Source organism: Carcharhinus amblyrhynchos, chromosome 11 (assembly GCF_965287045.1).
Source record: "Carcharhinus amblyrhynchos chromosome 11, sCarAmb.v2.hapA, whole genome shotgun sequence".
In the NCBI taxonomy this organism is placed as follows: domain Eukaryota; kingdom Metazoa; phylum Chordata; class Chondrichthyes; order Carcharhiniformes; family Carcharhinidae; genus Carcharhinus; species Carcharhinus amblyrhynchos.
Window position 1 is genome coordinate 44,635,182 of NC_137334.1, and position 261,556 is coordinate 44,896,737.

General features: G+C 40.6%; 2 protein-coding genes and 1 non-coding gene across 3 annotated transcripts; 2 read left to right on the forward strand and 1 right to left on the reverse strand.

Annotated features, from left to right (window-relative positions):
• Positions 1-21,921: 21,921 nt before the first annotated feature.
• Positions 21,922-23,526, reverse strand: sp9 (sp9 transcription factor). The gene is made up of 2 exons (XM_080198231.1): positions 23,506-23,526; positions 21,922-23,253 (listed from the first exon to the last, which is right to left on the reverse strand). The coding sequence occupies exons 1-2, from the start codon at positions 23,524-23,526 to the stop codon at positions 21,922-21,924; spliced, it is 1,353 nt and encodes a 450-aa protein (XP_080054357.1).
• Positions 23,527-57,415: 33,889 nt separating this feature from the next.
• ola1 (Obg-like ATPase 1) lies at positions 57,416-241,559 on the forward strand. Its single transcript, XM_080198972.1, has 11 exons — positions 57,416-57,491; positions 57,973-58,076; positions 86,398-86,541; positions 101,305-101,432; positions 147,134-147,309; positions 149,515-149,595; positions 149,902-149,999; positions 224,099-224,239; positions 225,617-225,713; positions 229,135-229,257; positions 240,872-241,559. The coding sequence occupies exons 2-11, from the start codon at positions 57,976-57,978 to the stop codon at positions 240,971-240,973; spliced, it is 1,191 nt and encodes a 396-aa protein (XP_080055098.1). The 5' UTR covers positions 57,416-57,491; positions 57,973-57,975; the 3' UTR covers positions 240,974-241,559.
• LOC145350436 (U2 spliceosomal RNA) lies at positions 166,709-166,898 on the forward strand. Its single transcript, XR_013888210.1, has one exon. It is a non-coding gene; the product is annotated as a U2 spliceosomal RNA (small nuclear RNA).
• Positions 241,560-261,556: the final 19,997 nt, after the last annotated feature.

Genomic DNA, 261,556 nt, shown 5'->3' on the forward strand with positions numbered 1-261,556 from the left:
CCTGGAAAGGAAAATTTGGCATTTTGTCTTTCATGCACTCTTTATACACTGTAACATTGGTGCCAAAACTATTCCAATATTTACAATTATCTGGTCCAACATTAACATTTCCAACTCCAAACCATCTTTTCAGGAGTTGATTCTGTGTTAGTAGTGCATCTGGCAAGAACACAATCTGACCCTATTGCCATGCAACCATATTTTCAGAATTGAGAAGAGCACTATAATGCTAACATCTCTTGATGGCCATGTCTCAATTCTGCATGCCATGTAAGTTGCTGAATACAGTAAAAATAAGGTATTAGGATTCTTTAATGGTTTAGTGAGTTCAAATGGTAAATAGCTAAACTGAATTGTTGAAAAAGGCCTCAGTTCAATTCATTTCCCATGTTCAGTTAGTTCCTCTCAGCTCATGTCATTAGTCAGTTCTCCGATTGGCTACAGATCTCTAGGTTTGTGTTCCCAGTCCTCACTGTTTCAAAGTAACTTTGTTGGAAGAGGTGATGTCTGAAAGGTTGAAAATAGAATTGGGTTCAGCTATTATGCCCCATGATGGAATAGTCTGTTGACACTTGTATTATAACGTCATGAATAACTTGCCAGTTGGATAAGGGACTAGAAAATGACTGGCCCCTGCCAGACCATATTCCAGCAAGGATTAAGCACCTTCAAATATCATGGGATGAAAATTGATCAGAAATAATTAAACTATTCAATGAATGATGGCAAGATGACAACTAACTATCTGACACAACAACACTTGATTTGTTTTCACACTATATGGTAATTTTTTTTCAAATATCTAATACCAACATAAATCTGAATATTTCTCTGCAAAATAATTGCCTTTTCTTTTCCTGACACAAAAGAGCACATCATAACAAACCACCATTTTTTTATTTACTTACAGAAGTTGAATTCAATATCTTCCAGCTCTTCCATGTAAATGTTAGATGTAGAACAGGAAAAAAGAGATCAGATGAAGAATTGAAATAAACGTTACAAATGTGAAGAATTAAAGTGTTGATCAAAAGGAACATTATTGTTTCTAGGTCACTTTTATATGCATGTATGTCGATCTTAAAATTCAACTTCTCCTGTTATTAATTATGCAGTTCTCATCAAGCTTGTGTTGCCCGTAGTGGTGAGTATTACATTAGAGATAAAGCTCTAAATATAAAAAATAAGTAGTTTTTGTTTAATGGAGCTGGCCAAGCAGGCTGATTGTCAACTTTAAACATCTCCAGTATGCCAATGGCAGTAGTAACTGATGGACAGCTTCCTGGTCAACCAAAACCTCTGGTGACTCTTGGCAGCTACTGCACATTAAATACAAATTTTTCACCATTCATTTAAATGGAAATACATGTGTAACAGATGATCAAATTTCCAATGTGTGGTTCCAATGTGAACTTGGAAGATTACACCTTATATGATTTATTGAACAGCTTCACTTATGCTGAATACTTCTGGTGATATTCACCAATATTATAGATAAGTGAAAAGCTTTAGCATATGAAAATAAGAAATAAAAGCCAAAGTAGGTCATAGGGTACATTAAGCTACATTGCCATTCAATAAGATTGTGGCTGAACTTATTATCCTTTCCCTATATCCTTAATTCAAACTTAATGCCCAAAAGTCTTATCAATCCCCACATGGAACATACATATCAATTGAACATCCACAAGCCCCTGGAATAGAAAATTCCAAATATTCACAATGCTCTGAATGAAGACATTTCTCATCTCAGTCCTAAATGGCCGACCCCTTTCTTGTAACAATGGGTCTTAGACTCTTCAACTAATGGAAACAGCCTCTCTGCATTTCTCAAGCCCTCAAAGAATTGAGAATACCTCTTATTTTTCTAAAGCCCAGAGAGTATATAGGTCATTCCACAAAGTGTAAAAATAAAGTTACTGTGGTTCCTGGAATCGGAAGCAAAAACAGAAAATTCTGGAAAATCTCAGCAGGTCTGATAGCATCTGTGGAGAGCTAACTTTCCAAGTCTGGATAACTTTTTGTCAGAGTATATATCCGTATTCACGCTCCCATAAGATAGAACTTACACCCCAGGAATTAATCTAGTCAATCTCCGCAGCACCCTTTTTGAGGTAACTGCAATCTTCCTTAGCTAAAGAAACAAATACTGTATATAGTACCACTCCAGTTCCTACATCATTTCAGCAAATTATACTCTGATACTAGCTCCTGATATTTTCTCAAAGACCTTATTAAGTGCTTGCTGTATCTTATCACTAGCGAGGTAGTGCTTGATAGACTAATATCACAGGAGAGGTAGTGCTTGATAGACTAATGGGACTGAAGGTGGACAAGTCCCCAGGACCGGATGGAATGCATCCCAGGGTTCTGAAGGAAATGGCAGAGGTGATAGTGGATGCCTTAGTAATTATTTATCAAAATTCACTGGACTCCGGGAAAGTGCCGGAAGATTGGAAAATGGCTAATGTTACGCCGCTGTTTAAAAAATATAGCAGACAAAAGGCAGGGAATTATAGGCTGGTTAGTTTAACGTCTGTTGTTGGAAAAATGCTAGAATCCGTCATCAAAGAAGAAATAGCGAGGCACGTAGAAAAGAATGGTTTGACCAAGCAGACGCAGCACGGATTCGTTAAGGGGAAGTCATGTCTGACGAATTTATTGGATTGCTATGAGGATGTGACTAGTGCGGTAGACAGAGGGGAACCAGTGGATGCGGTGTTTTTAGATTTCCAAAAGGCGTTTGATATGGTGCCTCACAAAAGGTTGCTACAGAAGGTTAGGGTGCACGGAGTTGAGGGTAAGGTATTAGCGTGGATAGAGGATTGGCTGTCTAATAGGAAGCAGAGAGTTGGAATCAATGGATGCTATTCTGGTTGGCGGTTGGTGACTAGTGGAGTGCCGCAGGGATCGGTGCTGGGGCCTCAACTGTTTACCATTTATATAGATGATCTGGAGGAGGGAGCTGAGTGTGGGGTGACAAAATTTGCTGATGATACAAAGATGATGACACGAAGACGAGTGGAAAAGCAAATTGCGTGGAGGGTGTGGAAAGTCTGCAGAGAGATCTGGATAGGCTGAGCAAGTGGGCGAGGACCTGGCAGATGGAGTATAATGTTACCAAGTGTGAGGTTATCCACTTTGGCAGAAATAATAGTAGGAAGGATTATTAATTAAAAGGCGAAAAGCTGCAGCATGCTACGGTGCAGAGGGACCTGGGGGTCCTTGTGCACGAGTCGCAAAAACCCAGTCAGCAGGTGCAGCAGGTGATCAAGAAGGCAAATGGAATGTTGGCCTTTATGGTGAGGGGGATAGAATATAAAAGTAGGGAGATCTTGCTGCAACTGTACAGGGTACTGGTGAGGCTGCAGCTGGATTACTGTGTGCAGTTTTGGTCGCCGCACTTGCGGAAGGATATATTGGCCTTGGAGGGAGTGCAGAGGAGGTTCACTAGGCTGATACCGGAGATGAGGGGTTTGGCCTATGAAGAGAGACTAAATAGACTGGGTCTGTACTCGTTGGAGTTTAGAAGGATGAGGGGGGAGCTTATTAGAGAAGAATAAGATAATGAAGGAGATGGATAGGGTAGAGGTAGAGAGATTCTTCCCACTTAGAAAGGATAGCAGGACTAGAGGACACAGCCTCAAGATAAGGGGGAAGGGCAGGTTAGATCAGAGTTGAGGAAGAACTTCTTCACTCAAAGGGTGGTGAATCTCTGGAATTCTCTGCCCGTTGAAGTGGTGGAGGCTACCTCACTAAATATGTTTAAGTCAAGGGTAGATAGGTTTCTGATAGACAGGGGAATTAAGGGTTATGGGGAGAAAGCGGGAAAGTGGAACTGATCCACTTCAGATCAGCCATGATCTTATTAAATGGCGGGGCAGGCTCGAAGGGCTAGATGGCCTACTCCTGCTCCTATTTCTTATGTTCTTATGTACCTACCTGTTAACTTTCCATAACTTATGTACAATGACCCCAAATCATTCTGAATGCCAACATTTATTTGTCTTTCACCTTTTAAAAAAATCTTCTTTTCCATTCTTCCTACCAAAGTGGATAATTTCTTGTTTCCCAGATTACACTCTGTCAACCTTATCCACACACTTAACCAGTCTATATTCCTTTACAGTATCATTGTATCATCTTCACAGGTTATTTTCCCATCCAGTCATGTATCGTCAATAAACTTGGATATATTACATTTGGTCCCCATAGATAAGTGATTGACATAGATTGCTGAGACCCAAATATTGCTAGTTGTGGCATTCCCTGCCTTCTGGAAGATTACATAACTCTTCCTAATTTCTGTTTTCTGTTCATTAATCGATAATTAATTCATGCTAACATACTGCCCCTGAGTCCATAAGTCCTAATCTTGTGTAATAACCTTTTGTGAGGCAATTTATTTGCAAGACTTCTGAAAAGCCAAATATATATATCAACTGGTTCCCCTTTGTCTACTGTTATGTACACTCTCAAAAAACTCAAATATGTCAAACATAATTTCTCTTTGATGAAACTATGCGGATATTGACTAATAATGCTGTGATTTTCCATTTGGCCTGTTAATATATCTTAATAATGAATTGTGACATCTTGCCTATTAGCTGGCCTAAAGTTTTGTGTTTTCTCTCTTCCTTCTTTCTTGAATCTCAGAGCTACATTTGTCACCTTCCAAACCACGGGAACATCTTAAATGTTAGCGAATTCTAAAAGATCAAAATCAATGCTTCTTTTATTTCTGAAGCTAACTCTTTTCAAAGCCTAATGTGAAAGCCATCAGAATATTTGTTGGCCTTAGTTCTATTGATTTTTCCTGGACTAGTGATTTACTAATATTAATTACTTTAAATTCCTCATTTTCATTAAACTATTGGTTCCCCACAAGTTCTGGAACATCCTTTGTATCTTCTATTGTGAATACACAGACACAAAATATTTGTTTTAAATTTCTGTCATTTCCTTATTTCACATTATATTTTATCCTGCCCCTGCCTCAAAGGTTCCCCTGTTTATTTTCATTCATCTTTTCTTTTTCACATTTGTAAAAGCTCTTACAAACTGTTTCTATATTTCTTGCTAGTTTTCTCTCAAATCTATTTTCTCCCTTTTTATCAATTTCTTAGCCATTTTTACAGATTTTAACACTCATTCAATCATAAGGCTTACTCCATTTGTTGACAACATTGTAAGCTTCTTCAATCAATCTAGGATTAGTACTACCCTTCACTTCTATGATTAACCATGGACTTTTCTGTTGGAGATTTTATTCCTTAATAGTATATATATTAATTGAGAATTATAAATTATTTATTTAAATGTTTTTTTGATTACTAAAATTTCATCATATCTATTAAGTCCAATTTCCCAATTTACCTCAGCCACCTTCCCTCCCAAACTTCCATAATTGGCTTTGTTTAAACTTAAGGCCCTAGTTTCTCTCAAACTTAAAAGGAAATGTTATCATTCTTTCCCAGAGATTCCTTGTCCATAAGATTACTAGCTTCATAATACAATACTCAATCTAAATTAGCTTGTTCCCTTATATGTTCCTTGATGTATTGTTCTGGAAATCTGTCTTAAAAACATTCCATGAAATTACCCTCCAAGTTATTTTTATCATTCTCAATGTTGTCAATGGCTTTTCTCATTGTTTGTACCCTCCACTGCCGGGGAACCCACAGCAATGGGGCCACTGTCAGTGGGAACAACAGATCCCACCAGCAGGAACAGCAGGACAATTTTGGCCTGTAAATCACTTCTACCAATGTATTTGCCCCTTTGTTGTTTCTTTGCTCCACCCATAAACATTCTGCATCGTGATTTTCTGGGCTAAGATCCTTTCTCACTACTTTTATCTTACCTGTTAATATCTGGGCTACCCCCATTTTGCCTAACTTTTTCTAAAAGTCAAGTACCCTGGAATACTTGTTTCACAACCTTAGTCACCCTGCAACTACATCCCAGTAATGGTGATTAAATCAAACCTATTTGTCTTTATTTGTACCATTAATCTATCTATCTTGAAATAAATGCTTCATGCATTCAGATATAATGCCTGTAATTTTAACTTACTATTTTTCCTTCGTGTAGCCTTTGTCACTCATACGCCATTAACTGTTATCAAACCCTGTGTCCTTTCCTGGTACAATCTGCTTAATTTCAGTGCTCTACTCTATAGAGCACATCCCAGGATCTTATCAGGTCAGTCTCCTCAACACAACTCCCAACCATTCAATAAATATGTTATTTCTCTTTCATATTTAAAATCATTGTTCGCAACATTTCTCTGAACTTAACTGTCTTCAAAATACAAATTTTGAGCTTTGAGTTTTCTCTTAGTGATTTATAATTTTACTCTCTTCTGAAGTCTTCTTCTGTGTTATTTGTTTAAAACCTCATTTGATTCACCAGGACACTTATTTTTCCTGACTTCTTCCTGAGTAAATGTTGTAGTACAGACCAATACAGATCAGGAAAGCCTCAGATTCAGTCACAAAATCTGTCAGCAGATCTCAACTGGAGGAGATTGCAGGGGCTGTGACCCAAATTTTCAATTATTTCCTGGCCACAGGGGAGGTGCCAGACAACTGGAAAACAGTTGATGTGGTTCTTCTATTTAAGAAGGGTCATAGATATAAACCAGGGAACTAAAGGCAGTGAGTCTCACGTCACTTAGTGGTAGAGAAACTATTAGAGAAACTTCTGGAGGAGAGCATCTATCTCTACTTGGAGAGGCAAAGCTTGATCAGGGAGACTTAGCATGGCTTCGTCAGAGGGAGGTCATGCTAACAAATTTGATTGAATTTTTTGAGGAGGTGATCAGGTGTGTAGATGAGGGTAGCACAGTCAATGTAGTTTATGATTTCAGCAAAGCCTTTAACAAGATCCCACATGGGAGACTTGTAAAGAAAATAAATTCACGTGCAGTACAGGGTAACTTGAGAAAGCGTATTCAAAATTGGCTCAGTTGTAGAAGACTTCTGACGGTGACAACAGAAGGCTGCTTTAGTAACTGGAAGTCAGTATCCAGTGGCGTACCGCAGGGACCTGTGTTGCGCTCCCTATTATTTGTCATTTATATAAATGACCTTGATGACTATGTGGCAGGTAGGATTATTAAGTTTGCTAATGATGCAAAGATTGGACTGGTGGTTAATAGTGAGATGGAATGTCTTGGGCTACAAGAAGACATAGACAGAAAGGTCAAAAGGGCAGATAAGTGGCAGATGGAATTTAACCTGGAAAAGTGTGAGGTGATGCACTTTGGAAGGAGTAATTTGACAAGAAAGTAATCAGTGAATGGTAGGACACTAAGAAGTTCTGTGGAACAAAGGGGCCTTGGCGTGTTTGTCCATAGATCTCTGAAGGCAGAAGGGCATGCTGGGTGGTGAAAAAGACATTTGGAATATTGCCTTTATCAATCAAGGCATAGATTATAAATGATGTGGAAATGCCAGCGTTGGACTGGGGTAAACACAGTAAGAAGCCTGACAACACCAGGTTTAAGTCCAACTGATTTATTTGATAGTGTTTCACTATCAAATAAATCAGTTAGACTTAAACCTGGTGTTGTCAGACTTCTTACATAGATTATAAAAGCAGGGAGGTCATGTTGGAGTTGTATAGAATTTTGGTGAGGCCACAGCTGGAGTACTGTGTGCAGTTCTGGTCACCACATTATCAGAAGAATGTGATTGCGCTGGAGGGGTGAAAAGGAGATTCACCAGGATGCTCCCTGGGGTGGAACTTTTAAGTTATGAGGAGAGGCCGCATAGGCTTGAGTTGTTTTCATTGGAGCAGAGAAGACTGAGGGGCGACAGACTGAGGTGTACAAGATAATGAGAGACATGGACAGAGTGGATGAGAAGCAGCAGTTCCCTTTAGTTGAACGGTCAGTCACAAGGGGACATTGGTTCAAGGTGAGAGGCAGGAGGTTTAGGGGGAATGTGAGAAAAAGCTTTCTTATCTAGAGAATGGTGCCTGGGAGGGAGGCAGGTTTCTTCACATCCTTTAAAAAGTATCTGGATGAACACTTTGCACACCATAACATTCAGGGTTATGAGCCAAGTGCTGGCAGACGGGAGTAAATGGGCATTTAGGTGTTTCTAATCTGTCAGTGTGGACTCAATGGGTCAAAAGGCCTCTTCTGCACTGTATGGTTATATAATTGTATGATTCTATAACTGGCATTGCTGTGTGGACAACATAATTGGCCTCAGCATCCTTCAGCTGATACCAGCGAATGTTCCTGCTCCTGCTCACTACCCAGTGACCTCAATGAGGCTGCTAATTGAGGACAAAATTACACTTAACCGTACCTATACTGTCTACATGGCTGATTTATCAACTGATACACACTTCTTAGTTAAATGTACATATGAAGGACCAGCGAACCTCTAGTGTATTTACCTGCAGTATAATTATCTTTAAGACAGATTGGAAAAATAAAGAGAAACTGAAAGGATTGAAGGCATCTAGAAAAGATAACGAGATCAAAGAAAGATGAAAGGGATATGAGAGTGGAATAAGTAAGGCTTATTTTACTTAAGTGAAATGATCACACAAGACAGCATGACCTTTTGACTTCTGTGACCCTAACCATCAATGAGATATATGTTTGCATCAGTAATTTTGAGATTAGAAGGATGTAGATAACTGACTGAAAAGCCTGTGGTCAATAGGGGCATTGAGGGAAGGGGAAAGATGGTAAGATGTACTACAATAGTTCAGATAGGATCAGTGCTTTATTGTCCTTCAAATAGTTTGCATAGAAAAACAACTCTCTAGTTTGTAATTAATTTTGTTTAGTGATACGTTTCTGTATCTTTCATTTTTTATAAAATTTATTTATTACAAAATTTATCAGAACTACATAACTTATATGTTTATTATACATTTTGTAAACTAAAATTTGGCATGTGTTGTTGTCCAAAGGAAACTGAGTGTCCTAAAAGCTAGCATGCATGAGCAACAAGCAATTAAAAAGAGGATTTGAGTACAAAAGTAAAGATGTCTTTCAGCCTTTAGTGACATTGACATCCCATGAACAAATGTTTTAAAATGTCTTGATACAATTGTACAGTGCTTTGGTGAGACCACATTTGGAGTATTGCTCCAGTTTTGGTCTCCTTATCTAAGGAAGAGAAGGATATATTTGCCATAGAGGGTGCAATGAAGGTTCATCAGACTAATCTCTGGGATGGTGGGATTGTCCTATGAGGTGACTGAGCCTGTATTCTTTAGAGTTTAGAAGAACGAGAGATGATCGCATTGAAAAATACAAAATTCTCACAGAGCTTGATAAGATAGATCAGGAAAGATGTTTTATCATGGCTGAGGAGTCTAAAATCAGGGGGCACTGTTTCAGAATAACAGGACGGCCATTTAAGACTGAGGTGAGGATGAATTTCTTCACTCGGAGGCTGGTATACCTTTGGAATTCTCTACGCAATAGGGCTGTGGAGGCTTCATCATTGAGTGTGTTCAAGACAGAGATCAACTGATTTCTAGCTAGTAAAGACATGAAGGGAAATGGGAATAGTTCAGGAAAATGGCGATAAGGTAGAAAGCCATGATCTAATTGAATGGTGGAGCAGGCTCAAGGGGCTGAATTGCTTAATTCTATTCCTTATTTCCAATATCCTGTGTAAAACTTGGAAGTAATTAATGATGTGGATCATTATTACTTTTAACAAGTATTCTTAATGTATGCTTATTAGAATACATAATTTAAAGTTTTGCCTGATAACAAATGTACCACTAACAATATCACAGCCCGAAAATAAATTATTTGCTTGTCACAACATTTTGCAACCAATTATCCCCTTCTCTCCTGAAGGCATTGAATCTTACTGAGATATAACTTGAGATGCAGGTTGCTGTTTTGATATAACCCAATTGCATATTCTTTATATGTGAGATGGATGGTTAGTGACAATGGGCTATTTGGCCATGAGATATTATAAACTGATTCTGTATCTCCATAATTTTTGAACATATTATTACTAAATATATTATTATTGAAATATTATTAGTATCCATTCCTAGAATCCATGAGAAAAGATGGGGGAAACAAAGTCAGAACTTCTTGGAGACAGAGGAGATAGATGGAGAATATGAGGAAACAAAAACAGAGAATTAAGATATGCAGCAAAAGAATACTTCAAGTGAGAACCAGCCAAATCCAGTACGTTGAGAAGGCAAGTGAAGAAGAAAATAAGACCGGCAAAGCAAGTATGAGAATAGAATGTCAGTTAACACAAAAGGAAACCCAAAGATCTTCTACCAGCATGTAAATAATAAGTGGTAGCAAGAGTTGAAGGGGTGAATCCTATTAGGGTCAAAGACAGTGTTATATACTCAGAACCACAGGACAAGGCTAGAATATTTTGAATCAGTCCCTACTAAGGAAGATGATATTGACAAAATATCAGTAGAAGTGAAGGTGGTACAGGTAATGGAAAGGCTGTGAATTGATAAGCAGGATGTAATATAAAGACTGGCTGTACTTAAGAGTGGAAAGTTATCTGGTCGAGTAGGCTTACATCCCAGGTTTTTAAAGCAGTGGGGGCGAAGATTGCAGTCTTCTCTCGATATGGGAAGGTGCCAGAGGATGGGATGGTGGCAAATTTGGCATCTTTATTCAGGAAAGTGTGTCAAAGCATTCCTACTAACTACAAATCAGTCAGTTTAGCATTAGTGGTGAATAAAATTTTAGAAATAATCAAGAAAATAATTCAACAGGCACTTGGGCAAGTTTATGTTAATTAAGAAGAGCCAGCACAGATTTGTAAAAGGCAGATCATGCTTGACTAATCTAGTTACATTTTTGATGAAGTAGCAGAGAAAGTTGATAAAGGGAATGCAATGTGTGTTGGATTTTAAGAAAGCATTTGACAACATATTACGTAAAAGGTTGGTTAACAAAATTGAGGCTCATGCAATAGGATCTTGGATGAAAATATGGTTTAAGGACAGAAATGAGCGAGTTGTGGTAAATGGTTGTTTTTCAGGCTGGAGGATAATAGAGAGCAAGATTCAATATTAGGTCAACTGTGTTTTTATTTTGATATACATAAATCATTTGGAAAAGAGGAATAGAGTAAAATTTCAAGATATGCCAATAATACCAAACTTGAAGGTTTAGTAAACAGGAAGGAAGATACCAATTTCCTGCAATGGGAGATAAATAGGCTTGCAGGATGGGCAAACAGGTGGCAGATAGAATTTAATACAGAGATGTGTGAGGTGATGCAGTTTGTCATAAGGGATGAACAGAAACAGTACACGCTTCATGGTATAGTTCTAAGGATTGTGTCAGGACAAAAGGACTTGGGGATTTAGACCTTCGATCAATCTATCAAGATGGTGAGACATATTATGTAATTGACAAAATACATTGAATCTTGGGCTTCATAAACAGAGTATTGAATATGAAGGGGACCAGCAGCCATACTAATAATTATACTCAGTGAAAGGGTTAAAAGATGCAGTTTAGCACAAATAGGGGCACAAAATGGTGGGCCATTAGCTCTCATGCAGAAACATTGCAGATGCTATTCCACACAAATTGTAAAACAATGTGAAGTTGTTTAAAGTACCAACTGATCTAAAGATAACATGGAAAGGTAACACATTTTATGACAGACTTGAACACAGTGTCTGTTATTTATTGAGGCCTCCTTAGTCTTAGAATATTAATTAGCTCCAAAAAATTGGACATGGAGGAGATAAGAACACAAGAAATAGGAGCAGGAGTAAGCCATCTAGCCCTTCGAGCCTGCCCCGCCATTCAATAAGATTATGGCTGATCTGAAGTGGCTCAGTTCCACTTTCCCGCTTTCTCCCCATAACCCTTAATCCCCTTGCCTACCAAAAACCTATCTACCCGTGTCTTAAATATATTTAGCGAGGTAGCCTCCACCACTTCAATGGGCAGAGAATTCCAGAGATTCACCACCCTTTGAGTGAAGAAGTTCCTCCTCAAATCTGTTCTAAACTGCCCCCCCTTATCTTGAGGCTGTGCCCTCTAGTCCTGCTGTCCTTTCTGAGCTTGAAGAACCTCTCCACCTCTACCCTATCCATCCCTTTCATCATCTTATACGTCTCAATGAGATCCCCCCTCGTCCTTCTAAACTCTAATGAGTACAAGCCCAGTCTATTCAGCCTCTTCTCATAGCTCAACCCCCTCAACTCTGGTATCAGCCTAGTGAACCTCTTCTGCACTCCCTCCAAGGCCAAAATATCCTTGCGCAAGTGCGGCGACCAAAACTGCACACAGTACTCCAGCTGTGGCCTCACCAGTGCCCTGTACAGTTGCAGCAAGACCTCCCTACTTTTGTATTCAATCCCCGTCGCTATGAAGGCCAGCATCCCATTTGCCTTCCTGACCACCTGCTGCACCTGTAGGCTGGGTTTTTGCGACTCATGCACAAGGACCCCCGGGTCCCTCTGCACTGTAGCATGCTGCAGCTTTTCGCCCTGTAAGTAATAGTCCTTCCTACCATTATTCCTACCAAAGTGGATAACCTCACACTTGCCAACATTGTTTTCCATCTGCCAGGTCCTCGCCCACTCGCTCAGCCTATCTAGATCCCTCTGCAGACTTTCCACACCCTCTGCACAATTTGCCGTTCCACTTATCTTTGTGTCATCAGCAAATTTCGACACCTTACACTTGGCTCCCTCCTCCAGGTCATCTATATAAATGGTAAATAGCTGAGGCCCCAGCACCGATCCCTGGGGAACTCCACTTGTCACCAACCGCCAATCCGAATAGCACCCATTGACACCCACTCTCTGCCTCCTATTTGACAGCCAATCCCCTATCCACGCTAACACCTTACCCCCAACTCCATGCCCCCTAACCTTCTGTAACAACCTCTTGTGCGGCACCTTATCAAACGCCTTCTGAAAATCGAGAAACACCACATCCACCAGTTCCCCTCTATCCACCACACTAGACACATCCTCATAGAATTCCAATAAACTCGTCAGACACGACTTCCCCTTAACGAATCTGTGCTGCGTCTGCTCTATCAAACAATTCTTCTCAAGATGCCTCGCTATTTTCTCTTTGATTACGGATTCAAGCATTTTCCCTGCAACAGACGTTAAACTAACCAGCCTATAATTCCCTGCCTTTTGCCTCCTACCCTTTTTAAACAGCGGCGTAACATTAGCCGTTTTCCAATCTACAGGCACTTCCCCAGAATCCAGCGAGGTTTGGAAAATAATCACCAAGGCATCCACTATCACCTCCGTCATTTCCTTCAGAACCCTTGGATGCATTCCATCCGGTCCTGGGGACTTGTCCACCATCAGTCCCTCTAGTCTGTTGAGCACTGCCTCTCTAGTAACAATGATCTCATTCAGGCCCCCCACTCCTACCATCTTTCCATCGTTAACACCTGGCAAACTATTCGTGTCCTCCTCCGTGAAGACCGAAGCAAAAAAGTTACTCAAGACCTCAGCCATTTCCTCATCCCCCTCATCCCCTGATTGATAACTGCAAGCTAGGCATCAGCTATGATGTTAAAGACAATTTGTAGTTGGTGATAGATTAGATCAGTTACCATATTAAGTAGCTGTGCCAATGTTGTGCTTGGCTGATGACACCTGTATCCTATGCATGATGTAACCCTAATCAATAGCTGTAAGTGGTCATAGATTATTTCTATTTTTCTATACATCCCTGATTGATATAAGTTAATTTCTTGTAACTGGAGCTTGACTATAGTTGTTTGAAAAATTATTGAATCATAACTTTCCCCAGTGTGAAACATTAGTTGGAACATTAGAACTGGCCCTTACTATATAGTTTGTATTAAAGGCATTGTCTGAAAGGAGTCTTGCGTCAGGTTTTCTCAAGAGTGAGAGATTGAAGTACACTTTGGCAGAATAGTTATATTATCTCCCTAACAGAGTGCAAACGCAAGTTATGCTGAAGCTTTATAAAGCTCTAATTTGACCACTAGATAATTGCATCCAATTCTAGTCACCACACTTTAAGAAGATTGTGAAGATCCTTGAGTGGGTGCAGAGGAGATTTACCAGAATGGTTCCAAGGATAAGGGATTTTACTTACCAACGGTTGTTCTCCTTGGAGCAAAGATGATTGAGGGGGGTTTTGATTGAGATGTGCAAGATAATGATAAGTTTAGATAAAAGAGAGAAAAAAACATTTCCCATCAGTTGCTTGTACAAGAATTAGAGGGTACAGGTTTAAGAATAGGGGCAAAAGATGCAGCGGAGATGTGAGGAAGAACTTTAATGACCTAAATTTGCTGCCTAAGGGGAGGATAAATGATTTGAAATATGATTTGTATGTACTCGTGAGGGAAATAAAATATGGAGATAAAGCAGGGGAATGGGAACCACAGGATTGCTCTACAGAGAGCTGGTATGGAGTTGATGGGCCATACAGCCTCCTTTGATGCCATAATGATTTTATGATGAGTCTATCTTTGAGCTTTAGTGAATGAATTTACACTTACATTAAAAGTCAATCCATAATAGGGGACTGGAGTCACATGTACAAATAAACATATGGAGTTAGTATATCAGTTCTTTCTGAAGGACAGAAAGGTATTAACCCATAAATAGGCCGATGGGGACGAGGGTGGCTGATCTTACAACCCTTCGATTTCTAGGCTAATGCTATAATTGCTCTAATATTGTACTAATTTCCAATACAAGCTGATGAATTCTAATGAGGAATAGATATTCCTGATGAATTTTCCTTCCATTGCAGTCATTGATAAGGTTGTAGTGTCCTAACTGTATTCCTCTCGCGGACCAACGACCCATCCTGGAACCTGCCAAGACTGCATATTCATTCACCCCAACCAGCTTAGCCAACTGAACTACTTAAATTGCCTTGAGCAGAAGAAACGCCTATGTCCGTTATGCATCTTTCCGTCATTCATCCATTATCTCATTGTCCGTTACATCACAAAATATCCACGGAATTGTTTCTATAGAAGCAGGTATCATATATCAATTATATGTGCGTCTTTTAAACCTGCATTAGTTTGATTTCACGGAAAATCTATTTCATTAATGACTATCCAGTAGAGGGCAGCCTTATCTATTTGTTGCGATGTAAAACAACTTTTGCATGTATACTTAAAAAAACACATAAAATTTCGTAAACGTTATTCGCAAAATCCTATTTATCGTCACAATTGAAAGTATTGTGTGAGTTTTGAAGCGTTGCACATTCGAACCCCAATTTTAAACCATTGCTGTAACCCGTGTTATTTGTGGTTAATTTGCACAGGATTAGTTATCCTCCCTATTGTCGCTACTAAAATAGCCATAGGGTAAAGTTTCAGATAAAAGGGCGTTTGAAGTGTTTAAGTATTGTTGCGCTTGAAATATTGTGACTAATGCATTTTTGTTTCTAATCAACTTTTCTTTAATTATAAAATAAATACATTAACCCTAATAAAGTCAAAGAGGACTTACTATTTTCCATCCATCTGCTTTGAATATACTGGAATAGTTGTAATGTTGTTTATTTCATATTTTCATTTTGTTTCCATGATTGAAGGTGTGACTTTAAAACATTTTGAAGTCTTACGATATGCTCTTGTCTTCGTCTTGCATTTTTCATTTTAAATACTTCTAGGTTTTCTCTCTAAAACGTGATTAGCAGAGTAATCAGAGATAGCACTCGTCATAAATAGGGAGATCGGTTCACCCGAGAATTGCAGATTGTAACCATTCATTTAAAGTAAGTGTTTATGCTTCCCACAGAGAAGAAGAATAAAGAAAAGACTTATCGTTATGTCACATTCATTTTTTTATCATATTCCCCGCCATAAGACGAAATTGGAGAGGGAATTCCTCAATGCTGTTTTCATTAATCTAATGGTATAAATAGTAGGTTCACAGAAAGATAAGTGCATTCGTTTTGCAATTGATACCCATATTCCTTATTAAGCATAGTTTCTTTTTGCTCTGTTCAGACCCAATAGCTATAATTACCATTTGAAAAGTGAACTTTTGCTATGAAAAACGGGCTGTATGACTGGAGTGTAAAATCAGATAAAATAACAATTTAAACGATGTGTTTCTGTCATGTTTCACCTCATTTCTTTCTTCACTTCAGCAGACCTATATGGAGAAGAATATTTGTTATACATGAGTTCAGCTGTTCCTGTAATAAACCCCCAATGATATTCCATAAATAATTGTAAATTATTATTTATGTAAGTGTATACTTATGTTGTCATTGATTAATACGCACTGTATAGCTCATTAGATTTCGATTATGAACGATTTGATGCTAATTGAGGTAGTTGTATATCATCTGTTAAACGTATCAACTTATAATTTGAATGGGCAAAATTACAGTAATTAAAAACTCAGGTAACGAATGTTGTTTTAAAGGTTACCTCTTCGGCCAGTGTGTTGCATCACTGTGGCGCTTAGTAAAATGTTTTTTTGTACCTACTCAGTGGATTGTGAAGTAGAGGAATCATACTGTTTAACATCTCCTCGCATATGTTTTCAGAGCTGTAATTGAGTGTCTGGCCTGAGCAAGCTGGTAATTTTAAAATACTGGCAGCATAAGATGCTTCCAAATTAATGTACAATTTACTGGCCAGACGCAAAAAAACACTGCATCTCTATCTAAAGCTGTTCCAAATTACGTTCTATATCGATTCGTCTGAATAGTTTTTATTTAAAAAGTTATTGACGTTTTATTCAATCTTGGCTAAATTTGACAATATAAAGAGATCGCTGGGTGTTTTGAAATTGATGTGGAATTGACAAGCAGGTTGATCTGAAAGGGATGTGGTCCTGAAATGTGCACCCCCTTTAAATCTAAATATGGAACGATCCATATAACAAAAATATTGTTAAATGGTCAATTTTCTGTCACAGTTTTTTTCCTTTAACTCTTCATCATCTCATTGCCATTTTGGATATCAACACAAGTTATTGATATTTCAAATGCAAGTTGTGATAATGGCTAAAAGACAGGCAGTTGGAATATCTAGATGTGCCCTCATGGGCTGATCGTCTGTTTTGTAAACTTGCTTATCTAACTGAAATTGACTTTTTACATTAAACTGATTTATTTGATGTCATATTTGCGTACTTGTTTTCAAATACCGCACAAATTATTAATTTTGAAAGCAAGCTTTCAATTCCTTTCATATTTCGAGATTGCGTTTTCATATTGATTGGAGTCCTATAATGGCAAGGTTCATTATGGTTCTACCCACCACCAGCCGCCCATCTTTTTCTATGACTACCTGAGTAGTCCGCTGCTATCAAGTTTACGCCGACTATTCCGCATAACAGAAACGTCAGCTAATTAAACAGGTAATAGTAAAAAATCAGTGTCGTAAAATGGATCTGTACAACCATGTGTCCTAGATAAAAGCTCAAATAAGATTTATCTTAAATTCATAGTTTGTAGGCCGTCTTCTAGACATCTTGTACTTCTTGCATATCTTGTCTGTCGCATGTCAGAAACACTGGAATCAGTACAAAGTCGACAAGGTACTACTATGTGCGGTGGAATGTTGCAGGAGTCTTCTGATGGAGTGAGAAAGTCATCAATCAAAGTGAAAGGTGTCACTTAATTAATCCATCCTTCGTTACAAACAGCTGGTTCAATTGTCCTTACGTGACACTTCGTAAACAGAGATAGGCTGGAGGCAAACACCTGCTTGAAAGATGTACCATTCCAATGACCTCGAGGATAAATTTCGGGTGTGCCGTCAAGTAACTGCGAAACATATCTTTCTCTTTTTTTTAACCTGGCATTCGTAGTTTGATATGGTATTGTCACTTTTTATTGTTGTAAAAAAAACAGTCGTTACAATTACGTTACATCTTGACTTTTTTATTATCCAGCGATTCACGGCCTGTTCAATCAGCATTCTGTTCATCAACTTCACATTCAATATTCCAAATTTCCGAGTGGGACACAAAACAAAAGTGTCATTATTAATTCGAATTCCTAACATGATTGTCGTAAAATACATTTACATTCTATAGCTATATGCAAATATCAATTGAAATATATATCTGCGCATATATTTATATATGTATATAATCTTATTTTCTCCGATCATCTGATTTTTTACAAAATGGTGTGGAATTGTTCATTTATCATCTTATCCTATTTTGTTTCTTTCACTTTTTGTGGGTCATTGACCAATGAACATGAGATATATATAAATACATTAGAAATGATACATATCAGCGCTGGCATCAAACAGATACTTTGACTACCGCACTAAAGCGGCCAAATACGATACAGTATTACAAGTTCTCATTGAAATATCAATCCAATTCATCTTGGGGAAAGAGACGCTGAAAGTCGAAACGGTAGATGTCGCTCTATGGTCATGATTTAGAGAAAAGGGACCTCCCGTTGAATTTTAAATAAATTATAGACAGGGATCTTCATCGGATTTAACCGGACTGGACTTGGCTCGTCAGAATAATTAACACACCATGATTTGCAGAAATCGCTGCTTTTTGGTGTGGCTGGGAAAAAATTGTCGACAGACGTTTGATGGTTTCAACCATTTCCCTTTTTTTATTGCAATACTATACAATGCGTTTGCACGTCGAAGGATTTGCAGCTAATATATTTCTGTTGCAAATGTATAGAAATAACTTCACCTGGTGGAACTCCTTGCCAAAATTAAAGCTTTGTAAACTGTTGATCTGATGTCAAATGGTCGCTGTGAAAAACTCGTTTAAGGCAAAATAAAATAAGTTGTCTCAACTTGAGATTCCAATTGCGTTTATAGACCGTTTATAATAATTGTATCTCTATCCAAGCTGGCGTCATGCAGTCTGCCCAACTATTATTGTTTAATGTTTTGCAGTGCTCGGTTTAAAGCTATAAATATTTGTCACCATCAAGTACTTCTTTCCAAATAATTCCAGATTATTGCACTTGATTTGCAACTTCGATGAATAATAAACTGTAAGTTTCTGCATTTTGTTAATACTTATAATACTTAATACTTTCAAGTTATACAACGTACCTTTGACACTCAATAGTTTTATGTAGACTTTTATATTGTGGCATGTATGCAAATATTGCTCTATAATGCAATAATAAAGGGAAAAGTTATATTTGTTTATCATTAATAGCAAATGTATTGTTAAAATTTTCAGTTAATATCCTCACCTGCTATTAACGATGTGTAGTGACGTCCTATATGTTCTGCTTCGGTTCACACAAATGAAATCAAGATACTAAAGAACCCTGTAGACATTTATCTCTCAAACTCTTTAGGAAACAGGAAACATCGAGTTTTGTGGCTTTATTTTTTTTCAAATGAAGACCTCTTTTACCGTACAAATTTAAAAAGAGGAGTAATCATACTTTTCTGTATAACCGGGGATATCTTTTTGGCTTTATTTAAGTTTTCCTACACGCAGAATTAAACTCTCCACCGCTGTTGTAATGTCACGACGACAATTCGGCTTTTCCCAAACTGTGAAAACTGTATACGTTCTAAAATAATGCCGCATTTTGCTTACCGATTCGCGTTGCTTGTCAAAGCTTTCAAAAATATTGCTCCTTCCGCTTAACTCGCGTGATCATCATCTGATATTTTGCGGTGCGTTCTGGCACCGAAAACTAAATGGGTAGTCATAGCAATAATAAAGAATGCGCGTCTGAAACCTAATTGATTTAAATTAGCCACACTAAAGACTTGCGTGTGTGTCTTTTGGTACGCAATATTTTACTGTATTTCTAACTCCGTGGGTTTCTTCTGATTGTATATCACTCCGCTTCTCTTTCGAGAAGTCTTAAATGATGGACAACTATTTGACCTACGAGGGGCAAAAGCAATCCAAACTGAGCCTTGATCATTCAGCTGGGAATTGTAACCCTGTGGCCTGTCGTGAAACGGACCAGTATGATTTGCTTTGATCTCTATTGGTTCTGTATAGAAAACAATACTGACTTCTGCCCAACACCCACCGAGAAGTGCATACCAGAAAAAACATCCAGCAACCAGTCACTGGTAATGACTTCTGCCCAATTCCCCGGCCACCAGCCCACCTTTTTTTCCAAAACCATCGCATGCACAATTCTCCAGATTGGACGTGCCACTTATTTTAAAATATCGATTATTTTAACACCCAAATCTATCTGTAAAATTATTTGCTTAGAAAAACGGCATCGATTGTCGTCGAAGACTTTTATCTTTAAGAGAATAGTTGTTTTTATAAGCATTCACGTTTATGAAGTATGTTCGCTGTTATAGTGCACATTAGCAAACCTCACTGAGTAAATGATCCATAATTTTGGAGGAAATCATGGGACAGATGCTTTCAAAACATTCCGCGAATTCTCAGCAGATTTGCTGTTGTAACGCGTGGAAGCTGAGAACAAAAGATAATTAAAACTATTTTCTTTCCAATAATTACCTTCTGGTCAATTTAACTGTATAGAGTTTGAATGAGCCTGGCTAAATGAGATCCCGGTCCCAAACGTGTTCCCATGCTGGAGCCCAGCCTATAATTATTCGTTTGGTTTCATTTGCTTCAGACGCTGCAGTGAGTAATCACAAAGAAGTCAGAGAGCATCCTTGAACCTTTTCAATACCCAAGCCAGTGATATTCAAATAACGTTTAAGGGCCATTTGACTGGGAACATAAGCATTTCAAATTCAGCATTAGCATACATTTGCTGCGTTTGAAAAGCAATGGAACAGTTGCCTTCATAATATAAAAAGCGCGGTTATCAAATCGAGTGCCCCAGTGTTTTTTTTCAAACGCTCACATTTTATCATGAATCCGTCCTTACGCGTTTGACATGCAAATATATCTAGTTAATTTGAACAATTAAAATGGATCTTCAAGGGAGCATTGTCACCAGAAATCTCAAGAGTTTTACTTGGACAAGCTCGGATAAAGTTCACGGGAACAAATGATGTCTGAGAGATTAATTGGATATTTGATAAGACATGAATCTCTAATCGGGGATACAAGGCACAGGGGGCTGCTGTGTGTTCCAAGTCAAAATTACTAACATTTAACAAGCTTTTCATTAAGGCATGAAATGTCTGCTACGGGGTATTAACTGCTCACCTATTCCATAGAGAACTCAGTTGTGCCTCAGTCTCTACAGCATTGTAACCGCATTGTACGTTAGACATGTATATTCAGACTTCTTGTAAAAACACTAGCGTATATAAAGAGGGAAGAAAAAGCTTGCATTTATATAGTTTACAATAACATGATATTTCGACATGGCCACATGTTTTCTGTGGATCTGTAATACAACCGAATAAGCAACTGAAAATATTTTCTGATTTGAAATAATCAGAAATTTGACCAACTTTCTTCAATATTATCAACCCTTTGCCCATCATTTGTGGTTTTAAAATTGAGCATGATTTACTTTAGAAGATACTCTTATAATATTTTTAAATGTTTTGATTTATATAGAACAGAATAATTTAAAAACAAAGCAATGTTCCATGTTTGTACTTGCACAATTTATTTATACAGGTAAATGCATATAATAGTTCCTTTAAAATATGCGGCGCAGATTTACTGTTCATATAGTATGTGGGTGAGCAGATTAATATTCAATAATGTATTACATATCGACTTTCACAAAGTGCATTGAAATCAAAAATCTTCCCAAATCAAATGCGACCAGGTCACAAAATAGCTTTATCAAACATTTACAAGAGAAGAGAAAACACGAGACATTCTGAACTTTCTCTGTACACAGAATTTTGAACAAACTTATACAGGGAGAAACAAGTCCCAAACGTTTGATGTACATTTGCTCACCTCCTTTTCAGATGCAGCTTCCATGACAGTACAGGGCTTGGAACTCCAGGTACATGATAGTTATTTTGGACACAAAGTTTTACTGTTCTCCCCCTTTTGGGGGGGGGGGGGGCGTTAGATTTAGGAATCAATTTGTACCGGAGTAGCTGCCTTGATCGCCCTATTGGAGTGTACAGCTTCCATTAGGATGTCTGGTGACTCTGATCTAGGGGTCTCCAAGTTGCTGGTGTCGGTGTCACTGTCGCTGCCCTTTTTGCCCCCGCCGCCGCTATGTGTTTTGATGTGTTTACTTAGGTGATCGCTCCTCATAAACCGTTTGTTGCAGACGGGGCAGGCGAAGCGCTTCTCCCCCGTGTGGGTTCTCAAATGTCTCTGCAGCTCGTCCGAGCGGGTGAAGCGTTTGCCGCAGAATAACCAGTTACAGACGAAGGGCCTCTCACCAGTGTGCCACCGTAAGTGTGCCTTGAGGTGAGAGGTCTTGCCGTAGACCTTACCGCATCCCGGAATGTGACAGCTGTGAAGACCCTTCCTCCGGAGGCTGGCCCCGGCAGGTCCAAGGCGCTCGGCCTCTTGGCAATTGGGACAATCGCAGGTGGCTCTGCCAGAATAACGTCGGGAGGACCGGGCCGAACTTCCGAGTCCTGAAGGACCCGAAATCATGGAGTTCGCCGTGATTGCCGCCGAGGTGGAATCCGTGTAGGACGGGATCATAGGCTTGAAACCATCTTGGGCGAGGAGACGTTGTCCAGTGGACAACAAGTGAGAAGCAGTAGATGCGATTCCGGTGGAGGTGAAGGCGGAGTGGCTGAGAGTTGAGAAGTCTGTGTTGTAAGTGCCGAGTTGCGAGTGTAAGGAAGCCTGTGGGGTCCCGGAGTGAAGGGTGGGCTGCAGACCCCCATTCGGATTCTGGACTTCCAGCCAGCTGGGGTTAGTGTGCACATCCCACCAGGAAGATGTCCCGCTCCCAACTTCGCCGGAAATGCTTGTATGGAAACCGGATTTGTACCAGGACTCGTATGGATGAGCCATTCCCACCCGAGGGTACATCCCCTGGAGAGTATCAGCGGAAGAGTGGACTTTGGATATGAAAGCTGACTGCCCCGTGTCTTGGGAGTTGACAGTAGCTGAGACGGAGTTAGAGAAGAGGCTGTATTCGGTCCCAAACGCAGAAGAACTTGGAGAGTTGGAAGCCAAACAGAAGGCGCTGTTCCCGGAACCGTTGCTGACGGAGAAATTGTTGCTGATTCCGCCCGAAGCTCGACTGTTGGCCACGCTGAATCCTGACAGGCCTGTCCCCAGGTTACAATTGGAGACAGAACGTTTCCACGGGTGAAATCCGCCCTTCCCAAATGCGCTGGATTCTGGCAAAGTTGTTAATGGGCTCGTGTTGCCAATCTTGTTGCAAGTTGCGGCCAGCATTGCCAACGGAGTGGTTCCAAACCTGGGTTCTTCCTGGGAATGACAATATGGTGTAGGTAACACAGGGTTGAAAGTGGGACACAGTGAAATAACAACTGTAACCGACTGGAGGTAGCATCCAGAAAGTTTCTGAGAAACAAGTGTCTTTAAAACAGAGAGAATGTAATTGTCTGCTCCTGCCTAACTAACAATTCACTGAAACATTAACTACTTGCCACAGATTGTTACAATGCGTTTGACGGGGAAGTTGAGGCAACTGCTCAAGATTAAGTTGGCAAAACTTACCCCAAGTATTGAAGTTGCCATGACTGGTTCTTCCTCCTGCTTGCTGATGCGATGTTCTTAATTTAACCGAAAGGAGGCTGTCACAGTTGAGGAATATGACTATTCACTCACTGCCTTGTTCTCCGGACGACTCGACCTAATTGTAGTGAGCGCACGCTTTGAAGTGCCACTGTGCCGAGCTCTTAGCCAATCAAACCTTTGATTAGGCGGCCAGGGCGAGCAGTCAGCCATTCAGAGTGCCCAGCACGCCACGATGGATAGGTCACAGCCAATCACAGCATCTGCAACACCAGTGAAACTGGGCAACCCGCGTCAATCAGCCATTGCAGCAACTCACCACATTGCTGTTATTGTTAATACATTCACACTGCACACGGCATTTCAGCGGTCACCCTCATCCACTGCCAAATATTAAAACAGGCTCCTGTACCACCAAGTATTTTAATCTGCTTAATATTTTCAAAAGAAGCAGTAGAGAGATTAGGCAGAGCGAACTGGGGAGGGGGGGGGTGTGGGGGGAAGGGGGAGGGACAACTTAAACTTGTATGCTTTGCAATTAAATCAGCATCTTGCCCTAAAAGGGGCATTTTGCTTTGCGGCATTTCTTTTTTCCTTGACGGATGTGGGTGAGGGATTGGGGTTAGATTAAGAAGTGAGGGCGGCATTCTGTGCAGTCTTGTGGACGGGTTATAGAAGAGTTTTATGCGACAATGATTTCAGGATCGCGTTCTGGAGCATATACTGGAAAATCCGTGTTAGAACCTACTTACAACATCGGTACGCTTTTTGTGCGTCAAATTATTACTATAGTTCCACGAAGTATTAATGTGAGCGTGTAGTTTACTGTATCTGCTGTGTCTGCGCCTTATTCTGTTACTTTGAGTCTGTGCTTTAACCGCCCTGAAAAGCCCTGAACTCAGAACAAACTTCACCGAAAAGCTATTGTAACGTTGACATAAATACTGGCAAAAGATCCTTGGCTTTGGATTTTTCAGAGTGTTTTATGTGCACACATTCGAGTAGTTAGAATTTAGATATTGATAAAGAAAGATATCACTCGCCAAATCATGCATTCTGTGTGGAGTCTCAACGACATGTTTAAGTTGCATTTGTGGTAAGAAAAATACTGGAAACGAGCCGGCAGTTGAGAAGTATGTAGAATTGTACACATGTCAGGGACCAGACTGTGAATCGCAAATGAATTACTAAGCAGACGTCTATCTCAAGCATGAAACGAGCTAAAGCTTACCCATGGGGACTGTGATCTTGATCAAAATGACGCCGTTGTTATGGTTTTTGTTTGATCTGCTGTGAGAAATAACGAAGCTGCCTGGGAGAGTTACTTGCAATTATTGACAGTCTGTTTGAGAGCAGGTGAATATTGCTCTTTACTGTGATATAGGCTACTAACTCTGTTTATTTCTGCCATGTTTACTGGATTTTACCAATAGCTGTGATTATAAGATGTCAGTGAGGCGTTTCCGACCGGCCCAGGGGCAGGAGAGGGAGGGGAGGCATAAATGCATTTTTGTGTGGAAGGAGACTGATTGACGGTGTAACAAGTGAATTTGCGAAGTTCCGTTTTGTTCTTATTCATTTTGATTGAACAAATCGTGGTCAAAGGGTTTACGGGACCTGCTTCTGACATCTTTACAGTCAGTCAAAAGTGGATAAATAACTATCAGCAAGGAATAAATACAATCAAAGTGCTAAAAACGAACAGTATTTCGTAGTATGAATAACCCATGGATTAAGACGCATTCATACCTCCGTGCTAATATGCACAGGCAGCATCAATGATCGGGGTATGAGATAATAAAGATTATTAATAATCCAAATGGGAAAATATAATTATGGAAAGCTTCAAATCTACATGCATTTTAAAACCATATTAATCAACCCAATCCTTTCGAATTCCAAATTTAGAACCTTCAGTAATCGGAGCGGTGTTTTACTTAAACCCCAGTTTTTAAACATAGATCAGAGCATTATGCGAATGACTTGTGCTAGCGGTTAAAACATTTAGAGGTAATGGCAATCTAACAAAGCCCTAGTTCCGAGTGTAATCGCTTGTGACTCATCATCCTTTTTAAAAGTTAAAGCAATTTCAGGAGAGACGCTTTCAGTAACCGTTTTACATTATTCAAAACGGACAAATAATACTCTATTATAGCGGTTGAATGCTGCCAGTCATCAGAAGTGCAATTTATCGAAAAGCTCAATGTGCCAAATATCGAAGTCTTTATGGGGAGTGAATCTAAAACAATTTCTTCGAACCTCTGCACAGATTTCGAAAATTGCTTCCCATTACAATCACACCAATTTGACGAGACGGCAATTAGCACTATTAAACGTGGATTCTGCATAAACAAATTTAATGGAAATGCAACCAGTTACTTGGTCACAAAAGAAATTCAGTTGCAGAAATGCTTTCCATGGTTGTTACATATGAAGTTTCTTGTCTTACCAATCTAAAATCACCATTGGTTGTTGAATTTTTAGGTTCTGATTCGCGTCTTGGTTGAACGTTTCAAGAGGTTTGGCAAAGAGAAAATGATTTCCATTTTAAATTAATTGGGCACTATACGTTTGAAGGGCCTGATTAGCAATAGTTACAAAAAAGATGTTTAAATCTGTCCAAAGGTTTCCCCCTTTGTATATCTATACGGATCCCTTTCGTCCTTATTTGCTGTAAATTAGAAAGGCTAGTGATGTCTAACTTTAAGAATGTATCATCGCTGAGATAATAACAAATGCAGTTAATTCAAATTAAAATTACATCTATACAAAAACTGCTACAGACACGTTCGTTTTAATGTAATTTTCCTAATTATCTAAACTCTAAAAGATAACCCACAAAGGCAAAAGTGTATTCATATATTTGAATGTTAAATCACCAGCATTTACAGACGTCTGTTGAAATTAAATCTCTATGCTGATATAGCTTGCCGACATTATACGTTTCCACTGTAAATCAATTCCCGAGACCTTGATACTCACATAGGTTAAAATCTTTTTTTCTACTTTGTAGTCCCGTGACCTTCAGGTGTTTTTCACTTTGATATCAATAGACTCCAAAAGCCGCTGGGATGGAAGTTAAGGCAGAACTGCGTAGTCCTATTTGCACAGTACAAAACGTATGTTAACAGAGACCCAATGTAGTAGGATATACATTTTTTTAAATGAATATAATACCATATCCTCAAATATACTTTTTTTTAGTTTTCTGTACTATAGTGGTAGACAAGCAGTCAAATGTAGAGTTTCAGGATTATCACTGTAGAACATAATATCGGGTCAACTGGTGTACAACTAAAATCGTTTCATATGAAGCTCAACATTTTATAAGATATCTTTTGTCTCAGACAATACTTCTTTTATCTTTCTTCAAGTAAAATTAAAATTGGATTACATCAAGGGAAATCTTAGATTTTAATTGCCGGTTTAAAAGACCATGTAATCATTAAAAAGATCAATGAGCAAATACTCTTCGAGTGTAATGTGGACAAAGAACAGATAAATTTTATTTAGCCTTCTTTGTTATCTTGTCCCTGTGAATGAAGTTTGATTCGAAAGCATTTGGAGGACTGCCTGGCCTCTCGCATAGATTCAGAAGTGGGGGAAGCAACAACAGCACCGGCAGCGGCAATGTTTGAGAGAGAGGCAGGCTGTGGAGGATGAATGCTCCATCTGGGATGCAGGATTTTAATTAGAGTGATTGTGCTCAGATCGCCCTCATTCATTCATCAGCTGATCAGTAAGTGGCGCTGCCAACGCTTTGGAAAATGCGGTCGTGATCAGGCAAATTATTTTAAATGAGACGCAATATTCTTATATGAAGTGGTCCCATAGTAACGACCAAACCACTCGCTAGGGTCGATAAAGTCTTCAACAATCACGTGTTATTGAAAACGTAAACAAACAACATTTATAAATATTTATTCGGATTATAAATTATTGTGCACATCTCCCAACTAATTATTCTGCACATATAAACCTTAGAATACGTGTAAATATTGCCCTGAGCAGTTTGTTTTGTCGCTACCAGAACAAGTGTATCATTGCCACTTAGGTATCCTATAAATCGGTGTGGTACCTTCAGCAAGGTATAAATTACGAGAAACCCAAGGGCTGTGTAGCGTTGAAACAGGATAGAGATAGGTTGTTATTCTAGGTGTGCTGTATTATATCTTCCACAATTTCAGGACTTTTTTTTGAATTGGTAAAACTATTGTTCTTGATGACATGTAGAAAATCTTGTCTTTAATTGCAATCCAAGTCTTAGAGATCAATGTGAAATCAGCTTTTATTATTAGTTTTAAGATAGTGAACAGTTCAACCTCTAAACCTCAAGTAATTTTAGAAAATAGACGCAACTCATTACACATGATGAGTGTACAATATCTTCATTTGAATAATTTATTGAAAACATTTCCCTTTTGTTTCCCACATGTGTAGGTGCATTAATCACCTACTGTACATAGAGGTGAAAGAAATCCATGCACGGTACATACACGGTACACTTAAACCCCGCATTTGCCGACGCCGAGAGCTTTACTGTAAATTTTCTTCTTTTCGTAGCTGTAGTGGTTGGCCTGTTGTCCTTTTAGTTGCAATGTGGCGCAGCCTGTGGAAGTTCAACGGCAAGTAAGTGAAAAACCTCTTTTCGCGGGCGGACGGATTAACTCACCTCCTTGCCAAGATCTGAACAGTTCAGTGCAGAGCAAAGATCAAGGCGGGAGCTTTATTTCAGTCCGGCAATTTCCAGAACCACGACTCTGATTGTGGGTGACAAAACATCTCCATGCATTTTCCTTTTACAACTTATTCTTCAATTTTCTGAATAATCCCTGAATATTGACCTCGAAGGGTTGAATGGGATGATTTCAGAATCCAAACACAATCTTCACGTGTATTGCCAGCTTTGATTCTCTGCAACAGGCGGGGTAATTTCAGTTTCTCTCGTTCTTCCCATTGATCTTTAAAAATGAAATAATTTACAACTATAGCGGAAAACCGGAAACCCCCAATTGGCATATTTAACGAATTGAACTGTATGACCGATATTTTTCACAATTCGGCAACTATTGCTTGAACATTCATTGTGAGGTTTGCCTCTTATGCTATTGTTTAAACATGTTCTCTCTTGTGAACATATATACGGAAATTATTTTAAAGAAACAATCGTTGTACTGCACATTTTGAGATGTGTCTTCATTACTGGTGGGTTGGAGTGGTTATGCGGTAAATTGAAACGACCACAGGTATCGGCGATTAACCCCCTCCCAATCAAAGATACTCAGATCCATTCAGAATAGTTGCCATTTAGAATTGAATGTACATATATATATTTAGATTTGAAGCGAACTCTAAGGCAGTCCTGCCTTCGTAGTTTCGCTTCCACGTACCGAGGAGGTACTCTATCGTGATCCACTGTATATCTCAATTTCAGTTTCCGATAAGACTTCATTAATTTTTCTGTCGCAGCTTTCCGGCTGAATTTACTCAAACGGTCTCCGGGTAAGTTATTACAAGAGTTAATGATCAACTGTCATGGTCGTGTGCATTTTTTTTAGGAAGGGGGCGCATCAGAACAGTTTTTTTAATCTACTGTGAGCCAATTCTTTGGAGAACGGTTTCCGGAGCTTAACAATTTGTCAGGTACTGCGTGGCTTTTCCATTTTTATGCACTTCCAACAATAGGTGTTTTAAGCAGTTTAGAACAAATGGCTTCAAAGGAACGCGATTTTATCTCGGTTACAGATATGAGAAATTTACTTTTACAGCCCAAGCTTTCTAATACACTACACTTACCATGCTTCTATTTTCTCACCAGTAGTTGCGCTGGATAAGCTAAAAAAAAGAGAATCCCTAAAACGCAACATTTTATGGAATCGGCACAGCATGTGAGTAAATATTCATGAAGTGTTGAGGAAGCAACTTCATAAGACTTGACTTTTGGGCTGGGACTGCCAAAGTTAATCAAGAAGACAATTTTACATCTATTTACTTAGCTAGTTTCGTCTCATTATTTTCAATTCAGTGTCAAAATTCCTATTAACTAATCAGTAATTTCAGCATTTATAGAATGACTAACAAACCAGCGAGTCTGGAACTGAAATATAAATCTTCAAGAAACAATTGGAATAAAAAAAGTTTAATTTTCAAATGGACTACAGTTGTAGTTTTGTATGTTTCCAAAGAGGATTATAGTATATCCACGATAAAATTGTAGCACAAACTGTTACTCTTTTGCTCCTATATATCTTAGCTTTATTGTGCAACAACCATGTTAAATATTGGATTCATGATGGAAAATAATTATTGCTGGTATCTGTATATCCCTAAGTATTAGTTTTTACTGCAAAGCCATATATTACACTAATACAAAGTTTCAAACTAAGGCTGCAAGGCTTTCTCTGCAAGTCTCTTTCACCTTTAATTTCTTTATGATTCACACTTAACTTTAAGAAATAAAATATGAACAGAAACATCTGTTAGACATGTACCACATATTAGATTAAAAACTCTATCAGATGAAAAAAACGGACCTATTGAAAAAGTATCTGACAGCTGATAGAAATAATTGTGCCAAAGATAGATGCCCCACCAGATTCATTTTACTGTTTACAGAAATCCAAGGTGTGGGATTCTTCTTGATTCATGCATGCTTCCAGCAACTATTGTTGTAAAAGTGACTTTTGTGTAATCCTTATATATGTTTCAAGAAAATAGTCAGGTATGAAGCAGTCTGCAAAAGAATCCCATTATCAGAAGATTGGGTATTTGAAACTTTATGGCCGGAATTCTTCCAAAAAAATTTGAATTGTCAAATTCACGTGAAAACTGGAGTAATTCACGCTGTTTTTTTTAGTGGTAGTTCAGAGAAGAATATTGCACACGGTGCACTGCAGCATGAATATCACTAAAAACGAAGGAACAAGACCTATTCCCGCTGGAGAGGCTGAAATCAGCATGCTGAGTGGGCGACTGCGCATATGCCAATCTGCCACTGACAGTGGCCCTGCACTGAAGGCCTCCCAATTGCTAGCCAGCTTGATCGCTGTCTAGCCCTGCAACCCTCACAACGCTCACCCTCCGCTCTCCCACAGCCCGATCGCTGGTCCATGACCATTCCTGGACCCAGCCCAGACTCTCCTGGTCTGACCCGATCTCCAGTCCTGACATATGCCACACCCACCCTGATTGCTGGCCTCTCTCCTTCCCCCACCAATCCCTATGCAGAGTGGCAGCAAGACCCCCCTCCCCCATCGATTGTCCCTAGGCTCTGCCCTATCAGACCCCATTCCTAGCGCCCCCCCATTTGTCCTCTTGACACTGCTGCATTGGCACCTTGCTCTTTGGGCAGTGCCAGGGGCCCAGGCTGGCACTGCAAGGGTGCCAATGCCCAGCAGGCACTGCACCTCCCCAACATTGCCCCCCTTCACTCCCCTGAAAGTGAGGAGCTACTGTAAGCAGGTCTGGAGACTTAAGTTTCAGGCCTGCTAAAAGGATTTAAAATACATGATAATGAGCATTGCACTAATTCATGCACCTACCTGTGAATTTCCGGCAGGAAGTTGACGGCACCTGAAATCTTGCTCTGTGATACGCTAGCAGACTGGGATTGGGCATTGATCCTACGCATCATGCACAACTGGAATCTTCCAGTCCGCTGCATTAAAAATTCAGTGCAGCAGGACGGGAGAATCATTCTCTGTCACTTTTATTCTGATTGACAGAATAAGTCAACTTAACACCTGTTGTGTTCCTCACCTAAACAAGGAAGTCTGGTTTGAGGGTGAGAAACATTTTCTGTTCTAGTCATAATCCCATGCAGAACTGATAACTTGGCCAATTCCTCTGACATACAGGATGATCCCAGATCTGGAATTCTGATCAGATCTGGGGGGTGGGTGGGGCAGGGGCGTGTGGGGGAGGCGGGAAACGGTATGTGGTAATCAGCAGGAAGCTTCCTTGTTCAGGTTTGATTTGATACCATGAGACTTCATAGGGTCCTGAATCAATGTTGAGGACCCTGGGACAACTCCCTCCTGACTATGTGCCACTGTGCCACCACCTCTGCTGGGTCTGCTCTGTTGATGGGACAAGACATATCCAAGGTTGGTGTAGGTGGGATGTTATCTGTAAAACATTGATTCCATGAATGACCCACTGTTAAAATTATTGCCCAATATACACCAGGCTATTTAGATCAAAGATTGCTTGTTTGATTCACATTCTGTTAGTTGATATCAGCATGGACAGTAATTGGGGAGGTATAATTAGCTTTAGTAACCTTGGATGAAGGTGTCCACTTTGGTCTTCATCTAGCCAGGGCCCTCAAAGTCCAGGCCCTCCAGAGGAAGCTCACCAAGGGCATCATAGGCCATGGTGTGCGGTAAGCAGCTGGTCACCTCCACCTCCAATGTAAATCCTGGGAGACACCGAGATCTAGTGGTAGGCGATGTAAAGTTAGGAAGTTGTAGCGGCACTAAGATAGCACAGGTGAAGGGTAGCACTTGATAGATAGAATATTTATGCACTTTAATGTTTCCTGTTCACATGTTTTTATGTTATCACTTATCATTAAGATGCTTTTATTGGCACCAATACATGTTATTTCACCATCCACCCTGTGATTAATTTGTCTTAGATTTGCCCCTAACAAGAACATTCTTAACCTGAAGATCGCCGGAGGAGCCTTTCATGTTGATGTCAGTGGGAAAGGTCCCTCGATGCTGTGACATTGAGGAAATGAAGGCACTCAAATAAATCACTGGTTACAGTGGGTGGCATGCATTGGCAACCCCAATTGGTTGCCCCCCCCCCCATTGCATCTGCAGATCCCAGGAGAGGTTCCCTCCCCTCCCCATCCCAGCTGCCCCGGGCCCTATGTGGGGGTTTACTGATCCCTTATCCACAACACAGATGTGGGCCCAGGTACCAGTGTGTATGCGGAGCACAGGTAGAAGTCAGACTACTTTGCATCAGAGTGTCATCACAATGGTGCTTAGTGAGACATCATCATCCTCCTGCCTGCCAAAGAAACTCGCTAACACAGTGTACCCAGGCCCACCACCCTGTTGCAGGAAATTGTAGGACTGTGGGCAAGGGAAGCGAGAAGAGAACCCATGTGCAGCAATACACTCTCCTAATGCCCAAAGCTAGTGTTGATCAGGGCCTCCCTTGCCGCACTCACATGCTTAACCTTGGCTGCCACCAGTCCTTCAGTGCCTAGGTGGTGTTGCTCTTCACTGTCGTCCTTCTCCCCTTCCTCCTCCTCTTCCTCCTCTTTCTGCTCAGCAGCATCCACCCCAGCAACACCCGGTTTGTTGGTCTTCACATCCTCCTCCTCCAAAAGGTCTTGTTGTTGCTGTGGCAGGTTGTGTCAGGCACAGCACATGACCACAATGCAGAGCAATATCAGAGGACTATAGTGGAGGGCCCATGCACTGAATCGCATCTTGATAAGCCCTATGTGCTGTTCCACTATAGAACAGGTAGCAAAGCAACATGGGCCTCATTTATCGGGTCTCCACCTCAGAGTTAGGCCTCCACACAGGTGTCATTATCCAACTCTGAAACAGGTACCCCATGTCCCCCAGCCTGGTCTCCTCCTCAAAGACCTCCGGGATATCAGAACTCCTCAACTTTTATAGGTGAATTGTCGTGCACACTGCTGTGGCGCCTGGTGCAGACGTGCGTGATGTTGAACTGATGGTCACGCACCAACTGCACATTTATTGAATGGAAGCCCTTTTTGTTCATGAATCTTCTTGGATTCTTGACCGGGATCTTGAGGGTAACGTGGGTGCAGTCCATAACCCCCTGCACATTTGGCATCCCTGTGATGGCTGCAAGTCCTGCAGCCTGGGCTTCCTGCTGGGCCTAGTCTAGGTCAAATTTGATATACTGGCCAGCCCAGATATACAGAGCACCTGTGATCTCCTTCACACAGCTGTGATGGACATTTGTGAAATACCATAAAAATCTCACTGGTGATCTGGAAGGACCTGGTGGTGTAAAAGTTTAAGACAGCTGTTACTTTCACAGCCATCGGGAATGGTTGCCCCCCCACCCCCCCACCACTCCACCCCACATGCCCTGAGGTGCCAGGTCCTGCAACAAATGGCACAGGTGTTGCACTGTCTCCTTTTGGAGCCGGAGCCATCAGTGGCACACAATGTCTACAGTTGCTTGAATGGCACTCGCATGCAGAACTGCCGGGGTCTAAGAACATAAGAACATAAGAAATAGGAGCAGGAGTAGGCCATCTAGCCCTTCGAGCCTGCCCCGCCATTCAATAAGATCATGGCTGATCTGAAGTGGATCAGTTCCACTTTCCCGCTTTCTCCCCATAACCCTTAATTCCCTTGTCTATCAGAAACCTATCTACCCGTGACTTAAATATATTTAGCGAGGTAGCCTCCACCACTTCAACGGGCAGAGAATTCCAGAGATTCACCACCCTTTGAGTGAAGAAGTTCCTCCTCAACTCTGATCTAAACTGCCCCCCCTCCCTTATCTTGCCTCCGGTGGCCAACACCCTCTCCTCCTGTGAGTGGTAAGGCCTGGGACTCCTCTGACCACAATTCATCCTCCTGCTATTCTTCCTCAGCTCCAGCAGCAACCCAAAAAAACAGCAAGATCAATGGATTGCATTGCAAAAGCCATCTCACCAACCTGAAGGAGGGGGGAAGCAACTTGGGGAAGGGGAGAGACAAATGGAGAGGTTAAAGAATTCTGCATGCCAACCCTCCCCAGCCCAGCAACACAGACCCCCCATAACCCCCACAGCCACCCAGCAACACAGCCCCCCCATATCCCCCACAGTTGCCCTGCAGCACAGTGCCTCCACACCTCCCCACAGCCCCCCAGCAACACAGCACTCTCCACAGCCTCCTAGAACACAGTTCCTCCCCCGCCCCCCATCTCCACTAACACATAGAGCCCATGCAGTAGTGACCACAGACACTGCCACTTGACAGGTCCGGATCTGTGCTGAGAGTCCGAGGTTGGACTTTGTGACCAGCAACAGTCCCTCAACCCTTCACACCCCCCGACCCAAAATACAACATGGCCACCACAAAACGCCCCATCTGAGCAGCACAGAGCAGTTTGAAAGCAGAGACTTACCTCCTCGTTCACCCTCACTGATCAAGTACCAGAATCCAACTTTTATACGTGAAGTGTTTTCCAGACTAATCTGGCTGCGGCGAACAAGGTCATAAAGGCAGGTGAGCTGGGGCAATTGAGCTAGAAGCTCGTTGATGATATTATGATGCGTGCAAAAACATGTAAATTGACATCTTGCCCATTTCGGGTGGGCTTCCTGTTGTATTGATTTTTTTCCTGTAGTAAGATGGGAATGGGTGTGAAAATGGGCACCATTCCTGCTCGCCACTTTACATCTGATTTTACAACATTTTCCTGCCACAAAACAGGCACAAAAAGGTCGTAAAATTCAACCCATAGACTTGAATGGATATGGAGTATAACAGTTGTAACCATCCACTGTCTGACCTAGCTGGATCACTTAAAACACTATTGGGTCCTGCTTTCTTCTGCTAAAACTGCTCACTGCAGGGGTGAAAGTAGCCAAAGTCAAAAAGATCTGAAAATCAGTGGCCAAAAATAAAAAGATCTGATTTTTTTTGTGATGAGGAATCATGTAATTATAGAAATTTTTATGATCTGTAGTGAATACAAATGCTTCTAGGCCACTTCAACTGGGTGGAATTATGAGTTTTCTCTTTGTTTACCTTCCATTACCATCAACTCTGTAGATTAATAAAGTATTAAATCACCAAAATGACCCCAGCAGTCAGTGCATGTAATACAGGTTAAGTTCATATTAACACCAGTACATGGCCTTGCAGGATTACATATTGTAAATGCAAAGAGAAGCAAAGAACTATGGTAGTCCTTCACAAACTATTGTGACCCCATTTAACTCACCACTGCCTTTTCAAGGCAAAGGATGGCTTTACCACTGATGCCCACATCCCATTATATAATATATATATATACATAAATATAAACTATTGGAAATTAACATGATCCCAGACACCAGCAAAAATAGAACAGCAATAAAGCAGTTTGATAACATATGACCTATCTCCAATCTTCTTTTCCTCGTCAAAATCCTTGAAAGTGTTGTTACTTGCCAAATTTCTTTCCCTCCTTTCCTGAAACTCTGTATTTGAATTCCTCCAATTAGGTTTCAGCTTTTATCAAAATCACAAATGACAGAGTATGTGATTTTTAAAATTCTTTCACAGGATGTGGGAGTTGCTGGCTCAGTCAGCATTTTATCACCCAGCCCTAAATGCCCTTGAGAAGGTGATGGCAAGCCACCATCTTGAACTGCTGCAGTCGATTTGGTGTAGGTGCACACACAGTGCTGCTTGGGAGAGACTGCCAGGGTTTTAATCTGCAACAATGAAGGAATGCTGATATAGTTCCAAGTCAGGATTGTATGTGACTTGGATGAGAACTTGCAGGATGTATTATAAGAACATAAGAACATAAGAAATAGGAACAGGAGTAGGCCATCTAGCCCTTCGAGCCTGCCCCGCCATTCAATAAGATCATGGCTGATCTGTCGCAACTCAGTTCTACCTTCCCACCCTCTCCCCATAACCCTTAATCCCCTCTCTTATCAAAAACCCATCAACCCGCGTCTTAAAAATATTTAGCGAGGCAGCCTCCACCACTTCAACGGGCAGAGAATTCCAGAGATTCACCACCCTTTGAGTGAAGAAGTTCCTCCTCAACTCCGTTCTAAACCACCCCCCCTTTATCTTGAGGCTGTGCCCCCTAGTCCTACTGTCTTTTTTGAGTGGGAAGAGTCTCTCCACCTCTATCCTATCCATCCCATTCATCATCTTATATGTCTCAATGAGATCTCCCCTCATTCTTCTAAACTCTAATGAGTACAAGCCTAGTTTATTCAGCCTCTCCTCATAGCTCAACCCCCTCAACTCCGGTATCAGCCTAGTAAACCTCCTCTGCACTCCCTCCAAGGCCAAAATATCTTTGTGCAGGTGCGGCGCCCAAAACTGCACACAGTACTCCAGCTGCGGCCTCACCAATGCCCTATACAGCTGCAGCAAGACCTCCCTACTTTTATATTCAATCCCCCTCGCTATGAAGGCCAGCATCCCATTCGCCTTCCTGACCACCTGCTGCACCTGCAAGCTGGGTTTTTGCGACTCATGCATTCCATTGCATCTGCTTCCCTTGTCCATCTAGGTGATTGAGGTCGGGGGTTGGAAGGTGCTGTCAAAACAGCCTCAGGGAGTTGTTGCAATGCACCTTTTGGATGGTATACTCTGCTGCCAATATGTGTTGGTGATGCAGGGAGTGGATGTTAGAGGTGCGGAAGAAGTGACAATCAAGCGGGCTGCTTTTTGTCCTGAATGGTGTCAAGGTTCTTGACTATTGTTGGAGCTGTACTCATCCAGGCAAGTTGAGAGTTTTCCATCACTGTCCTGAATTGTCCATTGCAGATGGTGGACATGTTTTTGGGACTCAGAAAGAGAGTTACTTTCTAAAGAACTCCCAGCCTCTGATCTGCCACGGTATTTATAAAGATAGTTCAGTTCAGCTTCTCCTCAATGGTAGCCCCCAGGATGTTGATGGGGGGGATTCAGCAATGCAATTGAATGTCAAGGGAGATAGTTAGATTCTCTCTTGTTGGAAATGGTCATTGCTTGGCAGTTGTGTGTCACAAATGTTAGTTGCCACTTATCAGCCCAATCCTGAATGTTGTCCAGGTCTTGCTACATATGGGCATAGATTGTTTCAGTATCTGTGGAATTGTGAATGGTGCTGATCATTGTGAAATCATCAGTGAACATCCCCACTTTTGACCTTATGATGAAGGGAATGTCATTAATGAAGCAGCTGAAGATGGTTGGACCTAGGACACTACCCTGAGGATCCCCTGCATTGGTGTCCTGAGACTGATTGATTGATCTCCAACAACCACAAGCATCTTCTTTTGTGTTAGGTATGATTCCAACCAGTAGAGAGTACCGACCACCACCCCCCCCTCCCGATTCCCAGTGACGCTAATTTGTTAGGGCTCATTGATGACACACTTGGTCAAATGCAGCCTGGATGTCAAGGCAGTCATTCTTGCCTCACCTCTGGAGTTCAGCTGTTTTGTCCATGTTTCAACTAAGGCTGAAATAAGATTAGGAGCTGACACAACCCAAATTGAGCATCGGTGAACAGGTTGTTTCTGAGTAAGTGCCATGTGATAGCACTGTCAATGATCCCTTCCATCATGTTTCTGATGACTGACAGCAGACTGATGGAGTGGCAATTGGCTGGATTGGATTTTTCCTGCTCCTTGTGGCGAGGGCATAACTGGGCAAGTTTCCACATTGCTGGGTAGATGCCAGCGTTGTAACTGTACTGGAACAGGTTGGTTAAGGGTGCAGTTAGTTCTGGAGCATGAGTCTTCAGTACTGTTGTTGGAATGTAGTCGGGGCCTATAGCCTTGGCAGTATCCATGCCTTCAGCCATTTCTTGATATCATGTGGAGTAAATCAATCAGCTGAAGACTAAAATCCATGATACTGGGGAACTCAGGAGGAGGCCAAGATGGATCATCCATCTATGACGAAGGTAAATTTTTCCTCCTTGTCCTCTTAACCTGTCTGTAGCATTTGACATGATGCAGTACACCATCCTCCTGAACCTCTTTCCACTTTGTCCAGCTGGGCAGGACTGATCTCACATGACTTTATTCTTACCTATCTAATCATAGCCAGAGAATCACTTGCAATGGCTTCTCTTCCTACTACTACATTCATACCTCTGGTGCACCCCCCACCTCCCAAGCAGCTATCCTTCACCCTCTCCTCCTTCTTATGGTCATGTTGCCCCTCAGTGCCATCCTCTGAAAGTATTCACTTGTACGCTGACAGCATAAGAACATAAGAAATAGGAGCAGGAGTAGGCCAACTAGCCCTTCGAGCCTGCCCCGCCATTCAATAAGATCATGGCTGATCTGTCGTGGCTCAGTTCCACATTCCTGCCCTCTCCCCATAACCCTTAATCCCCACTCTTATCAAAAACCCATCAACCCGTGTCTTAAAAATATTTAGCGAGGTAGCCTCCACCACTTCAAAGGGCAGAGAATTCCAGAGATTCACCTCCCTTTGAGTGAAGAAGTTCCTCCTCAACTCCATTCTAAACCGCCCCCCCTTTATCTTGAGGCTGTGCCCCCTAGTCCTACTATCCTTTCTGAGCGGGAAGAGTCTCTCCACCTCTATCCTATCCATCCCATTCATCATCTTATACGTCTCAATGAGATCTCCCCTCATTCTTCTAAACTCGAACGAGTACAAGCCTAATTTATTCAGCCTCTCCTCATAGCTCAACCCCCTCAACTCCGGCATCATCCTAGTAAACCTAGCATTCAGCTCTACCACACACCATCTCTCCCCTCCACTGTTGCTAAATTATCAGACGACTTACCTGATATCTAGTACTGGATAAGCAGAAATTTCCACCAATTAAGTATTGGAAAGCTTAAATCCATTGTTGTTTTCCCTGCTCCAAACTCCATTCCCTAGCCACTGCCTTCATCCCTCCACTGATAATCTAAGCCAGTTTGCTCACAACCTTAGTGTCACATTTAACCCTGAGATGAAATGTCATATTCATGCCATCAGCAAGACTGTCTAATTTTGCCTCTGTAAGCTTGCTCATCCCATCCCAACTCTGCTACCGGAAACCTCATTCATATCTTCTGTATTTGAGACTCAACTATTCCTATGCACTCTGGCTAGTCTCTCACATTCTATCCTCTGTGAACTTGAAGTCGTCCAAAACTCTGCTATTAATGTATTTACTTGCATTTCCTGTGCCCACTGATGTACACTGGCTTTTGGTAAGCAACATCTTGAATTTAAAATTCTCATCCTTGTTTTAATATTCCTCCATGGCCTCAGCCCTCCCCATCTCTGGAATCTCTTCCAGCCCCACAATCCACTGAGGTTCTGCACTTGCTAATTTTGTCAAATGCAGCCTGGATGTCAAGGCAGTCACTCTCACCTCACTTCTGGAGTTCAGTTGTTTTGTCCATGTTTCAACTAAGGCTGAAATAAGATTAGGAGCTGAGAGGTCCTGAACAACACAAATTGAGCATCAGTGAACAGGTTGTTTCTGAGTAAGTGCTGCATGATAGCACTATCAATGACCCCTCCCATCATGTTCCTGATGACTGACAGTAGACTGAAAGGGTGGTAATTGGCTGGATTGGATTTTTCCTGCTTATTGTGGCCAGGGCATAACTGGGCAATTTTCCACATTGCCAGGTAGATGCCAGTGTTGTAACTGTACTGGAAGACGTTGGTTAAGGGTGCAGTTAATTCTGGACCCATGAGGTTGTTGGTTTGAGGCATTGTGTGCATCCCCAATTTTAATTGTTCCACCATTAGTGACTATGCTTTCAGTTGTCTAGACCAAACTCTATAATATCTTTCCTACATTATTCCTCAACTCCACTTCATTTTCCTCCTTTAAGATACTCATTAAAACCCATCTCTTTAGCCAACTTTTTGTCATCTGACTTAATACCTCCTTACGTGTTATACTTTGTTTTATAATGCTCCTGTGAAGTGCCTTAGGATGTTTTGTTACATTAAAGTGCTATATAAATTGTTATTGTTGTCAACTTGGACAAATGGTAGGTTCATAATTTTGTTGGGAATTTGCATAAGCTGCAAAAGAAATAGATATAATGACTTCCTTCAAACCCTAGAAATCTGCATAGACTTACATAAGAGCATAAGAACATAAGAAATAGGAGCAGGAGTAGGCCATCTAGCCCTTCGAGCCTGCCCCGCCATTCAATAAGATCATGGCTGATCTGTTGTGGCTCAGTTCCACATTCCCGCCCTCTCCCCATAACACTTAATCCCTTACATGAATATTATTGGAATATTGATTCCCCTCCACCTACCACCATTCCTCTATCTGTGGCTGAGCCATCAGCCATCTTGGTTACTCTCTGAAACTTGCATCTGACTTTGCTACTACCTTCTCTAATAAAACTTTTTTTTTGCCTGTATCTTCAGTCATCTTTTTTTTTCTATTACTTTCCAGTCTCTGTGCTCTTTTATGCCAATACGTTAGGACATTTCATTAAAGGCATTATGGTTTGTTACAGTGTCCAGTCCTTTTTTAGCACCACTGGCTGGCCCTTTCAGAGTCAATTCAATTTTTGTTTATTTAAAAACCTTTTAATCAATTTGACTGTTCTTACTGTAATCATATCAATTTCTAATGATTTGATTCAGATGGTTAATATAACATTGCCTTAAATTGATCTGATGTGTCTTCAACTAATCAAGAGACCTGCGATTTTACAGAAATTGATTTATGATCAAATTAACCCTGTGCAGGGGATACTGGAATAGATGGAAATTAAATCATATTAACATTTCAGTAAACATAATTGATTAGCCATTTATCACCTATAGATTTTGTGATTTTTTTTGTGGTCAAGCTTCTGAAAGTTAGGACTGGGGAATGGAAATACTGAATTTTGAACATCCATTCCCACCATGAAGGAATCTTCAATATTTTATAATCCCAATCTCAGAACTGCACCCCATGGTACCTTTGTGATTTCTTTCCATTTCCAGAGCAACAGCAAGATTAATAACATGTGTGCACTCACTTGGTGTTGGTGAGCTCAGAGTGCTGAGATATGGTATATGGTACTAATTTACAGAGCTCCTGTGGCATTGCTTCCAGCTAGTCTGGGTTGTAGACTATGATTGTGCTGTTTAACTACTAGCCTGTCCTATCTCTTTAAAACCACTGCTTAAGTGTTCCGTGGGAATAGTAACTGCTTGTAAACAAATTATTTAAACTCAGGAAATTTCAGACTCCAGGTCAGAAGGAATCCAGACTTCTGAGCCTGGATTAGGAATCAGATGGACAAAGACTAGGTGGGCACCAAACATAATTGACATCATGGCAAAAGTTGGGGCATGAGGAGTCAGGGGACAAATAACTGAATGGATGGCAAATTGTCTAAAAATACAAAGCAGAGAATTGTGGTAGAGGTAAAAAACAATGTTCTACAAAGATCGATGCTGGGACCACGGTTATCCATAATTTACATTTATGGTTTTGATTTAGGAATAAATAACACAAATCAAAATTTGCAAACTGAGAAGTATAACTAATAGTGAAGAAGCAGCATAACACAAGAAAATATTAGGAACTTGCAGATGGGGCAGTTAAGTGGCAAATTTTTTTTATTAATTTGTGGGACATGGGTGTCGCTTGCTGGCCAGCATTTATTGCCCATCCCTCATTGCTCTTGGGGGGTAGTTAAAAGTTAACCACACTGCTGTGGCTCTGGAGTCACATGTAGGCCAGACCAAGTAAGGATTGCAGATTTCCTTCCTTAAAGAACATTAGTGAACCAGATGGATTTTTTCGACAATTGATTCATGGTTTTCAGTAGATTCTTAATTCCAGATATTTTTAAATTTATTCATATTCCACCATCTGCCATGATGGGATTCAAACCTGGATCCCCAGAACATTAGCTGAGTTTCTGGATTAATAGTCTAGTGATAATACCACTAGGCCATCATCTTCCTTCAGGTAGATGAATGTGAGCTGATTTATTTTGGTAGGAAAAGTAGAAACATCACCTACATTTTAGGAAATAAGAAACTAAATAAGGTAGAAGAGCAAAGGAATCTAGGGATACAGACAAACAAATCATTACAAGCAGCACCACAGGCTAGCAAAGCAATTAAAAAAACAACAAAGCACTGGGATTCATTTCTAATAGTATAGAATTCAAAAGCAGTGAATTCAGTTGCACCTTGAGTGCTGTGCACATTTCTAAACTACAAAGGGCACAGAAGCACTTCAAGAAATTGCAAAAAAAATTTCCAAGTTGGTACCAAAATTGAGAGATAATAACCATTGGGAAAGGTTGAACAGGTTGGGCTTCTTTTCTTTAGAAAAGAGAAGCCTTAAAGATCAACAGATAGAGGTAATTAAACATATTAATGAGTTGGACAGAGTATAGTGATGAGAATGGGGAGAAATCTAATATTGTGAAACAGGTGGATTACATCAGTGAGATGTAAATATTTTTTAAAATAGCTCATCCGACAGATTTCTCTCTGTATGCACCATTACTACAATGCAAACAGTAGTTTTGTTAGTCCTCCACACTCCCCACTTCCTTCTCCTCTTGCATTCGCTGTTTCTCATTCCCATCCACCCCCCTCCCTTAAATTCCTAGTTCCTCCCTTTCACATAGTTGATTCTCCCTCTCTGTTTCCCCTCTGTTCGCCCCATTCCTGTTTCTTTCCTCACCTCACCTATCTCCTTGAACCATCCATCCTCACTGATCTCTATTCATTCCTCTCTTGCCCTCTTCTTTTTCCCTTCTCACTATCCACTACTCTCCCCGAACCCCCTGTTTTATCTCTTCCTTTGCTTCATCTATTCTTCACCCTCCTGTTCTCACTTCCTCCTCTGTTCACCTCTCCCTTCCCTTCATATCTCCTTTTTACTTCTCTCTTTTCCTCTCCTTTTCCACTCTTCTTCCTATCCACTCTTCTTTCTATCTGCCTACCTTTTGATCCTGCTTGATGAGAAAAGTGACTTTGGTCTGTACTCCCTATGTATAATGCCATAGGAGATTTACTATCATGTTAAAAATAGTATTGTTGAACTAAATCTAGCTCTCAATGGGTTAAATTGACAGGACAGTAGGGTTGGGAGTTTACATTAAATTAGATTATGTTCAGACAGTGAATCCAAACCAGTGTGAAGCAGACAATGGAAGACAGTTTAATGTTCTATAAATTGTTTACATTCATTGCTGCTGTGACAATTCTATTTGTTTGAACACAGCAGAGATTATTGTCGAATTAGCTATGGTGGATTTTGCTTTTGGGTAATGGGGGCAAGTGGAACTAGAAGTTTGACTAAATGAGTCAAGCTGAGAAGGTGAAAAAGACAGGAGACTGAGGAGGAGGAGGCTTTACTTTCACTGAAGGCCGGAATGTATGCAAGTTATTGGGTGCAAAACTGGGCTCAGTTTGTTGTTTGGGAACTATATTTGCCATTCAGGGAATGGGCGCACGCTTCTGTCATGAGTCAGGCTAGACATCATCTTGATGAGGCATTGGGAGTGCACAATCATCTGCCTGATGCATGCACAGCAGGAAGAACAAAACATCAATCAGCCTGAAATGCTGATTTGACACCAACAGTACCATTTTGGAGTTCAATGCTCAAACCAATGCTTCTCTCAACCATGACAGCTGCACACACATTAAGCAGCAGGAAGGAGCCCCAACAGTACTACTTAAAAGGGATAGCCAACTACTTTGAGATTGATGTAATCAATGTTTCCATGATTCCACAGGTATTTGATGCTTTTTATAGTTAGTTAAAATTGCAAAAATCCATGGGGAATGGAATAGTAGGTGCTGAAAGTGCTTTTGCTGACTTCAAGGAATTTAAATAAACCAGTTACTCCCTGACATGGTACAATAGTCAGAACTCTTCTCTGAATACAGTTTGACTGGGAGAATGAGTAGGGACCACACCGAGAAAGGTAAGCTAGCAGAAGGGGAGAGGGAAAGGTTCTTAGTAGGAGGTCATATTTGATTAGGGTATTCAAGGAATATTCTCCTATCTGAATATGTGCAAGGAACAATGTACAAGATGTTTGCAATTTAATCAGGAGACCCTTGTTGAAATAAGTCACCTGCTGCAGTTGCAGCATCAATATCAGAGCAGGACAGGCACCAAATTGTCAGTGTCTATGAAAATGACCATGTTGATGAACTTCTATTTGTCTGAATCCTTCCAGGCTGGAGTCTGGAAGTTTGGATCCATTGTTACACAAGGAAGGTGCAGAGTGCTGGTGACTGCACTTTGTGGGTGCAGAATGTTAACTCTGCCCTACACCAGAACTGAAAAATGGTTCACTCCCTCAGCATCCAGTTAGTTTGCAACCACAGACAGTGCATCATGCAGATCAATGCCTGGTATTGTGGCAGCAGTAATGGTGCCTTCATTCTGCGGCAGTCTGCTGTGTCATCTGCTTTTCAGCCACCGTAGCAAAAGGGTGACTATTGGTGACAAAGGCTATTCATTGATGATATGGCTCAGGATTCTGATCCATGCATGTGTGTGCAGTATACATACAGTGAAAGCCATGCGGTCACACAAGATGTGGTAGAGCAGATCATTAGCATGCTGAAACACTTCAGCTGTGTGAACAATTTTGGGAGAGCTTTGCACTATGCGGCAGAGTGAATGTTAAGGTTCATGGTAGCCTGCTGCATGCTTGCAACCACCAATATAGAGAACATCTGAAGAGAAGAGCATGAGTTGGAGGATATAGAAAAACCAGAAGGGGAATGGAGGGGGCAACACAGACAACCTTTTTGTTATCCAGTTTGTCCTTGGAGAGCTAATTCAAGTGCAGAATCAGTAAGTGCAATTCCAATTGCTCATTCATCACATTGACCAGAATGCAAAAATGAATGTCACCATAAACATTCCAAACTAAATTTATAAATGAGATCATGAAATTATGCCATATTGCATACAAACAAAAGCCTTATGCATTCCTTTAGTGTCTGCTTTGGGCCGTTGCCTGGCCCAGTGTTCCTATGCAGTGCTATCCTGGTGGCTGAAGTATGACTGATGCAAGGCTGTCTCAAGCAGTTCTGGACTTAGAAGATCCATCTACAAACCGCATTAACCATGGTCTGGCTGGCTGACATGAACAGAAAGAGCAGTGGGAGAATGGCAGAATGGGAGGCTGAATGTTGTCTTCCTGAGAAAGGACAGCAGATTCATGCTCCATGGAATCACTATCACTCTCCCGGGTTATCTGATGAGGTGAGATTATTGGCCTGCTATAATAAACCGATTGTCTATTTGAAAACTATAATCTAAGGCATGATAGCAGCAGTCTGAGCTCGCACAGCACCGGGTTGATCTTGCATGACAACAATCTGAACTTCCACTGCAGCACTCAAACACTGTCTGGGTGGTTGCCACTTGTGCTGCACCAATGTGTCCACCTAATTACCTTTTATAGAGGACAACCAAATTGTTAAAATGTGTGGGTTCTTTAAATTTTTTATGTGGGCCATACACACACAGCAACTTAAGCATGGGCTGTGCAGGAGTTTTGAGGTTGTGGTGTGCCTTTTGACCACACAGCTTACAGGGAATGTTAGCTGCAATGGAAGTTGCAACATTAGTCATCAGAAGCAGCATCATAGTTGAGCCCACAAGTTTGCAAATGGAATAGCCATCATTTACATGTTGGAAAGGATGGGCTCTAATCTCTGTATGAAACCCTGTGCCAAGTTGATGTTAGATTCCTCCATGCTCTTGAGGTTGTCCAAATCTCTGCTGCTCTGTCCTAACTTACACCAAATCCTGTTCACCTTTTACCACAATGCTCATTGACTTACCACTTCATTTTAAATTCTTTTCTGTTATGTATTGACAACCAAAATGGACAACCTGATGGGATATAGCCCAGAATACTGAAAGAGGCAAGGGAGGAAGTTGACGGGGCCTTGAGAGAAATCTTTGTATTCTCACTGGCTACAAGGGAGGTCCCAGAGGATTAGAGAACAGCCAGTGTTGTTCCTTTGTTTAAGAAGGGTAGCAAGAATAATCCAGGTAATTACAGGCCGGTGAGCCTTACATTAGCGGTAGGGAAATTATTGGAGAGGATTCTTTGACAGGCTTAAGTTGACGTATTAGTGAGAGGCAACATGGTTCTGTGAAGGGGAGGTCGTGTCTTACAAACTTGATCAAGTTTTTCGAGGAAGTGATGAAGATGGTTGATGAAGGTAGGGCAGTGGAAGTTGTCTATGGACTTCAGTATAGCCTTTGACAAGGTCCCTCATGGCAAACCAGTGCAGAAGGTGAAGTTGCATGTGTTCAGAGGTGAGCTGGCAAGGTGGATACAAAACTGATTCGGTCAAAGAAGGCAAAGGTAGCAATGGAAGGGTGAATTTCTGAATGGAGGGCTGTGACAAGTGGTGTTCCTCAGGGATCAGTGTGGGAGCCTTTGCTGTTTGTAATATATATAAATGATTTGGAGGAAAATGTAACTGGATTAATTAGTAAGTTTGCGGACGACACAAAGGTTGGTGGATTTGCGGATAGCAATGAGGACCATCAGAATATAGATTAGTTGGAGCCTTGGGCGGAGAGATGGCAGATAGAGTTTAATCCAGACACATGTGAGGTAACGCATTTTAGAAGATCCAAAACAGATAGGAAATATAGAGTAAATGGCAGAACCCTTAAGAGTATTGATAGGCAAAGGGATCTGGGTGTACAGGTACACAGGTCACTGAAAGCGGCAATGCAGGCGGAGAAGGTAGTCAAGAAGACATAAGGCATGTTGCCTTCATCGGCTGGGGTATTGAGTTTAAAAATTGGCAAGTCATGTTGCAGCTTTTTAGAACCTTAGTGAGGCCGCACTTGGAATATCATGTTCAATTCTGGACTCCACACTATCAGAAGGATGTGGAGGCTATGGAGAGAGTACAGAAAAGATTTACCAGGATGTTGCCTGGTATGGAGGGCATTAGCAATGAGGAGACATTGGAAAAACTTGGTTCATTCTCACTGGAGCGACGGAGATTGAGGGAAGACCTGATAGAAGTCTACAGGATTATAAGAGGCAGGGATAGAGTGGGTAGTCAGAAGCTTTTTCCCAGGGTGGAAGAGTCAATTACTAGGAGGCATAGGTTTAAGGTGTGAGGGGCGAGGTTTAAAAGAGGTGTACGAGGCAGATTTTTTACACAGAGAGTAGTGGGTGCCTGGAACTTGTTGCCGGGGGAAGTAGTGGAAGCAGATACAATAGTGGCTTTTAAGGGGCACCTTGACAAGTACATGAATAGAATGGGGAAAGAGGGATATAATCCCTGGAAGGGTAGGGGGTTTTAGTTAAATCGGGCAGGTCAAAGGGCTTGTTCCTGTGCTGTAATTTTCTTTGCTGTTTGTTCTTTGCTTTGTCCAATGCATCTCTGTGTCGTGTCTCGCATGATTATCAGAGGCATTTGGGAGCTCTTTCTTCTCCTCCATCTTGGACTGCAAGCAAGCAACACCAATCAAATAAAGCTCCATGAACTGGTTAAGTAATTAACTGTGTGGCAATCTTTTCATTCTTTTACCTTTACTTTTAAACTGAGCTGACCACTTTCATATGTAACATCATTCCTACTTACAAATGTTTCTCCCTAGTTCTGTGATCCCCTCTAATCTCTTGTCGGTAATTGTGTTCTTCTAATTCTGGTCTTACCTTTAGCTGCCTGGATCCCAAGCTCTGGAATCCCCTGATTAAAATCTCTGCTCTCTATAATACTGCCTAATACATACCTCTTTGACCAAACTTTTGGTCATTTGCCCTAATATCACCTCATGTAGCTTAGTGTCATAATCTGTTTTATAACGGTCCCATGAAACACCTTTATTATGTTTATGAAACATACTTTATTATGTTTAAAGTATTACATAAATACAAGATGTAGTTGTTTCTGGCAAGTTCCTCATTGCAGTCAGCATTTTGTGGTCCATACCCATTTTGTGGTCCATCATTCATGTGCAGGCTTCCTTGTTGAAGTATTTGAGACCTAGGCAGCAGAAGACTGCTGCAATCCAACTTGTGTGGGTGCACCTAGAATGCTGTTAGAAAGGGAATTCCAGGATTCTGACCTAGCAACAGTTAAGGAATGGCGATATAGTCCCAAGTCAGGATAGTGTGTGGCTTGGAGGGGAACTTGCAGAGGGTGATGTTCCCCTGTGTCTGCTACCTTTGTCCTTCTAGGGATGGTAGAGATTGTGAGTTGTGGGACAAGCGTGATGAAAGCTTAGTAAAAGAGGTGGCTTTCAAGGATGTTCTTAAACAAGTGGAGGCAGGTGATGAGCTGATTCAGGGAAAGAATGCCAGAGTTTAGGCCTTCAGTTGCTGAATCCTCACCGCCAATGATGGGGTTCCATGATTTCTCAAGATGTACAAGGTTAGAGATGGAGGAACACAGAGCTTCCTAAAGGTTATAGGGCTGGAGAAGGTCACAGAGATAGGAGGGTAAAGGCTATGAAGGAATCTGAATATGAGAAAGAGATTCTTTAACAAACAAGCTAATATATGTCAACAAGCAGTGGAGGATGAGTGAGTGGGACTTGGTGTAAAATTGAACACAGCCAGCAGAATTTTAGGTGAACTAAAGTTTACAGAGGATGAAGAATGGAAGGCAAGATAAGAAGGCATTGCAGCAGTTGAATCTGAGTGACAAAGGCATGGTGAGCACTTTAGTAGTAGATAGGTGGAGTCAGGGGCAAAGATGATGACATAACATAGGAAGTTAAAGGTGGTCTTTGTAATGAATCGAGCGCAGGGTTGGAAGCTAATCTTAGTGTTAAATCGAACTTCAAACTGTCTAGTTCAACCCATGACAATGTCTGAGGTAAAGATGGAATCACTGGCAAAGGTTGAGAGTTCATGGCAGAGGTGGAAAACATAGCCTCTAATTGCTTAACTGGAGAAACATTGTCACTCATACTGAAGTGGATGTTGGAGAAACAACCTGATAACAAAAGGACAATGGAGAGCATGAGAGGTGGGGAGGTAGAACTGGCTGTTGTCAGTAACTCCTGGAAGTTGATTCCAAGAATTCCAGGATGCATTTCTCCCAAAAAATTGTTGTCTGCGGTGGGAAAAGCAATTCCTATTGGGTGAGTCAGCATGATCCAGGTCGCAATCCACCCATACTTAAACATTTTTTTGGAGTTCGGGTGATTCCTGCTGGGAAAGAGATGTGCAGGACCTAAAGACGCCAGCATGGCTGGCTCCTCTGAGATCAGAGTGACATTTTTAATCCAATCTCCAGACAACTCAACAGACCAACCTATACTCATTGGCATAGACCCCTCCGCCTCATTTGTTGGCATCAGGCCCTCTCCAGCTACATCCCAAATGCACAAAACTCTGCTATGGGCTCGCCAAAGGTCCCCACCAGGATCCTGGGGACAGTGCCAAGGAACTGCCCAGCCATGTCCCAGACCACTCAAGGACTCCACTGGCCTCCTGGACTCCCAGCATGGTTATCATGTCTGGCCTCCATTTATGGAGACCAGTTGTGATTCCTGCCAGCATCATATTGCACCAGGTGGTGTGTGAATCCTGGGAGCTGGGTGAATCCGGCTTAACCTGAGGATTCATACTAAAATTAGAATTGAAATATGCTACTCTGGTTCATGCTTTTGTTGGGTGTGAACCAGATTACATCCTTGGCGGGGCGGGGTGAATCTCAAAATGAGTTCTCCCTGCCGTAAATTACATTTGGCTCCTCTTGCAGGGGATGGGAAAAGTGCGCCCCAATTCAAAATACGCCCATGTGGTGTAAACCAAGCAGGAGGCTGTTAGAATAAGGAGTCTCTCTAACCCTTTTGATCCTGCCATGTCTGATCATAAGCTGCTCTGCAGGCAACCGTGGGGTTTATCGGAAGGAAATATGCAAACTGATTTTACCTCTGGTTGCATCTTAGATGATGCTGTCCCCCAGCTATGCCCCCATTACCAAGTGCCAGATTGTGGGCAGAAAGGATCTCTAAATTTAAGTTCTATTTTAGGTTTACTTTGTTTCTTCTAGCATCTCTTCCCCTCATGCCTTGCACTAACGTCTATCCCACCTCTCTTCTGCTCGCTGTGGTCATCAGCAATGGTATTGGCAACATCGATGGGCTGGTGGATAATGAATATCTCCTTTGCCAGGAGTGTGCCATGTTTGTAAATTTGGGAAACAGGACTTTGTAAATTCCCATGGGTATATTGGTAGATTGGATGGAGCCAGTAGATTCTGGTCTATTAGGGTTTTAATGAACATTCGTCAGGTGCAAAATGGGTTGGCCAGCAAGAAAAGTGACCCACCATGAAAGTCAATTGAGCACAATTGCAAACTGACGTCCCAACTTCAGGAAGCTGATTTTTGGCTTACTGACACATATTCTGGCCCCATCTTCCATGATTCCTGCTGCTGGCAGGCGGAAAGATCTCTCCCAAAATTTCAGTTAAGTGATGTTTCATCAGAACTGAAGAAAAATCAAGAAATACGGGATTTTAAGCAAGTGGAAGGGGGCGAGGAAACAGGAAGAACAATGGAGAAGGTCTGAAATTGGGTGGAGGGTAGGGGAGATTAAATGATAGAGGATTTCATGATTCAGCAGTCAAAGAGGGTGGTAATTGATATTGCTAGGAAAATAGGGATGGTTTAAGTTATTTATATTTGGATTGCGTATGTTAGATATGAGATATAAGTTTGAAATTTAAGCTTAATTTGTGTTTCTGTCTTCGTGTGCTAAGAAAGGGTTAAAGCTTCTGTTAGCTTCATGTTAAACAAAGGTGCTTGCAAGTTGGTTGGTTTTGTTTCATATTAAATTTCGCCTGCATTGTAATGAAGATTTCACGATGTAAACCAAGTACATGGTTAAAAAAAACTAAGTTGTTGTTTAGCAATCAAAGGCCCATACTGAATAGAAGAGGCATTTGAATTTCAGTTTGGAACCAGGTAGCCAAGAGGCAAGAAACATTCCACAGAACAGTTAGGTAGGATAATGCACAGGGACAGAATGCCAATCCTAAGCTAAATAACAGAAAGTTCCAGAAGCCAGGGAATAGGACAGAGGAAGGTTCCAGGAGGACTATGATGTCAAGGGACTAAGGACTTTCAAGTCAACGTTCTGTTTACTGAAGTTAAAGCAAGGTGCAGAGAAAAGGCTCTGAATTGAAGAGACATCTTGCGGGAACCAGATCTGAAGTTGGCTCTGTGAGAAGCTAGATATGCAACATGATCAAAATGTTGATATACCTTAACACAGCCTGTGAATTGATGGTGTTTTATTGGTGTAGCTGGGCATCTGACAGCTTCCATGGAAGTTTGAATGCATGTGGCAATCCAGGACAGAGGAATACCGAAAGGAGAATTTGAGATCTTAAAAGCTGAAGTCTTGGTGGAGGCATTCAAGACAAAGCATTGTTTGGGAGAAGATTCCAAGGCATGTTCATTGAGAACAGAAATTAGAAACCCACACGTGAAAGTCAGAGTTCCAGTGAGCTCAGTTGACTCACAGTGTGACAAGCATCTAGGGGAAATTGATATGAAATCTGCCGAAGTTGTATTGGCTGGCATCTGTAACTTGGTTTCAGAGTGTGGTGAGTCTGACCACATGGTCTGTGTAACAGTATAGTAAAGAAACAAAGTTTATGTCAAAATGAGGCATGAATGGCTACATCAAAACCACCTGAATGCAACGTACAGTGCAGGAAGCCATCAGCCCATTGAAGCTGCCCTGGCTCTTTTCAGGATTAATCCAGTTATTCAGACTGTTTTTCTGAATATTGACGAACCAGGTTATTTTTACGTACTCTATATAAACATTTCATGATTTTAAACACCTCTATCAAATAGGCTTCTCTGTTCCAAGGAGAATTCTGCTGTTTTCTTTTTCCTCATTTATTCCAACTGTTCTAAGAACATGTTTTAAAACAGAAATCAACCAAACAATAGCAACCAAACCTTCCACCGCCCCAGCTGCCTCCCACACATAGGGAAGAAAACTGATCATCCTGACGTCCATAATGATTTCCATTGAAGAGCAATAGAAAGAAAAGAATTTTTGATTTCTGCAAAACTGCCTTGTTGAATTCCATTTAGTATACACACACTTACCTCATTTAATGGCATAAATTTGTATTCATCAAGCACAAATAAAATATTTTAAACATACTTCCAGTTTTCTGCTTTATAGATCTACATCTGTGTTTAATTGAGTATCACAGAATCTCACTATTGTTATAGTGCAAATAGAAGCCATTCAGCCCACTGTGTCTCCGAATCAGCAATTCACTTCTCCCTGTAACCGTGCACATTCTTCCTTTTCAGATAACAGTTTAATTCCCCTTTGAATGCTTCAATTCATAACTTCATAGCGAGGGGGATTGAATATAAAAGTAGGGAGGTCTTGCTGCAGCTGTATAGGGCATTGGTGAGGCCGCAGCTGGAGTACTGTGTGCAGTTTTGGGCGCCGCACCTGCGCAAGGATATTTTGGCCTTGGAGGGAGTGCAGAGGAGGTTTACTAGGCTGATACCGGAGTTGAGGGGGTTGAGCTATGAGGAGAGGCTGAATAAACTAGGCTTGTACTCGTTAGAGTTTAGAAGAATGAGGGGAGATCTCATTGAGGCGTATAAGATGATGAATGGGATGGATAGGATAGAGGTGGAAAGACTCTTCCCGCTCAAAAAAGACAGTAGGACTAGGGGGCACAGCCTCAAGATAGAGGGGGGGCGGTTCAGAACGGAGTTGAGGAGGAACTTCTTCACTCAAAGGGTGGTGAATCTCTGGAATTCTCTGCCCGTTGAAGTGGTGGAGGCTGCCTCGCTAAATATTTTTAAGAAGCGGGTTGATGGGTTTTTGATAAGAGAGGGGATTAAGGGTTATGGGGAGAGGGCGGGAAAGTGGAACTGAGCCACGACAGATCAGCCATGATCTTATTGAATGGCGGGGCAGGCTCGAAGGGCCAGATGGCCTACTCCTGCTCCTATTTCTTATGTTCTTATGTTCTTAATTGAATTTGTCTTCACCACACTCTCAAACAGTGCATTCTAGACCTTGAACACTTGCTGCGTGAAAATGTTTTTCCCATATTGAGTTTTGCTTCTGCCAATTACTCAAAATTTGTGCCTTCCAATTCTCAATCCTTTCTTGATTGGGAACAGTTTCTTCCTATCTACTCTAACCAGACACCTCATGATCTTGAATACCTCCATCAAATCTCCTCTCAGCCTTCTTTTCTCCAAGAAAAATAGTCTTAATTTCTCCAATCTATATTTGTAACTGAAGTTTCTCATCCCTAAAACCCATTCTCATGTATCTTTTCTGCATTCTCTCCAATACCTCATATCCTTCCTTAAGCAAGGTGCCCAGAACTTGACGCAGTACTGCAGCTGGGGCCAAAATATGCTCAACATTACATCTTTGCTCTTGTACTCTATGCCACGGGTGACATGGTAGCACAATGATTAGCACTGCTGCCTCACAACACCAAGGATCCGGGTTTGATTCCGGCTTGGGTCACTGTCCGTCTGGAGTTTGCATGTTCTCCCCATGTCTGTGTGGGATTCCTCTGGATGCTCTTGTTTCCTCCCAGAATTCGAAAGACATGCTGGTTACGTGCATTGGCCATGCTAAATTCTCTTTCAATGTACCTGACCAGGTGCTGGAGTGTGGTGATTAGGGGTTTTTCACAGCAACTTCATTGCAGTGTTAATGTAAGCCCACTTGTGACACTAATAAATAAACTTTAAACCCGTATGAATAAAGTTATATGCATTATTGACCATGGTCAACTTGTCCTGCTGCCTTATATGACTTGTGCATATATATATCCAGGTTCCTTTGCTCCTGCACCACTTCAGAATTTTATCCTTTGTTTTATATTGTCTCTCCATGTTCTCGCTACAAAAATGAATCCTTCACATTTTTCAATTTTGAATGTCATCTGCCTCCTGTCTCCCTCTTCTACCAACTTGTCTATGTCCTTACAGTTCACAATGCTTCCAAGTTTTGGATCATTTGCAAATTTTGAATTTGTACTCTGTACACCAAGGTCTATGTCATTGAAATATATCAGGAAAAGCAAGGGTCCCAAGATTAACCCCCGGGGGACTCCACTACAAACCTTCCTCCAAACTGAAAAATATCCATTAACAACTAGCCTGTTTGCTGTCACTCAACCAATTTCATTTCCATGTTGCCACTGTCTTTTTTATTCCATGATCTATAACTTTGTTCACAAGTTTGTTGAGCGGAATTGTATCAAATGTCTTTTGAAAGTCCATGTACGCCACATCAACAGCATTGCTCTCATCAACCCTTTCTATTAGATCTTCAAAATACTCCAGCAAGTTAATCAAATAAAATTTTCCCTTAAGTAATGCATGCTGGCTTTCCTTAATTAACCTAATTAACATTTGTCCATGTGATTATTAATTTTGTCCCAAATTATTGTTTTTAAAACATTCCAACCACTAAAGGCCTGTGGTCGCTGGGTTTATTTTTATGCTCTTTACACTGTTTGCAATTTTTCAGTCCTCAGACACCACCCCTGAGTCTAAAGAAGACTGGAAAATTATGGGCAATGCCTCCAATATTCCCACTCTCAATTCCCTCACAAGTCTTGGACACATCTCATCCAGTCTTGATGCCTTATCCATTTTAAGTATAGACAGCTTACCCAAAAGCTCCTGCTTATTGATTTTAAACATTTTTAGTATCTGAATTACTTCCTCCTTCATCATAGCTTGGGTAACATTTTCTTCCTTGGTAGGTAAACTATTCACCCAGTACCTTATCTATGTGTAGTAATTCAGCCAAATGGCAGTTTCCCATCCCCAATACCCTTTATTGTGCAAAAAAAAGGATAAGGCCATCCCTGCGGCTTACAGTCAGGTAGTCTTCACCTTGGGACCTACAACCTCAGTCTGGGTAAAGTAACAGGCTTAAAACCCCTGCTGACTGCTTCCCTGTGGGTGAGCCAATGCTCACTCAATAAGGCAGCTCATACTTTAGGAAGCCCAAGGGGAGATCTATTGATAGCCCTCTGAGCCCTTTGTGGTCATCATAACATCCTGCTCCCTTTAGATCCGTGTCTCTCCCAGCACCCATGCTGCAAGAAGGTCCTTTCCATCGCTTGGCACTCAGGCGGATGAGGTCAGTTGAAGGTGTGGCTAGGTCAGGTGATGTAAACAAAACAGGGGACCTTCTCTTTAGGAGAGCGCAATACACGGTTACTGAAGCAGGTTCCTCCTCAGGTTCTGCTTAAGCATGGAGACCCACTTCTTCAGCCTCCATCTCCAAGTCTGTACCTTCACTATCCAAAGTGGCAAACATGGTAAGATCTTCAAGCTGAGGGCTGACACTGGCAGCAGTTATCTCCATGGTTGGAAGCAAAGGCAGCTCAGGCAAGGACTCCCTGGCCCTGAAGTGATCTAAGTACTTCTTTAGGGTTCACAATTGTATTTTTTACCTGACATCTGTCATGAGCATACTTTTTATTCTTTATCTTAAATGTAAATTTTGAAGGGATGAAGAAGGAAACAGGACAAGACAAACACAGCAAAATAAAAAAAATATAGAACTACATGAAGCAAAGGTTATGATCTAAAATTTTGAACTCAATATTGTGTTCAGAAGGCTGTACAGTGCCAACTCAAAAAATAAGGTGCTATTCCTTGAGCTTGTGTTGAGCCTCACTGGAACATATTGGCAGGACACGGAGAAGAAGGTCAGAGTGAGAGGAAGATAGAGAATTAAAATGACAAGCACGAGAAGTTTGGGGTCATGCTTACGGGCTCAAGGGAGGTGTTCTGCAAAACTGTCACACAATCTGTGTTTGGTCTCCCTAGTGTACAGGAGTTTACATCATGAACAGCAAATATAGCACACCAAATTGAAAGAAGTAGAAGTAGATCACTATTTCACTCGGAAAGAGTGTTGGTGGAGCCTTGGACGGTGAGAAGGGAGGAAGTGAAAGATCAGCTGTTACATTTCCTGCACTTGCATGGAAAGTGCCACAGCAAAGGAAGAGGCAGACTGAAGAATGGATTAGGGAGGGCACGATCTCTTTGGAATATTGAAATGAGATGGTTGGGAAGACGCATCTGGTGGTGGCACCACATTAGAGCTTGTGAAAATAGCAGTGAATGATCCATCCAATTGGAGACTTGTAGGATGGGGACATGGGGAACTCTATCATGGTGCTGAGAAGGAGAATGAGGGGAAGATTAGTTGAGTGGTGGCATCATGCTGGAGTCGGCAGACATGGCAGAGGATAATCCTTTGAATGTGGAGGCTGGTAGGATGAAAAGTGAGAACAAAGGGGGATCCTATCCTGGTTCTGGGAGGGATGGGGGGGGGGTGGTTGAGGGGGGAGGTAAGAGCAGTGGCCCGGGTGATGTGTTGGACATGGTTGAGAGCCCTATCAACCACTGTGGGTGGGTGGAAAACAATGATTAAGGAAGAAGGAAGACATATCAGCAGTGCCATTTTTGAAAAATGGCATCATTGGAACAGATGTGGCAGGGGCAAAAGAACTGAGGGAATGGGATGGGGTCTTTACAGGATGTGGGGTGTGAAGAGCTGTAGTCAAGGTAGCTTTGGGAGTCGGTGGGCTTGTAATGGATACTGGTGGACTAGAAATGGAGTCAGAGAAGTCAAAGAAGGGAAGAGAAGTGTCAGAAATGGACCACATGAAGATGACAGAGGGATGAAAAGTGGAAGTAAAATTGCTAAATTTTTCTAAGTCCCAATGAGAGCATGAAGTGGCACCAAAGTACCAAAATACGTTGATGTACCAATGAAAGAGTTGTGGGAGGGGGCTGGAGTAGGACTAGAACAGGGAATGTTCCACACACCCCATAAAAAGACTGGCATAACTGGGACCCATGCAACTAATCATAGCCATACCTTCCTAACGTCTGGTGTACTCAGTACTCCAGTTGAGGCTGAACCAGGGTTTTGTGTCAGCTGTGGTGATGCAAGGAAATAACTTCAGGTGAATGATGAGTCATTGGTAGCTGAGCCTTTATTGATGGTACTTTTCCCTTCTTCCTCACCCTGACATGTGCCTTTCTCTCCAACGCTTTCATTTTCTCTCCACTTTCCTAAAAGTAGCCATCTAATTTTCCCTGCTTTCTAATTGGCCAGATGTCAGCCAATGGGTCTGGTTTCCTCGCGCATGCTCTCGGTTTCTCATGCCCCGCCCCCCCCCGACTGTTGGGCGCGTGGAGTGCTAGGAGCTGCTGTTGGGCTGTGTAGTTACCCCCCCCCCCCCCGCTCCTTATCCCCGGCTACAAGAACCGCGATTTTACCAGGTGAAGGTCACATAGCTGCTTTCATGTTTTATCTGCGTCCTCAACACGGCTCCCTGCCCCAGCAGGCGTTTGTTTTTATTAAAAATGCTGTTCGGGCCTTCTCTGGTTTTTGGTGACTGAGGCCTGCGGCCCCCCCCCCCACCCCACTCGCCTTCAGAAAGATCCTGATAATAAAAATAAGGATCAGAGTAGGTTTTACAGAGCAGCAGCAGCAGCAGCAGCAGTGCCAGGGCTGAACGAACAGAGACGCTCTCTTAAGAGGGCATGACTGAGCCCTGCTAGTTGTCAGTTGTGAGCTGGTTATAAATAGCGTGAGTGCTTCCTTCTGGAGGCTGCTCAGTTTGTATAAGTGCAGAAAAATGCACAGATTTCTTATCTCATCAGAGCTTTGGCGTATTGGTGATAAATTCACCAATAGATTGTTGTATCTGATCTTTAAACATTTATAGAGCAGTTGTTAATTTGGCAGTTTGTGTTTCAGAACATGCCCCCCAAAAAAGGAGATAATGAACCCAAGTTACCACCCATTATTGGACGATTTGGTACCTCCTTGAAGATTGGCATTGTTGGATTACCAAACGTAGGGTAAGTTGTTTAACTTTGCATTCCAGCATATGTGTTGCATTAATGTAAAAACTATCTTTGTATTATACTACTAATACTTTTGAGATCAGCACCTGGCCTAGTGTGATGAGAACTGATAAACCTGAATTCCCTTGGTTAAGCAATGTCTGCACATTGGCTTGCATAATAATGGTTATCATTTTAATGTGCACAAGATAGAACAGGTCTTCTATTAAGGTTATAAAGCTTCCAGATGAATTTTGAAACATTTATTTTTCTCTAAATCAAACTGTTGAATGTTAAATGAATACATTACTGAATTGGATGACATATTTTATACATACAGCACAATTTAATATTGCTGATTTCAAATTGCTGCAGTACAATAGATTAATAGTATGCTTAAGACTTTATAGAATTATAATTAAACTAAAACTGCAAATTAAATGTTGTATTGTACGATGTTGCCATACATTGCAAATTGTTTACAATTTATTGAGTTTTGCATTATATTACTCCACAATTCATTGAAATTGAAGACAAAAGATGGAAATTTTGGTGCGTCTAGCTTTTACCACTGAATCACTCACATTGGTAGAACAAATATGGTACAATTAACAAAATTATGAGAGCTGGCAATCTGTGGGGCGGCATGGTGGCACAGTGATTAATACTGCTGCCTCACAGCACCAGGGACCCGCGTTCGATTCCTGCTTGGGTCACTGTCTGTGTGGAGTTTGCATATTCTCCCCGTGTCTGCGTAGGTTTCCTCCAGGTGCTCAGCTTTTACTCCCACCCTCCAAAGATGTGCGGGTTAGGTGGATTGGCCGTGCTAAATTTCCACTTGATGTCAGGGAAACTAGCTACAATAAATGCATAGGGTTATGGGGATATGGCCTAGCGGAACTGTGGTTGGTGCAGACACGTTGGGCTATATGATTCTGTGATGGCATTAATTATTATAATCCTACAACCCGATGAGTGAATCTTAACTTGTGTCATTGTCATAGAAATTTTGTTTTTGTTTTAATGTGAATTTTGAAATCAAAACAAAGGTTCTGAGGGAAACAGATAAAAGGGAAATTAGTTGAGGATGAGATGGTACGGGAAGAGCAAATGCAAGTATGTGGAGGGGTGTATTAGAATGGGAAAAGAACATGTAAAGAGTTATAGTGGGTAATTTAAAGTGGCAGAAGTAGTTATAGGAGTAGGAATGAATGGTCAGAAGGGGAACGGAAAATGGGAGGTGAAGAGGCAATGGAGAATGAGCAGACTAGGAATGAATGAGAAGGGAACTTGAATGTCATAATTTCTCTGCAGTACCCACTGTACCAAAGTAAGGTCTGCAGGAAAGAAGTTAAAAGACTGAAGCAGAACATGACAGGGAAGAACAAAAAAAGTTAAGAGCAGACTCAGAGCTTAAAAGAGATTATTTTCTGCTTGACTTGTGCAATGCCACAATAGATAAAATATTTGAGTAATGTGTATTATGGGTTTAAAATCTGTCAGGAGTTTGTCCCCCTGTTGCCTATTCCTAAATCAAAATTATTTTCAACTAAGGCATCAGAAAATATCTTCTTTGGAATTATACAACCATGTGAATCAATGCTTCTAAATGAAAAGAACATTTTTTGTTTGACTGGAAGCAAATGTAATAAATTGTTTTGTTGAAAATATGTTTTCATAGAGGATACCTATAAATAGTACTTTAACTTGTTAATTTGCTTTAGTTACTGTCCTGAGGTATTTCTTTGGAGGGGATTTACATTTTCCTTTTCTTATAAACCATTTATAACATGGTATGTCTTATTTTAGAACAATATCATCAATTCCACAACTTATCCCAATGCCCAAGAAACTAGTATTTTGCATTTCTGCTTCTCTCCTTAGTCACTTGATGAATATTATGCTGATTACTTGTTCACGTCCTCGGGTGGTTCCTTTTATGGCTTTTGTTGCCAGGGCCATGCACGTGTAGTTGTATGCTGATAGTAGACCTAGGTTAGCCATCTTTATAGGGATAATATGCAGCAGGGCACACAAAAGACCATCATCTTTATAGGGGACAATGTGCAGCAGAAGACATGAGACTGCCATCTTTATTGGGGGCAATGTGCAGCAGGGCTCACGAGGGTGGCATGGTGGCACAGTGGTTAGCACTGCTGCTTCACAATGCTAGGGACCCAAGTTCGATTGCTGGCTTGGGACACTGTCTCTGTGGAGTTTGCACAGTCTCCCCGGATGCTCCGGTTTCCTCCCACAGTCCAAAAGATGTACAAGTTAGGTGAACTGGTCATGCTAAATTCTCGCTCAGTGCAGCCAAACAGGCGCCGGAATGTGGCGACTAGGGGATTTTCACAGTCACTTCATTGCAGTATGAATGTAAGCCTACTTGTGAATAGTAAATAAACTTTTACGTTATTTGCAGTCATAAGGATTATTTTTGAAATTCTGAATTTTATCCTTATCCACTTGTTTACCTTCGGTGTTGTACTTTGTAGCTTTATTTGTGTTTTGCTAATTTCCAGTAATATATATATGAAAAATCAGCTTGCTACTCAAATGCCATGCTAATTTTTGGAAAATTTCATTAGGCAGCTGGTAAGGTGACATGGACTAATAAAAATACTTGCAGAAATGCTATTGTGAAATGCTACAGATTTGTTTTAATCAGAGGTGGAACCATGTAGAAGAAGCTCAAACACAATCAGGTTTTTGTTGGCACTGTTTCTCCTGGGAATGACATAACTGGATTTTGTGCAGTCAGGTATTGGCGACCAACTCACAAATCCATCTTGAGTTTGTAGGAGACAGTGTACTTTTACTTCATTTTAAACTGGTCTGGGTTATGATCTATTATAGTACTGAGCTAGCAACAATAAGAAGTCTCACAATGCCAGGTTAAAGTCCAACAGGTTTATTTGTAGCAAACACCACTAGCTTTCGGAACTGGCTGTTCCTTTGTCAGGTAGGTGGGAGTTCCACCCACCTGATGAAGGAACAGCCAGTTCCGAAAGCTAGTGGCGTTTGCTACAAATAAACCTGTTGGGCTTTAACCTGGTGTTGTGAGACTTCTTACTGTGTTTACCTCAGTCCAAAGCTGGCATCTCTACATCTCTGAACTAGCAACTCAGGGAATCCAGATTTGTCCTAACAAGTTGTGAAATTGAATTTGGTGAATCTGTCAACCTCAGAAAATGACAGTTGAAGGTCATTCACTAATGCGATTCCAGAAAAATAACCTGTTATCCTTACCTGTGCCTTGAAGCCCATACTATTTGATTGACTTTTAATGCCTCCATTGTAATGGAACAAACAATAAATATTACCTTGCCAATGGTGCCCATAGCGCAAGAATGTTTTTTTAAACAGGAAGGAAAATAAATGCATATCGGTCAACTTGAGAGAAAATATGCTGTAAAGTAGTAAATGTTCCAAGTTGGATTAAACTTGAGGCACATTGGGATAGAGTATTCTGCACAGAATATGCAGCCATCAAATTATTTAGTTTTAGTAGTTTGAGGTTCATTTTCATGAATAATTGAGAAATTCTTGTTGTTTTAGTGACTAAGCTTAAGTATGATGAGATGCAGGAAAGAACTAGCTCGCTATAGGTTATGGAGTGTAGTACTGCACCTGATGGTACAACTTTTGAGGTACTGATTTTTGTAGTCCCTTGTTTGATTTATGACCTGTGCACTGAGTTGATCTCTGCTAGGATGACAATAGGGATATAACAGTTGGCCTCAATGACCTTGGACCAGGGTGGTACCCACTCCTGATGAGGAATATGTACATTCCTGTAAGGATGTCACTGGACTGTAAAGTGGTGGACCAAAGGATTTCAAAATAGCATTTAAGAGACCAGTTCAGTGTAACTGTGGTCTTAAATGAAAAGTTCAAACCACCCTTGAAATTGGGATTGCTCGTGCCTGTTGGTATATTTCATGTTTCCGTTCATAATGTTAAAGAATTTAGTATTTGCAGTTATTTTATGCTGGAATTTGCTAAATTATATAAATTGGGAGAAATATCACTTAGGGTATTTGTCTCGCTGAAGAAGTAAAAGCCATGTTTTTAAATGTGGGGATAAAAGGCTGTACTTTACAGTTTCAAATGGTTAAGAACGTAAGAACTAGGAGCAGGAGTAAGCTGTCTGGCCCCTTGAACCTGCTCTGCCATTCAATAAGATCATGGCTGATCTTTTCATGGACTCAGCTCCACTTACCAGCCTGCTCACCATAACCCTTAATTCCTTTACAGTTCAAAAATTTGTCTATCCTTGCCTTAAAAACATTCAGTGAGGTAGCCTCTACTCCTTTACTGGACAGGGAATTCCACAGATTCACAACCCTCTGGATGACAAAGTTCCTCCTCAACTCAGTCCTAAATCTGCTCCCCCTTATTTTGAGGCTGTGCCACCTAGTTCTAGTTCCACCTGCTAAGAAAAATACTGTGCTCTAAATAAACTTCGATCAGTTGAGTCCGATAGTTAATAGATAAAATCTTAGGTTCAATGAGCAGGTTTTGTGGTTCCAACCATTATTGTTTCTAATGGCTGCAATGAGTTAAATGTGACATTAGAAACTTGTTTTTATCAGAATCAATAGCCAAAAAAAATCTGTTAATTCCACGTGCTTTTATGATCTGCCAAGGAGAAGTTGATAAAGCCAAAGGTAGGTTTAAGATTTAGGTAGTATCAAGATTAACATAATGTTGTTTTAAATCTATTTTTGGAATGTAGATACTGGATTTTTGCCTAACCTATATATAAGATTGAAATTCATTAATAACTGTGGCCACTTTTTTAAGCATCAGAGAGAAGATAAAGCAAATGATTTTTACAGCATTAATGTTCCTTAGATTGCCTGAGCTATGTTTGCTTCTTAAGGTATGCCAATCCTTCACTCTATGATTTTTCATCTTTGTGTCAAGTAGTTTTTATTTTAGGCAATTAGAAAATGTTCTTTAGATACAAAAAAGGTTTGTATCCCCTTTGTTGGACCATACTTTTAAAATGATTTTTCAAGCCACTACCCCCGCCACTGAATTCAAAACTTGCAAACACTTTTCAGGACATGTACATGAAGAATGACACTTCCATCACACCATTAGTTGATACGCTGGCATTTGATGATTTGAACATTCGTAAAGAAGCAAGGAATCACATCTTAAACTTGGGGAGTATACCAACTAACAAATAGCAAGTGGAAATTAAAAGCATTGATCGTTAAAGTACAAAACGATGTTGAAACAAAAGGGGAAGAACAGCAGTAGCGATCAGTTTTAAAAGGCAATCAATTAAATGGCCCATAACGCTACTGACTGTCAAATTCCTGGTCAGTTGCTTACATTTTTAATTTTTTTATTGAAACTTATATCTGTCTGACAGCACTGTCCTGACAATTTACTGACCATACGTAAGAATATAAGAAATAGGAGCAGGAGTAGGCCATCTAGCCCTTCGCGCCTGCCCTGCCATTCAATAAGATCATGGCTGATCTGTCGTGGCTCAGTTCCACATTCCCGCCCTCTCCCCATAACCCTTAATCCCCTCGCTTATCAAAAACCCATCAACCCGCGTCTTAAAAATATTTAGCGAGGCAGCCTCCACCACTTCAACGGGCAGAGAATTCCAGAGATTCACCACCCTTTGAGTGAAGAAGTTCCTCCTCAACTCCGTTCTAAACCGCCCCCCTTTTATCTTGAGGCTGTGCCCCTTAGTCCTACTGTCCTTTCTGAGCAGGAAGAGTCTCTCCACCTCTATCCTATCCATCCCATTCATCATCTTACATGTCTCAATGAGATCTCCCCTCATTCTTCTAAACTCTAACGAGTACAAGCCTAGTTTATTCAGCCTCTCCTCATAGCTCAACCAAACGGGTGCAATCGATCATTGAACAGATTTGGAAAGAGGTTAGAGGATGGTTCTTGGATATTAAATATGTTTTGTAATGTTACGGACAGCAGAGGAATGGTTTGAACAGCATTGATTTCCTCTTATCACTTGTTCAGAAGAAGGTGCCTTGAATTAGTTTTTAAAGGAACAGACAGTAGCGTGTTTTCCCAGTCCCTTGGTTGTTATGATCCAATTTAAGTAAAATCCATGGGATACTCGAGTTAGGAGCAACTCCAAAGAGCAGTTTATTTTACACATTCAAAATTCGGAAAAAGGAGTTTTTGTTGAATTCACTCATGGGACATGAGTGTCGCTGGCTGGCCAACATTTATTGATGTGGAGATGCTGGCATTGGACTGGGTTAAACACAGTAAGAAGTCTGACACCAGATGTCCTGAAGCATCGTACACAGGGGAGACCATGCAGACGCTACAGCAACGGATGAATGAACATTGCTGGACAATCACCAGGCAAATCTGTTCCCTTCCTGTCGGTGAACACTTCAGCGGTCACAGGCATTCGGCCTCTGATCTTCGGGTAAGCGTTCTCCAAGGCAGCCTTCATGACACACAACAGCGCAGAGTTGCTGAGCAGAGACCGATAACCAAGTTCTGCACACATGAGAACGATCTCAACCGGGATCTTGGGTTCATGTCGCACTATCTGTAATCCCCATTACTTGCCTGGGTTTGCAAAACCTCACTTATTGTACTGTCTGGAGACAATACACATGTCTTTCATCTATGCATAATGATCTTTCCACTCACGTTGTCGGCATCTTTAAGACTTGAATAGCAGGTTGGTTGTAAAGACTCACATTCTAATCAGTAATCTGTAAACTGTCTGTGCTGTTATATTCTCTGTCTGAGGCCATTACTCTCCATTCATCTGACAAAGGGGCAAACCCTGAAAACTTGTGAGTTTACTATCAAATAAATTGGTTGGACTTAAACCTGGCGTTGTCAGACTTCTTACAGCATTTATTGCCCATTCCTAGTTGCCATTGGAGGGCAGTTGAGAGGCAACTACATTGCTGTGGCTTTGGAGTCACGTGTGGGCCAGACCAGGTAAGGACACAGATTTCCTTCCCTAAAGGACATTAGTGAACTAGATGGGTTTTTCTGACAATCTACAATGGTTTCATGGTCATCAGTAAATTCTTAATTCCAGCTGTTTTTTTATTGAATTCAGATTCCATTATCTGCCGTGCTGGGATTTGAACCTGAGTCCCCTGAACATTAAAATGTTTGCCTCTTCCCACTCTGCACATTCACACATTAAAAGGCGGATAGATGAAAGGAGTTTATAGTATAAAGGCTACAAAAAAATTAGAATTAGTTCATATGAGTGCCAGAGTCCAGAGGATGTTTCTGTCATCGCGGGGTTCTACTCTGATGTTTTTCTGGCTGGTTAAATGACACGGAAATCCTTGAAATGAATGATGTTGTTGTGTTTAGACCAGTCGGCAGGTGTTGATAAGAAATTTTAAGAATCAAGCAGGCTTTGAGGAGTTGAAACTGCTTACCCAGCCTGACGATTAGGTCACGTGTCCTTCCTTCTCCATAATGACTTGAGAGGGATGCTTTTGAAAGCAACGTTTGTAACTGGCTTTGATTTTAGGACTGATAATGTAGCAGTCCTTAATTGTTGAAAGGTTGTCATCTATGTTGAGGGGCTAGCATTTGGGAAGCTGTTTATTTCAGCACATCCACTGACCCTGTTGGCAAGATTCATTTATTGAATGAAAATGACATTCCTGTAGTTCCCTTAAAAATTAGTCTGGACAGTCCTAGGTGTGGCTTGAGCCTGTTAGTTGCTATCTTGGCACAATGAGGTGTGACATTCCAGGAAGTTAAAAGAACAATTATTTTGTCCTTGTAGCTCCTGGCAGAGAGCCAACCCCAACCAAGATCAGGTGATTTATAGTAGTCATCTTAGTTTTCTTCGTTCAGCAGAAAAGACCAGTTTTAGTAATAAGGCTATAGTTTTTAAATATAAGCAGATTTCTTTCCATGATGTTGAAACCCACCAGTAAAGTTACTGTAACATTTGAGGTACTAAGATTTTTGTGTGCACTAATTCAGTAAAAATAGTAAATTCTTGGTCATCTCTATTTGTACTATATGAAAGTTTACGCCAATGAAGAGGTGATTCGAACCATCAGTTCTTTCCTAGAGCAATCCAAGGTTGAATTTCCACTGTTCTGTGCTCTCCCCATAGTCTTGTATTTTCCTCTACTTCAAGGGAAAATTGGATAAATAATTGGAAGGTCTAGTGATCTGTGCTTCAATCACTCCCTATGGTGCAAAACATTAAACATGGCTTTATGGTAGCACTTTTGCCCGAGTCAAATTCCACTCCATAGGCCTGACCACAAAATTTAGGCCAACATTTCAGTGCACCACTGATGGAGTTCTGCATTGTTGGCTGCCTTTCAAGTTGAACATGAGAGATAAGACCTACCTACCCTCATGAATGTAGAAGCTTCCGTGGCACAATTTTGAAGAGTTGGGGAGATTTCCTTGGTGTTTTTGTTAACTTTTATCCTTCAGATAACATTGCTAAAATAACTGATGAGGATTATCACATTGCTATTTATGCTGTCTTGTTGTATACAGATTGACTGCCACATTTCCCACATTACAGTAGGGTCTGCGCTTCAAAATGACTTGCCCATTGTGATGGTTGCAAAGGGCACAAAATAATTGTAATTCAACAACCCACTGTTCTCTTAATCTGTCTCCTCATTCAATTTTAAATCAACCAACCCTCATTCTTGACTTCTGAATAACAGAAATTATTCTTTCCTTATTGATATGAATACCTTCACAATTTCACAAGAACGTCTGCTACATGTACTATTCACCTCCTTATTCCAATGGAAATAACCCTAGTGCTTCAAGTCTGTTATCGTAATAGTTTTGCAGCTGTGGCATCATAGTACTGAATCTATATCATTTTGTGTAACATCATCAATACTCAATACTCTTGTACTCTACCCCTTTTAATAAACATAGTTAAATTGATTTTTTAGCTAATTGTTTCAGAAGATTGTGTATTTCAGTCTTAATTTCTTCATTTCTTCATTGGAAGCATACTTCCATTAAATCAACAGTCTGGAGGTTACCAGAAACTGAACTGAACCAGCCATTTTAATACTGTGGTTACAAGAGCAGGTCAGAGGCTATGATTTTTGCTGTGAGTAACTTATCTCCTGACTCCCCAAAGCTTGGTCACTACAAGGCACAAGTCAGGAGTGTGATGGAATACTCTCCACTTGCCTGCACAAGTGCAGCTCCAACAATATTGAAGAAGCTCATGTCATCCAAGACAAAGCAGTCTGCTTGATTGGCATCCCATCCACGAACATTCAGCTTTTCCACCATCCATGCACAGTAACAGCAGTGCACTAGATGCACTGCCAGGAACTCACCAAGACTCCTTCAGCAGCACCTTGCAAACCCATAACCCCAACCATCTAGAAGGGCAAGGGCAGCAGACAGATGGAAGTGCTATCTGGAAATACTCCACCAAGGAGTATTTGGAAATATATCACTGTTCCTTCACTGTCATTGAATCAAGGTCCTGGTATTCCCTCCCTAATAGCATTGTGGGTGTACCTACACCACAAAAAAGCAGCTCACCACTACGTTCTGAAGGGAGATGAGGATGGACAATAAATGCTGGCCTAGCCAGCAATACCCAGATTGCAAGAATTAATTTTAAAATTGCTTGTTTTGCCCCTTTATTTTGTGTGTTCAATCTTTTTTAAAGCCTGGGATGTATACCGAGTAGTATTAGGTTGGCAGTGGGTTTGCAATAAATTAACAAAGAGAATGATGGCGTTGGTGAGGCCTACAGTGTTTAGGGGGAGGCTGTGGTGCAATGGTATTATCACTGGATTAATAATCCAGAGACCTGGGGTTATGCTCTGGCGTATTCCACCACAGCAGATGGCAAACTTCAATTTAATAAAAAGCTGGAATTAAGTCTACCGTTGACCATGAAACCATTGTTGATTGTCACAAAAACCGAACTGGTTCACTAATGTCCTTTAGGGATGGAAATCTGCTGTCATTAGTGATTCCAGATCCACAACAATGTGCTTGACTCTTAATTGCCTTTAGAAGTGGCCTAGTAAGCTACTCGGTATCAAACTGCTAAAATCTATAAAAGGAATGAAATTGGATGAATGACCTGGCATTTGATCTAGCAGACGAATAGTGGTGGATAATTAAACACTTACTGGGGCAGCGCAATGACTCAGTGGTTAGCACTGCTGCCTCATGGTGCCAGGGACCTGGGTTTGATTTTGGCTTGGGTCAGTATCTGTGTGGAGTTTGCACGTTCTCCCTGTGTCTGAATGGGTTTTCTCCAGGTGCTTCAGTTTCCTCCCAGAGTCCAAAGATGTACGGATTAGGTGGATTGGCCGTGCTTAAATTGCCCCTCAGTGTTAGGGACACTAGTTAGGGTAAATGCATGATGTTATGGGGATAGGACCTGGGTGTGATTGTGGTCAGTGCAGACTCAATGGGCTGAATGATCTCTTTCTGCTCTGCAGGATTGTATGAACTAGTTTTATGAACTACTAGAGGAGGAAGCTCCATGAATATCCCCATCCTTAATGATGAGGGAACCCAGCACATCAGTGCAAACAATAAGATGAATCATTTTCAACAATCTTTAGGCAGAAGTACCAAGTGGATGATCCATCTTGGCCTATTCTAGAGGCCCCGAGTTTCACAGATGCCAGTCTCCAGCCTGTTTGATTCACTCCACATGATATCAAGAAATGACTGAAGACATTGGATACAGCAAAGACAGTGGGCCCTGACAATATACTGGTAATAGTATTGAAGTCTTGTGCTCCAGAACTTGCCACAGTCCAAGTACATTTACAACACTGTTAATCACCTGGCAGTGTGGAAAATTGCCCAGGTTACTCCTGCGTATGCAGCAGGACAAATCCAACCTGGCCAATTACTGTCTCATCAGCCTATTTTCGATCATCAGTAAAGTGGTGGAAAAGATCATCAAACAGCATTGTCAAGTAGCACTTGCTTAACAATAACCTGCTCATTGATCTTGGTTTCTGACAGGACCACTCATCTCCTGACCTCATTACAGCCTTGGTTCAAATATAGACAAAAGAGCTGAGGTGGAATGATGGTCCATGACATCAAGGCAGCATTTGGCTAAGTATGGCATTAAGGAGCCCTGGCAAAACTTAAGTTAATGAGAATCTGGAGGGGAGAAGAGACTCTTTACTGGTTGGAGACATCACTGCAGGAGTTTCTCCAAGTTAGAATCTTCAACTTGACCATTTTCAGCTGCTTTATCAATAATCTTACTTCCCAGCATAAGATCAGAAGTGACAGTATTCATAGGTGATTGCACAAGGTTCAGCGCCATTCACGATGAGTTAGTCCATGTCCAGATGCTGCAATACTTGGACAATATCTAGGCTTGGGCTGATGAATGATAAGTAACATTTGCACCACAAGTGCAAGGTGCTGATGATCTCTAACAAGAGAAACTAACCATCATCACTTGATATTTAATGGCATACTATTACTGAATCCCCTACTTTCAACATTCTGGGGGCTACCATTGAAAAGAAATTAAAGTGGATCCATCAGGTAAATACTGTGGCTACAAGCACAGGTCAGACACATGGAATCCTGCAACAAGTACTTCACCTCCTGACTTCCCTAAGCCTGTCCACCATCTACAAGGCGCAATACAGGAGTGTGATGGAATATTCTCCATTTGCCTGGGTGAGTGGAGCTCCAACAACACACTTGCTACCATCTAGGACAAAACAGCCTGCTTGATTGGCACTCCCTCCACCACTGTTGCACAGTGGCACTGTAGGAACTCAACAAGCCTACTTAGATAGAACCTTCCAAATCCATGACAGTTACCGTCTGGGAGGACAAGGGCACAGGTATGTGAGAACTGCCACCTAGAAGTTCCCCTCAATACTCACTGTCTTGACTTGGAAATATATTGTCGTTCCATCATTGTCACTGGGCCAAAATCCTGGAACCGCCTCCCTAACATTGCTGTAAGTGTACCTACATCATATAGACGGTAGCACTTTGAGAAGGCAGCTTGCCACAGCCTTCTCGAGGGCAATTAAGGGATGGGCAATAAATGCTGGCTTAGTTGGCAACATCCACAAGGCAAGAGTTAAGTTTAAAAACAATAGCATCATCGGAAAATAAGAACATAACATAAGAAATAGGAGCAGGAGTAGGCCATCTAGCCCTTCGAGCCTGCCCCGCCATTCAATAAGATCATGGCTGATTTGTCGTGGCTCAGTTCCACATTCCCGTCCTCTCCCCATAACCCTTAATCCCCTCTCTTATCAAAAACCCATCAACCCGCGTCTTAAAAATATTTAGCGAGGTAGCCTCCACCACTTCAACGGGCAGAGAATTCCAGAGATTCACCACCCTTTGAGTGAAGAAGTTCCTCCTCAACTCCGTTCTAAACCACCCCCCCCCCCCCTTTATCTTGAGGCTGTGCCCCCTAATCCTACTATCCGTTCTGAGCGGGAAGAGTCTCTCCACCTCTATCCTATCCATCCCATTCATCATCTTATACGTCTCAATGAGATCTCCCCTCATTCTTCTAAACTCTAACGAGTACAAGCCTAGTTTATTCAGCCTCTCCTCATAGCTCAACCCCCTCAACTCCGGTATCAGCCTAGTAAACCTCCTCTGCACTCCCTCCAAGGCCAAAATATCAAAGGTTTTTAAAAATCTTTATTTTCAGCATCAGTGGTAATCTGATTCAGCAGTTTATCAATGCTGTCCAAACAGCAACATCCACATTCCAAAAATATATTTTGTAAAAATAGCAGCATCATAAAATTACGATTGTATTTTGAAGTCTTTTTGCTTTCAGCACCAATTCAGCAGTCTGTGTGAGTCTGCTGTTTAGATCCATTGATGGAGGGGTTTTAATAGGTCTACAAACCAAAAGCAACAGTTGAAGTTGGAAACTGCCAAAATAGTAGATGCAAAATGATGCTGGCCACAACTGGCTTGGAAATCCAAAGGAGACTAATAGGGGACTGACCACATTTAGCATAGAGTCCATACATGAGAGTGGGAGCAAAGTTTGGTTGAAATGCACTCTGACAAGTCAAAGAACAAACCTTCCTGCTGCCAATGCAAACTCACTTAGGTGTGGAACTTATCACCTCTGGTTCCCAAAATCAACTTGATAGCCTCAGCCAATTTTCATCATGCTTTCATCGGTTGTTGTGTCTTCAGTGCCTGGGCTTTGAGCTCTGAAGTTCACTTCCTAAACTTTTCAAAGAACAACGAAAATTACAGCACAGGAACAGGCACTTCGGCCCTCCAAGCTTGCACCGACCGCGCTACCTGGCTTAACTAAAACCCCCTACCCTCCTGGGGACCATATCCCTCTTTTCCCATCTCACTCATGTATTTGTCACTACTGTATCCGCTTCCACTATCTCCCCCAGCAATGGGTTCCAGGCACCCACCACTCTCTGTAAAAAAAAAAACTGCCTCGTACAACTCTTGCCCTTTGCACCTTAAACCTATGCCCCCTAGTAATTGACTCTTCCACCCTGGGAAAAAGCTTCTGACTATCCACTCTGTCCATGCCTCTCACAATCTTGTAGATCTCTATCAGGTGTCCCCTCAACCTCTGTTGCTCCAGTCAGAACAAACTAAGTTTCTCCAACCTTTCCTCATAGCTAATGCCCTCCAGAGCAGGCAACGTCCAAGTAAATCTTTTTTGTGCCCTCTCCAAAGCCTCCACATCCTTCTGGTAGTGTGGAGACCGGAATTGAACACTATATCCCAAGAGCGACCTCACTAAGGTTCTATAAAGCATTGACATAACTTGCCAATTTTTAAACTCAGTACCCCAGCCGATGAAGGTAAGCATGCTGTGTGCCTTCTTGACTACCTTCTCCACCTGCATTGCCACTTTCAGTGATCCGTGTACCTGTACACCCAGATCCCTTTGACGATTGATACTGTAAGGGTTCTGCCATTTACTGTATATTTCCTATCTGTATTAGATCTTCCAAAATGAATTACCTCACAGATCAAACTCCACCTGCCATCTCTTCACCATTTCTCTTTCCCCTTTGGTTCAAGGTTTTAGTCAATCGCTTTATGTGGCTGACTGCTAGATTTTGCCTTATAGTGTTCCTGTGAAGCACCTTGATATTTTACTGCATATAAATAATGTTATTGCTACTAGAGATTTGCAAGCTTTCCTGGACTTTTGTAGAATCCCTATGATACAAAAGGAGGCCATTTGGCCCACTGAGTCTGCACTAACAACAATCCCACCCAAACCATATTCCTGTAACCCCACATATTTACGCTGCTAATCCCCTGACATTAAGGGTCAATTTATCAACCTAACCCGTACATTTTTGGACTGTGGAAGGAAACTGGAGCACTTGGAGAAAACTCATGCAGACAGAGGGAGAATCGGCAAACTGCACACAGACCCAAGGCAGTGATCAAATCCAGGTCCCTGGCGCTGTGAGGCAGCTGTGCTAACCACTGTCCCAATGTGCCAACTTCTATTTCTTGGGTTGGGAGGAGGCAGGGAATAAGGACATTTCCATGAGAAACATTTGTATAATGGACAGAATGGAATGAAATGCAGGAATTTTGGAGATTTTTCATATGGTGTACATAGATTTGATCCATATTTTTCTTTGTGTAGCTATATAGTTTTGGAGTATTGTAATTGTTTATATGCTTGTTATGTTAACTAAGTTAGCTTTGGATATCCATCAGTCATTTGTAAAAATTCTAAATAAAATGGCAATAGGTAATATTTTCACAATAGAGTTTATTACCTTTTTTAAATACTGCAGTCGAAATGTACATTTTTAATTTATCAGTTGAAGTTTTAAAATTACTTTTCTGAAAAATGGTGGTACTGTCACCTCAACCTTTCCTGCTTAAGAGCCAATAAATGGTGGGGGTGGGGTGCAGGGTAAGTGTCAACTTTTCTAGTCTTTTCACAACTGTAATCTCTCACTGTGGTAATATCTAGTGAATACATGCTCTTTTATCTATTGCTTTTATGCTCCTTTTAATGGAGAGCACAATACTGCAACTGCATAATATTCTGATGTTGCAACATTTCGTTCGGTCTTTGAGCCCTTTACATCAGGAGTAAATGCAGCCAACATTTCCAGTAAGTGTATTGTGTTTGTGCATTCATCTCACACTTAAAACTGATGTGCTGTGTATAGATATCAAAAATGAATGAGAATAACTACAGATGTCGTGGTTGTTATTCTGATGCAAATCATTAGCCTTATTTTCCAGGATGTGGTTGATAGGAACAATGTGGCATCTTGTAAGGGAAAACTCCATCATTGTTCATTACCATTTCACATCAGCAACGGGGAAGGCTTTTGCATTTTATGTGTCATTTCTTGACAACATCATTTCCAAAGTGCCACGGTCCTGACAGTGTTTTGACATTTACACACTTGGTTCTTCTGTTGTTGATGGGTCATATGGTACAATAGTTTACTGGTAAATGAATTGAGAGGTCAAAAGTTCATTTCATTTCCTAAACTGCCACAAAATTATGTGCATTGATGCATAGATTTCTGATAATCCAGTGCTCTGCTTTTATTTTCAATTGAAGTGTGTGCAGAATATTATTGGATTTTAGTTAGTGTTAAGATTTCCACCAAATGTGGATGAACCATGCAGAAAAAATGCATTTTTTATGCATGGTCCTTTTTTAATCAGAGTAAAATTGTTCATGATATGACAGGTGTGATAGCAGGCAATGCATTACAGACTAAGTGGTTGCCATTAAAGAAAAAAATGGTTGTTAGTCTCTACTGTCATCTCAATGTGGCAGAGTTTTTAATACTTTTGGTTAAATTATTCAATTCATAAGATATTTATGAATGGATTTCATTGCAATGTTCCTGTTATGGGCACATGTGGAATAATTTGAATTAATAATTGAAATGAGCAAAATATGATCTGTTGTGATGCAAAATAACTTCTGTGGGTATTGTAATTGCTATGATTGCAGTGGATGAAATTACTTATTAATTTTCCAAGTCTTAAGTGTTAATCTTTAGTTGTATCATGTACAGTAATGTTATAATTCAGGTCAGAAACTCTAAAGTGTTTTATGAAGTCTGCCTGGATCATAGTTTTGCAATTTGAATTTGGCTAGGGTAAACATGAGATATTTCACTTGAGGTATGATTCAGATGACTCAATAGGGAGTTTTTATCAAAGTTTGTTTAAGAATACAGTAAACATATAGAAGTAACTCTTACCAATTACAAACCAGAAAAACAACATTCATGATATTGTATAAACCTCAACTATATAAAATGTTCCAATCAAATAAACTTCCCTATAAACATACACCTGCCACAGGTTTAAAACTGAAAACAAGAATGCTCATGCGAGGTGGAACCTAGTCATTTGGTTGGAGAATGGAAACTTTGACTTCCTAGCCTTGTAACTTCCAGCAGCCCTTGAGTTAGAGAGAATGCCGCTGCTGGCCTCTAGCTTTCAGCCAGCGAACCACTGCAAGAGACACAATTCTCACTCTAGGAAGGCAAGAAGACCTGCTTCCAGTTAGCCAGCAGAATTTACAATACCGGGGAGGGAGAGAGAAACGTTGCTTTTAAGTCTTTTCAAACTAAAACAGCAGCCAGCAGCCCAAAACTGAAAATGAAAGAACTCCTGTCACCTGACCTGTCAATCATTCTTCCCCTTAAGAATGAAAAAAGGTCATAAAATCCTGAACACTGCATGAAGCCCAGAGTAAAACTAAACCAAATCCCATTTAAATCGTTTTTGCAGTAATAAAAAGACTTCTAAGCAGACAGTTCAGCGGCAATGAAAAAACCAAAGTAGCTTATAACTGCAGAGAACATGATTTAAAAAAAATTCTTAAAGGCAAAATAGCATCACAGTAGTAAATGATTGTGGAATGGAAGCATGGCTTTAGATTTAATTTTTTCATATTTAAATTCAGGTACAAGTTTTCATATCTCTTTTGCCATCATCAGAAGTTGAATTGGTGGAAACAGTCTTTGTAATCAAAAACATAGGCTTGCAAAATTGCTGCCTTCTCAACCCTTAACTGCAGTTTATAGTTTGAAGCACTTCACTGGTGCTTGGGTTCTTTAGTCACTTGTTGACAACTGTATATGCCATTGTAACACGTTTGAAATATCATGGTGTCCCTGGAAAAGAGGCAAATCTGTGAGTATGCACAGCTGCATTTGAAAGCAGTCTGGACCAAAGATAAAAATGTTGATTTTAAAACCCTTTGCATTGGTCTTCAGTAAGATAGTATTGAAATTGAGGGGTAGGTCCATTTATTCAACCTTTTTGGTTGAAGAATTCCTTTTCAAATGGACTTGATCATAGATTTTCTCCTTGAGAGTGCTGCTTATGAAATATTGTTATAATCCAGGTTAGAAACTCCAAAGTATCTTATGAAGTCAGCCTTAACCATAAATTTTGCACTTTGAATTTGGCTAGAGTAAGCATGAAATGTTTCACTTCAGGTATGATTCAGATGACCCATTAGGAAGATTTTATCAAACAAAGTTTATTTAAGAATACAGTTAACACATAGAAAATTAGCAATAACTTTATCAATTACAAACAACGAAAAAAAACAACCATGATATTGTATAAACCTTAACAACTAAATACACTGTTCCAACACAGCAAACCTCCTTATAAACATACACCTGCCACAGATTTAATACAGACAAATAAGAACGTTCAAGTGGCTTTGCAGCTCGGCAACACTTGCTGTGAATTACACTTTTGTATAGAGGATTGAGACTCTGGCTTTTCCATTCCGGAAATCCAAGCACCTTGAGGTAGCAATAGTGCCACTGTTGACCTCTAGCTTTTTGCCAGCAAACCACTTGCAGCAAAGTTTTTCACTCCAGAAAGACTAGAAAAACTGCTTCCAATATAGCAAAATTTCCCATAACGCACGAGAGAGATTCCAAATTCTGCCATTCAGACTGGATTCCGCACAACTTTGTACTAAAACTGAAAGAATCCTTGGTTTCCTCTGTAACTTTTGACTTGTCAATCAATCTTCTCACAACACTTAAAAAGGTCATAAATCCCCAGAAAGTTCATTGGACCCAGAGTAAATATAAACAAACTCTTCATTTAAACCACGTAAGCAGCAAAAAAAATAATCTAAGCAGGCTTGCTTACAAACTGCAGAGAACATGATTTAAAAAAATTCTTAAAGGCACAGCATAGTCACGGCATTTTAATAATGCTTTGAAGAAAATAAATCGTTACTTACATTCACCAGAGATCTGCAGAATCTAGTTGGAGAACCACTACAACATTTCCTACATTTGCTATCAATGGTTTTTAATTGACTCTGCGCACAAATAAAATAAGGAAAATACTATGTGATTGTAACCTTGCTCCCTTGATTAAGAACATAAGAACATAGGAGCAGGAGTAGGCCATCTAGCCCTTCAAGCCTGCCCCGCCATTCAATAAGATCATGGCTGATCTGTCATGGCTCAGTTCCACATTCCCGCCCTCTCCCCATAACCCTTAATCCCCTCTCTTATCAAAAACCCATCAACCCGCATCTTAAAAATATTTAGCGTGGTATCCTCCACCACTTCAACGGGCAGAGAATTCCAGAGATTCACCACCCTTTGAGTGAAGAAGTTCCTCCTCAACTCCGTTCTAAACCGCCCCCCCCTTTATCTTGAGGCTGTGCCCCCTAGTCCTACTATCCTTTCTGAGCGGAAAGAGTCTCTATCCTGTCCATCCCATTCATCATCTTATACGTCTCAATGAGATCTCCCCTCATTCTTCTAAACTCTAATGAGTACAAGCCTAATTTATTCAGCCTCTCCTCATAGCTCAACCCCCTCAACTCCGGCATCAGACTCCAGCACTCCCATGGCATGTTTGCAGTTACCATTTTATTTATATCAAAGTTATTAGTTTTGCCTTCGATAACTCTAGGGAAGGCATATTACTCATGTTATTCTTGTGAAGACTAGGAGAAAGCAGTCATTGAGAATGTTTAACGTCGATGCCGCTTCATTGTTTGATCTATTTAATCTGAGTTTGCTAGTTTTGTCTAAATATTTATCTTGAATGCATTTTGTAACTTCAATCAACTAATTTGACCTTTTCTCTGAAATTAAACTTTTTCAAGTTTGTACACCTAACTCCAGGTTTTTGGCACTTGTGCATCCTCGGTCATGTTAACCTTTGTTCTGAGTGTGCTGTCTCCCAAGGGTGCCATGACTTTTTTTTAAACTTGTGTTTAATTAATTTACAAGTACCACGTCAAGAAGAGCACTGATTCTCACTTCACTGTTAATGCTAATGGGAACAAGGGAAGGGATTTGAGAGAATCATTGAGGACTGGGGAGCTACTAGAAGTTTGGAAACAGGATGACTTTACCTATTCAAATAATCAAAATGAATAAGATTCTGGCAACCATAGATCCATTATTCTCACATGCCTATAAAATAATCAGATTAGTTAACAGGAGTAAATCTTAAACCTCTGTACAAAAATCTAGTGAAACAAAGCTAGAATGGATTCAGTTAGGAATGATCATGCTGAAAGAACCTGCACAATTTGTTAGAACAAGTAACATTCTAAGAGGACTTTTAAGATCAGAACAAAGCTGAACTTGCCAAAGGCATTGAACAAAATTTCACATGTTAAGTCTATTAATTCATCTCAAAGTTGTGAGAATTCAGAGAAGATGTGGCAATGAGTAAGAAATTAACAAGACGACACCTCATTATGAAGTACATCAAAGGAAGATGGGCAGTACCTGTGCTATTCGCTGTTAAAATAGTATTTAAAAAACAACTTTGGTTAAATATTTTAAGCGCTAAGTTTACGAATGAAGAGCAAAAATCAACAAAGATAATAGAATGTTAACCTATGTAGTTGAAATACAAGAATGTAGATCAGTCAGTCATGAATATACCTTGAATTCTGGTTACCGTGGCATAACAGCAGCATTCAAACAATGGAGGAAATGTAGAAAAGACCCATGAGGCTGATAACTTGGATGCCTCATTTACTAGGTAAGATTGGGGAAGCTTGGACTATTTGATTAGTTTTGGAAGTAACCTAGAAGTAAGGAAGAAAGAAAATAGTTTTTAAAATATAAATGTGGATTTTTTTTCAAATGACAGAATAAAATCTTCACACATTTAATCTAGTGAAATGCAAATTTAGGACTCATTTTGAAGAATCCACATGTTGAGCAACGCATGTTTTGAGAGTGGTGGATCTAGAATCATTTAAGAATCAATTTGAAGAACTATCATTTGTAATTTATAGTGTGATCTTGCAGTTCGTAGATTAATAAAGGCTATAAATTCAGAGTTATCACAGAAATGATTAAAAAACAGTTTGGAGAAGTGTTTTACCTTTCCATCGAGGCAGTGGCTATCAGTTCAAAGGAAATTTAACAAGCATTGGAAAAGAAATAAAGTAAAAGTGGGGCATTAAGGCAGGGAAATAGAGTAGGTACCTCCTGGCTCAAGAGCCAGTAGTAAAAATACAACATGGGATAGTAGTAGCGTGGAAATGCTACTGGACTAATCCAGAGGATACAGGCTAATGCTGCAGACACATTAGCTCAAGTGCCACAAAGAAAGCCAGATGAATGTAAATTCAATTGAATTATAAATCTGGAATAAAAAGCTGGTCTCAATTATGATCATGAAAGTACTGGATTGTTGTTAAAGTCCATCTGATTCATCGGTGCCCTCCAGGGAAGGAAATTTGCCATTCTTACCTGGTTTAGCCTTGTGTTTCTTCAGACCCACAGCACTGGTTGAATGCTTCTGAAATGGCTTAGTAAGCCATTAGTTACATCAAGCTGCCAAGTCAAGTAACTAAAACTGGATGATGGACTACTGACATCAACTGGAAATGACAAAAGTACGACCAGCTGACTCACCCCTGTAAATCATCCTTACTAATTTCTAGGCACTTGTGGTAAAATTGGGAGAGCTATCTTTGAGATCAGCCATGCAATTGCCTAACAGTCAACTCTATTGGATCATATTTTTCAGCTAATGTCCCAGACACCACCATCACTGTTCCTGGGTATGTCGTGTCCCACTGGCAGTATACACCAACCAGACGTGGTGCCACAGTGTATGTGGCAGGAGGGAGTGGGAATCCTTAACATTAGTCACTATAAAGTCTTATGGCATCAGGTCAAATATGGGTAGGATAACCTCTTTCTGAGCACTACCTACCACCCCTATTTAACTGATGTATCAGTACTCCTCCACTTTGAACAGTACTTGGAAGAAATGCTGAAAGCAAAAACACAGTCTTCAATGTGCAACAACAAGAGTGGTTTGGCAACACTACAGCTGACCAAGCTGATAGATCACCTTCAAGACTCTATTTCCTGACTAGGTCTGTGGCAGGTGGTGAGAGAACCAACAAGGGGAATAAACCTACATGACCGTGTCCTCACCAATTTACCTGCCCAAATGTATCTCTGTCCATGGCAATATTGATACGAGTGATACTATACAGTTTTCACACTGAGGAGATGCTCTAATGATGCAGCTTCTTGATTGCATCATCTGAAACAACAGCATTTGTTTTCACATGTAAGCTGGTGACACCCAGCTCTACCTTACCACCACTTCTCTTGGACTTTTCCACTGTTGTTAAATTGCTGGATTGCTCATCCACCATCACAATAACTCTGTAATCTCCTCTCGCTGTAGAAGCGTTTGAGTTTTCTGAAGTCTTTTGATTTTGGTCTTATGTAAACCCCAGTTTTAAATGCTCCACCATTGGTGATTGCTCCTCTGATGTCTAAGCTGTAAACTCTGTGACACCCTCCCAACACCTCACCCCTTCTACATTGCTTTTCTCCTTTAAGACAGTTCTTAAAGCATACTTTTTTGAGAAAGCTTTAGGTCATCTGATCTAAAATCTCCTTGTGCGTCTCAGCATCTTATTTTATGTTACAATGCTCCTGTGAAGTGACTTGGGTTGTTCCATTATGGTCAAGATGCAACATAAATACCAATTTTTACATTTGTTGTATGACACTGCCACTGTTACAAATGGATGGCATTTAGCAAATCAAAACTGCAAATCCGTAAGAACATTTGGCTATCAGCATTCATGGAGTTGGATTCAGCTACAATTTATCTCCGCAGCCCTTCATACCTCACCCCACCACTGCCTTCAAGCCAAGTCAGACTTGAGTAATTCTGCGACCAATGGATCAGATCAAATTTCTGCCATTCTGCTGCATCCAGTCATGAATGGTGGTGGACAAATATCCCCATCCTCAGTGATGGCGAAATCCAGCATATCAGTGCAAATGACGAGGCTGAAGCATTTGCAACCGTCTTCAGCCAGAAATGAATAATCCACCTCTGCTTTATCCTGATACCCTCAGTATCGTAGATGCCTGTCTTCAGCTAATTTGATTCACTGTATGTGATTTTGAGAAATGTCTGAATGCACTGGATACAACAAAGACTATGACCCTGATATCCTTGACTGTGATACTGAAGGCTTAAACTAGCCACACCCAAGCCAAACCACTGACCTAGTATCACTTCAACATTAGCATTGACCTGACAATGTGGAAAATTGCCCACGTGTGTCATCTGACCAATTAATCTGGCCGATTACTGCTCATCACTCTATACTTAATGATCAGGGTTGTGATGAGTGGTGTCATCAACAATGTTGTCAAGTGGCACTTGCAAAGCAATAACTTGCTCTCCAGTGCATTTGAGTTAAGATAAGGCACTTGGTTAGAGACTTTGTTAGTGTCTTGGTCCAAGGAAGGATAAAAGAGCAGAATTCCACTCATAAGGTGAGAGTGATTTGGCATCAAGGAACTATTTGACAGTGTGTGCCCTAGTAAAGTTGAAGTCATTGAAAGTTAGGAGAAGCTATCCACTGGTTGGAGTCATACCCAGCACAAAGGAAGATGGTTGGAGTTGTTGGAAGCCAATATTTGAGCCCAGGACATCACTGCCAAAGTTCCTCAGGATAATGTCTGTGATTGAGTGATTTTCAGTTACTTCATCTGTGACCTTCCCTCCATGATAAAGCCAGAAGTGAGGACATTTGTTCTTTGTGCAGAATTTGGTTCCATTGGTAAATCTTTGGATACCGAAGCAGTCTGTGCCTGGACAATGTTCAGACTTGGGCTAACAAGCACCAAGCAACATTTGTACCACACAGTGCTAGGCCATGAACATCTCCAACAAGAGAGAATGTTAATATCTCCTTTGGCACTCAGTGGTATTACCATCACTGAATCCCCACCATCAGCTTTCTGGTCATTATCATTGACCAGAAATTGGATCAACCATAAAAGTATTGTGGCTACAAGAGCAGGTCAGAGGCCATGAATTCTATGGTGAGTAACTCATTTCCTCATTCCTCAATGCTTCTGCGCTAGCACAAGGCTCAAATCAGAAGTGTGCTGGAATACTCAGCACTTGCCTGTGTGAGTGCAGCCCCAACAGCACTGTCACCATCCAGGACAAAGCAACCCACTTGATTGGTACCCCATCCACCACTTAAATATTCACTTCCTCCACTACCAGTACACAGTAACAGTAGTGTTGTTTCTTTTTTAATTCCTTCATGGGATGTGGATGTCGCTGGCAAAATGTAGAGATGGCGGAGCTGGACTAGGGTAAGAACAATAAGAAGTCTCTCACACTAGGTTCAAGACCAGCATGTGTTGTCCATCCCTGATTGCCCTTGAATTGAGTTTCTTGGGCATTTCAGAGGGCTGTTAAGAATCAACAATATTGCTGTGGACCTGGAATCACACAGGGCCAGGCAGGGTAAGGATTGCAGATTTGCTTCCCTAAAGGACATTTATGAACAACATGGATTTTTTTTACAACATTGATAACTCTGTGGTCACCATGGGCTAACTTACAATGCCAGATCATTTTTTACAACAAATTAGGATTTGAATCTTTTCCCCCAAAGGATTAGCTCGGTCTCTGGATTACCAGCCCAGTGACTTTACTGCTACACCACAGTCTTCTGCATGGAGGTTGGTTACCAGAAGAGTGCCCCAGGGATCTGTTCTGGGACCCTTGCTGTTTGTAATTTTCATAAATGACCTGGATGAGGAAGTGGAGGGATGGGTTGGTAAGTTTGCCAACGACAAAGGTTGGTGGTGTTGTGGATAGTCTGGAGGGATGTCAGAAGTTGCAGTGAGACATAGATAGGATGCAAGACTGGGCAGAGAAGTGGCAGATGGACTTCAACACGGATAAATGTGTAGTGATCCATTTTGGCAGGTCCAATAGGATGAAGGAGTATAATATCAAGGGTAGGACTCTTAGCAGTGTAGAGGATCAGAAGGACCTTGGGGTCCGGGTCCATAGGCCTCGCAGGTGGAGGATGTGGTCAAGAAGGCATGTGGTGTACTTGCCTTCATTAATCGAGGGATTGAGTTTAGGAGTTGTGAGATAATGCTGCAACTTTATAAGACCCTTGTCAGACCCCACTTGGAGTACTGTGCGCAGTTCTGTTCGCCTCACTACAAGGAGGATGTGGAAGCTATTGAAAGGGTGCTGAGGAGATTTACAAGGATGTTGCCTGGATTGGGTGGCATGCCTTATGAGGATAGGTTGAGGGAGCTCGGTCTTTTCTCCCTGGAGAGACAAAGGATGAGAGATGACCTGATAAAGGTTTATAAGATGTTGAGAGGTATAGATAGGATGGATTCTCAGAGGCTATTTCCCAGGTCTGAAATGGTCGCTACGAGAGGACACAGGTTTAAGGTGCTGGGGAGTAGGTACAGAGGAGATGTTAGGGGTAAGTTTTTCACTCAGAGGGTGGTGGGTGAGTGGAATCGGCTGCCATCAGTGGTGGTGGAGGTGAACTCGTTGGAGTCTTTTAAGAGACTTCTGGATGAGTACATGGGATTTAATGGGATTGAGGGTTATAGATAGGCCTGGTAGGTAGGGATATGATCAGCGCAACTTGTGGGCCAAAGGCCCTGTTTGTGCTGTAGTGTTCTGTGTTCCCTGATGGAGGTTTGGCATTTAAGATGCACTGCAGCAACTCACCAAGGTGCCTTCAAAAGCACCTTCCAAACCCACAACTCTAGCACCGAGCAGTAGGAGCATCACCATCTTAAGAACATAAGAACATAAGAAATAGGAGCAGGAGTAGGCCATCTAGCCCTTCGAGCCTGCCCCGCCATTCAATAAGATCATGGCTGATCTGTCGCGGCTCAGTTCCACATTCCCGCCCTCTCCCCATAACCCTTAATCCCCTCGCTTATCAAAAATCCATCAACCCGCGTCTTAAAAATATTTAGCAAGGCAGCCTCCACCACCTCAACGGGCAGCGAATTCTAGAGATTCACCACCCTTTGAGTGAAGAAGTTCCTCCTCAACTCCGTTCTAAACCGCCCCCCCTTTATCTTGAGGCTGTGCCCCCTAGTCCTACTGCCCTTGCTGAGCGGGAAGAGTCTCTCCACCTCTATCCTATCCATCCCATTCATCATCTTATATGTCTCAATGAGATCTCCCCTCATTCTTCTAAACTCTAATGAGTACAAGCCTAATTTATTCAGCCTCTCCTCACAGCTCAACCCCCTCAACTCCGGTATCAGCCTAGTAAACCTCCTCTGCACTCCCTCCAAGGCCAAAATATCCTTGCGTAAGTACGGCGACCAAAACTGCACACAGTACTCCAGCTGCGGCCTCACCAATGCCCTATACAGCTGCAGCAAGACCTCCCTACTTTTATATTCAATCCCCCTCGCTATGAAGGCCAGCATCCCATTCGCCTTCCTGACCACCTGCTGCACCTGCAAGCTGGGTTTTTGCGACTCATGCACAAGGACCCCGAGGTCCCTCTGCACCATCGCCTGCTGCAGTTTTTCGCCCCGTAAGTAATAGTCCTTCCTACCATTCTTCCTACCAAAGTGGACCACCTCGCACTTGCCAACATTAAATTCCATTTGCCAGTTCCTGGCCCATTCTCCCAGCCTATCTAGATCCTTCTGCAGACTCTCCACATCCTCCGCGCAATTTGCCGTTCCACCAATCTTGGTGTCATCAGCAAATTTCGACACCATGCACTCGGTTCCCTCCTCCAGATCATCTATATAAATGGTAAATAGCTGAGGCCCCAGCACCGATCCCTGGGGCACTCCACTAGTCACCAACCGCCAATCTGAATAGCACCCATTAACCCCCACTCTCTGCCTCCTATTTGACAGCCAATCCTCTATCCACGCTAACACCCTACCCCCAACTCCATGCCCCCTTACCTTCTGCAATAACCTCTTGTGAGGTACCTTGTCAGATGCCTTCTGAAAATCAAGAAAGACCACATCCACCGGCTCTCCTCTATCCACCGCCCTAGACACATCCTCATAGAACTCCAATAAATTTGTCAGACATGTCTTCCCCTTAACGAAACCGTGCTGCGTCTGCTCTATCAAGCAATTCCCCTCAAGATGCCTCGCTATTTCCTCCTTGATGACGGATTCTAACATTTTACCCACAACAGACTTTAAACTAACTGGCCTATAATTCCCTGCCTTTTGCCTGGCACCCTTCTTAAACAACGGCGTAACATTAGCCGCTTTCCAATCTTCCAGCACTTCCCCGGAATCCAGCGAAGTCTGGAAAATAACCACCAAGGCATCCACTATCACCTCCGCCATTTCTTTCAGAACCCTCGGAAGCATTCCATCCGGTCCTGGGGACTTGTCCACAATCAGTCCCTCCAGTCTGTCGAGCACCGCCTCTCTAGTAACAATAATGTCATTGAGACCCTCCAGTCCTACCACCTTTCCATCGCTAACACCCGGCAAATTATTCACGTCTTCCTCCGAGAAGACCGAAACAAAAAAGTTATTCAAGACCTGAGCCATTTCCCCATCCCCTACCACTAAGTCGTCCTCTAAGGGTCCAACGTTCACCCTAGCCAGCCTCTTCCTTTTTATATGTTTATAAAAACTCTTGCTATCCTTTTTTATATTAAGCGCTAGCCCAGCTTCATAGTTTCTCCTACCCTTCTTTATCAACTTCTTTGTCAATCTTTGCTGACATTTAAACCTCTCCCAATCCTCTTCTCGCCCACTACTCTTAGCTACTCTAAACGCCTCCGCTTTTAATTTAAAGTTCCTCTGCAAACCAAGCCACATGCAATCCTGACTTGGAAATATATTATCCTCACTGTTGCTGGATTAAAATCCTGGAACTCCCTCACTAGTGATTTGTTGTACCTACACCACTAGGATTGCAACAACTTAAGTGGCTCACCACTGCCTTCTTGAGGGCAATTGAGGATGAACAATAAATGCTGGCCTTGCACTGCCACTCGCATCCCGTGAAATACCGAAATTAATGGATCTCTGAAATGCCTATGATCTTTATCAGTCTCCCCACAACTAATCCAATGGTCCTCTCTGACTAATCCCATGATTGTTTAAATATTTTTTCAAAATCCATAGTTTTTCAGATTTTCTACATGGACTGTAGCCTGGTTGTTGTAAATCTGTTCATTTTGATTTTAATGCATTGAAAATCAGGCATGAATCTACAGTGGATGGATGGTGCCTCTTGCCATGTTATCCCTTCCTTTCTGTGATTGTGTTTTCTCACCTTCTTACTTAAAACGTTTGGTTCTAAATTTCATTTTAGATTCTTGGATGGTGATGTTGAAAAAAAATTAGATTATTGCTTTACTGGAGTATGTTACTGAGCCAGTATTGAGGATGTTTATTGTGCTTCTAGCCAGCAGTAAACCATCCATGGAAGTGTTCAGCATTGATATTAAGGGCAGAAAATACCTGAGGACATTGATTTAAGGTGAATGACAAAAGAACCAAAAGTGAAATGAGTAGAAAGCTTTTTATGTAACTTGTGGTTAGGCTTGACAGTGCACTGCTTGAGAGTGGCAGAGGTATTCAGTCACAGCTTTCAGAAGGGTATAGGATAATTATCCTAAGAGAAAAACTTGCAGTGCTTTGGGGAAAGGGGAGTTGCTCTTGCAGAGAGCCAGCAAGGATGTGACAGGGCAAACAGTTTCTTCCTTTGCTGTAACCATTGTGATTCTTTACTGCACCCCTCACTATAAATGCAAAATAAATCTGTTTTCCTCTCATCTTGACAAATGCTCAATTCAGCTGCATTCTTATGTAACACTCAACGTGAATATGCCCTATTCAGAATTGTCTAAATATGTCATGTAAAATTTAAACCTCAAACTAGTTCCAGTTTCTTTTGACTGGCTGTATTTGTATGTAGGCCATTCTGCCTTGATAGATAGCTATTCTCAAACACTGTATTACTTCTCTTCAAATATGTACATTAAAACATTTGATCAAAAGCTGGTTAACTTCTTTTTATGAAACAGGAAATCTACATTTTTTAACGTTCTAACAAAAAGCCAGGCTGCCGCTGAAAACTTTCCCTTCTGTACGATTGATCCCAATGAAAGCAGAGTGCCAGTTCCAGATGAGCGGTTTGACTTCCTCTGCCAGTACCACAAACCTGTCAGGTATGTTGATTTACCAGCTCGCGAATTAATACTGCCTTGGAAATTGATTTAATATAGATAGGTGACAAAGCATTTTTATGTTAAAATGATAAGTCTTGAGATTATCAAAATTTAACATGCAACTGCCCTATAGATGTCTAATGCTTAAACCTTTTAACATTTATGTTTGCATCTTAAAGTATTTTCAGTGATTATATTTCACTGGCTTTAAAGCACTTTGAGTCTTCTTGAGGTCATGAAAGGTACCATTATAAATTAATATCAAAATAATTTGCATACTGTTCACTTGAATTGTGTTTTGGCTGTTTTTTAAGCCTCCAGTTGTACCTAAAGGAACTTTGTACCTAACAACATTGATTTTTAGCCATGTTTTGAAAAATTCTAGTGGGTTTTCATCAAGTATGATGTGAGCCTTATTAGCAATCATTATTCTGTTTGGGTAACCTCTTGCATGATATAAAGAACAGTAGCGACAGGAACACGCCCTTTGGCCCATCCAGTCTGCACTGATCATGTTGTCCTATCTAGACCAACCACCTGTATCTCTATTCCCCACCTATTCATGTGTCTATCCAGATAAATCTTAAATGTCGCTAACGTGTCTGCCTCAACCACCTCACTTGGCAGTGCATTCCAGGCCCCCAACCACCCTTTGTGTAAAAAAAATGGTTATAATATAATGCTATCATAGTAGTGTTTTATATGAGATGTTGTCATCCAGTCTCTCCACCTTCTAATTTCTTCTTCTAAGTATTCCTTCATATTCTCCCCCGCCCCCTAAGAGATCAGCAGAGACAGGTTAATTGCTGAATGGCATTTAGCCGTTCAAATTAACTGGCAAAAGGAATAAAAGTAACGTGAGGACAAAATCTTTCACCCAGAGGGTGGTTGGAGTATGGAAGGATTCCTTGAGAAGGTTCGGTTCAATCACAGTATTCAAAGATTTGTTTAAAAATAATTTTAGAATCATCATTGTCATTACTTTTTCAGATTTTTTTTTGCGTTCTTGCAACTTGATAAGCCTAACAAGCCATATTTGCACATGAAATGAGTACTTTGGTTGTAGGAGCACGAAAGGCATTTTGTTCACAATTAAGTCTCACAAGCAATAGGGAAATAGATGACCAGAATAAGTTGATTTTGATATATTGAAGATATTTTGTTTCATTGTGGAGTTCAGTGGCTAATTTTTTTTTAATCAAAGTATTTTGGCCTATCTAATGCAGTGTATATTAGCCATTAATGAGATATGATGAATTGGGAAAATAGATGTGCAAATGTAGTCCGTTTTATGACTGTGTTGCTGCTTGCAGTTACTCCTGCCAGGAGATGATACGTTACAAGCGTCAATCTTGCGCCATTCTCATACATCCACTGTAGCTCACCTGAAACCATTCTGTGACGTCCATTCACTTATGATTAAGTCTTTCTGTTGTCCATTCGAAGAGATCTCTAGATTTTTAACTCTAAGCAAATGGCTGAAGTATAGAGATTTTCTTTTCTGAATGTCCCTTTTTTAGAGGTTTTTTGCTCTTGCAATTTCAAACATCTCTTCATTTGTCTTGATGTCTATGTATGAAAGTTGTAGTCTGGGTCTTAGTAGCCACATTTCAAAACCCTCTATTTTCTTCCACAGATTTTTACTTGTCCAGGTTTCTGAAGCATACAGGAAAATGGTTTAGACATAACATGTATTTTTTTATTATTGTTACAAGTTTGAGTTTTCTTATTAACGCATCCTTCATCATCACACGTTTACTTGTGACTACCTTAATCTTTCTTCTGACTTCAGCATTGCATCATTTGTCCTGAATAACTTGCTCCAGTGTGACACCATCCACTTCAATCTTCATTCTAGCCTTTTCTAATGTAGTCTTTCCAACCACTGTGTCATTATTTTTGTCTTTTTGGATTTCCTACTCAATCCATATTCTAAAATTTTAGATTTTACTTGATCTACTATATTTTCTAGGACCTTTTCTGATTCTTCAGCCTGCTGTGTCTTGTCAGCAAACTGCAGGTTTATGTTCTTGCCTCCAATTTTAAACCCCTGGAAGAATAACACCAAAGTTGCACATGCGATTTCAGTATTCATATTCACGCAGAGTATGAATTTTGTCCTTGGACTTAAAGATATTGGTGATTTAGAGATATTCCACAGTTCAACATCTGGCATTGACTGTCAAGCACTCTGCCCTGAATTGACATTGTGCGTCAGGTCTCTAGCGTACTTGCCACTGTATCAATGTAATTTTTATTCCCATTTTCTACAATAGTTGGTTATATTAGTCAAGATTATAAATTCAAAGTGGCCAACATATAGCAAATTTCTTATCCCGACTCTGTGTTTTCACCACTGGCTCACTTTTGACTTCTCGATTTCTGGATTCCTCTGTTGTTAGGATTGGGCTTCTGTACTGTGTGTACTCATGTTTTAGATTCCCCAACCAGTGGAATGATTTCTCAACGTCTACTCTATTAAGCCCTACAGAACAATGAAATTGTGCCTTGTGCTTCTGAACTCTAGAGAATATAAACCCAGTTTACTCAGTCTCTCATCACAGGGCAACCCCCTCATGCCAGGGACCAATTTGGTGAAGGTTTGCTGTACTGCCTCCAATGCAAGTTATGATCTGGCACTTAGTACGTGCTGTACAAACCAAATCCCAAAGACAAACTTGGCAAGCTAGCACAACTATTTTCTATTTGCATTTTACTGTGAGAAGATATATGTATTGTAATTCGGTGTCACAAAATCTAGTAATATTTTTGGAGCTTTTAAATATTAAATTAAAACATTTATTAAGAACAGAAAACTTGCACAAGATTACATATATGCAATTAAACTTAGTCTTACAGAACATTCCTCCCAAAAGATTCCTAATTGTTAGACTCACCCCATTAGGCAACAGTCCTTATAGATATTTTGTTTATTAAAACATTCCAGTAATGTTATCACAAAGCAAACTCCAATGTTGCTGTAAGGAAGGACATCACAGGACTTCTCTCTCTCTCTCTCCCTCTCTCTCCCCCCCACTTAGCTGTGGAAGTTCAAGATTTTAAAACAAAATCCTGCTTTCTGGAACAACCAGCCACCACTATGGGGTGGTTGAAAGCTACTCATTCCATCTCTTCATAGTTCTGTCCCAGCACAGAGCACCCTGCATCACCCTCAACACCTCACCCAACCTCGTTTTAAATATGCTTTATTTTCTCGTTCATCTTTTCCCATTGACCTTTTCCTTCTTTGAACTTTCTTGTTTTCCTTATGGCCATTGCTTTCAGGTAACATTAAATTTAATAACTTCGCATTATTATCTTTTCCCAGCTGAAAACTTCTGTTTACTATGAAATGCACATAGCATAATCCTGCTTTGCAAAATATCACAGTAGATCCCCAAAATATTTAAAAAGTTTTATTCTCAAAAATATATACTTTCTGAAATTGTGGAGACTCAAACTTACACCGTGCTCCAGATGTGGTCTTACCTAAGCCTTGTACAACTGCAAGGAACACTTATTTGTTTTTGTAATAAAGACCAATTTGTTTTCCTAATTGCTTGTTGCACCTGCATGCTAACTTTTTGCATTACTTGTACAAGTCTCTTCACACTTAACGCAATACGTCAATATGTTTCTCACTTCTAAAAACAATTCTACTGTTTAGTCTTATGACCAAAGTGAATCATTTCACATTTCCCTATATTACATTGACCATATTGTCGCCCAGTCACCTACTCTGTCTATATCTCTTTGCAGGTTCCCTCCTTACACCTTACCTTTCTATAGCTAGTACTATCAGCAAATTTGGGTACATTATTCTCTTCTAAGCTATTAATGTAGATTGTGAATAGCTGAGGCTCAGGCATTGATCTGAGTGACACCACTGTTTACTGCCTGCCAATGTGAAAAAGCCCCATTTATGCCCACACTCTCTTTTTTGATCCTCTATCCATGTAATATATAACCCCATTCCACAAGCCTCGTTTTGCCCATTAACCTTTCTGTGTGGTACCTTTTCAAATTTCTTTTGAAAATCCAGGTATACAACATTTATTGATTCCCCTTTATCTACTCATCTTGTTACATTCTCACAAAAGTCTAATAAATTTGTCAAAGAGGATTTTGGGAAATAAAAAAGAGAATCTTCAGCAATTACTTGCTCCTTTTGGAGTTTCCCAAGGATTAATTTTTGGCTTTTTCTATTATTCATCTATTGCTGTCCACTGGTGACACTATTCAAAGACACACTATCAGATTCCATATATATGTGGGGGAAATCTAGCTCCAATTCTCCACTACTTCTCTGAACATCTCTGGTGTCTCTTGCGCTTTCAGCCTGCATGTTGAACAACCAGTCTTGAATGGGCTGCTGTCTCATTCAGTTGAATAATAGGAGGCCTGAAACTTTTGGCATTGGCCCCCTGTTTCAAACTCTGCTCTCTTGACACTGAATCCCTGGAAATGCATGTGTGACTGGAAAAGTGGTGTAGGAGAGAGAACTTCAGATTTTTAGGACAGTGAGATTAGGTTGGAGTAGGTGAGTCCTGTGCACGCTAGATAGGTTGCACTTGAACATGGCTGAATGAGTATCCTCATGGAGAGATTAACCAGTGTTATGGGGAGGAATTTAATAAGAACATAAGAAATAGGAGCAGGAGTAGGCCATGTAGCCCTTCGAGCCTGCCCCGCCATTCAGTAAGATCATGGCTGATCTGACGTGGCTCAGTTCCACTTTCCCACCTTCTTCCCATAACCCTTAATCCCCTTGCCAACTAAAAACCTATCTACCCGCGTCTTAAATATATTTAGCGAGGCAGCCTCCACCACTTCACGGGCAGAGAATCCCCCCCCCAACCCACTGTCCTTTCTGAGCGGAAAGAGTCTCTCCACCTCTATCCTATCCATCCCGTTCATCATCTTATACGTCTCAATGAGATCTCCCCTCATTCTTCTAAACTCTTAACGAGTACAAGCCTAGTTTATTCAGCCCCGCCTCATAGCTCAACCCCCTCAACTCCGGTATCAGCCTAGTGAGCCTCCTCTGCATTCCCTCCAAGGCCAAAATATCCTTGCGTAAGTGCGGCGACCAAAACTGCACACAGTACTCCAGCTGCAGCCTCACCAGTGCCCTGTACAGTTGCAGCAAGACCTTCCTACTTTTATATTCAATCCCCCTCACTATGAAGGCCAGCATCCCATTAGCCTTCCTGACCACCTGCTGCACCTGCAGGCTGGGTTTTTGTGACTCATGCACAAGGACCCTGAGGTCCCTCTGCACCGTAGCATGCTGCAGTTTCTCGCCATGTAAGTAGTAGTCCTTCCTACCATTATTCCTACCAAAGTGGACAACTTCACACTTGCCAACATTAAATTCCATTTGCCAGTTCCTGGCCCATTCGCCCAGCCTATCTAGATCCCTCTGCAGACTTTCCACACCCTCCGCACAATTTGCTGTTCCACCAATCTTGGTGTCATCAGCAAATTTCGACACCATACGCTCGGTTCCCTCCTCCAGATCATCTATATAAATGGTAAATAGCTGAGGCCCCAGCACCAATCCCTGGGGCATTCCAGTAGTCACCAACCACCAATCTGAATAGCACCCATTGACCCCCACTCTCTGCCTCCTGTTTGACAGCCAATCCCCTATCCACGCTAACACCCTACCCCCAACTCCATGCCCCCTAACCTTCTGTAACAACCTCTTGTGCAGCACCTTATCAAATGCCTTCTGAAAATCAAGAAACGCCACATCCACCGGTTCTCCTTTATCCACCGCACTAGACACACCCTCATAGAATTCCAATAAATTCGTCAGACATGACTTCCCCTTAATGAAACCGTGCTGCGTCTGCTCTATCAAACAATTCTCCTCAAGATGCCTCGCTATTTTCCCCTTGATTACGGATTCAAGCATTTTACCTACAACAGACGTTAAACTAACCAGCCTATAATTCCCTGCCTTTTGCCTGCTACCCTTCTTAAACAACGGCGTAACATTAGCCATTTTCCAGTCTTCCGGCACTTCCCAGGAATCCAGCGAGGTTTGGAAAATAATCACCAAGGCATCCACTATCACCTCCGCCATTTCTTTCAGAACCCTTGGATGCATTCCATCTGGTCCTGGGGACTTGTCCACAGTCAGTCCCTCCAGTCTGTCAAGCACTGCCTCTCTAGTAACAATAATGTCATTCAGGCCCTCCACTCCTACCATCTTTCCATCGCTAACACTCGGCAAACTATTCACGTCCTCCTCCATGAAGACCGAAGCAAAAAAGTTATTCAAGGCCTGAGCCATTTCCTCATCCCCCACCACTAAGTCCCCCCTCTCATCCTCTAAGGGTCCAACGTTCACCCTAGCCAGCCTCTTCCTTTTTATATATTTATAAAAACTCTTACTGTCCTTTTTTATATTTAGCACTAGCCCAGCTTCATAGTTTATCCTTCCTTTCTTTATCAACTTCTTCGTCAATCTTTGTTGATATTTAAACCTCTCCCAATCCTCTTCTCGCCCACTACTCTTAGCCACTCTAAACACGTCCGCTTTTAATTTAATACTCTCCTTTACCTCCTTTGTTATCCACAGCTGATTATCTCTCCTCCTATGATCCTTTTTAACCATCGGAGTAAATTTCTGCTGAGCGCCAAGAAAGATCTCCTTAAAGATCGTCCACTGTTCTTCAGCAGACCTACCTTCCAATGTGCTCCCCCAATCAACATTCGCCAATTCCTCTCTCATCCTATCGTGCTCCCCTCTGTTCAAACAAAGGACACAGGTCCGGGAACCCGCTTTCTCCTCCTCCATCTGCATCAGAAACTCCACCGTACAATGATCACTCTTCCCAAGAGGATCCTTCGCCACAAGGTCCCTAGTTCTACCTGCCTCATTACATAACACCAGATCCAAGATAGCTTGCTCCCTCGTCGGCTCCAAACTAATTTAAACTAATTTGGGACATGGATCAGAACATGAAAAGCAGAGGAAATGGGTGGAGTGCCTAACAAAATAGGAGATAAACACCAAATGAATAAAGAAAAGCGTAAAAACATTAGATACAAAAACAGACACCAGCAAGGTGTCAGAGAACAAATTTCTGAGAAAGCCAAAATAATAGCGCAGTATGGGGGACTTATTGCCCTGTAATAGACTAGAAGAAGGAGCAGTGTATACGTAGGTCAAGGACAGTGAAAATTTCTAAAATGTGCACAGGAGAGTTTTCTTAATCGATATTTCTCTCCAGTGTAGCAGTGTTGGATCTGGTCCTACAGGGAATGACATAAATCAAGTGAAATGTGTTTCAGTGGAAAAACAAAGTATACTGGCTATAAATGTACCATAATACACGCCTGTCAATATATTTAATGAGTTTGCAAATTTTACATACTAGATACTTTCCTGAAACCATGTTGTTTTGGAAACCTGAGGCTATCACAAGATCAGCGCCAGTCTAGGTACTTTGACACTTCCAGTGAAGCACTTGTCACAATGTTCCAGATCCAGACCATGTTTAAGGCATTTGATGCATTTGCATTCTTTTATTCTGCTTCCCAGTAACAGAGCACATGTTCTAAAGTTGCTTTGATGAATCAGTGAATTGTTTGATTCTCCTCCCCACTCTATTTTGAACAGCTCATTACCAGCTGAAGCAGGGCTTGTTAGCCTGTATCAAGGAACTCTGCAATTTTGCCAAGTTAAGCCACTGATAGAAACAACTTAGTGCAGGGTGTGTTGAGAATGTGGAACTTGATAACGCATGCAGTTATTGGTGCATTTAAGGGAAAGCTGGAATCTGAACACTGGAAAGAATTGTTGGACTCAATGGCCCATTATATGCACTGAAACTTAATGTAATGTCATTAGGTTTAAAGGTAGTGATGTGTTATGATCTTGGACTTGACCTCTAAGTTTTTAGTAAGAAATGCTTGGGGACCAATATTGTTTAAAGTAGACACAAGTTTGAGATTCAAGACACCTGCTCAGAAACTAAAACCACAAGCTTCTGTGGATTTTGAGCAAACAGAAGTTGAACGGTATGAGGTCAGAAAGATAAAATCATTTACAATATCTATCCTTTGCTCTAACATTCAGGGTAAATATGAGGTGTATGTAAATTAACAGGAAAGCTGTGGTCAAACACGTGACAGTGCCTAATAAATGGCAGATGCAACCAAGATCAGTTGTGGACAGCTGAACCATCCGGATTTCAATAAACACCAAGTCAACTGATCTCTTTGAAACTCTGGCTCTCTCATTAGAGATTCTTGTCTTCATTTCTGAAGGTCTCACCTGGGAATTCACTGTAAAAGTTGCTTCAACTCAGATGGTCTCAGTTGCATCAGCTCTTCAGCTGAGCAGAACACAACGATTCCAAAGGAATACCTTTACTGTAGCAGAGTCACCAACCTTCTGCTGCCCTCTCCGATTGCCAGGGCTTCTCTTGAGCCCTTGCCACTTAGTCTGCCAGTCTCCTGTCTGGGCCACCTCTTTTGGGACCATTCCGTGTCTCCTCTCTGTTTGTGACTTTTCTCTGTCCTCTTTCCCTATCCCATGCTTGGGACTCTCGTATTCAACAGTGCTCTGCTCCTGGTTACATGAACCAGATTTTTGAGCTGTTTTCCTTTTCCTGCAGGCATTCTGGGTCCACCCTTGGGCCAAATAACTCAAAATGCTGAACTGCGCATGTGCAACCCACTCAGTTTGCACAGGTGTGGAAACACTGAAGTTTGGTGGTACTTAGAGTTCCTGATGTCTGCCCTTGACTTTAAGATAAGTCTGGCTTTCAAAGCAAATGAATAAGGAAAAACAAAATGCCAACTACAAAAAGAGACCTTTATAGTGAGATTTTTGAGAAGAGCTGTAGCATTGATTGGTTGACTGCAAATAAAAATTGGCTGAAAAAGCAGTAATTGAGCGATGGCAGGTATCCCAGGAGATAAAAGCAAGATAGTGCGGATGCCAGAATCTGAAACAAAACAGAAAATGCTGGAAAATCCCAGCAGGTCAGAGTTGGGACCTGCCATTTTATTGGTAGGCGGACGTGCTGTCGAGGGGGGTGAGGTGTTCAGGACCCACAGTTTGATAGGGGGCTTGGTGGTTGTGACCTATATTTTGGGAGCCTCTGATGTAAAGTGTTTCTAGCATTCATTAGAAAATCTGTTTTTTTTCTGCTTCTTATGAGATTAGTTGCAAGAAAGTTCTAACACTGAAGCTTCCACTATGATAATTAAGAATTAAACATTTTACAATCTTTAGTTAAAAAGAATAACAAAGGGGAGCTTTATTTATGGTTGCAATAAAATAGACTAATTGTCAATACATAATTATGAAAAGTTAATTTGATTGTCATAATTGTACACACATTGCTAATTGCTCCATTGTTGTTTAGGTTTCCTAATTGTAAAGTGACTTATTTCTTCACAGGATGTGGGTGTCACTGGCTATGTCAGCATTTGTTGCCCATCCTTAACCGCCCTTGAAAAGATAGTGGTGAGCTGCCTTCTTGAACCACTGCAGTCCATTTGCTATAGGTACAATCATCACGTTGTTGGGTTGGGCTTGCTAGGATTTTGATCCAACAACGGTGAAGGAGCGGCAATATAGTTCCAAGTCAGGAATTATACTGTGTCGTTTGCAGAGGAACCTGCAGGTTGTGTTGTTCCCATTCATCTCCTGCTTTGTCCTTCTAGATGCTAGAATTTGTGGGTTTGGAAGGCACTGCTGAAGGAGCCTTGGTGAGTTATTGCAGTTCACCTTTTAGAGATTCCACACTGCTCCAGCTATATGTCAGTGGTGGGGTGAGTGAATGTTTAAGGTGGTGGGCGGGGTGCCAATCAAACTGGCTGCTTTGTCCTGATGGTGTCAAGCATCTTGGATGTTCTTGGAGCTGCATTCATCCAGGCAGATGAAAAGTAGTACATCAAGTGCCTGTCTGGTGACCTCTGACTGGTCAGACTCTGGGGAGTTAGGTTAGTTGTTCACAATTCACCACCCCAACTTGCTGTTGTAGCCACCATACTTATTTTGCTGCTCAAGTTCAGATTCTGGTCACTGGTAACCCCAGGATGTTGATAGAGGAGGATTCAGCAATGACAATGCCATTGAATGTGAAGGGATGATGGATAGATTCTATCTTGTTGGAGATGGTCGTTGTCTGACATTTGTATGGCACAAATGCTGTTGGCTACTTATCAGAGTTGCTGCATTTCAGCTTTCAGTATCTGAAGAGTTGTGAATGGCATTGAACATAAGTCAATACCCCACTTCTGATGTAATGATGGAGGAAAAGTCATTGATGATGTACTGAAGATGGTTAGGCCTAGGATACTGCCCTGAGGAACTCTTCTAGCAATATCCTGAGACTAAGATGATTGATCTCCAACTACCATAACCATTTTCCTTTGTGCTAGGTATGACTCCAATCAGGGAGTGTTGACTCCCATTGATTTCAGATTTGCTAGAGCTCCTTGATGCTGCGCTCGGTCAAAAGTTTCATTGATGTCAAGGGTAGTCACTTTCATCTCACCTTTTGTCCAAGCTTACAGCAAGACTGTAATGAGGTCAGCAACTGGGTGGCCAGGGTGGAACCCAAACTGAGCATCACTAAGCAGACTATTGCCATGTAAGTGCTGCTTGATTGCACTGTTGATCACACCTGCCATCTCTTTGATGATCGAGAAAAGACTGATGGAGTAGTAATTAACCAGGTTAGATTTGTTCTGCTTTTTGTGGACAGAACATAATTGGGCAGTTTAACATATTACTGACAAGGTGCCAGTATTGCAGCTGTACTGGACTAGTTGGACTAGGGGCTGTTTCTGAAACACACGTCTTCAGTATTGCTGTTGGAATGTTATCAAGGTCCATAGTCTTTGTAGTATTCAGTACCTTCAGCTGTTTCTTGAATGCTTGAGTGGCACAGTGGTTAGCACTGCTGCCTCACAATGCCAGGGTCCCAGGTTCGGTTCTCTGCTTGGGTCACTGTCTGTGCGGAGTTTGTATGGTCTACCTGTGTCTGCATGAGTTTCCTCCGGACGCTTTGGTTTCCTTCCACAGTCCGAAAGACATGCTGGTTAGGTGCATTGGCCATGCCAAATTCTCCCTCTGTGATTTTCACAATAACTTCGTCGCAGTGTTAATGTCGGCCTACTTGTGATACTAATAAATAAACATAAAGCTTATATCATGTGGACTGAATTTCAACAAGCCAAAGGTTTTTTGCTGCTTGTTGAGACCATTGTTGCCAAAATTTGGGATATGGTCTCCTGCCCTTTTTTTAAGTTGTGTTAGGCAGAGAGTGTTAATATTTTTGATTGATTTTGGGTTTTCTGTTGAATTTTAAGTCTTCCAGCAGCAAATGGTGTTGAATGCTACTAACTATTGCAGAATTGAGTTTGTGAAGTTAGAATTTGAAGTTGATAAAGATGTAAAAAATTGTAAAAGTGCTACTCTTGAAAAGCTGGTGTTTGTTTCAGTGTTGGATATTTAATATGCAAAGTACATACAGAGTCCAAGCTGAAACATTTGTATCAAAATATCAAGCTGTAGCCTTGACAAGACAACCCGTTTTCTTGAATTTTGCCCAATCAATTTAAAGCAGGCACTCAACTACCAGGAACCAATATATTTGATTTGGTGCTGAAAAAAAATCAGACCAATCCTATTGTAGGAAAATTGATAGGTCATCACAGGTATAAAAGAGAGTGCATTAGGGAGAAACAGGAGTTAGGAACTGTGATCTCTCAAGTCTTAAGAGTGAGGGAGCAGCTCTCAACTCTGCCAGTTTCAGGTATCTCTTAAGAGAATGCGCTATCTAGTGAACAAAAGGTACCAAATCAGAAAGAACCAACAGAAGAACTCAAAGTTTTCAAAAGCCACAAAACCTGATTTTATATTTTGAGTGACTGAATTCAATTTTTTTGGTTAATGAATGAGTACTGTATTTATTTGAAGAGCATTCCAGTAGAATTCTATTTTATTATGTATGTTACTTGTTTAGTTAAAATTCCGTTAGTTAAATAAATTGTAAAGCGTTCATTTAAAGTGAGTGTAACGTATTTCTGTTAGTTAACAACTAAACATAACTGAAGAACAGTTCACACCTTCCCACACACTAATAACAGATTACGAGGTAAGGTATTCCTCTGTGGGGGATTCAGATTTACTTCTCAATACAACCTATCCAAGTAACTAACCTCCAGAAAATATATAGGGCAACCAGTTGAAAAATAAACCTGCTTTTTCACCATCATGTTACATCAGTAACCAATCCTGTGCCCCTAGACATTTCTACAGAGTTCAAATAAGGCAGGGAAAAACAGGCTTTAGGACGAAATTGAAATTGTATGCTTGGCACAGAAAAGTTTGGAGGAAGCATGGTTTTACGCTCTGTCCTTTTGCATTTACACAGTAAAAAGTCTGACAACACCAGGTTTTAGTCCAACCGATTTATTTGATAATAGTCTCACAAGCTTTCGAGGTTTCCCTCTTCGTCAGGTGAATGGAGAGTTCTGGCCTCAGACAGAGCATATAAAGCACAGACAGTTTAGAGATTACTGATTAGAATGCGAATCCTTACACCTAACCTGCTGTTCAAGACCTGAAGTGGCTGACAATGTGAGTGGAAGGAGCACTGATCACAGGTTACAGAGATGTGTATTGTCTCCAGACAGTACAGTAAGTGAGGTTTTGCAAACCCAGGCACGTCACGGGGGTTACAGATAGTGCGACATGAACCCAAGATCCCTGTTGAGACCGTCCTCATGTGTGCGGAACTTGGCTATCAGTGCCTGTTCAGCGACTCTGCACTGTCGTGTGTCGTGAAGGCCGCCTTGGAGAATGCTTACCCGAAGGTCAGAGGCTGAATGCCCGTGACCACTGAAGTGTTCGCCAACAGGAAGGGAACAGTCTTGCCTGGTGATTGTCGAGCGATGTTCATTCATCTGTTGTCGTAGCGTCTGCATGGTCTCCCCAATGTACCATGCTTCGGGACATCCTTTCTTGCAACGTATCAGGTAGGCAATGTTGGCCGAGTTGCAAGAGTATTTACCATGTATCTGGTGGATGGTATTCTCACGTGTGATGATGGTATCCATGTCGATGATCCGGCATGTCTTGCAGAGGTTTGCTGTGGCAGGGTTGTGTGGAATTGTGGTCACTGTTCTCCTGAAGGCTGGGTAGTTTGCTGCGAACAATGGTCTGTTTGAGGTTGTGTGGTTGTCTGAAGGCAAGAAGTGGGGGTGTGGGGATAGCCCTGGCGAGATGTTCGTCTTCATCAATGATATGTTGAAGACTCCGGAGAAGATGCCTTGAACAGCAGGTTAGGTGTAAGGATTCGCATTCTAATCAGTAATCTCTAAACTGTCTGTGCTTTATATGCTCTGTCTGAGGCCAGAACTCTCCATTCACCTGACGAAGAGGGAAACCTCGAAAGCTTGTGAGTCTATTATCAAATAAATCGGTTGGGCTAAAACCTGGTGTTGTCAGACTTTTTACTGTGTTTACGCCAGTCCAACGCCAGCATACCCACATCATGACTTTAGCATTTATCCATGAGACATATTTGCATTTTTATAGTATATTACGTGGCCTCAGGACATGTTAAAGTGCTTCACAGTCAATGAAGTACTTCTGAAGTACAGTCACTATTATGATGTGGGATAACCAGCTAGTTAATTTGTACAATGAAAGGTCCCATAAATTCAAAAAGTAAATGACTGGTTAACAGGAAATTTGTCAGATTAAACAAAGCACCCAACCCATTCTCCAATCAATATTTGGACTTGACTAACTGAGTTATGAACAATTACTAGTTTCTACATAGTGCCTTTTATCAAAGTGAAAACACTCTTAAGTGCTTCACAGTTGTCATCAGCTGCTTGATGTTAGATTAACCTGCCACTGGACTTCTATGGGCTAGATTTTTTTCATCAGAAGACTAGACAGTTCAAATATGTTAGGTCCTTCTTTCTCTTATTTTAATACTCAGAAGCTGTGCAGATGACCTTCTAGTGGCTTTGAACTGCCTTAGGTTTTGCATCATTGACCTACTAGACATGCTCTGCCCATGGGAACGAATAGGTATTTTGTAAAGCATCACTGATTACACAAGAGTTTGAGACAGTCTGAGATTTACCTTCATTTCACAAGGGCAGCCAAAGGTGTATAGCCATATGCAGCATCATATTGCAATATGTTATCTTGACTTTGTGAACATTCTCACCTGAGTAAGTATGTCATAGCTTCAAGATCTATTCTAAGAACTTGAATCTAAGCCAATGCTTGGCTGCATTATTAAATTAATGTTCCATTAATGGAAGAGATGCTAAACACAGTGCCTATTCAGCTGGCACTATTTCAACAAGAGCAGAGAAGTCTCTTTGCTGTTTGGTGACACACATTCTATAACCAGCACATATAGCTGAACTGGTCACTTACCTCGTTGCTTTTTGTGGAACTGCTGTGGGAAAATTGACTACCATTTTTGCTGAGAATATGACAAGTATGCTAAATGTATTTAAATTCTCTGTCCTTTCTCTCTCTTTTGCTGTCGCTCTACTTTCCCCTTTCTTCATGTTCACACTCTTTTTCCCTGTTCCACATCCCCACTGACCTATAGTACGTTCTGTGCCTTTGTATTATAAATTATTTTATATATAACCTAGATTTTATGTTTTGGATTTACTCTAACATTTTTGATTCAAGTCTGTCTGATGTACATCTGGCAGAAAGGCAATTTTAACATTGTTACTTGACTTTTACAGTAAAGTACCAGCATTTCTTAATATCGTTGACATAGCAGGACTTGTGAAGGGTGCCCACGCTGGTCAAGGTCTTGGAAATGCTTTCCTTTCTCACATCAGTGCCTGCGATGCAATCTTTCATCTTACAAGTATGTATATCTATAAATATAATCTAATAACAGTTAAAATATCATTTGATCACATTATATGATTTTGTATTTTCTGATGATTCTTTCTCTCCGTATTATAGTTAGTATTGTTGATTTCACTTAGCTCCACTCAGTCCAAGAACCCTTGCTTCAAAGACAAAATGTGCTGGGTTGAAGCACATTGTTTAGGCTGACATTTCAGTATTGTTCTGAGGGCATCTTGCATCATTGGAGCTGCCACTTTTATGGCAAAAATGTTAAACTATCTGATTGTTCAGGTGTTCAAATGTCAAAACCTTCAAGGTGAACACAAAAGATACCTGGCACTTATTCTGAAGAGGAGCATTGAGTTCTCTGTGTTATGGTTGTGACCAAAATGCATCTCTCAACCAACACCACTAGAGTGAATTAATTGGTTGTTAATCCATTGCTGTTTATGGACTCTTCTCTGTGTGTAGATTGGCTGTTAAAACTCTATTAAACCAGTAACTAAATTTGAACTAACTTTTGATTTTTTTAAAAAATGAAGCTGTGAGTATGAAAGAAACCGAGACGTCATATACCTGTACTTACATTCTACAAATGTCTGAAAATACATAAAAGAAAGTGAAACCTTGAAGGTTTTGAAATTTGACCGTATCCTGCTCAATAGGAAGATCTAACAACAAAAAAAAACTCATCTGGACAACTGGTGCATTTTAGGAAATTATGCACGTTGCAGATACTCATACTGCAAAATGTAAGCGTACAGAGCCATGGCTCCAGGCACCAAATATCCAGTTCATTAATAGGTTTTTGATGCATCTAAGGCCTTCACTAAATCTTACTAGAAGATGCCAATAACTGCAGTAGACACATTTAATCATTAAATATGCAATGTTTTGCATCTTTATTTTCTCTATACCTTCATTTTAGACATTAGGAATTTCAGTTACTGTGGAAAAAGTGACAATGAAGAACATTTCAGAGCATTTTGAATGAATTATGAATCTTTTTGGTGAGATTATGCAATTATAGGAAAATGCTCTCTCGCTACGAAATAGCAATTATTGTGTTTCACAGTATGACACTTTTAACATTCAAAATATCTATCACAGCAATGCTTATGAGTAATGAGTACCATAAGTAGTTGATGGGTTTTCAATGTAATGCATGCCCCCATAAATGATTTAATATTTACATAGTCAATCTCTTGCTACACTCCAAATAAATTGAGGGGCTGATTGTAAGGCGGAAGGAATAAGAGGCAGCATTGGAAAGGAGGATGAGAGGAAAAGAAAATGGGTGAAAGATGGGAGTTGGGAATTTATTTACGCAAAATGGTGAGAATATAGAAAGGTGGTTATTTAATGTTTGAAATAAATAACACATATCAGGCAATGATCCTCTTAAACAAGAGAGAGCAAAATCACCTTGTCATGACATTCAATTGCATTATTATTGAATTCCCCACTATCAACATCTGGGGGTCGCTTTTGAGTCCCAGAAATGCTGCAAGAAGAGCAGGCTGAAGGCTGTCTATTCTGTGGTGAGAAGCTCATACCTGGGACTCTGCAAAGCATTTCCACCATGTACAAGGTACAAATAGGACTGCAATCCTGTCCATTTGCTTGGATGGGTAAAATTGCAACTAAATTCTCGTATTGTGGCTGCAGCTAATAGCTGCAGGACGTAGCCACCTTTGGCACCATCCTACAGGCCTATCACCTCTTGTACATAATAAATGGAAATATCAGCTCTAAGACACATGCTATCCTAGTTTGTAAATTTCATCGTCACTGGATTGAAAATTCTGGGCTCTGTACCAATAGAGTTATAAAAAATCCCCCCTCCCCCCCCAGTCCACCACCACTTCCATTTTCTTAATGAAACTAGAGCGACATGGATTTAGAGGATTTGGGCTGGAGAGGCTACTCCAGAGTGTCTGGTGGACATAGGATGAGGAGATGCATTGGTTAGCTGAATTAAAATAGAAAATGCTCAAAGCACTGTTTGTCATTGCACACAATGTTTTGTGGACTTTTGAACAGCAATTTATCAGGGTAAGCAACAGTGTGTTTCGGCCAGTCAAATTAGAGATTCCTCACTGGCTTACAGAGTCTAAACCAGGAAGTGAAAGTGTTAGAACATTCAAGTCAAATCATGCACCAGAAATAGGACTGAGATTCCATACTTGCAAGTTATTTTTCAGTGCCAGAAAAATGAAAAGCTCATTATTGAATGAACAAACCCCAACTTTTTATGGGATAATTGATAGGTTTCTAGTAAGCACAGTACCTTCAAGCTTTTCATGTTTGTCAGTGCAGACTATCTTGACAAGTACAGGTATAGTGAAGCCTGTGGAGGGAAAATTGAACAGCAACTTCTGATTTTTATGTTTAACTGTGCATGTGTGGATACTGCAAATTGCAATCTGATTTATTCCATGATGGAGTGTTGACAGCCTCACCATTAGTCTTGATGAAAATTCTGGGCCATTGCTTTATGAACAAATGGAAAAATGTACTGTTGTCATGATGCTTTTTGGGATGTAGAGCTTAGTGCATCAAATTTCCTTATGCAGAAAATAGTGGAGTTAATTTTTGATCTACATGAATTTTACATTTTATGTTGTTGATGAGGCTGTTTAAAAAAAATAGATTTTCACTGCTTTTGAGAAACAAACTTTGTCAATTACTTGTAGGCGATGAGCAGCATGCAGTCATATGTTTTGCTACGTGAGTGAACTTTCTGTGTACTGGAAAGGTTTACCAAATCTGCTGCATCAAGTTTATTAACAGCTTGTTGATGTTTAAGTTTACTGTCAAATATATCACACAACTATTGTCAAATTCCTTTGATAATTTTAGGGTACTTAAAATGAATGGAAGATTATTAAACTGCACATCTTTGTATATGCCTGCAACAAATGTGGTATTAATTTCAGAACACACCATAGTGTGAAAGTTATCTAAAGACTAAGACTACTATGTCTGTCTTCTCACTTAAATGGCACTTTCCCTCCCTCCCCATCTCTACCTCCCCCCTCCTCCGCCCATACAAATGTTAAAATTCTAAAAGCATGCTGATCACTTGTCACCCATCAATGGTAGCATGAAAATTACTTGTGGTACAATGCTTGCAAGAAAATCTTTTGTGTGTTAGACATCAGCTTTGTTTTACACAATTAAAGTATTACACGCTAGAATAATTTAAGTTGTGTGTGCTAAATGGTGATGTAGTCTTTCTGTAAAGGCTGAATTTGTTTGCTGCTGCTGGGCAGCTGTTGACTTGTGCTTTGTGTGAAAGGGCTTTGAAATCAGTCATCTTGCTTTGTACTTGCGTTTTGCATACAGTTTATATAATATTATGAAGATATTACTTTAATTCTTCAAAAGTAAGAAATTATAATGTGTCCTTATTTTGTAGCTTTTCAATGGAAGTATTGAAGAAAAATACACTTTTTAAAAACCATTTAATTTGTTTCTGATACATTGCAAGCTGTAAATGTTTGGTCAGGCTTCCATTCTAGAAAAATAGGAATAAGATTCAAAAAAAGTTCAACAACAGATTCAGTGTGTGGGCTTTAGAGGAATTTTATGTGTGCACTTGAAAAGAACCAAGTGTATCTATGGTGGGTGTATCATAGAGTCAGAGGTTTATAGCATGGAAACTCTCCCTTCGGTCCAATTTGTCCATGTCACCCTTTTTTTAAAACACCTAAACTAATCCCAATTGCCCGCATTTGGCACATATCCCTCTATACCCATTGTACCCATATAACCGCCTAAATGCTTTTAAAAAGACAAAATTGTACCTGCTGCTACTACTACCTCTGGCAGCTTGTTCCAGACATTCACTACCCTCTGTGTGAAAAAATTGCCCTTCTGGACACTTTTGTACCTCTCACCTTAAACCTATACCCTCCAGTTTTAGATTCCCCTCCCTTTGGGGAAAGATATTGACTATCTACCTGTTCTCTGCCCCTCATTATTTTATAGACTTCTATAAGATTACCCCTCAGCCTCCTATGCTGAGGAAAAAGTCCCAATCTATCCAGCCTTTCCTTAGAACTCAATCCATCAAGTTCCGGTAGCATCCTAGTAAATCTTTTCTGCACTCTTTCTAGTTTAATAATATCCTTTTTTATAATAGGGTGACCAGAATTGCACACAGTATTCCAAGAGTGGCCTTACCAATGTCTTGTACAACTTCAACAAAACATTCCAACTCCTGTATTCAATGTTCTGACCGATGAACATTATTATCATGTTAAAATTTTGTACATCATGAAGAATGCATCATTTTATGATCGAGGTGAAAGATTTTATGTATTTCTGGGGGGCCTATTGGTACTGTATAGTTGATGTGTTAAAATAGCTTGGTTTCTGACAGGTTTATAGCTAGTAGCTGCTTTGTAACATGTATAGAAATATAAGAAGTTAAATTGATTTTCGTTTTGCAATATCATTAACAAACGAAGGAACTTATTTTGTAATCAGAAAATATCCTTTTTTGGTTGAAATTATTTGTGGGACTGCAATAGCTGTGGCTTGTTGAGCTGTTTTACTCTACAATTCTGTCCATGGCAATGAATCTGCATCCTTGTTGTTTTATCCCCCAATATCCTTTTCACTGCTGTCTGAAGCCTCTCTGCCTTTGTCAGGGCAACATGGCTTAACTTGAACAAATTGCTTGCAACTTTAAGTTCTTCATTCTATTTAATTAATTCAAGGGATATGGTTGTCAATGGCAAGGCCAACATTTAATACCCATCCCTAATTCCCTCAAGAAGGCACTGGTAAACCACTTTCATGAGCCACTTTTGTCTGTAATTGATATTCGTAAGTGCTGTTTGGTAGCGAGCTCTTAAGATTTTGACTGAACGACAAGCGAGGAATAGCGTTATGTTTCCAAGTCAAGATAGTGTGGGACTTGGTGGTGGTATATATGTTTACAGAACAGGAGGAGGCCACCACTATCTACTGAGTGAAAAGGTTTCTTCTCAACTCCTGTTTTAGACTTAAGGGGTAGAGGGCTGTGTCCCTTGGTAATTGATCCCCCTACTTTTGTAAAAAGCGCCTTTCTAACCGCCCTATTTATGCCCCTCATAATCTTGTACACCTTTATCAGGTCCCATCTCAACTTTCGCTGCTAACAGTGGTTAGCGCTGCTGTCTCAAAGGACCAGGGACCCAGGATCAATTCCGGCCTCGGCTGACTGTCTGTTTGAAGTTTGCACATTCTCTCCATATCTACGGGGGTTTCCTCCCACAGTCCAAAGTCTTTAACTTTTCTAAAAAGTTGCAGATGAATCTTTCACTGATTTTTTTTTTTGTTAATTGAGTGTATTTTTATTGAATATCTTAAATCATTTAATTTAAGTGTTTCCAACTAGTTTATTTGTTCTCACATCTTATCAACCGTAGTCAGATCTCTCCTCGTACCTTTTATAATTTGTTTAAATTCAAGAGTTTTAAACTGCAGTATGTCACTATTAAACGTAATCTGAAATTTAATTGTATTATGATCAATTATTCCAAATGAAGATCAATGGTCCCCGACAATTATTACATTGTCTTAATTGCAAACGCCAGTTTTTTCTTGCGTTATGCTCTGTTCAACAGTATGACTATTGTTAGGGGCCATAAACTATTCCCACCAATGTTGGCTGATTCTTGCTGTTGTAATGATCCAGGTCAGAAACTCCAAGGTGTTTGATGAAGATAGCCTAGACCTTAAGGTTTTGCAATTGAATTTGGCATGGGTGAGTATAAGGTGTTTCCAGGAATGATTCAAGCTAGGAAGCTGTTATCAAACAAAATTTATTTAAGAACACAGTTAAAATATAAGAAAAATTAGTCTAATTTTTACTCATTGCAAAAAAAACCCCATGATATAGTGTAAGTCTTAACAGCTAGCTATGATTTTCCAAGTCAAGAAACACTTGCAAACGTACACCCTTTCTAGACTTGGCACAAAAAAGCAAGTATACTCACATGATGCTGGATTTTGCAGCTTTTTAACTTCTGCTGTGACTTGGTCCTTTACATGCTGAATTAAAACTCAGAAGTGTCCCAATCCTGGAACTTTCAGCACGCCTGTAGAGAGAGAGAAGCAGAAACACACGGCCTTCTTCCAGTAGCTTCTGTAACATAAACAGGGCCTAGTTTTATGGCTGATAAAATTGGATATCCTAAATTAAAGAATTGGGCATATTAAAAATCAAACACAGTCAAACCTCAGGCAGGCCAGTTGTACAATACACAAACCTGTCTGGGCCTGATTCATCAATCTCCGCTGCACCCCATTGAAATGCACCAGCCTATTGTTAGAAGCCCAGGTCAGGCCAGACTTTCTGTCACCACAAGTTCCTGCTGTTGGCTTGGTCTGATAACAGGTTACATGTAAGCAGCAGCATGGAGATGGACACCTGGGTGTGCACCCTGGTGTCCTGTCAGGCAGTCATCAAGAAACCCACTGGGTATTGGAACCCCCTCCTAGGACCTCATTGGCCGGAAGCCAGAGAAGTTTCTGGAAAGGCAAGCAGACAGGGGATAAAGGAACACGCTTTCAGACACCAGCAGGGAAGGCTTGATGAAGGAGGCGACCCTTGACCATTCGGAAGACTGACCAGAGAAAGAAGGAAGGAAGAAGCTGCCATCGAGACTCACCTTTGTGATGCCAGACCAGAGGGACTCAGAGAATCGAGCCTGCAGTTTTAACCGAACCATCTTTGTGGGTAGTATATCTGATTTTGGGGTATCCTCTTGTTTTATGTGGGTAGTTTAAAGGTTAGTAGTGTTATCGTTAATAAACTTGTTGAACCTTTACTTGTGTTTGTCCTTTGTCCATCTTGCAAATAAAGGCACCAGGGTAAAACATTGGAATGAGTAAACTGGTCGAAAGTATGAGTAATTTTAAAATTACAACACTTCTAACAGTAACTCCCAGACAGCAGAATTTTCAACTTCAGAGAAAGGGGAAGATAGCCATTGCTTTCTGTCTTGCATCTAAACCAAAACTAAAACCTTTGACTTTGCTGTAGGGAAAAAACTATCTCCCAGCCATCACCTGACCTGTCAGTCATCCCCAAATCAAGCCCCAGTCGGCAATCCCAAGGGATCATTAAAAACCCCAGGATGCTGCATTAGCCCCGATTAAAATAAACATGTCCATTATATATCAGAAACAATTAGAAGACACGGTTGCAGACAGTCCGGCGACAAAATAATACCAGGGCCTGTTTGAAAAATTTGCAGAGAAGCATGATTAAAATACATTTCTTAAAGGCACAGTATCATCACACTATTGCTAATCTTCTGAACCAAGATCCTTTTTCACGAATGTCCTTGTGTTATCTTTTACCATTAGGTCTATTCCTACTCTTTTTCCATTCAATTGATCTTTTTTATATGTTGTCTATCCTGGAATATTTATTTCTTAATTTTGGCCTCCTTGTAATCATTTGTTTGTAATTAAATCTAAACTACTTATATCTCTTTGTATATCTCATTGTGTGAGTAAACAAAAATCATTTTGACATTGTCAACATTATTGCTTAAACCGCTGGACTGAACTTGAGAGCTATAATCAAATGTGCAATGTTGGAGCAACTTACGGCAAACTTCAAAACTTTTTGAAAAAGAAAAATTACACAAAGTTTGGCATTGAATGTTTGTGATCCTTTGTGTCCAAGGCACTTTGTATTAAAATTAGTGCATGTAGGGTAATGCTATGCCATCATAGCAATGTATTAGCCATGTCAGTGATAAATATATAAAAATGTTAAGCTCTTGCTTGTTTCCAAGCTTCTTTATCATTGCTACCAAACTGCATCTCAAACCTGCCGGGTCCCTTTGGCTGCGTTCATGACTTCTTTACCTTGTGCTAAATTGACCTCCCAGGCTGATCTCTGCTGCCTCGCCATCTCCTGGACTGAACTGTTGCAATAGCCATTAGGATGACTCTCCATTGACCTGCTTTCTCCATGTTGTGCTTCATTCCTCTTCTGGCTTCATACTGGATCTTGCTGTTGGATTAAGCTCCATTCCAATGCTAGTCATCTGGATTGAGCTTTCTTTATCTGATTTTTTTGCAGATTGTTCTTCTGCTCTTGGTTTCTAGATCATTTTTTTCTGTACCAATCAAGCAACCCCATGCTTGGTCTAGAATTCCTGTTGACTCATCCATTACCTCCTACTCTGAGGCTTCCCTCTTATGACAAGCTTTCAAGATAAATAATACTACTATTCTAGATAAGAGTGCCCCTATTTATGCCCCTCATAATCTTGTACACCTTTATAAGGTCCTCCTCTCAACCTTCGCTGCTAACAGTGATTAGCACTGTGTGCTTGTTTTGCTGCCAGCTCTTCTACTGTCAGCTTTCATACTCCTCATTGTTAGGAGTATGAATGAGGAGTATGAACTATCTATCCCTCTTGAACAAATCCTTGCTGTGCAAGGCAGTAATCGTGGCAACCGTATCCTCTTGTTCCCAGCTCATCCCTCCTGCATCAACTTCCTCACTATTCATCTTGCTTTTTACATTGCCATTTCTCCAAATATTCCATTACATTATCAATAATTGCCCGTCTTTTTCTCCCTCCACAATGTTTTCCCATTCAGGGTGAAGGCCCTTTCCATTCATAAATGCACAGGGGTGATTTGTTGGTAGTGACTTCCCAACTCCCAGCAATTACTAAAGCCTTCATCCCTTGCTACATATTTCATAATTTTCCCTGAACAAACTGCTGTGGCAGTGGTGTAGTTTTGACCTTTTCTCTGATACTGCTGGTACCACATGCTCCCGTTTAACCTGTCATTTATTTAAATTTCTTGCAATTTGCTGCTATCTCAAGAATCAGGGACTCGGTTCTGTCCATGATTTCTGCAAAGTGTATTCTCATCCTTTGTAATTGCAACCTACATGGGTGGCGCAGTGGTTAGCACTGCTGTCTCACAGCTCCGAGGATCTGGGCTCAATTCCTGACTAGGGTCACTGTCTGTGTGGAGTTTGCATATTCTCCCTGTGTCTGTATGGGTTTCCTCCCACAGTCCAAAGATGAGTGGGTTGGGTGGATTGGTCATGCTAAAATTCCCCCTTAGTGTCAGGGGAACTAGCTAGGGTAAATGATGGGGTTATGAGGATAGGGCGTGGGTGGGATTGTGGTCAGTGCAACTCAAATGGCCTCCTTCTGCACTGTAAGATTCTCTGATACACCTAAACACACTCATTTTCGCTCCTTTTATCTCTATTCTTCTGATAATCTTCATGTCCCCCCTCAATTATGCCTCTGACCAAATGCTTATCCTCTTTAAAATTATTTTATGGGATGTGGGTATACTTGGAAAGGCCAGCATTTGTTACCCATCCCGAATTGATCTTGAACTAAGTGGCTTACTTAGTTAAGAGTCAACTACTATGAAGTATGTAGTGTTGCAGTGACCAGCAGAGAAGCCCAGTTGATGAAATGTAAGGTAAATAAAATTGAACCAATACTACCCACATTTGCAGACTGAAATAATTAAAGGCTAATTTACAGCTGAAGATGGAATGTGAATTATGTACTTCATTCATTTTGCATAGCTATCATTAAATTACATTGCAGCGATGAAAATGGGATTTTTTACAGGTTGTATTGTATTTGCATACAAAAAACTAGCAATTTGTTCTGAGTATGCAAATACTCAGTAAAAAGCATTAATTTCAAGGTGTTGCCATGTACGTTGAGTTGCAATCTCAGACAGACTTTTGTTCTCGTTTTTCTTAGTTCATTTCACAATATTATAACAGATGTTTGGAGTTTAATTCAGTTTCATTGTTTCAATAACTACAGATTTAAGTGCAAAGGATGATTTGTTTTTTCCCTCATTTTCCTGAAGTTTTAGGATTAATAAAATGCATGCAATCCACAAGAGACTTGTGTCCACAAACCGAACAATAATAAGCAATTGTGTAAGTTTAAAACTCAAATATGGGAACACTCAAATCAAGCAAGTTAATTATTGAAATTTCTATTGTCTACATTTCAATTTAATTATTGTTTTATGTGTGCTCCTCTGTTCCTTTTTTAAATACTCATCTTTGTTTGGGGCACTGCATTTTTTGTGTTTTTAAACAACTCTTTCTCTGTTTTGATCTCTACAAGTATGGTTCCCTCATCCTGAGTTCAGATTGCTTTTTCAGCCTCTCATACTTGATAGCAAATGGAGCAGAAACAAGACCAGCCAATTCCTCATTTTCACAGTTGCAAATGTGAAGCTGAAAGAAATCTAAAAACTTTAGGAACATAGGATCTAGAAACAGAAGTAGGCCTTTCAGCTCTTTGAGTGTTGAAGATCATGCCTGATAGTGTTGTGGTTTCAGTTCCACACCACTGTCTTCCTCCCCATAACTTTGTCAAAAATCTGTCTAACTCTGCTATGAATAAATTCAATGATCCAGTCGCCACTGCTTTTTGAAGAAGAGTATTGCACACACTGTTGACTCTCTGATAGAAAAAAAATCTTGCCTCAATCTTAAAAAGGAGTCCTTTTATTCTTAAATTACGTCGCCTGGTTTTGGTCTCCACATCTTTCTGGTATCTGTCCTATCAAGTCCCCTCAGGATCTTGATTTTCAATAAGATCATCTCTCATTCTCTCCTCTTAACTTCAATGGGTATGGGCCCAACCTGTCTTAAGATAAATTCGTCTCCCAGAATGAGTCAAGTGAACCTCCTCTGAACTGCTTTTAATGCCATCCTATATTTTTTCAAATAGAGTTTTTCAAAACTGTAGACCGTATTCTAGACATGGTCTCACCAGTGCCCTGTACAAAAGCAGATAAACTTCCCTATTTTTGTATCCCATTTTCCTTGTAATAAGTGTCAACATTCTATTTGCCTTCCTAATTAGTTTTCCTGTATGTGCATACTATTTGAGGTTCATGCCCTAGGATGAGGGGACCATCCTGTACCATTGAGTTCTGCAATCTCTCTCTAATCATATGCTCCTTTTTTATTCTTCTTCCCAAGATGGACAAGTCCACATTATACTCCATCTACCAAATTTTTGCTCACTTACTTAACCTGGTTATGACTTTGCAGACTCTGCATCTCAACTTATTTCCGACCTGTCTTGTTGTCATTGGCAAATTCAATTACAATGCATTTGATCTCTCTTACAAAGCCATTGATGTACATTGTAAATAATTGAGGCTCCAGCACTGATCCTAGTGGTGTTTCATTAGTTTCAGCTTGTAGCCAGACAAAGATCTGTTTATCTCTATTCTCTGCTTTCTCTTAACTAACCAATCTTATCCATGTTAACATGTTACTCCCTGCACCCATGTTCTCTTACCTTGTGTAGTAAGATGAGATGCTTTAACAAATGCCTTTTAGAAATTCAAGTACACTGCGTCTATAGGTTCCTCCTTTATTCATGTTGCTTGTTACTTCCTTGAAAAACCCTAAATCAGTTAAACAATACTTCCCATTTACAAAGCCATGTTGAATCTGCTGATCCCATTATGAATTTCTAAGTATTCTGCTGTAATCTCCTTAAATAAGGCTTGGAATTCTCTGGCCATCCATGCCCTGCTGCCACTGCTGGTGAGAGCGGAAAATTTGGCACTCTGCCAAACCCTTGTTCATTGCAGCAGGACAGGAGAATCCCAGCTGTGCAAGGTCAAAGAATCTGGCCCATGGATTCTAGTAATTTCCCTATGACTGATGTTAGGCTAATGGCCTGTAGTTTTCTGCTTTCTATTTCCTTTTTTTTCCTTGAATAAAGGTGTTACATTAGCTATTTTCCAATTTTGGAAGAATGTAACCAATGTATCTACTGTAGCAAAGACCCAAAGATGCTGGCTAACTGGTCTTGGTTTTAGTTGGATCATTCCATAATATCCAATCACAGCAGATCAGAGTATGTATAGTGTTGAACTATATAACACAGTAGAAGAGTACAAGTACAAGTTGAAGAAAGTCATGATGAAACTGTTTGGTAAGACTTCCCTTTGAGTACTAAGACAATTTCTGATCTTGAGTCAGAAGAGGCATTCAAGTCCTAGAACAGTTCTGACATAAGCAATGAGACAAGAACTAGTTCAGTGATAAACTACAAGACTAATCCTAAATTCAGAGGACTGAGTTATGAGGTATGACTAGAAGACAACTAAGTTACAGAATTAAGGGTTGGCAGAAGTAAAACGGGACATTACAATCTGAACTGTTAGAAGGAAAAGAGCGTCTATTCAGTGCAGTAAAAGGCAACTTTATGGCTGATGCCTAAATGCTCGTTACAAAGTGATCAACAATTGGAATCTATTTTTGGGTTGGAAATGAAGATGAAAAGCTTAAATCATTTAAATAGCTGATTTCTGTTGGTGGCTGTAGTGGGTGGGGAAACTGGTATTTCTGGAATGATGAGTTAAGTTGGTTTGAACGTTCTCCCTTACCTGTGTCTATCTTGTCACAGTGTAGATTAAATAATGTTTTTTGTTTGAACAATTAAAGGTGCTGCTTTTCTACTGCTTAGAAAGTCTTTGCAAATTCATTTCTGAAGCTCTGAATTTAAGCTTGCAGCATTTAGTCTGTGCACTTATTTCTGGGATGGCAGGTCTGAAAGTGGTGTTACCAGGATTGAAAATCTGGAGATGTCATGAACAGGAGATTTTATTTTCTTTAGTGATTCCACCAAAATCTTAATATGCCAGTACTCTCTTTCAATTTCCTATTTAGAAAGAGTATAAAATGGATAGTTGCTTATTTAAATTTGATGTTTATCATTTGACATTCATAAAATATTGGATAGGTAGAGCCCAAAAATTTGAATCACTACTGTACTGAGGCCATTGGAACATCCATTCACACATAACATAGCTTAAAATGTACCTTTGGAGCTAAAGGAATCAAGGGATATGAGGGGAAGGTGGATTCAGAGTATTGAATTTGATGATCAGCCCTGATCATAATGAATGACAGAGTAGACTTGAAGAGCCAAATGGCCTATTCTTGCTTTTATTTTCTATGTATGTTTCTGTGTATAAAATAGTCTCATTTGCTGAAAAGGTTAAATACTATTCTGCATAGCCAAATCTAAATCTGCATTTATGTACTAGGTATTATTTTTCTCTGAAATGCCAATCACAGTTGCCAAAACACAACCCTGGTTGATCAGTAAATTGGTGTTAATGCTAGCTATAGATCATGCCAATTAACTTTCAGCTTTTAAAAATAAAAAATCCTTGTGTATGGGTTTTTACATGGAGGAAAGATGTAGTAGAGCTGAGCTCTACAGGAATAATAGCCTTGAAAATTGACTATTTGTCTAACATCTATTCTTGCATTATTTTGAAAGAATGGTATTGACATTACTATTAAAAATATTTTAAGGTTGCAACTAAAGTTGCATCAGATCTTTTTGCGGTAATTACATTCACATTAACAAATGATTTTGTGAATAAGATTATCGCTGGGCTCTGCACTGACTGCGACCTCCCAGATTTCTCTAGCTTTGAGCCAGCTGCTGCAAGATTTGTGCAAGTATTTTAGGGATGAATATACTTCCTTTTTTTTCCCACTTTGTGGAAAGAATCTCTCACTGAATGCTTTCTCATGGTTGAATTCAGCATCTGCCATGATGTAGTGTTCACCTACCCTTTTCAAGACACTTAATTTACAATTAAAAGAACACATTTAAGATAAAATAAATCCAAATTTCAAACAACATCTTTAGTCTGTATGATTGTGGGTAGGAAACTCGTGTGCAAATCAAAATATTAGGAACTTGTCATGTGCTTATGTTCTGACCATTTTTGAATTTGATATCTGGTGACAAATTAGTCACATTCCTGACTGGCAGCTATTTAAACAAAATAAGAACTTACTTCATGTAGCTCTTAAAAATTAAGGGCCCTAATCTAAACAGACTTCTTTTTTGCAGTTAACTGTCTCCTACTTGTAAATTTAATAAAAATACTTATTTTTGCAAAATTAGCGACTGCTCTGCTGTGGGAGGGTGTTCAAGATTTGGTATCGAGGGCCTCCACTCTGATACCGATTGGGGATTCTGCTTTATTATTCTGCTGCCTTTTTAACCTTGAATATATCTAGGTTGAAAAAAATGGAAATTTACGCAAGAGACTGTCAAGAATTGCATGATGCAAACCTTCCGATGTCAGGTTTCAGAATTCATATTTGCTTTTGGCAGAAGCTTCAGATGAAATGGTACATGGTGTGTTTTCATTGCCTGTTGAAAGACTTTCATGCAGTTAAAATAAGCATTTTGATACTGGTTGAATTACAAGTTTTTGTCAGTCTGTTCTCATCATGGATGATTAGACTAAAAGGTCTGCTTGTCTTGACTTGAGATCACCACAGCTTCAGATAACATGCTTCGTGATTGAAGGTCGAAATATTTTGAATTCTAATAGGCTGCCAGATGAATTGCCTGAAATAGACTGTAAAATTTCAAGGCTTCCTTTTCCATCTGCTGTGAAAAGAACCGTTGGGAATGGCTGAGCTTGATGATCATAGAATTACTGGATGGTGATTCTAAGACCCTCAAAGAGAAGTTGCTATGGAGATCAGTTCCAAACTGTGAAATGATTCACCTCTGAAAGGCTTGAGGAGCTGAGAAGCTGAACACATCATTGTTCAGGTGGTCATTGGTTAGGAAATTGCTGGTGCCTTTGTAATCGGCACTCCTGTGATAGTTAAAGATCTAAAAAGGTTTGTTCTGTGAATGATGTGGGACAACTGGAAAGTACATAAGATGGCTTCTTTCAATCATTGCTTGTTCAGCTGGGACAAGCATAACCTAACTGACAAGGAAATGAATAACTAAAAATAGACCATTTAAAATAAATCCTCAGCAGTTAACTTTGAAAAATGATTCATTTGCAAAAATACTAAAATTGCATTTGAACTGTTTGTAAATTTGTTTGTACTTTACATGTTTTAGATTGTGTTGAAATCCTTAAGTTGGGTAAGTAATATTTTACAATGGATAGCTACATATATGGTTACTCTTTAGAAAATAACATAGGAGCATCATTACAGAATCACAGATTTATTTTTAAGTGCAGAAGAAGGCCAGTCGGCCCATCATGTCTGCACCAGCTCCCTGAATTAGCAATCCGTCTTGGTGTCATTCTGTTGGCATCTCCTGTAACCCAGCACATCATTCCTTTTCAAGTAACAGCCTAATTCTCTTTTGAGCATTTTGATTGAACATGCTGCCATTAAATCTCGAGCAGTATATTCCAGACCTTAACCACTCATTGCAGGAACAAGATTTTTCTCATAATGCCTTTGCAAATTACTTCAAATCTGTGCCGCCTTGTTAAGATCCTTTCAAAATTGGGAACAGTTTCTCTGTATCTAGTCTGTCCAAACTCCTCATAATTTTTAATACCTCTATCAAATTGGCTGCCTTCTCCAAGAGCGCAATCCTATCTTCTCCAGTCCTATCTTCTCCTATTAATACGGCCTAGAACACTATACTTATTTAACTGCTCTTTTAACCTGTCCTGGCACCTTCCATGACTGGTGTTTAAACACGTGCAGGTTCTCTGCCTCAACACACCCTTTAGAGTTGTACACTTATATTCTTCTTGTTCTTTCTACCAAAATGAATCATTTCACATTTCTCTGCATTGGACTTCACCTGCCACCCATCTGTCCATTCTACCAACTTGCCTTTTGAAGTTCTGCACTATCCCCCTCATGGTTCATAATGCTTGTCTATTTAGTATCTTTTAAGGCTATCTGACTTATGAATAATTACAGTAATTTGGTTTCAAATAGTGTTTGGGCAAATGATTTGTAGTGTTGCTACCTCTCTCCATAATTGCGTGCTCTTGGTGTTATCACCTGTTGATAATTCAAAATCAGCTTTATGCTGAAGATTCTAATTAAGCAATGTAAATTGCAGTGATGATTTAGAAACTTTTAAACATTGAATTATCAGATAACTTTGAAATACAGAAAATTGCATTTGGGCCTTTGGTATATTCCTACTACCCTATAAAATGTTGCTTTGTTGTCCCAGACATTTATATTCTGTTTGGGGCACATTAGGTATACACTATTGAATAAGATCCTTGCCCTGAGCATTTCTATTAATTTTTTTATATAAGAGAGATGTGATTTTAATTGAAACAAAACGGAAACGGTCAGACTTTTTGTATTGGAAAATTATGGTTTGCAGTGTTTCTTTTCAGTATGATTCATATACTTCTGAAGCTTGGAAAATTAAATTGTGTAAACTCAAGTTGAGATATTAAGGGGTTAACATCGCATGCAACTCAGAACTTTTGAGTTGATTTCAAAATGACAAGCTAAAGACATCAGTGATTAACAAATTTACCCTTTAACAGTTTTATTTCTTTCAACATAACGATATTATGACCTAGATATGGTTAACCTACGAGAACCAACGTGTCTTGCGATTAGCTATATTGTATCAGACAGCATGTGATCATAAGGATTGTAAAAGCTACATAAAGGGGGACTGTCCCATTATTCAGCATGCCTTTGCTAACTGACTCCCAGCTTACATATGTAAGAAGAATAAAGAACTTTTGAATTGGACAGCGGTTGGTGTTTGCCTTTGTATCAAGGATGAAACTACACTATTGAATAAGATTCTTGCCCTGAACGTTTCTATTAATTTTTTTTAAGAGAAATGTGATTTTGGTTGAAACAAAAGAGAAATGGTCAGATCTTTTGTATTGAAAACTATGATATGCAGTGTTTCTTTGAATATGATTCGTATACTTTGAAGCTTGGAAAATTAGGTTGTGTACACTCAAGCGAGGCAACCTGGAAATATTGCATTCCTGGGGACTATCTGTCTTAATTTCTGAAAAACACTAATGCTAACCATGTAATTGCAGAATACATTTTTAATCAGTATGTTTAAGAGCATGTATGTTAATAAATTAGCAAATACAGAGAAATACTGAAATCTGATGATGACAACATAAATCCTAAGATCATGGGACCATTTTAGGGACCCACACAGACCTATGAGTTTCTGGAATGCAAGTTTGAAAATCTGTTAGGTTTACATTTTATTCCTTTTCTTTATTTGTGAAAAAGAGCATTTTTTAAAAATGGGTTTGTAAAGGGGTGAGCTTAATGGCTTAAATGAAAGTTCATCAGTAAAACTAATAAATTCTTACTGGTTGAACAAATTTTCTCTTAAAGTTCAAATACTGAAGCAAAAATTGGGGTCAGTAGTCTTGTATTGACTCCATGAAAATGCATGGTAAAATCCATTTCTGGGACAAAGGCCCTAGTTTTTCTAAAGGAGGTGAGGATGTACATGGTAGTACTTTGCATTGTAACTGCATGAAAGTGTAGAAGAGAAGTGAATTATATGGTGATTTTAGTGGTGCTGGTGTAAGAGGTGGGATTGGCATTGGGAACATGCTGAATAAACTGAAGATAGTTGTCTTGTTGATTGGTTATGGAAGAGGAAGCGATGGTTCCACACTCCTGACTCTGCATGATGTAGTAACTGGAGAGGTTAAGTGGAGAATCAAGAATGCTAGTTATATGTCTGAATTGCCTTTCATGAATTACATAGCAAGCAAGGTCATTTAGTGTCCTGTATAATTAAAACAAAATACTGTGGATGCTAGAGATATGAGATAAAAACAATATGCTGGAAAAACTCAGCAGGTCGAGTAGTGTCTATGGCGAGAGAAACAGTCAGTGTTTTGAGTCCAATATGCCACTTCTCTCAAGCCCAAAGTTTTATGCTGTTCTGTGTGCTGTAGATTTCTTCAGTCTCTTTTCATTTAAATAATGTACTGCTTTGCCAATCTTGCTGCCAAAATAGACAAGTTCACATTTTCCCACATTATCAGCCTTTTTTTGCCTTCTCACTTAACCTACCAAATTCCCAATGAGACTATATGTTCTCTTGACAACCTATTTTCCTGCCTATCTTGGTGTCATCGACAAATTTTGCAATCATGTGGTCCCTTCTTCTGAATCATTATTATAGATTGTAAATGGTTGAGGCCACAGCACTGATTGTTGTGATATGCACCAGTTACAGCTTGCCAACCTGAAAATTACGTATGTATCTCTACTCTCTGATTCCTGTTAACTAAACAATTCTCTTGTTTGTGCAAAATGTTATCCCTTTACCATGAGCTTTTATTTCGTGAAATAACTTTTGATGTGGCACCTTATCAAGTGCCTTTTGGAAATCCATTTTCACATCAACAAGTTCCTCTTTATCCACCTTGCTTGTTACTTCCTCAAAAGAACACTAATAAATTGGTCAGGCATCATCATTTCCTTTTCATAAAACCATATTGACTCCTCTTGATTATATTATGATTGTCTAACTGCTGAACTACCTTCTTAATAGTGGATTCTAGAATTTTCCCTATTACTGATGTTACACTAATGCCAATAGTTTTGTGCTTTCTGTACCCCCCTCCCCATAAACTTCTTGGATAAAAGTGTTACATTAGCAATTTTCCAAGCTGCTGGGATCTTCCCAGAATCTACGACATTTTGGAAAAACACCAATTCAGCCACATCTTTTGAAAGCCCCAGGAATGAAGCCACCAGGTCCCCAGAACTTGTCAGCCTCTAGTCCAAGTAGCTTTTATAGTACCTTCTAAAGAGTTTTTTTTGTAGTAAAGACAGGCACAAATGGGGCAAAGGGCCTCTTTTTTTTGCTCAGTGACTCTATAAATTACCAATTCAATGTTTCTGCCATCTCCTTATTTCACCTTATTAATTCCCCAGTGTCTCTCTCTAACGCCCTTTATTCTTTTCATTTTTAAATACCTACATAATACTGTAATTTCTCCCTCCTTATTTAGTCATTCTTTGGTTTCTAAATTTGTCCAATCTTCTAATCTAACACTAATCCTTGTGTTATTGTATACTCTTTATTTCAATTTAATATCCTCCTTAACTTCCTTAGTCTGTCATGGATAGTGGACCCATCTCATAATCTGACTATCTTTGCTGAGAGCTATGAAATATTTCCTCGAATGTTTGTAACTGCTCCTCAACTGTCTTGCATTTTAACTTATTTTCCCAGTTCACTTTAGCTAAATCTTTCTGCATAGCCTTGTAATTGCCTTCATTTAAATTTAAAACACTCGTCTTAGACCCAGACTTGTCACCTTCAAACTGAATGCGAAATTCTATAGTTTTATGATCACTGTTGCCTAGAGGCTTCTTTACTATGAGATCATTGATTAATCTTATTTCATTACACATTACCAGGTCAAAAATAGCCTGTTGGCTAGTTGGCACGAAAGCATACCCAGAAGTTGTTCTGAATACACTCTATGAACTCACCTTTCAGGTTACCCGTGCCAATCTATATGAACGTATAGACTTTCCATACAGCGCAGAAGGAGGCTGTTTGGCCCATTGAGACTGCACTGACTCTCTGACATGTATTGTACCCAAGCCTCCCTCACCCACTCTATCCCTGTAACTCTACACACTTACCATGGCTAATCCATCTAACCTACACATCTTGGGACACTAAGGGACAATTTTACCATGGCCAGCCCACATAACCTGCACATCATTGGACTGTGGGATGAAATCCATGTGCACATGTGAAGAATGCAAAAATTCCACACACAGTCACCCAAGGCTGGAATTGAACTTGGGTCCCTGGCGTTGTAAGGCGTGAGGGGAGGAGGAGTATGAACTATACCTTTTCCAAGCTTCCTGTCATTCCAAAATGTTTGGCTGTTTAAGTCCCAGGGCTGACCACTTGCAACACTGGGTAACATTTTCTATGCAACCCACTGCATTTGTCTTGGCAGGGGAGGCAGCCTGCAACAAGATTTTCCAATCCCGCCGTTGTCATCGGGGTTTCCCATTGAATATATTCCTCATCACTAGGAAGTCCATGGCGGGGTGTACAGTCTGGGGGACTGGACGATCCCGCTGGCATGAATGGTCAGATGCATATCTATTTCTATTTGTGCTACCAATTCATCCATTTGTAACACATGCTGTGTGCATTTAGATACAGAACCTTTAATTCTGTTTCTTTAAAACTGTTCTGGCAAACTCTGCTCTTATTTGCAATGCAATCTTAAGTATCTGAAGCTTGGCCTCCAGCTCATCAACTGAGCTGAAATTCCTCAAACTGTACATACTTACTGAAGATATAGTTACTGTGGATCTCACTGTGTCCACCAGGTCCCACATGGTACAGCCGAAGCACATCACTTGCCCTGCCATCTTTATTGTGTGTAATTTAACAACTTAAATTTAAAAAAACTTATTATCTGAAATTATATCAAGTAGTTTAAGTACTTAAACCATAAATTTAATGTAATATTTATCTCACTACCTCTTTAAACTGCTGCCCCCACCCTCTATTTAAAAAGAAAATCCCATAAAACTCACCAACTACTCCTAGTTAATGCTTCTGGACCTTCGCTGTCACATTCTGCTTCTTATCTCTAGCTCCCCATCTCCTAATGCAAAAGATCAGAACAGTACTTTCTCCCTCACTTATACCAACCTCCCAAGTTCTGACTGTCTAGATCTGCACTTGGTTGGGTGTGGGGTAAAACCAAGGAGAAACTTGAAAGTGACTGCAATAATTTTGAGGTCCATTTCTTGGGACAAAGGGATCTAAAGTTTCTAAAAGGCAGGAAGACTTTGCTCAAGTGAGGGTGTGCTTTGAATTGTAACTGGCTAGAAGTGCTTGAGAGAAGTGAAATATATGACCTTTTAAGTGGTGGTAGGATGAGAAATGGGGTTGACAGAGAGAAAGTATAGAAGTAGAATGACATTCCTCTTATTGAGTGGATATAGAAGAGGAGGCAAAAGTACCACAATCCTGACTCAGTATTGTTAAGAAGCTGGAAGCGGGGAAGTTGATACACTTCCGAACAGAGGCACGCAATTTTTTATGGGAGCCAAAAGTGTGGCTTTAAGTGGAGGAGATTTTGACTTGGCTTATTCAGATGTCAGTTAGTAAATTGACCTCAACAGTTGGATTGATGGAAGTAGAGAGAGAGAGAGAACACTGGAGGTTAGGAATACACATATGGAAGTTAAGTGTTCTTTGGTGAAATTGGTGAGAAGTAACATATGAATGGCAAAATACAGTGGGGAGTAGGGAGGACACCCTGGATCAAAGTGATTGCAGAAAAAAGAACATAAGTTGTTGGAGGCAGTATAATACGTCCTTTGCAACAGTGGAGGTAGGGAAGAACTGTTTCATAAAAATGAATTCATTTTTATGAATCCATTTCATAAATGGAGGGGGATGGATTGATTAACAGCATTAATGGTGGAATTGATGTTTGTTCGTCTCTTGCATATTTTGTTTGTCTCTGTCTCTCACTCTTTCTAACATTTTCTTTCTCTGTAAGCCTTTTCTCTTATACAGGTGTCACTAATTAAGATGTTTACATTTTCTGTCATCAAAATACAGGTTCAAGTGATCGCTTTTCTGTTTGCTGAAGATTTTAAATTGCAACTAATTTGTTTTTTATTCCCTTGGCTTTTTAATATTTCAAACACAGGGAAAAGTTAAACCTTGTAATTAGCTTTAGTCTGTTGTGTGAAAGTAATCTGTTACTCTTAGAGCTGCCCTGTTATTTTTAAATATAAATTTTACTTAAAAACTCAGTTGTTCTCCAGCTTTCCTAATTTAAAAAAAGAATATTGTACTGATTGGCCTAATGAAATGCTGCTGGTGCATCCTGGAAAATTTCATGCACTCAGGTTGCAAGGTTGGTTTTATCTAAGCAGTCATTGAGTGAAGATGTCAAGTCTAGACTCCTGGCTCTCGGGAGAGACTGAAGCCTTTGAGTAAAAAACACCAGCTTATAAAGACAATGGATATTTTAGTGAATACATTTGTTTGTTATTAGGCAACATGTGATTGCTTGCTGTTTTGTTTCATATAATATCTTATTTTTAATATATGAAATGTTGGTTACAAAGAAGGAGAACGACAAATCAAAAATTTTCAAAGTTGCTTTGAATTGTTCAGTTTGTTCCCTTCTGGAAAATGGTAATGGTCATTCAGTATTGGTTGCTTTTATGAGTTTGTAGGTGATCAAAAATCTGCCACCTTGCATTTCATATATTCCCCACAAAATTTTAGTTCTGGCTTGCTGCTGTAGTACTTTGAACAACACCACATGTTATTTCCAATTGCCATACTTTGGCTATAAGTATGTCAAACAGAAAGTGTATTCTGAAGGAAGATTATTATTGATGTTCTGCTACACATTTAAAGAATTTGTGCTGATATTCTGTGATTCCATTGTTTTGGATAACTGGTCTGGGGGAAAAGTGGGTGTTGAGATGTAAAAATAGTATGCGTTATTGTGAAATTTACGTCATTGTAACATTACTAAACGAATTGGTTTATAAATGGTTTATAATAAGGAGGTTATTATTTTTTAAAAATTGTCTTCAATAAAAGTAAATGTGCGAATGGTCTTTTTGAAAATTTAATTCAAATTTAGTAAAATGTTCACTGTAATGATAATTTGACTTCTGAAGCTAGTATTTTTATAATTTTTATTCCTGCGTTGTTTGGCACCATGGTCTTTTAACTGCTATGTTCTTATTGGCCAGCTAGGTGCAATCATTGAAGATCTAATTGTAGTGATTTACCTTCTATTATATATGGAACAGAGCTATTCAGGTTGAATGAAGATAGTGGGAAGGATGGGCTCTATTGTGTGAAATTAAGTAAATTATACTGGAATGTGGAAGTCTCAAAATAGAAACAGTCAATATGTTACAAGCTGTTTTGCATTCAGCTGCTCATTAGAATTCCCCAAAGTAAGATTTAGATTATTTAGGGAAAGACGAATCTTATACTTGTAGTTATAGAAATGTGAATAAAGAAATGGTTTTCTTGCTCTTTCCAGTTTTCAGAAAGGACACTTTGAAAAAGATAGTTTAGTAACGGGAATATACAGATTTTGAAAACAACTTGCAGCAACTTGATACTCTGTAATTTAAGCAGAATTTTGATTTACTGTTAACCATTTTACTGACCACACTAGCATGTACAGCAGGAGTAAGATTCAGCCTACAAGTTTAAGTGATTATGAAAATCAATGAGATGTATTTTTCTGAAACTTTAAAGGCTGAGAATAATTTCATATCTTATTGGAAAAGGAAAGAATTTTTACAATGTCTCCCATTATTTTCTCTTATTAGAATGAGACCTGAAGACATGTTCCTGCCTATGAAAATGCTCACGTAATATCTTCTTGGTTTCAGGAATGTATTTGCAGTTTATGACACCTTTGGTTAGACAGTTTAATCCACCACACACCACCACATCTTCTTATGATGGATTACCAATTGTGGAATTTCTATATTTTTATTTTGCTGCCAGCACTCCCACAAAAAGGGAAAGGTCGTCAACGGTGCAATCAAGCAGCAATAACCTGCTCAGTGATGCCCAGCTTGGGTTGCGCCAGGATCATTCAGCTCCTGACCTCATTACAGCCTTTGTTCAAACGTGAACAAAAGAACTGAATGCCACAGGTGAGGTGAGAGTGACAGCCCTTGACATCAAGGCCACGTTCAACAGAGTACATCAAAGAGCCTGAGCAAAACTGGATCAGTGGGTATCGGACAACTTCTCCACTAGTTGGTATCATACCTGGCACATAGGAAGATGGTTATGGTTGTGCAGGATCAGTCATTCAGCTCCAGGACAAGTCTGCAGAAGTTCCTCAGGGTAGGGTCCTATGCTGTCAGCTGCTTCATCAATGACCTTCCCTTCAGAAGTGGGCATGTTTGCCATTGATTGCATAATTGCATTATTCGCGACTCCTCAGATACAGAAATGACTGTTCAAATGCAACAAGATCTGGACAATATCAGGCTTGGGCTGACAAGTGGCAAGTAACATGTGTGCCACACAAATGCCAGACAATGACCATCACCAATAAAAGACACTTTAACCACTGCCCCATGACACTCAATATCATCACTGAATCCTCCGCTGTCAACATTCTTGCGATTACCATTGATCAGAAACTCAACTGGACTCGCCATGTAAACACAGTATCTACAAGAGTAGGTCAGAGGCTAGGAATACTGTGGGAAGTAACTTGCCTCCTGACCCCCCCAAAACCTGTTCACCATCTACAAGGCACAAGTCAGGAGTGTGATGGAATACTCCCCAATTGCCTGGATGGGTACAGCTCCAACAACACTGAAGAAGCTTGACACCAACTACAACAAAGCAGCCTGCTTAATTGGCACCATATCCACAAACATCTATTTCCTCCACTACTGATGCTCAGTGGCGTATACCATCTACAAGATGCATTGCAGCAATTCATCTAACATTTTTAGACAGCACCTTCCAAACTCATGACCACTTCCTTTTGGAAGGACACAGGCAGCAGATGTATGGGAACACTTCCACCTGCAAATTGCCCTATAAGCCATTCACTATTCTGACTTGGGAATATATTGCCGTTCCTTCGCAGTGGCTGGGTCAAAATCCTGAAAGTCCCTCCCAAGCAGCTTTGTGAGTCAACCCACAGCAAGTGGACTGCCATATGGTGGCACAGTTTGTGTTTGTACTTTCTCCCCGTGTTTGTTTGTGGGTGCAAAGATGTGTGGGTTAGGTTGATTGGCCATGCTAAATTGACTCTGGTATCAGGGGATTTAGCAGGGTAAATGAGGGTTGTGGGATTGTGCCCAAATGGCCTCCTTCTATGCTGCAGGGATTTTATGATTTCAAGAAGACAGCTCACCATCAAATTTGCAAGGGCAATGAAGGATGGGCAATAAATGCTGGCCAGCCAGAGACACCCATGTGCCATGAATGAATAAATAAAAATAAATGTTCAGTTCAGAAGCCTTTGTTTACTTTTCATACCAATGAAACATGATGTTTCATTGGTCTGGTGGTAGAGGCGAACTCGCTGGGGTCTTTTAAAAGACTTCTGGATGAGTATATGGGGTTTTATGGGATTGGGGGTTATAGATAGGTCTATAGATTGGTAGGTGTTGATGTGATCGGTGCAACTCGTGGGCCGAAGGGCCTGTTTGTGCTGTAGTGTTCTATGTTCTATGATAAACTGTAAGTCTTCAATACAATCTAAAGAAGTAATCACAGAAGGCGATCAATTATTGGAATTTTGCTGGAAAGTACTTATGGCTTGCTATCAAATGCCTTCCCTCCTGTTGTGGAGTGTGCTATCATGTCATCCACGCCTCATTGAGTGTGCTTTTTTTGTTATCCCGAACTCCCAGTGGGTGCCCGCCCTCCCCTCCGGGGGCCACCCCCTGGCCCACCCTCCCCTCCCCTCTGCCTATTTTCCTCTTTGCACATTTAAGCTCCTTGTTGGTGTCTGTTTCAATATCCTAGGGTTCCACAAATGTAGCTGCAGACATGGGGAATACACTGGCTGTGGCTTTATAAACTACCCTAGATTCTGGAATGGTGTGACTGATCTGAAGGTAGCATATAATTTTGATGTTCAAGGAAAAAGAGAGAGTGTAAATGGGTAGCTCAGGTCTAGTTAGCCTGACATCAGTTAGCCAGTAAGTGCTGGAATCTCATGTTAAGGAGGTCTTAATGCACTTAGAAAATCATAGTTTGGTGAAACATATTGTGATTTTATATAAAGGCAATCATGTGTGACAAATGTATTAGTCTTTTGAGGATGTAACTAGTTGGTTTAATGAAGGGAACAAGTAGGTAAAGTAAACTTGGGTTTTCAAATGGTCCAAATGAATATTAGAGAAACTATTAGTTTCTAATGGCAATGATTAAATTATTTGGTGGGCAGAACATATTTTTGGACTGATGCAGTGTCAGTTGAGCAACATCATGTATGAACTTCAGTGCCCAGGTGTGATCCCGGATATGTAACCGTTGGACTCAATGATTGGATGGCTGAATCAAACAATATTTTCCTTTGCATGACTGCAATAGGTAAGTCATACTCAACCAGTGCGCACTTCTGTAACTCAACACAAAATACCCACTGTTAAACACAATTCTGCATTTGGGCAGCACTTACTGAGCAATGCTGAATGCGCTAGTGGCTATGTTTTGCACAATAAATGTAATCTGTGACACAGCTTATTTACACTTGCTAGAAGCAACATACGTTTAAATATAGGGACTTGTTCTTTGAAAATAAAGCAATGCATTCAAACCTTGCGCTTTCTATGAATTACCCCTTGTGACCCTATGGTTCTGTGCTGCTTCCTCCTTATGGCAGTGTCTTAACCAGTGCATATCAATTTGTCAACCAGTCAGCACCCTTTTCTCCTGTAGTATAAATTTTGTGATTATTTTAAATTTTTAGCATTCTTGCATTTGTCCAGATGAATATAAGATGAAGAGGTGTGATAGCATGTCTTTTTGAGCAATATATAAGAGTTTTTAATTATGTGTATTTTCAAACTAGAATCAAGTATTTACTTTGCTGACTTATTTGTAATTTTTCTGCTTCTCGCAGTACAACCTTGGCACTGGTTTCAGTGGGGGAAGGGAGAAAGTGAGAGCTATCTATGTGTCTCAATTTCTCCAAGTTGGAATTTGGTTTGTAGAAGATAAATTGAGGAGGTTTTTGTTGCCTACGCATTCCTTACTTGGAACTTCTATTGGTACTTTTGCTGTACATTTAGTCAGACACTTTGGTGACTTTTTTTTGAGTAAATCTCCTTTCGTTTCAATATACAGCACCTTAAAATTATGGCATATGGGTTCTTGTTGACCCAGGGCTGTTAGTTATTTGGATGGAATTTAATTTCTGGAAGGGTGTTAAATATAAAACACTTATATCCGACTTTAAATTGCAAAATATTTTACTTTTGGAGCCATGTTCACTTTTAAATAATGACTTGAGTATCTCTTTAAAGTATTTGTCTTTCCAGAAGAAAATTTTATGCTGACTGTAGCCATTGCAACTAAAGTTATTGTAAAGCCATGCTGTATTTTGATATGCTGTCTGCTGCATTTAGAATTTACTTTTTAAATCTCCCCCATCTTGGCTATTATCTTGTTTTTCCAATTAGTCCCTCTATCAAGGCTGTCCTCATTTTGAAAGAAAGAAGTCCAGCTCGCAGACACCTCCACAGAAGCCAGTACTGTTGCTTCTTGGTGAACCTGCTAGGAACTGCACTTGAACTGTACAGGTAGGGAGCCAGTTTTCCCTCTCTCTGTTCTACAGTTGACCTGGCTGATGCAAGCGAATCTTTTTTACATTACCCTTGGTTGAAACTAAAGTGTCACAATGTACATCAGTGCTTTTTGCTTATATTTGCAGAGTGTAAGTTCATCTCAGGAAGTCATGGGTTAACGAACTGCTAAGGATGTATAACATGCAGATTTAAAAGGAATAATTTATGTGATGTGGGCATTGTTGGCTAAGCCACATTAATTGCCCATCCCTAGTTGCCCTTGAGAAGATGATGGTGAGTTACCACCTTGTGCTAGGTGCTGTGGCTTTTCTTGAACCTCCTAGTACCTTGCTGGACAAATGTATTGTTGCATTATTGTTTTGAGTCTTGGTGAAGTTGGCATACCTACTTTCATAGAAATAAAAATTGCACTGGTGGGTAAGTAATAAAGCAGATTGATGCACGTTGCCATATTGATAAATGTCATGATGTCAGTCCTATGAACGTTATCATAGCTTATTGTGTGAACCTCTTTGTGGTGATCTTGGGAAGTACCATTAGATTTGGTGAAAATCAGTGATTTTTTTATAGTCTATAAAGTAGCTTTAAAGTTGTGACAGAATAATTGTTGAATTCAACACTAATTAAGCTTGCATTTACGCGCGTACAATAGTAAAACATCCCAGGATGCTTTATAGGACACTAGGGACGGCACAGTGATTAGCACTGCTGCCTCACAGCGCCAAGAACCCAGGTTCCCTGCTGGGGTCACTGTCTGCCTGTGTAGAGTTTGCCCATTCTCCCTGTATCTGCGTGGGTTTCCTCTGGGTACCCTGGTTTCCTCCCACACTCCAAAGATATGTGGGTTAGGTGGCTTGACCATGCTAAACTACCCCTTAGTGTCAGGGGGACTAGCCAAGGTAAATACATGAGGTTATGGGGATAGGCTTTGGGTGGGATTGTGGTCAGTGCAGACTTGATGGGCTGAATGGCCTCCTCCTGCACTGTAAAATTCTATGATTAGGACATAATCAGACAAGTTGACAACTGAAGATGGCAATATTAAGGTAAGTGAGCACGTGGTCAAAGAGAGAGCCTCTTTTTAAGCCTCTAGTGGTTTAGTGAGAGAATTCTAGAACTGTTTTCACTCAATGGGCTACTAATCTTTGGAATTTCCACCCCTAGTCCTGGTCTTTAATTCTGGAATTATGACCATCAGTTCTAGACTGGCGAAATGGCCTCTCAACATCTACCTTGTCAAATCCTCTTGTGCTTCTGACCTCCAAAGTGTATGCGCCCACCCTATTTGATCCCTACTCATAGGGTAATCCTCTCAGCCCAGGAATTAATCTAGTGAATCTTTGTTACACTCTCTCGAAAGTAATTATGTCCTTCCTTAGTTACAGAAACTACAGTGGTACATAGTACTCCAGGTGTGGTTTCATCTAAGCCTTTCTTAGGTACACCAATCATCCAAGTAAGGGCTTAACTCCATGAAGATTTGAACTTTAGTCAGTTTCCACTAAAAGTAACTTTCTGACTGAAAAATAGATTTGGCTCCTGTTTCCGTGTGAAAATTCAACTTTGTGTCTCCTTGCAGCTTACTTTTCAATCTAGCCTTGTGTCATCAGCAAAGTTAGATGCATTGCATTTGATGCTGTCAGCCATGATCATATTGAATGAAGGAGCATGCTTGAAGGACTCAATGACCTACTCCTGTTCTTATTTTCTATGTCTCTAACTCATTGATATCAATTATGTTGCAGATAAAAGGGGTGTTAATTTAAACAGTACTGATTTCTCCTTTCACTGCCCTCTAAATGGAAAGGTATTTTGATTTGTTTCCCTCTTTGTAAATAGTGGCTTAACCCTTGGTTTTGGTTCAGTTCTATTTCTATTAATAACCTTACAGCAAATTTGAAACAGGATGAACTCAAAGGGTTAGTTTATTTGCACACATTCTAAAGGGAAGAAGGGTTCGTAAACTGGCTTCTTTTGTTCTACGGTCACAAAGGCTCAACTAATTTAAGGATCTTGTTTAGCTAAGGTCTAGTTTTAAACTTTAGAAATAACAATGAGTATGTTTTTATATTTTATAGAAAGTAGCATTTGTTGAAGCCCAGCACAATTATAAATAACTGACAGCCTATCACCAATCCTTTCAGCACCCCACTAAAAAAAAACAGCCTTGCCAACCTGAAAAGTGCACCTTTTTTCCTACTTTGTTTTCTGAACTTTAACCAATGTTGTATTCATGTTGATATATTATCCCCAAGCCCATGAACCCTTATCAGTTGACATCTTATCAAATGTCTTTTGAAAATCCAAATATATTATATCCTCTTGTTCCCCTTTGTCTGCTAGTTACATTTTTAAAAGCTCAAATAGATTTGTGAAATATGACCTTGTTTTCATAAAACATGTTGACTGTGCCTAATTATATTGTAATTTTCTATGTGACTCTGTTACAGCTCCCTTAATAATATATTCCAGTATTTTCCTGATGACTGAATTTGGGTTCACTGATCTGTCCTTCCTGTTATTTTACTTGTTCTTTTCCTGACTAGCAGCATTACACTTGCAACATTTTCATCCACTTGCACTGTTCCAGAATCCAGGGAACTTTTGAAGAGCAGAGCAAATACGTCCACTGTTTCTTCAGCCACCTCTCTCAGGACCCCATTACGTAGGCTATTGGGTCCAAAATATGTCAGCTTTTCATTCCATTCTATTTCATTTGTCCAATGTCGTTTCTACTAATATTTTAAGTTCCTCATTCTCATTTATATCTTTGGCCCCCTGCTATTTCTGTTATGATTTTACCATCTTTACTGTGAAGACAAAAAAAATTATTTAACCTCTGTGCCATTCGCTTATTTCCTATTACAATTTCTCCTATCTTGGCCTCTAAGACACCCACATTTCTTTGCTACACTCTTTTTAAAATTTTAACAGGCCCTTGTAATCATTTTTCTATCTTCTGCTAGTTTGGTCTTGTTCTACTTTCTCCCTGTAATAATTTTGGAACCATCCTTTGCTGGTTTCCAAGACCTCCAATCCTCAGTCTTACCAATGTTCAAAGTTTTTTATTTTAATCTAATACAGTCCATTAACTTGTTTGTTAACCGTGGATGGATCAATTCCGATGGTCAAAAAGGACAGTAGGAGGAGAGGTAATAAGCCGTGGATAACGAAGGAGGTGAAGGAAAGTGTTAAATTAAAAGCGGAGGAATTTAGAGTAGCTAAGAGTAGTGGGCGAGAAGAGGATTGGGAGAGGTTTAAATGTCAACAAAGATTGACAAAGAAATTGATAAAGAAGGGTAGGAGAAACTATGAAGCTGGGCTAGCGCTTAATATAAAAAAGGATAGCAAGAGTTTTTATAAATATATAAAAAGGAAGAGGCTGGCTAGGGTGAACGTTGGTCCTTTAGAGGATGAGAAAGGGGACCTAGTGGTAGGGGATGGGGATATGGCTAAGGTATTGAATAACTTTTTTGTTTCGGTCTTCACGAAGGAGGACGTGAATAATTTGCCGGGTGTTAGCGATGGAAAGGTGGTAGGACTGGAGGGTCTTAATGACATTACTGTTGCTAGAGAGGCGGTGCTCGACAGACTGGAGGGGCTGATTGTGGACAAGTCCCCAGGACCGGATGGAATGCATTCGAGGGTTCTGAAAGAAATGGCGGAGGTGATAGTGGATGCCTTGGTGGTTATTTTCCAGACGTCGCTGGATTCCGGGGAAGTGCCGGAGGATTGGAAAACGGCTAATATTACGCCGTTGTTTAAGAAGGGTGCCAGGCAAAAGGCGGGGAATTATAGGCCGGTTAGTTTAACGTCTGTGGTAGGTAAAATGTTAGAATCCGTCATTAAGGAGGAAATTGCGAGGCATCTTGAAGGGAACTGCTTGATAGAGCGGACGCAGCACGGTTTCCTTAAAGGGAAGTCGTGTCTGACAAATTTACTGGAGTTCTATGAGGATGTGTCTAGGGCGGTGGATAGAGGAGAGCCGGTGGATGTGGTCTTTCTAGATTTTCAGAAGGCATTTGACAAAGTACCTCACAAGAGGTTATTGCAGAAGGTCGAGGGACATGGAGTTGGGGGTAGGGTGTTAGCGTGGATAGAGGATTGGTTGTCAAATAGGAGGCAGAGAGTGGGGGTCAACGGGTGCTATTCGGATTGGCGGATGGTGACTAGTGGAGTGCCCCAGGGGTCGGTGCTGGGGCCTCAGCTTTTTACCATTTATATAGATGATCTGGAGGAGGGAACTGAGTGTATGGTGTCGAAATTTGCTGATGACACCAAGATTGGGGGAACGGCAAATTGTGCGGAGGGTGTGGAGAGTCTATAGAAGGATCTAGATAGGCTGGGCGAATGGGCCAGGAACTGGCAAATGGAATTTAATGTTGGCAAGTGTGAGGTGGTCCACTTTGGTAGGAAGAATGGTAGGAAGGACTGTTACATACGTGGCGAAAAACTGCAGCAGGCGACGGTGCAGAGGGACCTCGGGGTCCTTGTGCATGAGTCGCAAAAACCCAGCTTGCAGGTGCAGCAGGTGGTCAGGAAGGCGAATGGGATGCTGGCCTTCATAGCGAGGGGGATTGAATATAAAAGTAGGGAGGTCTTGCTGCAGCTGTATAGGGCATTGGTGAGGCCGCAGCTGGAGTACTGTGTGCAGTTTTGGGTGCCGCACCTGCGCAAAGATATTTTGGCCTTGGAGGGAGTGCAGAGGAGGTTTACTAGGCTGATACCGGAGTTGAGGGGGTTGAGCTATGAGGAGAGGCTGAATAAACTAGGCTTGTACTCGTTAGAGTTTAGAAGAATGAGGGGAGATCTCATTGAGATGTATAAGATGATGAATGGGATGGATAGGATAGAGGTGGAGAGACTCTTCCCGCTCAAAAAAGACAGTAGGACTAGGGGGCACAGCCTCAAGATAAAGGGGGGGGGGCGGTTTAGAACGGAGTTGAGGAGGAACAACTTCACTCAAAGGGTGGTGAATCTCTGGAATTCTCTGCCCGTTGAAGTGGTGGAGGCTACCTCGCTAAATATTTTTAAGACGCGGGTTGATGGGTTTTTGATAAGAGAGGGGATTAAGGGTTATGGGGAGAGGGCGGGAAAGTGGAACTGAGCCGCGACAGATCAGCCATGATCTTATTGAATGGCGGGGCAGGCTCGAAGGGCCAGATGGCCTACTCCTGCTCCTATTTCTTATGTTCTTATGTTCTTATAATGTTTAAGAATTATGAAATATCACATGAAATATTCACTATTGCTTAATTGCCATTATTACTGTTTAATTTCCCAATCTATGCAGTTGGCGTTATTTAAGTTTAGTACTCTAATTTTGGACTTCTGCATGTTACTTTTGTACTCGATGTGAAATTCTATCATTTATGACCATTCTTGTCCAGAGAATCCCTCACTGAGAGTACAAATTAGCCTCATCTCATTATATAAGGCAGGATCTAAAATAACCTCTTTCCTGATTGATTCCATGACATATTGTTCCAGGAAACAGTTTTGAATGCATTCCATGAGCTCATCCTCTAAACTACTTTTATCAATGTGATTAGTCCTGACTATACGCAAATTAAAGCGCTCTGTTATTATTGCATTGCATTTGTTACAAGCTCCCCTTATTCCTTGATTAATATTCGTTCAGTAGTATAATTCCTGTGGCTGTACATTTAAATAAATTTCCTGCACACTTCAAAAGAAGTGCACAATATTTTAAAATGCTCAATAAAATTATCTTTCATAATGTTGCATGGCTTTATCAATGTTTTTACTTGAAGTTATGTGGTCTCTCGAAGTCTGTACTTGGACTTGATATTTTTGACCCTTGATTGATAACCGCTCGTTTATCCAAACGTGAAGAATGCAATTTCTTAAGATTTAGTGAGCTCAAGTGACAAATTGTTAAATGTCTAACTGTTATTTTTCCAAATCATTTGTAAACAGAAAGACAGATTTCAATTGTGTATTTCAGGTAGCTTTACATTATGTGCTTTTACGGCAAAGACTGTGCATTTGAGGAGAAAAAACAGGCAGAAACTCATCTTGAACTTTGTGGTTAGGACTGATTACTTAACCAATGAGAACTTTTGTTAGACTTCCAAATGATGCTTCTTTTCAAATTGTACCTTGCTTATTTCAGCTGAGTATATTTGAAATGATTTGACAATAACATGGATGAGACTCGGCACACCTAAAAATTAACCACCAACCTAATGCACCTGCAACATAGGGGAACATTATATTGCATATTCATTTTACTGAATTGACTGTAAAGTACTCTAAGATTTCCTGAGGTCATGAACAGCAATATGTAATTATAAGTCTTTTTTTTCCTTTACCGGTACTCGAAACGTGAGCGGAACAGTCTTGGCTAACACTAGTGTGACACTCTGGAAGTGCTGAACAATCAGATGTGCCTTCTATTGCATAAAGTGTGAAGCTGAGACTCCCCCTCAGGCAGAAGATCCCATGGCTTTATTTTGAATAAGAGTAGTTGAGTTATCCCTGATGTCTTTCACAATGTTTATTCCTTAACCAATATAATTATCTGGTCACTATCATAATTGCTGTGGGAACATTCTGTGCACAAATTGGCTGTCTTGTTTCCTATGTTACAGCAGTGACTATACTTCAAAAGTACAGAATTGGCTATACATTTTTATGGAATGTCCTGAGGCTGTGAAGAGCACTGGAGAAGTGCAAGTTTGACATTCTCCGTACAACCACAAAAAGTAATAAACTGTAGACAGAGCTAAGTGGTCGCACGACCAGCAGATGAGGGCAAATCTGTTGCTTCACCAGCACCACTAAGTAATGGCACACAATCGGACAACTTGAGAAGCACTAAACTCTTTGAATATCTACTCCGTCAGTTATAACTATCTAATACATGAGTACAAGAGACAAGCTTGATGTGTCTCTAGACAAAGGTACAAAGTGGGCAGTCCTACTGTCACCTTAAAAGATCTTCTTCACCTTGGCATTCAGTATCCTACTAATTTGGCTCACTCCAAGAAGTAGCTGATTGTACTGGCAGCAAATACCATGGGCTGTGAGTTGCCAATTGTGGTGCGGAATGTTAGCACATTAGAATGATGTCCACAACTACCTAACCTCTTTTGGTGCAGGTCTGATATTGGCATTTATCAGACAATCTGGAAAATTGCTCAAACCTGCTCTATCCACCAATGGAAGACAAATGTAACCCAACCAATTCCTGTTCCATCAACCTCCTCTGAATCAGCAGCAGAAAGATAGACTCCTGATTAGTGCATTCAAACAACACCTACTCATCGATAATCTGCTTGCTATTAAGATTGCATTTTGCAGGAACTATTCAACTTCAGTTGCAGCGCAACTTTAATATCCAGGTATGACTGACTACCAGGGGAGAAGCGAGAGTAGCCTCTTTTGATAGTGAGGGCACTTTCAAGTAAGCTTGGTACTAGTGACCCCTGGAAAAACTGTGATAACAATGGGTCGAGAAGAAAATTTAAGTAGCTGAAGTCAAACCTGATGCAGAGCTCTCATGAAGGAGGCCAATCATCATATCGCCAATATATTAGTACAGTAGTTCCTTAGAGAACAGTCTTTATTCCAAGCAGCAGCAACTTCATCCAAGGACCTTCCTGTCATACATTCAGAGGTGGGACTTGTGATGCTCGCATTTGTTCCAATCATAAATCTTCTAAGTATAAAGCGTAGCATGTCCGCCTGCAAGAGGACCTAGACCAACTCCAGGTTTCGACTGACAAGTAGCAGATAAACTGCATGCCAGACAGTAATAATGTCCAAGATGAAAAAGCCTAAACATTTTCTTAAGACTTTCAACGGCACCATTACGGCAGAGGCTTTATCGATTATTCATGATAGAATTGGGGACCAGAAGCACAATGCAATTTTAATTGGATAGTAATATTAACAAGAACAGAATTGATTCCCCTCCATCTCTTTCAAATCCCCTCCACCATTCAGAAGGCTCATGTGAAAAGTGTTTGGAATGCTTACCATTTGCTTGATTAGATGCTGTATCTACCTTGAGGTTCTTGACATTGCCTAGCACAGAGCAGTCTGTACGTTTGGCAGCATTGTTATTGGACTTAATACCTATTCACTCCACTAAATAGAGGAACAATAGCAGCAAAATGAAGGAAACAACATGCCTCAAAATTCCTCTCCAAGTCTCTCTCACTCCTGGTTTGGACAGATAATATTGCCATTTCTAGAATAGTGCTAAATCAGAACCCTACAATAACTTGTCTAATGCTGTCATTGGATTACTTATCACAATGCAGCAATTCAAGTAGAAGGCCCAACACTACCACCTTGGGGGAACTGAAGTTGCCAATGCTGCAGTCTTGCCAGCATCCTGATAGATTTGAAGTAAAATCAAAATATGGAAGACTGACAGTGTAACAGAAGTTAAGATGGGTCTGTCTGGAATGACAGCAGACTGTGTACAGAATGGGTCTACAAGGCACAATTATAATGACCAGATGATCTGTTTTTTTGGTAGAATCCCTACTGAGCAGAAGGAAACCATTTGGCCCATCAAGCCTGCACCAACAATGGTCCCACCCAGGCACTATCCCTGTGACCCCATATATTTATCCTGCTAATCCTCTTGACACTAATGGACCATCTATCATGGCCAATCTATCTAACTCGCACATCTTTGGACTGGGAGGAAACCAAAGCACTCGGAGGAAACTCACACAGACACGGGAAGAATATGCAAACTCCACACACTGACCCGAGGCCGGAATTGAACTCGGGCCCCTGGCGCTGTGAGGCAACAGTGCTAACCATTGTGCCAATGTGCTACCCCATGATATTGATTGAGTGATATATATCGACCACGACAAAGGGGATAACTCTCCTGCTCTCCACAATAGTGCCAGTGGATGGATATTTTGCATCCATCATGGGCAAATGGTGCCCTGGACTTGGTTAACCATCTCATTTGAAAAACAACATCTCCATCAGTGTAAAACTCCTTTTAATTCTAAATTGGAATATCAGTTTAGATCTTTGTGGTCAGAACTTTTGACTTGAGCAAGAGTGCTATCAGCTAAACTATAGCTGACTGTCGGAATAATGTGGATGGTTAAAGTACTGGTAATCTCAGTGCAACCACTGAAACCTTCCATCCTCACATTTTTCCTGCATCTGTCACAGCAAAGCAATTTTAGTTGCAACTTCCAACAGCTCTTTTCCTATCACTTTTCAAGAAATCAGCTACTTTGTTGTTTAGTCTGGTCATGCAATGACTTAATTGATCCTGGATTGGGTTCAGTTAATTTTTCTGTTCAGTACTCATGTTGGAACACTCAATGCTGTGAATGTAGCAATTCACATCAAGTCAAATAAGCTGCTAGTTGCACAATTTATTGCTTTGCAACCTATACGTAAAATTCAATGTTTTTGTTGTGTGAAATTGCTTGATTGTCTTTTTAATTGTTTGGGATGAATGTTATTTTTATGGCTTTTCTGCCTCTTGTTTGATTTGCCTTGCGGAATCTTGGTTCCTCGTTATGTTGAGAAGGTTTTCGTTGTTTCTTGCATAAAAGCAAATTATTGCGGATGCTGGAATCTAAAACTAAAAGAGAAAATACTAGAAAATCTCAGCAGGTTTGCTGGCATCTGTAAGGAGAGAAAAGAGCTGACATTTTGAGCGTCATCTGGACTCGAACTGTCTGCTCTTTTCTCTCCTTACAGATGTTGCCAGACCGGCTGAAATTTTCCAGCATTTTCATAGAATCATAGAACCCTACAGTGCAGAAGGAAGCCCTTCGGCCCATCGAGTCTGCACCAACCACAATCCCACCCAGGCCCTACCCCTATATCCCTACATATTTTACCCACCAATCCCTCTAACCTAAGCATCCTAGAACACTAAGGGGCAATTTTAACATAGCCAATCAATCTAACCTGCACATCTTTGGACTGTGGGAGGAAACTGGAGCACCCGGAGGAAACCCATTCAGCCACGGGGAAAACGTGCAAATTCCACTCAGATGGACAGTAACCCATGCTGGGAATCGAACCCGGGTCCCTGGCGCTGTTGAGGCAGCAGTGCTAATCACTGTGCCACTATGCCAACCCCAATTTTTAAAAACTTTAAAAAATCACTTTTGATCATTTTACGAATGGCAACGGCTTCTCCCTATCTACAGAGAATCAAAATGAATACCTGGAAGCTGTGATACACATTGTTTTGGTTCCAGGGGAAATGAAAGAACCATCAAAATCCTGGAAAATATAAAGGAGCTTCTTATAAGGGAGTGGAAATAAAATGTTTCGCGGAGTGACCTATTGAGACTTTTGGGCTTAAGGAATAAATGTTTATGTAATATGGTTTTAAGTCAATAGTACTTGCTTTGTTTAATTCTTGTACAGTAAAGATTTTTGCTTAAAATACAGAACTATGATGACCTCAATCAGGCAATTGAGATTGGCCTGCTTGAGTTTGGACTCCAGTTGTTCCTAATTGATAGCCCAATCAGAGAGTCCCATGTCCTGTATTTAAACAGCAGTGTCAGTCCCTCTGCACTCCTGATGCAGATAGCAGCACACTGTGAGCACTCTGTTATGGTGAGATTTTATAAATAAAATAATTTTTGGTGACAGGACTTTTGCTTCCGTGGACTTATCACAGTGGCAATGAGGAAAAAGAATAACCTGAAGGAACTAGCTTAACTACTGCACATTGAGGGTAAATCATTGCTGGCAAACATGCCTCTGTTCAGGAAATTGGATTCTTTTGACCCTGCAGTGGAAGATTGGGCCCAATATGTGGAACGGATCAAGTGTTTCTTCAGCGCTAGTGAAGTAGCCTCAGATGAAGAGGAATGGGTTATCCTACTGATTGCTTGCAGACCGGCAGCTTTCGCTGTTATGCACAATTTAACATTTCTAGAGGTACCGGACACACACTCCTTCCAGGAGTTGACAGTAAAAGAATTTTACGACCCTAAGCCACCTCTGATCCTGCGGTTTTACTTGGCATTTCCTGACTAGATTAAAGTGATTGGCAGAATTCAGGGTGACATTAAATGAGATGCTCCAAGACCAATTGCTGTGCGGAATCAAAAACATGGCCATACAAAAATGTCTGTTGGCGGAGGCTCAACTGGGACTGTAAACAGGCATTACAGCTGGCTTTGTCTTTAGAAAAAGTGATATGGGTTACAGGGTGCTCTGATGGAGGTAGAAACTTGCACCTGTGCAACTGAGTTAGGGGACTGCCACTATAGGGCCAGCCATCACATTGCTGCCCTCAGGAAGGATTTGGATTCAAGGGAACCTTCGCCTGCCCACAGAACTGCACCTACACAAGGCTGGATTAAGCCTTGAATGACAGCAGTCCCTGCAGAGCCCTGCCCAATAACATTGCAGTTGTTGCCAGCATCAGGAATCGGTGAAGAAAAGCATGGTTCCAAATTAGACATTTCCAAAATGGACAAATAGGCCAAGGGGTAGGAGAATGCGCACCTTGAAAAACCACATACCTCCGACAAAGAACACCTACTTTGTGTAGCAGTGACCAAATTGGAACCTATTAAATTACTAAAGAGACTGAACGGACGTCCAATTTTAATGGAGATCGACAGTGGTGCAGCCCTATCTGTGGTTGGGAAACAGTGCAAAAATGCACTGGCCTCCCACACCTATCCTTGACCAAGACTTCGGCAAGACCGAAGACTTCCATGGGGGAACTACTGAGATTGTTGGGCGCAACTCATTTGCTTGTTGCTTACAGAAAATGACTGCTTAGGTTACTGTTGATGGTAGTGGAAGGTTTGAGACTGAACCTATTGGGACAAAATTGGCTGAAAGAGATCCAGCTAGACTGGGTAAACATTTTTCAGCTGGAAAATGGTCCCTTGAGTGAAGTGAACAAATATCCGGAGGTTTTTTGGGGAACAGTTAGGAACAATTAAAGGGACTGAAGCAAAATTACATGTCGACCTGGAGGTAGTTCCAAAATTCTGTAAAGCCAGGCTGGTACCATTTGCATTAAGGGAAAAGGTTGACACAGTAATGAAAAGATTGGAGCATGAAGGCATAATAAAACTGGTCCAGTTTTTAAGAGCGGCACCTGTGGTACCTATCCTGAACCTGGACGGCTTTGTTTGCCTTTGTGGGGATCTTAAACAGATGATAAATCATGACTCACAGGTGGATAAGTACCCAATTCCCTGGATTGAAGATCTATATGCAAAGCTTGCAGGAGGACTCTTATTCACAAAACTGGACAAGAGTCATGCATACCTACAGCTGCAACTGGACAAAGATTCACAAAAATTTGCTACAATAAACATGTTGAAAGGCCCTTTACAGTATAAAAGATCCCCTTTTGGGGTATCGTCAGCGTCTGCTATATTTCAGAGGACAATGGAAAGCATACTACAAGGATTGCCACAGGTCGCCATTTACCTGGATGATGCCCTCAGAAGATTTGCAGCAGTGGGTTGCGCTTAAAAAGAGAGAAATGTGTCTTTTTAGCAAGTAAATAGATAAATCAGGCCTACATCCTCTGGTGTATTAGGTGCGAGCAATAAAAGATGCCCTCACCACAGTCCAGGAGTTATGGTCATTTTTAGGCCTGGTAACATTATGGAAAATTCATACAAAACAGGGCCTTCATTCTGGATCCCTGCCACCAGTTACCAAGAAAGGGGCAAGTCTGGGAATGGTCTGCCTGCCAAGACCAGGCCTTCAAGAAAATCAAATAGCAACTCTTCTCAGTGTTTTAGCACTTATGACCCCAAAAAGAAATTGGTGCTCACTTGCAATGTGTCCCCATATGGGGTTGGTGCAGTTCTGGCGCACAGATGGCAAAATAGACAGGAATGGCCAACAGCGTATGCCTCCCAACTATGGCAGTAATGGAAAGAAAACGTGCAATCAAAAAAGGTCTGGCTGTGATTTTTGCAGTAGAAAAAATTCTGCCAGAACGTATACAGGCAGAAATTCACAATCGTCACAGATCACTGGGCCTTCTCAAGGAAGACAAAGTAATGCCACTAATAGCTTCAGCCCAGATCCAGCGTTGGGCATTATTAGTGATAGCATACCAATATGAGTTGGAGCACCGGCTGGTGATTTGAGTGGCAAACGCCAATGCCCTAAGCATGTTACCATTAATGGACACCCCACTGTTAGTATCCAGAGTAGAGGAAATGGTTATGACACTAAACGTCTTGGATATCCTCCCAGTGGCCGCACACAACATATGTCTGTGGACAGAAAAAGACTCTGTATTAGCAAAGATAAAGTACCTATGCTAACAGGGGAGTTGGAAAGACCGGTTCAGCCACAATTCCACCCCAACTGGAGTAGAAGGGAGCTAATCATTGTGGCAGATGGAATACTGCTATGGGCAGCATGGATCATAGTCCCAAGTTGGGTCTGTTGGGTCATTCTGGCCAAATTACACTGTGAACACCCTGGAGTGTCCAAAATTAAGATTCCAGCCAGGTAGACCATGGTCGTGGCTCCATGTCGATTTTGCAGGCCCATTTATGGGGTTCATGTTTTTGGCAATAGTAGACACCCGTTCCAAATGGTAGCACGTCTACAAATTGAACTCAGCAAACACAATGGCAACTGTTGAGAAACTGTGCACATCAGTTGCGATGCACGGGATACCAGAGGTATTAATTTCAGGCAATAGATCGGTTTTCACCAGCCTAGAGTTCACAAAATTCATGCAGTCGAATGGAATTCGGCACATCAGGACTGCACCATACCACCCAGCTTCAAATACAGACCTTAAAAGCTGGGTTGAAAATATAGCTAGTGGCATCAATAGAGACCAAACTCCCACACTGGCTGGTCAACTATAGGACAGCCCCACACGCCATGTGGGCAGATGACTCTGCACCAGGCTGAGCCTGCTATTTCCAAACCTAGGAGGGTAGGTGGAAAAACACCAAGAAGCCCAATGCAGTGGCCATGATACCACTCGCCAAGAGAGGCTTTTTGATGCTGGCAAGAGAGTCTGAGTAAGAAATTATGTAAATGGACCTGCACGGATAACAGGAACAGTTGAATCCAGGACGGGGACTGCTATCCTACCGGTTACGCGTGGGCGAGGCCATCTTAAGGAAACGCCTGGGCCAGGTCCGTGCCTCAAACTCACCACTTGTTCCTGAACCGAGTAGGCCCTGCAGTTCTAGGAACGAGGAGAGTTCTCCTTGACGGGCTAGAACCATGTCTCCAGTATCCCTGATGCGAATCTCAGAGTCCAAGATGGACAAAATTGCAGCAGTTTCCCTACTACCAGAGGTAGAAGAAGAAGCAGCCCTCTGGTGTTCACTGCGGTAGAGACGTGCGCCCAACTGATACAACTCGCCAACGTCCCAGGCCGAGTTGAAGGATCCAGACCTGGCGCTCAAACGGAGGAAAAGACCCGTGAGGCAATCAAACCAAGAGAATTCCTCAGGCTTTGTGGGGGGAGAACTGTGATGACTTCAGTCAGGCAATTGAGGTTGGCCTGCTTGAGTATGAACTCTCCTAATTGGGCCAATCAGGGAGCTCCATGTCCTGTATTTAAACATGAGTGTTGATCTCTCTGCATTCCTGCTGCAGATAGCAGCACACTGTGAGCACTCTGTATGTTATAAGAACATAAGAAATAGGGGCAGGAGTAGGCCATCTGGCCCTTCAAGCCTGCCCCGCCATTCAATAACATCATGGCTGATCTGTCGTGGCTCAGTTCCACATTCCCGCCCTCTCCCCATAACCCTTAATCCCCTCTCTTATCAAAAACCCATCAACCCGCGTCTTAAAAATATTTAGCGAGGTAGCCTCCACCACTTCAACGGGCAGAGAATTCCAGAGATTCACCACCCTTTGAGTGAAGAAGTTCCTCCTCAACTCCGTTCTAAACCGCCCCCCCCCCCCTTTATCTTGAGGCTGTGCCCCCTAGTCCTACTGGCCTTTCTGAGCAGGAAGAGTCTCTCCACCTCTATCCTATCCATCCCATTCATCATCTTATACGTCTCAATGAGATCTCCCCCCATTCTTCTAAACTCCAACGAGTACAAGCCTAGTTTATTCAGCCTCTCCTCATAGCTCAACCCCCTCGACTCCGGCATCAGCCTAGTAAACCTCCTCTGCACTCCCTCCAAGGCCAAGATATCCTTGCGTAAGTACGGCGCCCAAAACTGCACACAGTACTCCAGCTGCGGCCTCACCAATGCCCTATACAGCCGCAGCAAGACCTCCCTACTTTTATATTCAATCCCCCTCGCTATGAAGGCCAGCATCCCATTAGCCTTCCTGAGCACCTGCTGCACCTGCAAGCTGGGTTTTTGCGACTCATGCACAAGGACCCCGAGGTCCCTCTGCACCGTCGCCTGCTGCAGTTTTTCGCCGCGTAAGTAATAATCCTTCCTACCATTATTCCTACCATTATTCCTACCAAAGTGGATCACCTCGCACTTGCCAACATTAAATTCCATTTGCCAGTTCCTGGCCCATTCGCCCAGCCTATCTAGATCCTTCTGTAGACTCTCCACACCCTCCGCACAATTTGCCGTTCCACCAATCTTGGTGTCATCAGCAAATTTCAACACCATACACTCATTATGGTGAGATCTTGTAAATAAAGGAACTTTTGGTGATGAGACTTATTACAGAAACCTTATGTCATTATTCTTTCATGTAATAACTGGGATTTAGACATTCTTTTGAAAAGTTAATAATCACTCTCTCCAGAGAAAGAGAGAGATCTCCCCACAGCCTTGCATCTTTTCCTCCTTCAAACGTTTGCCCAAATGATAAAATGGTGTGTACTTTGACACTCTGCTACATGCTAAAGCATTCTAATATCTGGCAGTCCTGGTATGTTCGTAGGCTTGGATCTATGGCAAGAGGCAGGAAGAAGACAGAATGCAACTTGGAATTTTAATTAAGGGTGGCATGATGGCACGGTGGCTAGCACTGCATTCTCACAGCACCAGGGACCCAGGTTTAATTCTGGCCTTGGGTGACCGTGTGGAGTTTACGCATTCTCCCTGTGTCTGTGTGGGTTTCAGCTAGCTGCTCCAATTTCCTCCCACACTCCAAAGATATGAGGGTTAGGTTGATTGACCAGGCTAAATTGGCCGTTAGTGTCAGGGGATTAGCAGGGTAAACGTGGTGTTATGAAGATACGGCCTGGCTGGTATTGTTGTCGGTGCAGACACCATGGGCCAAGTGGCCTCCTGCACTGTAGGAATTCTATGAAACTTTTGCTATTAATTTTCCAATCAGAAATAAGGTTTTCCTATTCCCATCTGAAAGCTTAATTTTGAAAAAGTGGTTAAATATCCTCCTCATTTTATGTGATCCATTGAAAATTGTAGTCTCTGCATTTTTGATCCCAGACATTGGTATATTTAAACCATACTGTCTTTAATGATCTTTCTGTGGTGGCATGCCAGAAGCGCAAAATACTCTTAACTACGACTCACTCCGTGTTTTGTACAAACTTATCCTTCGTTCTTGTGGAATGTATTTCGATTTATAAAATCCAAGGTGCTAGTATCCATTTTTATGATTTCATCTATGCTTTTACAGTCAATTAAATGTTTGAATCCTTTTGAGTCTTTGCTGGCCTTTTCATTAAGGATTAATCCCACTGTTTGTTTTGTATTAACTTTTGGGGGTCTCCATTCAATTTGAATCTGTCACTTGTCCACTCATGCTGGTAACATGTTAGTCTCTTATTGCAGTATTTTGTAGTCCTGTCCTTTGCCAAACCAACTGTTTTTGAGTTGGTGGCAAATTTTAAGACAACATTCTTAAACCCAAATTAGCTGATTTGGGCATATAATGCTAACCCCAGGGGTAAGTCATTTTTAGCTGTTTTTCAAGTCGAGCACAACTTTTTTTTTCATATGCCAACAAACCTTTTATCCGTGCAGATGCATTTCTGCTTTTGGCAAATGCTTTATTTTGTACTCTTGAACCCCTTGTGACGTTACCATATCCATGGATAGTTGGTGCATTTCTTTACTAATCTCCTGGGAAAAAAAAACTTCTGCCAAAATGTGAATTGCCTTTAGCAAAGAAATTTGCCTTTTCTGGTCAGCCTAAGGATTCTCAAGACTTTTAATAGTAGCATTTAAAAGCTGTGGAAGCGCAATTTATTATTGTCCTTTCCTCTTTCATAAACTCAATTCCAAGCTCCATTTGGAGCAGTAACTTTCCTGAGAAGATGGTGAATAAGAACTTGCTGTGTTCTGGTACCACAGTTATTATCATGACTGCAAAATATACTCTGTTCTGCCTCTATTCAGAAAAACAAAATTTCTATGAATCGTATGTTTATGCGTGTGTTATATGTGGTAAAGTTGTGAAGTAAATGTTGAATTTGTACTTTATAATTAGATGTGTGGCTTTGTTTCTGTAGTGTCTTCCCTCTCCTGAAAGATGACTTATTGGTTATTTTCCATAGATGGGAGTGGCTTTCTGATACCTCATTGAAATAACCATATATAAGCATAGACAGTGAGTGTCTGTACGCAATTTGACCAGCACATTTAACAAAACTGAAGTGAATAGTTTATATATTTACTCCTATTAAGTTCATAGGCTTGTTTTGCTAAAGCTATTCGGTGTTTTTGAAATTGAAAAGTGCAGTTTTCTTTTGGGTATTTTAAATGTAATTTTCAAAAACTTGTAACAGCAAAAATTAACTGCAGAAAAATACAAGGTCGTGAAATTCTACTCTTATCAATTGCAGCTGACTTAGAAAAATCTATAATATGCAGTAACCTTTTGTAGTAATGAATCATCATACTTGACTTGTAAGCTTGGCCTTTATGTTCTCTGCAGTCTATTCTTTTCAGAATAACTGTCCAGCAATTGCAATCTGTATTGAACTGATACTTCGTTGCTTGATAGTTGCCTGATTTTTATGGTTTTCTTTGACTGTGGTAATTTATAGTTGTGGCTCTTTGGAATCACATTCATGCAGTTTGTTTTGCATAAGCTGAATAAAAATGACATGGAAGGGCATGAGTCAGTACACATACTCTAGTAATATCTGGTTGTTTTACCCTTATGTTTCTAGTTGGCAATTTAAAATTATGGCCCTAACTGTACTTTAAATATGTGATAATAGCATGTGTACCTAATAAGGGCCAGTACCATTTCTTCAAACTGTGTGAATAGTTGTCACTCACATATGACAAATGTGCCTTCATCTGCTCTTTTCATGGCCCCCTAAAATCTATACCCTGGAATCAGGACGATGAAATTAGCTGCTGTGTAAATTGTGTGTCTGAGTGGTTCATTATCTAATCACCGTCGGAGCCCGAATAATAAAATAGATTGATTCTGAGAAGAGCTGTGGCAGATGACTTCAGCTATTTTAACATTTGTATTTAATTTCTCACAGAAACAAGAATGGTTGAGTTCAGAATTAAATGCAATATTGAATATACCATTACTTCCATCAGTTTGGTACAGTTTTGTTGCTGCAGTCTGAGATGGAATTTAGAGATCCAGTTCAGTGGTACATCTTTAATTTTATTAACTGAAATTATATTTTAAAATTTCTCGCGCAATGTTTCTTTCAGGAGCTTTTGAAGACGATGAAATTGTTCACATTGAAGGAAGTGTAGACCCTGTTCGGGATATTGAAATTATTCATGAAGAACTGAGACTAAAGGATGAAGAGCTAATTATGCCGATTATTGACAAATTAGAGAAAGTAGCAGTAAGAGGAGGAGACAAAAAACTAAAACCTGAATATGTAAGTTGAAAAGAAATCTCTTTCCCTTCATTTCATAACACAAAATATTTGAAACTCAGTGTTGAAGTCTACTCTCTGCTTGTTATCCTTGGATCATTTACTGACAATTGTATTAAAGTATTGAGTTTAACATGATATTTTGGTATATAAATTATAAATGTCTGAGGCCAGGAGTTGCAGACATCATTAGCACTGAGTTATTCATTCAGTACCTAACCTTAGGGTCAGAATACTGGGTAAATGAAAGTATTTGCACAGGCTTTTTGTATGTTCAGACCATGAGTGAGATCTTTAAGCCCATTGCTTCAATGTGATAGCCAGGAAAAACAAAACTAACGTGTGTTTTATTTTATGTATGGGGTTTGTGTCAGTTTTGTTAAAGTCTGTTAAAGTTTTGGCCTTTTTATTATTTTGTCTGCCATCTGTCTTGACGAAGCAGTCCTGACTATTTGTTGTATTAACCATCTGGGCGATTTCACCTGCTGAAACCATTAGGGGACTCGGTGTTTTCTCAGATTAATCCTCCTGACATTGGTTTTTGCAATGACGGCTGGAGCAGGCATTCAGAATTTGCAGGTGGCCAGTGACGCACATAATTGCTGACAATTTTAGGCAATGAATAAAAATGGGCTACATCACTTGTCAAAGGTTACATATAAAGATGCCAAGTGAAATCTCCTGGAAGTCTTTTTAAGGTTTAAAGAATAGTTTGTAAACATTGTGTCCAGCATTTTCACATTGTTATGCATGTGCGGTTGCTGACTGTCGTGTTATAAATTAAAAATTTTGTAGAAATTTGAGTTCAGAGGCTTCTGAGACAGGTATGTAATTATTGTGAAGAGGTTGTGAGAATAAAAAAACTATTAATTTGCAGACATTTATTTCCTCGTTAACTTGCATAATCTTGGTAAAACAATAGATTTTTTTTGAAAACAGCAAGAACCACATCAGATTTTGTCTGTTAAGATAAAATGATAGAAATGAATTTATACACCCATTGGATGTTGGTTGAAACCTGCTATTCAAATGAGATCTCTCATTTGTTTGGATACTGAGAAATTTAATTGTTGTCCTCTCCATATTGATACGGTTTGTTGAAACCAGTGAAAATTTTTAGCTTTGGAAACCCTGTTATCACAATATTGTGCAATCTCTGATACCTTTGGAAAGTAAAGTACATAGAAGGTGAAAAGCAAGAAATTCTGAAAACCTGTTTGAGAAGCTACCAATTTCATATAATAGAATTTGCTACATGATTTTCTAAAATATAGTTATATATTAGCCACCTTAAATTTTGATGTGGTCTGCATTTGAGCTTCATATATTTTGCTAAATGTTTGTTATAAATTAAAAGATATATTTAACAAAAGCAAATCATGCATGCTTTTAAACGCAAGAGCTGACTGTGACCTTTTAGACCAGTGTGCCTTTTATTAACACCTGCCTGTGAAGAGAATCATGCCACACGCAGCTCTTGATTCAGAGCAATGAAATGGATAAGGAAAGGCTTGAAGGGTTCAGTTTGTGTCACTTGCTGTTTGCCGTTTCCATTTCACAGATGATTAATCTTTCTTTAAGGGAAGGACAGAGAAACAAAGCAAGTTGTCTCTTCCTGCAGTTGCTCCTTCTGAATGCACACTAGCTTGATAACTAGAAGCCCTTTAGAATTCCTGTTGAGAAAGATGTTCTGAAACTGAATGCAGCTGGTTGGAGGTCACCAGCATGATTCTGTTACTATTGTGAAATTGAAGCGGTTTTTCCCCCCCCCTTCTTAATTTTTTTTGGAAGGGGAATGTGTTGGCAAAAAATCAAAATATAGAAGAAGCTTTGGACCAGTTTGACTCAATTCTGAGGTTGGATAAATATATTCATATGCTTTCTTTAAAAAAAGCTTCTCGCTCTACTTCCCCCACTGTTCTTTACTCATATTTATTTTATTACTGGTTCCTATGCTGGCTGGCTTACACAATCAATATGAAGGAATAGATTGTATATTTTGGGAAAAAGCACACATAATATTATATTCACCTAAGCAAAAAATTCACATTAACTTAGTAATTTTCTCTTTCCATCCTCATAAAACTTCTGTTTTAAAAAATTATACTTGGCTGCTTTATGGTAACTTAAATAATTATCCAGCTCCTGCTGTGTTCATTTACCTTCTTTGCATTGTAATGCCTCTGTTTTTCTCTTAATCTTTAATAGGACATAATGTGCAAAGTCAAGAATTGGGTTATAGAGGAAAAGAAACATGTACGCTTCTATCATGACTGGAATGACAAAGAGGTAAGACTTTGATGTGCACTTGGATTTATTAATATCTGTTGCCTTGTTTCTATAATCTGTGTTAGATGTCACTTTATCTTGTAGAAATCTTGTAATTAGGTTGTAAAGACTGTTGCATAATTCAACATTTTTCTTTGGGTCAGAGGGAGCCATTCAGTTTCTTGATTATTTCAGACTACTCGTGTTTCTGTGGGGATGGGGTTAAAGCTGCTTAAATTGAAAGGCATTTTGGTTTCTGCCACCTTAAAAATGCTAAGGATATATTAAGTTTTTGCTTCAATGTTCCTCTTTTGCTTTTTTTCTCAGATTGATGTATTGAATAAACATTTACTTTTGACTTCAAAACCAATGATTTATTTGGTTAACCTATCTGAGAAAGACTACATTAGAAGGAAGAATAAATGGTGAGTTTCATATAAGATGGTTAAAGTTGAGAAAACTGGAATTTCAAAGATATTGTCTTATAATTTGGTTATTGATCTATGCTCCTAGGTGTAAAACCTAATCACCTAAATCCATGTAATGAACTTTAAACTGTATTTCAATTTATGTCATTTAAAAGCATTTGATATATTGTAAGTTTATTTCAGAGCCCAAGTGATAAATTTATATCACAGCAAATGTATAGTAGTGAATTACTTGAGTAATAACCATATTATTTTATGGTCCATTAATTTCATGAAGTTTTTTATTTCACTTTTCCATTAAAGGAAATTCCAAATAATGAAGAGTAAAAGTGCTCTCATCTACATAATTTATTCATTTGTGCCTAAATGCATGCATATTTAGAATGTGCATCTGGAGAGATTATCTAATTATGATTAAAGTAAATGAAAACTATTGAAATGTGTAGGACCACAGAATATTTCTTAATTGCACGCTTTCTTGAAATAATGAAAAGTAATTGCTATAGTTTGGAATATAGTACACACATGGTATGGTAAGGTGTCTACTTAAAAGAAAATGGGGACAATATTAAATGAGTGAATTGCCTCCTATTCTTGTTTAGTCTCTTTTTTGGCTCCTCGTCTGTGTTCAGAATCAATAGGATTGACTCTTACCTGGCCTTAAAATGATAGATGTCGATCTATATTTTTGGTGTACTTTCTTTTCCTGTATCTTGTTATTGCTGTATGGATATGAAAGATTTCATATGTCAGCCAATGAGGCAGATTCTTTATGCTAAAAGCATCTCACACCTGTGTAGAGATGATTACCGGTGGAAATTGCTGGCTGTAATTGTACAGCAATACTACTTCCAGACCCTAATAGTAGACAGACTTTCAGAAGACGCCGGTCTGTGATTTGCTTGTTGCAGATGCCCCGTTTTTACTTTGGACCAGTTAGGATGGTGATTAGGTTATGGCCAATTCAAAAGAAATAATAGTATGAATTAAAGCATAGTTTTTAGTGGAAGAACTATTGATCTTAACTACAACAGAAAGAGGCTTAATTTCTGAAATTCATTGTGGTTTATTCAATGATCGTATTAAAAATTCTGCACTGTACTGTTGTCTGTTTTGTCAAAAGATCAAAGCCAATACAGACGAGTGATGTTCCAAAAGCAAGTTTACCATGTAGGCATTTTTCTCAATGGCTTTGCTGCCTGCTGTTCCTATTTTCCCTCTAGCAAGTCACTGTATCCCCCCTACACATCCTTGCCTGTAAAAAATGATTAAGGAAGTATTTGTCATAGATTTATGAGTGGAAGCATTGCATGATAAGAAATGGCATCTACTGAAAAGGGGAGGGGGGTTGGTTGCCTTTCTTCTACACGAATCATGCCAGAATTTTAATGCTGCGTTTATGTAGCAGTTTTTGTATTGAGATTTGTTTAAAAAAAAATTTTTTAAGTATCAAAACAGTTGGTGTGTTAGTTTGAGGCAGTATAATGAGCAAAGTCAATACTTAAAGTGCACCATCTTATTTTCCAGATGTAAATGGTTAGTGTAGATCTCATTCATACCAGCTTACTCCTTAATTAGTATCTTAAGTATTGCATCTCAGAGAGCAGTTGGCTTAAAAACGTTACATTTGATTGGAATTTATGGTGTTCATTAAGTGAAGAATAATATATTACATAGGTTAGGAAAAGGAGAATTAGCAATAACACTGGAAAGTTAATTTCGTATTGCCTAGTCCTATAGTTTTTGTTGTAGATGTAAATATAATGCATCGCTAGACTCTGATGGTGAGTGGTGGAAAATAAAGCAACTTTCAAAGGAGGCGTGCACATTTTTTGTACTGTTTCTAATATTACAGTGTATATATATATATATCAATGTTGATAAGTATTTGTAAACTGTCAAAGATATAGCCATTTTGCTTTACAAAGTAGATAGTGTTTTTTTTAATCTGCACATTTAGACTGGAAGAACTTCTTGAGAAGATTTAAGTTTAGTAGAAATTAGCTGAGTATTGCAAATGATTTATGTATATCGATTGTGATTTTGGAAGAGTTGCAGAGATTATGGTGCACTAAGTGCAACAGAATTAGTTGAGAATCAAATCTGGTATAATGCAGAGAGAGCTCCTAACTACCAAATAAAAATCAAAAAGATTGATAATTTCTCTTCTGTTCTTCAATTGCACTCTGGAAGTTCTTCTGTCTTAGCCCAATTCTTGGTGTCTTGAATTCAAACTGATACTCATTAACCCCTGTGTAACCCAGCTTGGTCACAGAATCCATCTCCATCTCATTTTCATTGACTTACTTCAGTATTTCAGAAATCATTGTACTGTACTACACATAATGGTATGTCAACACTGCAAGCTTCAGTTAACGCAAGTGATTACTGAGGTCTACTCCTTTCTTACTTCAATTTTGATTTGTTTCTATTGCACCATCTAATGATGTAATCTAAATAGAGCCAGCTGACTTCCAAGTGTGGTCTTTTGTAAATCCTGCTGTCGCGATAGCACAAAATAACAGAAACAGTGGGATCCTAGACAACTGAGACAGTCGGTTTTCATTTCAGAAAAATAACACCAGAGAGTGGTATCTACAGGTTCTTTCTCTCTGCCTGTCTGGAAGTAAAGGTCCTGCACCAAATTAACAGTGACAGTTTCTTTATAAATATTAACATCAAACTGTCCATAGTTTAGCCCAGTTTCTGAAAGGCCATATGCATGGCTGATATTGGGAGTTAAAAACATCGCATTGGGCACAATAAGAGTCATCCAGTAAATGTTAGCTTAATGACAGATTTTGAGGAGCTTGTTTCACCAGTTGCCTGAAATGAGAAAGCATTCCACTCCACTGGACTTGCATCCTTCACCTTGATAATTGCAAAAATTCACTAACCGCATTAAATGGCCCCCCTCTCCTGGGTTTTTAATGCTTCCAGCCCAAATGTTATGTAGAATAAAATCCAAACAATTTCTGAAGAACTGTCAGATAGTTAAACCATGGAGCTTTCTGTCCCCTGTGAAGATTACTTTTGATGGCACTTCTATTGGCCAGGATGAAGAAATCTTGATGAAAATTAAAATGGAAAGGCCAAGATTACATTGTATATTTATATACATAGCCTTGTTTCTTATTTCTTCATTAGTTTTCTTTTGTAAGTTTGCTCTTAAAAACGTTGAGTCAGAGTATGATTCTCAGCAAGTATTGTCATACTTGTGTTGCCATTCTATATTGTGGACAAGAAGATTCTGCAAGCATTTTAACCATAACCGCTATTGCATCACCAAAAGTAATGTATTCTATTATAGTTTATTTGTAACTGATAGTAATAAGTATGATAATGCTATGATTTGCAAATATTCACCCTGAACAACCCTGCACTGCACAAGGTACAGTCAGAATCCGCGGTTGATGCCACTTTCAACAAGCCCTGTCTCAAGTTGGATTTGGACTATTGTTCTGTGTGACTGTGTGTAGTGTGACTACCAGTTCAGTCTGTACTTGGACTTCACCTGCCTGACACAGATCAACCTGAATCTAAGACATTGTACCAAGGGGGGTGGGCTCAGTGCTTAAGGCACTTCTCATGGCACATCGTCCTAAACCCAGCTCTACATCAATATTTCAAACCAGCTAATCGGCGTAAACTCTCATGTAAAGATGAGTTTCGTAGGCTGATGGAAATTGCAGAATAGGAAGTAACTGCCAGCATTGTAGATGGCATTCCTCCCACTATTGCGACAAGAAATTTAAAATGTGCAGATCTCCTGAGCTGCTAAAATAATTGTTCAGATGTGCCCCTTTCTGTGGGATCTCTGGCCCATTAGAAACATAGAAACTAGAAGCAGGAGTAAGCCATTTGGCCCTTTTGAGTCTGTCTTATCATTCATCTTGATCATGGCTGATCATCAAATTGAATATACTGATTTTCCCCCCCCCGTATCCCTTGATCCCTTTGTCCCCAAGAGCTATATCTAATTTCTTCTTGAAATCAGACAATGTTTTGGCCTCAACTACTTTTGATGATAGTGAATTCCACACATTTACCACTCTCTGAAGAAATTTCTCCTCACCCCAGTTCGAAAAAGTTCTTATCCTCAAACTCTGACCCCTAGTTCTGGACACTGCCACCACCACCACCACCACCACCACCACCACCACCACCACCACCCCCCCCCCCCCCCGTATTGGGAACATTTTTTCTGAATCTACCCTGTCCAACCCTGTTACAATTTTATAAGTTTCTATGAAATCCCCTCTCTTCTAAACTCCAGTGAATATAATCCCAACCGACTTAATCTCTCCTCATATGACAGAACTGCCATCCCAGGAATCAGCCTGGGAAACCTTCGCTGTACTCCCTCTATAACAAGGACACCCTTTCTCAGATAAGGACATCAAAATTGCACACAACACTCCAGATGTGGCCTCACCAACACCCTATACAATTGCAGCAAAACATCCCTATTGTTATTCTCAGATCTCTTGCTATGAAGGCCAACATGCCATTTGCCTTCTTTACTGCCTACTGTATCTGCATGCTTATTTTCAGCAACTGATGCATGAGGACTTCAAGGTCTCATTGAATATCCACCTCAGTTTACATCCATTCAAATAATAATCTGTCGTCCTATTGTTGTTACCGAAAAGGAGAACTTCACATTTATTCACATTATGCTGCATTTGCCATGCAGATACCCACACACTGTCCAAATCACACTGAAGCATCTCTGCATCCTCCTCACTACTTATCCTTCCACTGCAAATTTAGAGGTAATACATTCAGTTCCCTCTTCTAAATCATTAGTATATAATGTGAATATTTGGGATCCTAGCACAGACCCCTACGGAACCTCACTAGTCACTGACTGCCAATAAGAAAAAGACCCATTTATACCAACTCTTTGCTTCTTATCTGATAAACATCTTTCTATCCATCTCAAGACACTACCTCCACTCCCATGTGCTTTAACTTTACATATTGGTCTGTTGTGTGAGACTTTGTCAAAAGCCTTCTGAAAGTCTAAATAAACTACATCCACTGGTTCTCCTTGATCAACTCAACTAGTTACATCCCCAGAAAATTCCAATAGATTCGTCAAGCATGATTTCCCTTTTGTAAATCCATGCTGACTTACCCTGATTATACCACTGCCTTCCAAATGTTGGGTTATGAAATCCTTGATAATAGACTTTAGCAACTTCCCCAGTACTGACATTAAGCTCACTTGTCTAAAATTCCCTGTTTTCTCTCTCTCTTTTTGAATAGTAGGCTTATATTAGCTATCCTCCAATCTGTAGGAACTATTCCAGAGTCCAAAGAATTTTGGAAAATGACCATCAATGGATGTACTATTTCCAGGGCCATTTCCTTGAGTACTTTGGGATGAAGATTATCAGGACCTGGAGATTTATTCACCTTCAATCCCATCAATTTCCCAAAACCATTTCTCTACTAATTTTCTTCAGCTCCTCATTAAAACATTATTTATGCCTTCCTTTGTAAAGACTGAAGTAAAGTACAAATTTAATTCTTTAGCCATTTCTTTATTTCCTGTTATGAATTCTCCCGTTTCTTACTGTAAGGGGCCTATATTCGTTTTTATCAATCTTTTTCTCTTTACAAATCTACAGAAACTTTTAGTCAGTTTTTATGTTCCCTGCTAGCTCATGCTCTAAGAGATTCATGGACTTCCCAGGAAACTTGGCAGTCTTATGTCTGAAAACCTGCTTTAGCTATCTTCTTGAAAATTCTGAATCACTAGGCCTTGTGAATGTAATATTTAAAGTTCCCTCATTACTTATGAAACAGGACATTTCTAAGCGATTGAATTTTTTTGTGTTAAGGAGGGTTAGATTTATATATTCCACTTTCAAAGAAGACTGGTTTGTTTTTAGTAAAATTGTATATATGATGAGCAAATTGTCAATCTGTAGTTGGCAATATTAACTGGAGTGTGTAGCGATAAATAGACTAATAATCAATCACTCATTTGTTATAAAGTAGATTTTGTGTTCAGGTCCACATCCAGTGTGTTGTTGAGATGAATATTGAAATGTTAGTAACTTGCGCATGTTTCCCAAAAACTAGTTTGCTATTCACATTGTTTTTGATGATCAGTTTTTCATGATTGAGTAAATGTTATTTGGGTTATGGTTTCTTAATTATGGCTCAATAGTAACTGCATTTTAAAAAGACGTTACTTCAAGGCAGAGGAAAATAACATTGTTTCTTTGCAGCATTTTTATTGAAGTATTAAATAAAGCAACTTAGAATGTAAGTTGAAAACAGCATAGTTATTCATGTGCTAAGCTTTTAATTAAGACTGATATATCCTGCAAATCTACATCGGAAAATTCTCTTCATAGGGAGAAAATATTTTCTTGCAACCACTTGGTTTGCGTCTCATTTTTCAAAACTGGTGAAACTTTACTTTCTAATTATTTCCCATTCTCAACCACCAGACTGATAATAAGAAACATGAAAAGAAATAGTTAGGAGAAAAAACCCATGCTGCTTTCTAGCCCGAAAATGATCAATTGATCATAATTCAAACTTGGCATAAATTTTGACCATAAAAATTTAAAGCAGAAAGGTTTTGTCATTTGGAAGTTGTAATTTAATTCCTCGTCATAGACACTTATTAATTAGAAGTTTGCTTGACTTTGTTCTATTTCTTTCTGTATCTTACTTGCAGAGAATGCCTCTTAGAAATTCATGGTTGGTAATTAACAAACATAATATGGGCAGCAACCAGATAGCAGCATAAAAATGAAAAACAGGATTTAGTTTATTAAAATATTATCCCTGTTTCAATAATAGCAACTTCTATTGATGCAGCACTTTTAATGCAGTCAACCATCCCAAGATACATCATGGGAGCTTGTTATAGAAAATTTGATACCTGTCCACAAGAAGTTATTAGTGCAGAAAACCGAAGCTTCGTCAAAGAGAGGTTTTTCTTGTTTGCCCATCTAGAAGAAGATGACCGTGTTTGTACCTGGGTGTTCGGTACAGTTCTGACAGGTATGCAGGTGACTGAAAGTCTGACCTGCAGACAATTTAGTTTTAGAACAACTCTGGATTCCCTCTTACACTCATCCTCCGCCTCATGCTATCACTCATGTTGAATTGCTCTCTCATTCCATTGTGTTCACTTGATCCCTCGCTCGTGTTTGCTTTCTCCGGTGTGTTTGCTCTCTCGCGTCCCCTCGCCCTCGCCCTCTCTCGCGTCCCCTCGCCCTCTCTCGCGTCCCCTCGCCCTCTCTCGCGTCCCCTCGCCCTCTCTCGCGTCCCCTCGCCCTCTCTCGCGTCCCCTCGCCCTCTCTCGCGTCCCCTCGCCCTCTCTCGCGTCCCCTCGCCCTCTCTCGCGTCCCCTCGCCCTCTCTCGCGTCCCCTCGCCCTCTCTCGCGTCCCCTCGCCCTCTCTCGCGTCCCCTCGCCCTCTCTCGCGTCCCCTCGCCCTCTCTCGCGTCCCCTCGCCCTCTCTCGCGTCCCCTCGCCCTCTCTCGCGTCCCCTCGCCCTCTCTCGCGTCCCCTCGCCCTCTCTCGCGTCCCCTCGCCCTCTCTCGCGTCCCCTCGCCCTCTCTCGCGTCCCCTCGCCCTCTCTCGCGTCCCCTCGCCCTCTCTCGCGTCCCCTCGCCCTCTCTCGCGTCCCCTCGCCCTCTCTCGCGTCCCCTCGCCCTCTCTCGCGTCCCCTCGCCCTCTCTCGCGTCCCCTCGCCCTCTCTCGCGTCCCCTCGCCCTCTCTCGCGTCCCCTCGCCCTCTCTCGCGTCCCCTCGCCCTCTCTCGCGTCCCCTCGCCCTCTCTCGCGTCCCCTCGCCCTCTCTCGCGTCCCCTCGCCCTCTCTCGCGTCCCCTCGCCCTCTCTCGCGTCCCCTCGCCCTCTCTCGCGTCCCCTCGCCCTCTCTCGCGTCCCCTCGCCCCCTCTCGCGTCCCCTCGCCCTCGCCCCCTCTCGCGTCCCCTCGCCCTCGCCCCCTCTCGCGTCCCCTCGCCCTCGCCCCCTCTCGCGTCCCCTCGCCCTCGCCCCCTCTCGCGTCCCCTCGCCCTCGCCCCCTCTCGCGTCCCCTCGCCCTCGCCCCCTCTCGCGTCCCCTCGCCCTCGCCCCCTCTCGCGTCCCCTCGCCCTCGCCCCCTCTCGCGTCCCCTCGCCCTCGCCCCCTCTCGCGTCCCCTCGCCCTCGCCCCCTCTCGCGTCCCCTCGCCCTCGCCCCCTCTCGCGTCCCCTCGCCCTCGCCCCCTCTCGCGTCCCCTCGCCCTCGCCCCCTCTCGCGTCCCCTCGCCCCCTCTCGCGTCCCCTCGCCCTCGCCCCCTCTCGCGTCCCCTCGCCCTCGCCCCCTCTCGCGTCCCCTCGCCCTCGCCCCCTCTCGCGTCCCCTCGCCCTCGCCCCCTCTCGCGTCCCCTCGCCCTCGCCCCCTCTCGCGTCCCCTCGCCCTCGCCCCCTCTCGCGTCCCCTCGCCCTCGCCCCCTCTCGCGTCCCCTCGCCCTCGCCCCCTCTCGCGTCCCCTCGCCCTCGCCCCCTCTCGCGTCCCCTCGCCCTCGCCCCCTCTCGCGTCCCCTCGCCCTCGCCCCCTCTCGCGTCCCCTCGCCCTCGCCCCCCCTCGCGTCCCCTCGCCCTCGCCCCCTCTCGCGTCCCCTCGCCCTCGCCCCCTCCTTCGTCTTTGGACTGTGGGAGGTAATCAGAGCATCCGAAGGGGAAACATGCAGTCATGGGGAGAATGTGCAAACTCCATACAGACAAACCGAGAATCGAACCCCGATCCCTGGCACTGACAGTAGTGCGCCATTGGCACTGGTTCAAAAAAGTATTGAAAGTATGCTTAAGAATATCACTGAAGTGAATTGCGGCAATTGAAGCTCCTATTCTAATGGTACCAAAACCCGATGATAACCTCCGACTGTATGAATATTGAAAAGTCAGTGTAGTTAAAAAGTCAGATTCATATCCTATTCCTCGATTGGAAGACTGTATTGAAAAGGTGGGACAAGCAAATGTTACTTACCTGACTTGATTTATTTAAAGGATACAGGTAAGTAATTTTATCAGAAAGTGCAAAGGAGGTTTTGGGTTCTGTGATGTCAAAGGTCTGTATCAGTTTAAAGTTATGCCATTTGGAATGAAGAATGCGCTAGCAACATTTCAGCGACTAACTAACAGGGTCATTTCTGGACTAAATAATTGCGGTGTATGTAGATGATCTGGTGGTTTTTCAGTCAAAAGTGGAAGAGCATTTGGAACATTTAAGAATTGTTTGTTTGACTATAGGAGGCGGGCTTGATGGTAAAATTTGCAAAAAGTGACTTTGAAAAGGTCCAAGTCACGTTTTTAGGCCATACAATTGAACGTGGATCGATGGCTGTGTGGGATGTGAAAATAAAAGTTATTGGGAAGTTCCCAACACCATCAATGAAAAGAGAAGTGCTGAGATTCCTGGGCATGAGTGATTTCTACAGGAAATGCCAGATTTCAGCAGAGTGGCTGTTTCAGTGACTGACAATGGATACAAAATTGGCTTGATGACAGAAGATAGAAGGTGGTTGTAAAGTGTTGCTTTTCAAACTGGAGGCCTGTGACCAGCGGTGTGCCTCAGGGATCAGTGCTGGATCCACTGTTATTTATCATTTATATTCACGATTTGGATGAGAATATAGGAGGCATGGTTAGTAAGTTTGCAGATGACACCAAGAGTGAAGAAGGTTATCTCAGATTGCAACGGGATCTTGATCAGTTGGGCCAGTGGGCTAATGAATGTCAGAGGGAGTATAGTTTAGATAAATGCGAGGTGATGCATTTTGGTCGATTGAACCAGGATATTGAATACAGGAGTTGGGACATCTTACTGAAGTTGTACAAGACATTGGTAAGGCCACACTTGAAATACTGTGTACAGTATTATGGAAAAGATATTATTAAACTAGAAAGAGTGCAGAAAAGATTTACTACAATGCTACCCAGACATGATGGTTTGAGTTATAAGGAGGTGCTGGATAAACTGGGACTTTTTTCTCTGCAGCTTAGAAGTCTGAGGGGTCATCTTATAGAGGTCCATAAAATAATGAGGGGCATAGATCAGCTAGATAGTCAATATCTTTTTCCAAAGGTAGGGGAGTCTAAAACTAGAGGGCATAGGTTTAAGGTGAGAGGGGAGAGATACAGAAGTGTCCAGAGGGACAGTTTTTTTCACACAGAGGGTGGTGAGTGTCTGGAACAAGCTACCAGAAGTAATAGTAGAGGTGGATACAGTTTTGTCTTTCAAAAAGCATTTAGACAGTTACATGGGTATAGAGGGATATGGGTCAAATGCAGGCAATTGGGGCTAGCTTAGGGGGTTTAAAAAAAATAGAGCGGCATGGCCAAATTGGGCTGAAGGGCCTGTTTCCACGTGCTGAAAAAGCACAGGAAATTTCAGTGAACGTCTGAATTCTGGGAGACGTTTGACGATCTGAAAACTGTTAACCACTGCTCCAGTTTTGGCAACACTGAAGTATGCAAAGCAATTCAAGCTGGCCATTGAATTATAGAATCCCTGCAGTGCAGAAGGAGGTCATTTAGCCTATAGAGCCTGCACCAACAACGATCCCACCCAGGCCCTATCCCTGTAACCCCACATATTTATCTTGCTAATCCTCCTGACACTAATGGCCAATCCACCGAACCTGCACATCTTTGGATGGTGGCAGGAAACCGGAGCACCTGGAGGAACCCCATGCAGACATGAGGAGAATGTCTGTATGGAGTTTGCATAATGACCCAAGTCGGGAAGCAAACTGGGTCCCTAGTGTGAGGCAGTAGTGCTAACCACTATGCCATTGTGCCACCTGTTAGTGTGCATGATGTGAGTATTGGTGCTGTATAAGAAAGGCTAGAAAAACCTCTTGATTATTTTTCCAGAAAATTAAATATTCAACAAAAGAAATACTCAACCATTGAGAAGCAGACTTTGAGCTTAGTATTTTACTGTTTCTGTTACCAACAGTTCATTAGAGGCAATTGTTTACACTGACCATAATCTACTGAAGTTTCTAAAGAAGTTTAAAGATAAAAATGCGACACTGTTCAGATGGAGCTTATTATCACAGCTATTTAATTTGAAAATTATACACATGGCTGAATGAGAGAACGTGATTGCAGATGGTTTATCATGACTTTGGTGTGAAAAAAGGATGGAACGTTCAATGATGGGAAAGAAAGACTCAATTTGATTGTACTTATAAAATTGCATGTTTCGGTGTAATAAGATATACATAGCATGCTACTAGTGTGCAAAACTAGAGGTCTTGGGAAAATGAAGCCATCTTTGAGCTATTGCTAGGGATTTTTAAAAATGTTTCAGGGTACTGGAGTACTGTGTGCAGTTTTGGTCGCCGCACTTGCGCAAGGCTGTTTTGGCCTTGGAGGGAGTGCAGAGGAGGTTCACTAGGCTGATACCAGAGATGAGGGGGTTGAACTATGAAGAGAGGCTGAATAGACTGGGTTTGTACTCGTTTAGAAGAATGAGGGGGGATCTTATAGAGATGTATAAGATAATGAAGGGGATGGATAGGGTAGAGGTAGAGAGATTCTTCCCGCTCAGAAAGGACAGCAGGACTAGAGGGCACAGCCTCAAGATGGGGGGGGCGGGGAGCAGTTTAGAACGGAGTTGAGGAGGAACTTCTTCACTCAAAGGGTGGTGAATCTCTGGAATTCTCTGCCCATTGATGTGGTGGAGGCTACCTTGCTAAATATATTTAAGACATGGGTGGATAGGTTTTTGGTAGGCAAGGGAATGAAGGGTTATGGGGAGAAAGCGGAAAAGTGGAACTGCGCCACTTCAGATCAGCCATGATCTTATTGAATGGCGGGGCAGGCTCGAAGGGCTAGATGGCCTACTCATATAAGAACATAAGAAATAGGAGCAGGAGTAGGCCATCTAGCCCTTCGAGCCTGCCCCGCCATTCAATAAGATCATGGCTGATCTGTTGCTGCTCAGTTCCACTTTCCCGCTTTCTCCCCATAACCCTTAATCCCCTCTCTTATCAAAAACCCATCAACCCGCGTCTTAAAAATATTTAGTGAGGCAGCCTCCACCACTTCAACGGGCAGAGAATTCCAGAGATTCACCACCCTTTGAGTGAAGAAGTTCCTCCTCAACTCCGTTCTAAACCGCCCCCCTTTTATCTTGAGGCTGTGCCCCCTAGTCCTACTGTCTTTTTTGAGCGGGAAGAGTCTCTCCACCTCTATCCTATCCATCCCATTCATCATCTTATACGTCTCAATGCAATCTCCCCTCATTCTTCTAAACTCTAACGAGTACAAGCCCAGTTTATTCAGCCTCTCCTCATAGCTCAACCCCCTCAACTCCAGTATCAGCCTAGTAAACCTCCTCTGCACTCCCTCCAAGGCCAAAATATCTTTGCGCAGGTGCGGTGCCCAAAACTGCACACAGTACTCCAGCTGCGGCCTCACCAATGCCCTATACAGCTGCTTCTATTTCTTATGTTCTTATGACTGTTTTAAAGTTATTAATTTAAAATAATCGATATATCTGGAATGAATGTAGCTCAGACGCTGGGAAAGCAGGATAATTACTTATTTTAGTCTTGTAGTGTTTGCTTAGGAGAGAGTGAATGGACTTTTGTTTGCAAAAAAGTCCCTGGGGTTCTTGATTAACATGTTCCCCTACCCCCTCTCCTGCTTGCCCATGTGCCTGTCCTCCCTCCCTCTCTGTGGTAAGTGCTTGTTTTCAAAGAAAGTTATACCATTTTGTTTTGATTGCGCCAAGCAGTGATCCTAGGCCAGCTTCTCCCAGGACTCTCAAGTCAATATCAAAACTTCTAAATGAAGTCTTCAGAATCTCCTTGTAGCACTTCCTTTAACTTCCATGAACTTGAGTGAGATTCAAGCTATGCGTACAAAATTTTGGTAAGCAAATGTCAAGCATTCTGGCTACATGACCAGCCTAATTCAGTTCTGAGTCAGTAAAAAGAGGGTTCAAGAAGAAAATTGAGGTCAAAGGATCAGGAATGCAATTCCAGAGCTTAAGTCCATGGAAGCTGCCAGCGGTGGAACAATTAAAATTGGCTGAGTAACAGGACAGAATGGGCAAAATGCGGATGAATTTGGATTTGCACAAAAGTTAAAAATTAAGTTAAAGTTTATTCATTAGTCACAAGTAAGGCTTACATTAACACTGCAATGAAGTTACTGTGAAATTCCCCTAGTGCCACATTCCGGTGCCTGTGCAGCTCAGTGCACCTAACCAGTGTGTCTTTCAGATGTGGGAGGAAACCAGAGCACTTGGAGGACACCCACGCAGACACGGGGAGAACAGACAGTGAACCAAGCCAGGAATTGAACCCTGGCGCTATGAGGCAGCGGCGCTAGCTACTGTGCTGCCCCAGACCGAACAAATAATATCAATTATGTAGGAGAAATGAAAATGCCGGTTACCATTTAGAAATCAAAAGCAATTGCCAGGTAACCAAAGCTAAAACTTTATCAGTTCTCAATGTCCAATAATCTTGAACCAGAGTTAGATATTGATGCTAAAGATAAAAGATTCTCCTATTCTGATTTTCTACTTTGTGAAAGTTAATGGGTATAAGCAGATTGCAACAGCAGTGAATAAGGACGTCAAACTTTTTTTTGTGTAAGTGATGGCTGAAAGATTTGAGGTAAAACAGATATGATATTTCGGCTATAATTAACAAATGCCATGCCTGTGTTAACAATGAACAGTCAAGTAAGTGACACAATTGACAAGTGACACCGAGTGCAGGGTGTCGAAATTTGCTGATGACACCAAGATTGGGGGAAAGGCAAATTGTGCGGAGGGTGTGGAGAGTCTGCAGAAGGATCTAGATAGGCTGGGCGAATGGGCCAGGAAATGGCAAATGGAATTTAATGTTGGCAAGTGTGAGGTGGTCCACTTTGGTAGGAAGAATGGTAGGAAGGACTATTACTTACGTGGCGAAAAACTGCAGCAGGCGACGGTGCAGAGGGACCTCGGGGTCCTTGTGCATGAGTCGCAAAAACCCAGCTTGCAGGTGCAGCAGGTGGTCAGGAAGGCGAATGGGATGCTGGCCTTCATAGCGAGGGGGATTGAATATAAAAGTAGGGAGGTCTTGCTGCAGCTGTATAGGGCATTGGTGAGGCCGCAGCTGGAGTACTGTGTGCAGTTTTGGGCGCCGCACCTGCACAAGGATATTTTGGCCCTGGAGGGAGTGCAGAGGAGGTTTACTAGGCTGATACCGGAGTTGAGGGGGTTGAGCTATGAGGAGAGGCTGAATAAACTAGGCTTGTACTCGTTAGAGTTTAGAAGAATGAGGGGAGATCTCATTGAGACGTATAAGATGATGAATGGGATGGATAGGATAGAGGTGGAGGGACTCTTCCCGCTCAAAAAAGACAGTAGGACTAGGGGGCACAGCCTCAAGATAAAGGGGAGGCGGTTTAGAACGGAGTTGAGGAGGAACTTCTTCACTCAAAGGGTGGTGAATCTCTGGAATTCTCTGCCCGTTGAAGTGGTGGAGGCTACCTCGCTAAATATTTTTAAGAAGTGGGTTGATGGGTTCTTGATAAGAGAGGGGATTAAGGGTTATGGGGAGAGGGCGGGAAAGTGGAACTGAGCCACAACAGATCAGCCATGATCTTATTGAATGGCGGGGCAGGCTCGAAGGGCCAGATGGCCTACTCCTGCTCCTATTTCTTATGTTCTTATGTTCTTATTATGGCAAGACGGTGTAAGCAGTGGATTAGTTGAAGAAATAACTAGAGTAGACAAGGGAGAACCAAGAAACATAGTGTTTTTGGAATTTCAGAAAGCTTTTGATAAGGACCCTCGTGGATTAGTGGGCAAAGTTAAAACACGGGAAGGAGGTGAGTGGATCAAGAATTGGTTGACAGACAGGAAACAAAGTGGAAGTAAATGAGTCTTTTTCCAAGTAGCAGAACCTAGAATCAAATATAACATTTTCAGATTTGCTGACAACACAAAACTGGGCAGAATGGTGAGTTGTGGGGAGGATGTTAGGAGGTTTCAAAGTAATTTAGACAAGTTGAGTGAGTGGGCAAACATATGGCCAACCCACCCCGGGGGAATTTAAAATTCTGCCCAATATTCCTTTCCAAATTCTCCATTGTCTTCAGATTTTTTGCTTTATTGAGTATGCATTTTGGTGAACTCTGTTTGTTAAAATGTTCTGTGCTAGTCTCAAGGCAGAGAACAGATTAGAATTTGTGAGGTTAGTTAAATATTTTAATTATTTTGACATCCATGCATCATAATGAAGCCTGTGTATTTAACATAACTGTCATCATTTAGTAGTTCAGTGGGCACAGCCTTTGGCCACATTTGCAGAACTGATTTTGAAATAGAATTCAATTTTAAGTTGGTGCTGAATTCATAAAGTATTTTGCAAATGAAATTGATAAGACCTCCAAGGGTGATATGTAATCCCTGGTAGATTTGATCCTGGATAAAGGTAGCAAAGAATGATCATGACAGCTGTGGTGTCAGATGAGATGAATGTTGAGTGGTGTATTGCAGCAGTTAGTACTTGGGTCATATGTTTATGACTGAGGTGCAGTAAACAATTGAGATGGTAAAGTTCAGTGACTAGCTTCTTAGTGAATATTAACCACCTTATACTCAACTCCTAGCTGAGGTAGCAGTAGAAGAAATGTTCTTTGAAGACCCTAGATTGGTATGCCCTTGAAGAGTCCTGCTCCTCCTTCTGCTAACAGCTTCCCTCTTTTATTGCCTATGCTCCATCTCCCTGTCATGCCGCAACTGAATATGGACTGTGGTAAGGAAGTCCAGCAGTACTTCCTTCTCACTCCCAACACCTTATCAACAGTCCTGCAACAACACTGAACACACTGCTACTGCCCAGTTTACAATAACAAAGGAGAGGCAAGAGCATCTCACCTGAAAGTCCTGTGCTAATGCCTTTAAAACTCCTTCACTTCTCTCCCCCTGCACTCTTCACTGCCACACTCCTGCTCTGAGCTCACCACACTCCCAGTTCCCTCTCCCTCTGCTCTCTTCAGCGCCACACTCCCACATCCCAGTCCAGGGATTTTTCACAATCTTTCTTGGATTCCTGCATCACATACTGTTTAAAACCCGCAGCAGGCCGCAACACACTTGCAAGTATCCCATGGCACACTGGTTGGGAACCGCTGTTCTAGACAACCTCCACTCAGCAGAGATGGGAATACTGATATCTGTCAATGTTCCTGCTGTTCTAACTCTCTGCCTCTGGCTTGTTCCACACTGATTTAGGACATCAATGATATCTGTAAATTGGCAACTCAAGAGACATCATTTGCTACATCTCCACCAGGATCTCTCAGATCAGTGTAGTTTATTGAAAAGGGAAAAAAATCCCACTCTTCCCCTCACTGCTGTGTTTAAGCTTTCCAATAAGGCACAAACATTGAACACTTAGAGGCGAAGGATACTCACAGCAAGATGAATACAATCCAAACAGCTGTTCTTTCTGAACCATTCTTGCAGGGAGCAATTGCCACATTGATCAACCCAATAGGTGTTTGAAGGAAAATGGGAAAAAAGCAATAAGGGAGAAATGGAAACAAACTTGATTAGGCATGTGTGGAGGATAAACATCACCATATGGTGGACCTTGGCCTGTTTCCATTTCATAATTGCGGTACAGTTTCATAATGTGCTGGTCACTGGTGATTCTAAATTTCGCAATGGTATCCTGCTTCTCAGCCTTTTAGCTAAGATCAAGTGTAGTATCGACATGCTGTACTTGGTTGAAGTATTAGATTACATTTTAGCTTCATTTGAATCAATTTTTAAAAGTGGCTTCTTGGCCTTTTGGCTAGAATGCAAATGAGATCAAGCCTTGGAGGAGGTGCAATGCCTACTCCAATCAGCTTGGATCATGTAGATCAAGCTCAAGTCAGGAGGTGAGAATCCTTGTCTTGCCAGCTTAGATTGGGAATGTCTCATTTGTTGAGACTCTGAATTGGACTTGATTTGATTGAATTGGATTAGAAAAAAAAAGGTATAAGAACATAAGAAATAGGAGCAGGAGTAGGCCATCTAGCCCTTCGAGCCTGCCCCGCCATTCAATAAGATCATTGCTGATCTGTCGTGGCTCAATTCCACATTCCCGCCCTCTCCCCATAACCCTTAATCCCCTCACTTATCAAAAACCCATCAACCCGCGTCTTAAAAATATTTAGTGAGGCAGCCTCCACCACTTCAACGGGTAGAGAATTCCAGAGATTCACCACCCTTTGAGTGAAGAAGTTTCTCCTCAACTCCGTTCTAAACCGCCCCCCCCTTTATCTTGAGGCTATGCCCCCTAGTCCTACTGTCCTTTCTGAGCGGGAAGAGTCTGCCCTTTAAGCCACAGGATCGATTGAATGGAGTATGTTTGACCATGTGGAAAGATAGGCTGCTGCATTTCCTGCATTACAGCAATGACTGTCTTTCAGAAAAGTCTTGGGACGTCTTGAGATTGTGAAAAATGCTATAAAAGCAGGTCTTTTCTTTCTTTGTCCAATGTTGAACCTGATCATTTGATTAAAAATTCCCATCCATTTCACATTGACATTGGGTGTCTATGGGAGACCATGGGAAACTGATTTGCTTGAGCAAAGAAAGTATTAATGATCTATCTTGTACATTAGGATCTTGTAGTTCATCATGACAAGAAAATGAACTGGACTAGCCACATCATTATGATGGTTACAAAGCCACCTGTTTGATTGACATGCCTTTCATTGGACCCCATATCCTGTCCCTCTGCCATTGGTGCACCGCAACAACTCAGCAAGATTACTTCAACAGTCATTACTGTTCAGTAACTTTTATTTTAATATCGTGAAATTGCCATCATCACTATGTCTGCGAAATTGCACACTATTCTGACTGGAATGTTTATCACCATTCCTTCATCATGCTGGATCAATATCCTGGAAACCTCAGCTTAACAGAATTAAGAGCCCCATCACCACAAAAAATGTAATGTTTCAAAAGAAATGGATCATTACCATGCTGTATGGCAGCAACAAAAAATGGGCAGAAGTTAGTGCTGTGCATATCCAAAGAACAAATGAAAATAAAAATGAGAACAGTTGACTGAGATGTTAGGTCGATTCCAAGAAGCTGCCTGAAATGAGTCTGGCAATGAAATGCAGTGAGGTGGTTATCTTGATGATTACCAGTGTGTGTGCTGGAGGTGGTCTGCATTTTGTACTGTTGTCACATGCTTATGAAAATGATCTCTATAAATGCATATTGTTTTCAATGCAGTATGTAGTACAAATCATAGATTAATTACCGTGCTTTACTCTTAGATGAGTTACACATAAAGAAGGTGGGATCAGTGGATTTTGCTGATTGGGTACCAAGGTTGGCTGCAAATGTTATTGGATACCTTTTCCTCCCAGACCACTACTTGCAAGATAATAAAAGAAATGTACTCAATGGGAATGCCATAATATACAGGGGGGATGAGTAAACAGTTCTCAAAACTTGAAAACAAACTAGCAGCAATTTGACCTTCATCAAGCAGAAATTAAACTAGAAAACAAGTTAAATGATTACAATGGAAGGATTTGCCTGCATCAGTAGTATCGTATATATAGCCTGTGACATTTCAATAATGTTAATGCTTTGAGTCTTGTAACCTAGCATTGGAAAAACGTCTGCTGGAGTCCCAGATGTCCGGCACAAATGAAAATGTATTATGGAAAATCTGATTCGTTGTGTAACTGTTATGTCTTCACTTAAATTTTTAAGCTAGCAGCAGTTCCTGCACCTGAAAATACTTTAGGCAAAATATACACTATGTCCATTTTTATTCTCATCTGAACGCTCAGCAGCAAACTGAGAGTTGTTATTTGCTATTCCTTGTTGATGAGTTTCTATGGTTAGAAAAGAGTCTAGAATGTGAATTCGGTGTAAATTTAGTTATAACTGCCTGCATTTATATGGCACTTTTGACATCATAAAGCTTCCCAAGAAGCTTCATAAGACAGTAATCAGACATCAAATTGACACCATATCTAGAAAGGAGACATAATTTGTTTTGATTTATTATTGTCACATGTATTAACATACAGTGAAAAGTATTGTTTCTTGTGCCCTATACAGACAATACATATCGTTTATAGAGAAGGAAAAGAGACAGTGCAAAATGTAGTGTTGTTGTGACGTTGTTGTTCGTCCATTGTCATCAATGAGGACCTCGACACCATTAGTCATTTTGAGGCTGGTTGCCTGTCGTGTATGTAGTGTTACTAAATATTCACCAAGGTCACTCTGTTCCTATACTTCCTTTAGAGTTTCTCCCTTTTGTGATGGTACAATGTCTTTAAGAAATGTATTTGTATCATTCTTGTGCAGGATTTGTTAGAACCGTAGAAAAGTTACTGCACAGAAGATGATAATTTGGCCTATCTTGTCCATGCCAGCCCAGGTGAACTCCCAGGTGCCCTTCCTAATTAGACCTTCCTGCACCTGGCCCATACCCATATTGCTTATAGCACTTAAAATGCAAATCCACATACTTCCTAAAAGAAGAGTCTCTGCCTTCACCACCAGCTTGAGCAGCAGACACCCAGCATCTTTCAATCAAAAAATTCTTCCTCATGCCCACTCTATATCTACTGACACTATGTCCCCTGGTTCTAGAATTTTCCACCAAGGGAAACAATTTTATCCTGTTCACTCTATCTCTTCCCCTCATAATTTTGGATGAGTCACACCTCAGCCTTCTTTGTTCCAAGGAAAATAACCCCAACCTATCTGATTTCTTCTTATAGCTACACTTTTCTAGTCCTGGCAACATTCTTGTAAACTTCCTCTGCACGCTGTCACGCTGTCATTTTTACAACAATCGACAGTGGTTTCATGGTCATCATTAGACTTGTAATTCCAGATTTTTTATTGAATTCAAATTTCATTGTCTGTCATGATGGGATTCAAAACCCTGATCTACCAGAGCAGTACCCTGGGTCTTGGATTACTAGTCCAATGACAATAGCATTATGCCACTGCTTCCCCTTGACCACTTTTTTAAATAAAGACATAACATTAGCAATTCTCCAATCTTCTGACACCACCCTTGTGTCTGAAGAAGATTATCACTTATGCCTCCGCAATTTCCACTCTCACTTCTCTCAGCATCCTTTGATGCACTTTATCTGATCTTGGTACCTTATCAGTTTTAAATAAAGATAAGCTTTCTAACAGCTTGCTGTTCTCAATTGTAAATTCTTTGAGCGTACCTCTTCACACCTCAACCTGGGTAGCACCCTCTTCCTTTGTAAAGACAAATGCAAAGTACTTGTTTAATCTCTGGTATTTCTCCTGCCTCCATGTGGTAGCCCCTCTTTTTTTATCCCTAATTGGCCCTTTTTTTCTTTCATCACCCATTTTATTATTTGTATGTTTATAGAAAATCTTGGAATACCCTTTTATGTTAACTGCCTGTCTTCTTTCATGCTCTGCCCTTGCTTTTCTTTTAGCCTTTTCATTTCCCTTTTGGTCCTTTTTGTATTCAGCCTGATTCTGCATTGTATTTTCTACCTAACATCTGTCAGTGCAAGCTTCTTCATTTTCATCTCTATCACTCTTGTCATCCAGGACACTTTGAATTTATTTGTCCTACCTTTCCTCTTCAAGGGAATATTCCTTTGACATTGCCTCCTAATACCTTTTCTTTGAAATGCCTTAAAATATATGGATAGACAAAATATGGATTAATTGAATATGTGATTGCAAAATTTGCTGATAAGATAAACAGGAGAGTAGGCAGCAAATAGGACGTCTGGAGTCTGCAAAGGGATATAGATGGGTTAAGAGAATTGGCATAAGTATGGCAGATGGGGGTAATGTGGGAGAATGTGAACTTATTTGAATGGAAGAGATTACAGAGCTCTGCGATATAATGAGGTGATGGCCTTGAAACATATAACACCCTTGGAAGACTTGAGGGTGGGAGATGAGGACCATGGGACACAGTTTAAAAATAAGGGTTTCCCTTTTAGGACAGATGAGGAATTTTTTTTCTTTGAGGATCATCACTATGTGGAATTTTCTTCCCTAGTTGTGATAAATAGATTTTTGATGGACAAGGAGCCCAGAGTTATAAGTGTAGACAGGAAAATTGAATTGAGAGCACAATCAGATCGGCCGTGACAGAGTAGGCTGAAAGGAGCTGAATGGCCGACTGTTCCCAATCTGGATGTTCATATATTTGACTTTGAATACAATGGACATTAACAGTTAAATTGATTTAGTAACTTTTACACATTTGCTGCAACTTAAGTTCCTTTTTGCTGCTTTTGAACTGTTTTGAGCAGGTATGAGATAGGAGACTTAATGCATGGAGTTGGCAGCTAGAAATTTGTTTTTTTACTTTGGACTGATACCATTGCCATATTTGGAAGGTGCCTATGGAAGCAGTCAATTTAGAATGATACTATATTTATATGGTGCATTAAGATTGAATGCATAACAGTCTGCCTGGAATTTAGTGAAAAATGTAAGACATTATCAAGACAACCTCAAGTTCACTTTTAAACATCTAGAAATATACTGTTTTACACTCTCTTTACCTAAAATCATGTTTGACTTCTGCAGCAATTCCATGTTTTAACACTGAATTTACATTTTGCTCGGAAAAGGATTCCAGTAATTTTTTGAAAATTTCAGATGAAAAAAATGAGCACAATTTTATTACTTTTTTGTTTACAAACTTTCATTGCAATATCGAGCCCATCAATGACAACGTTTTAATGTCCTTTTTTAAGGACACGTTATGTTTTATCTTTTGAAAAATACAGTTGGATCAATAGCTTCCCCATTACATGTACAGTCACCTTATCCTCTAGCTAGATTGCTAAGAATCCACAAACTGGTCATCAACAAACATGTAGAAATCAATTGGTTGCTGAAAAAGTAAATTCGAGAAATTGAGTCTTTCCCCTCAAATAAAAAAAACGCAATCAAGGCACTTGACTTTTTTAAATAATTAAGTTTCACAAAAAAAATTAACTGGAAATAAAATCAGTTACTCGTTTGATGTGCAGATTGCTATGACAAATTCTATCTAGTTTCTTAGGTGTTGCAAATCTCTTCGTGTTCAGCTCAAGTTGCTATTAATATTGTAAAGTTTTGTGATTGACTTTTTGTCATACTGAAACCATGCACAGATGCATCAAATAATAAGCTCAAAGGAAATCTCTTTGTGCAGAGTGAAATGAGTTCCTGCTGAATGTCCTAATGCATCTTATTGTGCATCTTCTACAAATAAAGCTACATGTATGAGCTCATGATGTGAAGTGGCAGTAGAAAGTCAAAGGCACTGTGGGAAGCTTTTTATCTTCCCAGCAGTCAGATTTCTGGGAACATCAGTGCAGCCACCGTAGTTACCTGTAGATTACTTGTATATTCCTCCTTCTGAGTCCTGCAATCTAAATCACGATGAAGCATCATTAGGGGGCTGAGAAGAGAATGGGCAGGATTGGACAATTTGGTCTGGAAAGCTACATGTTGTGAACTCAACACATCATTTTAAACTGTATGAATACATTCTTCTACAGTAACAATTACTGTTTGAAGAGTATATTCTATGAATTGATCATGGCAGAATGTAATTGAAAAAGAGACAGTTCTGCATATTTGGGTACATATGAAAAAGCTGTTTCCCCCATTATTTTGACAATGTTTTGTAAATTATAAGCAAACTGAGCAATATTTTTCCTTTTCCTTCTCATGGAGGACATAATACAACCTTAGATAATTTAAATGATCTGTTCACGCTCACAGGTCAAAATATGCCAAAATCTACAGAAATTACCAGTCTAATTGCATCTAGGTGACAAAAAAGCTAACTCCCTAGGGAACCTTGACAGACTGTTGACAACTGTGCAGTTGATCTTGGTTAGTTTGGCTATTGAAACTAGTTTGTTCCAATACGGTGATATGGGTTGGTCTGTGTGAACAATAGAGAATTACAGTTGGTGTGAAATGTGAAAATAATAGAATTTGACATTGATTGCATTTTTAAAGAAGTGTTAAAATTGAAATTAGTATAGCTCTGGTGTAATCTATATACTTTAATAACATGGCAAAGTTATACACATACAGGTAATCTGATAAGATGTGAGAACATGAATAGAAGATGTTAAATTAAGCAAAAGTACATCATTGCTGTCAGACTATCCTTGGACCATTGCATTCTTTTTAGTTTTACAAATGTTTTATCCTTTTACAAACAGTACAATTAAAACTAACTGCCTAGGAAGTGCTGTGAATTTGACCCAACTAATACTGTTAGCACAGTTCAAAATATAAAAACATCTGATGTATTTAGAAAAGCATTAGTTGGCGAATTAAACAAGGTCATTCCATGAAATGTAATGTTGTTTCTAGTCATCCTTCCCCTCATCCTTCGTGAATTTAGCCAAGAATGTCCATTAGTTATCTCTAACAAATTGCAATTAGAATTTCCGGATTAAATTTGACTTGATTTTTGAAATGCTTTAAATTCTGAAATCATGATTATTTATTTAATGTTAACAGGAATAGTTCAATCACCAGGCTATTTGGAATGAAGCATTATCCAGGACGTTTAAAACATGTCAATAAATTTGACAAGTATGCTTGGGATTGCGAAACTTTAAAACATAAAATAATTTTTCCCTTGAATTTTCTAGTTATTCTTTGTAAGTGCTAGCGTGAATGACAGCTTAATATATACCATATGAAATATTTATTTCTATTCCACATCAGACTGTCTAGGCAGCTGAGGGAGTACCAGATACAGCACTTAAGATGAAAGCAAAAGGAAGGTAATCAAGGACATATGTAACTTCAACCAAGGATGTCCTCTTAAAACATTATTCTTTTCATTCATAAGCATTTAATTTAATTCACAAATGTATAGGGACTTCGTTGACACTAGTAATTATTCTAATTAAAAATAACGTGCATTGAAAAAGTTAAAAAGCAGTAATTTTGTTTGTTTGCCACAACATACTTTTCTGTTGTATACTTAATTATTCAGCTACCTTTTTCCGCATCATGTTCACATCTTTTGCAACTGTAAGGAATGAAAAAAATTGTATCTATTTATGTTTAATATTGAGCCATTTAATGAGATGGGAACAAAGAATAAACTTGTTTAAGGACTTAACCTAGATACGGAATGGACAATAAGGAGGGATAGCTAATGTAAGATAAACCATGACTAACGGATATTTAATTAGTAAGTAACAGTACTTGACTGTGGCTCCTGCCATGACCCTGATTGCCACTGGCTGCCATCATAATTCAACCCTGACTAAAATTATGTATTTTCTTAGGCTTTTTGTCTGTCTCTTATTTTTCACTATGCAATGTTCTGTAGTTGTCTTTTTTTACTTTAATTTCCATTTTTCTTCTCTCTCCATCGTTTAACTAGCTTTGCAAATATCCAGGTGATGCTCTTTTTTTCTCTGAATTAGTGTGAACACCATCATGTCGGATCATAGGCTGAGATTATTGGGTCTGGTGCCTTTCATATCTTTTGACTTCATCAGGTCTTTTTTAAACTTTGGCTGATGGCCAAAGAAGGACCATATGGGCTTAGGAGGGACAGGGAGTGAGGGCAAACAGGAAATGAAAGGCATCAGGTGTCAATGGAAAAAAATTTCTCTGCAGTTGTTTGACATAGGAGTTAAAAGTGGATTGTGTAATGGCTTGGAAACTATGGGTGTTATTTAATGGAAGCCACACTCGGGTACTTAACAGTACCTATGGGCAGGTCTTCCCAATAATCAATAATTCCGGGGGGCTAAGGCAGTGCCCGCTGAGAACTGTTAGCCAATTGGAGACTAGTAGATTTTCACTGGACGTCAGTATCACTGGGAAGATGGTGGATGCTGCCAGTAATGCACGCATCCTAGGCCTAGGATCATGGCCGGAGATGGACTTGGGCACATGTGATGGATGGCAGGAGCGTGGTCTGTGGGTGGCAGTTGAGGAGGAGGAAGTGCAGGGCTACAGATATCCCCCTCTTCCTTATGCTGGGTACCTCAATCATGCACTGAGCACCTTATACCCCCACCAAACTCGCCAGGGGGAAGGCATGAACTCCCCGCACCTGTTTAATTGCTAGGAATTAAAGTAGGTGTTTTTTTATAAGCAATAGCATTTTTGTGCGATTGAAACCTGTAGCTGAAAACTGCTTTGTTGTTTACTCCAAACTTGTCAAATTCTTTGTCTTTGATGGAATTGTGTGCTGTTTCTCCACTATCTTTTTCCCAATTCTGATCCCAATTCATCTGGAGCAAAATTGTTAGTGCCAGAGAAATATTCTTGGTATTTAATGAATTTTCATAATTACAAAAAAATACATTTTAATTGCACTGGTGTGTATTTTGAGAATTACAGCACAATTAAAATGTTATGGATAGCTTAATAATAACATTTGCTTTCCCTTTAAACCAATATTTCCAAAATATTATTTATGCTTTTTCAAGAATCTAACATAAATAGAAGTGGGTTTTGGCCCTTCTGGCTCTTTCATTTAAGATTATGGTTAACCTCATCATCTTGCACTCTTCCCATATGCCCTTTATATAAAGGGTTTACTAACTGCCACTTGAATGCATCCACAGCCCTTTTGGAGATAGAGAATTTCAATGATTAATGAGCCCTTGAGTGAAGAGTTTTGTCCTAATCTCAGCCCTAACTGGCCAATGCTTTATTCTGAGAATTTCCTTTAGATCTAGAGTTTCCAGTCAGGAGAAACATCTTCCCAGTATCTAGCCTGTCAGAATTTACATGCTTCAATGAGATTGTCTCTCATTCATTTAATCTGTAGTAGATTAAATAATTTAATTTGAATACAAATGATTATGGGGTAAATAATTTTTTGGTGTAAATTATTTCTAAACTATGTCAATATGTTCTGCATTTTCTAACAATGAAGCAACTGATGAACATATTTGTGATGTAATTTTTAAACTCGTATTTTCTTTTATCTGCATTATCTATAATGTTCAACATAAAATAGCCACCTCACTTGCTTCACTTGATGTTGTAAAGAGAAAAGGGTGATCATGCCTTCTTTAATTCTAGAATTACAAAGCTGTTAATTTTCCTGAGTCTGGAACTTTTCATGGGAGGAAACAAAACTTACTAACCATGTGAGTAGGGGTATTTAAATGTCACTCAGTTCGTAAGCAGTTTCCCATTGTAGTGTTTAGATTTTCTAAGTGGTAACAGTGAGGACTGATTGCTGTGATATGATTAGGTGCAATCTGAATATAGTGTAAAATAGATATTATTTCTTGCATAAATAATTACTTGTCAAAACTTTCGACATATTCTTTGTCGTCTTGTGATATAACTATTATGTTGTGTTTTTCACCTAAAGGAAATATTAATTTGCTAAATCTAGTTACTGAAAAACGACTTCAACAAACTCACATAATGCAAATTACTTGCTGAAATTTGTTTTAATAGTAAGCATTTTGGAGTCCTTTAAATACAAGTCATTAGTGTTTTGTGTTGAAGTGAAAAAATGTGTGATCCCTCTCATGAAGGCAAATGGGTTATGGTAGCAATCAAAACAATAACATTTTATTTAACACACTGTGTTGAAAAATGGTTATGCATTCCTTTTGTATTTGTCATGTTTCAATTTACACTGAAGTAAGAAGTTGAAGTGAATACAAACAATCTTGGTTACCAAAGTCTTGTTTAAATGTTTTAAGATGATAAATGATTAGCAGAAGTAATGATCTCATTTGCTATAATCACATTAAAATGTGGTTAACATCTAATTTTTGCACTTAATATGCAAAACTTTCCACTAGATTTGCAGTAGAAGCAATTGAACTGCCATTATTACAAGAATAAAAATTGCAAGCACCATTTATTCAGGGAAGAAAAAGACCTGGTGTAGATCAGGACTCTATTTTTTTTGAATAATGGGAAATTGAGCCTCACTGTGCTGTTCACCATTACTGTCTCTGTCTGAATCACTACACTGCAGTGGACTACAGATTAAAACCTTGAATTGTAAGGCCTTGGATACTGTTGCAAAGTGATTTATGAGAAGTGTTAGACTTCCAAATGTAATGGAAAGCTGCCTAATGTAGATAATGTAGTTGCAAACAACTTTTAATATGTATGTAATTTATTCAGAGCTATGTCTCCCAACCCTCTTGATTTTTACGTAACACAATTTTTCACAATTCATGTTCTATAGATAGATGCAAATGGTTAAGGAGTGGTCACAAGGCAGGAAGAGTTTACACGTCCTTCCCGTGACTGCATGGGTTCCCTCCTGGTGCTCTGATTTCCTCCCACAGTCCAAAGATGTGCAAGTTAGGTGGATTGGCCATCCTAAATGGTCCTTTTGTGTCCCAAGATGTATAGGTTAGGGGAATTACTGGTGTAAATATGTGGAGTTATGGGGCTAGGGCCTGGGTAAGATGTTCTGTCAGAGAATGGGTGCAGACTCAATGGGCTGAGTAGCCTCCTTCTGCACTCTAGGAATTTTATGAATGCAGGTCTGGAGACTTGATAATGGAAAACAAGGAGATGGCAAATGATTTGAACAGGCATTTTGTATCAGTCTTCACTATTGAGAATACACATAGCATCCCAGAATCAGCTATAAAGTAGGAAATGGAAGGGAGGGAGTAACTCGGAAAATTACAGTCACCAGAGAACTGGTACTGAGTAAATTGTTGGAGCTGCAGATTGATAAGAGCCCAGGGCCTTAAAAGGAGTGTCTAGTACGATAGATGATGCGTTGGTCTTAATTTTCCAAACTCATCAGATTTAGGGAAGGGCCCGTTAGATTGAAAGATAACAAATGTACATTTGTTATTCAAAATAGGAGGGAAATAGAATGGCTGGGATTTTCCTGCTGTTCACACTGATGGATCTTCTGCTGGTTTCCTGGCACAGTCAATGGGAAATCCCAATGATAACAATGGGACCAAAAGATCATGCTGCCAGAGAAGGGCTTGTCCCCTCTTGCTGCAAGAAACATGCCAGAAAATTTCCCCCAAAGCAGGAAACTACAGGGTAGTTAGCCGACCATCTGTTGTTGGAAAATGTTAGAAGCTATTATTAAAGAAGTTATAGCTAGACACATGGATAAGCTCAAGGGGTAATCTGGCAGAATCAACATGGTTTTGCGAAAGGGATATCATGTTTAACCAATTTATTGGAGTTCTTTGAGGGAGTAATCTGTGCTGTGGATAAAGGGGAACTGGTGGATGTACTGTACGTGGATTTCTAGAAGTCATTGGATTAGGTGCCCCATGAAAAGTAACTGCAGAAAATATAAAAAGTTATCATATCATGGATAGAAGATTCGTTGATTAACAGGAAGCAGAGAATAGGCATAAGTGGGTCTTTTTCAGGTTGGCAAAGTGCAATGAGTGGTGTGCCACAGTGCTAGGACTTCTGTTGTTTGCAATTTATATACATGATTTGGATGAAGGGATATGTTTTTGGTCCTGATACCTTTCAAGATCAATCACTATACAAATAGGCACAAGAGGTAATTAACATTGTAACTGTGTTTTATTGCTATAGCAATTAAACGAGTAAAAAAAATGGATCCTGTGATCCCACAATGCACGGGCTTGCAAAGTACAGCAAGCCAGACAAAACATACAATACGTAACATATCGCGGGCCCCCCCACCACCACCACACATGTAACAAAGCATTTGCCGATATGGAGAAAGAGGATAGACAGTCTCCATAAAAAAAATCTTCACTAAATCTTAACTAATTCAGAAGCTCTGGATGTCTTCTGTGCCAGAATGGATTACGGCAGACGTCTGATGCATTTACAGAGTAATATCTATTAGAGACTGATGACAATTTAGGGCCTGTGGCAGATTGAAGTTTTATCTAATGCCGGTGAAGGGGAGACAACTTCAATTTCAATTAAGCTACACTGAGGAGATGAGACTGGAGTCGTCATTCCTTGAGCCATGATTTGGAGATGGCATACTGGAAGGCTCTTCTGTAAGAGGTGAATCCTTAAATGAGGCCTGACTTGGCAACAGTTGGTCAACATGTCTTTGCCAGATGAGATCATTCGTCATTTAGACTGTGCAAAAGACATCCTGTCAGAGTAATCATTTAGCTCTTGTACCATGATTGTGAATTAGAGCTTCTTGTCCCAAACAGAAAATATTTTATTTTGATCTTTGTACTCTTCTCTCTGCTTGGTCATGCTGTTGATCTTGCACAGCTTGTTGTGTTTTCATTGGCTTCAACAGATTGAAGCAAGTGTGCAGTTGCCACCCCATCAGTAGCAATGCTGGAGATGCTTTAATCATAACATGGTGTTTTGATATGTCAGCAGAAATGTGTTCAAATGTTTTTGAATAATAGAATGTCCTTAGGTGGCCTTAAAACATGTTTCACGTTTAAACAAATCTCTCTGCTAATCCATTGTTGGAAAGGTTAAATGGCACAAAGATGACGTGATGAATTGCATTACATCAAAAAATTCTCAAACTCCTGTGATACACATTAAGGTTCATTGTCTGTTACAAGTTGTTCTGATAATGACTGAATGTTTCTCTTGGCCTTTGAATTGTTCTCTCAGCAGTAATAGAAGACAACACTGAAACTTCTGGCCATTCGGAATGAGCATCAATGACCACCATGAACATTATTCTTTCAGATGGACCAGCAAAATTGGTGTGCAAGTTTTGCCAAGGGTTTACTGACCAATCCCATGGATGGAGGGTTTTTTTTTTTGAGGCATATTTCTTGTACCCTGACATGAAGAACAAGATCTTGCCTTGACTTTAATGTCTTGGTTTGGGCCAGGCCAGTAAAAGATTCTGGTGATCTCTTCATGTAAACAATTCCACAGTGTTCTGAATGCAGTTAGTCCAGCACTGGTTTCCTCATTGTTGGTGAAGTAATTACTCGCATGCCTGAAAGCAAACTTCCTGAAATTATTGATAGCTCCATCCTCCTGGAAACGTAAGGGTGAAGGTCAGATGACACTTGGAAGTCTGAGGTAAGTTGCCTTTTCAAGACCTATGATTTTGGACAATGTTGGATCCACTTGAGTGGCCTTCTTGATTTGGACTGAAGTGATGGATATGTGCTCCATGTATGCAAAGTAGATGATGCCTTTATCAACTGTGTCCCTATGCCTGTATGGTAGGGGCAGTCTTGAAAGACTATCTGTGTTGCCGTGCAAGATAGATTATCAATATTTATGTCATGTACGTTTTCAGAATGATTTTTCAGCCATCAAGCGAAGATGTTGAAGCTTTTTCTTATGCATGGCATATTTGACCCGGAAAATTACTGCCCCTATGCCCAGTTCCGTATACCCTACTTGTCCTTGAACAGCAGTGTTACCCAATAGCCATGTGAACAAGCTACCACTGATGAGATTTGGAGGGGCCCTTTTTTGCACTGTCTCAGCCTGGTCCTCCTGTTCATGCTGTATGACATGCAGCCAAATTCTTCTTCAGATTGTTTTTTTCTCTGGTTTGATTTTTGTTTTGACACATACATGCAATGTGTCCCTTGCCATACTGATGGCATCCAGTCTCTGCAACAACATTCAGATGGATGATGACCAGGTTTTCCACAGTGGTAACATTTTTGGCTATTTGCTGTCTTGTGTGCATGCTCCACTGTCTCGATGCATTCAGCTGCTGTGCTTCTTTTGCAGCCAGTCCGTGGAAACTGCAATCTTTCTGGACTTGTGCAGAATAATGTTAGCCTCTGTCAGGAGGTATCTCTGGATCGCTTTACTACGCAGGCCACAGACCAACCTGTCAAGAAGGAGTTGAGGAGGAACTTCTTCATTCAAAGGGTGGTGAATCTCTGGAATTCTCTGCCCGTTGAAGTGGTGGAGGCTGCCTCGCTAAATATATTTAAGACATGGGTAGAGAGGTTTTTGATAGGCAAGGGGATTAAGGGTTATGGCGAGAAGGCGAGAAAGTGGAACTGAGCCACGACAGATCAGCCATGATCTTATTGAATGGTGGGGCAGGCTCGAAGGGCGAGATGGCCTACTCCTGCTCCTATTTCTTATGTTCCTATGTTCTTATTCATTGAATGCACAATGTCCAGAGAGCTTTTTAAGTATTGCAGCATGTTGCACAATTATTTCATCTTCATTTTGAATTCTTTTGAAGCCTAAATCTTTCTGCTATAACCAGTGGCTTAGGAGAAAAGTGCATTTCCAGGATATTGTACAACATCCTTATCTGATTTTTTGCCAGATTTGTCAGGCAGCATCAAGCTTCTTAATAAGCCAAGTATGATCGGTTCTATTTCACTTAAAGTTGCCACATTTCTATCATTTTCAATTCCATTTGCTAGGACAAAAAAATTCAAGACTGGTTTTCTGGTAAATGTGGCTATTTCCAGCTTTTTATTCTCAGTTGCTGTGTTGCTGTATAAATGTGTTGGCACTTTGTGGATTGCCACATTAAGACAGTCTTATATTCAGCTGTCTCTGCAGCTGCCAGTTCAATTTCCGTTTTTCCCTGCACTTTTTTTTTGGGAGGCCTGCGATTGTGGCTGCATTTTTCTTAAACTTTTGAGAACATCTCATTTATTTTTTCAAACCCCTAACACCTGTAGGCTTTCTTCTGTTTTTGGAATTGGGAGCTGTTTGCAGCCTATTGGTTTCCTTGTTGATTTCCCATGCTATTTTGGGATCCCTTTTCTTAACTTAAAGCTGCTTTTGCCAGCTGCTTTTTTTGCTTTTATTTTACTAGATTTTTTCTGTTTTGAACAGCTGCTTTTTTTCCCTATGGTTTCCTTTTTTGTAATGTCTGCAGATTTATTTTTCCTTCAATGCTGCAGATCCTTGAATTTAATTGCCAGCCTCTTTCTGGAATTTAATACAAATCCAACATGCAGTTCAGGTGAAAATTTCTTATTTTGGGTTCATTTTGAGTGACATTCTGCAAAGGTCCATTGTCCTCATCGCCAGTTGGTTTTGGTCCTGGTACCTTTCAAGATCAGTTATGCACAAGTAAATATGGGAACTGATTAACATTACAATTGACCTTTATTGCTGTAGCAGCCGATCTAATAAGAAAACATGGATCCTGCGATCCCACAATATACTGGCTTGCAAAGTACGGTAAGCCACACAAAACAAACAATATATAGCAAGATGATTGTCAAATTCCCTGATATAAAGATAGTTAAGAAATTAAGCCATGAAGAGGACATAAGGAGGCTACAAAAAGATGTAGATAGATTAAGCGAGTGGACAAAAAAATCTGGCAAATGGAATATAATGTGCAGAAATGTGAAATTATCCATTTGGTAGAATAACAAAGAAGCATCTTATCTAAGTGGTGGGAGACTGCAGAGATCTGAGGTGCAGAAGGAGCCTAGGTACTCCTAGTACATTAATCATAAAAGACTTGTATGCAAGTTAGGAAAGCTAATAGGTTGTTATTGTTTATTGCGAGGGAAATGGAGAGCAAATGGAGCTAAATGATTATGCTTCAGTTATACAGGGCACCAATGTGATCACATTTCCAGTACTGTGTATTGGTCGTCTTATTTGACAAAATATATAAGTGTAGTGGAAGCAGCCCAGAGAAGGTTTACTTGTTGTATATCTGGAATGGGTAGGTTTTCTTAGGAGGAAAGGGTATATAGGGTAGGGTTGCATTGGGTGGATGTGGGAGAATCTAGAACTGGATAGTCACTGTTTAAAAATAAGTCACCCATTTAAAACGAAGATGAGGCAAAAAGTGTCATGAGTCTGTGAAACTCTCTCCCTGAAAAGGCTGTAGAAGCAGAGTGTTTGAATATTTTAAGGCAGAGGAAGATAGAAGGGGCTAATAGGTTGTTGGGAGTAGGTGGAATACCGATTTGACGTTACCATCAGATCAGCCATGAGCCTTTTAAATGGTGGAGCAGTCTCGGGGGGTTAAATGGCCTAGTCCTGCCCCTTGTTTTTATGATCATACCTTAACTGAAAACATTAAAATAGACACATGACCATTAAATTGATTAATTTAGTCAAGTATTTTGTAATAGTTCAACCTCCTACTTTAATTGCTGGTACTTTACGAAAGGGAGTAAGTGGATGAGGAAAAAATCAAAAGCAGTGTCAGAGAACTCAAACTCTGGCTGTTATATTGTACAATAAAAGCACATTTATTATATGATGCCTAGGAATAAGGTGTAGCAATATAAAATTGGAAGTTGGCGTAATGTTTAACAACATTGCGACTGAGTCCTGACAGGAAGTATACAATCTAACATTTTAATACATTTTGTGCAGTGTTATGATCTCCTTAGATACCATTACTGTCTAAAGAGAAATTCAGAAACGCAGTGATTAACTGAAAGAAATTGTACCACAAGATTTCACATGTCTAAACAAAGCAAATATAGTATATCCATTAGACTCGGCATGGTCTTATGAAGGGCAAATCATGTTTGACTAATTTGCTAGAGTCCTTCGAAGATGTAACAGGCAAAGTCGATAATGAGGATCCTGTAAATGTAGTATATCTGGACCTCCGGAAGGCTTTTGATATGGTGCCACACGAAAGATTCATTCACTGGGTTGGACACATGGGATTAAGGCTAATTTATTACCTTGGATAGGTGATTGGCTAGTGACAGAAGTTGGGATAAATCGTTTTTTTTCTGGATGGCAAAATGTGGGGTGTGGGTGCCATAGGGTTTGATCCTTGGGTCCCAGCTATTTACAATCTATACTTATGACTTGGATACAGGGAGAGAAGGCTATATAGCCAAATTTGCAGATGACACAAAAATAGCCGAGACAGCAAGTTGCAATGAGAAAATAAGAACCTTACCAATGGGTAAATAGATTAGGAGAGAGGACCAAAATGTGGCAGATGCGGTTTAATGTGGATGAGTGTAAGGTCATGCATTTTAGTCAGAAAAACAGGAAGGCAACTTATTGTCTAAATTGGAAGAGACTTTGGATGGCATGTGCAGAGGGATCTGGGTGTCCTCGTTCATGGGTCACAGAAAACAAGTATGAAGGTACAGCAAATAGTAAAGCAAATGAAATGTTGGCATTTATAACTAAAGGAATAGAATATAAAGGTAAGGAAGTGCTGTTGCAATGATATAAGGCATTGATGAGACTACACCTGGAGTATTGTGCACGGTTTTGGTCCCCTTATTTGAAGAAATATATAGTGGCATTGAAGGCAGTTCAGAGGAGGTTCAGTGGATTGATTCCCGAGATGAGGGGTTTGTCATATGAAAAGAAATTGAACAGCTTTGACTCATACTCCTTGGAAATTAGGAGAATGAGGGGCAATCAAATTGGGGTGTGCAAGATGATAAAAGATATGGATAAAGTAGACATGGAGTGGATGCTTCCTCTTGTGAGGCATTCTAGGATGAGAGGTCATAGTTTGAGGATAAGGGGTAGCAAATTTAAAACACAATTGAGGAGAAACTACTTCTCCCAAAGGTTTGTGAATCTGTGGAATTCACTATCCCAAAGCACGGTGGATGCTGGGACAGTAAGTAAATTTAAGGAAAAGTTAGCTTTTTAATTGGTAATGGGTTGAAGGGTTATGGGGAGAAGACAGGAAATTGGGAATAAGGAAATAGCAACCATGATTGAATGCTGGCGCAGACTCAATGGGCCAAATAGCCTAATTCTGTTCCTAAACCTTATGAACTATTTTAAAAAATTAAAAAGCAAGCACTACTAGCAGCATTATAGTTTGTCAAGATTCAGATATACAAATCCAGTGCCCGCTTATACTTGCTAATTTTAGCTAAGAGTCACTTTATAAGTTATGAGATCTTGAATTTATTTGCTGCTTTATTTTGGAATTCAAATCATGTGTGCCACAGCTCTCTAGAATTCACTTTAATGTTTCCTTGGTGTTCTGGCAATTGTCTGAGATATGAGATTTCCTTCATAGTTGCAATAAAATATTACTGGATCTTGTAGTATCTGAAGACAGCCAGGGGATAGGCATAAGTGAAAAATACCGCACCTTGGATGCATAATTTAACCTGTAAGCACACTTATTCAGCCTCCATAATTTCCTTCTATATTTCTAGCTTCTTGTGGAGACTTTAAGAATACTTCCTTTTAAAATTATTCCCCTTGCAAAAATGCTCCTTTGACGTCAATGAATTTACATCCCCGTAAGCATGTCACCAATGGTGCTAAGAAAATCTTTAAATTTAATTTTCCAGTTGTTCCTCAAAATCCCCAAGCTACACATCTAACCTTTGCTTTACACATACCGTAGTGAAGTACTTTTTCTGTACATACCTGTCTACAGGATGTCCTGTCTGGCACCTCTGTATAAACGTCAAACTCCAACAGCCAGCTTTCTCCTCCTTTACCAACTTACCATCCAACTTGTCAGTGGCCACTAGAGCTTCTCTATCGTATAGGCTCTACTTCTTGTGGCACTCCTCATCTGTTCTTTGGTCCTTGCTGTTGTTCAGCTATGTCATCTTCTAGATTTCCTATCCCGATCTGGATCAATGCTAGACCTGACCCATCTGCAACTATACTTCCTTTCACAAATTATTGATCTTTACATTGGGCTGTGATCACCATTAGGCACATTGTCTGAATGTACACTACATGTCCTGGCTCCCCACAATTTTACTCCCTTCTGCCAATCCATAGATTTGATGTTCTGACCTTGTCTTGTACATTCAGCTAACTTTTGTGTTTCCTTGTTCTTTTTCCTGTTTTTCCTGCTCTTCCTACTATAATGGCTTCCCTCTGCTCATTAGCCCCTTCTGGCATACGTGCCATCCTAGTTCCAACTTTAGGTGTGGATCTTTTGTGACAAATGGCCTGTCCTGACCTTCACTGTTGTACGGCCTACTTTCATTTAGCCCATTATCTGTCACAATCTGTTGTTTCTATAGGTTTGACACATATATGTGTGCAATGCACGGTGGATCCTGAGCTTCCATCATCTGTTCGGGTTCTGTAAATGTGTAATCAGTGTGTGTATACCACTCAGAGTTTGGTTATCATACTGCAAGACTATAATTTCGCCATCAGCACCTACAGCTTTTCCTGGACTTCTCCATTCTATCTGTCCTCCTGTATTAAAATATGCCATGTCCCTGAGAAGAAAATTACTTTCCTGATTTGATACCTCGGAACTCTCCTGAAAACTCTGCTTTAATAAGTGTTCTCCTCTCTGCTTGCATGGTATTAATTGTTCTGCAAAAACTGAACCAATAGTAATCACTGCCAAAGCTGGGGGCTGGTCAATAAGATACCTTATTGAAGGTATCTTTAGTTTTCTGCTGTAAACTGCCTCGTTTTTGTCCACCTTTGAGTTATCTTATCAATAATTACTTTTTTGTCTTTACTATAAATTGTTGATCCATTCCACGTACTGCAGATGTACTCCCACTATCTCAATCTGTGCAATTGGATTAATCTACGTGAGGATATTCTTTACAGTACTGAAACTTCTGATAACCCAATGTGATTTCTTCTGATTGGTTGGTAGAATTCTCATTGCTTTCCCTACCTTCCATGTCATGTATTGTGTCAAAAACCTCATTTATCATTTCTGGGTAATTCAAAACATAATGAAACTTAAAGTAACATCTGAAGCCCTTTGTTATTCCTGAGGCTCATCCTTACAAATTTACCCAAGTCCCATTGTCTGTTGTAGACTCCCATAAGAGTCTCTTTCCTCATACCTTTTGTTTATAACTCTTCTTTCCCACAAACATTTGGGCCCTGTATTCAAGTGGTCCTGAAATGCTACTAGCATTGTATCCTCTATCTTTGGTGTCATGCCAAAGATCCCATTTGTGCTATAATTTCTGGATTAATAGTCTGTAGCAATAATACCACAAGGCCATCGCCATTGCTCATCACAAAGCTTACTTCTCCAGTGTAAGGTTGACTCTTCATTATATACACACTTAAGTATAATTAACAAATCAATACCCAACGGCTGTTTACCTTTATTACCTTAAACTACTGGATCTTTAATGTCCATCAACAGAACCTATTAGATGTTAACTTGTACTTCCTCTATTGCTATTTTGACACATGGGGAGAACATGCAAACTCCATATAGATAATTGCCCAAGGCTGGAATTGAACATGGATCCCTGGCACTGTGAGGTAGCAGTGCTAACCACCGTGCTGCCCGTGAAGACTAATCTGAATAGTTTCCCCAGATGTATCAGTAGATTTATTTAGCCAAAAATGGCATGACATTATTTTCTTCAGTCTCTAACATTTAGCCATGTGGTTGTTTTTCAATACTGTATGGAAAAGGAAATTAAAGAATAAATTTCAATAACTTTAATAAAGTGAAATTTTGAGTTATTTGACGTAAATGCAAGTTTGTAATTAAACAGTAGTTGATGAAAAGGGGGAGATAAAAAGTAGAAAGTGGCAGAGCTGTTTCAAATTTGACAGTGCTAATTGCAAACCTGTGGCAGCTTTTCTGTATGAATTATAAATATTTTTCTTCAGACATGGATTTTTACGCGTGAAGGTGAACGTGAGCAGGTTTAAATGAAAGTTATTAACGTGAGTTAGCCATTCCACTGGAAACAAAGTGATCTTGTAAAAGTAATCTTCTGTTGATTCAGATGTTTTCTCCTGCCCCAGGAATGCCAAATGCTGTGAGGAGGGTACAACAAAGAGGCTGCAAAGAAATAAGGACAGGTTAATTGAATGGGAACCCAGGTGGCTGATGGAGTGTAATGTGGGCAAGTTTGACGTTATTTGCTTTGGTAGGAATAATAGGAAAGCAGAATACCTTTTAAAATGTGTGAAACTTTTACATTTTGATATTGAACGAGACTTGGGCCTATTTGAACAAGGAATAAAAAAGTTAGTTTGCAGGCACAGCAAGGCATTTAAGGTAAATGGCATGCTAGCCTTTATTGCAAAGAGTTTGGCCTCCAAGAGTAAGGAAATCTTAATACAATGTGTAGTTCTTTGATGAGAAGCCTTCCATTGTTTGCTGGAGCAGACGAGTGAAGGAGCAGAGAGACAGATAAGAAACTACCTGTTAAAAACCTGTTTAAATAAGTTTAAAGCACTTTGTAGTAAGAACTAACCTTGTCAAACTGTTTAAATCATTTAAAAGCATTTTTGTGGGCTTTTTGTATTTACCGCTTTAAGAATTCTGAGGGAGTGGTTAGAAGGGAGTTGAGGGGGAGCAGACTTTAAATCAGCGCCAGGTTTAAAAGGAGGCCTGGTGTAGAAAGCAGGCAGCGGAGTGAGAGGGAAGCAGAGTGAGCTATTAGGGCTTAAGATCAAAAGGGCTTGAGAGAAAAAGGGCCAGGTAAGTTTGTGTTGAAATATTCAATACTACTACAGTGAATAATGGAGGGGCATGTGATGTGTTGTTTCTGTATGATGGGGGAACTGGTGGACCCCAGGGTCCTCCCCAGTGACCACATCTGCAGTAAGTGCAGGTTGCTGGAGGAGCTCCAGCTCAAGGTAGACAAGCTGGCCTCTGAGCTACAGACACTGAGGCTCATCAGGGGGAGAGAGGGTGCCATTGTCAATGGGGTGCAAGTGACATCCACCCCCCCTAGACTGGCTAACTCTAAGGGTCAGGAACAAGAGGGGACTGCTGAGAGGAGGAAGGGGGGTGGGGAGCGGAGGCATCAGCCTCTCAAACTGCATAACAGGTTTGAGGTTCTTGCTTCCAGTGTGGACGAGGTTGAGGGAGGTGAGGTTGGTGAGCAAACTGCACACGGTACAGTGATGCAGCAGGACATAGGCAAAGAGAAGGTGAAAAGGAACGTAGTGGTAGCTGGGGACAGTGGGGTGAAGGGTATTGCCACTGTCCTTTGTCACAATGACAAAGTGCACAGAAGGGTGTGTTGTCTGCCTGGTGCTCGGGTCCAGGATGTCACATCTGGGCTGCAGAGGAACCTGGAGTGGGAGGGTGAGAATCCGGTCGTTGTGGTACATGTGGGTGCCAGTGACATAGGCAAAATGCGAACTGAGGATCTGGGGAGGGAGTATGAAAAGCTGGGAATGGAATTAAAAAGTAGAACCGACAAGGTGGTTATCTCTGGGCTACTGCCTGAACCGAGTGCAGACGGGCGTAGGGTTGACAGGATTAAGGAAGTGAATGAGTGGCTCAGGGATTGGTGTGGGAGGAATGGGTTTGAATTTATGGGGCATTGGCATCAGTATTGGGGTAGGTGGGACCTGTTCAGGCGCGATGGGGTGGGTCTGAACCGTGCTGGGACCAGAGTGCTGGCGAATCGTGTAAAGAGGACTGTAGACAGGGCTTTAAACTAATTAGGGGGGGGAGGGTGCGAGGGTAGGTGACATTACGAGGCCTAAAGTTAAGGAGAGGGTACAGGTAAGGGTAGAGGCCGAGGATGTCCCAATAATAAAGGGATTGGGGGGCGTGAGTATGGTTGGTGGCGTTCCGGGAAATAGGGTCCAGGTGAAGGCTGGGATGAAGGTACTTTATCTGAATGCACAAAGCATTCGGAATAAAGTGGATGAGCTGGTAGCGCAGATCAGCACAAATGGATACGATCTGGTGGCCATTACAGAGACGTGGCTGCAAGGTGACAGGGACTGGGAGCTGAATGTCCAGGGGTATCAAGTGTTTAGGAAGGATAGGCGGGAGGAAAAAGTGGGGGGCGTAGCTCTGCTGATTAAGGATAGCATCAGGGTGGTAGCAAGGGATGATATTGGAGCCAAAGAGCAGAAAGTGGAATCGTTGTGGGTAGAGATTAGGAACAGCAAAGGGAGGAAGACGCTGGTGGGTGTCGTCTATAGGCCCCCGAATAATGATCTGGAGATGGGGCGGGCTGTTAACGCGCAAATAAGTGCGGCGTGCAGGAATGGGACGGCCGTAATTATGGGGGATTTCAATCTGCATATTGATTGGTCAACCCATGTTGGACACGGTGGGCTCGAGGAGGAGTTCTTGGAATGCTGCTGGGATAGTTTCCTTGAACAGTGTGTGTTGGAGCCAACGAGGGAGCGAGCTATCTTGGATCTGGTGTTATGTAATGAGGCGGGTAGAATTAGGGACCTTGCGGTGAAGGATCCTCTTGGGGAGAGTGATCATTGTATGGTGGAGTTTCTGGTGCAGATGGAGGAGGACAAAGTGGGTTCCCGGACACGCGTCCTTTGTTTGAACAGAGGGGAGTACGGTAGGATGAGAGAGGAATTGGCGCATGTGGACTGGGGGAGTGCATTGGAAGGTAGGTCTGCTGAGGAGCAGTGGAGGATCTTTAAGGAGATCTTTCTTGGTGCTCAGCAGAAATTTATTCCGATGGTCAAAAAGGACCGTAGGAGGAGAGGTAATAAGCCGTGGATAACGAAGGAGGTGAAGGAAAGTGTTAAATTAAAAGCGGAGGCGTTTAGAGTAGCTAAGAGTAGTGGGCGAGAAGAGGATTGGGAGAGGTTTAAATGTCAACAAAGATTGACAAAGGAATTGATAAAGAAGGGTAGGAGAAACTATGAAGCTGGGCTAGCGCTTAATATAAAAAAGGATAACAAGAGTTTTTATAAGTATATAAAAAGGAAGAGGCTGGCTAGGGTGAACGTTGGACCCTTAGAGGATGAGAAGGGGGACTTAGTGGTAGGGGATGGGGAAATGGCTGAGGTCTTGAATAACTTTTTTGTTTCGGTCTTCACGGAGGAGGACGTGAATAATTTGCCGGGTGTTAGAGATGGAAAGGTGGTAGGACTGGAGGGTCTCAATGACATTACTGTTACTAGAGAGGCGGTGCTCGACAGACTGGAGGGGCTGATTGTGGACAAGTCCCCAGGACCGGATGGAATGCATCCGAGGGTTCTGAAAGAAATGGCGGAGGTGATAGTGGATGCTTTGGTGGTTATTTTCCAGACTTCGCTGGATTCTGGGGAAGTGCCGGAAGATTGGAAAGCGGCTAATGTTACGCCGTTGTTTAAGAAGGGTGCCAGGCAAAAGGCGGGGAATTATAGGCCAGTTAGTTTAACGTCTGTTGTAGGTAAAATGTTAGAATCCGTCATCAAGGAGGAAATAGCGAGGCATCTTGAGGGGAATTGCTTGATAGAGCAGACGCAGCACGGTTTCGTTAAGGGGAAGTCGTGTCTGACAAATTTACTGGAGTTCTATGAGGATGTGTCTAGGGAGGTGGATGTGGTCTTTCTTGGTTTTCAGAAGGCGTTTGACAAGGTACCTCACAAGAGGTTATTGCAGAAGGTCAGAGGGCATGGAGTTGGGGGTAGGGTGTTAGCGTGGATAGAGGACGGGTTGTCAAATAGGAGGCAGAGAGTGGGGGTCAACGGGTGCTATTCGGATTGGCAGTTGGTGACTAGTGGAGTGCCCCAGGGGTCGGTGCTGGGGCCTCAGCTATTTACCATTTATATAGATGATCTGGAGGAGGGAACCGAGTGTATGGTGTCGAAATTTGCTGATGACACCAAGATTGGTGGAACGGCAAATTGTGCGGAGGGTGTGGAGAGTCTACAGAAGGATCTAGATAGGCTGGGAGAATGGGCCAGGAACTGGCAAATGGAATTTAATGTTGGCAAGTGCGAGGTGGTCCACTTTGGTAGGAATAATGGTAGGAAGGATTATTACTTACGTGGAGAAAAACTGCAGCAGGCGACGGTGCAGAGGGACCTCGGGGTCCTTGTGCATGAGTCGCAAAAACCCAGCTTGCAGGTGCAGCAGGTGGTCAGGAAGGCGAATGGGATGCTGGCCTTCATAGCAAGGGGGATTGAATATAAAAGTAGGGAGGTCTTGCTGCGGCAGTATAGGGCATTGGTGAGGCCGCAGCTGGAGTACTGTGTGCAGTTTTGGGCGCCGTACTTACGCAAGGATATCTTGGCCTTGGAGGGAGTGCAGAGGAGGTTTACTAGGCTGATGCCAGAGTTGAGGGGGTTGAGCTATGAGGAGAGGCTGAATAAACTAGGCTTGTACTTGTTAGAGTTTAGAAGAATGAGGGGAGATCTCATTGAGACATATAAGATGATGAATGGGATGGATAGGATAGAGGTGGAGAGACTCTTCCCGCTCAGAAAGGACAGTAGGACTAGGGGGCACAGCCTCAAGATAAAGGCGGGGGGGGGCGGTTTAGAACGGAGTTGAGGAAGAATTCCTTCACTCAAAGGGTGGTGAATCTCTGGAATTCTCTGCCCGTTGAAGTGGTGGAGGCTACCTCGCTAAATATTTTTAAGACGCGGGTTGATGGGTTTTTGATAAGAGAGGGGATTAAGGGTTATGGGGAGAGGGCGGGAATGTGGAACTGAGCCACAACAGATCAGCCATGATCTTATTGAATGGCGGGGCAGGCTCGAAGGGCCAGATGGCCTACTCCTGCTCCTATTTCTTATGTTCTTATGAGACCACAACTGAAACACTTATCATTTTGATTTCTGTACCTAAGGAAATATATACATGTCTTGCAGGTAGTACTGTGACAGTTCACCAGTTTGTTTTCTAGGATGAGAGGCTGAGTAAATTCAGTTTGTAGCCTTGGAGTTTAAAAGATTACAAACTGATCTCTTTCAATCATACAACATTCTGAAGGGGTTTAATAAGGTAGACAGTGAGAGTGTTTCCCCTGGCTGGGAATTCCGAAACATGTGCAGAGCCTCAGACTAAGGGGTTGATCACTAAGGACTGGGATGAGAAATTTATTCACCAGCAGGGTAATGAATCTTTGAAATTATCTACCCACGAGAGTTGTGGGTGCTCTATTGTTGATGTTAAAGACTAAGATTCATAGATTTTTGGTCCATCAGAATCAAGGGGTGGGAAAGTCAACAGGGAAGTGGAGTTACGGCAGAAGGTCAGACCCAACCATACTGAATAATGGAGCAGGCTCAAGGTTCAATATGGTCTTAATTCTTCTACTCATGTTCATGTGCCTGTCACATTTGGCCTGATGAAGTGGAATGCTATCTAGAGTTCCAGTGTAGTCTCAGTGCAGAAGGAGGCATTTGGCTTATCGGGTTCTGCAAAAGCAACTCTGCTTGTTCCACACCCCACCTATTCCCTATAACCCTACAATTTTTTCCAATTGCTTAACCAATTATTTTTTCATAGCAGCACTTTAGTCTGCATCTACCACCCTCTTAGATTATGAATTATTGTTTCTAACTATTTTCTTATGTTGCCTTTGGTTTTTCTGCCAGGAACATTTGGGTACGTGAGGTGAAAAGTAGGACAAACAAACCCAACGCTCAATGGATGATGATGGTAATAGCAAGATATAAAAGGAATAGCATCCACATGGCAAATGTCAAATGGATAGAAAATTAGGAACCAGACTGAATATAGAAAGTTCAAAGAGGAAGTAAAAGAAAATTGAGAAGTGTAAGGAGTATAAGTAGAGACTGGTTCCTAACATAAAAAGGAATCCATTAGTATTGATGAAAAAAAGAGACCTGCTATCAAAGTTTTTCATCTTGCACTCACCATTTTTTGAAGGCAGTCCTGATCAACAGTAATTTATATTGCATATGAGGAGAGTGCAGATTGTTTGTGTACTCTTGATTGCGGTATTACCATGGAGAATGCAGTGTGGAATAGTTAAATGCCCAGATTTGTCCAAATTCAAACCAGAAAGGTCGACACTGATCAAGGCATCGCCCAGCAGCATGAATCAGAAAATGGCAGTTCCCAGTGTTTTTGTTTATTTGAAAGAGGCACTTTGTTTGGAAGTATTCCTTTTGCCTGCGCAGGACAGGGCCATGCATTTGAATATATGAGGTTTCTAGCATCCATAATGAGCCACACTATGAACCTGACTGACATTCTTAAAATAGATTAGCACAGTCAGGATTGTATAGCAGCTGTTATACAATTGTGCATCACATCTAATGTTGGACACTGTTTTGAGTTTTCAAGCACAGGTTGGTTGAATGCAGCCAATACTTTGCTGGTTGCAAACAGCCGAAGGGAATACTGTTTGATGCAATGTGCCAGTCACTGGGGTGTACAGGCTATGTACCTGGCATCACACCAGCACTGAAATTCACATCACTCAGTTATGTGATGGGCAGAACATCCTTGCGGCTTGATGGTAGTATTCTGTTACTGAAGAATACAATTTGTGTTGCTACTGCATAGAAACGACATGCAATGGCTACTTCACCTGTTGCTCAAATATTTGAGACACCTCACTTTCCAGGGTAATCTGAGGCATACTGGCACTTGTCAATAAAGAAATTGGTGGCTTTGGGTCCATTTCTGATTTTGTGCCATCAACAGTGAATGATGATGTGACCAGGGTAGCCATTATTTTGCAGGATGTGTTTGATGCGCCCTATTTCAGCATCAAACTTGCATGGTGAGCAAATAGTTCAGACCTTATTTTTGAGATTGCCAATAGGGTCAATGTTATAGCACATGGAACTCTAGGAATCTAAACATATATATTGACCAATGAAGGTAGGCTTGTGGTAGACAGTAGAGAACCCACAGGCAGATTTCTCAACTAGCACAGGACACAGCATAGTTGGTGAACAGCAAAATAAGTAAGAGTGGCATGAGGAGAAATGTTTTCATGCAGCATAGCGTTAGCATTTAAAATGCTCTGCCTGAGAGTTTGATGGAGGCAGATTCAATTGCCTTCAAAAGAGAATTCGACAATTACCTGAAGAGAAATATTTGCAGGGCTACTAGCAGGGAGTGGGGCTAGTTAAGTTGCTCCTTCACAGGACTGGACCTTCTGTACTGTGCTGTATGAAACATTCAATGGTTAATCACCTTAAACTCATGTCCTTTTGGTTCCGGACTTCTCTACCAAAGGGAACTATTTATTTATGCTCTGTTTAGATCCCTCATGATTTTGAATATCTTCCAAATTGCACCTCAACTTTTTCTTCTCTAAGAACAACCACAACTCCTATGTCTATATGCAGCTAAAGTCCTTTCTTGCATATCTTTTCTGTACTTTCTCTCATGTCTTCATTTTCTTTCTAAAATATGGTGCCCAGAATTGAACACGCTCCTACGGTTGAGGCTGAATTTGTGCTTTAGAAATATTCATCATTGTTTTCTTTGTAATCTATTGCTCTAAAAAGCCTGTCCTTTTAAACTGCCCTGCTGCTGTAAACACTTTATTACATATGTTCTGCACCAATTTAGAAATCTATGGGTTAGTTCATATATTTCCTACTCTCATGTTAAGTTTACTTTTCTCTGCATTAAATTTCATCTGCCGCGTGTCCACTCATTCTACCTGTCTGTATTCTCTTCAGGCCTATCACTATTCTCTTCACCGTCCACTGTACTTTCAGGCTTTAGAGTCATAGAGGTTTACAGCATGGAAACAGGCCCTTCGGCTCAACTTGTCCATGCCGCCCTTTTTTTTTTAAACCCCTAAGCAAATCCCATTGCCCGCATTTGGTTCATATCCGCCTGTACCCATTTTACCCATGTATCTGTTTAAATGCTTTTTAAAATACAAAATTGCATCCACCTCTACTACTACATCTGGCAGCTTGTTCCAGACACTCACCAGCCTCTATGTGAAAAAATTGCCTCTCTGGACACTTTCGTATCTCTCTCCTCTCACCTTAAACCTATGCCCTCTAGTTTTGGACTCCTCTACCTTTCAGAAAAGATATTGACTATCTAGCTGATCTGTGCCCCTCATCATTTTATAGACCTCTATAAAATTACCTCTAAGCCTTCTACGCTCCAGAGAAAAAGTCCAAGTCTCTCCAGCCTCTCCTTATAACTCAAACCACTAAGCCCTGGTAGCACCCTGGTAAATCTTTTCTGCACTCTTTTTAGTTTAATAATATCCTCTCTATAATAGGGTGACCAGAACTGTACACAGTATTGTGTTCAGTGTTCTAGTACCAATATCTTGTACAACTTCTACAAGATATCCCAACTCCTGTATTCAATGTTCTGACCAATGAAACCAAGCATGTTGAATGCCTTCTTCACCACTCTGTCCACCTGTGACTCCACTTTCAAGGAGCTATGAACATGTACCCCTAGATCTCTTTGTTTTGTAACTCTGCCCGACACCCTACCATTATCTAAGTCCTGTCCTGGTTCAGTCTACCAAAATGCAACATCTAACATTTATCTAAATTAAACTCCATCTGCCATTCATCAGCCTACTGGTGCAATTGATCAAGATCCTGTTGCAATGGAGATAACTTTCTTCACTGTCCACTATGCCACCAATCTTGGTATCATCTGCAAACTTAATAGCCATGTCTCCTATATTCTCATCCAAATCATTAATGTTTTGTATCCGCTTTCTTCCTGCCGTTTCTTTCTTTTATATTTCACTAATTCGACATTTAATTCCGTATTCCAACTTATTATCTTAGAATTGATAGTTCAGGTTCTGTGCTACTCACAAGTGTGCAAAGTGGTTAAGGGGACACACAGCTTTTGGCTAGTTGGCTGACAGCAACTTCTTGTGCAAAGTCTGGATAAGTGTAGGTTCAGTCTCCCGTTTGTAGCTCTCAACACAATACAACTCATTAAAACAGCAAATCCTGTATGATTATTACGAGAATGTCAAGGACAATATGAAGCAATAAATAATTCAAAGCAGTTTTTGAAACAAGTGTTGTCTTACAGCTTAATAACTAATTTTTACATTGTGGGTTTCCTCTGGGAGCTCCGGTTTCCTCAAACAGTCTGAAAGACATGCTGGTTAGGTGCATTGACCCAAACAGGTACCGGAGTGTGGCGACTGGGGAATTTCACAGTAACTTCACTGCAATGTTAATGTAAGCCTTGCTTGTGACTAATAAATAAACTTAACTTTACAAATTAAGATGTATAATACCAAAAAATAACTTGCATTCTTTATAATAACATAATTGAACTTCATCTTCTTGATGTATCTTCCTTCTTGTATCTGAGTGCTTTTATAAATTCTTTTACTTTCAAGCATAAGCCAGTTCCAAAGCTTGGGCTTGAACTTGGTGACCATGGTTTTCTTCATTCGCTAAAATAAATGAGAAAATCGCTGCCTAACGAGCATAGAACCTGAAGATTCTGTCTGATCGTTTGGCTTAGAACTGTAACTGTCAGTTTAAGGTGGATTCACTAATCTGAACATGTACGCAATGCACAGTCTATTAAGCTGTGTTTGGTCAATTGAAGTGGTGCAGTGTTATTCTTCAGCTTCCAGTGGAACCTGCCTGTATTTCCCCAGTATCCTTTGAAGGAAAGCATTTGAACAAACCTCAATTTTTATTGTGTTGTTTAAAGCAGAAAATGTCTGGGTGTCTGCTGGGGACAAAGGAACAAAACCACAACATGAACTGTCAAATGTGATGGACTGTATTTACCAGCGGCAAGTTTGTTTGAAATATAAACACCAATTTTCTAGTCAAAAATAGAAATCTGGTGGGAATTCTCTGGTCTTGTACACCCTGCCACTGCTGCTAGCAAGAAGGAAGAATTTGGAGCTGAGCTAAAACTCCGTTCACTCAAAGAATTCAAGCTTGTGTCTCTGGGCGCACACTATTTAGATGTGTGTTTTTAAAAATGAGTACAAATTGGATAACAAATTTGAGTAAGTTTTTAACTGAAGTCTTTTCACCAACAAATATTGTAAATTTTTTTCCTTTCTGTTGTCAGTTAATCTTTCGGTACTGTATTTTCCTCCTTGTATGGTTTCAGTTCTTTAGTATGCTTTCCATATGGCCAGTATTCATGTTTGAGCCACGATATTGAGTGTGGGTGCACTATTTGTTTGTAAAAGGTATCACATGACTTCTGATTTTCTCCTTGTTAGCTGTTCAAGTTATTAAAGGGATTTTGGCTCTTTTCTGTGCCTTTTCTTTAATAGTCTGGAAATTGTTGCCAAAGTAGTTGTAATTTTATATGTAGTGATGCTGTTTCAGGAACATAGAAATGGATGATTTTAAAATGCAGTATACCTTATCTTACTGTTTACAATAGAGGCACTAAAAGCAAAAGAACTGAGATATTCCTAAACCTTATGTCTATTTAAGATTTGGCAAATACTATTTTACCACTTGGAAGAAATGTTATTGTTTTGGAACAGTTTTGTGTTAGGAGGAGGGGAAACAGAACAGGGTATGGGCCTAGCTGGAACCAGCGACTACAGATTTTTGCATAGATGAGTATGGGGTCAGAGGCATTTCCCATAGGATTTAGTCCAGCCATATTGGATCTTTTTCCTTCATTTCACACGAGAGAGAGAAGGGTGTAAATTTTTTTCTTGCTTTCCTGAATCAAAAGGAGCTCTCAGATGCTGTTGCTTTGTCTCCAGGTCGAGCAATATCCCTGAGAACTATTAAAGTGCAGTCCAAAGATGTGTGGGTTAGGTTGATTGGCCATGCTTAAATTGCCCCTTAGTGTCCTAAGATGTGTAGGTTAGAGGGATTAGTGGGTAAAACATGTAGGGATATGGGTGTAGGGTCTGGGTGGGATTGTGGTCGATCCTGACTTGATGGGCCGAATGGCCTCTGTGTACTGTGGGGTTTCTATGATTTCTATGACAATTTCACTTTAACTCGATGCTTAAAACTTAAGACATTGAAACAGAATTGGGAATTCCATGGAGGCAGGCCAGGAGAGTCAGTTTTACAATGAGCTGCGTAGCAAATTTGAACCTTTCTAACTGTTTGGAAAACATCGCCACCCATGAAATGTAGAAATCAGTCATATTTTAAATTTCAGGTTGCTGTGAAGGTAGATAACTATTTTCATTCCGAAATGCCATTTGTGAACATGATGCAAGACCACACATTACAAATGAGGCTTGTTAGTGAGCAGTAATTCAATTTCCCCCAATTGTTTAAATTATCATTTAGCAGAGTTTTTATTCACTAATTTTATCCTATTTCTTCGTGACCATAAGTGCACGTGCTTTCTATTTGTCAGTGGAACTGTCATTGTATTACTCTAAAGTTCAAGTTGGTTGCACAGAATGAATCTTGTGGGTATGTAGTGAACATCAGCCGGTTTTAAAGTTGTGTTCACTTGATATGTTAACTGTTGAAACTATTGATCAATCGAGTCCTTCTGCACAGAGATTAGTCTGGATACATGCATGTTGTTTGCACATTTTATATTCATCATAATCTTGTTCTGGCATAATAAATTGACTTTAGACCGTTGCTATTAAAATATCCATGTACATGTTCAATATTACCTTACTGACCTTAGATTAATTAAATATTATTAGTTGTGTACTTTACAAAAGCAATTAGTTCATATGGGCACTATTATTGGGCTTTTAATTTTCCTCCTATTTTCTTTGTCTTTACGTTGTTCATGGAACTACTGGCTTTTTAAAGCAACATTTGCAAAATCAAGATTTCATGTTAGTAATAAAATATCTTTGATTCTTATTGTTAGTTTTCTATCTGGTTCATGAAATCAACAGACTGGATAATCAGACAACTAGAGGCTATATTTTGCAGTAAGAGACTGATGTAATTTAAGTCTTGTTCCTTACTCAATGGCACTAACCATCTAAAGGATGATGTCAAGTTAGCTAGAAAGTATTTTCCATTTCATTTGACAGTTGAGGCAGATGTATGATACTAAGGCAGTAGAATGAACTGTTTACACCCTACGTGGTGCTTTTTAATACTTTGTTCTCCAAGTCAGTCTTTGTCAGATTTGATGTCACTCACTATAGGGACCTTCAGACCTTAATGCTCATTTACTGGTAAAATGTAGCAGCTCTGCTTCTACATTATGAAGATGGGCTGTCGAAAATTTGAAATGCCGTCTTTTGTTGCTCACCTTGTGATATTCAACATTGTCATGGCTTCACCAATTATGGTTTACAGTGGAAAAGCATGTTCACTGATCAAAGTCTTACATGTGTAGAAAGAGATTGATTCTGTAAATTTATATTCATGTGAACAATAAAAAGCAAATCCTAAGAAACTCAAATCTGTGCAGCGAGTAATGATCATAAAGCCCCTAAAATGAAAGTATATTACTGTCATTATGCAGGATTTGAACTCCAGCCAAAAATGGTAGTCATTATTTTCTTTCCTGTGTCAAAAGTTATTGACTAAAGTCACAGCAAGATCCTTCCTTAATTAATGCAGTGCTAAATAAAATGCTATAGAATAATTAGGAAATGGTGAATAACATATCACAAATGATTTTTGAGCATTAGATTGCTACTTTATATATTTATACAGTGGAATTCAGCAATCTCAGATTATAACCTCTGCTCATTTTTCAGTTGATAGTTGATGATTCTTTTCTCATTTACATTTCCTCTCGACCCATCTTTTGTTCCTTTACTTGTCCCAGTGTGATCTCGTTTTGCTGTGCATCATCACCCCTTTTGTCGAGCAATCTCCCTCACCTTCCACCCAATTAGATCTTTATTTTTGTCTTCCTCCCACCCCTTTCTCCTGCCTCTTTTTGAAAACCTGTTTTATTCCTTATTCCAGTTCTATCAGAAAATTCTCAACCTAAAATTGAGAATCCCTGACTTGCTGAGTATTTCTTACCTTTTCTGCTTTTATTTCAGATTTGCAGCTTCTGCTGCATTTTGTTTTTACACAGTGGAATTGTTTTGTTAGATTATGTGTCAGCATCCCTCAGTAAATGTTACAAGATGGAGAGTTAGCTTATGCATTGCTTTTATAAAATTGCATAGTGTTTTTCATTGATGTTCCATTCAGAATATCAATAATTATGCAATAAAAAGATATTGGCATGAAATTCAATCATTCAGTGATTGCGTCAACAAAGATCCATGTTTATAACACGGGAGCTGACCAGTTCCTACGTGGTGCGGGTGACTAGAGTGGCAGCACAGCTGAATTCCTTGTGCTTGATACAGTGGAGAAATAGTAAAGTTGGTCAAAAAAAGTGTAAGGAACTCTGCCTTTACTCCTGAAATAAAAGGCATTAAGCAAGCAAGATGGGTCCTCTTTTGGGCTGCTTTAAAAGCCATGATGTGGACATGCTGGCATTAGACTGCGGTAAACACAGTAAGAAGTTTCACAACACTTGATTAAAGTCCAACAGATTTATTTGGTAGCAAACGCCACTAGCTTTTGGAGCACTGCTCCTTTGTCAGGTTAGTGGGAATTCTGTTCACAAACAGGGCATATAAAGACACAAACTCAATTTACAAAATAATGGTTGGAATGAGAGTCTTTACAGGTAATCAAGTCCTAAAGGTACAGACAGTGTGAGTGGAGAGAGGGTTAAAGGGATGTGTATTGTCTCCAGCCAGAACATTTAGTGAGATTTTGCAAGCTCAGCCAAGTAATGGGGGTTACAAGATAGTGTGACATAAACCCAAGATCCTGGTTGAAGCCGTCCTCACGAGGAAGTTGGCTATCAGTTTCTGCTCAGTAACTCTGTGCCGTTGTGTGTCATGACGGCAGCCTTGGAGAATGCTTACCTTCTGATCTTTGGGGGCGGGGGGGGGGGGGGGGGGTGGGGGGGTGGTGGGGGGAGCGGTCACGGCTGATTTGACTCAAGTACATTGAAATTATGGATTGGCAGGAAAACTAATATCTTTAAAGATAAAGTTTTGGGTATAGCTGAAATACATTTCCACAAAGAGTAAAGGTAGGTCAAACAAAGTTGGAGGTTTCTCGATGACAAATGAAGAGTAAGGTGAAGCAGAAAAGGGGTGTGTATGACAAATGTCAGGTTAATGATACCAGTGAGAACCAAGCTGAATACAGAAAGCTCAGAAGGCAGGTGAAAAAAAGAGCTCTGAACAACAGAGAATATGATTGGCAGCCAACGTAAGGAATCCGAGAGTCTTTTATAGGTATATAAATCAGATATCAAAATGGAGAATTATGCATGAAGTCAGAAATATTAAATGAGTATTAATGTACCTGTCTTTCCAAGCAAGAAGAGGCTGCTTGAGTCAAAGTGGTACGGTGTTTAGCATTGCTGCTTCATACTGCCAGGGACCCAAAGTCAACTCCGGTCTTGAGTGACATGGAATTTGCAGGTTCTCCCTGTGTCTGCATGGGTTTCCGCTGGGCGCTCCAGTTTCCTCCCACAGTCCAAAGATGTGGATTAACTATGGTAAATGCGTGGAGTTAGGAATAGGGCAGGCGTGGGTAAAATACTCTTGGAGAGTTGGTGCAGACTTGATAGGTCGAATGGCCTCCTTCTGCGATATAGGGATTCCACGGAAAGGGAAGGTAGTTGAGATACTGGATGGGGTAAAAATGATAAAGAAAGACTCTAATGTAGTATAACAGCCATTAATTTATTGCAACTGAATTAGTCAAATTTTTGCTAACTACATTGAGAGATTTCAAGGAGGCTCTTAAAGCTAAGCTGGTTTGTTTGGTCAAGGATACTATTAGGCACATTTTAAAAGCTTTTGGATTTATGAAGAAACTGGTTTTATTAATATTTTCTCCTGGTTATTCAGCAAAGGTTGCTTTCATCAGTCCTCTCGCAGATTGGTTGGTGGGACGGCTGAGGAACAGTGGAGGATTTTTAAGGAGATCTTTTTCGGTACTCAGCAGAAATACATTCCGATGGTAAAGAAGGACTGTAGGAGAAGGGATAACCAGCCATGGTTATCTAAGGAAATAAAGGAGAGTATTAAATTAATAGCTGATGCGTTCAGAGCGGCTAAAAATAGTGGGCGATTAGAAGACTGGGAAAGATTTAAAAATCAACAAAGAGTGACTAAGAAGGTGATAAAGAAAGGTAAGATAGAGTATGAAGCTTAACTAGCTCTAAATATAAAAAATGACAGTAAAAGTTTTTACAAATATGTAAAGAAGAGGAGACTGGCTAGAGTGAATGTTGGACCCTTGGAGGATGAGGGGGGGATTTAGCGGTGGGCGAGGAGGAAATGGCTGAGGCTTTAAATAAGTTTTTTGCCTCGGTCTTCTCGGAGGAGGACACGAATAGTTCGCCAGATATTAAAGATAGAAGGATGATAGATGAGGGCTTTAATGCAATTACTGTCATTAGAGAGGTAGTGCTTGATAGACTAAAGGGACTGAAGGTAGACAAGTCCCCAGGACCGGATGGAATGCATCCTAGGGTTCTGAAAGAAATGGCAGAGGTGATAGCGGATGCCGTAGTAATTATTTATCAAAATTTGCTGGGCTCCGGGGAAGTGCCGGAAGATTGGAAAACAGCTAATGTTACGCCGCTGTTTAATAAAGGCAGGGAATTATAGGCCGGTTAGTTTAACGTCTGTAGTTGGAAAAATACTAGAATCGGTCATCAAAGAAGAAGTAGCGAGGCACCGAGAAAAGAATAGTTTGATCGAGCAGACGCAGCATGGATTCGTTAAGAGGAAGTTGTGTTTGACGAATTTATCGGATTTCTATGAGGACGTGACTAGTGCGGTAGACAGAAGGGAACCGGTGGATGTGGCGTTTTTAGATTTCCAAGAGGCGTTTGATAAGGTGCCTCACAAAAGGTTGCTGCACAAGGTTAGGATGCACGGAGTTGGGGGCAAGGTGTTAGCATGGATAGAGGATTGGCTGTCTAATAGGAAGCAGAGAGTTGGAATCAGTGGTTGACAGTTGGTGACCAGTGGAGTGCCACAGGGATCGGTGCTGGGGCCTCAACTGTTTACTATTTACATGGACGATCTGGAGGAGGGGGCTGAGTGTAGGGTGATAAAATTTGCTGATGACACAAAGATGAGTGGAAAAGCAAATTGCATGGAGGGTGTGGAAAGTCTGCAGAGACATCTGGATAGGCTGAGCGAGTGGGCAAGGACCTGGCAGATGGAGTATAATGTTAGCAAGTGTGAGGTTATCCATTTTGGTAGAAATAATCCTAGGAGAGATTATTTAAAAGGCGAAAAGCTGCAGCATGCAACGGTGCAGAGGGACCTCAGGGTCCTTGTGCACGAATCGCAAAAACCCAGTCTGCAGGTGCAGCAGGTGATCAAGAAGGCGAATGGAATGTTGGCCTTTACAGCGAGGGGGATAGAATACGAAATTAGGGAGGTCTTGCTGCAACTCCACAGGGTACTGGTGAGGCCGCAGCTTGAATACTGTGTGCAATTTTGGTCGCCACACTTGCGGAAGGATATACTGGCCTTGGAGGGAGTGCAGAGAATGTTCACTAGGCTGATACCGGAGATGAGGAGGTTAGCCTATGAAGCGAGACTGAATAGACTGGGTCTGTACTCGGAGTTTAGAAGGCTGAGGGGGGATCTTATAGAGACGTGTAAGATAATGAAGGGGATGGATAGGGTAGAGGTAGAGAGATTCTTCCTGCTTAGAAAGGATATCAGGACTAGAGGACACAGCCTCAAGATAAAGGGGGGGGGGGCAGTTTAGATCAGAGTTGAGGAGGAACTTCTCAAAGGGTGGTGAATCTCTAGAATTCTCTGCCCGTTGATGTGGTGGAGGCTACCTCGCTGAATGTATTTAAGTCACAGGTAGATAGGTTTCTGATAGACAGGGGAATTAAGGGTTATGGGGAGAAAGTGGGAAAGTGGAACTGATCCACTTCAGATCAGCCATGATCTTACTGAATGGCGGGGCAGGCTCGAAGGGATAGATGGCCTACTCCTGCTCCTATTTCTTATGTTCTCTCAAATTGTATTCTTCCCTTTCCCATTTTCTCTTTTCTAATTTAATATTTATTTTGTGTTAGTTAGAATAAGTGTTACGCAACAGGAAATGTAGGCAAAGAGGCAATTTTATAAGTTGATCTATTGTGGATTGCACATTTTGTGTTAAAACTGAATCTAAAGTGAATTGTGGTTAGAGAGTGGGTGGATGGTATAAGTGGACCGGGAAGGAACAAGTTGGGGGAGTGAGAAAATGAGACAAATTTGTGAAAGGATACAGGATGAGCAGGGAAAGACAAAAGGCAGAAGAAGGAAGAGGATGATATAGGAGAAGAGTGGAAATGATTTTTAAAGACACAAAAGAAGTCTAAAATAGTGTCACTATTTTAATATAAAAGCCAAGTAGCTATTGGCAAAAATGGGGTGAGCAGTTGCAGGCTTGAAAAGAGTCTCCATCCCATTCTTTCATTCCATTTCTCAGTTGGATTTGCATCTTTCAGTAGGCTGGAATTCTTCTTTCTTGGGGATGCCTCCAGGAAATGAACTCATGTCTGAGCGAGGGGCAAGTATGGGCTTATATAGGGTTGGATGGGACCTAAAAAGTCCTTCATTAAGGAGATAGGTTGGTGTCAAAAACACTTGTGTACTAAGTGCAAGAATGCTGATTACCAAGAATGGAGTAGTATTGACAAAGAGTGGATTTAAGTTGAATTGGAAGCCTAGGTGACACCTTCCTCAACATCTGATTTGTGGACATTACCATGCTATTGCTGTTGAAGAAATATAGTACGCAGACATTTATTATTCACTGCCACCTTGTGGACCTGTAATGGAACTTCATACTAACACAAAGGCTTTCTTTTAAAGTTGAAAATCCTGTTCCAGTGCTAGGTTTGGCGCTAATGTTATATGATTTTTTAAACGTTATCAGTACTAGTTACATTGCTATCTACAGGTAAGAGGGTAAATGATGCGTCTAATATAGGTTTTCCCGTTGGCATGAATTTTCAATGGTATTGGGAGATTGAATTTAGATCTTGTCCCTACCACTTGCTCTCAATTCCCGACTCAATCACAATACCTGCCTCTCAGCTTGTTTGTGCTTCCTACTTCTCCCTCTTATTTTTGTTTCCTTCACTCCTGCCGGTTCATATTTGCATAGAATCAGGCCATTTGACTGAACCAGCCCATGCTGGCCTTTGTTCCACTCAAATCTCCTTCCATATTTCCTCTCCAAATCTATCATATTCCCTTCTCTCTTATATGTTGGTCCAGATTCCACTTAAATGAATCTATACTGATTGCTTCAACTTTTGAACATTCTCACCAATCTTTAGATAAAGAAGCTTCTGCATTCCCAATTGGATTTCTTGATGAGTGTCTTCTATTGATGCTGTCCCCGTTATGGTCTTTCCACTGGAGACATTGTGTATCCACTCTATCAAAATCTTTCACAAGACCTATATTAGATCACCTGTCTCCCTTTGTTAAAAAACGAATGCTGTTCATCCTTCTCTAATGAGCATCCACACATTTCTTGTCTTATTCTTGAGAATCTTATTTGCACCCTCTCCAGTGCGCCTCTATCCTTTTTATAATAAGGCAACCAGAACTGTACACAGTGCTTTGAAGTATGGCTAAACCATGGTTCTTTATGTATTTAACATTATTTTCCTACTTTTCTATCCTTTTAGAAATGAAGGCCAGTCCTTGATAACCCTTGGAGCAATCTTTCATGACTGTAGTTTCAGATTGCGTTGTCCCTGGTTGCTCCCTCTCTAGCTGATTCTGACCTCTCTGCCTGGCTCATATCTCCTTTCTCCAGTTTTTCATGTTACCTAGCTCATGTACCTGCACTACCTCCCACTCCTTTGTGTGCCCACACACTCCTGTATTTTATGCCCCTTCCCTGTTTGTGCTGTTCCTGATGTGGGTATGCCAGCGTTGGACTGGTGTAAACACAGTAAAAAGTCTGACAACACCAGGTTTTAGTCCAACCGATTTATTTGATAATAGACTCACAAGCTTTCGGGGTTAGTCCCTTCGTCAGGTGACGAAGGGTCACCTAACAAATAAATCAGTTGGACTAAAACCTGGTGTTGTCAGACTTTTTACTGTGCTGTTCCTGCCAGTTGAATGCATATTTTTGAAGTTCACAATGGCTGAGTACTTGGTACAAGGTCATTCTTCCATTTTGTGATACATATTAGCACACAACTTTGAGAATGTGTCCTTTAGTTTTCAAAAGCTGCTAAGCAGAATGTTGAGGAAGGAAAGGAAACTATTGCATCAGTGCATGACAGCTTTATTCTCGGAAATTAGGTATAACTATAAATGCAGAATCCAAATTCTGCTCTATATCCTGCTTGCATTTCTGTCTGTGCCACTTGATTTTCTGCTGTCATATTTTTGTCCGTTATAAATTCTTCATACATATTTATTGTAATTTTTGCCTTTCAATGGGCTGTGCTTTCCCTCTTAATTCCATCACAATCGCTGTTTCAGCTTCTCACCACAATTACTCTTTCCTACCACCACCTGGTTTCCATCCTTCCCTCTTTCTGTTTGTATTTACACCCATAACTATATTGCTTCACTTTGGTGTGAATCACCTCACCCATAGCCTTCCATTCATTCAGCCTCTTTGTCATTTGTGCTGCTTTAAGTGCAGGTGGCAAGAGGCCAGTAAAAAATTTAATATTGTGCTCAATTTTGTCCCTGTGAATTTTGGATCAAAGTAGTCCTGAAATCTACTTCTGATGGGTAGAGTAACTGCCGAATTGCAGATTCCCACAGAACCTCTACATGGGATAGTCTGTGGTTGGGGAGGAGAGTGGAAGAAACGAGCACTCCTATAGCAATTGTAAGCACTAATAATTGCACTGTCTTCAAAATATTCCATTTGTAGTCTCACCAAGGCCCTGTATAACTGCTGCAAGACATTCCTACTCCTGTACTCAAACCCTCTTATTATGATGGCCAGCATGCCATTTTTGTCATCTTTACTGCCTGCTGACCCTACATACACATCTTTAGCGTATGAGACCACCTAGGTCTTGTTGCACATTCTCCTTTCTTACTGCATAGTCATTCAAATAATCTGCCTTCCTGTTTTTGCTACCAAAGTGGATAACCTCATACTTATCCGCATTATACTATATCTATCATGCATTTACCCATTCACTCAGCTTGTTCAAAATCACATTGAAAGATCTCTGCATCTTCCTCACAGCTCACACTCCCACCTGGCTTTGTGTCATCTGCACATTTGGAGTTATTACATTTATTTCCCTCATCTAAGTCATTAATATATATCATGAATAGCTGGGAGCTTAGCACAGATCGCTGTGGCACCCTACTAGTCACTGCCTGTCATTTTGAAAAAGACTCGTTTATTCCTACGCTTTGTTTTTTGACTAGCAGCCAGTTTTCTATCCCAATCAGAAGTAGAGAATCTGCCTCAATCAATCTCCAGCCTCACAGCCCTAATTATTTTCCTCTATTTCAAAGAAGACAAGAGGAGTTATCCCTAATGTGTGTTAGCATGGCTTAGTTGGCAGTACACTTGATGCTTAAGTCACAAGGTTTCAGGTTGTGTTCAAACCCTCCCATCTGAGGGTTGAGTACATTAACCAAGGCTGACACACCTATGCAATATTGGGAGTGCTGCATTGCAGATGTGTCGTTAAACCAAAGTATCATTTGCCTGTGCATATGGATGTAAAAGATCCCATGGCATTGTTTTGAAGAAGAGCAGGGAGTTATCAGTGTTACAGAAAACAGATTAATTGGTCACTTTTCAGGGTCGAAAGTGAGAGTCTTGGGTCCATTCATGAGGTTGCATGACACAGTGCAAAATGATTTGATCAGGGTAGCCATTATCCAGTAGAATATCTTTGCCCTTTCTCAGCATAAAGCTTGCACAATGGTGAGCAAATGGCTTGAGCCCTATTTATAAGATTGCTGATCAGGCCAGTTTTCTAGCGTGTGGAACCATATGAATTTCAACACATACATTGATCAGATGGGTCTGAGGCCGCCACTCCTGCAGTAGCAGTCTCCTGTTTTGGTGCAGAAGATCCTTAGTTCCCTTGGTCTGTCTGGGTCTCTGGCTGTCAGAGGTCATTTACCTTGGTCATCAAAGTCCATGGGGAAACCAGAGCAACTGCCTGCCCCACTCTATCTGCAGATAATGGCAACACACCTTGCAGTAACACTTGGATATGTTTCAAAAAGGTCACAGACACAGTGGGGTTGCACTGGTGCTTAGATTGTTATGTTCTGGAAAGAGTTCTAGTCTCATATTAAATTGCTGTTGTACTTTGGTGTTGGCTTTATTGCAAGCTCATGTGCCACCTGTCCATGGGCAGAGATTCAGGGTGGTGAATGGATAACCTTTATGGTAATTGGCTCTTTAGGAGGTCAGGATAAAAGTGGTCACTTAGCTCCATGGCTTGAGCAACAGCAACAGCAAGATTCTGTGGTCCCTGTTCAATTTCAATTTGAATATCTTTGTTCTCTTCACAACACCTGTCTGGGAGACCCATAAGACCATAGGCAACAGGAGCAGAAATAGTCTGGTTTGGCCCATCAAACCTGCTCTGCTATTCAATATGATCATGGCTAATATTATTGCGGTCTTAGCTCCACTTTCCTGACTGTCCCCCATAACCCACAGCTCCCTAGTTGATCAAAAGTTCAACATTGAATATATTCAGTTTGACTAACAATTCTTTGGAAAAAAGAAATTCCTCCTCATCACCATCTTCAATGAGAGACTCCTTATTTTTAAACTTTCCCCCCGGTTCTAGTTTGGAAGCATCCTGTCAACACCTGTTCTCTCAAGCCATCTGAGAATCTTATGTTTCAATGAGATCACCTTTCATTCTTCTAAACTTCAATGAGTACAGGCAGAACCTTTCCTCATATAACTGAAGTGGATTATAATCCAAGCCTCTTTTGGGACTATTCAAGTTTAGACATATTCCTCGGATGATCACTCCCACTTAAGCTTGAGGAAGAACAGGCTTCACAGTCACTTAAATGAATCTGAAGAACTGACCTGACTCTTCCTGGATGTCTCTCCACAACAATGTACCTCTCCACTAAAGAGTGTACAAAGATGGATTTTTGTGTTTGGACACAAGACTATGCAACAATATATTTTCTAAATCATATAAAGCTATGCAGGTTAGATTGGTCTTGCTAAATTGACCCTAGTTTTGGAGGATTAGCAGGCTAAATATGTGGGGTTATAGGGATAGGGTGGGATTGTTGTCAGTGCAGGACAAAATGGTCTCCTCCTATACTGTAGGGATTCTATGATGTAAAGGTTTATTAACAAACCAAATGCAATTCACTTTTGATGGTAATAGCAACATTGATAATTTGAGGAAAAGAAAGTATAATAATGTACCTAATAGACAATCCAAAATTTACTAATATTTAAGATAACTATCAACATTTAAAATATTGATTCCTGAGTAGAAAACAGCTGAGTCTAGCAAAATGCCTTTATCCCAATTAAGGTGCAAATTATCCTCACAATGCTTACAGCAACTATGTGTTTACCTTGAAAGACGCTGGGGTAAATCCAACGAATCGAAAGATCAAATATTTACACTATAAAACCAGCAGGAAGCATGTTGAACTGTCATGCTGGACAATATCTTTGTTTCCATCAACATCCTTCAAGCAATAAGATACTGAGAGCTGCAGATAATAGTTACCACATGGTAAGTTTCCAGGATTCACTTGACAAGTTATTTAGGATGATCCTTGAGGATGAACCATATCCTATGCTACAGGATATTTGTGTCCTTGAGCACGCAATTGTGTCCAGCCATGTTTATAGGCTTTATAATCCCCACTTCATAGGAGAATTGCTATTTTAATCTTGTAACTCTGTATTTATAGCTGTATTTCTTCACACCCCTTCTTGACCAGCATGAGCAGCAAGGATAAAAGGTTTCAAATAAGTGATGTCCTCAAGTGAGATTTTCAAAAGTGTGCCAGTGCCTATCAGATGAAGTCTTAAAAATGCAATGAATAATTTTAACTCTGCGAGATGTACAGTAGTCTAAGCATTTGCTACAGAAGTCTCCTCTTCTATCCTAAGGCCGGTCTTTGGATTCATTACAAATCAAACAGATCTCTAAACAATGATGAGCAGGACGAGATATTGTCAGTCTGAGGCAGCTCGGAGAATCAAAGTGAAGTCACAGTGTCTAAATTGGCTGAAGCTTGACACACTGAGCCACATCGGTGAAGGAGAACAACAATTGACCGATGAGTATAGGCAATGATGTGGAAGAATATATGTCTTAATAAACCACTAAGGCTTGTTCATGGCTGTTCAATGGTGTGATTAGATGCTGTTCAAAGCAATCTATAATGTCAAATATAAAAACTCTTTTAAAATTAACACTGCATATAACTGTTGAAGTGAAGTTGCTACTTAACCAAAATGAGGATCATGATTCTGATCATAGTGAGTACAGGAATGATGCATGAGAAGCCAACAAACTTGCCAAAACCTCCTTGCAAATGCTTCTGAGATAGTATCAGTGATCCATTTAATTGCAGATTTAGTAACAGAAGCTAACCCTGATATTTTGCTAACATTTTCACCGATATCCAGTCAGGAATACAGACTGGATATTTTCCAATCCCATCAGTGTGAGCAGTTATGACACCATTCAAGAAAGTAGCAATGTCCCAACTGCTCAAAGCATTACTTGTACGTTTTTTCACTAGAGTCTTCAGATCTGGAAAGTTGGATTTTCTTTTTGAAGTTTACTCATAATTGCATTAAGTATGTGAATAGTTAATCGTTCCTTTGAACTGATTCACTTTCAACAAAGATTGTGATGCCGAACTCAATTCGTTTAGGCGAATAAATAGAGCCATATGCTCACAAAAGTAGTTGAAGCTAAGGTATTGAAATGATGCCAAAAAGAAGGAATACCTCAGTAAGAGTTGATGTGCCATTATGAATTATTGGAGAATGGTGCTTCCTCGAAAAAGGATTGTAGCATCCACAGTAGAATTTGTACTGCTGTTCTGGGAAGGAAGGCCTGGAAACAAATCTTGTTAGTTGAGTTTGGATAATAAGTACCATATTTACTAGCCCACAGGGTTGTAATTAATGCAACAAGTAGAAGGATAATTACAGCTGAAGTAACGCTTTATTCACTTTTTGTGACCACAGACATCTTGCACATAAGCAAATAGAAGCCCCTTCAATTGCCAGCAATTATTATTGTGTCTATATGGTGACATGGCAGCAGTCTATTACACCCTGAACACACAAACCTGGCAATGGCTGTGAATAATGTGGAGATGCTGGCATTGGACTGGGGTAAACACAGTAAGAAACCTCAACACCAGGTTAAAGTCCAACAGGTTTATTTGGTAGCACACACCACTAGCTTTCGGAGCATTGCTCCCTCATCAGGTGAGTGGGGAGTTCTGTTCACAGACAGGGCATATAAAGGCACACAGTCAGTTTACAGAATGCAGACTAGAATGCGAGTCTTTACAGCTAATCAATTCTTAAAGGTGCAGACAATGTGAGTGGAGATAGCATTAAGCGTAGGTTAAAGAGATGTGCATTGTCTCCAGGCAGAACAGTAAGTGAGATTTTGCAAGCCCTGCCAAGTCATGGGAGTTACAGATATTGTGACATGAAACCAAGATCCCGCACACATGAGGACGGCCTCAATCGGTATCTTGGGTTCATGTCACACTTTCTGTAACCCCATGACTTGGCAGGGCTTGCAAAATCTCACTGTACAGTCTGGAGACAATACACATCTCTTTAACCTATGCTTAATGCTATTCCCACTCAAATTGTCTGCACCTTTGAGACTTGATTAGCTGTAAAGACTCGCATTCTAATGCATATTCTGTAAACTGAGTGTGTACCTTTATATGCCAAGTCTGTGATCAGAACTCCCCACTCACCTGATGAAGGAGCAGCGCTTCAAAAGGTAATGGCGTTTGCTACCAATTAAACCTGTTGGACTTTAACCTGGTGTTGTGAGACTTCTTACAATGGCTGTGAATCCCATTGTCCCCCCTCTTCAGCTGGTTATCCCCATTTGTCTGGAATCTTGTGTGCTCCACAACCATCTTGTGCGTTACCCAATTCTCTTGTGCTGTGCATTTGTGATCTCCTTAGTGCAGCTTGGGAGATCCTGCAAATGCCACATCCTGATCCCTGAGAGGAACCAGAGATATGGCATCTCGTTGCTGCAGTGGCTTGCAAAGGCCACTGGAATCAAATGTCCGCTGTAGTTTGGTGGATGTGAGTCATCCTGAATTTGGGCCCAGAGGTGAGTGACTGTTATCCTTGAGAGGCAGGTTGGGGAAGAAAGGAGAGGCAAGGTTGGGAAGGCAGAAAGAGACTTGGGGAGGGAGAAGATGCTGTTCATATCTTTGGGGGATTGGAGCTCTCCATCTCTGATCACTTGGTTCATTTCACTTTGTTAGTTTTAAGGTGTGTTCTGAGTGACCTCTTTTGATTCCTGTTAGTGATGACATGAGTGTAGCATCTTATGTGGTGGGGCACCTCAGGATCCCTTTGCTTCTCAAAGCCCAGTTATTACTTGTTCATACTGCTTTGATACACTTTTGAAGTTTATGCTGATGCAATTTACTATTGTTTTTTCCCTGCAGGCCTATATTGGTTCCTTGTTTGGACTTGTTGCCAACTTCACATCCCTAGTACCAGGGCAAGAGCTTCTATCCCCACCAGCCTTACCAGATTGTTATTAGCGCCTGATTTGCAGGATTATTCTTGTGAACCTTTCTGGAGTGAACTAATGAGTGAATGTAAACAAGTATTTTGGAGCAGGTAGATTGGTGGTCCTAGCCTTTTTAATTACCTGGGGAATGCTCAGTTTTTTTTTGTGAACAGTGTTAAAAGAGGTGAAATGTATGAAGAAATGAGTGGAGAGCAGGACGTTGGGCCTAATTAAGTAACTCTTTCAAGGGATTGACTCGAGCACAAGATGCCAAATTGTCTCCTGCATCATCCCAAGATTTTGTGATTCCAACTAAAAATGGTTTTTTACTCATTTGCAGGTGGTAGTGTTAACAGTAGCTGTGAGCAATGATGAAGATTACTGTTTATACAATTGTCACAAAGTTGACAAGAGTCATAAACTGAAGCTTCGTTTGGCAGTATTCATTTTGTAAAATACTCCTTTAAATTGCATCAAACAAGGATCAGTGGCAAAATCCTAAAACTGTATAAAGTTTGAATCAGTAAGCATGTGACATGAATGTTAGATGCTTCTGAATCAGTGTGTAATGTTTATATTGCTTGCATTTAAGGAAACAGCAAAAATGGTTTTTAAATATGGCCAGTTTCTCTGTGTTTCCCTGTCTTTTCCTTTGTTCCTCTTTTTTCTTTTATCCCCTGATGTTTCTCCTCAACATTTGTCTTGTGGACCTTTTTGCCTATGCATATACAGGCATATAATCATTGTGGCTATGAGAGAGCAGATCAGAGGATGGGAATTCTGTAGCAAGTCGCTCACCTCCCGATTCACAAGGCCTCCCCACCACCTGCAAGGCACATGTCAAATGTGCGCCGGAATATTCTCCACTTGCCTGCATGAGTGCAACTCCAACAACACTTAAGCTGTCCAATAGCATGCAAAGCTTAACACCATCCAGGACAAAGCTGCTTACTTGATTGGAACCCCATTGACCACCTTAAGCATGCATTCCCTTCACCACTGACACGTAATAGTAGAATCATAGAATCCCTACAGTGCAGAAGGAGGCCATTTGGCCCATTGAGTCTGCACCGACCACAATCCAACCCAGGCCTTATCCCCATAGCCCAATGCATTTATCCTAGATAGTTCCCTGACACTAAAGGGCAATTTAGCATGGCCAATCCACCTAGCCCGCACATCTTTGGACTGTGGGAAGAAACGAGCACCTGGAGGAAACCCATGCAGACACAGGGAGAATGTGCAAACTCCACACAGACAGTGACCCACGATGGGAATCGAACCTGGGTCCCTGGCACTGAGGCAACAATGCTGACCACTGTGCCGTTGTACTGCCCATCTGTACTGCCATACTGACAATGGTACAATGTGTACCATCTACAAAATGCATTACAGCAGCTCATCAAGGCTTCTTCGACAGCACCTTCCAAATCTGTGACCTCTACCACTTAGAAGGATAAGGGCCGCAGATGCATGGCAGCACCACCATCTGCAAGTGGCATGGTTCCCCTCTAGTCAACCTCTTTGGTTGATCACAGCTAAAGTTTAAGTTTATTTTTTATGAGGATGTGCCTTTATCAAATCAGAATGTACCTTTTAAGCTCTGAGCAAGAAGAAGCCAATCAAATAATGTTTTCTTGAGTCAAAGAGCAGATTTATTAACCACTAAACCCAGGGAAAAATAATAAAAATGCAATATCAAGGCATTCAACTCTCATGTAGTCATTAGTGCCCATACACACGCACACAGTTATCAGAAATAAGGGTGTTATGAGTCCATAACAAAAGTAAAAGAATATATAGTTAAGTATTTTTTGATTGTCTTGAAGCAAAGATTGTAAATGTTGTAGCTGATTTAAATTAACTGGTTTCATCAATGTGATCTGATTTTAGAAAATATTGCAATTTTTAAGAGATCTTGTTTGTTGGTAGATTTCTGGTAGAATTGTCTTCTTGAACTGGCCAATATTTTATTTCAAAAGAGGGAGAGGTAGAAAATTTTTAACCTCGGTCACCTCTATGCTAAAACTAAACTGACGATCATACATATGCAATTATATTCTCTTTTTGTCACCTGTCTTTCAATTCAAAAATGACTTGTGCACAGAGTTGCAAATCTCAACTGGGTCTTCATGTAAGTAAGCAGGTTGATTCTCAATCGGCAGGGTATCTCACAAGGTGGTGGGATCTCGAGTGCATGAATTACACCCTTTCCTCTCTGTTGCTGCCATTCTGTCTCATCATTACGATTCTGTGATTCCAAGCGTGACCCAGCTTGATAGACAAGTGTCACCATACCAAACGATTGGTAGAAATCTCCACCAGTCATTAATGTCACTCCTGCCACACTCCAAGGAGAGTTTAGTGTCTTCTTTATCCTCAGAACATTGGCCATTTGAGAATTGGAAAAAGAAGGATCCACTGAGGAGATGGTTTTTGGACATTCAGGCACATCTAGTCGATCGAATTTGATTTTGCAGGAGCTTTGCCTGAAACTTCAAAAAAAACGGTGTTTGTTCGACAGTCTTCCCATGGAATCTGGGAGGGGGACTTGGCAGAAGTATTGCTGACAGATTTCTTCCAGCTCCCTTGGCTATTGCTGATGCAATCTAGATTTCACGACAATACATAAGTGTGGTGACAACAGCTGTTTGGTACAGTAGGACTTCAGTTGATTTGCTTGAGGTCTTTGTTGTCAAGTACTTGCTGCCAAAGTTTGTAGAAGGTTGAGCTGGCGCAGCTGAGCTGGTGTTGGATTAGCTCTTTACTGGTGAATTTTTGAGAGAGCTGACTGCAAAGTTGTGTGAGGGGCACACAGCATATTCCAGAATCCCTCTTTGAACATATATAAGAGTTGGAATATTTGGCTGACCAGATGAGGGTTAATATGAGTTTCGTTTTAGAAATATTCAAGAGTAGGCCAAGTTTCTGCTATGTAAAATTGAAGGGATTAAGAGTGGCTTGCAAATCTGGTGCAGAGTGGCAATAGCACTGTACATGTAGATGGGGTGGCATGATGGCACAGTGGTCAGCACTGCTGCCTCACAATGCCAGGGATCCGGGTTTAATTCCCTGCTTGGATCACTGTGCGGAGTCTGCACGTTCTCCCTGTGTCTGTGTGGGTTTCCTCCGGGTGCTCCAATTTCCTCCCACAGTCTGAAAGACATGCTGGTTAGGTGCATTGGCCGTGCTAATTTCTCCCACAGCGTATTCAAACAGGAGTGTTCTGACTAGGGGATTTTTCACAGTAGCTTCATTGTGTTGTGCTAATATAAGCCTACTTGTGACACTAATAAATAAGTGTATCAGTGGTGGTCAGTTTGGTTTTGGCATAGAGGTGACCATCATCATATACAAAGCTTTGTTAAAGTCACCAGGGCCATCTATAGATCAAGGTCAAATGGACAAAGTTTCACAGGATGTGTGCCACATTAAATTTGCATATGGAGAAAACAATAGAGTTGTAATATGCATTATTTAAGACGGTGTGTGTTTGTACTGGTATTGCTGATATGTCATTGTACTCTGCCATATTGATAATTTTTATTGGATTTTATTCTGTCGGAGCTCTATTCCACTTTTACTTGCAAATATTGTATAAGACTAAAATTATTTTTCCCTAAACACTAATTGATTGTTACAGTTTGGAAGGGGGTGTCCATGTTGGCCCGTGTACTGTCTCTTTGGCCATATTCCTTGTAAAATCTTTACTACTAGATGAGCTATGGCATGGAAGGGGGTCTTTATAATCTCACATCCTTTTCACAGGATGGTGTTCAGTCAGTACTGGCAAGAATATTTTGAACAACTTCTGAATCGCAAATCCGCAGTGGCTGCTGGTATTCTACCCTGTGGTAGCATCCATACATGAACCACCATCGATAGCAGATGTGTTGTTCATCCATTGTCGTCGATGAGGACATCAACATCATTAATCATTTTGAGGCTGGGTGCGGTGTGTCCTAAGATGACTGATCAGGCCAGTTCAGGCACAGAATGTCCTGGCACATATTGGACAGTCTTGTGTAGGCACTATAGTTGTTGGCGCTGGTGGCTCTGGACTTGCATAGCTTGTGCTTAAGTTGTGCTTCAGCAGTGCACCTTGCTTTGTGAGCTTGACAGCCCTTGTGGATGAGACAGTGCCAGATAGGACGGTTTTGTGCCAGCGTTTCCCAGATGTTCATGTCTATGTCAGGCAACTTCAGGGAGGCCATGAGTATGTCTTTGTAACGTTTCTTCTGCCCTCCATGCGAGCGTCTTCCAGCAGAGTGTTCCCCAAAAAGGAGCTGCTTGGATACGCGCTCATCTGGCATACAAAGGACATGACCTGCCCGCTGGGTCTGTGCTCTCATCAGCAGTATGTGGACTGATGATAGACTTGCTCTAGAGAGAACTTCAGTGTTTGGTACTTTGTCTTGCCATCTGATGCTTAATATTCTGCGAAGACAAGTAATGTGGAAATGATTGAGCTGTCTTGCATGTCTTCGATACACAGTCCACATTTCACAGGCGTATAGGAGGGTAGTGAGTACCACAGTGCTGTAGACCTTCAGTTTTGTTGCTGAGCTGATTCCTCAACGTTTCCATACAGTGGAGCGCAGTGTACCAAAAGCAGAACTTGCCTTTATTATTCTGCAGTTAACATCTGTTCGAATACGCTGTGGGAGAATTTAGCATGGCCAGTTCACCTAACCAGTATGTCTTTCAGACTGTGGGAGGAAACTGGAGCACCCAGAGGAAACCCATGCAGACATGGGGAGAACGTGCAGACTCCGCACAGTCAGTGATCCAAGCAGGGAATTGAACTTGGATCCCTGGCACTATGAGGCAGCAGTGCTGACCAATGTACCATCATGCTACCCCATCTACATGTACAGTTTGCAGATGACTGCAGTGCTATTGCCACTCTGCACCAGATTTGCAAGCAGCTCTTAATCTACAATTTTGCATAGCAGAAACTTGACCTATTCTTGAATGTTTCTAAAATGAAACTCATATCAACCCTCATCTGGTCAGCCAAACATATCAACTCTGCTTGGGAGAGGGTGCTGCCAAGATAAGTGAACCGGTCCACTGCCTGCACTTTCTGCACTTTGATTGTGATTATGTATTCTGTGTGTGGTGCATGACTTTGGTCTTTTTAATGTTGATGATGAGTCCAAAGTTGTCACATGTCATGAAAAATTTCTCATGATGTGGATATGCCTGTGTTGGACTGGGTAAACACAGTAAAAAGTCTGACAACACCAGGTTTCAGTCCAACCGATTTATTTGATAGTAAATTCACTAGCTTTCGGTTTGGCCCCTTCGTCAGGCCTCCAGAACTCCAGAGAGGCCAGAACTCTCCATTCACCTGACGAAGGGGCCAACCGAAAGCTAATGAATTTACTATCAAATAAATTGGTTGGACTGAAACCTGGTGTTGTCAGACTTTTTACTATGAAAAATTTGTCCATACTGACTGCATCTCTGGCTCTGAGCCAGTATATAGAGCACAGTAATCGGCAAAGAGGAAGTCTCTCCGAACAGTCTCCTTCACTTTGGTAATAGCTTGAAGTCCCCTCAGGTTGAAGAGCTTCCCATCCAGTCTGTACTTGAGGCTGATTCCAGCAACACTGTCCTGGAAGGCATCATTCAGCATGGCAGTAAACATCATGCTGAACATTGTGAGTGAGAGCACACTGCCCTGTTTGACGCCATTGGTGACTGGGAGCACCTCAGAAGATTCTCCGTCATCCAGTACTCTGGCCATCATGGAACTGGCGTACCATCTGAATGAATTTGGGGGGGGCAGCCGACATGATCCTCCACAGGCCTCGTGTCGAAGGCTTTCGCAAGGTCAACAAAGGTTGTGTAGAGCTCGCAATTCTGCTCCTGACATTTCTGAAGGTGGCGTGCGGCAAAAATCATGCCAATAGTCCTGCGGCCTTTGCGGAAGCCACACTGTGACTCTGGAAGCAGGCCCAGCTCCAGATGAGTGACCAGATGATTTAGCAGGACTCTTGTGAGGGTTTTCCTGTGATGGAGAGCAGCAAGATACCTTGGTGGTTGTCACATACTTGCCGAATGCCCTTCGTCGTAGAGGTGTACGATGGAAGCATATTTAAGTTCCTGAAGAATGGATCCTTGCTTTCAAAAGAACTGGAATAACTCAGTGAGCCTCTTGATAAGTACAGGACCAGCAGCTTTTGTAGATCTGTGGGTATGGCATCTGCTCCTGGGGCTTTGCCACTGGATAGCTGGCTGACAGCTTTCGTGACTTCGGCTACTGCCGGTGGGTCATCCATGGCACTGATGATATCGACCTGGGGAATCCTATCTATTGCCTCATCATTAATAGATGATGGTCGGTTGAGGACAGCTTTGAAGTGTTCAGTCCATCTCTGCAGCCCTCTCTGTAATGAGTGTTGTACCATTTGTACTCAGGAGAGGGGAATTCCCAAGTGATTGAAGTCCATAGAGAGAGTTGAGGGCTTCATAGAACCGTTTCAAGCTGTTTCTGTCAGCGTATCCCTGTATTTCATCTGCCTTGGTGCTCAGCCAGGTATCTTGCATTTTACGCAGTTTATTCTGGACTGTCCTGCGAGCACTGGTAAGAGCATTTTTCTTGGCAGCTGATGATGAGTCGTTCTGACAGGCCCAATAAAGATGGTGCTTTTCAACAAGTAGAGCCTGTATCTCCTCATCTTTCTCATCGAACCAGTCATGCTGCTTGCAGGTAGAGGGCTTGAGCATCTTCAGTGCAGATGAATGAACAGCATTCCTGAAGCGTTCCCAGTCGTCCTCAATGCTGTCTGCGAGGTGTAGGTCAGCAAGGTTGATTTCTAAGTCAGCGAATGCTGAAGCTATATTGGGGTTCTTTAGCTTGGCCACATTGATTCTTTTCATAACCTTGCTTTCTTATGGTCTTCTCTTGGGTCTAATGCAGAGCCTCATTTTGGAGACAGAGAGCCTTGTGATCTCTCCAGCAGTCAGCACCACACATAGCCTTGGTCACTCTGACATCCTGCCTGTCTTTTCTCGATAAGATGTCAAAGCTTAGCGCGGGGGAGCATCCAGGAGGTTTTACAGGTTGTGTTGGTGATGAGGAGGTCATGTGCTGCACAGGTCTTCATTAAGAATAGGCCATTACTGTTACACTTGCCCACTCCATGCCTCCCAATGGCTCCCTGCCAGATTGCAGAGTCACGCCCTACTCTTGCACTGAAATCGCCAAGCAAAATCAGCTTTTCGGTACTGCTCACTGCTGATAGTAGGGCGTCTAGTTCTTCGTAGAACTTGTCTTTCATCTCATCTGGGTTGTTGATTGTGGGGGTGTAGGCGCTGATTAGGGTAGCTTGACTTTTGTTCTGCAGCAGAAACTGTAATGTCAGAAGCCGATTGTTCACACCCTTGGGTAGACTAGCAAGTTTCCAAACAAAGTGACTCCTGATGGCAAATCCAACTCCAGCATCACAACGCTCATCACTGCCGCGACCGCTGCACAAAAAAAGTGTATCCATCTCCAGTTTCAGTCAACTGACCTACGTTGGCGAGACGAGTTTCACTCAGGGCTGCAATGTCAATGTTGTATTTCTGGCAACTAAAGCTGTTCTTTCTGGTCTGTCTGCTGTCGGGTTGTCCAAAAGCATGCACACATTTCAAGTGCCATTGGTGAGCGGTGTCACCTTGTGTTTTACTTCGTTTGTTCGACCGCAAGTTGGGATCCCTGCCAGCCGCGGTAAACTGGCCAGAGTATAGTGAAGCAGGCAATTTTTAGGGCACCTTTTCTAGACCCTTTCCTCATTCTATGGAGGTGAGCAGTGCATTCCTGAAGAGGACTGCTCAGTCACCCAGGTAGACGCCAAGTTTAACTGCTGCTTCGGTCAGCGGAAAACAACCATTAGACCTGAGCCGTCTGTGTGCAGGTCCGTGACTACAGCCCCCAGTGTATCCACACCTGCTGCTTCATAGCTCACCCATCGCCACAGGACTTCAAAGGTTGAACAGGACGATGATGATGATGGTGTCGAGACTACCGCTTGATTTGGATTAAAGTGAGGGAGAGTTGCACAGCATCAGCCTCACTCTCTCTTCCCAATTCCCATCTGGATCCAGTGGCAAGACAAAACTGCTGGAGATGGGACTGGGCGCAGTGGATGACCAGGGCATCATCTGTGTCTTGTCCTGCTCTTAGTGTTCTACGACGCTTGCAGGGACTGCCTTCTTGATTGTTGGACCTTCTGTTGGTCCCATCCACTCAATCCGCTGGAGTCTGTCCTCACATGCTGGGATAGACATCTCCCTATCTCTCCGAGGGTTGAGACAGCTTGTTGAAGCCATTGCCCGGGGTGTGACCACTGTCACATGCAAACAGCTATGGGAAGCCACAGTTGAGAGCTGAGTGCCAGGTGGGTCAAAGGGTGGGCAAACCTCCCTGAAAAGGATGTGACATGTTCCCCCACCAGAGGTACTACCCCTCCGTGACACCCCATACACCCTCGATGGGAGATGCAGCAAACAGTTAAACAGCTGAAAAACAACAAAGCCTCCAGGCCAGAGCCCAGACAGTATTCCAGCTGAGATTTTCAAAGCTGGTGACCTTAGCTCACACTTTAACTCCATGCACTTGTTTCCCTGTCCCTAGCCTGACTTCAGGAATGCGATAATTGTACCTATTTTCTTTGCAGCCTGACCAACAAACATGCCTTGCATGACAAGGGTACTTCTTCCTGCCTTTTATCCAGTTGTATGAGCCTCTAGTTTGTTTCCACTCCATTAATTGCCTCTGTCACATTGATCTACTCATCGTTCAGCTCATGAACGTTGGCTCTTTATTCCCTTATATGAATTATACTAACATCATAGAAATGAGGGATTCGTGTCACTGACTTGCAGAGCACTCTCATGTTATACTTCACCCCCAAGATGTATGTGAATCTAGCCAAAAATCTCTCAATTCTGTTGATCACTTTAACTCAGTAGCGAGATCGTAGGGAAGATATTCAACATGAAAACCAAAGGATGTGCAGATTTCCTTTCACACATTGTGAATGCGATGGTCATTTAAATTCATATTGACATTCAGCAAATGATGGTGCTTTTTCTCTGTATATACATTGTCAAACCATTTTACAAGTGCCATGGTAAAAGGCAGATTCTAAACAAGATTACCAGTTCAAATGTGATCTCCAATCTTTTTTTGGTATAGATGGCTTTGGTGGAGATGAGATACTGCAAATGTATTTGATGAATGGGTACTAGCCATATGGCTGATCCTTCAGAGTTTGACTAGAGTTTTTCAGCAAGACATCTGTAGAATATGCAACAAAACTGAGTACTACATTTGTTTCAATGTAGTTATACACTTTTGAAGCAGGCTGGCTGGCTAATGATGACAACTTTGTATATGCAATAAATAAAAATTTAAAGATCATTTGGCTTTCTGTCCTTTGTGAAAAGTCTGACAACACCAGGTTTTAGTCCAACCTATTTATTTGATAATATACTCACAGAACTCTCCATTCACCTGACGAAGGGACTAACCCGAAAGCTTGTGAGTATATTGTCAAATAAATAGGTTGGACTAAAACCTGGTGTTGTCAGACTTTTCACTGTGTTTACGCCAGTCCAACGCCGGCATACCCACATCATTTCTGTCCTTTGGACAGTAGTAATGGAATTCTTATTGTGCTACAAATACAATTACATGAGATCAACTTGGCAGCTGATGATTGATCTTATGGGGCTTCATGTTTTCCATGCTTTGCACTTGCAGCATGCTTCAGTGGTAAGTTTTTTTTAACCCCCATGCACCACAGACACAATGCTTTGCCGGGTTACCAAATCTTTCAAAGGTAGTGAGCTAGCAACTGGCAGCTTTTGCTTCCAGCTAGTACCTCATATTCTTGACCTCCCTAAGCCTCTAATCTCTGCCTCCACGCTCAACGATAGCTTTCCTGTGGCATGTCGAGGTGCACATTTGTTCACAAGTGCACACGTGGCTGGAATAAATCAATAGCCGTTGGATAAATATTGTACATGCTTTCAGGCCAATGTATATCAAGGCAATCACAAATGTACTTGCAAATCAAGACTGATTCGATAAGAATCTCCAAGAAGGAGGGAGGCCACTTAGGCTGTGCTGCTCAGCATTAAAATGGAACCCTTTCACTCATGCAAGAAAGTCACATAGCTTTCACATATTGCCACAATGGGACAACAAATCGATCTACTCAAGACAATTGAGTGCAATTCACACACAAAAAAATTTGTAGCCTTTTTTTAACTGCAGTTGTACAATGGTTGGAAGCTGTGTTATAATGTATGTCATTTTCATACCCAAAGCTGGTTAATGTAACAAAGCTATCACATTTCAAATATAAGGTTCCTATCTGGAAAGAACTTAAATCATACAACTACAAAACTAGGTCCTTCATGACTCCTCAAATATATTTTAGTTAAATTCTGATGGATGTCTGCAACCTGATATTGGTCAAAAACTTGATGCGCTTGTGTGAATTGACCTTGGCAAGCTGGCTAATTTGCCCTATAATGATGTCACCAATTGCTTATGCATGTGTAGATTTTGCATATGCACAGAATGCACTGGAAAGATGGACTCTTAAATAATTTACTTATATATTTAACCCTCTTCCCATTTATATCTGGAAATTTTTATTACTAATAATGGCTTTCCTATAAAGAAATGTAATATGTAATTGCACCTTCAGGTTGAGTTAAAGCTAACTGCCACCTTAGTTGCATTTTGGATTCTTAGCAGAATTTGACCTTGAAAGACATATACAGAAACATGGCATCATAAAAAACACGTTGCTAATGAATATGTATGCTCTACTAGGTAATGAATGTGATACAGTAATGCATGCAGTCCATGATGATGTTTTTGTGCTTTTTGTGTACAGGTTGGTAAAAATTAAGGAGTGGGTGGACAAGCATGACCCAAGAGCCTTGGTCATACCATTCAGTGGCGTACTGGAGCTCAAGATACAGGAAATGGGTGACGACGAGAGGGAAAAATACTTGAAAGAAAACAAAACCCAAAGGTTAATAGGCATTTCTTCTGCTTCCAGTCAAAATTCTGAATGACTTTGGTTAATTGATGTGCAGAATTTGTACTTAAATTAGATACTTTACAAAGCTGTTAGGCATTTTGATTTCTTGATGCTCAATTTAGTGAGCATCAAGAAATAGATGTACCTATTTAGTTTGTTTGGTCTGGGTACTTTTTACATGAAACAAAGAAAAAAGTAACTTGTTTGTTCTCGATTCCTGGGATTCACCTGAGTCTGATACTATGTAGACCTTGCCCACTTATATTTGTGGTCTTTTTCCTTTTTAATGAGTTGTTGTTGGCTCATTCGCCTGAACTGGTCAAATTTTTGCTTGTGGGAATTGTTTAGGGATTTATAGGTGAGTTGCATTAACTAGATTTCCAAGGGTAGGGTTAGATTAATTAGTATTTTCCTTGTTTGGTTATCTTTGTTCATCTTTTCTTCGCACTTCACTGTTCATAACGCTACTGCTCAAAGAAGCTGAACTGAAAGTATTCAGTGAATTCGGAAATGTTGAACTGGATTTGGAATCAACTTGCAATTATCATGGGGAGCTTTTGTGTTCCAAATGTTGAAAAATGAAACTTTTCTTGCTTTACTGTGATCCTTCAAAATTCAGAATAGCGGAAGTCAGGCACACATCCACAATAGCTAGCAGTGTGCCACACTAAATTCGCATATGGAGAAAATGATAGAGTCATAATATGCATTATTTAAGATGATGTGTTTGTATTGGTATTGATCATATGGTATGTAATTGTACTATGCCATGTTGATAACTTTTATTGGATTTTATTCTATAGGAACTCTTTTCCACTTTTACTTGCAAATATTGTATAAAACTAAAATTATTTCTCTCTAAACACTAATTGATTGTTACAGTTTGGAAGAGGGGTGTCCATGTTGGTCTGTATAATGTCTCCTCAGCAATATTCCTTGCAAATCTTTACTGCTAGATGAGGTATGGCTTGGAAGAGGGTCTTTATAACCTCAAAATTAAAACAGTGTTGAGTGTGTTCAACATGTCTGGATGGGAAATGAGAGTTAACATTTTGAGTCGAATACGCCTTCCTCGGAATTCTTTAGAGTGTTATATCTGTTCATAGAATCTCCAAATGCTCTCAATTTTAGGCATTTCAGGATGTATATTTAATGACAGTGTATAAATTACAAAAAGTGATTACTGTTTTACAGATTCTAAATAACAGAATAAAGCATTTTATGAATGATAACATTTATGTGTCACATTATATATATTTGGTGTACACATTTGCTAAATCCAAAAATGGTAATAAATAGTTTTTAAAATGTTTGCACTGAAATAAATTGAAAATATGTTACAGGAAGCATTTATGTTTGTGATTTCAGTGCAATGCCCAAGATCATCAAAACTGGGTTCTCATCTCTGCAGCTCGAATATTTTTTTACTGCAGGCCCAGATGAAGTGCGAGCATGGACCATAAAGGTATGTTTCATAGTCTGTTGTCAGCCATACACAGTTCCACACTGTTGAATTCAGATTGATATCACAGACTTTTAAGTTTGTCACGGCAGTGGTTAGCTAGTCATTATAGATGGGGTTTTGTTCGTGTTAACTTTAATTATTTGTGAGCTGTTGAACAGTGAAAGTGGGGTGCATTGATTGAGGCAGGTAGCAATTGATTCTGCCTATTACATAGATTCTGCAGGATGAAGAAATTCATACTATCTTCCCTCCTCCTGTGGTCAGAGATAAGGCACCTCAGTATTGTGCTTGCTTAATCTGTGTGACTGGGTTTGTCGCCAGTGAAATTGATGTTGCTTTTCATTTGGTATTTGCTAAGTTTGTTTGGGTAGTGTGCAGCTTCTTCTCTTTCTTTACTTGAGTAACATGAAGTTTTTTTTAAACTAACAGTATTGTATTAGTATAATCTGCTGTTAATATGCAAAGTGTTTTTATTCAGTAGTATTCATGAATGTACTTTAATGAATTTCACAATTTTTATGCTGATCTCTTACAGGTTAATGTTTGTAGTACATAAAGCATGGCACAATTGAGCTCTCTGCAAATCACGTTTTGGACTAAAGTGTCACATTAGTTTTTTTCAATATTTGATGTTGGTCCATTTTCCATGTTCAAAATTTGAAATGTACAGATTGAAGTTTAATGAAGAGGATCAATTTGACATGTTGTTTATACCCCAGATGGTTAAGTTATTTGCTATAGTACCTTGAATGTATGTACAGGATTGATTACTTGTGAAGTATTTGAGCTTTTTGGCAGCTGTTAGATTGTTACAAATACTCCACTTTCAAATTTTCATTGCAATTATGAGTTGCTTTCTGCTTAATGATTCAGCTTCTCAAAGTAAAGATTTTCTTTTCTCAGTGTATGTGAACACAAGAGCATTATTGTAAATTACAGTGTTGAATAATTTAAAGGAAATGGGCACTCGGTAGCATTAACTTCAATTCCAGACATCTTTCTGATTTTATGTTTCCTATAATGGTGGTCAAAGATTTCACACATAGGAACAGATGTAGACTATCTACCTCTTTGGGCTTGTTCCCAGTTTAGTTTGTCGCAATAATACCAAATTGGGGTACAAAATTATTTTAGTTATTCAGACACGCTGACATTATGAAATCAATATCATTTTTATCAATTTCATTTAACTCCAATATTACCAACTCCCTTTAAAAAAAATACATTTTTCATATGAAGCAGAGTGTTAATTTGCCACTGTAATTTTCCATTCTGGCTTGACCAGTTGAAGTGAGATGTAATATTGAATCTATTGTATGTAGTTGTATGAAAAGTAAGGTCAAATGGCATGAAAGTATTTATGTTGTAGAAGGGGGCATATCATGATTACTCTTGCAATTAGCAAAATTTGTATTTTTGTTTGAGAAACAGTTGATGGAATCATAATGTTACAGTTCATAAGTATTAGGTAATTTTGCAAATAGTTGGCGGTCAGATAATTATAATGTTGTAATGGCATTTAAATTTGTAGTGGGAGGCTAAAAACCAAATGTAGATATCGGTGATCTTCTTCTGTATGGCATTATTATCATAGACGTAAGTTCATCTACCTTAATAAACTAATAACATCTAATTTTGACAGCTTTACCTCTAAATATAGGGATGGATTTAATACTCCTCTGCCAACAGTTTTGAAAGTGTAGGGCAGGTTATCCATTTTCTTCTGCCCCCTCTACAGTAATACCAGGGGATGGAGAAAGACATGCTGTCTGCCATAAGGTTAATTGAGGTCGTAAGTTGGCAGCCCTCCCCTGAGCCTCGCCACCACCCACCTCACTGATCCTCAAATACTTGCAAAGTTCTGACCCTTCCTCATCACCTAAATGCAGTGCCAGCAATGACCACTGCTATTGTAAATTGAAAGCAATGGGCCTCTGGGCAGAGGAATGTTCTGCCCTAAGGGGTAGAAGTTCTACTTCCAGTCTAATAAGAACCAATTAAACAATACTAGGGCAGTTTTTCTCTGGGTGAGTTATCCCCAACTCTTCACCAATGGTGGGCAGGGTCTATAACACCCTGTATATTTCAGCACACAGTTTCCAAATGGGGAGTTTATTAATATAGAATTTTGTCTTTGGGAGTAAAGAGTTGAATAATTCTGGAAATTATAGGTGGGTTTTTATTCAGGAACCCTGTTAGTAACTTTGAATGCTTCAAAGATATTTAGTCAGGTAAGCATCGGTGAATATCCATATTAACTCAATATATCTTCTATTATGAAAACTGAATTTTTTAATGCCTGATTTTTTTTTTACCATGCTCTGATAAACATCTTTGAGGTTACCATTATGTGTCAAGTTTCCTTGCATGGCCTTTTTTGACATTGCAGACCCATTATAATTCAGTATATGGGCAATTACATAATATTGTATTCCTGTCCTCCTACATAAACCTAAACTCTGATTTATGATGGTTGCATTTATCAGTGCTCTATCAAGGAAATTACTTTATGCTTTGTAGATTATAATAGATTATATTCATCAAATGAACACTGAACGTTGCACATTTCTCTTCCATGCTTTTCTTGAGCTGGGTGCTAACTTGTATTATAGTTCCCCAAAATTAAATACAAGTTTAGCTTTGACCACTGAATGTGGTTAATTGTGAAGATTTGAAGTTAAAGCATATGATGCATAAGCATAAAATAAAGCACTGTTAGTGATTTTAAAGCTTATTTTCACCCATTTCCTAAAGTTACACATTTTTGCCTGTGTGGAATAAGCTTAAGAAAATGCTTTTGGATAGTAATATTTAAACATTTGTTATGTTTTATTGTACATTCTTCATTTTAAGATTAATGTGGCCATTTGGTTAAAAGAAATGTGGTTTAAATTCTTCCCTTTGTGCCAGTCATTCTAACAAACATAATTCCCTTAAAGAATTTTAATATCTGAAAACATTTAATTGATTTTTGAATTGAGAGTTGAGTACCAATATGCATACTGTGGAAATGTCACGAGCAAAGCATGTCTAACATTTTGAAAAATGCTGTTTCTGCCCTTTCAGGTCAATAAATTCAATTATAGTCTCAGATCATGTAACCAAAACATTGCCTCAGACACCTTAAATGAGAAGAGATGTAGCTGGCCTCACGGTGACAAGATTACTTCATCTAAAATCAATACCACCTTCAAAATTCTCCATCAAAAATTGCTGCTTTGCATTGATAAAGGGGTTACTTTATCTCTGGTTTCCTAAATGGGTATCCAATATCAGGATAAGGTTGATTGTATATGTGACATGTCAAGTGATATGAAGCAAAGTTTCTCTGAAGCCTGATACTGTATCAAAGGGACATGCATCTCTCCTGTAATCCATCTTCTTAAAAACAATTAATTTTCTTTGCTCTTCCTACTGACAGAAAGGGACGAAGGCACCTCAGGCTGCTGGCAAGATCCACACAGATTTCGAGAAGGGCTTCATTATGGCCGATGTAATGAAATTTGAAGATTTTAAAGCAGAAGGCAGTGAAACTGCTGTCAAGGTGAGAGTACCATTGCAGCTTTTTAGACATTTCTTTGAATTAAGAGAAGTCTCGGGTGATAAGTGACCATGGCAGTCACATTCAGTTTTAGAATGGCTACTGATACAAATATGCTGTGGATTTACACTGGGGAAAGAATTATCCTAGATCTGTTACAAAAGGCATGGCAGGGTAACAGAGACCAAAAATGAATGGCAGCTAAAAAAGCACAGATGCTGTACTTCAAAATCAGTGCAAATACTAAGAACATTGTATTTTAGAGTAATGTTTGATATTTTTATTGATGTTTAGTGATGTGCCCTATATTTTCAATTATGAAAAATCCAATATCAATTTCAGGGACAGGTCAGCATAATGTATGTAGTTGATTGTTTCACAGTTGGATAGCATTTTAAAAAGTAAATATTTTGTCAATGAGAGTTATTCTTATTGAAATAAATAAGATTTGGAGAGGGTTTTGACAGCTTTGATGCAGAGAGAACATTTCCCCTCGTGGGGAACTCGAGAGCTCAGGAGCACAGTTTCAAAATAAGGGATCTCCTATTTCAGATGGAGATGAGGAGCAATTTTATCTCTGAGGGTGGTTAATGTTTGGAATTCTTTACCCAGAGAGCAGTGGAGACTGGATCATTTGAATATATTCAAGACGGAATTGGGTAGATTTACAAGGGAGTCAGGGACGGCAGGGGTTTGGAGTTAAGGCTACAATCCAATCAGTCATAATTCTATTGAATGACGGAGTAGGCTCAAATGGAGCACTTCTCCCATTTCTTATGTTATCTTGCAACTTTTATTTACTATAGTTAAGTAACCATAACTGTAATACTTCTGCTTTATTAGCTATTCACAACATCAGACATTATGGTTTGAGTTCATATTTGAGCACTGAATCCAGTCACACATTTCTTGTGCAGCAGCTCATGACGCCATAATGCTGCAAGCCTAGCATCATCATGTCTTAAATAAACAAGTGAATGATTCAGTCAATCGTTTAGTTTTCGGGGAAAGGGGAAGAAGACCAGTATATCTGTACTAAACCAAGAATAACACCTTTTTAATCTCAGTTTCTTAGAAATTAACAAGGAACCCATTAAGTTGCAAGGCACTTACTACTTCAAGTAGGCAATGGATACTCACGTGGTTAATCTGTTTTCTAAACACTAGGTGGCAGTTTCAGTACAAAGGCACAGGTTAATTTTTTTTCACTTTAATGACACCTGCATGGGTTATTTCTATTAATTGGCAAGTTATTCCATTGTACAAAGTAGTAGAATTTGATTTATAAATATAATTACTTTGGTTGTTCTGTACTTAAAAATCATAAATGAACACTTGATCACTCTGTTTAAATTAACAAAAATAGACACTATCCTGCAAAATATGTAATTGGAATGATTTTTGTGCACCTTACATATGAATCAAATGGATAAATACAAAGTATACTGTTAAATTCCCCTATGAGCACAGATGCTATGTTATATATTTGCCTGACGTTAATTAGAACATTTTTCTTGTCCTTTATGCTTTTGACGTAATTTAAAATGTTTCAATTTTTATGTTATGATTTCAGAAAGCTACATTCTTTGTGCCAGTATCAATTATAAAATGAATAATGTCAAAACCAATGACCTGATATGGTGAGCAATGCAGTGGAAGTGATATAGTTTGTTAGCCATAAGATGTTCAATTTATGACTCACTTATAATACTTGTTTTTAACATGAACTATTAAGGGTATGAAGAACAGATTTATGCTTCTCATTATGTCATGGGCTATTGCTGTCAAAATTGTTATGGAAGTGTCTTAAATGGATTAAAGGAGAAGGAAAGATTGAGAAGTATTTTCTATGGAAGTTATTCTCCTGTTGTGCTAAAATTATCCATTAAAAATGTGTGATATCTTTTGGTAAATATTTTAACTTTTGCTGGATAATTTCAGCAAGAATTTGCATCTTATGCTGCTTGATCCAGAAAGCCATCAGTTGTCTAATTTGCTGAAGGCTAATTTTTTTTTTTAACTTGACAGTTAGCAGCAAAGTTGGCTACTTCTTTATAAAAACAGAAGCTATAAATGCTTTCCAAATTCACATTTTGAGCTAATACGCAGGATCAAAATTCCTTTGCTTGTTATTTCTGTTTCCGAGGCTGGTTTTACAGTAGTATTGACATAAAATTCTCAAGAAATCTAACATTTTGTGGGTTTTGTGTTCAAGAATAATATGCCAGTATAATTGCTATATTTGAAGTAATATGAATATAATGCTGCGCTTATGATTTGCTGAGTTTATTTGAAGTATTGAGCTTATTTTCACAAAGTAGTTTTTGGAAGGTTACAACAGCTTTCTGCTTTTCTGTGTACATAATTCATCAGAATCAAAACTTCTGATAGCCCGTTTGTTGTCATAGCCCCCAGTTGGGGGCATGGCCTTAAAATAAGGGGGACCAGATTTAGGACTGAGTTGAGGAAGAACTTCTTCACCCAAAGGGTTGTGAATATGTGGAATTCCCAGCATAGTGAAGCAGTTGAGGTTATCTCATTGAATGTTTTGAAGGCAAGGATAGATAAATTTTTGATACAGTAAAGAAATTAAGGATTATGGTGAGCAGATAGGTAAGTGGAGCTTGAGTCCACAAAAAGATCAACTATGATCTTATTGAATGGCGGAGCAGGCTCGAGGGGCTAGATGGCCTACTCCTGCTCCTATGTTCACTCCTGACAAACGTGGACATCAAGAGGAAGCAATTATTACACGTAACCAAAAACTTGACATGGGTTTATAAGCTTGGTTTTAATGAAAAATGGAGATGTAGAGAGACGAGATGAGTTTTGGAAAATAATTCAACAGCATGATCCGTAGCTGACTGAAGCCACCAACAGCGGGACCAAGGAAGAGGAGGATGTTTCAGTGTTAGAATTAGAGATGGGTTGAGGGAGGGAAAGAGTTTACCACTTTTCATGCAGTAGGATTTGGACTCCTTACCAAGTTGACTCTGTGGCAGGTGTGGAAACAGCATCTGAGCAGTTGAATACAGTTGCAATTCTATAAAATGTCGAATCCTCCAACACACTTTTTTAAGATCATCTCTTTCCCTGCATCACATCTTGCTGCAGCCTTATGTCATTGAAGTGCTTCAAATTCCCACTTTTCATCTATTTCTATTCTAATTGATGAGAACCAAATTTACTATCATCATAATTTTGGCCCTCACAGTAAGTCCATGCTGTACGACTTCATTGAGAATCCACCAGAAGTCCTGTTAATGTATGTTGTTTTCACAGCCAAACTCTGCCGCCCATATCATTTTCCAAACTAGGGGTTTAGGGAGAGAATTCAACACCATGATTTCCAGTTGACTGAAGCCACCAGGAGTGGGACCAAGAAAGAGGAGGATGTCTCTGTGTTAGAATTAGAGATAGGTTGGGGGAGGGAAAGAAAAGTCCTGTGGTTGAAAAGAGTTTACCAAGATGGAACATGGCCATGAAGAGATTTAAATGAAAAAATTTTAATTTGGAGGACTTTATAGTGGACAGAAGAACACAGAAACCTTTTATCAGTTCATCTCCGACCTGACACCATGAGTCATCTACCACTTTGACCTGTCTAAAGAGATCCTGGAACTCAGCGGAGTGGAGATCAAAGGATTCAACTTTTCCAAATATCAGGTCATTCAGCCACTGCTGTCATGCAGGAAATGCCGCAGCCAATACACGCAAAGCAAGCTCCCACAAACAACAATGTGATACTGATCAGATCCATCTGCTTTTTGTGATGTTGATTGAGAGATAACTATTGTAGGTCAACAAAGATGAGGGTATTTGGACTTACTGTGAGGGACAAAACTATGATGAGAATAAATTTGGTTCTCACTAATTAAAATAGAAATAGATGAAAAGTGGGACTTTGAAGCGCTTCAATGATATAAGGTTGCAGCAAGATGTGATGCAGGGAAAGAGATGATCTTGAAACTGTGTAGGAGGATTCACCATTTTATAGAATTGCAACCATATCTGCAGGTGCACCTCACTGTATTCAACTGTTCAGATGTTGTCTCCACACCTGCCACAAAGTCAACTTGGTAGGTAGTCCAAATCCTACTGGATGAAAAGCGGTAAACTCTTTCAACCCAGGACCTCCCTTTCCTTCCCTCAACCGATCTCTAATTCTAACATTGAGAATCCTCCTGTCCCTTGGTCCTGCTATTGATGGCTTCAGTCAACTAGGGATCATGCTGTTGAATTATTTCCCTAAACCCATTTGCCTTTCCATATCTCCATTTTTTATTAAAGCCAAGCTTAAAACCCATGTCAAGTTTTTGGTCGCTTGTACTAATTCTCTCCTCTTAATGTCCATGTTTGTTAAGAATGAACTATTGGGCCACCAAAGTCTCATGGGCAGTGTCTCAAAATCTTAGCATTCTTGCCTGTGCCAAAGTAGACCTTCAGTATCACCTTTGTCAAGTGGAGGTCATGTCTGACAAATCTGCTAAGAATTCTTTGAGGAGGTAACAGGGATGTTAGATAAAGGAGAATATAGTTTATTTAGGTTTCCAGAAGGCCTTTGACAAGGTGCTGTATAAGAAACACTGTTAAATAAGTTATGAGCCCATAGTGTTAAGGGTAAGATCCTGGCATGGATTGGTTGACCAGCAGAAGGCAGAGAGTAGGAATAAAGGGGTCTTTCTCAGGATAGCAGCTGGTGGCTAGTGTTGTGCCTTAGGGGTCAGTGCTGGGACCTCAAGTTTTCACAATACACATTAACAATTTGGAGAAAGGAACTGAAGGCACTGTTGCTAAGTTTGCAGATGACATAAAGATATGTAGAGGGTCAGGTAGTATTGAAGAAGCAGGGGGACTGCAGAAGGACTTGGACAGTTTAGGAGAGTGGACAAAGAAGTGGCAGGTGGAATACAATATGGAAAAATGTGAGGTTATGCACTTTGGAAGAAGGAATGGAGGCATAGACTATTTTCTAAATGGGAAAATGCTTAGGAAATCAAACACAAAAGGACTTGGGAGTCATTGTTCAAGACTCTCAAGGTTAACATGCGGGTTAGGAAGACAGATGCATTGTTAGCATTCATATCGAGAGGGCTAGAATACAAGAGCAGGAATATACTTCTGAGGGTGTATAAGACCCTATTTGGAGTATTATGAGCAGTTTTGGGTCCCATATCTAAGGAAGGATGCGATGGCCTTGGAAAGAATCCAGAGGAGGTTCACGAGAATGATCCATGGAATAAAGAGCTCGTCATACGAGGAACGGTTGAGGACTCTGGGTCTGTACTTATTAGAGTTTAGAAGAATGAAGGGGATCTTATTGAAATTTACAGGATACTGCGAGGCCTGTTTAGAGTGGACGTGGAGAAGATGTTTCCACTAGTAGGAAAAACTAGAACCAGAGGGCACAACTTCAGGCTAAAGGAACAATCTTTTAAAACAGATGAGGAGGAAGTTCTTCAGCCAGAGAATGGTGAATCTGTGGAGTTCTTTGCTGCAGAAGGTTGTAGAGTTCAGGTCATTGAATATCTTTAAGACAGAGATAGATAGGTTCTTGATTAATAAGGGGATCAAGGATTATGGAAATGTCAGGAGAATGGGGATGACAAAAATATCAGCCATCGTTGAATGGCAGAACACACTCAATGGGCCAAGTGGCCTAATTCTGCTCCTATGTCTTATGATCTCTCAATATTCAGGGTTGGAGAAAAACTTCCTGATTTGAACAGGTTGCATCATTTGAGATGGAGTTACTCGCTACTTGATACTGAGCCTACCTAAATTCCCATCCTGATTGTCAAGTTCATTGGGTCATTATATGCTAGTAGTTTAAGTACTGGTGCTATATCACGTTCTGATCTCCAAGGATAGCGTACTTAAGGCAGTTTCATTCACCTGTTCATATTTTTGAAGTCGTATCTGACCAGACCATACTTGCAATTACGTATCACCATTGACTGAGAAGCCATGTATATTTAGCCTGCCTCTTGACTTTCCTGTTTGAAAGCTAGTTACTTGTAGGTAAAAGAAAGAGGTCTGAATTCTCTGCAATCTGACATTTTGCGCACTCTGTCTCACTGTTTGCATGACCTTGCTCTGAGCAAATTGACTACCATATTTTGATATATTGCAACAGTGACTACACTTAATTTTCTGTAAAGCATCTTGGGATGCCCTGAGCTTATAAAAGGCAGTCTATTAATGAAAGCCCTATCCTCTGATAAAATCATTCAACCCTGTTGGAACCTGATTTTATATTTTATATTTGGGGATCAATGTATTACTCTATAGATATTTTAATAGACTTAACTCAGCAGCACTTTGTTTCTGAAATCCTGTGTTGGGTTTATTTCACAAATGGGTGTTTATTTTATGCATGCATGCATAATTTTGGTTTATAATTTAGTTACATAAAACACTGAGATTAACTTTGAACAACACATTATGAATGTTTTTTTGCTGCGTGATGGGTTAATTTTGAAGATATTTTGTGGTGATATCTAAAATTTGAAGAGTTTGACATATACACAACAGCCACTTAAACTAGTAAAACCTTTTGTAGTTGATGGTTACATGACAGTGATAGGTTCCAAAGTAGATTTAGAAAAATTAAGGGAGTTTCAGATAGCAAAAGTCTGAGTCACTGTGAGGGAAAAGAACCGATAGAATGATTTGCTGAGTGTTTCTAAGGAAAGTAATGATTGGAGTCAGCACGTTAACATTGCTTAAAATATAAATGTTCAAAAGAATTAGAAAACCTTTTACAGATTTTACACATTAATAAATTTTGGATTTATAATATGTTACCGCATGGCTTAATTAACAAAGTGGTTTCTGAATGCTTTAACAAGCTTCTCAAACACTCTCCAGTGTTTCACATGTTTTATTTCACGTTTTACAATCTTTGATTTAAGCCTTTCTGTCAGCTGCCTGTTCTTTGTTTCACTTGGGTATCATGTTCACTTCTGCCAGGTGGAAGTTCACTCGACTGATTCCTGTGATGAAGGGTTTATTTTTGGAGGAAAGGATTTGAGCAGATTGAGCTTATAACCACTGGAGTTTAAAAGAATGAGAGGTGATCTTATTGAAATGCAAGATCCTGAGGGGACTTGACAGAATAGATGCCAAGAGGATGTTTCCTCTTCTGTGTAGAGACTAGAGCAAGCGGACACAATTTAAAAATAAGGGGTCTCCCACTTAAGGCAAAGATGAGGAGAAATCTTTTCTCAGAGATTTGTTAGTCTGTGGAATCCTCTTCCCCAGAGAGTGGGGGTGGTTAGGTCATTGAATATGTTCAAGGCGAAGTTAGATAGATTTTTGATTACCAAGGGAATTGGGAGTTATGGGAGGCAAACAGGAAAGTGGACTAGATGCCACAGTCAGATCAGCTATGGTCTTATCGAATGGCAGAGCATTCTTGTGTCTACACTACTTTAGTCGCAAAAGGACATAGTATGTTTAAATCCTATTCTGGTAGTCATTTAGTTTAATTAATCCCTTACAGTTCCAATATGAGCATATCAGTAATCATAAATAGCTTTCCAAGGTATGCCTAAGGTTTAATACCTGCCACATTTAAATATGGAAGTGTTGGTGATAGCATTGTAGCTAATTCCAGCTGTTTCTTTCGTGTAATAAAATTGCAGTTTAAATTTAATCGTCACTGATCTTTCATTTGAATCAGTTGAATTACTTGATCCCAACAAGATTATTTACTGAAATTTCTGAACTGTCTCTTACCTTGGTTCATTTTGACTTTGTGAATTTTATCAGTTCACTTGCCAAACAGATAACACTCAATACTGGGCAGTCTGTTTGGATGTGAAGAACATTGATCATGTCGAATTTATCCAAGTTTGTTGATAGCGTTGAAAGCACCTTTTGCTTCTAAAGGCATGCAAAGTAAAGAAGTAGGAGATCAATAAAACTACAAAAATGTCCATGCTACATTTTGGTATTCGGAATAAGTTTAATCATTACATTGGGATAACATTGTGCAGTGCAATCCCAATTTTTAAATATAACTACTTTTCATGTAAAATATTATGCCCTCAGTTTCATTTAATGGCTTGAGTGTATGGAGTAACTCATTGTTTTGAATGTTTGTTTGTAGCAACAATTATATTTTTATTATTCAGTTCATTGATTCTGTACATGACAGCTGCTACTATGATTCTGGCTGCCTATGTATTTTTTTCACTCCATGTTTAGCTGCAAAGCCTTCAGTGTTTGGGTTCATCCTCTTGGCAACATTTGACCAAAGCTCAACCACCTTGCTTGCTCCCTCCCCTCCTTCATAAGCATGCTCAAAACCTACTTACTTCCACAGTCTAGTTTCTGATCACAAATCATCATCTTCCAGCAATTTCTTTGTGTCAGGTTACTTCTTGTCTTTGTTCAGCACTTTGGAATGTTCCATTAAGATTAAAGTGCTCTAGAGTATAATTTATTGTAGCTAATTCAAAATGTATTTATATTGACATCATGTATTATAGAAAACTATTTATACAGAAGAAATGTACTTTAAGATGAGCATCTTTGCCACTTAAAGAGTTGAAAATACTCCATATGGAGAAGCTATAATATGAGCCTATCTAGTAAAATTGTTATAGGAAGGCATTTTGTGCCACCGGTTTGACTAATAGCACTTAATGTTTGTTCTGTGAACTTCCCATTGAGTGGCTCTGTGAGGGCTTTGTAGTCAACAGGGCTGTTGCATTATTAGCAGTCATATCTGGTTGTGAAATGCTGGCCTTTCCAGATGGCTGCTTTCAAGTGCAAATGAACTGGTTACACACCATCTAGCTTAATACATATTTAGGATTCACAAATAGTCATTAAATTTTTTAAAATACTATTTCTGCAATGTAATAGGAATGGAATAAATGGCCCCCTGAACATTAGAAGGACAGTTGGTCTTTTAATTGAGTGTGGACAAAAAAACCACATTGTCAACAAATTAATAAATAAGTAATGCCAGTTTCATTTTTCAAAATAATCTAAATCGGTATTGATCTGCCACCTGAGTTAATATATTTTGTTTTAATTTTTGCGAGCACCATGTTAATATAATGAGTAAATGTCATATTGCTTTACATTTCATTTGCTTTTATAAATTTTTACTTGAATATTATTTTGAATTTATGTTATACACAATTAACATTTTGCCATTTCTATCCCTATAATTTGAATGTCAAATTGAAAATGGTTGTGCTTATTAGAATCACATGCATAGACTTTTGTTGTAAAAGCAACTTCAGATATTTTTACATATAGTGATTTATAGATTCTAATCCAATTAGTTTTTTCAACTAGTTAGTGAGGGCTTCAAAATTACAATTTCCTTTTTCAACATAAAACACTAAGGGTGGGATTTTGCAACCTCGCTCGGGTGAGACCGGAAATTCCTGTCCGAGATCATTGGAGATTTCCGTTGTCAGACCCTTGGCTGTTTTGATTCTGTGGTGGGCAAGGTGGTAGAGTTTCGGCCTATGGGCGGAATCCTCCCAAAAAAATTCGAAGTGTCAAATTCGCGTGAGAAAGGGTAATTCACGCTGATTTTTTTTTCAGAGAAGAATCTCCCACTCTGCACTGCAGTGCACACCAACATGAATATCATTAAATTTCAGTGGGCAGAGCTTATTCTCGCTGGAGATGCTGAATACACGCCATGGCCCTGCACTGTTTGCCTGATAGCTGGCAGTGCTCTCTGGTCCCCCAACGGACAGAGTGCTGGCCTCCCTGCTTCCTGCACCAATCCCTATGCACATTGGCAGTAGAACCCTCCCACCCCCACTGATCGCCCCCTAAGCCCTGCCCTCATATGCACTGACCCAAGGTGCCCACTGTGCATTGGCATTTTGCCCCTTGAGCAGTGCCAGGGGCACAGGCTGGCACTGCCAGGATCTAATGTACAGGGGGCACTCCCCCGCTGCCAGACCCTCTGTGGGGGTTGGGGGGGGGCACTGATTGTCCCTCCCGCTTCAGTCCAGCGGGATCAGGCTGCTAGTTCCCTGTTAGTGGGGTGTCACTAAACTCCGCTGGAGTCAAATATTCTGGTGGGGTGGGAGATGCTAGGAGGCCTGGAGACTTCGGTCCTAGGCCTGCTAATCTCATTCAAATTATATTTAAATGACTATATAAATGGTCTTTGAATCTCCCTGCTGATTTCTGGTGTGGAGCAGATGCTGCCAGAAATCCGGTGCTGAGAGACGCAAGTAGGGCATGAACAAGTGTGTGAACATCACACATCAGCAGATGTGAGAATCTCCTGGTCCGCTGTGCTAAAAAAAAGTTAGTGCAGTGAGATGGGAGAATCGCAGCCTCCATAAGCGGAATTTTACAGCCCCTCCTGTCGGTGGAATCTTCTGTTCTCGCTGAAGTCAATGGAGTTTTGAACAGTTCGCCACATTTTACTATCCCTCCTTTGCAGCAGTGAGGCTGTCAAATTCTGCAGTATAACTTTAACTTTCATAGAAGGAAAGGTAGAAGAGCATCACCAATATGCTGTAGCAGAACTCAAATTGGTATCTTTGATTCTACATAATGATTTTCAATCTTAGTCTTGCCATTTGAGTTGGTACCAAACATTTCTAACAGAGGCAGGGAAAAGTCAGAATAGAGTCAGCTTAAACCTCACCCTGCACCAACGAGCAGTGCGTTAACTTTGTAGAATGGACCTGATGTCTACTTCTCCCTTCTTTTACATTACAATGCCCCCTTAAGAGGAGACCAAACTACACTGAACAATGGCGAAAACCTGGCTCCTAAAATAGGCAGTAAATTAAGTTTATAACTTTCTTGTACATTATACAAATTTGGGGAGCGAGTGCATTATTAAATTGAGTCATTCTGTGTCAGCTGATAGTCTCTATGTTCTTGAGCATAAGCACAAAAATAACTATACTGACACACTAATGCAGTGTCAAGGGAGTGCTGCACTGTTGCAGGTGCTGTCTTTCGGACTGAGGCCCTGTCTGCATTCTTGGATAGATGTAAACGATTCCTTGTTACTAGTTTTTAAGCAGTCTGGAGAATTATCCCTAGTATCCTGCGAGTATTCATCTTTCAATCATCATTACGAATAGAGATCATCTTGTCATTATCACATTGTTGTCTGTGCGCAAATTAATTACCTACATGACGACAATAACTACACTTTAAAAGTACTTCACTGGCAGCAAAAGACTTTGAGATATCCATTGGTCTTAAAGGCACTACATAAGTGCTAGTTTTTCCTCTCATTTCGTAAGCCTCTGGAAATGTGACTTCTCATTTATAAAGACTATTAGCTAACAGATAAATTGCTGCATTTTTTTTCCAAGCTAATTTGACTGCAAGGCTGATAATCACACCAAATGAAGGAAGAAATAATCAAAAATATTTACCTTTAGTAAAATCTCTCATGCCATCTATTGAAGTTAATTTCAGAAATCTAGGAAATTAACTGAAGAGCAGGAAATGAATGAAATTGCAGCTGGTAAATTGAATATTAATATTTTAAAATTATATGGTTTTGTTGGGGGGAAAGAGTTCAAACTGAATTTTTTATGTGAACATGCATCTCTCATTTATATTGTGATTGTTTAATCATATCCATTTTTCTACTTGTTTGCAGAGTGCTGGAAAATATAGACAGCAAGGCAGAAATTACATTGTTGAAGATGGCGACATTATCTTTTTCAAATTCAATACTCCACAGCAAGCAAAAAAGAAGTGAATTTGAAGTATCGTTGACTACTATAAGCAGTAAAACACAATGGCCAAAAAGTTGCATACATTCAGATTTGCAAATAAAAGGACTTAACTGTATGGCTACTATGTAAGGGACAGATTGGTAACCGGCAACAATTTGCATAAATTAGGACTTTGACAGGATTCTGCTTATTAATATTACGTATGTAGATTTAACTATGCTCTAAAGCAACTGAACTATTATTGAATTTGCTGTTTTTTTAAGATGCGTTTGGCTTTAAATCATGGTTCAGACCTGTCTGGGGACAGCCTGTTCTTCCTTTAATTATATCCCTCATGTTTGTTCCGGTTTGAGATAATGTTATTCCAATGAAAATGTAGGTTCACTAAATGTCGACAGCTTTAATTTAAGATTAGAGCTCTACTCTAAATTGGAACATTTCAAGAACCATATTACTCTCATGATACTTCATTAATCTCCATCACTAGATGCCAAATCTGACACATTTGACAGAAAAGACAATACCACTTGCTCCATTCTGAATCTACGGATAATGCATGTTTTACAGTACTCCAGATGTTTACAGTCAATAAAACATTTGACAAAAACAGTCTTGGTGTGTTTGGGGATGTCTGTATTGACTGACTGTGGTGTGTTAAATGTGATATGGCACCTGGTGGTTGCTGATTACAGAATTTAAAGACGTGTGTATGATACAGTAACTGTCACTGTGGGCAGCTTTTATTATATTTCAGAAATGGTTCTTTTCATTAAAAGATAAAGATTGGATACTGTGATTTATTGAAAGCATGAATAGGTGGACATTTATTGTGGGAATAAGTAGTTTCATGTCTGTATTATGAGAGTTCATGATCTAGATGGGTGTAATGCAGAAGCATAAATTTATGCTTTTTTGGCAGATTTTTATGTACGACTAGGAGATCCACATCAGTGGTTTGCTTTTATTCCTTTACAGTTGACCTCTTTAGATGTTTATAAATGCATTTTGTGGTGCTGGTGATTAAAACTCTTCTCTGCTAAATAATCTATTTGTTTCAAGATATACTTCGTATATTGCCTTTTGCTGAATTCCTAAATTAGTATTGAGTGTTGGCCTGTGACTTTGTAGAAGTGTCTATCATAACGCCCTTCATTAAATTCATTCACTGAGAATGGATTTGCTGTTGTAATTATTTGATGTCACTTTCCAGTAAACAAGCCATAAAGGAAAGGACAAAAATAAGCTGGAATCAGAGTTCATCAGCATCTGAAAAAGAAAGAAATCAATGATGGGTCATATTGGAACATTATCCAATTGTTTTCCTCTTTCAGATGCTAACTGACTTTGTATTTCGGTCTTTGCTCTTCAAACCTGCTACTTTTAGACATTTTGGACCAGTTTTTAACTCTTAAGTGGATGGCTTTTGAACATATTAAAATCTGTGCAATTACATTGAGAAATTTGGTTTGAAATTCTGCTTTTTAGCTACCTTGAAACTTTTGTTGAAATTTGCACTGGAACACTAATGAGTGATTTTATGTCTAGTTGCTGGTGGAAATGGTATGTACAGTAAAAAGTCTGACAACACCAGGTTTAAGTCCAACCGATTTATTTGACTATCAAATAAATCAGTTGGACTTAAACCTGGTGTTGTCAGACTTTTTACTGTGTTTACCCCAGTCCAACGCCAGCATATCCACATCAGGAAATGGTATGTGCCACTGAACTAAAATTTGCCTCCTGTGCATTACTGCTCAAGCTTTACAGGTCAGTCAGAATGTATTCAAGAGGTCAGGTGGTACATATAGCATGATAGCATCATTATAAGGATTTACAGACAGTTGCATTTCTTGTCCAACAAAAAAGGCAATAATCTTGATACTTACTCTAAACTTCTAACTCTCTTGAGAGGGAATGCAGTTGTAATTGGATACATTTAAATATGTGGATCAGATAAACATGAAAAAAAATTAATATATCTGCATCTGTTCTACCATCCCTGAATAATCATAAGCAAATTAAGATCCGTAGTCAAAATTACAATATTAGATCACTCTGCCACGGAATTGAAGAATTTGTACCTGAGCATTAGCAGACTAAACAGAAGAGCCTGGGAGGCCAAAAATGCATATTAAATGGAGACAATAAAATAAAGGACATACCAAAGCAGACTTAAAGGAAAATAATCATGTTGAGAAGACAAAAAAGAGTGAGGAACTTTGAACGTTTCATCACAGATCTGTTCTTCAGTTGTGCAATTTTCCAATGAGTATAACATTGAAGTAGGAAGTCTGAATAATACTTTGCATTTTGGTGGATAGGACTCACCCGGCAGTGGGTGGATTTCTGACTGCAGCCTCTACTATTGTTCCACACAGTATAAAATGGTAATAAGTAAATTAATGGTTGTAAGGCTGCATTTTGACCCATAGTGTCCGTGGATTATTGCTCACCTGTTCAATCTCTGCCAGAGGGTGAGGATGTCTGGTAGCTGTAAACTTTCATGACTACTTATTTAAAGGGCCATCTGGCGTGGGGCAATGTCAGCTGATCCTACAGTTCTGTGAAGATCAAAACCAAAAGGAAGTATTTGTTTTCTGAAGGTTTATCAGTTTGAAATAAGTGTTATTAATCTTGTTGTGGAATAATCAAAGACACTTGACACAGAGTTATCTGTAGTTAGAGACAAGCAGCAGTTTTATTCAGTGCTAGTGTACACACTGGGGAAGTGCTCTTCAGAACATTCTAAAAGACAATTAGAAGTTGCACAGTTTCTGTTGGTTATTGATACCACTTTTGGGATACCTCATCTTTAACGCACTGTTCTTGTATGTCTAGTTCATTACATCTGTAATTACAAATAAGTTCATAGCATAAACATAAAATTACCTGTTATATCTATTGGAAAATTTCACACGCGCAGGTGTTGAGGAATTTGTAAAACAGTCACTGAATGACCTGACCTTTAGCACAAACATTGTCCAGAGTTTATTCCAAAACGTGAACTTTGCTAATCTGTCCTGGTATTTTGCAGTTGTGCCAAGTCATCTGTATACGTATGCTCGACTCTGAAGTTAAGCCATTCATTTTATTACAGTATAATTCAGGTCAGTAAATTTAAGGAGGAGATGGACAGATTTTTAATTGATAATGGGTTGAAGTGTTATGGGAAGAAGACAGGAAAATGAGGATGAGGAGCATATCAGCCATGATTGAATGGCGGAGCGGAATCAATGGGCCATATGGCCTAATTCTGCTCCTGTTTCTTATGAATTCATCAACTTAATTTTTCCTGACGAGCACGTTCTGGTGAGGGCATTTCACATTCGCCTGTGCAGCTGCCAGAGTGTGTGCTGAAACAAGGCTCGAGTAGTTAGAGAAGTGTTCAAGGTGATCCAGAGATTGAGTTTGAGTCAGATGATGAGCCTCTGGAGTGGGCCATTAATTTACTTACTACTGTTTTATACTGTGTGGAACAATAGTAGAGACTGCAGTCAGAAATTCACCCACTTCTGGGTGAGTCCTGTCCACCAAAATGCAACGTATTATTCAGACCTTCTATTTCAATGTTATACTCATCGGAAAATTGCACAACTGAAGAACAGATCTGTGACGAAATGTTCAAAGCTCCTCACTCTTTTGTCTTCTCAACATGATTATTTTCCTTTAAGTCTGCTTTGCTATGTCCTTTATTTTATTGTCTTCATTTAATATGCATTTTTGGCCTCCCAGGCTCTTCTGTTTAGTCTGCTAATGCTCAGGTACAAATTCTTCAATTCCGTGGCAGAGTGATCTAATATTGTAATTTTGACTACGGATCTTAATTTGCTTATGATTATTCAGGGATGGTAGAACAGATGCAGATATATTAATGTTTTTTTCATGTTTATCTGATCCACATATTTAAATGTATCTAATTACAACTGCATTCCCTCTCAAGAGAGTTAGAAGTTTAGAGTAAGTATCAAGATTATTGCCTTTTTTGTTGGACAAGAAATGCAACTGTCTGTAAATCCTTATAATGATGCTATCATGCCATATGTACCACCTGACCTCTTGAATACATTCTGACTGACCTGTAAAGCTTGAGCAGTAACAAGCAGGAGGCAAATTTTAGTCCACTGGCACACACCATCTCCACCAGCAGCTAGACATAAAATCACTCATTAGTGTTCCAGTGCAAATTTCAACAAAAGTTTCAAGATAGCTCAGAAGCAGAATTTCAAACCAAATTTCTCAATGTAACTGCACAGATTTTAACACGTTCAAAAGCCATCCACTTAAGAGTTAAAAACTGACCCAAAATGTCCAACAGTAGCAAGTTTGAAGAGCAAATGACAGAAATACATAAGTCAGTTAGCATCTGAAAGAGGAAAACAATTGGATAATTGAGGTGACAGATGCTGAATGTCCAGTGCGATTTGGAGGATATAGGGAGTTGCATGCTCTTGCCTAGACTATGGAGATGTCCATCTAGGCCACGTATTTTCGATCACCCATTCTTCAGAGTGCCAAGCTTCCCCCCATGGACAGATCAGTGACTGTCTTGGCGGGGCAACCTACTGTATTGCTAATGCTATGGTGCATATGCGTGCTGACTTCTACACCATTGTCTTGTTCTGAGCTCAGGGTGACAAAGGGATGGGAGCATGGGCACTGAATCTGCTCCTGGAACCAATCAGTCCTTATGGCAGAAAATAAGCAGCTACTGTCACCATCATCTGGAAGCACCTCTCGGTCATTACTGATGGGGCGGACTCTCCTCCATCCATCCACGATTAGCACAGTCCTCCTCAGTTTCCGTGACGATAGACTCAGCAGGAGTCCTAATGTGGTGGCACCCTCAAGGTCTCAGCCATACAGAGGACATCTTCCAAAATCATCCAGGGCATGGGGACAAGCCAATCAATAGCCTGCCTCCAATGCAGCAGCAAGCGAAGGCAAACGCTATGCTGAAGCAAAAGCAATAAAAAAAACTCCTTACTAGTTACAAAGCTGATCATATGGGCTTCATGTTTTGCGCATGTGATCTTGGATGTACCAAATCAAGTTGTTAATTTTAAATTCACTATCCCTCATGCAGAGGTTCATTTTATCTGAAAGTCTCTAGGAAGTTTATTGGGAAAATGTTCCTGATGTGTCAGTAGTGAACATTGGTCAAGATGCAAAAATGCCAAAGAAATTGAAAGGGTGACTGTACTGACAAGACGCTCTCAGCATACATTCTAGATGGAAGGAGGTTGAAACACTGGCTATACATGCACTTCTGAGGCTAAGAGTTTCTGACTATTTGGAACCTCTGTTATTAATACCACTCGTGCAGGGTCTTGCCCTCTGTCGGGATATGAACACATGACTAAGGAGCAGGAGGAGGCCACTCAGCCCCTACAGCATCCCTACAGTGCGGAAGGAAGCCGTTCAACCCATCGAGCCTGCACTGACAACAATCCCACTTGACCTGCTAGTTCCTGTAACACTAAAGAGCAGTTTTCATGGCTAATCAATCTAACCCACACATCTTTGGGAGGAAACCCACACAGACACTGGAAGAAAGTTCAATCTCCATACGAACTGTGACCTGAGGCTGGAATTGAACTCGGGTTCCTGGCAGTGTGAGGCAGCACTATGTCCAACGAGGAGCATACACGCGATGGGTCGTACTTGGGCTGCTCTTGGTTGTTCAAGATTGGCCTAGTGCTTCATGTCGTTAGTGTGTGCCTAAACTGGACCAGATACTGGGCAAGACGACAGCTCAGTGACTATCACTGATTGCTGTGCAGACACATGGATTTGGGCCGGTGTCTGTGGGAGTTTGCGCATTCTCCCCGTGCTTGCGTGGGTTTTCTCCAGGTGCTCCGGTTTCCTCCCACACCCCAAAGATGTGCTGTTAGGCTGATTGGTAGTAATAAATCATCCCTATATCAGTTTCCCTCAATCTGGATGACCATAAAACATTAGACAAGGGTCGTGGGTGGAGAGGGGGACTGGTGGTGTTGAGATGGCGGCACGGGCTCATTGGGCCGAAGGGCCTGTTTCCCAGGCTGTTTTTGTTCTTCTTTGCTCACTGCTAACCATGGTTGATCTAATTTTAACCCCAATTTCATTTTCCTGCCCACCTCAGCTAACATAGTTACTAGCAGTAGGCCATTCAGCCCTTTCATTTAAAAAAAACTCAATAAATTATCTATATTTTTTAAATATGTTCAGTGATTTTGCCTCCACAGCCTTCTGTGATAGTGAATTCCACAGGTCTGCTACCCCTTGAGCGAAAAATGTTTTCCTCATCTCAGTCCTAAATGATCTCCTCTTGAGACTGTCTCTCCAGATTCTCCACCAGGGAAAACATCCTCCTGTATCTTGCCCACCCAGCCCTGTTAGAATTTTATACATATCAATCAGGTCTCCTCTCATCGTTTTGAATACAGGACCAACCAAACCAATCTCTCCTCATAGGACAGCCCTGCCAACCTGGATATCTGCTAATGAACCTCTGCTGCACTCCCTCTATGGCTGGTATATCATTTCTTAGGTAGAGAGACCAAAACTGCATGCAGTACTCCAGGCGTGGTCTCACCAAGGCCCTGTATAATGACCCCCACCTTATCATGAATCTTATCTATCTCTGACTTAGAGAGGAAAATTCCAAAGTCTTTCAGCTCTCTGAAAGAACAATGTTTTCTTCATATCTGTCCTAATTGGGCAGCTCTTTATTCTGAAACAGTGATCTCTAATTCTAAGTGAGGGTGGTTCCCACATCTTTTCACCCTCATCATTAGACACATATTCACTCTCCTGTATCTTCTTCAGGAATCCCCTCTCTGAATAGAAAGGTTATGGAAAGCGCAGCACATAATGACCACCAGTGAAACTCCAGATGGCACATACTATAATGCTGCTCCTGATTTATCTTGACATCAGAATCTCATCCTTAACAGCTCCATTATCTGCTTGATTATGGCTTTGGTGGTTACATGGCTGTCATAACTCCTCTCTGCCTATAAGAACATAAGAAATAGGAGCAGGAGTAGGCCATCTAGCCCTTTGAGCCTGCCCTGCCATTCAATAAGATCATGGCTAATCTGAAGTGGATCAGTTCCACTTTCCCGCTTTCTCCCCATAACCCTTAATTCCCTCGTCTATCAGAAATCCACCTACCCATGACCTAAATATAATCAATGAGGTAGAGAATTCCAGAGATTCACCACCCTTTGAGTGAAGAAGTTCCTCCTCAACTCCATTCTAAACTGCCCCCCCCCCTTTATTTTGAGGCTGTGTCCTCTAGTTCTGTTTTCCTTTCTAAGTGGAAAGAATCTCTCTACCTCTACCCTATCTAGCCCCTTCATTATCTTGTAAGTCTCTGTAAAATCCCCCCTCAGCCTTCTAAACTCCAATGAGTACAGACCCAGTCAATTTAATCTCTCCTCATAAGCTAACCCCCATCATCTCTGGTATCAGCCTGGTGAGCCTTCTCTGTACTCCCTCCAAGACCAGTATATCCTTATGCAAATAAGGGGACCAAAACTGCACACACTACTCCAGTTGCAGCCTCACCAGTGCCTTGTACAGTTGCAGCAAGACCTCCCTGCTTTTATATTCTATCCCCCTTGCTATAAAGGCCAACATTCTATTCGCCTTCTTGATCACCTGCAGACTGAGTTTTTGTGATTCGTGCACACGGACCCCCAGGTCCCTCTGCACATTAGCTTGCTGCAGCTTTTCACCCTTTAAATAATATTCTCTCTTACTGCTATTTCTACCAATGTGGATAACCTCACATTTGCTAACGTTATACTCCATCTGCCAAGTCATCAACCACTCACTCAGCCTATCCAGATCTCTGCAGACTTTCCACGTCCTCCACACAATTCCACTTTTCCACTCATCTTCGTGTCTTAAGTAAATTTTGTTACCCTACACTCAGCCCCCTCCTCCAGATCGTCTATGTATATGGTAAACAGTTGAGGCCCCAGCACCGATCCCTGCGGCACTCCACTAGTCACCAACTGCCAACCAGAAAATTCTTGAGGTCTTCTCTGGCATCATGAGGTTATTTCTTCAAAGGGCCAACCTTGTCATCCAGAAGCCAACCATCATAGGCATCATGTCCATTGAACATGTCGGGTAATTAGGAGTTACCGAGAATGTACAAATGTGATTGCTGCCTTGATACCTTGCGCCTATCTGCGCAAGTCGTCGATTGCATCACAGACCTACTGGATGTTTAATGAGTTTTAATTCTTATGTTAATAATTGTACAGTGTTTGCCTTCTGGAGCCTTTATGGTGATGTGATTGCACTCTGTTGTTCTCATGACCCTGGGGAAAGCCTCTCGATCTTTCCAGTTGATGGTGGCGGTCCATTGAAAATACAATGTGCTGACCTGCTTGCATTTTAAAGACATTAATGCAGTGCTGTGCGGCAGGCTGGGTTATGTCACTGAGGTCTCCATAGGCAGTCTGAAAGGATTCAGTGGCAAAGAAACTCAGTACCGCAGTCACCTTTATGGCTACTGGCATTGAGTGACCACCAACACAGTTGGAAGCTATTTCCCTGCTAGCATCTCAGAAGTCTGTGGAGAGCCTGTCTCCTTCTCTGTCACCTGAAGGTGGATTATTCTCTGTCTATATATGCAATTAGAACCTTTTGTGCCTGTGTTGCTGCAATATTATGCCTGCCTCAGCTTCTTGCTCTGGTGCAGGTCTTGCCTCCCTTCAGGATGGTTAATGCAACCTGAACCTCTCCATCTGTCCTCCTTCCCCTCCTTCTCAATCTTTTCCTCCTCCCCATCCCCTCTCCCTCACTGGAGAATGTATCTCCTGTGATCACTATTACCATGTTTTCACTACCAAGAAAGCAGAGATATAGTTGAGAGTTTAAATTCACCAATCTGCAAGCGTTTTATTCCTTGTTATTCCAGTCAATTGGGACATTAACCAGTTTAAATAAGCAATTTAATTGGATTTGAATAAGGTGAGCAGTGTCTTGATTTTTTTTTAGGCCTGCCATATTATTGCACTCAGGCGTGATGACATCAGGAATGCAGCCCAACAACATTGCACATGATGATACATTGGTGTAAGCTCAGTACTGGCCTGTTTTCACACACATTATTCTGCCCTTGGTGTGGGAAATCCACCTGAGGTGAATTTTGATCTCTCTTTCACAGACACCAAATTAACTACCAAAGTGCCCACCTCAAAGGTGCCGTGAAGTGATTTTTGGTTATAGAAGTTACTAATTTGGTGCTTTCCTGGCTTTTCAATCAAGCTAGGGCAGTTAGGTTGATTTGAGGTAAGTACAGAAGCACATGACATTTTTTTGCTGTCACTGTTTTTCAGCTAACCTTTGCGTGTTTATGAAAGATGAGTTGTCTCATTTACTGATATTAGCTAAAATGTTGGATATGGATATACGTTGGATATAATGTTGGTTATTGTTGCTGAACATTTTCCAGAATATATATCAAATCAATCATTGAGGCTAATGAAATGTTAGTATTTATCTCAAAGGCACTGAAATACCATGGAGCAGAATCTATGCTGCAGTTGTATTAAGCCTCGTTCAGACTCCATCTAGAGTATTGTCTTCCATTCTGACACCACGTCATTCTGATGGATGTGAATCTGGCCCATAGTGTTGCCATTCTGGCAGATTCACCAGACTGCTACTGGTGGTTTAAGAATTAAAATACAAGGAGCGGCTGCATAAAATTGATTTGTTTTCCTTTGAGGATAGAAGATTGAGGTGTGATCTAATTTGTTTAAGATAATAAAATGATTCAGTAAGATAGAGAGAGTCAATCTTCTTTTAAGAATGCTAAACCAGAGGGAATTGAGGATTGAAATCAGGAAGCATCGCACACAAAATGTAAAAATATAGAACCTAGTTCCCCCAAAACACTTTAAGTGTGGGACAATTTAAGTGTTCAAGACTGAAAGAGTGAGGCATCAGTATTGTGGGATTAGGGTTAAATTCAGTAAGTTAAGTTGAGATACAGATCAGCCATGATCTAATTGGAACACAGGCAAAATATTGCAGATATGGTAAAAGATAAAGTAAAGGTTAAGTTGCCGTAGTCCCAGATGACCATAGATTGGTGACTGGTAGTCATTTTAGCCTCAGGATCACCACACCTCAGGCACGGCAGAAGGTTAAGGTGAGCCTTCATGAACAAGCTCAGCCAGTACAGGAATTGAACCCACGCTGTTGGCGTTGCTCTGCATTGCTAATCTGCTGTCACCAACTGAGCTAAACTGACTCCTTCTAAGTCTGGACTATAAATCTGAAATAAAAACAAAATGCTGAAAATACTCAGCAGGACTGGCACCATCTGTGGAGAGCTAAAGAGTTGGTGGACTTGATTTTTATGCTCCCAAACTGACACTGGTGAAAAATACAATGATGACGTTGTGATGCAACACTGAGTAGAATTCTCTCACCTCCGAGCCATGTATTTCTTGGCAGCATGCCATTCATGGGCAATGGGATTCTCTAGTCCCACCAGCTGTCAGTGGGATTTCCTATTGAACCACCCCACACTGCTGGAAAACCTGTGGGCAAGGGTGAGCTGTTGGCCGGACCTGAGAATCTTACCAATGTCCCAAAATATGGAAGGTGAGTGGGTGCCAAACTTGGCAGCCTGTCCACCATTTTGAACTTGTTAACAACCTAAACATCTGCAATTTTTTGTTGCTCGTATTTACTGGGAGTTGGACAAGATGAAGTTAGTTCACAAGCTATAATAATGCAGGAGAAGGGTGATGGAAAAGGCCTAACACCAGGACAATCATTGAATGTTCTGACGGATTCTGCTGGGGAAGATGACAACATTTGTATGTTTTATTAATTCCATTTTTTTGAGTCTGGAATACAAAATAAGGACTAATTCTGAGGGTAAGGTGTCTGTACAATCCTAGCTGTGAATTATTTCCTGTTCATGGCTGTACACTCTGCTATATAGCGTCCCAGTCTACAATGCTGATTGGGTGCTGAGCAATCCTTTGCAGCTATATATGGCTTCTGTTTCACTGGTCATTCGACGCTTGATTGAACACAGATGGCGGGGGAGCACTCCATTTCCTCCACCCCACAGAGACATAAAATCTAGACCAAGTTTTCAAATCGATAACCTTTCCTCACAACTGGGCAAAGTTAGACAGGTATAAGCTTAAAGTCGGTGAAATGATTGTTTGGGAGAGTGGGCGGAGGCGGAGTGGGTTTGTGGAGAAAGGCCTCTGAGAGGATGAAAGATGCAAGAGATTAAGTGACAGAAAGAGTTGGTGAAGCAGAGCCAAAGGAACAAGACTCAAAGAATGGGTCCAGAGGCAGTGTGAGTGGCAGAATAATGAATAGCTGCCATCCAGAAGCAAAAGTGAGAAAAACATAATAAAGACCGCACATGCAAAGAAAATGAATCAAAATGGGTGAGTCCAGAAGACTGTAAAGTGCCTAATCAAAAGATGAGATATTGGGTGCAATCTTGCTGACTCACCACGTTGGTTGATTAGTGTGGTGAGTCAGGAAAATCGCTGGCAAAGATAAAAAACAGGCGCAAATTGATTTGCTATCCTACTGGTCCTGTTTTATCAAGAGATCAGCTTCGTGCTTAGACAGGGCCTGAAGTCGATCAATAGAAAAGTAAGAGTAATAACCTGCTCCCACAGAGCATCTTCCAGCCTCCTGGAATCTTGCCCCTTATTGGCAGAATGTCGCACTGGTGTGAATCAGTACTGGTCTCCACAAGCAGAGACCAAGCACCATAGCCATGTCGGGGGCATTGGAGGCCATTGAAGCTTCTGGGCTGTTGGGCATATGGCTGAGTAGTGTCCATTGGGTTGTGACACCCTGGCAGTATGGCAGTGCCTAGTTGGGCACCATAAGTATGTCAGGGGCAGTGCCAAGGGGGTGGGACCTTTGTGTAGGGCTATGATGCAGAGACATGCACAAAGACAGGTGCTTTTGAGGGGGGGTTATGCCAGGGCAGGCAATTCAGGTGGGATGGGGGGGGGTGCGTATCCTGCTGCCCCTATGTTGGCAACCCATGCTGCTGCAGGGACCGAATATGCCACAGATGATGGGAGGAGGCATAGGTTGGTAGGTTCACTGGGAGATCGAGCCACCCTGTGCAATTGTGCCCCAAGCAGTCTGAAGCTGGCTTCACTGCCTTACTTAGACTTTGCCCCCTCCCTTTCAATGCAAATCTCCCAGAAAAACTGACAAAAACTGCCGAACTCACCCAAAACTGAAATGGAACACTCCCGTTTTTAGACTTTTAGAACACTTAGAATTTTTGGGAAAGATTGCCCCTGTTGTTTTCAAGTTTGCATTGAGCTTTGTTGGAACACCACAGTAGGCAGAGGTTGTCAAGGTTAGCGTGAGATCAAGGTAGAGAATTAAAATGGCCTACTACCAGAAGCTTGAGATCGTGCTTCCAGACAGAACAAAGTAGTCACCCAATCTGCCTTTGGCCTCCCTAGTGCAAAGCAGCCTATATTGTGAACAATGAGGTCAGTATAGTAATTTGAAAGAAGTCATGTAAATAACCTGTTTCACTTTGAAGGCTTGTTCAGGACCTTGAATGGTGAGAAGGGAGGTGGTAATTTACTTTTCCAGTGGCACTCACTTCATATGATGAAATAGGCACAAGGAGCTTAACCCATATTCCATATTTGTGGTAAAAAGAAGGTTATATATTTGCATGGAAAGGTGTTATGGGAGGGGGCTAGGGTGTTGGAGTTTGCAACATGTGACTGACCACATAAGAGTCTCAGTAATTTGGATTAACTATTATAATAAGAATGGAAGATGGATGTGCTAAAGATAAATGTACAAGGGGAGGTAATGATCAGTTCAAACTTCATGTAGTGTGGTTTTGACAATTGTATGAAAGAGTGAACACTTGACTTAATTTTGTCAACATAAAGCATTAGATACCAGGAAGAGAAAAGCACATGCTATTGGCCCATATTTAGCGTGCATGTATCAAATCCCAAAAATGTCTACAGCTATTTGTGGAGTATTTAATAGAAATTTGGAATTTTGTTTTACAAAATAATGAGCAATGTGCATTCAAAACTATTTTATGAAATGATGAAAAAGAGAGATTATGTCATCTGGTGCACAATTAACACCTTTCTTTAATATCCCAATTAGTGCCAGGAATTAAGCACATGGTGTACTATAGGCATTAGCGTAAAGTTAGTTTTCATTAGTTTTCATAACTCCAGATCAGACTTTGATTAAATAGATAAGTTGGGAACCATTCATTTTGAATATGGGAAACTGTCAGTGTGAGGAACTAAGACCTCACCCTGATTTTTCTTTTAACCTATATAGAGATATCCTCATTGTCTAGTTTTAAATTTTTTGAGGTAGCAAAGTCTTAAAATGACTGAATCTGTGCCCCTCTGTGACCACAAACAAAAGAAGCTACCTGACAGAATTGGAAAAACTCATATCTCATTATCTTTAAAGAGCCATAATCAAGCTCCTGTAGTTGCACAGGCCAAATTCAAAGAGAGCTATACAAATATCATCTGGACTTCATAACTCAGTCTGACCAACAGGAGTCTCCTCATTTGCTAAGACAAGATGCCCTGCCACCTTTCTTTCCATTCTTAATGGTTGAAACGTTCAACAGTCATGGAGACCCAGATGAGGACCCCTTGTTGAAGGCAATGTGGAGTCAGAATCATGTGACCTGGAGCACTCAGAGTCATGTGACCTGGACCTCTGGCTTATGGAACCAGTAATATTGCCTTGCGAGTTGTAAAGTCTCAGTCTGCTTTTTTATAGCCTAACTAGCAGTCTTGCAGCCAAGAAACCCTGGTCCAGATTGGACATCTTGCTCCATCTACACTGCTTCAGGAAATTATGTACATCGCCTACTATATGGGTGAAGCTCCTTGTGCCTATTTCATCATATGAAGTGAGTGCCGCTGGAAAAGTAAATTACCCAGTTTTTATTTTCAACCTCCGTAAAGGAGTGCCTCATCAGACTTTGATTCTGGACTCTTGAGCCCATGTGAAACAATATTTATTTTCTCTGTAGTCTCTGCACTGTAAATCTTTCTTTTCTCTTTCATTGTATGATTGCAATATTAAGGCCCTTTCGCATTTTGAGAGGGCACAAATAAATTAATTCTTTGAGTTCAACCGATCTTGAATTTGTTGTGGAGTTAATAATATAAATTTGGAACACACTAAAGCCAAGAGGCTAGGAAATACGCTACCTCGTATAAAGGGGTAAAATACCTTTCTGTTTAGGGATGGATGGTGAGAGGAAAAGTTAGTGCTGTTTAAATGGCTGTAGCAGTCAGTATAATTTAAACAGTTGTTTGTTTTTCATATCTTTAAACAATTTTCTTTGAAAAACTTGTTTTTTAAGAAACATCAATGCAGGATGTATTGGGTGGCCCGTGCACAGCAGGAGAGTTCCAGCCAATGCGTTGTTGTGGACTGGTTTTGACCCTTAAATGGCCATTTTTGTTCCCCAACTTGCTTATGTATTTGTCTCTTTTTTTTTGTTTCTCTAGAAGCTTAAATACCAGATGTGTTAGAATGTATCTGGATTATGATCGCCTTGGCTAAATCTACTAGTGGATATGATAGTGTGAATCAGGGCTCCTTCAGAGTACAGGAGTTAATCTAGTGAGTAGATGAGGTACACTTAATAGGTAAGTGCCATGTTCAATTAATAATGCATTGCTGAATTAAGGGTGGCTGGACATAAAAGATGCTACATATTTACTCCAATATGTCAAATGTAGTAGATGTTTATTTATCTATAATACCACTACATCTACCACTATTCAATGGCCAAACATGTAATATCCAATAATCACTGATAAACAAATGCTTACTTTTCGCATTACTGTTTTACCAACAAACGTGCAAAAAGATTAAAGTACATACACCATGCAAATGTGTATTGAGGTCACATTCCCATCAATGGTATCTATTACTCTCTTAATTTTTAAAGGCAAATTGTCACGTGGTAACACTGCTTTTGGTGTTTAAAAAATAAGGCAGGATTCCATCTCCTGATTGTTTTCCAAATACCAGTTTTGTTAATATCTGGATGTTATGCAAGCAAAATTAGTCTTTGCTATAATGACCTATGAAGGAATAGCTTCCAACACAATCAAGACTCAAATAAATAACGGCCACTTGAACAAGGGACCAGATGATGACTGATATCTATAGACTGTACCCTTAAGCAGACATCTACTACAGGAAGCTAACAACAAAATTTGTGAAAGAAAAGTCTGACCATCAGCTTTTAATTGTATGTTACCTAGTTAGGAGATAAAATTGAACAGAGCATTGCTGCCTAAGACTTATATAAATCTATATAAACTATATTACCTACAATTGTGTCTATTATATCAAAGCTTAATTGTCTTCCTGTCTGGAATAATGTATGAAGCATAAATTGATCTTGGAGAATAGTTTTGGCACTAATTACAGTGCTTTCAACTCTAACCACAACTACAAAATAATATTGACTGATGAACACCATGAAGGAAAAAAAATACTTTGAGAATCACTATAATAACCTCTACAGAAATTTTTGTTTTTTCAAAACTTATACATAATTTTAGGATTTGATAGAAAATTATTGTGATTTTACAAAAATAAATCCCCATATATTTGCTTGTGTTAAATAGTTTTTACCCGCAACTCCATATTTGCTAATCCTGGTCCAGGAATGCCTCTGTTTTAAAGTTACCATCTTTGTATTTAAATTATTCCATTCCATGCACCCTGAACTCCTTTGTGTGATTTTTGATTCCACAGATCCTTGGGCACATGGGACAGGATATCCCAAGTGGTAGTGGGATTTGGAGTGCAGGGTTTATTTCCTTTTCCTCCCTCTTTTGCTGCTGCTCTGCCTCATTATCAAAACTCAAGAGTATAAAACAGCTTAATAAACAAGATGTTGCCAATTTGAACAATTGTAACAAGCTCCTCTCAGTCATTCATATCAATACTGCTGTGCTTAATGGAGAGCTTCTGAATGTGTTCGTAAACTTTTCTTTGTCCTCTTCTGGAATTTTTGCCATTTGAGGCACAATCTACAGTGCTAAAGGAGACCATCTGGCCCTTCGAGCCTGCACTGACAAAAATCCCACTCAGGTCCTGTCCTATCCCCATAACCCCACACATTTGCCATCCTAATCCCCCTGACATTATGAGGCAATTTACTATGGAGTGTTTGGGATGTGGAATGGGAGATCCTTTTTGGCCAATTAGATACAGTGTTTAGTCCTTTGGAGTTGATTTTGCAGGAGTTTTGTCTGAGTGCTTGTGGAGCTAGCTTCAAGAACGATACTGGTGGACCGCCATGAGCTATGACTGAGTTTTAGTTACTGGGTTCATAATTACTGCTAAACACTCTCAGTGAAAAGCTAATTTTATATTTGTGGAATGTAAAATGTCATTTTTGTGAATATTTCATTTTTTCAGGTTTGATATAGAAGTTTATTATTAGTGAAACAAGTAGGCTTACACCAACACTGCAATAAAACCACTGTGAAAATCCCCTAGTCTCCATATTCCTACACCTGTTCGGGTACACTGAAGGAGAATTTAACAGGGCCAATGCACCTAACCAGCATATCTTTCGGACTGTGGGAGGAAACAGGAGCACCTGGAGGAAACCCATGCTGGGAGAATGTGCAGACTACACACAAGCTGGAAAATGAAACTGGGTCTCTGGCACTGTGAGTCAGCAGTGCCAACTATTGCGATATTAGTTGTCACCTTCTTCCTGTTTTAACCATTTATTTTGCTAACTGAAATATTTAATTCAAAAGTAAGGGGATTCAGAACTTTTACCTGGGTTTACTCTCTGAGAATACTTGAAAGTGCTTGGCTGCCTACTCTGTTTGATGACATCACTGCTGTTGATGCCTGGAGATCTTTGGCTTGTTGCCAGATTTGAACTGCTGCCAGGAAAGAAGAAAAACACGGCACAGAGCTCACTAGATGTTTGTGGATAGTTTTCTTCGATGTCGGCAGAGAGCACTGTGACTTTGCTGCTGTCTAGCTTAATTCCTGGTCCTTTGGTTGCTGTTCCTTTGTTTTGTCTGATTATGCTCCTGTAAAGTGCATTGAGCTGTTTTACTATCTTAAAGGTGATGTATACAAATGCAAGTTGTTCTTGATAATTTTGTAAACTGTAACTGCCACAAGAGTTTTGAGGGCAAGGTTAAGGTCACTTGGCTCTTCAGATATTGGGGAATTTTTCCATGAGAATTATAAATTGAGTATTTCAATGCTTAACTCCAGTTTAGGCCAATTATATGCCAAACAAATTATGGTAACTTTGCTGAGCTGACTAAATGCTTAAACTCTCATAAGACAACACTTTGCTCTCTTACTGCAAATAGCTGGCAACAATCAGCTATGAAGGACCTATAAGCATTAGATGCAAAGGCTATGCACCAGGGAGGCAGTAAATATATCGATGATCATATGAAATAGAGAAATTATTTCTTCTGAGGTTGTTGCAGATTGGATGATTGAATGTATTCAAGGCTGAGTTAGACTTTTGATCCACAAGGGTGTTGAAAGTTATGTGGGGATAGCAGAGGAGTGGGGTTGAGACCACAATCAGATCAACAATGAGCTAATTGAATAGTGGAACAAGCTCAAGGGATCAGATGATCGACTCATACTCTTACTTTGTATGCTCTTAATCTACACAACCAGTAAACGAGTGTTCTGGCAATGAAATTAAATCTGAAAAATTCCTACTAAAATATTTTGGGCATTTGGAGCCATAAAATGGTAATTCATAAGCCAACAAAGTTGATGGTTTCACCTGAATCATTCTTGGTGCATAACATCTGATTCCTTTTCCCCCTTTTCCCTCCACTGATCTCAGGCAGAGTGGAACCAGAGCCCGCCGCTGTGCCCCCCCCCCCCCCCCCCCCCCCCCCCGCTGCCGCCGCCGCCAACCAATCTCAAGTAGAGAGCCGTCAGACGCTAGGCACCTACCTCCTCACTAACTGGAGCGCCCAAATCGGACTTCTATGAAGTATGGCTGTTTCACGCCAATTCTGGATGGGCAAATACAGTGGTAAAGGGGGAACTTGGGCTTGCAGCCCATTAAGTCAATTTAAATGCATGCAAATGCATTTAAATTGTCCTTGTGCCCATTTCGGGTGCAGTATCAATTGTGGCCATTTTTGGGTCTTGGTGAAGAGGGAGGTGGGCGCGGATCACGCTATTTGCCTTACGCCCAACTTTACCAAGTTTCCATACCCCAAAATGAAAGCAACGCGATGGTAAAATTAAGCTCAATGTGTCACATAATGGTGGGGGTGGGAGAGGGGAGAAAATTAGAGGTGTTAAAAAAATACTTCTCATGCCAACTTTTTTTGTGTCAGCTAATTAACCAGTAGGATTGAGGAAATAACACAATCAAAGTGCTGCGCAAGCACAATTTGGACTGCACTTGAAGGCTGGAATTCTCCCAAAGCAAAACTAAGTGCCCAACAGATGGGAAAATGGGAGAAATCCCCACCCATTTTTGGGCATATTTGCCAGAACGAATCTCTGACACTGTGCAATGAAGAGTGCTTTAGAGAGATTAACGCTGAAAAGTGGTGGACAGGGCCAATTTCCGCCTGAGAGTTTATTTATTATTGTCACAAGTGGGCTTACATTAACATTACAATGAAGTTACTGTGAAAATCCCTTAGTTGCCCAACCTCCTGGGAGGCCTTAATGGTCTCTGTCCCCACCAGCGGGGTGAGGACGTCTGTGGCCCATTAGTGGGGAGCAATTGTAAATCTCACTGGTGGGAACCAGTCCTGGCGATGGGGAGACACTAGTGGGCCCGAAGAATACCATCCTGAGCCCGCTAATCATATGGAAATGTCAATTTCCATGACATTTCCATGTGATAATCAGCTTCACGCCAATTGCACTAAAAAAAAGTGCTTGGGAGACTCTCGCGTGACATCCAGTCGGTCAAGAACCTCACAAAAGGCCCTCTCCACTGTTGTCTCCCGGCAGCGAGTTGGAGAATTCCGGCCAAGATGTTTCCATTTATACTGCACTCTGGTCAAGCATGAAGTTGTATAAAAGAAAAATGAACTTGTTGGAATTGATATGGTCAAAGAACTTACAAGAAAAACACACAGCAGTTGAACATGCTGTCTATACTCCTGTGAAGTGTATTGGAACTTTACTATGTTAAAAATGCTATATGAACACTAGTTGTTGTTTTGATCACTGTTCTAACTCAAAAAGTATTTACATGCAGGAAATTGTCAGGTTGCAGCCTGTGGATATATAAACCAATGCTCCAAAAGTTGGGTACACCTGTTGTAGAATAGAAGAATAAACAACTAAAATGGTGTTTCTTCAGTTTATATGGAGTGGAGATGTTAATGTTTCTGAGTTCTATAGATATGTGTCTTGCACAAATGTAATGCCTTTCACTATCCTGTGATGTCCCAAAGCATTTTACAGTCGATGAATTGCTTCTAAAATATTGTTGTATTGTCGGAAATGTGGCAGTGAATCGCCATTCAATAAGGTGCCTCAACAGCACTGTAACATTGACTTACTAATCAGTGTTAATAATGTTGTTTGAGGAATAAATATTGGCCAGGATTGCCCCCCCACCCTCATCTCTTAAGATTGGAAAATGCTGGGAACACTCAGTAGGTTCTGCAGAATCAGTGAAAAATTAAATGTTGACATTTCAAGTTGACCTTTCATCAGAACTCCCCTGTTCTTTGAATATTGCCATGGGATCTTTACATCCACTTGAAAAAACAATAGGGCCTAACGTCGCATCTGAAGGATGATACGTCCAACAATGCAGTGTCAGCCTAGATGTTGAATTAATGTTGGCTCTGGTATGAAGCTTGAACCCAAACATTCTGAATGAGAAGCTATTACCTTAAGAGTGACACATTGGCACAGTGATTGGCACTGCTGCCTCAGAGCGCCAGGCACCTGGGTTCAATTCCTGACTTGAATCACGCTCATTGCGGAATTTACATGTTCTCCCAGTGTCTACATGAGTTTCTTCTGGATGCTCCGGTTTTCTCCCACAGACCAAAAGACATGATGGTTAGCTGCTAAATTTTAGCCATGCTAAATTTTCCCTCAATGTACCCAAACAGGTGCTGGAGTATGACAACTAGGGGATTTTCACAGTAACTTTACAAACAGCTAATAGATAAGATCATGGACTAAATAGTTTTGCTCATTGTCTCCTTTTGGTTTTGTTTTAAATTCATAGAATCATAGAATCCCTACAGTGCAGAAAGAGGCCTTTCAGCCTGTTGAGCTTGCACTGACAACAATCTCTCCCAGACCCTATCCCTGCATTCCCACATGGTTACCCTGCTAATCTCTCTGATACTAAGGGGCAATTTAACAAGGCCTATCCACCTCACCTGCACATCTTTTGGACTGTTGGAGGAAATTGGAGCTCCCGAAGGAATCCCCATGCATATAAAATGAGAATGTGCAGACTCTGCTCAGATAATGACCTGAGGCTAGAATAGAACCTGGGTCCCTGGCACTGTGAGGCAACAGTGCTAACCACTGTCCCCCTGTGCCATCCAATTGTGGGACAA

Excerpts from the sequence above, each read along its gene's own strand:
- sp9 (XM_080198231.1), bottom strand. The coding sequence starts at position 23,526 with ATGGCAACTTCAATACTTGGG. Across the intron at positions 23,254-23,505 it reads TGGCAACTTCAATACTTGGG|GAAGAACCCAGGTTTGGAAC; the intron begins GTAAGTTTTGCC and ends TGTCATTCCCAG.
- ola1 (XM_080198972.1), top strand. The coding sequence starts at position 57,976 with ATGCCCCCCAAAAAAGGAGATAATGAACCCAAGTTACCACCCATTATT. Across the intron at positions 86,542-101,304 it reads CAGTACCACAAACCTGTCAG|TAAAGTACCAGCATTTCTTA; the intron begins GTATGTTGATTT and ends TGACTTTTACAG. Across the intron at positions 229,258-240,871 it reads GCAGTGAAACTGCTGTCAAG|AGTGCTGGAAAATATAGACA; the intron begins GTGAGAGTACCA and ends ACTTGTTTGCAG.